The 288,358-nt window shown below is 41.5% G+C and overlaps 9 protein-coding genes across 18 annotated transcripts; 2 read left to right on the top strand and 7 right to left on the bottom strand.

The window, feature by feature from the left end:
* Nucleotides 1–18,797: 18,797 nt before the first annotated feature.
* Nucleotides 18,798–40,346, bottom strand: cd82b (CD82 molecule b). Its single transcript, XM_027272910.1, has 9 exons — nucleotides 40,197–40,346; nucleotides 34,988–35,060; nucleotides 33,746–33,818; nucleotides 27,540–27,664; nucleotides 26,699–26,773; nucleotides 24,836–24,934; nucleotides 23,235–23,408; nucleotides 21,512–21,595; nucleotides 18,798–20,790 (listed from the first exon to the last, which is right to left on the bottom strand). Exons 2-9 carry the CDS (start codon nucleotides 35,048–35,050, stop codon nucleotides 20,713–20,715), a joined length of 771 nt encoding a protein of 256 aa, XP_027128711.1. The 5' UTR covers nucleotides 35,051–35,060; nucleotides 40,197–40,346; the 3' UTR covers nucleotides 18,798–20,712.
* Nucleotides 40,347–42,557: 2,211 nt separating this feature from the next.
* tp53i11b (tumor protein p53 inducible protein 11b) lies at nucleotides 42,558–73,340 on the bottom strand. Of its 2 annotated transcripts, XM_010757263.3 has the most exons (8): nucleotides 73,208–73,340; nucleotides 69,955–70,066; nucleotides 52,398–52,541; nucleotides 47,818–47,876; nucleotides 47,619–47,667; nucleotides 47,188–47,284; nucleotides 45,544–45,645; nucleotides 42,558–45,138 (listed from the first exon to the last, which is right to left on the bottom strand). In XM_010757263.3, the coding sequence occupies exons 3-8, from the start codon at nucleotides 52,524–52,526 to the stop codon at nucleotides 45,005–45,007; spliced, it is 570 nt and encodes a 189-aa protein (XP_010755565.3). In that variant the 5' UTR covers nucleotides 52,527–52,541; nucleotides 69,955–70,066; nucleotides 73,208–73,340; the 3' UTR covers nucleotides 42,558–45,004. The 2 variants fall into 2 exon arrangements, with proteins under 2 accessions (XP_010755565.3, XP_019116474.2); XM_019260929.2 differs by lacking the exon at nucleotides 69,955–70,066.
* Nucleotides 73,341–92,367: 19,027 nt separating this feature from the next.
* LOC104940616 (E3 ubiquitin/ISG15 ligase TRIM25) lies at nucleotides 92,368–98,038 on the bottom strand. Its single transcript, XM_027273080.1, has 7 exons — nucleotides 97,713–98,038; nucleotides 95,509–96,464; nucleotides 95,284–95,379; nucleotides 94,501–94,749; nucleotides 94,380–94,402; nucleotides 93,567–93,721; nucleotides 92,368–93,433 (listed from the first exon to the last, which is right to left on the bottom strand). The coding sequence occupies exons 1-7, from the start codon at nucleotides 97,963–97,965 to the stop codon at nucleotides 92,889–92,891; spliced, it is 2,277 nt and encodes a 758-aa protein (XP_027128881.1). The 5' UTR covers nucleotides 97,966–98,038; the 3' UTR covers nucleotides 92,368–92,888.
* Nucleotides 98,039–102,197: 4,159 nt separating this feature from the next.
* LOC104940617 (LHFPL tetraspan subfamily member 3 protein) lies at nucleotides 102,198–126,557 on the bottom strand. 2 transcript variants are annotated; one of them, XM_019260931.2, is made up of 5 exons: nucleotides 126,177–126,557; nucleotides 125,171–125,444; nucleotides 106,968–107,204; nucleotides 104,663–104,691; nucleotides 102,198–103,580 (listed from the first exon to the last, which is right to left on the bottom strand). In XM_019260931.2, the coding sequence occupies exons 1-4, from the start codon at nucleotides 126,186–126,188 to the stop codon at nucleotides 104,675–104,677; spliced, it is 540 nt and encodes a 179-aa protein (XP_019116476.1). In that variant the 5' UTR covers nucleotides 126,189–126,557; the 3' UTR covers nucleotides 102,198–103,580; nucleotides 104,663–104,674. The 2 variants fall into 2 exon arrangements, with proteins under 2 accessions (XP_019116476.1, XP_019116475.1); XM_019260930.2 differs by lacking the exon at nucleotides 126,177–126,557 and having other exon boundaries at nucleotides 125,171–126,170.
* A 28,925-nt stretch (nucleotides 126,558–155,482) lies between these two features.
* Nucleotides 155,483–241,333, top strand: reln (reelin). Of its 2 annotated transcripts, none has more exons than XM_019260909.2 (65): nucleotides 155,483–156,093; nucleotides 174,579–174,686; nucleotides 189,776–189,914; nucleotides 199,823–199,893; nucleotides 206,570–206,602; nucleotides 206,726–206,804; nucleotides 206,924–207,020; nucleotides 208,462–208,513; nucleotides 209,660–209,768; nucleotides 210,180–210,420; nucleotides 210,564–210,709; nucleotides 212,562–212,713; nucleotides 212,840–212,955; nucleotides 213,346–213,554; nucleotides 214,045–214,173; nucleotides 214,282–214,391; nucleotides 214,576–214,642; nucleotides 214,923–215,156; nucleotides 216,231–216,392; nucleotides 216,964–217,200; nucleotides 217,378–217,570; nucleotides 218,391–218,503; nucleotides 220,306–220,443; nucleotides 220,770–220,956; nucleotides 221,577–221,782; nucleotides 221,945–222,116; nucleotides 222,380–222,586; nucleotides 222,694–222,929; nucleotides 223,050–223,207; nucleotides 223,315–223,522; nucleotides 223,614–223,690; nucleotides 224,128–224,286; nucleotides 224,384–224,578; nucleotides 225,721–225,994; nucleotides 226,099–226,239; nucleotides 226,345–226,522; nucleotides 226,617–226,701; nucleotides 226,805–226,987; nucleotides 227,142–227,310; nucleotides 227,463–227,568; nucleotides 227,690–227,916; nucleotides 228,076–228,299; nucleotides 228,533–228,683; nucleotides 228,810–229,068; nucleotides 229,256–229,505; nucleotides 229,723–229,891; nucleotides 230,140–230,280; nucleotides 230,537–230,714; nucleotides 231,419–231,612; nucleotides 231,722–231,972; nucleotides 232,085–232,239; nucleotides 232,331–232,545; nucleotides 232,726–232,903; nucleotides 233,009–233,184; nucleotides 233,265–233,371; nucleotides 233,459–233,701; nucleotides 233,799–233,974; nucleotides 234,053–234,126; nucleotides 234,432–234,593; nucleotides 234,726–234,883; nucleotides 235,065–235,284; nucleotides 235,437–235,634; nucleotides 236,131–236,229; nucleotides 238,157–238,162; nucleotides 239,886–241,333. In XM_019260909.2, the coding sequence occupies exons 1-65, from the start codon at nucleotides 155,841–155,843 to the stop codon at nucleotides 239,980–239,982; spliced, it is 10,437 nt and encodes a 3,478-aa protein (XP_019116454.2). In that variant the 5' UTR covers nucleotides 155,483–155,840; the 3' UTR covers nucleotides 239,983–241,333. The 2 variants fall into 2 exon arrangements, with proteins under 2 accessions (XP_019116454.2, XP_019116453.2); XM_019260908.2 differs by having other exon boundaries at nucleotides 235,065–235,290.
* A 490-nt stretch (nucleotides 241,334–241,823) lies between these two features.
* bncr (bouncer) lies at nucleotides 241,824–242,897 on the bottom strand. The gene is made up of 2 exons (XM_027273065.1): nucleotides 242,753–242,897; nucleotides 241,824–242,484 (listed from the first exon to the last, which is right to left on the bottom strand). Exons 1-2 carry the CDS (start codon nucleotides 242,758–242,760, stop codon nucleotides 242,094–242,096), a joined length of 399 nt encoding a protein of 132 aa, XP_027128866.1. The 5' UTR covers nucleotides 242,761–242,897; the 3' UTR covers nucleotides 241,824–242,093.
* Nucleotides 242,898–243,802: 905 nt separating this feature from the next.
* pik3c2g (phosphatidylinositol-4-phosphate 3-kinase catalytic subunit type 2 gamma) lies at nucleotides 243,803–259,561 on the top strand. 4 transcript variants are annotated; one of them, XM_027273061.1, is made up of 34 exons: nucleotides 243,803–243,889; nucleotides 245,322–245,481; nucleotides 245,898–246,449; nucleotides 246,539–246,618; nucleotides 247,021–247,178; nucleotides 247,734–247,848; nucleotides 247,943–248,054; nucleotides 248,384–248,454; nucleotides 248,680–248,743; nucleotides 248,903–249,028; nucleotides 249,180–249,210; nucleotides 250,023–250,206; nucleotides 250,358–250,480; nucleotides 250,714–250,842; nucleotides 251,423–251,537; nucleotides 251,638–251,771; nucleotides 251,857–252,045; nucleotides 252,650–252,743; nucleotides 252,950–253,044; nucleotides 253,227–253,407; nucleotides 253,496–253,603; nucleotides 253,704–253,796; nucleotides 254,177–254,306; nucleotides 254,406–254,542; nucleotides 254,632–254,801; nucleotides 254,923–255,079; nucleotides 255,170–255,279; nucleotides 255,409–255,577; nucleotides 256,548–256,666; nucleotides 256,752–256,848; nucleotides 256,938–257,001; nucleotides 257,082–257,161; nucleotides 257,272–257,397; nucleotides 258,033–259,561. In XM_027273061.1, exons 3-34 carry the CDS (start codon nucleotides 245,985–245,987, stop codon nucleotides 258,183–258,185), a joined length of 4,179 nt encoding a protein of 1,392 aa, XP_027128862.1. In that variant the 5' UTR covers nucleotides 243,803–243,889; nucleotides 245,322–245,481; nucleotides 245,898–245,984; the 3' UTR covers nucleotides 258,186–259,561. The 4 variants fall into 4 exon arrangements, with proteins under 4 accessions (XP_027128862.1, XP_027128861.1, XP_019116416.2 ...); XM_027273060.1 differs by having other exon boundaries at nucleotides 245,322–245,501; XM_019260871.2 differs by having other exon boundaries at nucleotides 243,828–243,889; nucleotides 245,426–245,481.
* LOC113744227 (small integral membrane protein 29-like) lies at nucleotides 243,810–245,116 on the bottom strand. Its single transcript, XM_027273066.1, has 5 exons — nucleotides 245,035–245,116; nucleotides 244,681–244,944; nucleotides 244,582–244,607; nucleotides 244,377–244,485; nucleotides 243,810–244,292 (listed from the first exon to the last, which is right to left on the bottom strand). The coding sequence occupies exons 2-5, from the start codon at nucleotides 244,825–244,827 to the stop codon at nucleotides 244,239–244,241; spliced, it is 336 nt and encodes a 111-aa protein (XP_027128867.1). The 5' UTR covers nucleotides 244,828–244,944; nucleotides 245,035–245,116; the 3' UTR covers nucleotides 243,810–244,238.
* Nucleotides 248,635–275,252, bottom strand: LOC104940619 (1-phosphatidylinositol 4,5-bisphosphate phosphodiesterase zeta-1). 4 transcript variants are annotated; one of them, XM_027273062.1, is made up of 13 exons: nucleotides 275,142–275,252; nucleotides 273,986–274,181; nucleotides 272,253–272,454; nucleotides 270,269–270,413; nucleotides 269,808–269,960; nucleotides 267,962–268,141; nucleotides 267,651–267,810; nucleotides 266,143–266,259; nucleotides 264,457–264,629; nucleotides 262,680–262,806; nucleotides 260,014–260,163; nucleotides 259,645–259,755; nucleotides 248,635–248,653 (listed from the first exon to the last, which is right to left on the bottom strand). In XM_027273062.1, exons 2-12 carry the CDS (start codon nucleotides 274,173–274,175, stop codon nucleotides 259,673–259,675), a joined length of 1,680 nt encoding a protein of 559 aa, XP_027128863.1. In that variant the 5' UTR covers nucleotides 274,176–274,181; nucleotides 275,142–275,252; the 3' UTR covers nucleotides 248,635–248,653; nucleotides 259,645–259,672. The 4 variants fall into 4 exon arrangements, with proteins under 4 accessions (XP_027128863.1, XP_019116417.2, XP_027128865.1 ...); XM_019260872.2 differs by lacking the exon at nucleotides 248,635–248,653 and having other exon boundaries at nucleotides 259,051–259,755; XM_027273064.1 differs by lacking the exon at nucleotides 248,635–248,653 and having other exon boundaries at nucleotides 259,051–259,755; nucleotides 267,651–267,807.
* Nucleotides 275,253–288,358: the final 13,106 nt, after the last annotated feature.

Genomic DNA, 288,358 nt, shown 5'->3' with positions numbered 1-288,358 from the left:
CGTTAGAGAACAAAGCTAGAGAGAGAGAAGTGGAAGAGCAAAGCAACGAGCATGAAACACACACAGCACAGAATCGAATAAAATATAGATTTGAAATATTACAATGAAATGACAGGGTGACCTTTACTGTACGAAAAGCTAAGAAAAGCAACAGGAGAAGCAGTTAGGTTGGACTGTATTTATTTAATGTAAGCTTGCATTACTCTTCTGCTCTCTCTCCCTCTCTACATTACAGAGTTTAGACATTTTGCAAGGCAGCTGGACTGAATCCAGACTCTGTAAGTTCCCTGTCACGATGACAGCAGAACTACTATCCTGTCTGGTTTTAAAAGCGGTATCAGTGGGAGAAAAATCTGAAGTTTGTCATTCCAGACTTCGGTAAAAAGGAATCGTTTGACATTGCCGAGAGGTATGTGAGATGATTGATCATTTTTTATATTATATCTGCACAAGCAGCAAAATTGCTCAGCTTAGCTTAGAATAAAGACAGGAAGACAGCTAGTCTGTCCAAAATGAGTGATGATGTTCTGGATAAGTTCTTGGCTAGAAGCAGTGACTTCTTTGAATTTTCCTGGTTAGCTACACTAACCACATCTTGGCTCAAGCTTCATATTTTAAATATGACACATTAAATATACTGTATTACTGCTTTAATTAACAAATGTAATAATATAAAACTTTTTCAGTCTATATCAACTTATGACTTTATCTACTGTCAGTTATTTTTGGATCAATCAGTTCCTCTTTGTCAAACAACAGTGGGCCTCATCTTCACATGGTTGCTTTGTTTCACCTAAAACCCTAAAACTCAAAAATATTCGATTTACAATGATATTAAGCAGAGAAAAACACTTCATGTTTATTATTTTAGAGGCTTGAATCAATGAACATTTGGTATTTTTTGCAAGACAAATTAGCAAACTAATTAAATCCAAGTGTTAATACATTTTCTCTTGGTTGACTTATCATTGCAATCAACAAATTGTTACAGCACTGTCAAAGCAAAACATACTGCAGTATGCAGGGCTCTCAGCAGAGACTAATGATTCAAATATAGAGGATCGCTGGAGACAAGTGAGATTTAAATTTTATGCAAAACACAATAAAAACACTTTTTTTTCCTGTGTTACATTAAAATCGTACATTATTATTCGCACTGTATTCCATGTGAGATTAAAGGGTGCTGAGAGATGCATCCACACATGAACACACAGTCACAAATGTCTGACACAGACCACTTCATCAGCTCATGTCTCCGCTCGCCACAGGCCGCCGGCCCTCCTCCACCGTGAAAATATCTTTCCAAACCATATAAATATTTATGTCCATTAATAGTAAAGAGGCAGCACGAGTAGATGCATAATGCTCTGTACTGGTCTTATTTTCGTGGGAGATGCACTCCAACTGCCACGACGTCTCTGTCGCCATGACAACTGAGTTCAGCGAGTGAGCCAAAGCAGGACTTGGCCCTGTCGGGCTGCACAGACAAAAGTAGCATGATTCGTACAGAGAGGGGAAACAATGTGCATGTTAAGTGTTCTCCAGCAACAATGTGCATGTTGATGATATCTTGTAGATACTTAAACATCACAAGGACACGAGTCTTAGCAAGAGAGAGTGTGAACAACACGTTTCAGCTCTCGTGAAAAAGGCTACACCACAGATGTCAAAATGTGGATATGGACATGATTAGATGATCTCAGGCCATTTCTAGACATTGTTACCAAATAGCAGGAGCCACAGAATACTTTGACCATATAAAGATGTGGACGCTTATGAGGAAAGCAGATGTGAGGAATTACAAGCTATCACATTCACATTCCTCAGACCAATGTGTGCCTGAGTCCAAGTCCAAAATATTGTCTTAACAAGGAGTCTGAGATTTATTGTCCTCCTGCTGTCAGATGTTAGTTGATGTGGGATTTTTTGAAAGAATCATTGTGTATACATATGAATGCATTCACTCATATAAACAAACAAATAATTTCACCCTCTGCTTCATTTCTTTCCATCTCTCTCACGCACACACATGCCGTTCCTTGTGCTCTGGGCTTTGGCCTGTCAAAGCACTGAGGTTTTGTGATCACGGACATGATTTCTCTTTGCAATGACATCTCCTCTGGGAGCAGCGACGACGGTTCTGGGGTGGAAGATGGATGTAGAATGAAGGAGGTCTGTCCAGCTACGGCTGGTGGATGAGAAACAAATGAAAGACAGGAAGCGCAGATAAAACCGAGGCGTGTGTCAGAAAAACAGAAGCAGAGGGTTATTGGAGTGTGTGTTGAACACTCCATGAGGGATTAGAAGGCCGAACAGCAGGAGCAATTTGCTCCAGAGAGAACAGCTTTCTGCTTTTCAAGGTAGCACAGCTTTCACTTCCAGACTCAGCATGCATGCACGCTCAGGCTCATAGTTTACCCTGCAAGATTAACAAGGAAGTTTTGTCTCATTGTGTGAAGAAAACATCTTCCAGCAGAAGACGAAGCTGGAAAACTTTCCAGATGAAAAAAGTTTGGTGAGGTGAGGGCTTACATCATACAGTTAGTCATTTTCCCCATGATGAGAGAGTTCCTCTGTAATGACAAGGGTCTGTCCCTCAAGCTGTCCTCAAAGACTTTCACTTTCCAACAGAAAGTTAACCTAGTGAGAGAGTATTTTAAACACAGAGGCGACTAAAAGTGCTTTACATAAGACAATGACATGAATGGAAAACACAGTCCAAAGTAGAATGTTAATTAAACTAAATAAAAATAGAAACTATCAAGGAATAAATGAGTCAATCAAAGATACAGGAAACAAAGGATTTAATTTAGATTTCAAGTGGTTTTAACCTAACTGCAGCTTCATTGTGTGGTGAAGCTCTTCTAGTTGACTGCTCCCTAAAGTAAAAAGGGCCTGTACTTGGTTTATATTCTTCAAGTAAATTAAAAATGTATTCTGGCCTGAGACCAATAAAGTGATTTATAAACTAGCAGCAGCTCTTTAAAATATGTTCTATGAACTATGTGGAAGCCAGAGTGAATTTTAAGATTTAAAGGATAACTGTTGTTTATTACAGCTTCCCCAGAACTGCGGCACATTCAGGAAGTGAGCACATTACTCCCGTCCCTAAAGGAAACATGTATTACTACTGGTAGTTGTTTTGTTTTTATAGTTTTGGACATCATTGGCTGAAATCTGGGATCAAAACCACATTACTATAAACCACTGGGGGGAGGAAAGACAAGAAGCAGACAATCATAAAGGTTCAGCCAGATTGTCATTACATTGAGCGGTAAATTCAACAGGAAGCACGCCTGTCGTGTCTGTTACATCCCTCGTTTCACAAGAAAACCGACGCAGCTACAGTACTTGTGAAGTAAAGATAATTGTTTATTATAAAAGATGATACGTCCTGACAAAAAAGTCATTGGTGCTTTGATTCTGCTTTGTGATATAAGTGATCGAGAGGTATCAGCCCTGAGCAGCAGCAGCAGCAAGAAAAATCCCCCCCAGACACTGGTGGTGTTGGTGGCTCTGCTGCGGGTGGTGAAATGATAAAGCTGATGAAGACTGGGTGGAGATGGAGAGGTGGAGGAGTGCACATAACAGCAGCAGAGAGAGAGAATCATACCTAAAGAGACAGCGGCGAGGTGATGAGGATGAGTCACTGAGCTACTGGATAGATGTGACCAGCCCCATATAATGACAGCATGCATGAGAGAAGTGAATGACGGGATGGAAAGAGAAATTAACTACAGGCCTGTATGCAAAATAATCCTGACTGAACTTTTGTAAGTTGATAAATGTTCAGCTTGACTTAATAATGTCACAGTTTGCTTTTGTTTTCTCATCTAAATTAAATGTGCTAATGGGTTGTTGTGTTCTTGTGAGCACAATTAATTATTTGTAATGCTAACAGAATGGTGATGGCCAAAACTTTGAAAGAACAGAGAGGAATTTTTCTTTATGACCATGAATAATGTGCTCAGCTCTCCTGGTACTTGTTATAACTGTGGTAGAGCTATTAGTGCCGAATGTAATGAGATTTTTTTTTTTCCTCCGGAAACTCGTCTGCAGTTGCAGATGTCCACTCTGCTGGAGATGAAAGTGTGAAAGAGCTCGTACGAACACGAAACTTTCTTCATATTCATAACCAGCGTCCACTGGAAAAACCTGATTGCCGTTCCACACTGCTTTGTACTGTCTACTCATTAGAGGTGATGTTATTTGTTCAGACTGCGACCCTTAACATCCCCCCATGCCTATCTAAGTGGGAGTGGGAGTAGGAGACCCCATGCAGAGACCAAATAGACAAGGGTGTGGACGAAGGCTGGCCTGCCTGCAGTGACAGCAGGACGTTCCCGTACACACACACACACACACACACACACACACACACACACACACACATGCACTAACCCTCTGTATCCCACTGATATCCCCCAAAAAAGCATGAACCCCATGGAGCGGGAGAGGAGGGTGAAGGATCTGAGGGTGGGCTTTTTAGAGGGGAGGGGGGGTTGTCTCTCAGCTGTGCCTGAGGACAGTGAGACAGCAAAATCCAGGACAGGATATACACACACACACACATATATACAGACACAAACACACATGCCACTCACTGTTATTAATACAGGTCATCAATTAGGCCTGACCTAGAAAGACTGTCTGCACGAAGGCTACACAACAAGCTAAAACAGACTGACGGGGCTCCAAATCCCTCCACTCAGCTCACTGTCTAAAAGCATGGATTAACTCACACACATATAAACACACATATTTACATGCAAACAGGAAAATACCTCTTCAACCCATAGTCTGATTTAGAGATTATCTCGCAGAGGCACATGAACTCTGCAGATACAGGCAGACAGATGCAGGCAGGGTACCAACTCTGAAATTAGGTAACTAATTTAAACCCTATGACATTTCTCTGTGGACTTAGTTTGAGCATGTCTGCAACTTGTTTCTGTGAATCTGCAGGTACGGCATGTTGTTGTGAGGAAGCTGTCAAACCATGTAAACAACACTACCATTCAGTGAGTGATATGGACATCCTTTTGTCTCTGCTGTTTTTCTTTCCGTCATCTAGAGTGCAAGGAGCAACTGTCACACATCTAAGGGGCCATGAGTGCAAAAACAGAGGAGGAGGAGAGGGGGGTAGCTGTGGCGGTAGAAGGATGTTCTGAAGGTGAGGAGGTCCAAAGTTGTCCTCCTGTGCCAGGAATGTGCTCTCAGTTAGCGGGCAAGGACGTGCCAGGGGCAAGCAGTCATGTCTGGTTCTGTTCCCTGCACACTAGACCCTCTGCTTTCATTCATGGCCTCGTCTTAAGAGCCTTTTTCCTCCTCCATTGTTACACAAGGCCTATCTAAAGGGTTTATGCTTCTGACTTGTGCTAAGCACTCGGGGTGACAGAGCCAGAGCTCATCACAAATCCTAAAACCCTCAGCAAATGCCTTTTTCTCCTTCCTCAATGCTTTTTGCCTTAATTATGGTTTTTTTTACCTCCCCCCCTCTCTCCCTCCTTCTCCTTGGTCCCCTCCCTCCTCATTCTCTGCTGTCTTCATATCTTAATGCTTCTATCTCGTCTTCACTCTCACTGTGACAGTGGAGTGCAGGCGTGCTCTAATCTAAGCCAGATGAGCTAGAAAAACACAGGCTTCCTCTGTCGTTTGCTTTCCCCATTAACCGAGAGGCCCATCATTTCTCTCTCCAATCACAGGGCAGACTTCTGAGGTTTACCAGCACGTCTGCATATGCACTACAGCAGACAAGCCAGTAAAACTCCTCCATGAGTGATTTATAATGACACCCGATGGCTTTGCTGCTGTCGTCTTCCATCTTCTCACCACAGACTATTGGTCAGTGGCTCAGAGCCAGGCTCATGGCACCTGTTGAGAATACAGCAAGAGTCAACATAATGTACATAATGTTAACTTTTTACAGATAGATTTAAATTCCCAACATGTTTAGGATCCCGGAGGTACTTTTTTTTTTTTTAATGCTGCATGTAAACGTGGCTCCAGATCAGACCAGACTAAAGTCGCCATCATGGTTTTGCTGAGGTCCCTTCCCCTCTGTCATGGTGAGTTTGGGCTGAAGCTTTCATTTAGGACTGGCTGACACTCGCTCACTGCTGAAGCAGAAGGACATCACGTCCCTCTGGGGATAGTTGGTGTCCTGCCCTGTCACTTTCACTCACTTATACCCAGGCCACAAAACCTACAAGTCCAGACTGCATCGAGGCAGAGGGGAGGGCGAAGAGGGGAAAAAGGGGGATAAGATAAACTAGACATTTGGCAGGAGGCCGGAGATAGCTGAGAATCTTTTGACTCAATATTTATCTGGTTTAAAAGAATACTTTTGGGAAATAGGTTTGGCTTTTTTGTGAGAGTTAGATGAGATAATCAATACCACTCTCATATCTGAAAATGAAGCCAGCAGCAAAGACTGCCAGAAGCTTAGCTTAGCATAAAGACACAAGAGAAGCAAGAGAAATAGCAAGCCAAGCTCTTTCCAGAGGTTAAAAAACATGCTTACCAGCACCTCTAAAGATTTACTCATTAATTCTTGGATCAACATGTTGTATCTTGTTTATTTAATCCATACAAAACAAGTGTAAAGATGGCATGTTGTGATATTAAGAGGGATTATGTACAGGACTATTTATTAACTGGGAGAAGTGACTTCCTTTGGTCTATCTGTTTCCCACTGTTTCCAGTCTTTATGTTAACCTAACTGACTGCTGACTGAAGTCATATTTTGGTGTACTATTTCTTTTATTGGATATGTTTAAAAGGACAGGTTTAATCGGTCAAACAATAAAAAAGCTTTTCAGCCTAAAATCCTAAAACCCAAAGATATTACATTTCCAATCTTATAAAACAGCAAATCTTCACATTTGAGAGGCTGGAATTAATAAATGTTTGGTATTTTTGACTGGATAGATAACCTGTTATGCAATTGCTTTATCTGGAATAAATAACAGGTTATATCTTCTTTGTTTAATCTGAACAAATGTGTTTATGGTGTTTAGAAACAGAGTGAGGCTCGCTGTTTCCCCTGTCTCCAGTTTGATGCTGAGCTAAACCGACTGCTTGCTTTTAATGTCATAGTACAACATGCTTTAGCTTCATAGCTGCACATGAAACACATTTTGAGGTCATCATGGAGCAGCAAGAGCTCTACCATGTGAGAACAAAATGTGATTTTGTGTGAACACAGTATTCATCACTTTGGGTTGGGTGAGAGGAACCATGTGGCAGCCGATGATCTGACATCAGAAAAAGCGAGATGTGAAAAAGAGGCTGTTACATGACTGTATTTTCCATATTTCCATGCTATGCAACTTTATAGTTCTACTCCAGTCCATCTCAGAGGCAAACACTTTACCTTTTACTCCACTACACTCGTCTGACAGCTTCAGTTACTAGTTACTTTACAGATTACAATGCTGAACTGAAGTGTTTGTTTGTGGGTCGATAGAGACATCATTCTCACAGGACAGTGACACCACAAACATATGATGACCCTGCGAGAGGGCCTCATGAGTTTTGCTGCCACCATTTCTTACATGCTTGGAAGATGATGGAGAGGTGAGGGGTATTCAGCTGGTTGCAATCTGCAACTTCACCACTAGATTTCACTTTTGTGTGCAGGACTTTTACCTGCAGAGTTATGTTAAAGATCTAATTCTTCCACAAATGACTGATGCCTTTCACTTCTGCCTCACACTCTTTCTTTCCTCCCTCACATTATCCCCACCCACCTTCAGCTCACAGCAGAGGGTACAATGAGTGAAGATGTGAGAGTTCAATCAGCAGCTAGACATGGGAGGTGAGAAAAAGAGAAAAAAACTTCTTTTAACAATTTATCATTTTCTAAGTCTCCTCCGTGACTACTCATCCGTGACTACTTACAGAACACATCTAAGATGCTAAGTTAATAACAGGGGGAGGACAGCATGGTACGGCAGGAGAACAGGCTCAGGACCACACAATAACACGCTCACTAGCGAGCCTCACATGAATCAAAATGACAAAGCCAATCTAGCGAAAAATTCTCTCTTGTTGGCAGTAAACTGCTCGGCTCTCGGTTGAGTAGATACAGGAGTACAAGCTGGGGAAATTGTGAGTTCAGTTTAAAAAGTATAATTCACTAAGGTGTTCAGCCTCTACAAACCCCACCTCTTATTCTGGGTTGCTGAGGTAATCACAACCTGGTTTATGGGACTAGTTTTCTTCCAGGTGATACAGGCTTTCACTTTCTGTGAGTGCATGTGTGCATCATAAAGGCCTGTCAGCGGAGACGGGAAAGGTCAGTAAAAGTCGAGTGAGTTCGCTTATTCCTGCAGCTGCCTGTTGGGTATAAAACTAACCAGAACCACAAGCTAACCTCAAGAGGGTACAGTAATCTCTATATATACTGCTTGCCTTCACTGCTGAATTCTGCTGCCTCGAGAAGAATTATCACAACCATGAGCACAGCAGTCTCTGAGCTGAGTGGGAAAAAGGTGAGGTGTGGTGAGATGGAAATGTGAAGTATGGAAAACGGAAAAAGCTTGAGGACAGAAGGGGTTAACTATTTCTCCATCCAGAACCCAGGTGCACCATCTCCCACCCCCAGGCTGTGAGAGTCTCCGTGCTGGGGAGACCTTTAATAGCCTTGAGATGGAAGCACACTATCCCCAATAGCCTGTAAAAGACAGTGTTCCTCTGTCCCATTCCCCCCTATCTGTCTGGTATGGCCTCGTAAAAGACTTAAGTGGTCTCGCATGACTCCTCTGTCCACTGGTGTAGTGACTGGCTGGATCCTCAGGAGCAGGAAAGGTGATTGTACGGCTTCAGGCTGTAAAGGACAAGGTGTTTCACTGCAGTCCTACTGTCTGGTCAGTCTGACTAGGTCCCCTTCCTCCATAATAGTAAACATCAGCTGGGCCTGAGTTAAAAGTTTAAATATTGTACAGGGAAACTGTTCATTGTCTCAAAAATCTTAAAATAGTCCTCAATGATTTAGAAGTGCACAAAGATCAAATACAATACAATGAGACTCACCGGCTGACAGTTCAGTCAGATGCTAAAAGGCAGCTAATGTGTCTTAAAACTGCAAGTATCAAGCATGAGGACTGAGGATACACACAAAAGGTCTGGTAGGCTCATTTCTATCTTATACAATCAATTGATTCAAAACACATCAATTGAATCAATTTATTAGACTTCACACAGTCCACTCTGGACTCTGGAGAAATGTCAGTGAGTGTGTTTCATATTATAGGCTGTGTGTGTGGCTGTATAACAGTATAAGGTACAGTCCCAGAAAAATACATTAAATAAACTTTGCATCCAAGGAAATTAAATTAATTCTATTTCACCAGGCAGTTCAACAATAGTAGTAGGAAACATACTTGAAGCAGTTGGTCTGATCTGTTTATCGAGTGTCAATGTGTTCAGGTTTCAAGACTACAGTTAATTATGTCCACTGTGCCTTTGCTCTGCTTATGACCTGCAGCAAGGATCCAGCACACCTGAGTATACTTGGGCAAAACTTGGGTTACCCATCTGGGAACGACAAACCACTGAATTCTGTATTTTGAGTTGAGTTGAGCTGAGCTGAGTTGAGTGCATTTGAGTTCAGTTCAGTTCTTTATTGTCCCAAGAGGCAAATTTGGCTTGCAGCTTTGCAGAAACAGACCCATACAAACACACGAGACACATTAGATAGTGGACAGAATGGAAATGACCAACCAGCGATAAGTTAAAACAAACACGCTGTCTTATTGTTTTAATGATTTGTTAAAAAAAATCTAATCTAATTAAATATCAGCTGTTATGAAGTGAAGGTGTGACCAGCAGCTGGGCAGTATACAGTAGCTGTGTACAGTAACACGTGGGGAACTTTTCCCCGGATGTTTGCTTGTGGTTTTCCTTTTTGTTTTTCCTCAGCTGGGAGAAGTCGAGTGCAAACGCAGCACCCTGGGATCCATCCCTCCATCTGACCTTTGCTGACTTCTCCCTTTCTGTCACGACTCTGAGGCTGCAGCCACTCCACTAACATGGCTGGGGAAGTGTGTGGCCTGGGGAGACCATTAGCACTGGTCCAGCTTTTCTTTTTTTCTTGACTGCAAGAGGATCACCTACACACATAGACACACTTCTCCTTAATAGGGGACACTTTAGCCTGGCTGCAAACACCTCCATCCCCCCTTCCTGCTGTTCACAATAACAGTCTCAACTATTACTTTAAAAACCTCCCTGCTGCCCCTGATTCTCTATCTCCCCCTCTCTCTCTCAAACACACACACACACACCCAGAGGCATTCCAACACATTTGTTTCTGTTTCTGCATCTGGCCAATGTTTTACTCTTCCTTCTTTGTTTTGAAGCTGTCTTGTGCCAAGAAAAAGTAATTAGGTCGCATTTTATCTGAACAAAAGTATGTGCACAATAGTTGCATCTCCAGCTTTGTCTGTTATGAAAAGGATATGTACACATATGTCCTCAAATTGGCTCGATTGAGAGTTTCTTTCTGGGGTCAACAGAGCTGAAAGCCTCAGATGTTCTCGTCATGAACTCATCTTTAAGCTTATTGAGCTAAAACATCTGGGCCCACTATTTTCCCTGCACAGCTTTCCACTGAGCCCAGAGATGCGTCCTGCAGGATTTGACTGGTGGGCAAAACACACACATATACAATCTACGCACACACTTAAAACACACACATATTGAAGCACTGTGTTGAGTGACAGCGGCTGACAGACTATGATGCACAGCTTATAGGTGAAAAAATCAACAGCAGTGGCCCGTTAGTCATTACTCTTGTTAATGTAGCCCAGCTGCCTGCCTGTCATGTGGCGTCACCCGTACTGAAATCCCAAGGTGTGAGTCTGTATGTGTGTGTGTGTGTGTGTGTGTGTGTGTGTGTGTGTGTGTGTTGGCTTGCTGGCTGCTCCTCCTGCTTAAAGCCCCCTCAGGAAGAAGAAGAAGACACAGGCAAGCTGTGCAAAGTGTGTGATGTTAAAGGTACAACTCCACAACTGTGATCATTGCAGAGTTTGCTGGAATAGGCCAGATCCCCTGCTGCCTTAGTCCAGTATAAACACGGTTCCCTCTGCGAAGAAGAGACAGGCTGAGAGGAAGATCGTGAGAAAAAAAAAAAACTAAATATGAGACAAGGGAGAGGACTGAGAAAAGGGGGACGGCACAGACAGCCGCAGCAGGGGGCATGCTGTTCTCCGTATTTGACTGTCAATGAATCTCATTAACATGGCTTCTCTAATCAGCATCTGAGAATATTCCACTGAAGGCCATCCGGCTCAGCTCCCCACCTCCTTCCTCTCATTTTGATTACACTGTTGAATAAATTTACCATGACTTTTTTTATTAAAGCGGCCCAATTTAAACAGAAAAAAAGCAGCGTCTGTTGTTTCCTGCTTCCTACTATGTCTAGTAACCTGCCCTGTACATCTGAAACACAGCAAGCTGCCGTGTTAAGGATATCCACCCTGCACTCGTCACATCAGGAGAGGCTTGTTTTCCACCATTTCAGCCGCCACTCAATAAGCAGTGGAAATAAATGGGCACTCATGCTGAAAAGGACTTTTCCAAGTGACAGCTCACTCGATAAATAAATCCAAATTACTTCCAACGGTTGTGCACGATTACATGAAAAAAATGTATGATTCCTTGAATATGGTACAGTAATTTCTGAAACCCTGACAAGAGTCTTCTTGCTTTTATCTTTTAAGATTTGTGGACTCTTTTTAATGGAGTTTCTTGTGAGGTTTTTCTGTATATGTGTGGATGAAAAGCACAAGGGTGGCAGGATGTTTGCATTTCCATCATGTAGGGCAGGTTTCCCCCCTTAAAGTCAAGGATGAGCTCTCAGGGACAAAGAGGTGTCGCATGTGTCACATGACAGGGCCCCCAACAGGAAGCTGGCTGGTTGTTAAACAGGAAGGTCTGACCCCTTGTTCCTCTTTTTTATTTGACCTGTGCTTTTCCTTAATGAGAGCAGATGGTATCTAACACAAACAAACTCCGGCTATTGTCCAGAGACATCAAAACAGTAATATTTGATTGCCCTCTGAGAGATTTGTGTGGCATACGATGAAAAAGAGGAGATTAGAGGTTGGAAGCGTCACGTCATGCCAGAGATATTCCCAACAAACACCACACATGCTCAATATTTAATCATGATCAAGTCCTGCCAATATCATGAAATCTGAATTCCAAAGGCTGTTCGGCATCAAATGGGACACGCGAAGCCTCGTCTATCTCTCTAACATCTGACAGAGTGACTAATGGGAGCTGCTGAAGCTTTACTCCCCCCAAAAACCCAAACCTAAACACCCTCAACGCACTCATAGACTCTCCCTTTATGTCTTCTGAAGCAGCCTTGACTTTACATACAACAGTTCTGACACACATCTTTAGGTCCAGACTGATTTACTATCTGTCATTCTAAGTCCTCTCCCTTTCTACACTCTCCAGCGGCTCGAGGCAGCTTTCCCATAGTCCTGTGCACTCTCAGGGTGTGTTCCTGGCACTGAACGTGCAGATAGGATAAATAAATCACATACAGGCCCTCTGGAGAGCAGAGAAACCGACTGGAACAGGCTACAGGGAATAAGGAAGACATCTGGCGAAGGAGCTGGAGCCTCTCTGGTGAGGAGAAAATGACTTATAGAAAGACATTATGATAGAATGACTACCAGAGCCAGTTAGACAAGTGCTTCATATTATTCAACCTTAGCCTGGAACATGTTCTCTAAATATTTACACCCAGTCACTTCACTACACTACATTTTTCTGACAGTTTTACTTTGCACGTACAGATTGACGTATCCAAAACGTACGATTATAAAATATGATGTATTGTTAAATTACTCGAATACTACACCACTGATAGCTAGTTGCCAGGTGTAGTCTAAATGTTGCATGAGGTAATACTGTGTCTCAATTTGCATACTTTTATACTCACCACTTGCTATTTTGAGTATTATTATTATTAAGTGTGTCCACATTGTCAATTATGGCAAAATGCAGTGTACTGAGAGAGAGTGTTTAGACAGGACACTAATGATGGTTAAAAAAGACACTTCTCACCTTCAATGATTATCATTTTGGGTACCTAGCTGAAGAGGTGGCTTCTGATGCAAATGTAAGTTGAACATATGTTTTATTTATATTTTAGCAGTCATATATTGGTGGTAATGCTCTGCCTAATTGCAGTTCAGCGTTAGGAAGAAAACATTTTCCAATCATCATTTCCTGTAAGTGCACAACGGCCAAATTACAACACTACCCTGTCGAAATTACGCCAGGAAGTAACACAGTGTGATACATAAAAGTGTATTAACAAAGTTCCAAATTGAACCAAGATAATGGCAAATTGCTCATGAGACAACATGCCTCAAATTGCAAATTGCCAGTAATGTTGCCACTAATGCCTTACCTAATGATGCATAGTCGTATTTTACACTCAATGAATGCTTAAATACCACTAAATATGAGATACACACATTTCACTATGTTTGCATAGATAAATAAAAACAAAGTTTTACAAAGAAAGCATTTGCAGTGATGTTTAATATCCAATTTTCCACCTTAAAACAGTCATTTCTGGAAGTCATGTTACAGTTTGGGACACTTCCTTAGTTGCTTTTGATTGAATGGTGCTACCGATGCATCAGTCATCAATCAATCACACAATTAGTCACACAAAAAGTCTTCACTGCTTAAAACATGTTTTAGGTTTTTATGGTGCAACATGACTTAGCAGACACAATAACGGACTGTACTGAAGCTGGTGCAACCCAGTCCTGCCGTTTGAGTTCGAGAGAAAGCTGAAACAGTCTTCTCATTGTGAAATCAAATGAACCACTGACCAGAAGGAGAGATCACATCCCTGTCAGCCAGCAAATGAGTCGACACAGAGGGCGTATGTTGTGTGATAGCACATAGTGTTAGCCATTTTGGAGAGGCTGCTGCATTTGTAGTCCATAAAAGCTGGAACAGTTGATCCCCATATCAACCGGGGTCCTGGTGTGTTAGTGAACACAGATCCTATTAAATACTGTAGCTGCTGCATTGAGGAGAGGAGGGGGGGTGAAAACACACAATGCACCAACCTCCATCTGCTATGGTCAGCCTTGGCACAGAGTCAGCAAGACTCTCCAAACAGCAGAGCTTTCTTTGTGTGTTCGTTAATGTACAAGAGTGCAGAAGAAATTGAGAGAGAAAAGAGAAGCAGAGGGAGGGAAGTCAGCCGAACGAGAAGGAAGCAAAAAAAAAAGCATAGAAGAAGCGAGAACAGCCATCCGCAACAAATGTGCTGCAAGGCTTTCGTATCAGGGTGACAGGTGCATTATCATAGGTTAATGAGAAGCCTTAGTGCTGCCTGTAGCTTCAATCAAGAGAGCGCCGCCTCCACTACCATCTCCATCAATCAGTTCAGACATAAACCTCCACTCAAGCACCAAACACACTCACAAACACACAGGTGCATATATAATATACAAACACATACGGTACAGGTGCACAAACAACCACCCCCAAGTATTCAGTGCAGAGATAGCTCATTATAGCTTGTATGAGGCACTGATACAGCAATATTGTGGCTGCAATTTTGTACAAAGGATTATAGTGTGATATGAGGTATTTATGGACACAATGGAAGATAATTAGCACCTCAAGCACAGCCCTCAGGTGTGATCATCAAAAGATGTTAACTACAGCTAATACTGCAGTCTGTGTGGAAATACACAGTGGTGTATTTTCACAATTTGAGTCTTATTCTGGGTTATGAGCATGCTATCTTCAGCCAAACAATTATTTTTCACATGAGAGATTGTGTGGCGTCATATTTCCATGCTTTTCCATGCCTTATTTCTATGCACCATTCATGATTTAAGCAGCATTACAAGTGTAATGTGATGATGGTCTCTGGGTTTTGTTTCTTATGTTGCCAGGGAGACGCCACGGTCAATCAAATCTGATCAAGCCACGCCCCCACACCGTCCTGATGAAGCACAGCTGATTGTTGAGGTTTAATTAGCAGGATGTAGAAACTTCAGGGCTGGAACTAATCATTATTTCATTATCGATTTATCCCTATTGATTAAATCATTCCTTGTCAGAAAATAGTAAAAAAAAATATCCACCACAGTTTCCCAGAACTAAAAGTGATGTCATCTTGTCAGCAGTCAACAGTCTAAAACCCCCCAAAAGGCTGAGAAAACAAGCAGTAATTCACTTTTGACAGCTGGGAGTCGGAGATTTTGGCAGTATCGGTTTAAAAAATTACTTGAATCACTGTTTTTCTGGGAAGCCACACTTCAGAAACTGAAAAATGGTCACACCACGAATTGGTATCGAATCTGCAATCCTGGTAATGATAAATGGTTACAGATAATGGATGGATCAATGGATGGATATCTGTACAGAGGAATGTTTACATTTTTAAACCAAGAAGTAGTAATACCCCCTGTGAGAATATCCCTTTACAAGTCAAATACCAACTGATGAAAGCTGCGAGATAAGCATAATGAAATGTTGAAGATTAGACAAAGTAATATCAAATATATGAAATATATAAAATAGGTTTTCTTTGCAGGATGCCTGTTGTTTTTATGTCTGTATTCGATGCACAGTTGTAGTTTCTTTCTCTCAGTCCACACTTGCTGTCAAGAGTCTCTCTTCAGCTCTCTCTCTCTCACCTCCATCTAACCGGCAGGAGTGGAAACAGTATGTTTCCATAGTCATATTGCTGATGTTCACCGGTGGTTGGCGAGGCAGTGGAGTTGCAGCAGAGTGATTTTAGAGGTCTTTACTCTCCAAGGGCCAAAGAGGACACATGGGGCGGAGAGCTTGCCTGTATCACAATGGATTAAGCCCACAGGATGAATAAGAGAAGGATAGAGAGGGAGAAAGAGAAAGGAAGGTGGCTCTGTGTGTGTGAGTCACTATATCATTCTTCTCTGGTGCTGCATTCTACAAGCTGCTGGGCAGGAAATGAGGCGGAGGACACCCACTGACCTGCAGCCATTTGCCGCCTTTCAGCCTATCACAGAAACAATTTAAACAGCTAATGGAAGTAGGCTGATCCTCTTTCCATCTCATACAGGGGCACAGTGACTCATACTGCTCATTTCTGATTAGAGCTCCTCAGGCTTAAAAGTAATCTGTACCAGACAGGGGGATAGACCCTGTTAGTTATGTCATTGTGAATATCTATCAGATGGACATGTGTAAGAGAGCTGAGTGCACACTGTTTGTTTATGTATGATCACTGAGAGAGATTAAAAACAGGAAGACCAGCGAGGATCCGCACAGGAGGAAGGGACGGAACAGACGGGTCAGCATGCAGGTGGAGGTGGGGTTCATTATGGGGGGTGACTGAGGAGCATGTGGGTGTTCTGCCTGGGCATGTTTATGACACAATGTGGACAGGATGCTGGGAGGAAGAGCGCAGCGGGCAGTGAGAGCCCCCCACCATCATCTGTGGTGGATGAGCACCAATGGAGCGGAGAGGAAACTAAAAACACACATTGATAGGGAGTTACGGGGACAACATCCTGCTAAGCAAATATCTCATCTATATGCATGAGCTCTATACAGCGGTGTAAAATGCATGTTTGCTCCATGTTGAGAAAAGGTTAGAAACATTTTATATCTCAAGAGACATGTTTTTTTCAAACCAGTGTATTTTTTTAAAAATCTCTCCAGGTTACTTACTGTTTGCTGAACACGTGGACATGACATCTTCATTATTCATCCTTTTATTTCATTCGGTCACAGTGGGATCATTATCTGTCCCACTTCCTCTGGCTTGGACTCACTGACTGACAGTTATGTGGAAAAAAACAGAGGAAGTTTTCCTTCCTCGTCGTATTTTGGCCTGCACAATGTGTGTGTGTGTGTGTGTGTGTGATCTGATGAGCCCAGCAGCAGCAGCAGCCATACAGTCTACAGGCTGTCCACTTTTCTGCAGCATGCAAACAAAGAAAATATCCCTATCATGTGTACTAGGACTGCAGCTATTTTCACTTTCAGTTAATCTGGTGATTTATTTTTTGAGTAATCCATTAGGGCTGCAACAGTTGTTTTCATTGTGGATTAATATGCTGATTATTATCTCAATTATTTGATTCATCACCGTTTTGTCTAGAAAATGTCACAAAAGAATCTCTAAATAGTCCAAGCGACATCTTGAAATTTCTTGTTTTGACCAAAAAGCAGCCCAAAACCCAGACATGTTCAGTTTACTATCTTTGGCACCAAATCATCACATTTTAGAAGCTTGAAAGACAAAATACATTTTTGATAATTGTGCCTAGAGTAATCAAAGTAGCTCTATATTCCACGAAAGAGTACACACTTTTTCACTTTTTCCCAGAACCCAAGTTTGAAGCCCCGTCTCGAGAATCCAAATGTATTCGCACGTTACACTGATATGAGATGCAAATCTTCAACTTTTAGGAAATGATGAATGGTATCCTGGTAAAATACTTAAACAATTAACTGAATACTAAAATGATTGATTCATTTAACGAACTAATTGTTTCAGCAATGATGTGCACATTTTTACCCTCTAGTGTTAAAACGATGATGCAGTTGAGCTGACTGGAGACATTTCTGAACCTTTTTGCAGTTATTTTGAAGCCTGGAGGCTCATATTTAATCACATCCTGTTGACTATGACAACAAACTTTGATTTGACTATGATGTCAACAGGATGTAATCATTTTTGTATAAACATAAACCTTTTATTATGTCGGCCATTTTCTTGGTGAAGATCGAGTGGACCGTTTTTTTGTTGCTGTAACATTTTGGGAGCTTAAATTCAGCTTTCTTTCTTCCTTAATGTAGTTCACTGTTGTTGTTCTTAAGTTAATTCTCGACACTTGAAGCACACAGCATGGACAGAGCTCCCTGATGGGATGAGTTTCTGTTGAGTTACTCGAAAATAGTCTCCTGAGAGAACACTAAGCCCTACTCATTATACCGAGGTTAAGTGTCTTAGACGACAGTGGATTAGAGCAGCGAGGTCCGTGCTGTGATTGCGTTGTTTTGCTTAAAAGCAGAGCTGGTTGAGTCAGTGGTGAGGTATTAGCTTCTGGCATGGCATGACATCATGAGGCTCCTTTTTCTTGATAAGAGTCATTGCATTTAAATTTTAAGAGAGGAGGTTTTTTTGTGTTTTCTGCAGAGGAAAAATCCTGTTATCAGAGTGAAATGAGTGATGTGGAGCTCTTTGTTCTGTTCAGCCACAGGGTCGTTAGCCTAATTTAACATGAAAATACAAAGACTAAATTGGGAAACTAAATTGGGGAGGGGGGTTTGAATTAGCTTAGAGGCATAGAGCAGGGAAGGTAGTGAAATAAGTCATTTTGAGAATCTGCATGAAGCTCATAATTAAACGTGCAGCTTCTACAAATCAGGTTTTTTAAAACATAATTAATGCATTGATGAAGGATCTTTCATTTTACGCTTAAAACACCATTACATACTAATGCTGCTCATCTTGTCCAAATGCATTTCTGTCTGAGGCTGCGACACCGTTGATTGTATACTGCCATCTTCTGGTTGCTTTACACAAATCTGACAACTGAACCAAGGGAAAGATCAAACAGTAACCTGCCTGACAACACAACAGTCTACACAGACATGCAAGAAGTACATAGACACCTTAATTCAAATTCAAATTAAAGGTGTCTATTTACTTCTTGCATGTCTGTGCAGATGTCAAGTTCTGTTACGACTACTACGACTTAAAACTGTTTTTAAGACACAAAATGAAAGAAGTGTTCAACAGATCCTAGTGGGTTCAGGTTTATTAATAGTTCTCAATAATATAATGAATCATTTGTCATCAAACATGGCATACAGGTCCACAAATATTTTGCTTTTTCTTTTTTTTTGTAAAAGCGTACAAATATCTTAACACGGTAAAAAGCCTTCATATCTTATTAAGTTAAATTAAACGTTCGATTTGGCAGGTCAGAAAAAAGAGGCTGAGTGTAATTCTGACAGACATAAGCATTGTTTGTTTGTTTCATGACCAGTTTCCTCCATCTTGTGTAATTGCAGCATGATGAACATCATTTGAAATGACTGGACTACCGACCACATAAAAGTGCAATTGATCCACTGAATTAACCATAAATTAATGTAGAATAGTGTGTTTGAAGTGAGCTGGAAGGACTGAAATGACAAGCTGGATAAGTGGGATGAGGACACTCAGCACAAACTTTCTGTCCAAACAGTTTTAGCAAAGATAGCACGAGTTGATGAACAGTCACTTTCTGGTTGTACAAATATGCAGTCACTACTAGCTTCCAACATTCTTCTATGCTCTTGTTGCCGATAATATAAACCAGACAAAATTACTTCTGGGAAAACAAACAACTATGCAGAGAAGGGAAAATACATTGTGGTCGCACAGCTGCCATTTCATATCTTAGTGCTGGGATGGTAAAGAGCGAGATTTTTCAACATGAAGGCAGGTGTGAGGAGTTGAACTATTCGTAGCGGCCGTCTGTTCACAAACTCACGCTGTGCTAAAGAAATGAAAATAAAGCTTTGAGAGCGCTGACAGATTCATTTTGAAGGGTTCCAATTTCTCTGATTGAGACCTAAATAGTGCTGACTAGCTGCTGTGGCAGCCACATTCTGTACATCATAAACAATAGACGGGAAACGAAGAACAATAGGACTCTTAAAACAAGAGCAAGTGGGTGACAGCTTTCCCATATAAAACGCTGACCAAGCACTAAAGTGCCATAATCCCTTACCGAAGTCATATGTACAGTTGTAAAAAAGACAGAGATGAGATATATATATTTTTAAAAAAAGGAACGTGAAGAAATAAAATACTCACTCAACACATCATACACACTTCATGCAAAACTAGTCATTTTGGAAAGCTACTGGTTACCAGTCAGACACACCCGAGAGGAGGACGGAGGCGTCCATTTAGAGATGCTAACATATGGATAGTGGGAGGGAGGAGGCGCTGGTGGCAGTGGGTGTAAACAGAGGTTAATATCAGGGCTACTGGGTACAAGGAGCTGATGAAAGAAGCCAAAAACCTCCACCACAGCAGCCCTGCCCTGGCTCTGCCCCTGGGCCTCTCTCCTCCACCCTCTGCACCAAAAATACCAGCTGCAGGATCACATAGTGGCATTAATCCTACCAAGCAGCAACCCATACACCCCTGTATCCCTCTCATCTCTGTCCCCCAGAGTCACAAGATGCTCCGGCTCTCTGCTCACCAAATGTCACTAAAGTGCTCTCTCTACTACCATGTTAAGCGCTTCATTGAGGTCAGCCAAGGAAAAACAAAACAACACATAAATGAACATTTTGCATAGTATCAAACCGCAAAAAAAAAAAAATTCTCAGACTTCCACATAAAAATATTACCGTAACATCATAAATGTCTCCTTAAAAATAACACAATAAGACAACAATGGTAACTTGTGGACTCGTGGAGTCCAACAAGTGTGTCAAGCTTGATTGAGAGGTGTGTGTGGGGGAACATATGGGGCGTGAGGAATTTGCACAGCTGTCAAGACAGGAGAAGCTCAAATGGTTGAGACAGCTGTGTTAATTTGTATGTGTGTTCATAAGAATGTGAGACAAAAGGAGAGAGAGACAGAGACACAGAGAGAGAGGGGAGAAAACTGTTCTTCAACCGGTGTGTGGTGTGAAGCTGGTTCTGTCTTCAGATCAGTACTTCGGTACTTTGGTATAATCCTCCTGGACGACACTCTTGCACAGACACATGGAGAGGATCATTCCAAGGAGCTGCAAGAAATGGAGTTGTCAGTTTAGTTATCATAGATTAGGAAGGATTAAAACACAACAGTAGCTTGGTTTCTGGGGCAAATTTAAACCAAATTTCAATTAAATCTAATAACGTGCATTATCACCCACTACAATCATCGATTGTTTTTATCCAACCAACCTTAAAGAAACAGTTTCGTATATTGTATATCCTCACATTTGGACTAATCCTTTCAGATCTAGTTAAAAGACTTTTTGTGTGCTGTAACCCTCCACAGTCTTTCAAACATGAGTCCATGGTAAAAGTAGGACAACGCTCATCGCTCTGTGTAAAATTGCCTTTCAAAGATCAGCTGAAGCTAATATAAGGCCTTTAGAGGTTCAATTTAGACAAACCTAGTTGGTATTTTAGGTCGTGGTAAGTGTAGGTTTACTGCTGCTATTTCGGCCTGAAAACAAACCTACACGTGAAGACACAACACATCCCTTCATTCAGACTGATGAAGCCTCATATTAGCTTTGGCTAAACGAAGAATGCCTTATTTGTGCAAAATTAATCCCCCATCCTTTACGATGGAGCTCTGCACCAGAGAGGGATTCATTCATGGCCATTATGGACAGCAGTAATAATAGCAGTGGCCTATTTCGACGTACAGTACATACACATGTACATATGATATATAGATAGACAAAAAAAATCACAGCTCATCCTTTAAGGCTAGTCTTAGAAAAAGATCGATACCTCCACAACTGCCACACCGACACAGATTCCAAGAATAACTCCACAGTTGTCCAGGAGCCATTTCTCCACACTGCTTATACAACCCTAGAGGAAAGAACAAGAAGGAGAGAGAGAGAGAGAGAGAGAGAGAGAGAGGTTAAGAAAGATGTGGAAAGAGGGGGTTTGTAGGCCAACATGCAGACGAGAGATGAATGGCTACGTGATCCCAGCCGGACATGAACAGAGCCTTTTCAAAACACCACTGTTGGCTTTGGACTGAGCCAGCGAGGGGAAGAATAACACGGCTTAGCCGAACTGAGAAAAAGTGTAGAGAGAGAGAGACTAAAGTTTCTGAAACACGCAGACCAAACAACAGAACAATGGAGCTTTCCTGGTGTTTGAACAAATCACACAGCACAAACAACACGCCTCAGCTGTCGCTGCTCACTGCGCTGATTAAGTGCGATCACAGTGCCACACGGAGCTGGCAGAGTTACACAACACGAGTGGAAATGACTTACGTAATGAGGAATGATGTGAGGTTTATCAGGAAGGCGTGCTGTAGCAATGTTTAACTGTTTAACGTTAGAGTGTTGCATTTATGTAAACCTCAGTGATGCTGTGTTATAACATCGTGTCATGTAAGGTGTCAATGTGACAGCAGTGAAACATAACTGTACGTTTACCCAATTACTGTACTTAAGAACAATTTTGAAGTGCTTCAGTAGTTTTATTTTATAATATTTTTAACTCGGTTATGTTTCAGATATATGGAGTACTTATACTTTTGATACTTTTAGTAAACTTTGCTGCTATTGCGTTTGTACTTTTGCTTAAGGAGGTTTTGAATGCAGACTTTTTCTCGCAATGGAGTATTTTTTTTTATTATGGTATTGTTACTTTTAATTCACCATACTACAAGGGGCTTTTAACTGGTTAATTCAATGCTGCCCTCCACTATTTAACCTAAATAAACAAACAAGACCATGAGTGTGAAGATCGGCTCTTTCTATATATATAATTTCTGCATTGCAATGTCAACCACCAGGTCCAAATCAGTCAAATTCACCTCGAAACTACGTTTATCCACAGGGGCCGCCAGAATCAATGCAATGATGAAAACTAGTCGTAGAAGCTTTAAGTGAAAGAACGACCACTGCAAGGTAAGAATAAAAGTATGATACACAGACTTGTGTGTCAAAATGTTTTAACCATCATTTAAAAGTCTGATCCTGTTATCAATAATTAATGGTAAGCCAACAAAAGTTTGAAACCCATTTAAAATGTGTTTTACATCTGCCTTTGTGGAATCACTTCAAGATATTGTGAAAGAAAGCAGTGATATCCAACATGTCAGCATAATAAATGGATCACGGCTGATCATAAGCCAAAATGAAAACTCTGACAACAGAGTGAAAAACTGCATTGAGGGGAAAAGTCCCTTCTCAGAAAAAAAAGGAAAGAAAACAGTTGGTGCTTCACAGTGAGGCAGACTGCAGAATCAAGCTGCAGCTGCTCTGCACAGCAGTTTCACACGGTGCCTGAGTGACCACAAAAATTATGAACCACGGAGGCACATTTGGAAGGATTTTACAACCAATCGCAGAATTATGCTTCTCGACAGTATAACGAAGATGTATTCACATTTACTGTTTGAGCAATGTTTGCCGTGATTGTTGGCTTCACTAGGAAATTCACAATCATGATTTTCAAAATGATAACTGCAGATTTTAGTGTTATGTACCATTTCATAGATGGGTAAGTCTGCGGACATGTGAAGACACAGGCCAACGTCTTTGAGGTCCGTGCCAGGCCGGGACTCATTGCGACAGGAACATGAGTAGAGGTTCTGGGTGCTGTTCTTGATTATTATGTTTTCAGTCCAGTTGCCAGGACCATTCCATCCACAGCACTTCATCTGGTGATACGAGAAGAGCGAAGGTGTGAGTCAGATGATTAGGAGAAATACAGGTTAAGAGACAAACATAAAATTAATAATATAAAGGAAAAGCTACTGTAGTAAATCCACTCGCTCAGTGAATGAGAATTTCTATTGTGGTCTCCCTGGCTGCTGTTCTCAAGAAATATCAGGGGGAAAGAGGCTTGGCAGGAAAGACAAAAAGAGGAGGAGGAAGCAGATAGTGAAGAAAATGCATAAACTTGATCTGATTTCAGAAAGCTCCAGGGCTGTTTTTGTATGCTCTGGGCTGATTAGTTTAATGAGTTCAAACTTCTGCTGCCAAGCCGAAACAACAGAAGTGAATGGAGTTTTGTTTATTCACCCCAAAGCGACGAAACTTGAAATTTCAAAAAACTCGGCAATGGCAACATGCTTTTTCTTAAAAAACATTTCTTTAGACCATTTCTTTAGGAGAGAATAGCTCCAATGAAAACTGTTAACTGAGACGTCTGCGGGTTTTCCAAGGAGAGTGACAAAGACAAGTTGGTGGGGAGTTTTTTTATGTGTAATTTCCCAAAGTTTTGAACATCCTGAACACAAGACTCACTCAATATTACTAATGACTCATTTCAAAATCTGGGCACATAAAGCCAAAAACTACCTGCATGGCTAGATCCCACTACAAATACCTGTAAACTTGTAAACAACTTGTTCCTTGTAATATAGGGATATTGTAGCGTGGCCCTGCAGAGTTAACATCACATTGTTTGGGTCATAATTACAAGAAACCAAGCTGGTAAAACGTTCACATCAGCTTCTGTCATTATCCCCCGCATAGTTACTACACTAAACCCGTGGCAAATTAGCTGTAAAGCTTTTACTGCTGGCAGTTCCATCTAAATAAAATCCAATATTAACTCTGACACTAATAATTGATTTAGGGTTGTATACACAGTTTATATGCATTTTGTTTCATATCTTAATGCACTGCTCAAAAAAAGTAACACCACAAAAGTAGCTCATTTAGGTTACTTAAATAATGTAAGGACGAGGCTAGCCCTGAGGATAACCATGCGGAGTAAAGGTAAGCTTTCCTGTTTTTCTAATTCTGTCAACATTATGTGGACGCAGTGTTCCAAAGAAAAGAACATGTGAGTCTCGACTAAAAGGTCAAGACATCAGTTCACACTGTAGACACCCACTCTATAAATATATGCATGCATGGTACTTAAGCCACTTAGCTAGTATCAATATTAGATAATCCAGCCTGCTGTTGTTTATGTATCTATGTATCATATGTCCTTATGACTTATGTGTTAAATGTTACCAGCACTGCAAACTGTCATGGTCTCACAGCAGAATTCTTTGATGCATTTAGTTTGTTCATTGTATAGAATAGACTTTTGTGTGTGTCTTGTGCAAAGCAGACTGTAGAGTCAACTCACCGTCCTCTGAATGTAGTCCCAGGTGTGCTCTGTGGTCCTGTTCTGGCCAGTGTAGTTGACAATCATGCCCTTTATGATGTTGGACATCTCATATTTCAACTGCAAGTGAGATGAGAATATATGTTCAACGATGCACGATTTCTGTATTTCACACACAATACTGATCACTCGTTTTTAACTGATACTGTACATAAACCTCATGTGCGTGCATGTTGAGAATCAACAGACAGCGCTGAAGAAAAGAAAACAAACCCACCCACAGTAAATCATTCTGTAAAAAATTACTAGCAACATGTGAACTGTATGTTTCTTAGGGCAACACCTCGGGTGGGACGGCTCTGTGAAGCCTCATACTGGGCTGAAACACTGCACAAATACAGCTTAATAGAAGCATGACTCTGTGTTTATGTGTGAAACACCGCAGATCAGTGGTGGCGATGTATCTTCAGAGCTCTACAGGGCACGAGTGACTGCCTCGCCCTATTCTGGGAAAGGGCACCACCCTGCCCTGTGGTAAGCCTTAAACACAGGGAGTGCGTTTCAAACACACACGTGCTCTCTGAGATACAAACACAAACTCACATACATGCTGGAGGGCTAACAGCTTAAAAGGCGACAACAGCCGAGAGTGCTGCAGGGGTGAGGTTTATCAAGGCAAAGGCTTTTTATGTCCTGGGAGGGGATGGCAGTGTTCACAGTATGAAAGAAATCCGAGAGGCTGGTGTGTCCAAACATAGCACTCCCTTCAAACGCATTACAGTACACAGACAGAACAATCAAACATGGCTAGTCTTTTTGTTTATGCTTGTTCTATATTGATGCTCACCCTCATTTATGCTATATTTCGTAACTCAAAAAGTGTGATAGGTTGAGTCGAGTGACCCGTTAAAGATGCCCAAATGTTCCACAGACATAAAACTCACAACAACATGTGATATTCAGAAGTATTACACATATTTTTAACATCTTTGATGCATCTTTTGTTTTCCTTCTAGATCTAGTTAGTCCTTCTGGTTTTCAATGCACAGCAACCATATCTGATTTGTTGTGACCTGTCTTATTATTTCTAATAAATAGTTTTATCCCTGGGCTTATCTGTTGTCAAAGGCTGTAAACATTGTTACCGTTTGTTTGTCCAACACAGGCTGAAACATGTTCAATCAAACTCGAGTGAGTTGGTGATGCCGCCTGTAGGGGACGCTGTTTCATCAAAGACTTGAACAGAAACTAAATTTCAGTCCCTGGGGTGATAATTACCGTTTTAGATGGGGCGGTGTTAGACATACCAATCTAATATGTTATCATAGTTTAGCTTCAGCCCCACTCAGCCGTCGTGAATTTGTTTACCCGTTCCCTCTAACACAGAAAAACAGAAAACACCCAGACGGGGTAACTGCTAAAGTGTAAACATTCAGTATAAGTACATGTGTTCTACTTCCTCTACAATCTACCTGCTTCATCTCACTTTATACCAGCAACCGGCGTCACAGAAAGTCACAAACTGACATCCTGTCACTTTCCATACATTAAGGTATGAAACACGTGTTTCGTCACAGGATGTGGGGGCTCCCTAACAGGGTTAGCAAAGACCTAAGAGCAGCCAGTCACAGCTGCGAAGGGAAGAAGCACGAATACCCAGTCGGCCTCATCTGCACCAGCAGGAGGAGAGGGCATGAGAAGCAGGGGTTAAAGGGTTAGAGGGGAAGAAGATCCAATTAGCACAGATTGAGTAAAATGGGGAGGGGGAAGACTAAGATTAAAAATCATACTGCAGAGCCAGGAGGGCAAGTTATAAAGAAGTGAAATAAAGAAAAGGAAAAAAAAACCCGATTGATTAATCGTTTATTAATGTGAGTGTCTTACCCGATCTCTTTGGAAATAAATGAGAACTCCAGCAGTAACCTGGGCGATGAGGATGAGCAGGAGGCAGGTGAAGTACTGGGGGATGATGAAGGAAAATGTCAACACACACGTTATATATATCACAAAACAAGCAGAAAAGAAACACAAAGTTTTCACACATTTAATAATCTTAAAGCCTTCCATTGGAATAATGGAAACCATTAAAGATCCCATACAGCTTCATTTATGTCCTCTCTGAGTGTAAAGGTGCTATGTGTGTGTGTGTGTGTGTGTGATGGGGGGTCTTCTGCCAGCTGGTCGCTATCACTGGAAGAAGTAGGTCACAGCAGTTATTCCGTTAACCCCCAGCAGGTTCAATGCTGTGGAGGTCACGCACTCTTGCTGTACCCCCTACAACTCACTGGCTTTATCCCCGTCACCCTCCTCCACTCTGTAAATCCACACATGCTGCGAGCTCACACATAAGTACAAATGGAAAAGGGCTTAACTGTCAGCGGGAATCTATCATGTGTTCTTAGCCAAGCTTGGGATCTCAAGCAGGTGAAGTTTCATGCAAGAAAAGGAGATATAAAAAACTCCTCTGGTTGAGTAGAGAGGCAAACGATACTGATAATTACTGTTATTGGTGACTCAGTATTGCACTGGAAATTAAATCTGTTGATTTTCTTAGTCATATTAAGCATGTAGTTTGTGTCGTGGTACGTTGTGGTGATGATGTTCGAGATTGTGTTCCTACAAGTTTTACACTTCCTTATATAACCATGATGGGTGTTTTCTGTTAACCATGTGTCTGCCTCTTACTAGCATTTGAGTTTAAAGGTAATGTACAGTAATTCCTTACCAGACCAAGCAGACAGCGAATTTCGTAGATGGCTCCTATGCAACCGAAGAAGCCCATGGCCATTGACAAGGAGCCCACCCCGATGAGGATGTAGGAAGCCACTTTGACCGTGTCTGATGATTCATCTGGAGATAGCAGACAGAAAAACACAGGAAGAGTTACACAGAAGCATGAATCTATACACCTGCTACAACAGTTTTATAGCCACACTTTGTAGATGAATTCAGTTCTGTATGTAAACTCTGTCTTTTTTCCAAATAAAAAAATATAACCACTTAGCACACAAAATGAAGAAGTGGCCCTTCTGATCTCACTCTTGTTTTTCTACTTTAACCAGAGTCTGTATATCTGCAAACAAATGCAGCTCAGAGGAAGGCCTTGTTCACATGCAAAAACCATTTTCATACAGATGGTTAAAGTGATCCGAAAATGATTCACAGCACAAAACTTCAACTTCTATGAATTCAGAGTGCTTTTTTCCCCCACAAAAGATTATTTTAATGGGCCACCAGAGAGAGTTGGACCAAGACAAGTGAGTGTGTGGCGAGATTAATTGATTTCCCTCTTTGGTATGTAGAACGGGAGAGCTCCACGAGGAGGAGGACGCAGGGACTGAAATGGAAGATTGGAAGGTTGGAGAGGAGATAAACTGGAGCCATTATGTGCCTCTATGTTATCTGGGGCTGGAGAAGCTCCAGAGAGTCAGACCTCGGTCTCCAGATGAAGCCAGAATCTGAGCTGTGTGAAACGGCTCCAACTCTTAAAGAGTCCCGGGCCAACCGAACCAGCCAGAGCTATTAGATAACTCACTCCCAGCCGTTTGGTGAAGAAGCTGACAGACACTGCAGCTCCTCCACCGCTGCTCATGGAATATAATGCAATGCCGCTTTTTGGCTTGCTCACTCGGCAGCTGAATAGATATAGCTATTCCAGATTCCCTTATCATATTAGCTGCTGGTGTTTCATGCAGCAATAATCATATACAGTATTCCCTCCGGCAGATGCACAATAATTATAAATTATCCCATAGACTATAAAAAGAAGTTGTCTTTCCAAGCACAACTAGGCTGTGTAAAACTTAATGACTGTACATAAAGCGAGCCAACATTTGTCCACACACGCATCAGACAAGTCAGAATATAAGTTTCTGCTTGCAAAACATCATCATTCATCATCTAGCACCACCTTACTTTGCAGACCTCCTCAGTCTTCACATCCGATCACGTACGCTCATTATCACAGGATGCAGGCTGTGTCATTATCCCACAGATAAATAAGCAATCTGCAGGGCAGCAGGGCATTTTCCGATCATGCTCCAATTCTTTGGATTAAACCACTGCACTTCATCATAGATGTGAAACACTAATGAGATCTTAGAATCAAGATTGGTAACCTATTTCTTTTTCATTTTAGTACAACTGAATCTATAGGTACAAAAACACTTGGTTACAATGGCAGCTTTTTCTGGTAAACCCGTTATATATTTTACATGTTTTTCTTAGTTTGTCAAGTATAAGGTATGTTTTGGGGAGGCATTGTGCCTTTAATGCACAGTTGATCATATAGAGACACTTAGACATCAGTTTAGACATATAAAGCCATTAGCCAATAGTCGGTTAATTAATCAACAGAAAGTTTCACTCTCTCTTACAGGGTTTGCTGTGTTTCTTATCACTATAAACTAAATATCTTTAGGTTTTGAACTGCAGCTATAATGCCAAAAACATTTATGTTTTATGTTCAGTACATCACATTTTGTACATGGATAGTGTAGCGTACTGAGACACTTTGTGGCTTAAAATAAGTGTATTTATTTACAGTACAGGCATAAAATAGGCTTGCTTGCACAAAGACGTCATTACATGCATGTACAACGCTGACTGGGTTACCAGAGCATCGCATGTTGTGGTGGTTTGAAAATAATTGAAAGCTAGAAGAACTTCAACATACGCAGAGTGCTTATGTGGCTTCAGGGTATATCATTTAAAGGGAGGCAGACAAGCATACTGCATGTTCTATATCCAGCACTCTGTTAAAGCATGTTATTTCAGTCTATCTCTCTCTCTCTACACACACACACACATACAGTGTCAAAAGCAACAGATGTTTACAGGTTCCTTTAAAACAGTAATTGAGTGACACCTTCAAAATACACTGAACATCACAAACAAAAGCTTGCAGGAGACTGTAGGCGTCAGGACATGGCATAACAGATCAATATTTAGCGCTAAGATGCAATAAAGGACTCTGAACTGAAAGTGCATGCTGCATCCTTTTTCCTGCTAGATACTATCATTATCGGTATTAGCCTCAATGTTTGCTGAGAGGAGCAGAACTATTTCACTGCACTTGTGGCAAATTTACACGACATAATAGAGATTTATTTAGTGGACATATTTTTTCCCTGGTAGATCATAAGATGGTTTACTAAACATGATTATTAATCGTGGGAGGTATAATTGGGATTTATGTTTGTGTGTGGTGTCCCTGCACGCCAGTGATTAAATGAAAACTTGTTCCAGTAAAAACATACACCCTGGAGTTAAAAGGAAACGTCATGCAACACTAATGCAACATCAAAACGGTTATTTGCTCTAACCACTTCTAACATTTTAATACAGTAGAGATCATTTTCTTGGTAGTACATCTGACCTTTAGAACTAATGTAGAAGCGAAACATATGCAGGGGGACTTTTACTTTTTAGTTGTGGTTCTCCATTCTCTCCATCAAGTGTTTTTGAGGAGTGAAAAGTATTTTAAAACTAAAAGTTATTTTCTCAGAGACTTTCTGCCAGGTGTATCAACGCTGCAGAGCGACAGATATTCTACTTTACAACCTTCCTGCTGCGGAGCTAGCATCTGTGTTCTGTGGTAATTTCACATGCACTTTTTTTTTCTGAAATCAGCATGTGTTTGCCTAGTTACTGTGCTGTTCTGTCACATGATATGGCAACTTTCCATGTAGGTCCCTGCTTGATATTCTAAAATAGTTTTTTGGGTGGTTTCCATGTAACTTTCCATTTAGAGAAGCAAAGATTATGGTGCAGTTCAAAAAAAGCTGCTTAGGGTGGAGGGGAACTGTTTGGAATTTCAGGTCCTTCTGTAAACATGACTAGAGCCACACATTCACAGAGGTGAAAAAGAGTCATGGTTGACATCACATACAGATGTAAAATCTAAACCTAAGTACATCAAATTTGGGCTCTACTGATTAATAGATCAAGCAGCCCAAACTTTTCCTACCAAGCTCTCTTTTCCCTGTTTACGACTTTGGAAAGTTTCAGAATTAATCTGCAGCATATTTCCAAACTCTGCTTTGGCACACTGCTCGGCCCGCAGAACTTCTTTTCCAAGGCTGACTTTTGTTTAAACATAAGGCGAGCTGTGTTTTGGCTAGTGGCAGCAAGATAAACCCAAGGCATCATATGATTAAAGTAAAGTATCAGCAGCACTGTATTGATATAGGGCAGCGGTACTCAATATGCGGCCCCAGTGCTGCATCCGCCATGCCGGCAACCTATTTTTCATCTCTTCACTATGTGTTTTGGTTGGGTCAGCATGTGAAAAAAAGATTGCACGAAAATAGCGTGTTCCAAGTTCTCTGCTAAAAAAAAGGTGGAGAGTGAAAATCTGCAATTCAAAGAAAAATGGACTGAAAAACCTGCATTCATTCCTCCCTCCAACCAGCACAAGACCCATGTGCTTAATATGCCAGGAGACTATAGCTGTGATGAAGATTTCCAATTTGAAATGTTATTATAAGACAAAGCATAGGAATTTTGAAGAGACATTTCCTCAAAATTTAAAGGGTAAAGAACAACAAGAATGAATGCACTGAAATCGTCACAACAACAACAAAAAGCCACAGAGTGCTCACTTAGAGTGGTGTGGATTTTGGGTAAACCCAAGAAGCCATTCTCAGATGCAGAAATAATAAGAGAATGCATGACTAAAGTGATAAACACAATGTTTGAAGGCAAACAAAAAGAGGAAATTAAAGCTAAAATTAAGCAAATCCCCCTCTCAGATTCCACAAATGATATTTTATTTAAGTTCATATTTTTGTTGTTTTGAATAAAAACAACATTTTCTTTTGAATATTACAGTATATTGCATGTGGCCTGACCGACCTCAATAAATGGACCTTTGAGTCATTGAAAAAAAATCTTTGTGGCCCTTTAAGATTTGTATTTGAGTACCCCTGATATAGGGGGTTATACATTCAGGGGAAGATACCCTTTTAATAGGTGTCCAGAAACAAAAACATTCCCAAAGTTCCCCTGCATGAAGTCATTGGGCCAGCTGCAGACGACTATTAATACAACTCATAAAGAATGGAAACTAAAAACACAGAGATCCTGTTTATGGTCAGACAGTGGTACTTCTGAGGGGAACACACAGGGTCAATAAACAGAATTGCTTGCAGCATTTGGTTTTTGTTCCTCTACAGTGTGGTAAGAGATTTCCAGTGAGGTTAGAAATCCTGGCACCCAGGAAGGAGTTGAGGTTGACCCATCCTTGGTACAGGGAACAAAAATACATTGAGGAGAGAAGGTCATCCATCCTTCCACATAGGAAGGGATAGCCTCAGGGTATCAGTGAAGCAGGATCTATGATATCTCTGGAGAAACAGCTGGATTATCATAACAATAGGGCTGGGGCTGGCAGGGATGATGGATACTGTGCTGTCTTTATGTTCTGGATGGCTGACTAGAGATAAGCAAACTCAGCTCAATAATAACCTTGGAGCAGTTCCTCCCTGAGTGGTGACCTCGAGAACAGAAATATGAGCCAGAGAAAGACAAGGCTCAGTCTGACTAGTTTAGGATACAAGGTCAGTTCTGGTTGTCTTTGTCAAAACTGCAGCCTTTTCACCACTCAGCAGTCAAAGCAGCACAGGCCTCCAGCCTAAATATAGATTTCTGCTCAGCCCTCAGAGATTGGCCTTTCTCGTGAAAATACATCACATTGTTATGGACTGCAAACACAGGCTAAAACGTTAGGGCTGCAACTTACTTATTTATTTTGACCACCGATTTATCTATTTTTCTTGCTTAATCAGTTTGTAGTTTTGTCTATAAAATCACGTTTGAGACGCTACAACCAGAGAACATTCTGTGTTTTTGCTTGAAGGATACTTTAACATAGTTGCTGATTTATTAAATTAAATGCTACTCAGTCTTGTCCACTATTTCATAAACTGTCATAGTTCTTTCAGACTGGCACAGTGAAGCATGTTCTTCACACATCTGAGGTTGAATTGAATGGGTTAAAACTCATCATTAGGCCTAACATCTCCTATAAGAAAGAATATCTTCCTGCAAGAAACGCTATATTTGACTTCCAACACATATTAAGTTGGCAGATAATAAATTGAAAGAATTCTTCTTTATAGACTGATGTTGGGAGAAAGCCTCACTGCCGCTCTCGGCAAACCTCCATCTGGGATGAATACACTGAAAGCATTTATAACAAGATTTATGGCAACTAAGAGTTTCCATCCGTGGTTCCCTGTTCTTTTTAGGCAAGGCTGGAACTGGGTTTCATTAAGCTTTTTAAGCTCTGGTGTCTTCATAGTAGATAACCTAAGTTAGACATTTTGTTGTCTATGACAAAGCTTATAAAGAATGCCATTTGGAGGTTTCTTGTTCACTATTCAGTGTCTAGAAATAGATCTGTGAGAACATCTGCGAAGGTGGGAGTTACTATCTGTGCACCTCTGCCATCTGGAGACTTGAGAGAAGTTCAAAGTACAACTCCGTGGAAACTGTGGGGGGAAATAAAGTTGCTATTTTCCAACGTGAGATAAAAACCACTTGAGATGCCCTAATAATCTCTCACCTCCCCCTGACTAACCCACTCCCCTGGATATCCACAGATGCGTTTAACAGTGTGTGTCTGTATGTCTACAGGGCAGCTTTTTGACTGGCTGAGGAAGTCATTAAATTTAATCTGTGAGTCACATTTTTGGTTTGGTGCGAACATCCCTTTGTGGTTCCTTGGGAATGAATCCTATGGGATAAAAATCCACATAAGCTGCACAGAGTAGGCCAGAGGTTTTGGGATTTGACATGCACACTCTCCAATCTCTATTTCAACTTCCACTGTGCTCAGGTCAGCTAACACTGGTCAGTGCTGACGTGCGTGTGATCGCTAAAGGACGTGGCAGATGTAGTACTGGTGTGCCTGATTGTTAAAACACTTACGTAGAACAGCAATGAAGCTCTGGTTATCAAAGAGGACCCACAGGCCAAAGCCCATGATCAATGCTCCGAAGATCTGTGGAGGGGAATGAGAAGAGAATCAGGCACCACATTTCATATGAGAGTAAAGCAGAAGCTGTGCTGGTGTGACTTAAATCAGGGATTCTTTCTGTCCCATCTGGGATTAATCAGATCCTAACTCTTCCCTCTGTCTCCTTCTCTCACGGTAAGGTACAAAGAGGAAGAGGATGTGAATAAGACCAAGACACCCACTCTTTTGGTTTTCCCTACAATTAACACCAACTGAAACACAGTCCATAATTCAGAACAGCAAACTGAACAGTGTTATCTACGGATACATACGAAAAGAAATGAGAAGAATCATCACCTCTAGACTCCAAGATTTTATTACTGGCGTCTGAAAGACGCTAGAAAAATTGCAGTTTTACCTTATGTACCCTTGTAATGAGGTTATGAAGTGCATAATCTATGTAATTAAGGCCTTGTTTAGACGTTGTGGGGCACTGCAGTGGGGGCAAAATCCTTAGATGAGAGGCTCTGTTGATTCACCAGCTTCCCCCCTTGGACCACTGCCTCTCCCCAACTCCACAACAGTCATTAGAGCAATGGTTAAGAGCTGTTCATTTAGAGGGACTGTTGAGCTCCCAGCAGCCATCATTAGCCCACCGCTTCCTGGCTTCCCTTTGCCTCCACTAGTCTAATCTCTCCACACGGACAAACACTGCCACAGACGCACACGCTTTATTAGACACCGGTTGAGTGTTCACATCAAAAGGCCCGCGTCATGTTTACAGCCGCAGTCTCATTGGAAAGGTCTGGACATCCTTGCACAGGCAGTTTTAGGAGTCTGGGGTAATATCAACCCCTAGACTTTATGTTGTGGCTGGTGTGAGAGACGAGGAAACAAACAGAAACCATCTGTTGTTGTTTAGACCGAGCTGTGCGGCGGTATTCTGCAAAGTGTCTCGCCTCAGACAGAGTCACGGGGACATTTGCCTATGCATCTGATATTTGAATAGGGACGCTTATTCAAATAAAAAGGTGCTGAAAGGCTTCAGACAGCTCTCAATGAGTCACGAGGATCTGATTCAACTGAGGCAGCACAGCATACCTATCTTTTTATCTTGGGTAAACAAAGCTTCTGAAAGTCATGTGACAGGATTCTGCATATGCAGCTACTGCAGCACAGCCACAGAGCAGCGATGAAGAGAAGTGATTACTTACAAAGAAGAGGAGGTTGAAGAGGAATAGAAAGTATTTGGTGACTGCGATGCATCCTTTCCCCATGGCTGCGTCTCTGGAGGACAGAAGTAAAGAAGAATTTATTTGTTAAATTGAACATCAGTTGGTAATATTACACTACTGCGTGGGTGTGTGAGACAAAAAGAGACGACGGAGACAAGCTGGAGAAAAGATACAACAACAAAGAGAAGACAGACAGCCTTCAGATGGGCTTTCTTTAACAGTACAGTGAGCCACAGAACAAGGAACAGGAAAATCTGCACAGTTGGGTTCCTGATTAAACAGTAAACACAGCTTTAATCTTCAAAGCAGCAACCTCAGCCGAATTTAGCCACGTTTCTCCAGTCTTAAACAGCCCAACCTGCTCTAATCCTCACTTTTATAACACAACAACTGGCCTGTTCTCCTAATGTATTAGACTTTATGAGGAAATAAGAGAAAGTTTCTTGACGAACATGGTTTTATTCTTGACAAACAAGCGGAAACCACCCTGGTGAGACAGATTGGAGGAAAGACCACCATAAATGTGGCGAGTGGTGAAGTCATGATGACTGTGCGGAGACCATGACAGCATGTGGTCGGAGTGCTATTGTCATCACAAGCAGGAATCTAGCCCGATCTACAACTGTGTTTATTAGTAGAAACAAGCTCGGTCACTGTTTTACAGTCAATTTTATGAACTATTTCAAGCCAAATGTACAACAAGAGCAGGCTATTTAAAGCCACATCCAGCCTTGTTCAATAGGCCTGGCTTCTGTCATACGACCACATGAGAGACAAAATATATTGTTGTGGATCAGACCATGAAAGCAAGCTGAGAACTGTGAATATTTTAAGTTTGGGCATGTTATGCTGACGCCTGTATTGTTTTACAATGAGTTTACCGATCACTCATCTATATTTGTGTGTCTCACGCACACAGTTGAATACCTGAAGGCACATGCCATCACATATGACTGCATTTCACTGTTATTTTTCTGTGAGCAACACGTTCCTCTGAGGAAACACCTGTAGGCCAGGCCAGCGCACCACACAGACAGTACAGTGGGGACACTTTATAAAAACTCTCTGGCACCATGATTCAGTGCTGGTCTCCACAAGTCCAACGAAAATATTTACCACAACCAGACCTTTTCCTTTTTTTGCTGGGTGCACTGAAAATACAACCAGCCATTGTGGTTATTTGAGGAGTCTGAAAATACCCTATAAAGACAACTCCCCGTATATCAGATGACAAAGCTGTTCTCTTCTCCCTGTCTCTTTTACATCAAAACTGTAGGTTCTTTCCAATGTCTGGATGATGATGTGTATTTAGCTGTATTTTAGGCATTATATACTACTTTTGGACATACAAGAAGGTCCCATATATGTTATGTTTTTGAATGATCTTTGTCTTACATACTTTTGTTGTAATTAACATTGTGTTATAACATAGCAAGCATCGACTGGATAAATAAAAACTATAATATTACATTAAGAAAAACATCATTTTCTTGAAGGACTAACAGCCTGTGTTACTTGTCTGTATTACTAGTTTGTATTTACTTGTATTACTTGAGTTGAACACACAAATAACTTTGAACACATTTCCTTTGCGGACATCTCTCAGCCACATTTGAGTTTTGGCTTCCTCTTTACTCAGTAAGGTAAGCGATTTGTGTTTCACTCAACGCAAAAAAGAGAAGCAACCAAAAAATCCAACCAAAATAGGCGTCATAACAACAGGAAATGAACTGCAGCTTCTTTTACATATGAAATGGGGTATTTAAAAAGAAGAACACTTGTCTAATCTAACCTTCCCAATTTGATCTACGGGTCAATAAGATGAATAAAAACACAAAAAGTTAGGATGCACCAGGTAACACAGTTTGAACAGCTGGGAACCATCCCAACAGTATTATTTGGTTAACTAAATGCAAACATAGACAGGTAAATATCATATACTTCCTGTCCAACATGCTTGGCTGTGTTTCAGCGCTATGCAAATGGAACAATCTGTACAGTAAGCCTGTCAAAGGACTGGCAGACAGTTGACTATTTCTAATAGCTCATACTCAGCTATTAAATGTACTTGATAACCTAAATACCAATAAATTTCATGTCTACAAAACTAAACACAGTACAAAGCCCAAACCACATGGCAGCTATCCCTGCAAAGTCGATAATCCTTAAAGGAGATTGGTGGTCTTTATGTCTAAGATGGCGAGCAGCAGTGCGGATTAAAAAAGGCTTAGTTATGACATCCATTGTTTGTTGACAGAGGCCCGTCCGTCTGAAAAGAATTTCTAACAATGCCTCAGTGCTACTTATTATTTTTCAAACAAATAAAATAGGCTAACAGGCCCAACCCAGTTCATTCTGCAGCAGCCAGCTGACTATATTGATGTTAGCAGCAAAGCCAAACCAAACCATAAACACATCCACGGTTTTGCGGAACTTCCATGCAAGCTCACACATCGAGCATATACTGCAAACCGCGAGGACGTTTATAACTTTACTTTTGCTGAACCTACCCAGACAAACCCAATCACACTGGACTCCCTGAGAGCGAATGACAAATCTGTTCCGAGGTAAAAATAAATAAATAAATAAGACGTGGAAAGTGCAATGGAAATCTAAAGCAGAGCCAAACGGCAGTTCCAAGTAACAGTGCCATTTTAACCTTGTGTAACAGCTAGTTTTCATAATGCCACCGACATCAAAATACAGTGTAGTTTCTCTAAAACGGGATGGCAGAGGAGAGAAAGCACACAGGGTCCCAAACGTGTTTGAAAAGTTGCAAGTGAGTCACCTGAACTTTCCAAACTCTGTGACCTCATACAGACATTTTTTTTTCCCCTCATGACTAAATTTTCCTCCTTGTAGTAGTCTCACACACAAACAGTGCTCAGGTGGTGTTCACTCAAAATGACGGTTTGTTTGTTGAACACTACAGAAGCAGAGCAGATTATGAAGACATCTTTAGTGGCAGATGGCAACTGTGCCAACCTCCATGTACCACTACCACTCTCATCATGTTTATTTATGACCTATTTACACATCTGTGAGGCTACTGTATCATGCTGGCGTGAAGCTACCCACAACATCCTGTTCCCTCAATACCATACCAGAACCCTGCTTTATTATCAGTAATAATCTTTATTCTTTCACATAGCTTTACATCTACATCTCTAGGAACAGCTACTGCAGCTTGTAAGGGTGAAGACTAGGTCTGAGAGCAGTGATATGTTTCATTATCAGAATGTTGTTGATGTCTGTCAATGTTTTCATTCCTCTCGGTCACACAAAAACTCCCGTCTAGACAATGATTTATCGGTTCAGTTGCTTCATCAGTCAAAAGGTCTCAACCACGTTTGGAGGGGAATTCCTATTTATCATCAACGGGGCTCTTGTATGACATAAAGGGATGTAATCCCCCACGGGGAAATCAGTGCCAGGCAATTCGATGAAGCATCTGTGGCAACATGAGTAAACCGAGCACATCTGATTTTGACTGATATCATAGTGATGTCCTTTTTTAGTCTAGATAACGACGACACCGATAAAGTTAAACAGAGGCTAAATGACTTCAGTTTGCTTTCGTTTGACCAAAGTATTTATATAATGAAGATGAAGCTTTGGTAAGAGGATAAAAAAAAACTGCAACAGGGTTTTTTTTTTTCCTTTTCCACCATGTAAAAAAAAGTCATCGCTAGCTGCAATGGAAACAGCGAGATGACACTTCATTCACTTTCCTCTTACAACCCATCCGACCACTCACCCAAACTGCTCTTTTGTGGTATTGGTAAGATACATGTAGGTAAATGAGGTGTTAAAGACTTTGTAATAGCAGTACACTGAAGTTTAATGGTGATGTGGTGATGTGACAAACCCAAAATCAGACTTCTAGATATTAACAAATTTCCTTTTACAATTATGTCACTGAATAATTGATGCATTTAGTGTACTCGTCAATTATTCAGTGATTTAAAATGTCTTCAATAAAACTAAATGAAGCCCAAGTATACAGAAACTGAAAGCTGAGAATAATCTTTCTCACTCTGACGCCCGCTCAGATGTGAATTTCATCCTGTAAAAACACAATGTTGCTATAAAGCTTGTATCTTACAAGCCCTGACTGTGGCAATAGGATGTTGCGTTGAATGTGTTGGGTAGGCCTCTGACTCATTACTTTGTTTCACAGGACTGTCCCTGTACAGCTCATAACCTTTTTCCTGTAAAGCCCTCTTACAGACACGCACACACACAAATAAGTATCTGTCCCATTGAAATCTATTTCTGACAGCAGATAGTCAGAACATACATAGAGAGAATACACAAAATATTGTAGTAACACACCTAACACTACAAGTAAATTATTCTTTTTTATCATCAAGTCACATGTGTATCATTTTCTCAAGTAACCAGTTCAAATGTATATATTCGATTTACAAACACAGACTACAGAAACCAGATTTGAGAGACCAACGTCTGATAATTTAGACATTTTTCTTCTTCAAGTTACACAGAATCCTGACTTGATTATCAAAATTATTGGCCATCATATTAATAGCTGACAGCTTTAATACACTTGATCTGTTACTCAGGAAAAAGTCTCTTCAGAGGCTAAAACACACTATAATGAGGACAAGTTAACTCAAAGAAAGACATCTGCAGGACCCGTGGCCGTTAAGATAATCCCAGAGTGGCCTCATTACCACTTGACATCAACAACATCAACATCAACAGCACTGAACTAAAACATTAATACAATATATAATATACTAATAATAATGCCGTTACACCGGCTGCATTAACATACAGTTAAGACCTGACCATTGTTTTTATTATTTTACTGTTAAATGACTCATTTCATTGACTCTGGAGGATGAGCTGACACTAAAATTAACACAATTTAATTTATTTCAGGGACTTTAACTTTTAACTTATCAAACCTAACATTAAAGATCAGGTCTATATAACTTTAACTTTAACTTCAACCGTAAACTGACGTCAGCTCGGTTAACTAACCTCTCTAACGCGTCTGCTGTACCTGTGAGTTAGTTTATCTAAAGTTTTAGTCCCTAGACACAAAGTTTAATAAGTCACAGACAAAGCAGCTGACCAACAACAGCAACTCAAACACAAACTACTGTGTCGGAGCTGAGCTTTAATGAAAAGCAGCTGAAGACAGAGAAACGCGTAAACTTACTTTGATTTCTTCTCCAAAGCTGCTGACAGTTGGTTACAGAGGTTGACCGTCTTCTGTGATACTTGCTGTGAAACTGAGCAGTCTTTGGTGAGAGAAGAGAAACGTGTAAGTCCTATCTATCCACCGCCTGTGTGTGTGTGTGTGTGTGTGTGTGTGGGTAGTTGTTCACACCCCTAACCTTGCAGCAGACTTTTTTTTTTTAACCCACTACTGCCCGGGCAAACCAACTTTACTTTCACACATGATGATAATAATATTTATGATGACTAATGGTGGAAGAAGCATGCAGATCATTTACCAGAGTAAATGTTCACTAAAGTTTTATTTAACCAAGAAAGGTACCATTGAGATTAAAGGTCCAATGTGTGAGATCTCTTGACAGGAACTGAATATAATATTCATTAGTATGTTTTCATTAGTGTATAACCACCCGAAAATATGAATCGTTGTGTTTCTGTCACCCTTTATATCTACAGAAAGAGCGGGTCCTCTTTCACAGGGTCCGCCATGTTGATTTTTCTACAGTAGCCCTGAGCAGACAAACCAAACACTGCTCTTAATAGATATCCTTTTTTTTGCTTTTTAATGTGATTTACTCACCCTCTCTAGGAAAGAGAGTTTTCATATTGTGATTGTTATATATATTAGGTTATTAGATTATTACTCATTACTCATGCATTAATGCAACAGCAGGAGTTTACTTGATTGAGATGGAGCTACCTAAACTATTTTGAACTGATGCGACTAATTATTACATTTCTATAAATACTCACAAAACAAGCCCAAAGTGACCTCTTCACAATGCTTCCCTATCACAAAAAAATTAAAAAATAAAAAGTAATCGAAATTTAATTCAATTAATAGAAATAATTAAAAAGGAAAGCAGAAAATCCATACATTTGAGAAGTTATTGAGTTGCCAATTGATTTTCTGTCACTGTAGGCTAATCATTTTAACTGTATTGATATACACTGTTGGATAGTTTAATTTATGACTCTATGTTTTATATGTCAAAATCTTAATTTGTTACTTAAGCCGTCAAACACATGTAGAGGAGTAAAAAAAAAAAAAGCAATATTTTCCTCTGAAATGTAGTAGACTAGTATAAAATACTAAAGTTAAGTATAAACAGCAACAAATTGTACTTATGTACAGTATGTGAGGGTAAATTACATTCCACCACTGGCGAGTATCTAAGTACTTTATCAGTTTTAATCTGATGATCACATAAATTGTCTTTGTCATTGTCTGACCACTCTACTGTAACATTATCCAAGATATACCAGAATATGATCAACCATACAGTACTATGTATTTATCAAAAGCGGTTGCTGTGTAAACCTTTTAAACGATCCATTGTAAGCCAATCTAAAATACTGTTTACCACCAGGCCTTACGAAACAAACCAGGACTCAATATATTGAGTGGAAAGTATGCATGTAATGCATACACAGGGACACATGGGAGCTGTTTGCCCATATACAACCCTAACCACACACACACACACACATTTCCTGTGCCACACAATCCCCCTTTTCACCATTTGCCTAATGTGTGTGTAAAGTAGTGAGAGCACAGGGGGTGGGAGAAGTTACGCAGGAATATGTGTGAGGCTTCACCAGGTAGACTCATTTAGTTACACAGAAAAGAAAAGCTCTGTTTGGGATTTGATCGTGTTATGACACGTTCAACGTTTCCCAAACAGAAAACACTAAACAAAGGGTCACATTACGTCACAGCTCTCTCAGACATGTTGGAACAAAGCAGTAGTTTGTAGTTTTGTGGAGTGTTATGTTTTATTGAATATACAAGGACATTTTGCAGAAGGCTCTCCACTTCTGGAAAGTTTACAGAAGGTATCCTGTTGGAGGCAATTAGAAAGTGTATACCTGTGCCTCACACTTGATGCAGAGCATCACTTCTACGGGTTTAAAACATACTCACTCATACATCTCACAGAGGAAACATGAGTGAAGTGTTTTCATTGAAAGGAAAGCTTTTATTCCTAAAGTTAGCCCTTACTGGTATTTGTAGTTGTTTTGTCTGATATTTGAACTCAATTTCCATCCATCAATTATCTACAATCAATCCAAGTTGACTTTTGGGCAAGCTCATCATAGTGCACACAGAGACAGACAACCATTCACACTCACATTCATACCTATGGACAGTTTAGAGTCACCAATGAACCTGTTAAGTGCATGTCTTTGGACTGTGGGAGGAAGCTGGAGTAGCCGGAGAGAACACATGAGGAGAACATGCAAACTGCACACAGAAATGCCCGAGCTGAGGTTCCTTCTGTGAGGCAACTATGACACTATTTTAGAAAGGACAAGGAACAAAGATTATTCGGCTATTCACTTTTGCGGTCTTCAAAATAAACAATAGTGTCCTTTATTTCAAATGGTGGAAATCCATAACAATTTATTTTTGAGGTACAATATAGCACATATATACATAAAAATGCAATGCTACAACTTGAAACAGTTTGACCTGCTATTCACAACAGTACAACAGAACATACGTTGGATCTACATCAGAGGGAATGAGCAGCTCAACTTACCGTTCCTTTAAAATTTCAGGGCTACAACTCACCAATGGTTTTTGACTAATTTACGTCAGAGAACCAGGAGGATGAAAGAGCCGTTTCTTTGCCTCCCTTCTTCTGCCCGTCCCCCCTAAACTACCCATCTCTCTTAAAATAACCTGCCTTACAGACCCTTTTCATTTCACTAGGCTTATGATTGAAGCTTGTAGTATCGACGGAAATGGAATGACATTTTTCTTGAACTCCATAATTACCATGCTAGACAGGACAGAGCAGTAGGTTGGGGTGCACAATATCACTCGGGAGAGCTGCATCTAATTAAACACTGGAAAAAAGGATAATTACAACTTTTCAGGAGTACGGGAGACCTCACCCATGTTTCACATTCCCTATCTGAACAGAGAGCTCACCCAAGTAACAAGCACATCTGCCTTGACTGCTGGACTAGCTACTGCAAACCCTCAATCACTCTGACCTCAGGACCACTCCCTTCTGGGGCAGGACTCAACGTGGTCATTTGCAACAATATGGACCACCTTTGGAGGAGACCTACAGTATGTTTCTCGTTAGATTTAAAATAATGTTTCAAGTTAAATTTACAAAATGAGTCAGCTATCTTTAGGGTGTCTTTTTGACTGGCCTTAGGTGTGATTGGAGTTGACAAATTAGCTTTGCTGGCACAGCTCTAAAACACTGAGCTGGGGTGTCACGTACCTGAGGGGTGAGTATCAGGAGGTAGAAAATGTACTGAACTGAATCGATTGGGTGAAAACTATTAAATGTTGGGTAATAATATCAGATTTAAAGCACATAAGAGTTTAACTGCCTTATACATCATCCATTCACTACCATCAACATGTCTGTTTATCAGCCTTGAGTTCTAGTTGGTGGCAGAATGCTACACAGTCTGAGCTATTTGTTTTGCTGGAAACTATTGCATGCATGACGTCAAAAACACAAATGTCACTTATTAAATAGTACAAAATAACACGCCAAGTGAAAGATAAACCTTTGAAAATCATTTAACTAATACTGAACAAGTTCCCTGTTCGGTTCACAAGAACACCACATAATAGTAAATACTTTTATTTACATATTTACAAGAGGGATGCAGTGTTGATGACTGTTCTTTTAAGTAGTTTTAAGGCAAGGCTAAGGATATGGTGTATGTAAAAAAAAAAAAAAGAAAAAAGAAAAGAAAAATGAGACCGTGCTACATCACTAAAGAGGAACCAGCTCAGGTTTGTTTGCCCTGCACACGGACATGCTCGGCTTGTGACACTAGTTGTATAGCAAAGGTCAGAATGTTAAATACTTTGTGAACAAGGTGAGAACTACACTGCTTCTCCTCTATGAGTCAATTCGCATGTGCATTCATCAACATTATACATGTATTCATCTCTGTAGTGTAAATACTTGTACAAAACAATTTACTTTGGTAGAACTTCCTTGAATAAAAAAAAAAAAAATCACTTTGTCCCTGAATAATGTTTAGATTCAGCATTTCTTTTTGGGGTATTCTAAATCTGAATATGACTGATGGGCATGATTGAGAGTATAAACTGACCTTTTGGAGTTTAGCGTATCTGACTGCAGCTGAATCTTACACCAAGCACAGATGACGCTATTCCCATTCACTGAGTTCACTGGAGAGTTGTCAGAGTAGCATGCAAGAGTACAGATATTGAGGCTTCAACGTAAGCATACAGCATGAGTTAACATCAACAGCATCAAACAGGAAACACAATATAACACAAACTCATGGACCTGAGCCTGATTAAGAAGCAGTGTCAAGATGCAATTTTTTGTCAGATAACACTAAATACTGAACTTGGAGATCATGTTTCTGTACATGAATATGGTCGGGATGGTTGAAATCAATCCGTATTGTACATATTGAACCATATTACCAGGTGACACAAGAACACAATGCACTACAAACTTCTAGCTCCTTCTTAATAATCACAGCACTGAATAAAGGAGGAATGTGTGTCAAGAGGGGCTTGACCTCACAGCCCAGTGAAAGAGTAATTCACTTTCACTATGAGGTTTCTCGTTCTTGTTGTGGAGTCTGGAATGTGACACTGTGCTCATCTGTTGGAGATTAGGGGTTACGATAGGCCAGGTCCCACGGACCAGAGCAGGGGGCATCCACTGGTAATGCTCCAAGCCCCTGTCAAAAAATATTCCAAACCTTTCGACCCCCCCGTTTGTGATTTGTGCTCAGCTGTCCCCTCCCTGGAAGTATCGCACAGTCAGCTCAGATCTTTTTCGGCTTACGACCAAGGTGGTAGTAGTAAGCCATGGTGACAACCAGGAAGAGTACTCGACTGAGGAGCAGGAGCATGGCAGCATTGGGCAGGATGCCAATCTCCATTAAGGTGATGGATGTCACTGAAACGACAGAGCAACATTTAGCATTTGAAATATGATGTTTTATGGTAAAAAAAACTTCATAAGCCTCTGGCAGGTGGATCTTAAAAAGGAGGTTGAGTGTTTTTTAGTTAAAATTTCCCTTGGACAGCACTTCCTTGATGAACTGGGGTGGAGGGATACTAAGACAAAGGGATTTGTTTCTGTTTACAAATCCATTACTTTAATGCAAGGGTGTGAGTCCACACTCTGAACACTAGAGGGCAGTATCAACACATACATTTGCAAAAATCTCGACTAACTAATGGTTTGTCTCATTGCTGTCACAGACAAAGTGATATAAAATAAAAAAATAAAATTCTAGCTGCTTAGAACAAAAACACATAACTAGAACATTAAAATAATGTGCTGGAAATATTTAGTCACCTAGAAATTGGACAGCAAAGTAGCAGGCTTCACTGAGGAGAGTCCACTGGATGACGATCTTCTCTGCCGTGTAGAGTCCATTCCACATGATGAGTGCCAAGCCTGAAAACACGATGTTACAAAGCGAAATTTATAGCTTTAGGAGCATGGGAATAGAAACACAAAAAAATGAGGAAGCTCAGTAAAGAAGACTCCCACACTTCTAAAGAGCAATTCCATTAACAAAACCATTACAAAGAGTTTACATGCAGCTGTTCTCTGTGATGCTGTGAGCACATGGTGATAATTGCCCTATTGATTCCATTAAATCCTCTGACTCATCGATTCTCATAAAAGCCGGTGTTCAATCATTTCATTTTCCGCCATTCTTCCAGTTAATTTTCCTGTGTTTCACTCCTACACACACACACGCACACACACCAGAGAGGCAAGGGAAACGAGCAGGGGTGGGCAGAAAGGTGGGAGGGCTGATGGACTGCATCCTCTCCCTGCCAGGTTCCATCTGTGTGGCAGATGAGACCCCTTGTCTTGGAAGACATCACTCCTTTTTCTTTGCTAATCCCCACAGCGCTGCTGGCATTTCAAATAAAGAAACCAGGTTGTCGTTGGCCTTATGAGACTGAAAACCGGTTCATTCATATCTTCTTCCACACTGCCATGTGTTTAAGGTTTTATCTTTCCTCAGACAATGCAGTGAGTCTGGATGCTGATGTTCTAATAACCAGACTTAACTGAAAGTGACAACCTGGCCAAATTTACTGAATATCTCTAAACCTTTGCTCTCGTCCTTTTTCATTTCCTTGCTCGCTTATTTATCAAGGAGCGACTCGTGTGCCACCTGCCCCTGTGTCACAGTCACAAACCCTGTAATCACAGAGTGACTGACTCACCGACTTGCCTGACAGCCTTTTCTCAAACCGAGGCCATTAAAATAATCGCTCACATCTCCAATATAATTTTTCCGCTAGAGGGAGCAAAGCACATATGCCATAATTATCTGCCATATTTATGAGCATCGACTGTGTCCTACGGGTGGCGAGGCATGGGAGTGCAAAAAAATAAAAATAAAATAAAATAAAACTAAATTCAAAAATGAAAATCTGAATGCAGACTAATGCACTACCTCTTCTCTTAGATCTAAGCCACAGTACATACACTGTCCTGCCATCCCTCACTGTGTTCCCACCAGATTTAGACCTGATATGTGGAGGCGACACAGAAGCGACTGGAGCCTTTTCTGTGGGGATTCTGGAGAATTGGTCTCTGTACCAGTCAAGCCCACATAGAGTGCTGCAGATTCACTGAGATTTGATGACATTATACAGCCTCAGTTTGTAGCCTAAAGGAGCGATTTTACAGCAAGAAGGAGGCTTTTAGTACATCTTCTGAACACATGCGCGCAATGAATGCATTAGGGGGCATTATCGCAAGAGACCATGTGCAGATGAGCAGTGTATATTTGTAGCAGGTTTATAAATAAATATTAAAATAATGTGTGTCAGTATTGTTGCAGAACAGTAAATGTACTCTCTTGTGCATAGCTCCAGTGTATTGACTGTACTGCAGCTAAGCGTGAGGCTGCATAAGTAGTTTCATGTATCTACAATCTCTGCATCGTTCTTCATTTTAGGAGCGAGGACTTACTAAGCAGTGCTCCTCCATAAAGGCGAACGGAGATGTTAATTGTTGAGAGCTCCTCCTCAAAAACAACCTCATATAGTTGGTTGGGAAACACCAGGGCCTGTGTTTTGGAAAACAAAAGCACAACACAACTCTGTCATATCAACACAACAGCATTCTGTCCTCCCCAAATGCCCCCAAAATACAGCAGCACTGACAAAGTGTTCCTGTCTGTGAGTTAGTAGCACTGCGTACGCCCTGAACACTGACGATATTGAGCCGTTAGGTGGTATGGCCGACAAAGATGTAGCTGTTTCTCCAGATGTCCCTCACTGATAAGATGGAAAAAGAATCTACAGAAATTCACTGCTGGCTTTGCCTGACAGTATTTGTCCTTTTTGGTTGTGCATATGAAACAACGTGTTCACTGTGTGGATAATTTAAGCAACACTTACCATCAGGGCCATAACTGTGAAACCCACTGCTGAAATGAGTATCCACACCCTGAGAAGAGACACAGTACATTACATCCTTCCTGCAACCAGATTTGTTTTCTCAAAGAATGTTACGGAAAGTGATACACAGATGACCTCATCTATGTATCATGTCTGATGTGTTAATCGTGAGCTGTTCTCAGCAGCAAAAAGGTCTCACCTCAGCCCGATAGGCTCTCGCACTGCAAACTTCGTCTCATTTCCGAGCATCTGACTGATCTGCGAGTGAACGAGGCAAGACAAAAGAAAAAGGAAATGAGTAACGGGAGGGGAAATGTAACAGCAAACATGTCATTTTAAAAACAGATATCTATTATAACAGCCTTCAACAAAACAGCTGCATAACCAAGAATAAAAGGCCGTGCGTGGAGGTGAATTTAACACATCTGAAACAAGCTACTGGAAAGAAGCACATTAAACAAAGCGGTGGAGAGAGAGGAAAACAGATTGTCAAAGAAGGACCAATTAAGATGTTAATTAGAGACTATAAATGTATTCACCTCCTTAATCACCCTCTGAAGATTAAGAGGGTATGTCAAAACAACATCTTGCAGTGAATTCTGGATGAATAACCAACAGCCAAGTCGATGCCAGAAGAAAAATCTTATTTGCTATAAATTAACTTAATCCTAGCATCATGAACACCACGCAGTACACAATTTATAATCCTCAGGGCTTGGAGCATTTAGTGGGAGAAAATTGTGACAAATTGAAAGTAATAGTTCATTTTTGACATTTAGAAAACACTTAAGATTTCATGAATTGACACACAGAATGAATCTTTATTAAACAGCAATATTGGAAAGACACACCCAGCAGCATTTCCCTCATAATTCTGGTTAGGATATGCATCTTTTATCATAGATCACAGATGCATTTAGGGAACATGGTGGAATGATAATGAGTGGCAATTTGTTTTTCCTACTCTACTACATCAATATCTCCAATAAACCAAAAAAATAAAAGCATCCAAGCATGATCCGTCTCTGGCTCCAGTTCTGTTCAGTCTGATTTTGCCAGCATACTAAGATTCATCTATGTATCATTATCTGTTGTTAACACTCTGAGAGCTGGTATGAAGTAGTGATGAAACGATTAGTCAATTATATTGACAGACAGAACTGTATCGACAGCACATTTAATAATCAATTAATCCTTCAAGTCATTCATCAAACAAAAAGACAAACATTTGCTGGTACCAGCTTCTGAAATGGGAGATTTTCTGCTTTTGCAAACTGGATATTTTTGCATGGCAGACTGCTCAGACAAAGCAAACGATCTGAAGACATCTCCCTGGCCTCTGGGAAATAATAACGGTAATTTCTAAATGTTCTGACACTGTGTAGACTATAAAATTAATATTTAAAAAACACACAACAATAACGCATGTGAAGCAAATGAACAAACCTCTTAACAAAGCCAAAAACAGTATGCGATGAGTACTAACGGTTCCTTTCAACATCACATACGCAACATGTTCCAAGTTCAAGGAAATACTAAAAAGGTCACATATATATAACATGGAAAGAGACATTGTGTGTGTCTGTGTGTATGCCTGCGCATAATGGAAAAACAAACGAGGTGGTTCAGAGAGCGAGTGAGCTCAGATTCAGATATTTTGTTTGTTTTTTATCCTAAAAGAAGAAGAGAAAGAGAAAGAGAACTGAAAAGAAGACAGAGAAAAACATCAACCCAGTTTTCTGCCTGAACAAACAGTAAACTGAATACCTTTGTTGGTTGACTGTGAGGCTGAATGCCTTCATCCAAAGCCTTCAGGTCCTATCACTGCCCCTAACATCAATGAGTTTGCTTCATCATTAAACATCTTAAAAACGGTCCTTGTGTTGCAGTGAGACATACTGTAACATCACTGAAGCTAAAAATAACAATGAGGCATGAAAACCACTAAAGCAGAGAAGATGAATCAGTTTCTGGCAGGCAGTATTTACAGAGAGCTCACTATCTGTTGGTAAGTAGTTTTCTGCTTGATGAGCCAGTGAAATGTCTGAGTGAATGAAACAAAATGATTCGTGTCATAAGGGTTTTGCCACCATGTAAATGTTACCGGAACATTTTCAGGAACAACTGTACTATATCTCGTGGTTTTATCGGATGACACCATGAGAAGAACATGCCGTCATACGAGCCCAAATCAGCTGTTGAAAAAAATATTTTTACACATAAGCTCTTAAATCGATGCATAACAGTGGGACACTCATAGCGCTGAACATTAGTTTCATAATTTTAGATGCGATTCTGCATTTTACCCTGCATTGCAGCCGAAGTACCTCAAACATTTTGTAATGTATATTCATATTGGAAAATACCCTCATTTACAATGTGATAATGATTTCACCCATATAGCTACTGTTATAGTACATTTAGGGCTATAAACATCACTCAAAAACAGTGAAACATATACTATGCATCCACATTTACAACTATATAAGAAGATATTCTTGCATGCGTGCATTTGCAGCATGCACACACAACCAATGGAGTGATGCCAAAAGGCTCTTTTAAGGAGTTTTACAGATTTATTTTATGATGTCAAAAAGAGAAGAGAGGAAGATTTATGACGAGATTTAATGTGCCTTCAGTGAAATGTAGAAAAGGGGAAATTCTGTGTTATGGTTTTCTTTAACATTTCCTCTCACTCACGGCTGCTACTAGCTTTGATCTCAGAGCAGAGCCCTCAAGATAAGACAACTCTGTCGTCAAACCCTAAAAATATGAAGGTAAAGAATGCACTGCATCTCTCCCTGCACTGCAGCCGAAGCACCTCTACACGTATCCATCTTTGCCAGCTGTGATCATGTGACCAGGTGAATCAGCCTTCCTGTGCCATGGTTTCAGGGGTTGTTTTTGACAGAAACACATAAATATTCATGAGTGGCATGAGAAACACTCGAGGGGAACTAACAACTGATGGCACAGGGTTGGCCAGGGGTGGAATAGAGCGGATGGGAGTTGAGGAGAGAGAGGGAGCAACAGGAAAAGGAAGAAATACACAATGCCGTTTGTGGAAAATGACGCTTAATGACAGCTGCTATGGCCCGGCCTTGTCATCAGTCACTCAGTCGGCTACATTCAGTAAACAAAGGGCAACTTTTCAGCCAGAGAACATGAAAAATATTCTGGAAAAATCAGCTTTCTGCCAACCCGAAATTTGTCATGCGAGTATACACCCCGCTGCTGATGGATGTTCTCAGTTTGTGCAGTCACAATAAGAAGATGGGGAGCACCATTTTACTAAGTCTAATTGATGTTCCTCTGGGAAAATATACGCAAAACATTTACCCAGTTATGAATTATATAGGCCTGAGCTCATGCTGGTAGAGTCTGGATGTTGCTACATAAGGTTAGCACCAAACTATTGTACCAGTAGGAAGTTAATGGGGCAAGAAGGGCATTGTCTCTGCTGCGCTCACATATGGCAGCTCAAATATAAAGCCTCTCTCTATCTGAAGTGTAAGTAATAGGAACAGTATTCTTATCTCTAAGCAGTAAAAAAAAAAAATAGCCGGAAAAGACAGTCAGCGGACTACTGGAGCACTTCCCTCCTTTGTTTACAGGGACCACAAGGATAAAGTCAACCGCTTCCTCTCCAAACCAACTCCTATGTGTAGCTAACCTTATGTTAGATCCCATGGGTTTCTTTACTACAAACACTTGTGGCAAGGATAAATGGAACAACTCAAGAGCAACAGCACAATGCAGCAGAAGTGAACAAACACATTTTAAGAGCCACAATTTCATTTCTAAATTAGGGTCAATGCCACAGTTAAATAGGGAAACCATTCAAACTATTCAAAACCGCACATACAATAGACCACATAAGCTAAAGTATTGTGTTACTGTCCTGGCATAGACTGAATCACTTCAATCATTACAGACAGTATCTACTACGGGAATCTTTTTCAAATTAAATGAGCTTTAACGGCATGTGCGCTGAAGCATTGAAATGTTTCTTTTTCTTCATCATTCTGTATCCACCAGTTCGCTTTGTGAGGGGGATCTGAGTGGCAGATGTCCGGGTTAGACTACTTGTTAAAACATTGAGAGAGAAAACAAACACTCAGGATGGCTGAGAAAAGGGGGCCGGCATCTCATCACGAGCTATCAGCCACCACCGTATGCCCGCTCCCTTCTGTTCTGTTCCCTTCTCTCACTTGCCTGATTAATATTTCAGTGAGGAGCAGTCTGCTCTGCCTATCACTCTAATAAATAAAAAAATGATTGAAATCTTGATATTTGAATCCTCTGAAACAGAACGAGATATTATTATCCTTTGCAACAGTGCAGCTCAACATGCATGTAGATAACAAGTGTTTTTGTACCTCTTGGCATGAACCAGCATGTGTGCTGTTATGTTTTTGGTATACACATCACTGAGCACAGTCTATGTGAGTGTGCAAATAAATGTGAGGCACGAATATAATACATGAGTTCCCAGAGGAGACAGTCACATCTCAGTGGAGCTGTGGGACCTCATGGGATTACGTGATCTAGATTCATTGAAGCAGAAGGAGCAAATGCACAAAATGAGACTCAATAAGAGTGATGAGCCAATTAACAGCTGATTGTGGCTTTTAAGAGGAATCTATAGTTCTTCCGAGGAGTTAATAGATGCATCTGTGGTTCAGTGTCATTTTTTTGTTTATGCTTTGCTGCAAGATCATCCATTTGAGTGACGCTAAAAATGACACATAAATAAAACATCACATGATGAAATCTGACCTTTGAGCGGTGCACTTCTCCATCATCATCCTCGCCACCAACTCCGAGGATCTTCCGGCTCTTCAGGCGGCTTATCAGGTCTGTCTGACTGTGCTTCTTCATTAGAGGAGGGTGAGGTTTAGACGCCATCGTGTGCACACACACCTGACAAAGAAGTGGAAAGAGAGGTGGGTAAGATGCGTACGTGATAGGGTTGTTGGAAGGAAATAAATGAATAGGTTAAATGACGCAGGGTGGGAATAAATAAGAAAAAAAAAGAGGGCAAATGTTTATTTTGAGTTTACATTGTATTTATTTAGGAAATTAGCTTTTTCTCTGGTCTGAAGAAGTCAGCTCTCCACAGCACAAGCAGGACGTGGGTATCAATCTACCAATAATCCCTTTGGAGGACTTTACTTATGCAACGCAATTACATAACACAGGACAAGCAAATACAGGCAACCCATAAAACCCTCCTCTTAAGTCAGACTGGAAGCAAGAGCCAGATGTCCTCTAGGTTTGCCGTGAGGCCGACAGACGCAGGTGCCCACTCAAAGAGCCAATGGATCAGACAGTGACACAGGCTATTTCTTTACACACGTGTAAATGGAGCTGCGCGTTCGGACAAGACAGAGGGTCTCACTGTCCATATCGATCAAGCTCCACTGTCAATATGTGACTCCCTGACTGGAAGGTGGTTTTGATGTCGACCTGTTTTGTCTGCACAGCAATATGCCCTTAACCTTGGCTTGTTTGAAATGAATACTGACTGGCCTTTTATTTCAAGAATAATCTTCTAATCTTTAAGCCTCCAGCGTTACTTATTTTTATCCACAGATGCTGCTGTGATTAAAAACAGGCTACACTGTTGTACAACCAGTAAGCTTTGTTAGATTTACCAAGTAATGTAGCTCATAACCCAGGAATTGTAATAATTCCCATTTATAGGTCAGAAAGTTGGCTAAATTTTTTAAACCTTAACAACTGTTTTAGTAGCAAAAGTCTTCCTTTTATTTATAAGTTGATAATACAACTTATAAATAAAATAAATACAGCCCATTATTTTTAATCTTCGTATTCAAACAATTATTTCTTCAATGCATTGAACTAGAGATAATTGGAAATTCCAAACATTTATATGCCATTTATTTGTATTACTCTGCCTATGTTGGTTGTTAACTGTAACAACAGGATGCACTGCAGTGGTACTATTGACTGGTGTTAATGAACAGTGCCTGTGAAGTGAATAGGGACAAGCAATAGTTGAATGAAGAGAGATCGTCATTTACTGACTCAATAATGTTACCTCCACTGTGGTTCATCTGGAGGCAAAAAGGCATGCATAAACACGTAGGCACACACATACAATGGGATGGTCTTTTTAAAAATTGATGGCTACTACAAAGTGCAATTCTCTAGAGGGATACAACAAGAGCAATTATTGAACTACACCCTCTAACACCTCTAACAAGGAAAAGAAAATAACAATCAATGCAACCAGGAAGCAACACAAAGTGCTCAGTTTTATAGACGTCAGAGAGAATTACTGTTGGTTTTCTTACAGAGGCCAAACTGGACAGGCTGTAAAAAACAAAAACACAACAGAAAAAGGACTAAATATAAATATGACTAGTGGATTAGTTAATTAATGAATTGATCATAATAATAACCAACTAATCAATTTACTAAATTAGCAAATAAAAAAATGTCTCCAATGTGATGATTTTCTGCTTCTCATCATATTACAGTAAATTTAATTCATTTGTGATTTCTTAATGCTGGTGAGAAATTGGAAGACGTCACAAGTTCATACGCAAAGTTTCATTGCCATCGTCTGCATCTTCCCCCTCACTTCATACCTCCTTATATGAAGACAGGTGGGAAGTAGAAAGTGTGCTAATCTGGCACACACTAGCATGCATACATAGGATTGCAGAGGTCAGTGAAGGTTACTCAGCATGTGTTCTGGCTTCTGTTGTCAAACATTCCACTTGGACTCCCACCTAGTGCTTGAGGCACTAGACTTTCCCTTTTCTCTAACTATCAGCAGGAAGAGGCACCGCAGAAGGAAAGAAGACAGAAGGAGGACAGGAAGTGAGGCCTGTGTGCAAGGGCAACCCTAACTGAAACAAGGCTAGGTCAAAACCTAGTATACATGCTATATTGTTACTAAATTGTTACTCAGATCATGATGTAAATACCTGGATATGAAATGTAAATGTAATATATGTAATTTACTGGTCCCATTAACAGTGAACTGACATGACACGACTTGTCAAAAAATGTTAAAAATGCAAAAAGCAAGAACTCCACTCATATCTTCAGGTGACGGATTTGAAAGAGAACAATTCTAATTGGCTATCTTTTAACTCTCGCTGCTCTTTCATTTGTTTCTATCTGCAGAATGTTTCATTTGGATATGACTCAATCTGTATTCACTGTTTTATCAGAGTGATTGTTATTTTGAGTTCTGCATTGAGCACAGCTCAGAGAGCTGGGCCTAAAAATGTACAATGAAGATGTACAACCAAAATTTGCATCTACTCATATTGAAAGAGCAACGTTGAATGGGGAAACTCCAACACTCGACCGACCAATAGTGTAACTCATTCAACATATTCATTTACATATGGATGAAGAATCTGTAGGCAGGGGACCAAGATTTCAGCACCAAAAGTGTTTTGGTTTCCATTTGTAGCTCGAGCAGTATTTCACATGTGAGCGTGCTTTGGTTGCAACAGTCCATGTTGAGAGACAAGGCAGAACATATTGACTGAAATGCGATCTCAGCCGGATATCCATTGTCTGGCTACAACATAAGTCTGAGTCTGAATTGTCTTCAGATAATAGCCAAGTTCAAGATTGCTTTATTTGTGAAGTTTAACACAAAAATCAATGAGACACTTGTAAACTTGTATTCAATGCTCAGTGAATCAGTGCACTCACTGATGAGACATTTACGTCAGGCTCATTTATGCCAATTATCAGATCTAATAGACACCAAAGAAGCAAACTTTTACTTCAAATAGTCAAATAAAGAGCCTCATGGTGGATTTGCTTTATTACACTGCACCCTTTGTAATGTCTTTATTCCATATGCATATATTGCTCTATCAAGGCTTAAACGATATATGTATCCCACAGCTTCCCCATTCACAGAAAAGTAAAGAAACCATCCTCTCTGATGTGAAAAGAGAAAGCATGCATTGTGTTATGTGCCTGTAAGTGATCCAATCACAACAGCAATGACATTGTGGCCCACTGAATGTGGTCCACCACTGTATCCATCAAAATCTGCAATAAAGCAGTAAATATGACACACCTCACCGCATGCACTGGTAAATCACACATTTCTCCCACATGCTAAAATACCATTGCACGTCTCACCCTTTGAATCTCGACAGTGCTCCTTGACTTGACAGAGAGTGATGCTGATGGGGTTGCTTAGCAACTGCCAACGAACCAATTGCACCTTCATTATTGAAAACACCTTTCAGGGCTGAATCCACCTTTGATGATGAGGTCTCTTCGCTGTCATTCTTCTTGATGTCGTAGGTGACATTTTGCGCTAAATGAACACTCTCTGATCCGTACTCAGTCAACTGAAGTGAGGACATGCGTGCCCAATGAGTGGCTTCTTGTCAGTATAAAAGACTATAAGAGGGTTTAACTTTTAGTCTTTTTCAAATAACTGCAGCCATTTCAACTAATTATACAGCACATGGCGTATGTCATCTCACTCCTTCAGACTGTCGATGTATATTTACTCGAGTTGTGGACCAAACCACATGCACACTGGAGGAACTTGAATATGAGAATAAGTTATGAGTTGTGCAAAATGATGAATTATTGAGTGAATGAAGAGACGCTGAATTTTAGGGTTTCAGATAAACTGAGGCAGCAGAATAATAGTTCAAAATTCATGGAGAATGTAACCTTGTAGGGTTGTGCCATATCATGTTATTAATTACATCTGTATTATTTCATAGTAAAAAAAAATAAATCATATGTGATATTGTGACAATATTCCACCTTATTGACGTACCAAGCATTGCTGATAGCGAAAGTAACATTACTACGAGCTCCACGGTGGAGGAGTTGCATCCAAAAAGGGAAGCGACTTCAACAGTATGGAAGTGGTATGGTGTACAACAACCCACAATGATATGCAAGAAGTGCAAGAAAACTGTAACAACACAAGGGGGCAATCAAAAAAAAAACTTATTTCACCACCACAAACAGAAGCACCCCGTGTTCCACCACTACATCCATGTGAATAAATATATTAGATATATTAGAAACATATTTACCTTAGAATATAAATGAAGTTTATAATACAGAATCTAAAAATGTTTGAAATAAAGTTGGATATGACATCCAAAAATAGCTCCAGAACACATTAAGACAAGCATTCAGTAATTAGTGCTATGTGGAGAAATTTCTAGAAAACATAGATATTCCTGAAGTAATTGTTTATTCAGAAGCAATTTCTATACAAAAAATCCTGTTTTTTCTGGTTAAGAAGGCCAGTGCACAATCAACAACCTTGATTTTGTGTAAAAAATAAAAAAGCATTTCTGAAAAGCTTTCCATTTGTGATGATAACGTGCATAAAAACAGCCTCAAGGACTTTAGAAAGATAAAAGGCAGGTGTGATTTATGCTGGAAAGAATGCTATTGATGCTCCTGCTATTGCAGTCACATTCTGTGATTGAGCATGTCTTTGCAGAACTTCAGTACATTTACCTCTCTGTGGGATACGCAAAGCCAGTCTTGTCACAGAAGAACACATATAAGTCTTTGGTACCAGCAATAATATGAGTAACAAATACTCTCTGTTCCTTTGTCGAGGTTTTGTGACAGAACATGTGCTGTGCAAAGGAAAAGCTGTTAAACATAGGAGGGTGATATTATGGGAAATGTGCAACTCCCTGAGAGATCTCCAGTTTAGTGACGAGAAAGATGTTCTTTAAAAAAATAATTGTATCATATGAACAAAGCAGCGTGTGGGTGTGAAGGAGCAACTGTGAACAAATGTGTTACTCAAAATAAGAAAGCAGACTCTACAGCCTGCTCATCTCCTCCTTCTTTCCATTAATAACATGACACACAGTTGTCCAACAGTCTCTGAATGTCTTCATCACCATGTTTGGGATATATAGCAGCGCCATACAATGCCAAGAGCGGATAACACACAAAACAACACCTCTACTCCACAGACAGAAGTGAGAGCAGTTATCGTCAATGAAATATCGGTCTGTCGTGCCCACTCAGAATAATCTACTGACCTTAGCAAATGTATTACATCTTACAGTTAGTGTTTATGGTATGGAGTTCTCGTCACCCTGAGGAACACTGGAGCTTCAGCATGGTATAACTTTAAAGGGGAGGACAGGAAGATCCCGTCTCCTGTGATCTGTTGGAATAAGATCAAACATCTTTGACCCTTATTGGATTCCAGATGTCCTAACAACATTAAGACCTGCTTGTTTGTGTTGTCTTGCTGTTGCAACACACTTAGCCACCCCTTCAGACCCTGAGGTAAATGAGGTTTATTATTCATTCCCCAGAAGAAGAAGCCCCCTAGCTTTTCCTGTAGGACAACCATAAAGTTAACATCTTTGTTTTTATAAAAATGTCTCAACAACCATTGAATGCAAGTCCCCAGGGAGAGCGAGAAGCAAACCATTTAATGAAAGCAATGACAGTCATCATGGGACTAGAGGGGTCCCAAAAAGACTTTTTCCCAAAAGCTTACATTATGAAAGAAGTGGCTGTTAAACACTGAGTCTAGAAGTCTAAAAAAGCTGCACCAATAAATAGTTTTATCCCCATTTGAGTCAGCGGAGGGTTAAACCAGATTATTAGTGGCTCAGCAGGTGGTCACCTGTAGTGTGCTTGCTCTACAGGCCCAAGAATGTGGACACATATCCAGAAGATCATGCACCATAAGAATGAGCCCCACCTCAAACGTCTACATCCATGTCTGAATGCCATTAAATTTAGTACATCTATGGTGCCACTGATTTTTTCTCTAGCACCAGTAAAATATCTCTACATTCACCACATGGATTGGTTTAAGATGTGGTTTCATGACTTTGGTGAAGCTTGACACTAGAATGTGTCTTAACACAACCACTGTATCATTACAAGTAGCTGTAAATGATCCCAATAACAATTGGTAGTTGTGTTACCAAATGGTTATATCTCTGATTATGTGTGACCACATCCAAACACTGGGAAAGAATGAGGCACGAGTTTTTCTTGACGCAGGCCAACATGACTGTAAAGAGCCCTTGGGCAAGTGGAGCTGGGTTACTCTAGGACTCCACTTTGAAGTCTGTGAGTGTTCAGCATTTCCACAACAACCTCAGATACCCACTCATCTGTGCTAAACTGATTGACTCTTGCTGCCCTCAAGAAATGCTTACAAGATCTGTCCTGGGATAGATGTGGCATACAGCAATATGAGTCAAAACCAAAAGAAGTAGATAAACTCTTGTTTGATTTACAAAACAATATTTCCAGCCATTTGTTTTAAACCAAAATCAATATGACTGCCTGAATAAAAGGTGTGAAGAGACATTAGTGGATGGCTTTTAATGTGTACCAGTAACCATCAACAGTCAATCAAGACCACAAAGAGGGAGTTAACTTCATTATATGTCAACAAAGTCATTACAGCCCCAACCAGGCACTGCTGAAAGGAATACATTAAAACACTATACGGCTCATACACCTGGTCTGTTATGATATCCTAGTGTTGGTATATCATGGTATGTAGCTGATACTGTATACTAGAGTGCGATACTACGTGTTAAAAACCATACCGTCTCTGTTCATGACACATTTGGTAGTAATGATAGTTCGACATATGGAAGTTGTAAAAACAGATCTACAATCAGGATGACATCCACAATCGACTGACTTAGTGACCAGTCTCCACCTTGGAGGATCTCTCCTGGATATAGGGTAATGGATTTATATTTAATATAACACCCACCCCAGGTACATTGTCATTCTGTGAGCAACATTGCAACTGGTCCTCAATATGTGTTCAGAGGCTTCTTCTGTCAGCGCTGTGTGCAGGTTTTTCATTTTAAAAGAAAGAACAAAGAAAATTGTCCTATTTGGTGTGCCTTGGACCTTATTTTGCCATATTGAAAGAGGTATTAAGTATCATTTTACGACTAGTCTTGTATCGCAGTGTAAAATTCTGGTATCAATGTGACAGCCTTCACATTATTTTGCCGCCTATTCTCAGTAAGCCATTATCAGCTGATACAGGACCAATGCCAGTCGTTTTTTGTTTTGTTACAGCAGCTTGTATAGCAGTATTAAATAATCAAGAACTTGACAATAACCCCTTTTTATGCGGAGGCATCAAGTGAGGTGGATGAAAATGAGAAGTCATAAATGGTGCTTTTTCTCTCCCTGTGTCCTGCGTGTTCACACGTTTTACACATTCAGTTGACCGTTAAATCAGTACAGCTCAGTCAAGAGTAGGTTCTGGTGACAGAGATTGCACATAACATTGTGTAAGTGGAGCGCCTGATCCTATAGATGTGTCCAGCAATCTCAGGGTGTTAAAACTCAGATTTTTCTCAAATGACCTAAAGTAATGGCTTCCCTGTCTGACAGAAGATGGCTCTGATGTAGTGGAAATTACAAATGAGGAGGTTCAGCTGTGGCTAAAGGGCAGAGAAAACAGATGAACACAGAAAGCAGTGCTTATGACAGCTGGTGATAAACAAAAGGACTATGGAGAAGGCAGTGAATTCCTATCTTGAGTCAGAACAGAGCACCACAATGCATGCTCTGGAAACTGTACACGCAGTCAGTCTGAGGAGAGAACTCCGTCTTAGTCTCCATCAATAGATTATTGTGTTGAATCGCACAGATTAATACTGTTAAACCATCTGGGGACAGTTACTACTGAGTGAACTAGTACTAATGATTCCTGGGATTTGGAGTTTCCCTGTCTAATAATCAGTTATTACATCACACTGCAGCAAGGGAAATTACCCTCTTGCGGGCTGACTAACTCCAATATCATTATGTAAGAGTGTTGCTAGAGTGAATCTTCAGGGAGTCACAATGACATACAAAGCTGAGTATCCCAAGAGTCACAGCCACCGAGATGTTGCTAATATATCTGTTTGGGTGATATATTTAACAATGCAAACTTGTTGAGAAGCTGTTTTCCAAATTGGAAATCATCACAACTTAATGCTACATGACTCTCCTCCTTATAAAGTGAGATACCAATCATGCATTTCTGAACAACCGTTTCAAGTATTGTCCAATGTACTCAGCTGTAGAGATTGTGGATAACAGCCAGAAGTAAAAGGAGAACATCTGATTGTATTGGTAGATATGCTGCACTGGCCTGAACATAAAAATACAAAAAAACACAATCAGGATTTTTTTTCCTTCATGGCTCCATTCCTGTTTTAGACACACTATAAAAGAAACTCTCCAGCCTAGCAACATAATAGCAACCAACAACCCCCTGAATATAATATGACCCCCACTTCTTAAAATTAATTTCCAGAAGAAAAAAAGAGGACTGTCATTGACTTGACACATCTTTGTGCTTGAATGTGCCAACACATTGTGAAATTTTATGGTGTGTAAGAAAGGCAGGTGGTTTATTTTTACCATCTCTTACACAAACTGAGGGGGTCCCTCTAGAAGTGATTGTTTGGTGTTTCTATCTCTGGAGCCATCTTGACATGGCAGGCTGACTGTGAAGCCAGCGCAGAAGCAGTACAAAACGTGGTGAGGTAAAGCAGAGCTGACACTTGGCGCGCACACACAGCTGGGAGGTGAACGATCTCCTCCGAGGAGCAAAGCCACCAGAGCTCAGCAGGGATCCAGCACACACACACAGCGAAAGGATGACGAGAACGAGGCCCTGCCTTCAAAACATACACACCAACAAAGCTGAAATGAAGCTTCAGAGCGCTGATTTAGCTTTACTGTACGGTACATCTGGGAGAAAAACACCAACCAATAATTACTTGTACATAATTATTATTCTTAATGTTGCACAGTGATGACGTGTTGGATTGTTGTTGATTTCCTCATCTTTGCGGTAGCATATTATTGCACTGCCACTATGATTTTAAGATATGCGGTAACTATAATTGCAGATTATCAAGCGGAAAATGTTTCATTATTGTAATCTAATGTACTTTCGCAGAGGATTTAAAAACGAGCCCAGGCTGTGAATACTTGTTAAACTACACATTTGCACTCAGTTGCCAGGGTATTAGGTACACCTAGCTAAAACAGTTTAATGCAGCAGGCATGCAATAAATCGTACCTTCATTAAAGGTTACAATGTTCAGTTTTTGTTGACTAGAGGTGTTCATTCAACTTTCTGATCATTTTAGAAGAATGTAGCTTGTGGTGCTTTTGAAAATGTATTATACAGAGAGGTGTTTCTGTTATTTAACGTTCATTAATTTAAATGAACAGCGTGAGCAACATGTCTCTGTAGCGTTAAGTCAGGAGAAAAGAAAGCCTCGTGGTGTAGTGGAACAATAGGTAGCTAGAAATACCAGATGTCAAATGCTTGTTGTCCAGGGTAACTGTTAGCTAAGACTAATTAAATGATCGAATGAGGCAGGCTTTAATGACGCACAACAAATGGTTATTAGTGGATAAAATTCGACACACCCAATTATTTTTCCCTCAAGACTGCTGACATATTAGAAGTGGTTTCAAGGGTAAACCACAGACACTTCACTACAAAATAACACCATCTCAGTAAAAGGGCTTGTGTTACTGCACTTTGTAGATTAAGGTGAATTTCATTTCACTGCAAAATGGTGGTGAACTTGTGGGTAACAATCTGAATTGTTACTTAAATAGCCTTAAAATTCAGGCAGTAACAGACACAGTGGAGCCTTTTAAGAGTGCTGTGTGATTCATTTCGCCTGGGAGAATGACATTATAAGGTCATTTGGTATCTACAAGTGCATCTCAGTAAGAGCTGTGAGAAATCTAAATAGCTGTGTAATAAGTACACTGCAACGGATAATGATCAGTAATGATAACATTTTGAAATCACAGTAGTGATTAGAGACTGGGGTTTATAAATTGTGGTGATACTGTTGTTGTTGTTACTGTTTCTGTCCTGCAGTGAGGGGAACGAAAAATCACTTTGCAGTTGTTTATACTCCACAAAAGCATTTTGTGTCGTGTAGCTCCCTGGGGCTGGAAAGGTTGCAAACCTTGGTTCCAAATGTTGGTTTTAAAATTTAGAGATCAATCCCATTTAGCATGCAGATTATCAAACATACAGCCCACTGTAGCCAATAGATCTTAAAAACATTATTTTCCCCCCCTGTTGGGGAATGATCAAGAGAAACACTGTGCTGGGGCAGCATAGATGTAGGCTTAGTTTGGGAGATTGAGGGTTATGATGGGTATTTTAATATTATAGGACTCAAACGCGATAGATATACTACAAATAAAGCATGGCAATTTGGTTCGCTATAAATTTCACTTTCTTTTTTCCGCTGTATGCCATCTTTCACATTCTTCTGCTCCTCTGATCTTGCTGACCACTGTGCTGAAGAACTAAAAAGGGAAAGTGATAATCAGCTATTTCTAAAAGTGGGGGAGGCATGTTTCTGTGTTCTTAGGGAACCCCACAGGGCTGGGGACATTTACTTTCTCTCCCTGACAATGAGTGAGTGCTAAAGCAACTCAAAGAGCTTTCTGGCTGTCCACCTCCTGAGGCCGACACACTGTGAACAACAGTGATGAATTTTGAATTCAGTAGTACTTTTGTAATGGTTCTGATTTGTGTTGTATTGCTGTCACCACAAATCAATAAGCGCCAGGTTAATTGCACAGAATATTGATCCCTGATATTTCACATTACGACTATTTCAAGACTTGGTGCCTCGTTCCTCGGCTCATCTTGCTTGTTGAAGTGCTACCTGGTTGCTAGGCAGCCCTGCTCGATGACGAAGAGTCCTCATTTGAGGGCTCGATCTGTGTTTCTAAGGATCTCTTTGTGCATAATTAACTGCTCGGTAAAGGTCAAAAAGAGATCTTTAGGATAACGAACATGTTGCCATTTAAATTGTTCTCTTATTTAATGTAGTTCATTTCACTAATGTTTGCATTTTTATCCTCACTGCCTTGCTTGAACATGTGTAAGACAGCTTGTTATATAATCTCTGCTCATCATTCCAGACACAGCAGTGATAATGGATGCACACACACACATACGTAGGTTCGCACAGCAATAAATGACACTTTTATCGCCTATAAAGTTCAAATGAGCCAACAAAGAAAGGGTTCCACAGTAACGGCCACCAGTTTCAACATTAGTGTGTGTAGGTTCTGGTCCAGCTTTTAAGTATTAGGCCAGAAGCACAACAACTTTATCTTGTTGTCACACACTTAAAGATTGGGCATACAAACAGAAGATGAGGGAGAGGGAGATGTTTTCTTTGGGAAAAGTTATACTAGTCTTACTGACCTACCATTTTTTTTGTTTGTTTAAGGTTATGTGTTCCAAGAACAACTTGGATTGATGATGTTGACATTTCATTTGCTGACTGGCGTGACAAATAACCTGAAAACCAAAATCGCCATGAGGGAAATATCGAAACATGGTAATTGCTGTCCTCAGTTACCATTGACCTGTTTTCTCTCTCAGACTTTACAAACAGCTTTGCCAACTAAATCATCTGATTTCATCTATTATGCGGTTCCATCTCAACATTAATAGCTTTAGAGATGAAATAGTTTAGAAAACAGAGTCATAACCCTCAAACTGAAAAGCTTTCTTTCATCATCGGCCCTCGTTTTGTCACACATAGTCATATCAGGTCAAATAGCACATTTAAAAGCCAGCACGAGCTTTACAAACATGTCCAGAGAGCAGACAATAAAACTGTGCAGTGAGTGAGTAATAAACCGGTAAAACAACCATTAAAAGACCATAAAAGGCCAATTAGTAGTAGAGACGTGTTCATTCAAAAAACAGAGAAAAGAGGTGGGCATTGAGCTGTTCTTTGAATAACTTTGTTCCACAGTTTCACAACTCAGAAGGCACGGTCACCCGTAGGTTAGTGAAAGAATTTCCCCTGCTGTGGGGTAAGGCTGGCTGAAGAGCACGGTATCAGCACCTTTTTGTAAGAGGTACAGCAGGATAATGCTTCATCTTAGTAGAGTTTTTATCTCAGTGTCTGCCTGTATTAAGCACCCAAGTAAAGTGGTAACAATGGTGCAGATTGGGCTGAAAGTTGGCAGTTAAACGGAAATACTGGCAGCCCGCAGGACTGTGGCGAAATGGGAAATTAACAGACCAGTTGGTGTTATACTAAAAGACTGCAGTGCTTCCAGTTGGGAGCTTCACAGCGTGTGAAGCAGAAACTATGTGACTTCCTCCTGTGTAATATTGTAATCCCGGACATCATACTATGGTAGACTCTGTGAATTGAGGGATAACTGAGTAGCAAAACACAACGTAATGTGATGTGATGTGACGCGATGTGCGGTTGTGGCGGTGGCATGCCCTGCGGTTGGCTTGTCAATAACGTGGTATTTCATTATTGCAGTTTTTTTGCGACAGCCCTAGTTAACCATTAGCTTGTGTCGAGCCCAAGGGATGGCCGGAAATGATTGGTCAGAGGACCTGAGGGACCTAAGGTGGTGTACACATAATTAGTAAGTTATTAGGACACCAAGTAATGAAGAAATGCAGGACTCCCCTTCTGCAGCACGATAATGTCGCAGCTGCTGCAGCAGCGACAGGTTTGTTGTGCTGCTAACATCCAGAACCATATGCAAAGGCACAGCTGAACCTGACCCAAATCTTACTCCATCTCATCATACCATAAACTACTGTGCAGTGTTTTGGCATCTGAGAAGCCTTCATACTCACAGATCTACAATTCAAACCAGCTTTCATCATCTAACTAGCAACCCCTGCAATGTAGCTTCTTCCATTGCACAGCATACTATAGCACAATTTGGTTGGTGTCCAAGTATTGAAGTCCAATACCAAGTCTTAATTGTTGATTGATTTATTTCATATTTTACAAATTGTGCAACAATGAATTCACTGTCGTAGGTTAGTGGGTCAGCATGACTTCCTCTCATGAGGCCCATTCTCCTGAGACAATCCATGCCTCCTGAAGCTAGTTCAAAACAAAGAACCTGATTTCAGCATTTCATCAGACTGTCACTGTGGCTCTTTGCTCTGATGCAATGACAGAAGCCCTTGAATCAATTCCCCCAATCAGTAAACCAAGCACCTTCCACAAACGCTGCAATATACACAGCTGCATCCTGAACCCAACACAGGCACATACCGTTTGTTACTATTCAGACACTGTGATTGGATTGTTATCATTCTCCCACACTGCAGACGGAGTGCAAATAATAGAGGCTCTCTGTGACAGAAAATCGATACTTGGAACATGACATGTTGAAGCTAAAATTTCAACATCTCTCGTCTGCAAACAATACAAAGCAATCTTTCAAAATGGCACATGTGAACAGCATGCCTTTTCACATTAGCTTGTTCAGTTACACAGATAACATCTAAAATATGCAGCCTTTGATCGTTGGTGGACAGACAACAGAATTTCAGTTATTTCCTTTGAGAAGTCATTAAATCTTGTCTTGGAAATCGTATTTCTTGTTCAGGAAGTGGAACATGGCCTGCAGCCTGCCAGGGGTAGTAGACATTTTACAAGTAGACTGGCAAACCTAAATAAACCCTTTGTCAGTGGCTACTGGTTTCATCTGGACCAAAGACTGCAGCAGATTCTTTTTTAGAAAGCTCTAACTTAAAAAAAAATGTCCCCAAATTCTGTCGAGGCATGTGCATGGCCTGTGATGAAGGGAAATCACACTTTTGCCTGAAACATATTAGAGTGCCAGAAAAAGCTCAGACAGCTTGTTACTAAAATCATGGGCAGAATTTGCTCGATAGCCCACAGCAATCTGTGAACATCCAAAGCGAATTAGATCACTTTTCACTTTCATAGTGAAAAAAAAAAGGACCCACAGTAAGGCCACAGCCAGTGAATAAATTGTCACTGAATGGATTTATGTTCAATGCACTTGGTGTTTGCTCTGGATATTACCAGTGGTACAACTTATATTTCCAATTTGCATCCAGATGAAGATGCCGGGTCATTACTGTCAATTTTGTCACACTCTATATTGTTAACTCATCCGCTGATATGTCGAAGCCACCTCTTGGTAAATGTGAATACACCCACACAGCTTGCTAATCAGGTTTTTTCCCCCCAAGTACCACAAATGCCATGAGGGCTCAGCTGAGTTTACACAGAAACAAATGAGGGAATCAACCTTAGCCAGTGGCAAATCAAGCCTGCACAGAACGTTTTGTGTTTGATCACGATGAGGTAGACCTCTAATCAGGAAAAAGGTTGCATTTGTCTCCTGATCGCATTAGCTCCAGCTTATTTCCTTGGCAAGAGCCTGTTTGTGGCAGCACAACTTTAATCTATTTAAAAGAACATTTTTAAATAGCAAGAAGTTGCTCACTTTTCTGCCTCATTAGTGTCAAAAATCCTGTTAGAAACAGGAATGTTCCAAATAAAATATCAAGGCTTAAAACACTATTAAGGCTGGGCAATATCGGCAATACAGATATGAAAATCATTATCATATACATTATTGTGGTAAATGTTAATGATGTAAATAATCAGATTTTCCAGTTTTCCACTGCATTAGATCCAACAAAACTTAATTAAATAAATTTAAAAAATCAGTTTGTATCATTTTAATCCATAAATTTGGACAACTGAATTTTCTAAAAGCAATAACACAATATGATCATATCAAGATTCAGCTGAAAGTCAATTACAGTATAATATTGACTTATGGCCAGGACTTGTGTGTGCACAATACCACAAACAGCATTTATTTAGAGTGGCATGCACATTTTATAGGAGAGCATAAGAACAAATTTGTATCTTTTGGACCACGTACACCCAAAAGTTTCTTCTTGCTGCGAGTAATTGATTTGCAGAGGCGGTGAGCAAACTTCAGTCCAGTCTTATCTGCACTGCAGCAGTGAGTTTCCTCCTCACACCTCAGCACCTTATTGTGACCAGTCGAGCTATCTGCCTCGACCCATCCCAAATTGTGACACACTTTAAAACGTTTAAATGTTTTCCCCACATGATGACATGCTGCTCTGAATAATTACACTGAAGCAAATGTACAATGGGGTTGATCAATCGCCTGCTGAGATGACTCAGACAAAGTAGATCTCAACGTGTCAATGCAGTCTTTATTTCAGGTGAGGTGGGGCACCTCTACTAGAAAACAGAATAGAGTACTGAAAGTACTTTCTTTGAAGAAGTGCTATTTGTTTCCTTAAACTAAAGTTGATGTATTGGAACAAAAGGAGTGAGCAGGAACTATTGTGTGTTGCCATTAGATGAAATAAAATGGGAGTCAAATAGTATTTCACAAAGTGGGACAATTAAAAGTCCATGAGGTTTTGACTATTGCTTGAAGTCAGGTACTGAGGAAAGGTGTGTGTGTGTTTGTGTATGTCTAGTATGTGTTGTGTGCAAGGCAGAGCTAGACTGGCATCGAGGCTCAATTATATACTACCCGGGGTTTCAATCATTTTGCACAGCAGGGTGGCTAGAGTGTAGGTTGGAGTGATTTAGTACTACTTCAATTGTACAATAATATGAGTGTGTTTAAAAGGGATAAAAATCACCAAAAGGAAATTCAAATAAAACCAAATCAAAACAAATACAGTTCAAATATGGAAAGTCCAATGCCTGCAGATGGTCTTGTTTGTTCAGAGTGTATGTGGTGGAGGTATGGGTGACATTTTGTATGGGAACCACAAGCATGCGTCACTCTTCACAGCATATCAGGTGTGAAAGGGTATAAAACAGGAGCTCCTGTTGTTGAGCTATAATTCATACAGAACAGCACACACAGTCCTAATACTATTTGTATTTTCCAGTATAAACATGTTTTCTGAAGCTTTCTAAATGCAGCATAGTTAAAACAAGTCATTACACAGACATGGTATAATTTCAGCTTTTACCATGAAAGTTAACTGGTCTGGCGTTATATTGGTATTGCTACATGTTTGCCTCGAGGGGTCTGTGTGCATGGTTGTATCATACCTACAAAAGTCAGACAACAAGTATTTTGGATGTGCGTCATAGGAACGGGATTCCCTTCCTTATCTAAACCATCACAACAGGAAAAGTGCCTTTAAAAACACATATTGTTGAACAAAGGTCAGCCAAGTTGGACCATAGATATTTATTCTGTTTCTGCTGCTGAATGTATTCTTCTGCCATGTTTGACTATCTAATAGTCGGTTAATAATTACATCAAAAATCGTCTGGCTTCAGCTCGTTTCCTCTGAATATCTGCAGGTCACCTTAGTCTTTCATGATATCAAATTTGTCATACTTGGATTTTGTACTGTTGGTAGGCCAAAAGAAGCATTTTGGAGAAATGCATGAGACATTTTCCACTATTTTCTGCCATTTTCTAGACCAAATAATCAATCGGGAAAATAATATTAATCAACCATAGAAACAACTATCGGGTGCAGCTCTCGAGCTACTCGAATGATCTAGATATTCTAGATATGAAAAAATATTTACCATGTCAGTAGTTTATATTACAATCTCAGAGAAACTACTTTAGTGGGAGAGAAGGACCAGCGCGTAGGATTTTCAACTTTGCACCTCACTCTGCCCTTCCAAACATGTAGGAGAACAGTGGCGGTAAAACTATCAAAACACGTGAGACATGGCAGAAACCTGCTCCCTCTGCAGATATAAAAAGGCTCATCCTAAGGTAAAGAAAACACTGTTTCTTATTTTCAGGTGATTATAAACCTATGAAAACATTCTTGCACATATAACTCTACCATGTTCTGCCCATAAATCCCTTTAAACCTTACACACTGGACTTTTAAGGGATTCATTGTGTAGTGCAGTAGCAACAGTTGTCAGTTCAGTGAAAAGCAAACATCCAGTGATGAACTGCAGCGGAGTTCTCGCCTGTAGAAGTGAGGGATTGAGCAACCTGAATTGGGGCTAGCTCTGAAGAAATAGCTAATGGAAAGATAAAGCTCAACATTTAGCAGCTAAGGCATTTCCATTTCTTCCATCATTTTAAAAAAAGACGTTAGTCATACCACTAAAGGGTTGCCAGGAGGTGAGTTAACCAGACAGATTATGCAAGTGATGAAAATGTTAGACAAGAGGTATGAGTGCTGCTGAAGAACTGAAAGGTGACTTTGTCCAAATGGCAATGGAAATGTGAAACCATATTAAAATAACTCAAAGAGCACGCACACACACACACAGGCAGCCAAAACAATCACAATGCTCCACTGTGAGCATGAATACATACAGACTCTCCACAACTAGTCTCCACAGCATGGCTCTTTGGACAGCTGACTAGCACAGCCTGGTATATTCCCCATTTGTGGTGACAGTAGGCCTTTTACTACACGCAATTAATTGCTAAACAATTATAAATCTGTCGAGCGAGACTAAAAAAAAACACTTGTACTTACTGAACACAAGTACTATTGGATGTAGAGTTCACACCCTGGTTAAAGAAGATGAAGCTGCTGCTGCCACTACTCCGTTCTTCCAAATGTCCTGTGGTGGTCCCCTAAAGTTTACCTGTCAATTAGAAATTATAGCATCTGTTTGAAAATGTCTTTAGCAACTTTCATAGACCAGAGCAGTCTCATTAAACGTAGCAGACAAAAGAGGATGCGAGCAAGTCAAACCAAAAATAGCACCACATGTTGAACATTACAATATGAAGCCAAGAGTTCATCAAAGATAATGAATCCCGAATGAGACTCTACTGGGTTTATGTGGACAGCTGGAACTGCCGGAGGGAAATTACTTGCAAAGTACACACAGAAATGGTCCATATAGTGTTTTGCCACCACTCGACAATGAAATTGCTTTTCTGTCTTCCCCAGATGCAATTAACAAGTTGAGCAGCCTATCACTGCCATAAAACAACTGAGAAGGCAGCATATGGTTTTAGCTTCTCTAATCTTGTCCACTGGAAATAAATAGAAGCACATCTGCTGTAGGGTCATTATTGAAGGCTATGGTTAACCCACTGTCACACCAGACAGTAGGAAATTAAAAGTGAAAGGAAGAAAGCAATCGTCATAGGCAGGAGAATATTGCCTGTGCACAGTAGCCCCTAGAGACAGACCAGAAGTCAGCCCAGAAAATGAACTAAATACAGCTAGAGGTAAATCATACTTGTCGTGAATTGTGACAATAGCTAAAACAACGCTAATAGAACAGATCCTTGATCCTTGAGAGCATAATCTACCTTTCTCTGAATATCAAAAAACACTCGAGGCGAAGATCCTTTAAAGCCATTGTTTATGTGCCTCAGGCAGTGTAAACACTACCCTCACACTTCCAATGGCCTGCACATGCACAACTGTACAGCTAAACCAAAAATAAACATTAAAATTGTAATGATTACAGTTGGTTGTGTAATTTGTGGACTGCGGTGTGGATGAAAGTGTTAATTAATCACTGAGGGGTTAAAACAAAAAAAGCGGTCACCATCTGCTTTGGCTACCCAGCGTGCAGCATGCCAAGAGTGTGTGAAGGACCTGTGGGACTGCCCAGGGCTGTACTCAGTGCTGCTGCCTGCCTCAGTGCCTCCTCATACAAAACTAGACAGAGACACATAGCCGTTTACATATGGTGCTGCCTAATGCACAAAGAACCAGTTCAGCTTCACAGCAAGGCTCTGAGACCAGGTTAATAGTCTATTCAGTCTGGTCGCCTGCATGGAGACACATAAAAAACACTCAGGTGTGTGGGAAATCTAGTGCTACTTCCATAAATCGTACTCCTGCAAGGGAGGTCATAATATAATATCATATTTCCAAGTCTAAGTATAGATGTAAGACAGATGTACCACTTTTAGATGACAGAGGGTCGTGTTGTTGCTCTGCAAGAAAGCAATTAGTGATAAGAGCTTGCAACAAAAGCCCAAATAGTATTTGAGGGTTGGTTGAGACGAAAATACCCTACAGTCACAAGCATTCATAGAAAAAGAAAAAAAAAAGTCCAAAAAGGTCAACATCAGGCCAGATCTGACCCATTTACCAGAGCCATTCTGGTAGAGCACTCAGAAAGCAGTGCTACTATGCGAACGTTGATTTATATCTAATGCTTACTTTGGTTAAAAGGACGGAGATGCTGCTGAACATGTACCACAGGCGGAGAAACTGCTGATGGCTACATCAGCACAGCCATGGACATCCACCGCTGCCCACCCCCACGTGAATTGCATTCAGTTTCCAAAAAGTTTGTCACCATGGGCACAAAGAACAGAGAAGGAAGCCCTGTTTCATCTCTCCTATTTCCACAGCCAGTCCGAACATTCCCCCCCACCAGCACCACCACCACCGCCCACAGAGCCTGGATGACATACTGATCACAAGGCGATTAGAGAAAAACAGTGCGACTCCTGCCATTGGAATAAAGCTTGATTCATGGAAAAAGACAAACCGAATAAGCTATTTACAAGGCTGCATGTTAAATCCTTAATTTGTCTCCTTATTTGACTCTATAAAGGAATCTAACAGCCGCCACATCCCCTTCCCTTCATTTTTTACTGGCTTCTGTTTGACCCAGGCCAGCATCTCAGGAGAGGTTTTGTTGTGTGTTCAAACGCTCGTAGCATTACAAACGTAGGCTTGTCCATGCACACACTGCATTGAACAGCAGTGCACTTTAGAGGGGGAAAATACAACGGATCATTGTCTGTACACTTCCAGCTTATATTTCACCCCATGAGTAATAGCATTCAAGACTCGCCCCACTGTACGCTTTTAGTCAACTTCACAGCGCAGACAGACAAAATGACTGTTTATACTACGGCAGCATTGCTGAGCTGCACTTGGGACAAGTCTTGACACAACAAACACTAAACTGACCTGTTAGGTGCTGAGTAGATTCACACACTCAGTCTGAATGATTCATCTCTCTCTCTCAGTTTTATCAAAACAACAATTCATCTCAATTTCAGGAGGGTGGGGATCAGTCATATAAATTATAAATAAACTGTGCACCCTGACACAAACTCCACTTAATATAAACATTACAGCACATTCATGTGTTTGACTTCCCTGTGATAAACACAGCTGGATTCTGCCCTAAATGGGGGACTTTGCATCACTGATGTATCCAGATATTTAGTGTGTTTCATCTCTCACTGCCCTACCGGTTAATCCACTTTCACTTATTGAGCTGCCACCTCCTTTTGAAAACTTGGTCAAAACCCTTTAATGATATAATGTATGAAAATGTACACCACGGTCAAGTTGAATTAAGAATTTATTTCCAGACTTTTAAACGGGTTATAATTAAGTCCCTCGCTGACACTAACCCTTGACTGCTGGATAACTTCACACACACACACACACACACACACACACACACACACACACACACACACACACAATACTGGGTGGGGTGAAGCAGCTCAGTCGTTATAAAGCCAAACGATAACAGAGAAATAAATGAAGAAGAAGAAGAAGATAAACGTTTAACTTCATAAAAATGTTTTTTTTATATATATAAAATTCACTCCAACTACTCGCCACAAGAAAACAACTCAAACATAGTCGACAGGTCCGTTAACGCACCGCGAAAATTAACTTAAATGTTAACTCTCCGAGACAATGACAGATACAAAACACAGCTTGAAGCATCTTAAAAAAGAAAAAACACATTTTTTAAAAAAAAGCACATAATGTGTGTGTAACTCACAGCGGGAAAGAGTAGTCTCCGGTGTTTGGTTTGCAGAGTGAACGGTTGGCTGTTAGTGACTGAAGAGGAGTGGACAGTGTGGTGAGGCTCAGCGCGGAGCTCCGTGTTTTCACAAACCCAGATCCAAGGGACCTGGAACCGTAATCACCTGCGCTCAAACTAAAGCGCGCTTTGCTTTGGCTCTACCGTAATACATAGACTAGCGCGAAAAAGAAAAAAAAAACAACAACATTCAACCAGTGGTGGAAAAAGTTTTCTTTTTTTTTTTTCCTTCTAAAGATCCAGTGTGCTGAGATTCTACTTGGCTCTGTTTACAGAATATGATATTATAAGCTATGTCAAATAAGAGGGAGTGATTCTGTGCTGATATTTGTGGCCTTGTGCCCAAAATAAACTAAATGTGTTTGTTTATTTAATCGTTTATTTGGCTCCACCAAAACAGATAGTTATGCAACTGGACTGGGATTGAATAGAATAGAATACAATAGAAGAGAATAGATTACTTTATTGATCCCTCTGAGTTTTTACATGCATTTTAATATACAACCACACACACCAAGCAGCAACCTCCAGTGCTGGGAAATGCAGCCAATGCGGAAGTGCTAAAAACTCAAGTGGGTCAGTCTCCATAAGCAATCATATTAAAATGCCCAATTTCACAGCAAAAATAAATATGTTTACAGCCTGGTTTAGACAACAGTTTTGGCTAATTTCCCTGTTCATGACAACTGTGAGGGGGTGATTTATTTATTTTTTTGAACTCACAGGCTTAAAGTTATGCAGAATTAACAGCACGGCTACTTTGTTTGACAGGTAACTGCAGTTACAGATGGTTATTTGGGCACCCATGCCTCATTCGGCTCACCTTAGGTCTGCAGATGATCCACGTCTTTGGCTATATTTAGATATTTAGTCACTATCTGATAAAAAAAAACAACCTAAAAATAACTTTGAAAAGCCGGGTAATGATGGCACATGATTATCTTTGATCATTCTTGGTGGTTTGCAGAGCTGTGAATACTTTTCTTTTGTATTTCCATTTTATGGTATTTTATACTGTTATTTCACTACATGTTGTAGTACCAAATTTTCTGTGTTTCCTAAATGTTTCTGCATTGTGATTGAGTAACAGATCACAAAGAGGGTGAAGAGTCTCTCACAAGACAAGACAGTACAGCAATTAAAACCCATTTCAGAGTTTATATTGAAACCTGACTGTTGTTTTAGGATGGAGTTGAAAGACTGTGAACCCATCCTTTCACAGCAAGTATTTTGTGATGATGTACAAGGTGACATGAAAGCAATTAGAAATGCAAATTGTGAGAGAGTGAGTGAGTGCATTTCAGAATTTGACACAGTGGTTTTTATTTTTATTTGATGTCAAAGCAGCTGAGAAAACACTGTTAGTTTCACAGCAGGCATTAATCACATAAAGCTAATGCGGTAAAAGGTGTTACTTCCTGTCAAAAATATAGTACAATGCAAAACATCCTGTACAATACATAAAAGTGTTACGAAGAAGCCTCGTATGAAAAGTGATTGATAGTACCTATTTATAAAACAAATGAACGTATAAGCTGCTCTAGCTTCCTTTTTGTTTTTTAAAGATATTTTTTGGCCTTTTTAAGCTTTATTTGATAGAGACAGCTGAAGAGTGACAGGAATGTGTGGCGACAGAGAGAGAGAAAGATGGGAAATGACATGCAGCAAAGGGCCACAGGTAGGATTCGAACCCTGGGCCACTGCAGCAAGGACTGAGCCTTCATACATGGGGCGGATGCTCTACCAACTATCTAGCAAACTAACACCCCTAGCTTCCTTTTTTATCTATCCAGTGTTTCAACATCAAGTCTTTCTTAATGTTGCAAAAACAGTTACAGCTTGAGAGCCTTTTATTTCCTAATTTTGTCTTTGCAGCCTGTGTGAAAAGACAGGGTTATTTATCTGTAATTGTCTTTTTAACAGCATCAAAGATACTCATGTAGGTGCTAATAAAACAAGGTCCCCAGCTTTGAATAAAGGTGCTGAATTAGTGTTGGGGGAACGACCTCTATGGATTTACTCAAAGACGGGAATGAAAGATGTGGGAGGCAAAAGGTGCACAAGGGTTGGAAACATTAGATGGAGTGACACACATTAAATGGAACAGCTTCATGGTAACATGTACTGTACACACATTTGTCTGATAGAAGAACGCACACATGCTACATTCAAACTGCAGGAAGAGGTTAACCAAATTCTACTGTCTCTAAACAGTTTTGAAACCATGGCAAGAATGAAGGTGTTCAGTGGAGGGAGCATGAGGTGTTGTATAATTATAAGGAATGTTGTTTGACTGAAGTCAAAGTGTAGTCATGCTTCTGTTGTTCAACTGTGAACAATAGAAGTGGTTGGTATTATAGTATTTTATACAATAAATCCAACTATAAGCCACATGCTACCACAACTACACATGAAAATCCATGGTCAACATTTCATTTCATGGTGACGTCTTTTGTACATGAAGGTCAGTAAAATAAAAAGGCTTTTTAGTGTACTTCACATGTTGGCCTTGAAAACCATATTGTGAATAGCCTATTAAAACGCAGTAAATCAGAGGTGACGCTTGTTTGGAAATCAACCTTCCTAAGAATTGAAAGAACAGACTCACTGGCGCAAAACAGACTCAGCAGGGGATCAGTGAATAATGTAGATGTTATAGTGATATCTATATTCATAATATATCCAAGTCTAAGTATAACCAAGAAACTCCACTTCCAGTAATGGTTTACATTTTTACCTTGTCTAAATGTCTATTTTTGCACACCAGATGGATCTTGCTCTTAATAATAATCATGGAAATAATTAAACGATATTGGAGAATGTTTGAAAATGTTTGAAATCAGGATTGTGGTCATGTTCCAGTGAAATCATCCCCCAGCTGCAAGATTATGACATCCAGTTTGACAGCAACTTGTTGAGAGAAAGGAAGGGTAAGAGGCTGGGTAGACTGGTGTGAGTAGAGCGAAGATGCGTGGGTGCATTGTCAGGGAAATGACATTAATTAATTCAACTGTTATTTACACAGGGTGAGCTAATGAGAGCAGATTACACAGAAACACAATAGTATAGGATAAAACTAGCTTTGAATAATATTTTAACCCACAAAATATGGACTGATATCAGCATAAAAATATTCTAACCCTGAAATATGGAATGAAACCAGTATTAAATAATATCTTATATCCAAAAATATAGACTAAATATGGAATAAAAGCTAGACTTTGTGCTATACCAAACCCATCTTTGAATTTTAGAACCTCCTCAATGAGACACTCCGGAGATTTAGTAAAGCAGTAAGTATATCTAAAGATTGAAATATAGATGGTAGAGCGTGCAAGGAAATGATATCACCATAGTTCACTACTGACAAGACTGCAAAATGGATTATTTGGTTTTAGTTCAAAGTAATGCGAGTTGGAGACAGTAATGTTTTCACATACGCTTTGTTTATTATAACATTTTTCAATGTACCATTTTTAGCCTGCAGACACTGAGCAATGACAGAGCAATGAAGGAGAAAATATGGGCTCTAAGAAAGGGGCTGGTATGTGGGAGGCGTGCGCGCTTTGTCCTCACCCACACTCAAACCTGTCAAACAAACAACACTCTTCATCCACCCCCAACCTGCAGCAACCAATCGTGTTTCGCTATCGCAAAATTGAATTTCTTGCCTGTTGTCCGGCCTCTCTAAGATTAGATCGTCTGTAACAAGGTGTTTGGTTATTGTGGATGGATTAAAACCTATGTTGTGTACTCAGGGTTATTGGTCAAGGCGATATGAATTATATGTCCAATGACAAATGCTGACTATGGGATCCGCATGATTTTTGAGTTTCCTTTAAGATCCTTGAAGAGAGGTCACAGATCAGCTCCATTCAACACCTCAGTGGACCTTGGTGTCACTAAGGTGTTCTTATCAGCTGTCTTGCAGGCATCCTACCTCTCCAGCTAATCTTGTTAGACAACCCTCTAGCATTAGTCTTAAATTCTCCTGCTGTGCTTCATCTCACTTCACATCCTAAGATTCCAGGATGTCTTGAAAGCACGAGATGTCTCTCACATATGGTAATCACTTGTGCGTGTATGCATTAAAAATCCTATTCAGTTAATCCTCCTTTGCCTCAAGAACACACGATATGCTGTTTAAGAACAAGACTGTGATATTTCTTTCATTTTAAGGAATGGATTATTTAGGCTTCTTGCCAGCGGGCTGAGAAAATTGCAACCAGTCAACACAACAGGAAGCCTGTGGGAAATCGAGCAGGACAGAGTTTCCTAAAAAAAAAAAAGGAACAAGAATCAGCCAATACTGTCCACAGCTAATAAAGCCAGGTGAAGGGATGCATTACTGATACTGTGCAGAGGTGATTTTTGGAGAGAGGTGAACGTTTGAGCAAATGGAGGGGAGGTTATTTACAGTACCTCAGGGGATAAAGCGTTCTGTTTTGTAGAGGAAATATTGTCTTGTCTTATCCATAAAGATTACTTTATCAAGACTACAGCAGACAAGGTCCTGTTCTTCAAATGTGACTGAATTATTTTAAGCTGACATGCTGTTATCAGTCTAAAATAATGCTGTTTATTCTCATCCAGCTAATTTGGTTCTTTGAAAGTAGAATGATTTGTTAATACTGGAAGAGGTCATCTTTAAAAACACTGTGCTCTTATTTTGAAATAAAAGCAAAATGAGTAAACCAGCAAGAGCTAAAACCATGCTCAGTGTAAATATGATTGGCGAGGACTGATCATGTGATTGTATGTACATGGTAGGTGTGTTGGGAGAGAGGCAATAGATTCATGGACCTAGTCTAGCCTAGTCTGTTTCTGCAATGATGTCACTTTGTCTTCATCGTGCACTACAATGTTTCAACTGTTTCTACATTTTAATCACAGTTAAACAGTTACATATTGCCAGTGAATATAAATATAAGATTAGACTGTGAGTGACGTTGGTGCATGTTTGGTGCAGTTCTCCAAATGGATATGCAAGACACTTTTCAGTGAAACTTAAAACCTGCAATTGAGCGTGACTAAAAATTCTTAAAAAGCAGCTTTGATTGCATTAATTACAATGTTTTTAAGTAAGGTGAGTTCTGCAGTTAATCACAGAATTTAAAGTTTTAATATGCAAATGATATACTGAATGTGTACTGTATGTTCCACTAATGTTTTAACAGTCAGAATCTTTGAGATGAAAACATAAAACATTCAAACAAAAAACACAAAGTACATTTCCAATAACCTGCACATTCTCTTCTAAAATCATAATCAACACTGTTTCATTATAAATCGAAAAAAAGTGAGCTGTTTGCATTTGAAAATGCATTAATGTGTGTGGGTTAGTCTAAAAAATCTTGATCATAACTATCAATAAGTCTGCACTTTTGTAAGTTTGTACAGTTCTAGCACAGTTCAAAGTACTTTGGCTGCCCCTTAAGGTCACATCCAAACACAAAGATCAGGTTTCAGAAGATGTGCTATATTTAATAACTTGTGGACTGCAACTATTATGGTGTGCACACCACAACTTCAGCTGTTCAGCTGATTCTTTCAACCTTATTTTCAGCAGACTGTCGTAAAACTGCTGTGCTTAGTGCAGCAACTACAGCCACAACAAGTGTGGCTCAAACACAGTGGGGTGGAGAAAACATGATGAGCGGCAGTCAGCTGTAGCTTGGTTGTTTATTTATCTGTGAGAACCTCCCATTAGGCTTTGCCCGAAAGTGGAAGGAAGCAAAGGTCAAGTATTATTTGAATCCCTCTCTGCCCTCCAGGTTTATTGACCTAGCCTCAACCACACTGGACAGAGCCAGCTAAATATTTCCTTGGCTCATTCATTACCTTGAGATTAATCATTATTTTCTCTGTCTCTGTCTCAGAATTAGAGAATCCATTATGCCATTAATAATCAGGACACAAAATGAATTACCTTTCCAGTGAATAACTTCCACAAAAGATGAATGATAAAAGACAAGAAACCAGGGACAGAACAAAGCCTTTGTGTTACACAATCAAAGTGTTGCAGAAAAGCACTTTGGACGTGTGCATCCTAAATACTGCATACAGATTGCATGATTTGGTATATTGAAAAAGATTAAGCCAGTATGATATGCTCTCTGGGGCTTTTGGCACATTGTGCTTCTACGTGGGATCCAACTAAATATTTAGCACCTAAGCTGCTCTTCTTATGGAAACAATGGTGTCCCTTCTTTCAAGTATAATTAAATTTCCTCTTAGCCTCAGCCAAGTGCTATTTTAAGAATCTGGCTCTTATTTGTTCCAAGTAGGCGACAATCATTAACCCAAACATCGGCTTGATTCAGATTTTGGAGGTATTTTGCTTCTTAGCTTCAACAACAGGCCGAGTAGTTAATTCAAAAGGAGCCAAATACGATTTTATATAATGTTTGAAACATTAACATTTTACAAGTTGAAAGATATCCCGGGGATCTTATAGAAGAAATCAAATAAATAAAAAACATATATGAAAATGTGACCTTTAATAAAAGCTGTCAATCGGTCTCAAATGCTAATAACTTCATTAAATACAGATTAATTCTAATTAATTCTGGTTTGAGTTTAATAGAGGTGTCGACTGTGGCATCAGCTGACTGGATACACAAACAAGACAGTACTCATGGAAAAACAATAGCGATGTTTGAACCTTTAAAACCAATTAGTGCGAGTGTAATTTATCAAAATCATCAAAATACCACCGATGGTACAAATCCAGGTCTGCACGGCATTTCCCTCTCGTTCAATACACTCGTGTGACAAATGGCTGCGAATACTATTTACATGATATTTCATCATTAAGGGATGAAAGTGCGTAAGAGGTGATTCATTTCATATCTGATGTGGGCTAGCTTCTCCCCCTCATCCATGAGCACTGCAGATAGATAATCTTACACTGCAGCGTGCACAGGAAATGAACACTGTTTAAATATTTTATAAAGACAACACAAACTCTGAGTTTGAATGCGTGCAGTAGCAGAAAATACCCTAATAACTGCATGTACCCACAATATGACTTCCATCTGTGTCAAGTGGCCTATAATTTTGAATTTTGAAATCACAGGGTATTTATGATACATGATCACAATATTTTCTTTAAGTTCACAGTAGTATCGCTACACAGACGATATACCATATATGCTGATGCCTGCCATACACTACAAAACATTGAAAAGACTGAAAAGGAGGAGGATCAGAACAGAGGATCTGGATGGGTCGTCAGATTAACAAGACTATAGTAATAATTTTGAGATTATTTCCCATCATATACCTGGTGGAAATTTACAAGAAGAACTGTTGAACATTGGAGAGGGTGCAGAAACAAAAGCAGCTTTTAGCCACAGCTACGCTTGTGTGTGCATTTCGAGGGCTGCAGCAATTTTTCTCCACTTATTTCTCCTTCCCCACTCTATCTTGGTACAGATGGGAGGATGCATCAAAGATGCACTCTCGCTCACTCTGTAACTCCATCAATTTCTCCTTCTTGTCTACAGTCCAAAAGAACCAATACTTCATGTTGTTGCAGCTCTCCGGAGTGAGGAGGCAACTGACTACTTGTTAGTACATGCCTGCCATGCTTCCTATAGAGAGAGCACACCTATTGGTTGTTCACGCTGTACATGTAATTGAACATTGCTGTTTGCATGAGCCAAGACTAAACCTAACCTAAATCTAGCCTAACCTCTGATAATAATAAACATATAAAAAAAAACAGACCTGACAGCTCAAACTGAGTTTTATGACCCCCTTACACCAAACAATTGATGGCGGGAGGACGCCGCATCAGTTCCCCAAGCAAAACATTCAGGAGGCCATCATGAGCCAATGACCATGGCTCATCATAGTCTAATCTTATGACCAATTAAACCCAGGACAAATATTAAACCACCATATAACTAAATCCTCTGCAGCTCCCCACTTTGGCAACCATCAAAGCACCCAAAAAACCTCCAAGGGGAAAACCTTCTAACCATGCTCCTCCACCTAAGCTGCCAACTCTGCATATCTATCTAAGCATATCCCCCCCCGACCATGGTACTGCCAGTTCAACAGAAACACAACATGCAGTGTTTCTGGCCAAAACACAAGATCTGTTATCTGATTAGTGGCGGCTGTCTCTTAAGGGACTAGGAACTGTTTTCCTACATTTTTGGCACTTTCCTGTCACTCCCTGCCCGCAGCTGAACATCATGCATGTTCAAAGTTTCTTTCCTTACTGTCTGATTCGTTCTCCCTCGTGACCAAACAAAAAAATCCCATCTCCCATCTTGTTTCCTATTTGCATCCAGTGAGTCTCATGGGCTGCTCCTAACTTCAGCTCTTGGTTATGTCTCCAGGTGTATCGCCTTTGAGACGGGCTTATCTTACAACCTTGCAGAATGTACCAAAGTGAAGCAATGCCTGAACATAAAGGGCATGTTGGGTCCTTGCTTATCCATTTCATCAAGATTTTTGCTCCTGCCTGCTTCCATGCCTCACCCTTCCAGCAAAACATCTATTTTCCAACTGACCCTGCTTTGCCTCAGAGACTGCTTCTAGTACATCTTGTCTCTGGATCTCCTCTACAAACGGTTTCCTCTTGCCAACTGCTGTTGCTTTGCTCCATGTAGGTTGTGCTATTATATATAAAGAAACATCATGGTATTTACTATTTACTCTATTCTAGGAGAATACTTTGGGTAAAATTATATATGATTCATCTACTAGGAAACATTTTGAACAGTGGCCCACTGGGAGATAATGTGCAGTGGAATGTGAAAAACAGATTACAAAGAAGTCCGGCACTGCGGTGATGATAAAGGAAGAACATTTTAAGTTCTTGGGCTGAAACAGATTAGAATTGAGGCTGTGAGTGGGTGAACAGGCTTGTATCTGTCAAGGTTCACACCTCAACAAACACATTACAAAGCTCACAGGCACAGGAAAAACAGGAGGAATGAAAATAAAACAAATTAGTTTTCTTTGAATCGCTAATAAATCGGCACAATATAACTCCCCAAGTGTAACACAACAAGGGTGGCGTGAAAAACAGACGTGAAAAACGTTCCACTTTAATGTCTTTGTAAAAGTTTAAGTCACTTCAGTTCAAAAAGTCAAAAAGCAAAGTCTGCAGGCAAAAAAAGCAGGTGACTCACTAACTTTTAAATGTGCATCAGGCTAATCTCATGCCTTGATATCCAGCTCAAGAGTGGCTTAAACAACCTCTGCTCATCAAAGACGTTCTCATGTTAAGGCACACATTGATTTGTCCTGCATCCTGCTGACAGGCCGGTCGTTGCATTGATGAGAAGAGAGAGAACTGAGAGTACTGAATCTTTCTTTCCTCTCCAACAGGAGGTGAAATGAGACTCTGGTTGACACTCTTGAAGTCTGCGCCTCCTGATGAGGATATGACAGCTCTTCGGCAAGTGTGCAATCGCCATGGGGGACGGGAGGTCACGTCCGGTTCAATATGTGAAATATGTGAAATATGTTCCTCCTTAATGTTGCTAATTGCCCTCTGTTCTTTGTTCTGTGTTTTACAGAACATCAGACATGTGGCGTAATAAAGAGAAACATACTGTTTGATCATTTGTACAAAACAAGCTCTTCTAATGTCTGACTGAAGATTTTCTTTGTTCTCTGCGCATATATAAGGACAGTCATCTTCTCTTACGCTTTTCTCCAGGGCTTATGGATGAGGATGTGGTCTTCTTCCACTGAAAGCTAAAAACAAAGTCAAAGTGATCAGCTCTTTTAAAATGTTATTTCATGGCAGACACGTCTTAACACTCAGTAGCTAAACCCATATTTGGAACTAATTCTGAGTGTAGAAAACTTTACATTTAAACAATTCCCATTAATATTTGTTTTTCAGTAAAAGTATGCCAAGTTAATTGCTCTGCAGCTAACTAAATTACACTGTGAAACTTGCAGTGAGACATTTAAAGTAATAACTGCTGTCAAATTCAACTCTCTGTGTCAAAAAATAAATACATTCTCGCATGCACACACCACATGTTCTCTACTACTATTGCTAAGATATTGTGCACACATTAATGTTTCACGGAGGGTGAATGACTTTTCTAGTCTAACTTTTCCTCTAGTGCCACCATGAGGTTAACAAGTCAACTGGGATAGTCTCCAGCCCCACCGTGACCCTGATGAGGATAAGCGGTTACTAGTGATGGGAAGTTCGGTTCTTTTTAGGGAGTCGGATCATTTGACTCAGCTCACCAAAAAGGGCCAGCTCTTTCGGCTCCCAAACGGCTCTTCATTTTACCACTCCTGCCTTTCATAATTAAGCCAAATTTAGCGCTGTTTTGACTTTTGATTTGTATGTGTGCACTTATATCGTGTATATATTCAATACATCATTTGCACTGAAGTATTTAAAAGTAAAAACATTGTCTAATATCAATTGCTGTAGCCAATTGTTTTCATTGCTTACAGACCCTTGTAACTCTCTGAAACCGCCCAATGAATGCACTAACTTCCTGGTAGAACTTCTTTTTCTACTATCACTCAACAGCTCATGTACCGGAGCCGGCTTCCAACGTTCACTTAAAAGAGCCGGCTCTTTGAACCGGCTTGTTCACGTCCGACACATCACTAGCGGTTACAGATAATGGATGGATGTCATTATTGCCATTAAATTTGTTACAGGCACTTGCCTTCCCCTCAGGACACATTTCATTTAGCGCCATCATCAGGTCACAGATTTAATGTGTCTTAATGTACTTTGCTTTATGACCAAATTCCATTACAATCAGCCTGAGCTACACTAATACGTGAACATGGGATATCAGTGATGCTACCTGCCAATGCTGCGTTCCATCATTTTGAGTGGGCTTTCCCAACTTCTGATCTAAATATGTCTCAGTCATAAGCAGAATAAAATATGAATGCCTTATCCGTAAGGTAACCCACAGGTTTCTAAAGATTAGCTATTTAGACCAAGACCAGGCTGTAAACATGTTAATTTCCGCTGTGAAGTTTTGGAAATTGACCCATTCTGCAGCCAGCCTCAAGTGGACGTTGGACACTTCCACATTGGCTTCACTTTACAGCCACAAAGTCTGGTCCCAGTGCTTTTGCTTGATAAAACATTAATACCTGCAGTAAACTAATGTTTGTATGGAAAGTCTCTGAGTTGCAAAGGAATCTACTTAGCACTCTTAATGAGATGAGAGCACACAAAGACTGATCTGTCAAGCACAAATCACTATAAAGTTGTTACAGCGCATTATATTGTGTCAACACTGCATGTGTCGCCATGTTGCTGTGACATTACAGTAGGTGTGCTTAAGTCAACTAGACTAATCTTGTCTGAGCTTCTGATTCAACTTCAGTGACCTTTCCATTGCACTTTCCGTGTCGGAGGTTGTTTTTTCTGAGTTCAGTGAAATGCAGCATGAATACCAGCATGTCTGCACTGTCACTGTGAGTATATTAGCGTGCTTATGTTAGCATTAATCTAAGCAATAATTTTATCGATTGTCTTATTTCACACACAAAATGTGCCAAAAAGACAACCCACCATTTTCACAGTAGACATTTTGACATGAAATAATAGGTGTTAGCAGGTTTTATTAATTCCTATTAAGGAATTAATAAATTCCATTCCAACATGCACATTAGTAGCACCTGTTTGACCTGAATGGAACAACCTTAATTAGCACCTGTGGTTACCCTACTATTTCATGCCAAAACGACTGCTGTGGAAGAGGTCTGATGAGTCTAAATATCTGTTTGTTAAGTTTTTATGTCATTGTTTGTGCAGCACGGTATCCATATTTGACAGCAGAATTTTATTTAGGCACACACTACATAGCACATTTACAGCTCCCACACTGGAAGATAAAACACTAGCTTCATTTGGTGAATTAAGTTGTTATGGTAAGTGTTATGTTTGATAAGTGCTATGTGAAGTATATTATTGTTACATAGAGAATCCTACCTAATGCATTGTCAGAATACTCATTCAGTGGACCATTGTTGCACACACCGCCTACACACCTTGTCACAAAGTAGACTGAAGGGAAAACTTTTTGATGTATGCAAATCTAAAATGATCCTGAAATCCAGGAACATCACTGGAATAAAAGTTTGTGTTGTTAGATCAAAAGTTTCCTCTGTATAGCATTTCAGTTTGGCCATTTTTAGTCATGCTCAACTGAAGTATGGATATTATTAACAGTCAGGGATGGTGCGAGGTGTATTCAGGTATGACCAGCCAGCTGCCGAGGGACACAGACATTATTCGCATTTTGCCAGGAGACTGAATTTGAGATGTGAATAAATCAATCAAGTCAGCAAAAGCTTGGAGAAGATAGATGATAGCGTGAGAGGAAGATAGAGAGAGAGAGTGAACTATGGGAATTCACAATGGGCTAAAATTCAAGTTCAAGTAAAAAAAGGAGTAAAATAACGAGAGCGGACAAGTTTCATTTTAATGAGCATGCTTTATTTGTTGGGTATTTCAAGGTTTTTCTCATACAGAAGTAACATCTGCCACAAATAACAACCTGCTCATTAGAAAGACACTGTAAATGCCCCACACAACAATGATTTGTAGCTTTTGAGACATCGGGACTAAAGATGCACAGACTGAAATATGTGCATTGATGTTCTTAGCAATAGTGTCATGAATCATATCGAATATTTCCATCCACAGGCTGAAACAGCAACATACCAATTACCTAGAAAAGTGTAAAGCCCTCATCTCCATCAGTGAAGTACAATCCAGACAGCTGAACGTAGGCACATGAGGAAGGCAGAGGCAAATGAAAAATTGGATTATTACAATAAGGATGCACCAAAAAGTGTACCAGGGAGTTGATATCTCAGGCAAAGTTACTTCATTTCTCGGTCACAAAGCTACAGTGTGTGGAAATGCCAAATGTTTTTACTGTTCACACTAGTTCAGCGGCTGTGCAGTCGCTTGAGGTCGAGCACTGTTGGCTGACATTTTGATGGCGCAGGTGGAATAGAAACAGAAAGCATTAAGACTTACAGGATGTGAAGCAATAAAGTAATCTACACTGTGATTATTGGTCTACGGGTTATTTAACTATTAAACCAAATGTAAAATAACCTGTGATTGACTGCACATGCTAGACTAGGAAATCAGTACCTGTGATTTCTATTTGACAGCAATCATTCCTCTCTAGAAATGTTAGCTTTTTGATTCTCACAGGAGCTCTACTTTTACCAGCAGTTATTTTCTGCCAGGCCTGGAATGGTCCATGAAAACCTGAGACAGAAGAAGTGACGGGCTTACTGTTGAGTGACATGCCTATTCTTTTTCCTTTACCTTCCCATTTTAGTTACGACTGTACCACCGAAAACAACATCTCTGTACGGGTCCGTCAGCTCATGCTGAGTTGAAGTACAACTCCATCTTTGAGTTTAATGATCCGCTTTTCTCTGTTGTACAGTAACACATTTTCAAGGTTTAAATGAACCAACTTTTTTACTTTCATCTGTCTGCTAGATATGAAGATAAAGTGAATTAACTTAATATAAAACAGGAAAATAGCTATTCTGGGCACTCTCCGGCTCACAGGTAGACACATTATAACTCAACTTTTTTCAATCCATCCAAAAACAGACATGTAAAACCTGAAAACGTGATGGTGTAAAAGAAATATGCTTTTGCTGTAGCATCTTTCCATTTTTCCTTTGCTGTAGCTGACACTTTTCCAAAACTGACAATGCAATATCTACACCCACTTCAAGCAGCGAATAGCCTGCTGTGCAGTGGAGAGAAATATATAACTGGATTTTTAACTCTTTCAAGCGTTGTGTGAACAAACACATTGTGCAACACTATGAATTTAAACCAACTCTCAGCGAGAAAGCCAATTTCTCCAAAAAGGGTCAAACTAATCCTTTAAATACACAGTGATTATCCATCCATGTGTGTTTGTGTGGGAGAAGCTATATATGAAGAGGGTCACAGGAGTCCATGGCTTTGACAGATGAACTCTCAGACTGTAAAAACTGAGCTCTGAGCTGCATGTGAGCACAATAGAGACAAAACACGCTCAACCATCACTGCAATTCAGTGAAATTGAATTAATTAAAAAACATAAAAAACTCGAGTGATTGTGTGTGCAATGAGAAACCTGCCAGAGGTGATGACAGGAAGATCAGGAGCCCCAACTGTGTCTGTCTGAAAAATGAAATCACTGGATGATCAAAGCCAAGAACTGGTTCAGTTCATCTCATCACCGTCTAAAAAACCATTAACTCCTGGTATGTACCCAAGGGACTCCCGAAAGACAAATAAAAGGAGCCAAAAAGTAGAAATGAAGAAAATCTCTTTATTGACTATTCAATTAAGTGTTTCTGAATCACTCTCGTGGAATAAATCCAACACATTTGGCACTCCATACAACGACAAATCTTTTGCAAATAGTAGTCCCTGCAGCCACAGAAAGAAGAAGATCACAGGAAGAGATTAAACAGCTAGATCCATCCATCCATCCATCCATCCATCCATCCATCCATCCATCCATCCATCCATCCATCCATCCATCCATCGAACCATATAGTTTATTTATTCTAATTTAAAAGAAAATGTGTTCAGCATGGCAGCTGCTATTAATCTTTGAGAGGCTCTCTGCTATATTTACCACTATTTTTCTCCATCATCAAGCTTGTTTCTGGTTTCCTTATATACATGGATTTACATACATACACAGATTTATATCCATGGATCAGTCATGTAATTCATAGATCCAGTCTTTTCCCTTAAAATAAATGTATATGGGTTAAATGAGAGAGACTGTGAAGCCATTTTTATTGAATTATGTGGTTTATATTTTGACTCTTTTGAGAACAATAGATAATAAAGTTAAAGGATGTATGTCTGATTTTTACAACAAGTTAAAATAATATTGGACATGGAAGATATTTTAGTCTACTGAGACCGAATGGTTACAGGATTTATTGCATTAAAAGTTACCCAGATAATTATCTTATCTAGCTAAAGACTGTTGTTGCAGTTGGTTGGTTGTTAATATTGTTTTTGTATTTAGTATAAAGGTCAACCTCTCATGAGAGCAAGAATCCCGTCTGCTTACATGTCCTTGGCCAAGACACCGAATCCCAGCCACTTCCTGAAGCTCTGTCTGCCATTGACCCTACACTCTGACCTTTCTGCAGAGAGGCCAAGTGAAAAGAGCAGAAGGGCAGACAAATAAATAAATAATGCCAAAGACACTGCAGATAGTCTGAGAGATGACAGAGAGGAGAGAGAGGAAGGGGGGGGGCAGTATGTGGGATGGAGGAAGGAGAGGAGGTGGAGACAGACAGGCACCATCAAGCTGACAATAGAGTGTTTGAAATAGATGCTGCTGCTATTTTCTCCTTATCTTAATGCGCTGACATGTTATAATTGTTGGAGAGCAATGCAACTAACACAGTCAGGGCTAGACAATTAGACACAAATGGATAAAACATCCACTTGTAAGCTGTTCAAGTCTTTAAATTCTGCTGCTAAAATTTCTTGCCGTGCATTTAGAAATTGTACATTTCCATCACACGAGACGGAACAGTCGCACGGAGAGATGTGAGGTTCGTTTTTCCAGTTCAGCGCTGGCTGAAGGATGGCTACAGAGATGGACTGGCTTCATGAAAACCATGAGGCGTTTTCTGCGGTACAGTCGAGAGTAAATTGATTTGCCCGGGGAAAGGTGAAGGGAAAGAATAGGCATGTCGCTGTACAATAGGCCCCCCACTTCTTCAGTTCTCAGATATCCACGGAACATTCCAAGCCCGGCAGGTGACTGGGTCAGACACGACACGTGAGACTCTCCCAGCTCACCTGAGCTCACCAACCGTTGCCATGCCAACAGAGTGGGGGCAGGTGTGTGTGTAGATTGTGCCAACCCCCGGTAATACTTGCAGAAGTAGCGCACATGTGTCACAGTTATAGTGTTTCAGAGAACATTATAACTGTGCACAGAATTTAATACAGTTTAAAGTTATTCAAAGGCTCTGTGAATAAAGATCAAACCACATCTGTTCTTTGCAATCTTTGGTATTTTTTTTTTTATATATCCGCAAGAATTAATTATGATTACAGGGAAAAGAAATTAAACTCTTGGATTGAACTGTTTTTTAATCATTCAAAGGGGACAGCTTTTTTCATTCATCATGTGCCAGCCTGTGAATGACTCTACATCAATAGGCACATGAGCCATATCAAGCTTAAACAGACACTGTTTGTTAGTGGGTAAAAATTATTTCTAGTATTGTTGAGAATAAAAAATAATAGATAAAACAGACAGAGGGCCTCCTGTGCTCTGCTGCTCGGATACTCATTATTGAGGGGTTTGTAGGAAAACACCCATGTATAAACTTCAAGACTTTATCAATAAATAGTTTTTTTAGAGGCTGGTGCTTCTAAAAGAAAATAGTGGCGGTTAACATGTTTGTTATGCATGAGCAGGTACATCTCTGCTGCCTGTTGACAAGCCGGTAAAGTGGACTGGGGGCTCATTCCTGCCCTCTTCAGAGGAAGCTGTTCTCCTGTCATACTGTTAATGAGTATATGCCTCCTAATGAGCTCAAACTCAAATTAGCATGCATACAATTTCTCCATAGCTCAGGTTCCAGACTCCAGTCAACAACGCTCTTGCATTGTGGGAGCGATTCAATTGATTTTAGTGGAAGTAAATTCTTGATGTTGCTGGAGAAATTAGGCTCTATCTTTCTGGCTAATTAGTGCTTTGGGTAAACCAATATATAAAGACAGTGCAGTGCATATATATTACCACAACACCTATAAAGTAATTTAACATTTAAGGCTGTTCTGGGGGTGTCTTCAAAATCCTTGGAGTTAAAAAATGTTATTATGAGGTACATTGGTATATATTGATTTCTTACAAAATATTGTGTTCAAGTTGGTTATTTTTTTTACAGAAAGGACATGTCATTTTTAGCTAATTGAATTAGGAAACTAGTCTGAACTTGGAAAATGGGTTGAAAATTGTTTCATGCCGCAGAGAAAATATGTTTTTGAGGACTATCTTTTGAACAATACTAAGTGTTGTTAAACAACCTTGACTTTTTAAAAGATTATCTGTGACTCAGATGTGAAGGTAATAATTTGCAGACAACTGATTATGTCCAGTTGTCTGACAATAAATGTAACATTTTACACACTGAGTGGATTCAACTCAGTGGAGTTGAATGATCTTGATCGAGTAGGTAAAGGTTGACTCTGGGCATATTTTCAAATAGAACAATGCAAATTGTACAACAGCGATCTTTGCTGGAGACACCACTGCTTCCACAAAAGACATTAAAGAAGGCTTTAATGTACAGTCTACATGAAATGATGCAAAGTAAGTATGAAATTGCTTGACAAACACAGTTGAAAGCTAGAACTGAAGAAGAGTGACATTTAATAGCGTTACAAAGGCAGCCTAAGTGGGAGGCTAGCAGCCAACCATGGGTCAGAAAATCTCCAACCTCAGTAATTTCATGCCATTCCACTTTCCATCCTGACATGGAAGGAAGATATTAGCATGCAATCTAAGGAGAGTGCTGACTGGGGAAGCTTTGCAAATGAGACCCACTTTGACCCACTTACTGTACTGCTTCAGTCTGAATCAACTGGAGAAGAAAGACATTACAAATTACATTCATGTGAGATGAGTTCCAATAGTTGGACGAGTTTATATTCCCTTTAATTAAGTATTGATTTGAAAAGCAAATAGCACACTATAGCCTGTCTTTCTTCTCCTAATCTCTACTTGGTGTCTGTTTATTTGCCTTTGAGAACACCCGGGTAAAGGAGCAATATATTATTGTAAATCAACCTATTATTTCCCCAGAAGCTTACTGTCATTGTAATACAAAAGGCTTTTCAGCTACAAGACAAGGCCACATCCTCTGGGTAATTTATCACTGTACACTGCCAGTCCACTGACACGGTAATTTAGGGATTTGATTCTTTGCATATTCCTCCGAGACACAAACACCTGAGTGCGTTTCACCACAGCAGCCAGAAGAAAGTGGGAGCATCTTATTACGCGAGGGCATTTTGACAAGTAGATACTTGTGGGGGGCTCATGGGCTCACTAATGAAGCCCCTGTACCTTTATTTAGTGATGCCCCATTAGTAGCCAAGGTGATGTAGCTGTCTAGAGTTCTCAATACACCACCACGTACATTTTATTCCTTAATAACTATGTGACACATCGTTCCCTGCCAACATACTATAAGCCCTTAGCTCGTTTCATTTAATGATAACAAGCCTGGAAATGCTTGTAAGAGCCTGGCTGAGTTTGAGAGACCACTGGATGGACAGGGAGAGGGGAATTTAATTATCCTGACTGTTAACGCCTCCTCTCTCCCTCTCCGACATGTTATATCCTGCCTTCATGTGGCAGCTGGGGGAAGACAGAGAGAAAGCAAAAAACCCACACAGCATTTCTGACTACCTTTCGATCATGTGGCTGCAAGTGTGAAATTGTTGCCATGGTTGACTGGTGCACCTGTGTAGATGCGATGCCTGAAATGTCTGAAATGACGCCAAATGAAAGGTTGTCAGATGAGGAAGCTGACATTTTGAAGAAATCAGTTATTGAACTATGAAAAAAAACAAAAAACAATTGCAGGTGTTGATTTTGCTCTCTTGTACAAGCTCAATTAAGACTTTCATTCTGTCATTTTCAAAATAAAACATTTGTTACCGTCAATCCTGATGATTTACTCAATGAGCCAACAAGTTTGGGTCAAGCTCTATCAGCAGCCAGCTGTTCCTGAACCGCTGGCATGCTCATGCTCGACCGATCATCCAGAAGGAGTTTACATAAAGTACCACTTTGATCCCTCTCAGTGACGTCAACCACACAGAATAAACGAGCCTCAGAGTTTGCAAGGACGAGGATAAGCAATCTGTGATGCTATAAGGAGTTTGTGCGAAATGCAGTGTTTGTTGTGGGTGAAGCTCACATGCTGTGGGGGTAGTGAGAGTTCAAAGTTAGCACACTAACTGTCACCTGTTGGGGGGAAACACACCACCCACTCACGCACCTGTGTTCCTATTTAAAAGCAAACAGAAAATATTTTTTTTAAAAAAGGCGAAATGGAAACGCAGGATTTAGTTTGCTTTTGAAACTGACATTTTATTTCAATAAAAAGACAAGTGTAAAAGGCGAGATATAAAAAAACAAAAACATTTGGAACATATTCAAAGTGGAGACATGAACCAAATCAATTTGTTATTGCTCTGCACTGATAACTTGCCTCTCGTATAAATGTTTTTAAAACTTTGTTGACTGTCTAAACATAAAAAAAAGTTAAAATCCTGATGCAAAAATATGTTATCACTGTTTGGAATGTTGCATGTATCATGTGTAATAATCAGCATATCTTGCATTTTACAATTCCAGTGCTATTATATGATATAAAAATCACATTTATGAATGCAAAAGTATGTAGAAGTGGTTATGTATAAAGAACTGTCATCCCTGATAATTTTACAAGATTGGTACATTGCATGTCACATTATGGTTTTAACATAAAAAAAAAAAAAAAAAAAAAAAAAAAAAAAAAAAAAAAGGCACAGTGACTTCATGTTACTGGAGATTTTTGCAGCAGTACTGACATGCCAGCATTGCATGGTTTATGACTGGAACAAGTCACAGATGGCCAGGTGTGTTTTAGACACAGACAAGGCCGGGTAAAGAGGGTCAGTAAACTTGTGCCGGTAGGAATGCATTAAAGCTATACTGCCCCCTGGTGTCACATTAAAGAAGGATAAAATGCCACCTTCAAAGTCGAGGAACACTCCAACCCTCTGCAGATCTTCTGCATCCACAGGCACCGTCACCTTGTTATGCAGGGCCTCCACCTTCCTTCTGTCGCAGGCAAGGCACCAGGAGTATGAGTTGAAACCCAGACGAGAGTTGTCCTTTTGGCCTTTTCTCTCTATCTGACCCTCACACACCCCCACCTTCCAGCGGCCTTCATCCACAGACACGTCCACCTCCCAGTACCAGCGACCCCCCTCCAGGGCACAGGAGGCCATGACCTGTGGGAAAGAGCTGAAGCGAGCCTCGTGTTCTGTGTAGGCCTGCTGAGCTTCGCTGTAGGTCACCCTCCTGTTGTTATCCGACAGCTGCAGCTTGGGATGTGCTGTATCTGCATCCAGGACGGGGATGCTACCATCTGTACACAAGAAAAGAATTTAGACTAATTGAATATGCCACATGTGTGCCTAGAGGATGCATTTAGTCATTTAGTTTAATTGTGAGTGGAAAGCAAATGTGTTGGTATAAAATAAAAAAACGTATCGTCTCACACAGCAGTCTGTAGACGTCGATGTCTTTGCCTGGCTCACTGGCGGCGACTGTGTCCAGCCGTTTCTCAGTCCACCTCTGCAGATATTTCAGCCGGGCTTGATCCAGTTCCTCTGGAGCCTCGAACTGCCCCACACAGTTGCCCATGTTACTAGACCTGGTGAAGAAGCGCAGAGTTAGAAGAGAGCACGAACACAAAGTGAACTTATTTTTCTAGTTGTATTTCAGTAGTTTTAAAACAATTCAAGGGCTGGTTCACCAAAAGTACAAAAGCCATTTCTCTAACTTACTTATTGTGCTGTCTAATCATGCAGATAGATTTGTTTTATTTTGCTCAGGTTTTAGGACATCTGCCCTGACACTTGTGCCCCAAACCCAAAATACTGAACGAATACTGACGATTGCAATTTTGTTTATACTCCGAGCGCCAAAATAAAGTCACTTGTCCCTTTCTATTATCAGGATCCTGACTTTGGATAATCCACACAACACATTGTCAACAGATTTCAAGGGAACTATTTCTACAGAAGAAAATAGTTCCAGGTACAAAAAAAACAAACAAACAAACAAAAAAAACTGTTCACTGTAATTCCTCAACACTGTCAGCACTAAAAACAAAATCCAATTCAACTCCACTCTACTGGGAGTCGATGTCTTAAAACCCTGACACATAAAACCAAAAGTGTGTCTGCATGGCTAGACCTCACTAGAGGGAAGTGAGAAAATATGTTTCTTTGTAATACGGGTGAATCGACCCTTTATTTGCTTTGTTGGTAACACATTTAGCTATTGACACACACTTGGCAGTCACTTACAGATGGGCAATCTTGCTGTATTCCTGTAATGTGAGAGAGAGAAAAAAAAGACATTTACCTGTGTTAGAGCTCATACGCCAACAGTAGACCTTATATTTGCAAACATGCTCATCGAACACACCATAATGAAAGCTTGTTCCTGAATGCGTTTGTCTGCCTTGGTGTCAGCCAACCCTTCCAGGGTGAGGAGGCCTTGCTGGAGGGAATTCATGGAGCCCCGTAGGCGGCCGACTTTCTCCTCCAGGCCCCCCAGAACCCTGATCTCCTCCTTCGTAACACACTGAAGAGCTGACTGCTCCTCTTGCTCCAAGGCCTCTCTGATGGCTGCATACTGCTGCTGCACCCCTGCTCGTGCCTCACTTAAAAGAACCTGGACAGATGGTGTCAATCAACATCGTATAATGCAATGCTCTCATTGCGGGTAGAAGACTCCGGTGTTCAGATATTGATCTGCAGTGCAACTAACAGTAAAGAAATGTAAAAACATGAATTAAGATTTAGCATTTTTCTAATTTGAGGATTAATCATATATGGAAGACAAGTCTTCTAAGTCTGATATGAAACACTGTGTATGGTACACATATATCCATTTGTAGCTGATCATATCTGCTTCCTAACAAAACTATAACCTCTATTCAATGCTACAGCTCCATTATGTATAACTTAACTTTTTTCCCTTCAATCAATGTGCAGATTAGTTTGTGGATCAGTAAGTAAGTTAAATCTTATCTTATAAGTCTGAGCAAGTAACCTAAATACATGCATGATTCAAGGTTCCCACACCTACTCAAACAACTAATTCAAGGATCTTTTAAAGGAAAGTGCTGCACTGCAAATTCAAGGATTTCAAAGACCCTTGGGAACCATGATAATTGAGCGAAAACTATAGTGTTAATTCTCTTACTCTGAAGGCCTCTTTCTTCTGTGTGAATTCAGTCAATCTGTTCTTCACTTGCTGTTCAGCCTCCTGCAGCTGCTTGATCTCTTCTTTCAGGTTCCCCTGAGGAAAAATGTGCACAGAGATAAAAACAAACAAACAAAAAAGACAAAAACAACATAATTTATTTATTGTTGTAACACAATTAATAGGTATGAACAGAATACATAGGGCTGTGAACTTGCCACTTACCCTGAGCTCTCTTTCTGCCTCCCTGATGCTGATGCAGACGTGGTCGCGGTGCGAGCCTATGACGGTACACACCGTGCACACACACACTCCACACTCACGGCAGTAGATACGGTTTACCTCCTGGTGCTCCTGGCACCTCCATGTGGAAATGTCCTCTACAGGAGAAACCAGGGTGTGATTCTGGAAGACAGGGGACTCCAGGTGGGGACGCAGATGCTCTGTACACATGGACGCTCCACACACCAGACAGGTCTTCACAGCGGAATTAGCCCGAGTTTTAGGGCAGTAATGGCAGGGCACAGGTTTGGCGTTTTTGCTCTCCAGCCTGGGGAAGGTGTCAAAACGACTCTGGGATTCTGAAGCAGTGGCAGGAGTTTTGGTGGATATCGGAGAAGACTTGCTGACATTGTGCACGGGAGACTTATCTTTACCTGGAGTTGAGACCCAAGGAAAGGAGTTGGCAGATGAGGCAGGTTTCTGCGGCGATGCATGAATTCCTGTCACTTGGGTGTCTTTCTTGGGGGTTGCAAGTGGGGGCGCATCACATATATCTACTTCATCTGAGCTGTCAGACTCGACTAATGAGACAACTTCTTCGGATTTACGCTGGTCCTGCTGGACTGAGCTGACATGTGGAACATCACTTGCAGGTACTTCCTTGCTGTCAGAAGTTTTGCTGGAGGATGCGCCATCACCACGCGCAGACTGAGTAGATTCTGGCTGCACTGCTTTCTTGGATGTCCCCACGCTAGTCGACTGCCCTGGTTTATCTGAGATGGAAGTGGTGGGAGTCTCGGTGTCGCTGGGCCGATGACGGGGAGATTCCACAGTTGATCGCTTTGTGTTCGGTTGCTCTGGTATAGGTGTGCTGGCCTTTCTCTTCCCAAGAAGTCGGCTGGTGAGCGAGGGCCTCCTCAGTGTTGAGTCAGATGTGTTTTGTTCATTACTGGGTGTGTCTGGAACAAAAAACAGAAACACAAACAAAGCAAAATTGATAAGAGGGATGGTTGACGTAGCACTTTACGTGGTTTTACCCCTTTGAGCATAAAAACATTAAGGATCTGAGCCGAATGGCATTTGCCAGTGATTCAATTTAAAAAGTGACCCTATTAACTGGCAGCCGAATGTGTCTGAGGTTGACGTAGTTACAAAAGCTTAATAAAGAAACATATGGAGCTGCTGAAGTGCCAAGGGGTGTTTTTTTTTTTAAATCTTGTGCACTATAAATTTACTATAAATTCATATGCATCTGTAATGACTTCAGGTGCACACACCATCATATGGAAATAACTCAGCTAATCAAATTGTATTTTCACCTCATTTGACGGAGGTTTAAAAAAATGATTTGACTGGAAATCTTGGACAAGTCTCACTTATTGACAGCTGTTTTTTTTTTTTTTCAGAGCTATAAAACTATAAAAGTGCAGGCCACTACACTTTAGAGCAGTCAAATATTGACTCTAGTAAGAGCCTTTCAAGTGTTGTTTCTCCTCTACACCAGGAAGGGTGAGGGTGATGTGAGGAGATTGCAATGCAGCGATTACAACACTATATGCGACTAAACCCTGCACACTGGACCTTTAATGTTCGAGCAGTTATTGCAAAGTCATTATTTACTTTAGTCTTTAGTTTAGTTGCAGCAGGAACCCAACATGAAGGACATCATAAAAAAAAACAAAATGCTCCAGTAGCATTCATTTTCTATGAAACAAAACTGAGCAACCTCAGTGAAAAGACACACTGTGTGCAGAGAAATAAACACGTAGTGTGAATTTCAACATCTTTATTTTAATACATTTTATCTTGTGCATTAAAACTAAAACTAAAAAATAGCACGTTTTGGGACTTTGGGGGCTCCGTACATTCACGACAGCTAACAGCTGCCGTAACTACGACAACCACAGATGCAATCGGCTGACGGTCACCAGTTAACACGGTCGCTCGTTAAACCAAAACACCGGTGAGCAAATCCAGTTTTATTTGGGCGCCATAGTTTAAAATAATCGTTACTTTAGCTAAACAGTGACGTTGGCTGGCATTAGTGAGCACCTAAAATAACAAGTGTGTTTAGTAGGAACACGTCATTGCATCGTGTGAGAGGTAGGACGCTAACGTTGGGTTAGTTAACTTGACAGCTAGTCACTTTTTTTTTTACCGGTTTTAACCGCCCGGTTACAAGCCCAACTTTAACCTGCTTTTTTTACCTGCGGTGCTGCGAGGCTGGGCACCTCGGTTGTTGGTTGGCGGGCGCCGTATCAAGCTGCTGTCAAACGGCAGAGTGTGGTACACGGTTTTACACCTCCACTCCGGACAGTGGTACGGCCCGTTCGGGGCGACGCTCCATAGGTCTCCGATACATCGTTGACAGAAGCGGTGGTTACATTTCAGGGTGACGGGCTCCGCTGTCAGCTCGTTGCACAGGGGACACCTCGTCGGAGTGTCCAACACTGCCCCCATTTTGTTTTGGCTGATCTTTAGTGCGTGTTTCCGCGATAGCAAGCAGCAGAGGCGGGGTTAAAATGTTTGAATCCCGCTTCCTCTCCCCCCAGCAGTGCTTGTCTTAAAGGTACAGTACATGCATTCATGATCAATGATGGAGTAAAGTATTTACAAATATACTAAAGTAATAACACCACACTTTTAAACCACTCAGTACAGAAGTATTGGCAAAAAAATCTATTTAAAATGACAAATTAAAGGACCTGCAAGTGGTAACCTATGTGGCCGTGAGGTGCCAAAAACTGCAGTTCCTCAAATGTCCACTTGAGGCTGGCTGCAAAACCAGTCAATCTCCATAAGCACCCATATCAAAATGTCCAACTTCACAATGATGGAGGTAAAGTATTTACAAATATACTAAAAGTAATAACACCACACTTTTAAACCACTCAGTACAGAAGTATTTGTTATAAAAATTAGGGTTACACTGCTATTCAGATGTTTTAAACCAAATGATGTGTGTGTGTGTTCCTATTTCTTACATGTCTTGAGGGCACTTCTTTTTTTAAATGTTTTGCTGAGGCTGGCAGGGTAAGGTAAAGTTCAGGTTAATTATAAATTGAGGAAGTCCAGAACAGATGAGGGCCAGAGACAGGTCAAAGAGGTGACATTTAGATTGGGGATATACTGGCTACTGATTAGGGGATATGCTGAAGAAAACTGTTTAGATGCTAGCCTATATATGCAAATTGTCTGTTAACAATTTGCAGGGGTTGAGACAGCCCATTTTTAGAAAAATGTATAGGAAACCAACTGTCAGAGCTCCTCAGGGAGCCGTTTTCTCTGTAACCCCTTTTGTGTGTTGCACTGTGAAACGCTCCTTCTTGTACAAGAACAATAAATTCAACTTAAACTTTGATACTTTAAATCCAGTCCTCCTTATTTAAGGGGTTTTCTTTAAAATTCCCGTAACAGTATTGGCAAGAAAATCTATTTAAAATGACAAATTAAAGGACCTGCAAGTGGTAACCTATGTGGCCGTGAAGTGCCAAAAACTGCAGTTCCTCAAATGTCCACTTGAGGCTGGCTACAAAACCAGTCCTTCTCCATAAGCACCCATAGTAAAATGTCCAACTTCACAGCAGCAAAAAAACATGCTTACAGCCTGGTACAAAAAACAGTTTTGGTCTCTTTAGCTAATTACCCCATTCATGACAACTGTACCAAGTCAAAACTCACCCGGTCAAATTATATTAAAGGTCCAGTGTGTAAGAGTATCTATTAGAAGGAATGGAATATAATATTCATTAGTATGTTTTCATTAGTGTATAATCTGAACCTGAAAATAAGAATCAATGTGTTTTTGTTGTCTCAAAATGAGCCTTTTAAATTACAGTGAGCCTGCCATTTTTCTACAGTAGCCTAGAACAGACAAACCACTGATTTAGATGTTTTCTACAGTAGCCTAGAACAGACAAACCACTGATTTAGATGTGGCCTTTGCCTTTTTCTGTGAATTTCGCAATGGCGCTCATACACCTGACGATAAAAAGAGTCAGACTCTGAATCTGAGACTGTCCCAGACAAGAAATTTAAATCCAGAACAACTTTATTAATACCACTGGGGGCAATTTGTTCTTAGCAGCTTCTCGTTAGGCTACACAAAACACAGTGTGTGGAAGAGTCTATAAATAATTCCATAAATAAACTTGCTGAGCACAATAAAAAAAGATAAGATAAGATCACATAAAACATATAGTGACAATGCTTAATAGAAAAACTACAGAGCATTTAGCATTCGGATTGCAGACGGAATGAACACAACAGAGAAAATTCACTTCCAGGAACATATCCAGAAGAATCAAGACTTACTGTTTTATGGAGAATTTGGTGGTTACAAAGAGATTTGAGATCACTTTGTTTCACTTCAGTGATTTTACAACAGATTTTAACAATACTCTTAAGCTGTTTCTGGCTTTTGCTGCGAGGCTGTGAAACCAGTAGATAAAAAAATAAAGTTTGTAAAAGTTGTTTAGCAGCAAACTTCCATACCACGCTTCACTAAAACTAAAATTGGAGATCCTTTTAATAACTGGTATAATAAAGCTTCAGAAAAGCTGCACATAATTTTCACGTCTTAAAAGTAAGAATGAGGCTCAAATGTCACATATTGTTTAGTTATTGTTAACTTAGGAGTGTTGTTGTTAGGATCCCGTAAGGTTGATTTATCTGCTGTTGTTTTATCAGGGATCAGATTTGTGAGGATACAGCAAAAACCAAACATCATATACAGACTGTGTGGATACAAATAGGAGTTAGGGGTGGCATTTAGCTCGGTTGGCAGAGCAGCTGCCCCATGTGCGCAGGCTTAGTTGCATTCCTGTCACTCTTCAGCTCTCTCTATTGTAAATGAAGCTTGAAAAGGCCAAAAAAAAACCCAAACAAATAGGAGTTAGTACAGGCACTGCCTCGCTGTTTTCTGTCTATGTTTCTGTATTCAGAAGGACTGCTCAGATATTTACATAAGTATGTTTTAATAATGTTGTAACTCATTTGGTAAAAGGAAATGCAACTTCAACCACATAATGTTATACAATAAATACATATAATACCTCTTAAACTCGTCTAAGGTATAGTCTGGATACACTCCAGGCTGATAACTATTAACAATTAACCTTCCAATGAAATCAGAAATCACAATACTGCAGCCCTTTTATGAATTTGCTCATTGTGCTGTAATGAAAAGCAGTTGAACAAAAGGATGTCGTTGCTCATTTCACTCCCTGGATACCCCAAAGGCCTCCCATGAGAACCACAGACCACACACTGCTTTTACCTATTCTTTTCTTCTCCAAATCCATCTGAGTGGCAAAAAATAGCTTCCTGTTGTTATCCCTTAAAGCATCAGCTGTAAACAATAACGATCAAATGTGGTATTTTCTTGTTTTCCCTCATGTTTCTCTCCCCCACAGCATTCTTTGGTCTAGACATGTGACTTGGATAAAAAGCCTATTGCGACGTGTGAGTGACTTGTGAGTGAGGTTAATCTCTCAGAATCTCAGAAATGTTTTCTCTCAAAGAACTCTAAGAAACTGCACTTTTTACTTGTGTTGCCTGGAAATGTGAGGTTAGAGTATGTTTAATATAGCTGTATTTAAAATGGGTGTTACGTAATTTATGTACTCAAAGTCCATAACCATCAAATCCAATCCAATGATTATATTTGGCCTCCACTCCACCAATTTTGTAATGAATTTCCATAAAGCCAGTTGCCTTGAAAGAGACCAACTTAAAAAAAAAAAAGCTGATACCCTGCCTTGAATCCCTAGTATAGTATAACTCTTAAAACACAGGATCCTACATCTCCAATCATGCAACTTGATCTCTCATTAAATTTTCTCAGACTTGATGGAGCTCTCTTCAGAGCCACAGAAGACATTACACATCTCTTTTCTCAGGCTAAGTAGAATTAACCAAAAGCAGTAATCTAATCTTCATGTGTAAAATCGATGGAGCACAGGGTGCTATCTCAGCATTTTTAGGTGTTTCCTGTAAAAACTGGCCAATAGGGTGGGACTTTGTGGATATTGATTGGCGTTTACAGTATCCAAAATCACCCCCACTGCTATGCATTGCAGGTTCTTCATCTTCCAATTGAACATGGCCGGACCCGGGAACGAACACAACCTCTGAAAACATCAGTAGCCTGTCTGGCAGGGTATACAGTAGCCTACTGAGGTGGTTTTCTTGCAGGGATCATGTCATTCTGCTCATCGGGAAACTCTGTGAATCACAGAGGGTTGAAGCTGAGCAGTTGGAGGACATCAAGGGAATACCAGTGAATATGTTTTGTATAAAAATGATCCAGTTTAACAAAAATCAGTGAATAAAGTTCTGATTTTGTACTGTAATCGGTACCAAAGATGCGTGTAAGCAGCCTTCAGAGTCACTTTATCACTGTATAAAGCAGGAATCATTCTGCGGCAGCGTCACAAGTGAGAAAGTGCTTAATTGGATGTCAAATTAGTACATACCCCAGAGTGCAAGATGAGTCATCAACAACTTTTTATTGTTTATCAGGAAAATACCACGAAGAATACCTGAAAATACCTTAAAATGACATTGTTGGGCCAGATACTGGTGTATAGGTGACTCATAGTGTCAGACGCATGTGAGAAAAAACATTTAAACATCCATTTTGACTTCATAGGGACTTAATGAAAAAGTTCAACAAAAAAATCACAACAGGCTTTTACAGTGAAAACCTTTATTAAGTGTCCATATATTCTTAAAATTGCTAAGTTAACCTCCTTCTCCATATCTGCTAATTGTTTGGTATCTATCGAATATCTATTTACACAGGAATATATCCACAGGTGAGGTTGGGACAGGCCTTACTAATCCATTACCACTAGAGTTCACTCCTGAGGCACGCCAGTCACTGTACACAATACCTTCAACTCCATCATGTTACCCTGTATGTCCCAACAAAACAAAGCGAGAAAGAGAGTCAGAAACACAAAGAGAGAGAGCTGGAGACAAAGACAGAGATGGACAAAGTTAGCAACACAACATGACAATTGTGTGTGAGGCTGGCATATTGTTTCACGAGCCCAACAAACACAACACACTCACACTGTACATGCACTCATACTCCCACACACACATCCACAAACTCCCCTAAACACACACATACACAGTCACACAGCAGCTACGAGTCCTGCAGCACACAGTCCTAATAGCCCCCATCACAGTGTAGATACCACAGACTATAAAATATTAGATTTCTTCTCAATCTGAAGCGCTGTGCAAAGTTAGCTAGCAGGGAATTGAATGGGTTTAGGTAAAATTCCTAGAACATCTTTAATATTCACTGTACATACTTTGTAATACAAGTTTTTTTCTCTTTTGGATGATAATATTCTTATAAAACAGTCTTAAATATATTTTTTTCTAGTAAATGAAGAGGAACAAAGGGGATTATGAGCAAACCAAAGAAGAAACTAAAACTTTCATTTCATTGTCAAACCTTACATATGAAACACAATAGATTTACATCAACCCGATATTATCTGAAAATGAGCAGTTTCTTCTTTTCACAAATAAAACGTGACACACACATTCTGACGGTGGTACACACGGCTAAGTGTTAACATAGTTTAATACTTGTAATTACAGATTTTTTTTTGTTTGAATGTACTGAATGTGCATGTGTTGTGTTTGAGCATGTATGCGTGTGTGTTTGTGTCTGTGCTCGTACTGCAGGTGTACAATGTCAACCCTGTGCCTTCTCAGGTAGGTAGTGGGTAGTCCATATACTTCTCAATAGGATAACAGTCTCTGCCCCTGTCATGGTCTATGTGATGTTGTGCAAGGGTTAGCTCTGTAGACACACTGGGATAAAAGTGCACCGGGCTCCATCTAAGTGCTGGGGATGATGATTCAGGGACTGCAAGCAAGATGGTTGAAATTCAAGGGTAGGTTACACTGGGTTTTTGGCAGGTAGATGTGACAGGCAGGCTGGCTGCTTCCACAGTATTTCTCTCCTTCAGAGACCTGGATTGCCTCCCTCCTTTAAGCTGATGTTGAAGGACTGGTACTTTATGACAACAGACACATGGAAATTCAGGAACCTGAGAGAGAAAGAGACAGTGTGTTTGTGTGAGAAGTGCTGAAGGCAGTGATGGAAAGTAACTAAGCACATTATAAATATAAACATTAAAACATAAAACATTAAGTAAATATATAAGTAAGATAAAAAAAAATAAAGTACAAGATTATATAAATATATGTAAAATATGTTTTAAAAATGAAAAGAGTTTGTGCAAATATTCACCAGGTAGTGTACAAAAGTTCACAGTATACAGAATATTTAAATGTGTAAGATATATATAAGACTTTTTAGTCCACTACATTCATTTGACAGGTATAGTTACTAATTATTAAGCTTTTATATTTACAAACATGATCATTGCAGGATAACTCTTGTTGCTGTTAGCAGATCAACCAAATATTTATTCCCTCTACATACATTTATATTTGTATATATATTCTTTCAAACCCCATTAATCATCTCCCATATTTATGCTGTGACTGTTAAATCAGTATTAATCTGATAATATCACAGAGCCATTTTTCTCTGATCAGTATTAATCTGATAATATCACAGAGCCATTTTTCTCTGGATTGGCTACTTTTGAGTATATTTTGCTGATAACACGTAGAATTTTTAATGTAATGGTATCTCTACATTCTTGTGTTAGTATTTTTACTTAAGAATAGGATCTGGGCACTTCCTCAACCACTGATATTCACATACTTATTTACTTCCCTTTATCTGAAATGTGTCTTTTCACGTGTAAAAATTACACATACATGTTGTCACACATGTTTCTTTTTTTCTGTAAAGGTACGTTTCCTCCATTCCTACATCTAATCTTGTTTAAGTGAAATATCTGAGTAGTATTTCCACCTCTGGTTGAAGTGGGTTACAGGAAGAGAGGCAAAGAGTGAGGAATAATGTTTATGCTATGAAAAATTCATTCATTTCCACTGTCGTACTGCACATTGAAACACAAATGGCATTCCATGGCTGTCAAATATTAAAGAACACATCACAATGTGCATGCTTACATAATGAGAGGAAGCTCTTTAGATCATGCATGGATAGATCGACGTATATATATTCCAAGATGCATGTTTTGTTCGTACTTACCAAAAGATTTGGTTAGGCGTTCCCTCCCTCTGCAAACACACAAACACAGAGGAAAAATACAAAAGTGCTTTAACATGATTCTCAAGGTCATGCTATTAATAGACATGGCATGTTCACAAATACATGCATCCTTTACTGTGACTCGCTGTATTGCACACAAACACCAGTAGATGGCACCAGGGATGAGCTGAATGATAAGAGAGCTTTGAGCTGTGATGAATTATTCATGTTTGGTAGATTCTCCAGAGCCCTAAACTAAGTAATGGTACATCATCAGGCTGCACAGTGAGGCTGTTTATTGACTGGTAAAGCTACTGATAATCCCATTCCCATTCTTTTTTGATGACACTATCGACAGATCTTTTCTTTTGTCTCATCTCATATTTGTCATTTGAAGGTCACTGTAGTTTGGGATGAGGAAATAGAAACCGCACACACATTATCTGAGAGTTGTTATTTTACTCTGTGGAGAATGTTACAAGATTTATTCACAGATGGTTAAACACCGTGATGATGGTACATGTGTATTTCTCTCATAATAACAAAACGCCTTCTTCCCCTTTTAAAATATCTGCTTCTATCCTTTTGTGTCCTTCATTCTCGATCTTTCATCCTTCTTTTGTTTAATGGGTTGTTGGTTGCCCATGCCTGTCTGGTTCCATTACCAACTACAGGACATGAACATATTAATCCCATTTCCCACTGGGACACATGCCTGGACCTGAACCTTTGCACAGTAAATCACTGTGTAGACTGTGCAATAGCGATGCTGAATTATATAGGCATGGACATATATGTATAGGCCAGGCCATTTCCATGATTAAATCATTACATTCCTTTACAGTACGGTAGATCTTGGATGGTGAAGTGAGGTTTGATGGTGCCTGTGAGATTTTCCTACTGCCTTTGTTTTTTTTCTAGACACATGAAGCAGACATGTGACTTGCGAGATAGTTGTGGTGCGATAATATTGAAAATGTTATTTTAAGGGTGTTATAACCCCTTAAAGAAGCAGAGGACCAGGTGTGGTATTCATAAAACTTCGTGAAACCGAGTACAAAGGGTTGCTTTTTATGATGAAATTGTGAGAAAATCCTTTCTCCTTAAAGTTAAGACTAGTTTCTTTCTTTCAAGCATCTTAGTGAGCTTTCCTAAAGTGAAAAACTATGAGTAAAAACCAGGCCGTCTGCTGGCATAAGCGGACTATGCTTATGGTTAATTTTTCTTGCTTCTTCTTAGACCTATAGCAATGGATATATTCATTAGCTCGATAAATCAATAATCATTTTCTGACATTAGGAGTTCTCTGAGAGGGGGTTTGTTGTCTAGTTGAATCATCATTTGACCATGACAAAACATACTTTGACTAAAATCACAAAGCCCTGTGACTCTTTCTGTGGAAAACCATTTTATATACAAATATTTCATCGACGACAGTTGCTGATTTTGTTACCCTGCGGTAAATGGAGCAGCAAAACAATTAAAAAGAATTAAAATGAAAACCACTTCCCTTTTAGAAGAGACCATAACCATTACTGTATTCAAAATGGGTTAACAACAGGAAGTATTTTATTATAAGTATGTCATTTTCAGGCAAAAATGGGTGCTTATTATGGGGTTAAAATGAGTGCATATGGTTGCAGTCACATTCAACTTCTTTTATAGCTTCCTAAATTTAGTTTTGTTTTTACAGAGGGATCATCAAAGGCTCATTCAATCAAACTTTTGGCTTTTAATACAAAAGTGTGATCCTTTTATGAATTCAGCGTATGCAATCTGTTTGCCAGACTAGTGTATGTTTTATTACCTTAATGAGTGCACACTTTCTATTTTCAGTCTAGTGGAAGGTCACGTGGGTTGTGATAAATGAGAAGTCTATTCTTAAAGCGAAATGCAAAGTATTCTCATTTACTTTAAGTGTACGCATTTGCCAGCCCACTGTAGCACAAATTTCATTGAGAGTGCACTTTTAGAGCAATTTGTCTGATACCAGTCAGCCAAAGAAAAGAAAAACTGATTCCACATCAGTAAGATTTATAACCCGATAAAACAAAGAAGTGGAAATTTACAGGAATCAGTTTCCTGTTATAGATACTGTGATTACTGTGGAGAAATATTTAAGATTTCACTTATTTACGCCAACCCAAAACACCCAGAAGAAGTCATTTTAAGTTCACATGCTGTAGGAGTTAATCCTCCTGCAGCGCTACTCTGAATCTGAATCAGTGCACAAGTGAAAACTAAGTTTCCTAAAAGAGATCAATAATATAAGACATTTCTTTTAGATTATATAGTATATTCTCACCCTTGCTCTCAGCCAACAGCTCTTCTGTCATGAGTCCATCCTGCCGGTTCCCCAGGACGAAGGCCAGGAAGGAGAGGATGAGAGCGTCCAGGATGCCCATAATAGCCAAGATGTAGGCCCAACGCACTGAGCAGGCGCCCAGGCTGTATTTGTCTGTCTGTTCTCCGCACATCCGCCGGACCTCGTCACTGTCCCAACCATCAGGGTAGATCATGCAACCGAGCACCAGACAGACACCTGTGATAGGCAGAGAAGGGGAAGAACAAAAATGTTAGGACGGACAGCGAGTGACAGTGAAGGAGGAGGGAGCGGAACGAGGAACAAAAGGTATAAGCAGAACAAAAATGAGGGAGTTTGGGGAGGGAAAGTGCAGTGTAATAAATGAAGCTGGGGATAATGAGATTTTCTGGGGAAATGAGAGATAAAGAAGAAGAATGATCATTTCAAGTGCTTTACAAAAAAAAAATCTGTACTCCCCTCTCTGGAGATTTTGCTGTGTTTCTATTGCATTTATCATATTGATTTTCATCCCCTCCTTTAGGCAGAAAATAAGTGTCTAGACAGAATGAGTGCCAGTGTAAACAACCACAGCAACAGTGATAGCCAGACACAATAGCAGTAGGAGATTTAGAAAGTAGTTACAGCTCTAATATTATGTTGTCCAAAGGGTAAAGTTGTTCTAATCTTTAGTTTTAAAAGAGCTTCTTCTCTGGAGGTGATGCTGCGGCAGATCAGCAAAAGAAAAAACAAAAGCCTGTAGACAGTCATTTTTTAAACTCACTTTTACTTTATTTTAACTAAGCACTCCTCATTTTCAGTTTATGCCCAAGGGGTTAAATATTAATCTTCGGTTTGAATGTGGTTCTCCTCTGAGGTGATGTTGCAGCAGAACAGCAGTAGACCTGGAAAAAGAAGCTGACTGCACAATTATCCGGAGTGCATTGCACATTAATAATAAAACATACTCCCTGCTTCTTCAACCCCAAAACATTTGCTCATTGTGTTTCCTCCATGAATGCTGCTTGTTTGTGTATTAATGTTAGGCTTTCCTAACATTATTCTAGTTTGCTACCCATGTAATCGCAATTTCTAAGGGTCCTCATGCCGCTTTTAGTTGTACACATATATGCGTCATTGTTTTTAATTACATTAACCCATTATCCCTGGCTCCTACAACCAAAAGTGAAAACAATATGCTCTCTTCTCATATGCATACACAAGCTGCCCACACATACGCATTAAAGCACTCACACACTGCAGTTTGTTACAGTAGTGCTGCAGTCTTTAAGACGGCTGAAAGACATCAGGGGGTGTTGAGAGACGTTTCAGAGAGAGCAAGTTAGTAAAAGTGAGATTTTAGACGAATATATGCTGCAGACAGACTGACAGAGCAGAGTATCCCCAAGGCATCTATTCTACCCCCGCCATGGCTAAAACTGTCATAACAAATTCATATGCACACCGAGGTTCAGAAAGCAGGGACTCAGGTACTTATCCTCTACTTTGCTTAAAAGCTGTGTGAGGAAACAACACGTAAATACATGCAGCTCTGGCTTTATGAATGACAAGTACATTGTCTCCAGGCAGCCCTGCTGAATCAAGTGACAGGTTGTGATGTAGAATCGCTAGGACCTACAGTATGTCACTCAGCCCACCTGAGTGCTATATAGAGTATAGCATCACAGTGTGTCAGACGTCCTCCAGAGTCTATATGATTCAGCCCCTGAGTGAGTGTCACTGACGCACATTGGGACCAGTAAGAGTGCAGACAAGTCCACCTACTAAGTTTACCTGCATCACATAAAACCTAACTTGCACAATATGTCTACCTGTCCAACTCCTGCTAACGAGTCTTGGATGTTCCCAATATACTGACAAAGACATAGCTGACTGTTGCTACAGAGCAGAAAACATTTACACAGACGTAACAGTGTTGTTGAACCAATACCACCTTTCAATCTGCTCAGTAACGAGGCTCATGGCAAACCAAAATATCTCTAGCTCCCGTACATAAAAAAAAAAAAAAAGCTCATGCTTTCCCCGGAGTCTGACTTTCCGGGTTGTTCAACAATATTTGACAAACTGTAACACGATAACAATAGTTGTGCTCAGAGGGGGAGTTTGATGCAGTCACTGCAGAAGAAAGGAGACAAAGCTGCCCGTGTACGTCCTTGGTGTGGACAAAAAATCGATCTCAACCAACACAGTGTTCAAAGCAGTGGTTCCCACCATTTTTTTTTCTTACGAGACCGCTTTTCTATCATTGAGTAAACTGTCCCCTGACTGACTTTGACTTTGACAGATACAGATTTGAAAAACTGAGATATAGGCCTTTTATGTATATTTTTCTTAAAATCAAGAAGGCTTTGTGACCTCTGATAAAGCTATGGTGACCCCTAGTGACAGTTGTGGCCCCAAAGTTGGGAACCAGTGGTTTATAGTATAGCTGCTAGTAAAATCAAGTATAACACAAGCCTGCTAGCTCAGTCGTCTGGTCTAGTTTGCACTAATGCAGTTTTGTTTTTTAGTATTCTATTGATCGGTTTTATGTGTCATGTTTTATATCTGCCTTTAAAGCAGCAATAACTGTTTTTATAGCCACTTGAGGGCAGTGGCAGCAAGCTTTGAACACAACATTGATATATAATCAACATTAGCATTTATTTGGAGTCATGTTTCTGGCCATCTGATGAATCTTATTCAATTCAATAGTCACTCTCCTTTTAGCTCTGTTTTTGGTCTCTACCAACTTTTGTGAAAAATATCTCTCTGTAGTTGGTGAATGTTGACCAGCTCGACATTTAATGTGTCACTGTGCTTTTTGATGGCGAGCAGGTTGTGTACAGTGACTTTTTAGATCTTTATTTTTGAACCCAGCTGCCTTCCACAGCCAATGTTAAAGTCTGTGTAACGGCAATTCTGAGATTTCTTTTAAAAATGCATTAAATATGTTGGAAGATAGTTGCTGAAAACATGTGAAAAGAATGACATATTGCTAAAATGTGGAGTCAGAGGTTAAAACAGTTTTTCACCAGTTTTCATTCCAGGATTTTTTGGGGGGCGGTCCTAAAGGGTGGCTCGATGACACACTGAGGCCACCCTGAGCATACCCCTGCACCCCTAGCAGAGAGATAGAGATTAATTTATCTCGCTCAGAGACAACAGTAAAGTTGTAGCTGGACGGCTAAACAATCATTATTAAGTCCTGTGAAGTCAAGGGGAGCCTCAGATTCAGGTGACAATTATCTGCAGGTTCATTCACTACTTGTAGATCAACAAATCAAAGTCAAATCAAAGGTGAGGGATTGCTCCCACAACAATGAAGACACTTACATGTTCAGACTTGGTTGGGTGAAATGGGTTTATTGCTTTATTCTGTTATATTTATAATAATTCTTATTATTGATGCTGTCTGGGAAAAAAACAAAACAAATAGTATGTATTTGAAATGAAGTACAACAATAAAAAGGTTATTGCAAATATAACAAGATATCTGCTCTTTTAAAGGGAGCTGTCCAGCCTGAGATAAGAACGTATCAGTCAGCTGTCAGCCAGTGACCTGAAGGGAAAGCTTTCTATACACTCTCAGTGGGTTTTTTGAAATGGACATTCATAAATAGTGATGCATTCATATGAGTAACTTTTCAGCTTAGATCAAAAATGAGATCCTCCCTACAGTGCTTCTCCTATCTGCATGAATGCTGGGCGTATCATGGGGGTTTATGTGACAGATTTCACAGAGGGCGCAGCTATAGAAGACCGAATAACATTTGATATTCTGTGAGTCAATGCGCATTACTATTCTCCCTCCCTTATGATGCATTCCCCACAAAGGTTCCAGATCCTTCTTGGTGTCTCCTGCACGCCTTTGGTTCGATTCAGCGCCATCATGAATATTGCATTGAGGCTCAGGAGGGAAGAGAAGAGGTGCACAGAGCTATGGAGCAGGTTGAGAGAGAAACGGAGGGTGCAGAAAAAGGACGGATAAAAGAGGTGTACACCGACTGATACCATCAGGGGAAGGAGCCTAAAAGAGACCAGGATATACAAAGGCAGTAAAATATTCCACATTGCCTCTGCAGACGAACACCTCTGAGGGATGAACTGGTGAGGATAATACTAACAGAGGGAGCCACATATGCCGCTCATGTTTCCAGAAACAGTTTGTGGTTAGAGGAGGAGCACATGTCCCGTCCATACACTGTTAACAGTAAGCCTGGAGTCAACTAATCCATAAACACACAACACAACCTGGCAGGCCCATCAAAGCACCCACTTACATAATGAAGAGCTTAATCAAAGTTCAAAGAGTAAAATATGTTTTCACATTGACAGAGGGATCAAAAACATTAAATATAATATCATATTGTGGCCAAAGCAGCATTTAAACTCTTTCAAATACTGCATATATGGGAATTCTGAATATATTAATAGTATCTTAAATAAATATGCTACTATGCATTAAGGGATCAGTGTGTAGGGTTAAGTGGTATCTAATGGTGTAATTGCTGATTACAACCCGTCCACCTTACCCTCTTAGTGTGAAGGAGAAACTACAGCAACCACGAAAAGCACAAAAAACATAGAGCCAGTATTTAGTCTGCCTGTTCCAGGCTACTGTAGAAACATGATGGTGTTAAATTGGTGGAGTCCATTGAAAAGGACCTGCAGTGTCAGCGTAAATATAAAAAGGTTACAAAAACATTATAATTCTTATTTTCAGTCGATTACACACTAATGAAAACATAGCTATGGATATCATATTTCATTTCAGCCGTATTCTGTAAATATATCCGCCAAAATCTGACACACTGGAGCTTTAAATGTCATTCTGCATCATACTGTGTAGTGAAAGTAAACTAGAATAGTAGAATCAGTAATCAGTGGAAATATTCAGCAAAAAAACATGTAGCACTGTGAAACTATTATTAACAGCACTGCTGGGCCAATTTTCTTGTTTTTCTTATTACCACAGATAACAAGCCAAAAGAAAAGAAAAAAAGAAAAGAAAAATTACATCGAAGAGAGAGAAACAACATTATATTTTTATGTTAACTCTTCTATTTCAGGGAGTTCGGGCTCCTATATAAAAATCTATTTCTTTTTTAAACACATTTTTATGGTACTAAGTTGGATTATGGGAACAAAACCCAGTGATGTAGCTTTGATAATAATTAATTTAGGTCCGCAACCGTACTTAAGTTTATTATAACTTATTATAATGCAGATCTAAGCAGATATAAATTAATATTTATTAACATATTTGTGAACAACTATGACTCCTCCAGTGGGCACTAATAAGGCTGGTGTATAAACAGATATTTAATGATAATAGTAAGATTTATAAAGCTAGAATTGTTGACAGAAACTGTATATTAATAAACACTTTAAATGACCAAGATGCACATGTGATGCTTAAGTGTTGCCAAAAAAACATTATCGCACTATTATTTGGCATTTGCCGGCTTCACCCACTCGCACTGCATTGGAGCAGAACTTTATGCTGCAGTAATAAGTGGTGTGCTCCAAATCCTGGCAGCAGAAATAACAGCCCACCTGACAGAATGCAGCTGTCAGTCGAAGCACAGACGAGATATTAACTGACGGCATTATCCTGCCCTTTCAGCTTTGCCCTTCTCACCGTCTCTTTCCTGCTGCCTCTGGAGAGCAGGAGGCGAGCAGCAGACAGGTGCAGAGGGAGAGGAGAGACACATGATGAGGCAGGGCGAGGCAGGGATACAGAGAAAAAGTGAGACAGAGAGAGAGAGAAAAAAAAGAAAAAGGAACGAGGTGTTGAGAGACAATGCCCATGCAGGGTGCCATGCTCCAGCCCCATGTGTGGCCGCCAGCAAGTACCCAGCACCAAACTAACGTCATGAGCACTGGCTACCATATGCTGGAACCCCTCGGCGGAGCTATTCTAAGCATTTACTCGTCTTTTCTACACACACCTCTCTCTCTCTCTTTGTCTCTTTTCTCTCCCTGGGAGCATTGGGATCATGTGAGTGGAAAACTGGACTGAAACATGGTTGTTGGCTAAGAGCCGCTTATGTAAGCGGCTGAAGGTAGGGCAGATAAGGTGCTAACAGCGCTACAGGAAAGTCAGACAGGCAGATGGTACAGAACTGTTTGATGGCGGTAGATTTGTCAGAAGCACATTGGCTCATCTTCTCAAAGAGATCTCTAAATCCCATTGATACTGAAAGAATCCCATTGCTTCCTATAATCTCTGTGTGTCACTTGAAAGTAATGTAGGTGCTCTGGAGGTCCAATGTGACCTCCAGAGCAGCAGCATGACTGGATTTGTGTTCCTGGTTTGCAGGCAAAGAAAAATAAATCACATTCTGTATCGTGCATTTGAAAGACTGTAGGGTTTAATCTACCTCCATGGCATCGGGCTCATGTTTTACTGTGTTTTCAGTGTTTCGCCATGTCATCGATTACACTGGGTGTCATGTGGAAATACACGGTTATTTGTATCGCCTGTTCTTTTCATCGCTTACACATCTGCAGCACATCTAAGCAGCCATGAAACGGGATTCACATTTTTTTTTTTAACTCCCACAGTCCTTTGTGGGTCTCATTTTCTCCTCTCCTCATTTAAATAGCTGTGACAAACTAAATTATGCATACACACATCCCAAACTGCTCTATCTCACATATGGATCCAGTTCTACCGAACACACACGCAGACCCATGTATCAGTACACATGCCTACTCTTTGTGTAAAATATACGCATTGGGCTTAAATGCTGAAGATCATTTTGTCACTGATCAGCGTGGCACATCTCGATGAATAAGAAACTGTGTTTATTGAAATGTCAGTTTCTCCGAATGAGCCTACGGCTGGCAAAGTGGCATTCAAGGACTAAAACCAAAAGTCAGCTCAAAGAAGAAAATCAGCACAGACGCTCAGGGAACAGCTTTGAATGTTCCCATGAATACGCATAGGTACGTTTACTTTAATCTAATAGCTTATGTTACGTTCCCACAGGTGAACTAGTGACCCGAATGTGTGCGAAATCTCACTCTCAGTTCAAAGAGTTCTCTTCCTCACAGAAAGCAGATCATGAAGTCAGACAGCACAAAAAGAGATATATAAAAGGACTGTGACATTATTACTCAGATCCAAAAAAGAACAAAATAACAGCCTGTGATTGTTCTTCACTGGCTAGTAATGTGATCTACAACCCCTAAAGACATGTTTCACCCCTGATGCTTGTTGTCTGCGTTGCTTGTTCTCAGCATTAAGCTTCAGGCAGAGTGAGACTCCTGCCAGTGCTGAGGCACAGTGTGACAGCGTGGCTGGGTGCTTGGATGACTCACATTGCTGAGATTGGAGACAAGCAGCCCCAAACATCACATTTTAGAGAGAGGTAGCAATAGTATAAAGTTTCAAGCACCAAGCACTTGGTTTCTACGTGTTTTAATGGTTTGACGTCAAACTGTGTATATTTCTGCAGACCACTTTTTGCATACTGGATGTTGGAGTTTCCAAAATACTGCCTGCTCACGACTGTGTTATTGTGCCAGTGAGTGCAGCACAAGTGCTTTGATTTAGATGGTGGGGGAGGTCTAACTATATATAAGGTTTAAACCAAAACACATTCAAAGGAGTTGAATATGATTTCCAGTCCAAATTCTTTCATCTTTCTCTGCTAAAATGGGAGCCATGGTTTGATCCTCATCTGAACAGCTCTTCATGGACTCCCCAATTAGTTTTGGTATTCTTCCATTTGCATTTTGTAGTATTGAACCTATCGGTTCAAATTACATTCATCCAAGTCACTTTCCAGATAAAGTCATGAGAAATCTATGCAGACTCTCATAATTCTAACTACATTCAAAGTTCATAATTATATAAAATTCATATCAAATTCATAATCTGGCCTTCCTGATATACTTCAGAGCTTCTTGAGAATTATGCAGTCAAAGGATGAGGGTGTAAAATAAGACTTATTAATCTAATCTTTCCCATGGCTGGTCAGGACTTTAACACAGTGTGGGCAGTGTCCTCTTTTCATGCTGGACAATTAAGATTTCTCTCTGGCTCCAAGGATGAGTGAATGACTACCAAAGAAAGATGGCCCGAGACTATGACAATGATATGCCATAATTGCGTCCACTAAATGGAGTGTGAAAATGTGTCACCACTTAAGTCCGCTTCATGGTCTAGATTTACGGGTCAAAGGAGACCAAAGAAAGAGGATTATGAATGTGGATATAGTGCTATTACAAAAACCTTTATTGTGTTACTCTGATAGCATTAGAAAATGTGTCCGTCCGTGTGGCTATGAGAGAAAAAATAATGAGAATTATATAGGAGTTGAAGTTTCATAGTTTCACACAACATAGGCAGGATAAGAACATTGATTCTGACAGCTGCCTGGACACAAATTTAAAACCGTTCTCTAAAAAATATATTTCCAAAGTGTCATGGATACAGTGGAAAGTGGAGCAAAAGAAACTTTTAAAACTGACTCCAGCTATCTCCCCTGGAATATGAGGAACGTGCTTCTTGAGATGAGCTGTCTACAGTCCAAATCTATTTCTGCTTCAGTTGCTGGCAAAACTCAGTGCTTGCTAGAGGGGAGCAAGGAGCTTCCAGGCATCCTCTGTCAACATCTTCAGCAATTTTCTGCACAATGTGCACATAATGCCCACAGCTTACCTACCAATTCAATTCAAAAGATTAGAAGGCACAAGAAATGGCTTATATCATCAAATCATCTCTGTTCTGTGCCAGGACGATTCTTGGAACAACTTTTTAACCATCTTGCAATGCTGCAAATAATCTTCTCAGATGAACATATTGAATATTATAGCATACCTGTAGGCTGCAGGAAGCTCTCTGAATGGCATTACAACAGGGAATAAAACTGAACTAGAAGGAGATCTTTAGAAATCTAATTTCCACTACAGCTTGAGAACAAGCCTGATGTATGGATCAAAAAGAAAAAAGACACCGTCTATTAAACAGGAGAGGAAGAGAAGGATTAAATGTCTCCATCACCACCCACATAACTAATTACCAATCTACCCAATGCCCAATACTCATCCAGCATCTTGCACCATCTATCTATCTATCTATCTATCTATCTATCTATCTATCTATCTATCTCATTGTCACATTGTCTCCTTGGATCTAATGATCAGTGACTTGTCCTTTGGCCAAATGGCGTATATTCAGGCAGCGTGTGTGCTCTGACTCTTAATGTCCACACAAACCGCCCGGTGAGACGGCGTCTCATTATTACACATTGATTGAAGTTGGTGTTAGAAAGGAGAGCGGACTGCCTACAGATGAAGGACAACATACCGATGTAGGGACACACTGTGTGAGATTACTGAGTGACTACACTCAAGCGAAGGTTGACACAGGAGTAAAACATGTGCCTCTGTAATACATATAACACTTCAGGTTAAAGCCGAGGGCTAGGATGCAGAGGTAGCGGGTGGAGGGAAGGGGGAGAGGAGTTAAGGGAGGAGTGCAGCGTAAACCGCAATGAGCAGAGCAGGAGGGAGTCAGGATGGGGAGGAGGGCTTATGTAACAGGTTTAGATGTGGCCTGTACCTCCACAGAGGATAAAGATTGGCAAGGGCAATGGGGATCAAAGAGACCTTTGAATTCTCTGTGAAAATACTGACTGGACCACCGGCGCAGTGGCGATGGAAGCAAGAAGACATGGCTTTGGCAATACTGTGCTCTCTCACTGAACAGTTAACAGACCGAGAGGCTGCAGCAGAGCACAACAGAATATTCTGTGAGAATATCAAAAATCAAAAATCAAATGAAATTAAAAATACAAGATTTCATAAACGCTCCCTGGAGCGACAACTACACCACAAGTATTTCAATTATAAACAAAAGCACTGTAGTTTCTTCGTCCTGCTAGGAAGGAGAGAGTGTAGTGAGGGGAAATCAATCTGTAACTGCATCGCTAGTTTATAGCTGTGTTCCGAAAAATGCAGTGGAGTAAAAAGTACATTGCCCTCTGAAATTATTAGCATAAAATGTAGCAGTACCTTATGTGCTTAGTTACTTTCCACCAGTTGGCATATACACGAACATGTGCACTTCTACCACAACAGCACGGAAAGTTTTTTTCATGGGTCACAGTGTCCTTGTGGTCCTACCGTCTGTGGAATAAATCAGCAGCATCCCCCTGCCTGGACTCTGGCCCGAGCCAGGGCACTTCTGAGATCACAGGGGATTAACTCTGACAAATCTATAGTCCACACCCTGCAGGGCTGCAGGGACCCAAAACACAGGGGAGTCATGATGATGACTTGGCTGGCATTTAGAGTTTGTATTCCACAGAGCCACACTCAGACTCACAAAGTGTGGACTAATTAATCAGCATTGATTTGTTTGGTTTTAATGTCAAAAAACACGAGGGGTTCTTAAATTAAACCAACTCATCTGAATACACAAACAAATATGCATTACAAAAAGCTCATAGCTATCCCTTTGAATCTGTCCTTGTCATGAAAATATGTACAGTACATGACATGTAAATGACCATGCCTGTATGCAATATGCATGACAGTGTGTGTGTGTGTGTGTGTGTGTGTGTGTGTGTGTAGATGTCCACCATCCATCCTCTCCTGTCCACTGTCAGCAGGACAAAGAGCTGTGTGGAACGATAATTCCCCAATGCCTCCTGCTGGCTATAATTAGGTGGTTCAACTGGCTGTATGTATTTTTTATTTACGAAAACGCAGTAGAAGGGTATTGATTTTGAAAACAGACTACTCGTGTAGGCGTAAGGAAAAGAAAGCAAGATTGGTTGTGTGACGCAAACGGGGGGAAACAAAAGAAGAGCTAACGAGTGTCCCAGAGACATCATCCTTATCCCGACTTTGAATGTTGTGCCACCTGCTGTAAACGTACCATGTGGATTAGTTAGTGCACAAGGTAATGTTGTGCAATCCAGCTGATTTGGTTCAAAAAAGGTTGCGGGTCAGCGCATTCAGTTTCAGCACTGCTCCGAAAAGACCCAGTGAGAATACAGATCGGCTCTGTAATTATCCCCGAACCAGCTGTCATCACTTCTCTTCACCACCTGACTGCCGCTGTCGTGTTTCCCAGATGGCCGGTATGTATTTCAGCCCAAGATTTCTGAAACCTATTTAGGATTTGAGAACAACTCTGCAGAGGATTAATATTTCTGATGCTTCAAAATCTCTCAAGGCTTGTCTTGTTTGTTATGTCGCTTACATCAGGATGAGCCCAGTTTTTCATTCTCCCATAGACACACAGAGACACTGATGTTTCCAAGTTAAAAGCACTAATGCGCCTTATAACAGCAGATAGTACTCTCCCGTGTTGTTTCACTATCCGCCTATCTGCCCCACTGGGTATCTGACTTGATGTGCTGTGGAGAGACATTACTCCTTGCTTTGTACGTAGCTGCAGCAGCACGACTCACTGGATACATCAGAGTGTTTCGAACATGATGATGATACCCGGGAGCCCCCAAACTGTCAGACTGCTGTAAAATAACAAAAAGGTCCAAGGTATGATTAACCTCCTGGCACAGGCTGCAGTCTGGACACTCCAGTGTAGTATTTATGAAGCTTTGTGATTAGACTACTGCACATTCACAAAACTCTGGACAAATTCAGACCTCATAGACTTGTACAGAGAGGAGGTGAAGCCTTATGAAGTTAAATTATTGATCAGAACAGGGGGGGCTCATTTATATAAATGTTCTTAGATTTATGCTCGAACTTAATCTTAAGATCACTGTGTGCGTACGTTTGATTCATAAAGATCCTGTGCATAAAAAAAAAAAAAAAACTTGCTTGCGTAGGTTCCAAGAAGCCCATTTGTAACTTGCACCTGTGCTCTAAATCTCAAATTAACTTAAAACTCACAGCACCTGCCTTACAAGCAGAGCTTTCCCCCATGGTAATGCAAGCACAAATGAGGGTTTAGTCAAGAATAGCCATGAATCATCATGCGCAAACAGCTCTCCCTTAGTGAACTCTCTCTTCCTTCTAAAAGCAGTTTTCAATGTCTCCCAATAACTGCCATGGTTACGTCTTTATAATTTGACACACTATATATAGAACATTGCATCCTGTGGCATTGTTCATAAAACTAAGTTCAAGAAAAGTTCACCGCAGACTTTTGTTTCCCAAACTGCAACATCCCTACGTGACCAGCAGTAAATTAACTTGCTTAGAGAGAAGATCTTTTCAAATTAAGGTTTTATGACCAAGTGGTTTTCATACTTCATACGATCAAAATTGACTGTTTCATAGATGAGTCCCCTGTGGTGTAATCTGGGTATTATTAGGACTCAAAGGGTCAAATTTTTCCATTATTTTTCCATTTACTGATGATGGGAAATTCCATTTGACAGTGTTGGTCAGTTACTGGTTTATTTCTCCCATTATCCATCCACCTAACATATAAGTACTCTAACGGGTTTGTCTTTGACTGACATTTGCTCACTTACATGTTTGTTTACACCTTCTAGAAATAGCTAAATACTAAAGGAAAGGTGTTGCAAAGCACTATTTCCATGCATCAAGACAAAGACAAACTGTATTTTGTCTAAAAACATGCCTTAAGTTGATCAAACTATTTCATATCAAGCAACTGAATGCCACTTAGATCCCAAAAAGAAATGTATCGGTTTGATACATTATAAACAAACAAAAAAAAAGCTGCTGAGATTGGTGACACCTAAACGGTGAGGTTGTGGTTCACAGAAAACAATACAATAAGCTGACAGACATTGTAAAGCTCCTTAGAGATGTGGGGTACTGCGGGGTCGGGTGATAATTGTCTGTGGATTCATCATTATGGATTTTACATGTAGTCGCTGATCTATTATTAATATAAAAATATTCATTCAGCTTTAAGTAATAGCAGTGGAGATGTAGTGTTATTTTATAAAAGACGAGAAGTTTCCATCACTGCATTAACTTGATATTTCAAAGTACTTCGCAAAGTCAAACTAAATTGAAGTGAAGTGAACTATGGATAAATAATTCAATGGCATTGATAGAGCGGCAGAGTATTAATTTAAAACTTTAGGGTAAACACAGAGCTGTGTGAAAATGGTCCGGTGCAATTACTTGCGACACAATGCGACACGCTTTTAAGATGCAATCAAGGCTGAATGACAAAAAATTAAAACACTTTGTTGACTACTTTGGGATCAAGGCAATTATGGAAAAGCTTAGCAGCACTTCATCACATTAAAGTCAACTGTTTTGTACATTTTAATAGGAATGCTGTTCATTTATATGCAAATTTCTGTTCCTATAGAATAAAGTTGTTTGGGTTTGGTAGTTAGACAAAGCTGCTTTTCAACAAAGGTGCATGTGGCTAAAAAGTTAATTAAGCCCAGGCCAGGGACGTTTTAGCATGCAGACAAAGGAAGTGCATCTCTTATGTCTATCGTATAAACTGAATGTTGTCATGAAGCATGCACACACACACACACACACACACACACACACACACACACACAACACATCAGCTTTTTCTTCAGTCAAGCACTAATCTGCTTTTAAAGGCCTGATAGGTATCCAGACATAAGTGCTCATTTACAGCATTAACTCTGGAGCGCTGGAGCACACAGGTCCAGTCCTGCTGCAGTGAAGAGTGCAGCTCTATGACAGTTGCTCTCAATGCCGAACTCCACCACTTTCCACCTCTGCATTCAACTAGGCTTTAATGCTCCTTTCAGAACAAGCCTCTCAATAGAGCTAATGGACCATGGGACTGAAAGCCAACAATCGAGAAACTAGAGATAATGATACACAGACAAAAAGAAAGAGATGACCCAAAGGATCAGTATGTCTCTGAGCTCTGTTATGATTTATTTTCTCTCCGCATTCTTTCTGTCTCTCTTCAGACCTCATGCTACTCTCTCATATGTTATCTCCCCCTTCTTTTTTCTCTTTATTGTCATCTCTTTCCCCTTCATCTTCCCACTGTCTTTTCTCACGACTGTCAGGCAATGTCGGTTTAAAGTTTTGATGCATTGATCCCTCTTGTCTGATCTTTATCAGGCTCCATTTGCTGTAGCAGCACACTGGCATACACACCCATATACTCATATATTTAATATGCATTAGTAAAAAGAATATAAAGTGGAATTGTACTTTTTCTTTGCTTAGAGACAGACATAAGTGTGATTTTGCAGTGTGAGGATATGTGGTAGTGTAAGGACACCAAATGTTGGTAAACTAAACTAATTAACTCATTGAAAAATATTCGGCAGCTATTTTGATCAGCAATTAATGCTTTCTATTTAGTCAATTTTCAAGCAAACATGCAGAACATTTTCTTGTTCAAGCTTCTCATTTGTGAGGATTTTCTTTTTTTTTGGATCTTATGTGATTGTGAACAAAACACTTTTGGATTTTGACTTGGTTGGTGGCACGAAATAAGTCATTTTAAGACATCAACTTGGATGAACTTTCACTGTGTTCTGACAAATCAACCACTGATTACTTGAGGAAATAATCATTGGATGTAGCCCTACTTTGGTTATTTATAGGGTTGCTAATTTCGCTGTTGAAATAAGCTGTGTTCAATGTAATTATGTAACAAACAGAAGACGGAAATGTTAACAATTGACTGAGCAGCACAAAGTAATAAATCTTACGCGTTGGAGAAAGCATGTTCCCCAGGAACTAAAACAAAACAAAACACAGTAACACAACAGACCAAATAAAAAAATAAACAAAAAGATGGAAAAATACAAATGTGACCTGTGAGTACTTACAGTCCTTCGAAAACAGTCCAGTCTGTATCTTTCCAAATAGGCCACCCTCTGCTTGCACATTTGTTCTGCTGAGTTTACAAAGTTCATGGCTGTATGCGTATGACTCATATGTTTTTGAGAAGAAACAATCTCATCAAATATAGAAGAAGGCGAACGGCCGACACAAAACAGAGGAAGTAGACAGGTTATCAAACGGTGAAGTAATTACCATTGACCTCAAAGTCTTCTTACTTAATTGGCATGCAGACCTCTGAATAACTGCACTTACAGGAAAGAAAGAGAGCAATGGACAGCACATATTGTACGCGCTGATACGCTTCTACAGAGTAAAAAAAGGGGGGGAAGGGGAGAGGGGAGTTAAAGAAGGAGAGGAAGGTATGGAAAGGGAGTGGAGATGGAGATATGGTGAGGTCAAGATGAGCAAGTGAAATGAGTTGAGATGCACAGAAGGGTGAAATTGCATGAAGGCAGCAGAAAGAGATAAGGTAAAGGAGCTTGTGCATCATGTACCTTGCTGTGCTCAGCTCAGCGGAAAAAAAAATACACGCACACTTACAACTGCATGCCATGGATTTGTGAGCAGATGCACGGACGAAAATAGCTCTGGTGAGGAAAGTTAAAGAAGGATTGAAGTCCATCTAGGGCAGGGATGGACGCGGGAGCATTTTTGCACTCAACTTTGTTTGGCTGAGGTAGACATTTTGAGATGTCTAATATGTCCTGGTGGTTTGCTTTCTCATCAAACATTCAGCCTTTTCACCTGGGTTTCACAGAAAAACTCCTTTTCCTGTCTAGTTGGATGTGTGCGTGCTCTCCTGTACTGATTTACTGGAGAGGAGCTGTGTGCAATGGCATGAATTTGTTATGTTGTTTCCACAACCTTCTGTGTTTATCCACAACCTCTGCCCGAGGGAGTTTGTGAAAGCTGGCTTACAGTATATCACTTAAATTACATATACGTTGCCAACACATACAGTATGACCTTGATACTGAGTTAGTGTATCTGAACAGCTCTGTTAGTCAATGAGGCATGGTGCTGTTATATGCTATTTTTCTTCTGCATATAAAACTATAAAATGAACCCTTACAAAAAGAAAACAGAGAGACCTGTAATGATGACTGGAAGCAGAGAGAAGGATCAGTGCCATGAAGCAGAGAGCAGTGCTCTGAATACTGACTGTCATTTCTGTCCATAGACCAGTATAGTAGCAGGAACTGGTGACAACAAACTAAGGCTGACCCACTGTGTCCATTTTAATTTCAGCTGGCTCTATTGGCATGGTATTTGGCCTTCATTTGTGCAGCCAACAATGTCTCAAGAAGGAAAATAGTGGATAAAGACACACACTATCTGGCGTGCCATTTATCACTACTTTATTGATGATTTGTACCTCCCCAAACCTCAAAACATCAGCTGGCAGTAAGGGGCCAATTACAAATGCTACTGGGCCACCTGTCCTCCACAGGGCTAGTAAGTGAAAGCAGCGTGAGTTTAACCTTCAGCTAAGTGTAATGAAGTTTGACAGTGCTAAGCAGCCAGGCTTGCTCATTAGGCGTCCCTGTGCCAGCTTGCCATGGTCAGGGTCTCTCCTCTTGGCTTTCTCTTTCATCTCTTAGCTGCAGAAGTACAAAGCCCCATGCTCCCCTCATTAGACAGGCCCATCGCATTAATTCAGCCCAACATAACGCACTGAAGCTGGAGTTGGTCCAAATAATCCCCCTCATTTTTGTTTGTTTGCGCCACTGGTGCAGCTGAGCAGACCCGTGCTTGGCGCCATGTGGACTCAGATGATGGAGGCCTCCACTGACGCTGGATGACATAAGCCCACAGTTTCAGTGACAAAATGCTGCCAGCGGCTGAACCACTGACCTCCACAACTGCTAAACACCCTCAACACCCGTAACTCTACCACACAAACACATACACACACACATATAGTACCTGATGGCTGGAGATCATACAGAAAGACAGTTCATATCAGATTTGGCTGCATTGTAGCTATACGTCTTTGGTGCTATAATACCAGCATCCTCATGAATCTTTAATCCGTTCATTAATAGAAAGGTGTAACGATCAGCAACCTTCCTGCCTTATATCATCCAATCACAGTGGACCATCTTTATTGACCAATAATGAAAAAAAAGATATATATTTTTCAAAGATTTAAGCTGCATATATATTGTGCTGATGTATGGGAGAAAGAGTTATGATAGAAAGCAAAGAAGCATATTAACATCAAGGCACTAATCTCTCTACATTGTTATAGAAAGCAAAGACAGGAGGCACAAAACTAATGTAAACACAAGGGCCGCTACCCAATGAGATCAAAACACAGGACCCTAACAAGAAATACACCCATCCAACTTTTTTATTCCTGATACCCTCACCTCGACTCAGGGTATCTGCCAACATTAAGTACCGACCCAATGTCTCGTCTTTTTTTTAAAAATAAATTTAAAATCTGATCTGTATACATCACTGTGTGGAACCATTTACATTTACGCTAACAACATGAGGCCAGGGATTTCCACTGAAAACTGTAAAAAAAAAAAAAAAAAAAGAAGTCCACCATGACTGGATGAATGAATGAATGAATGACACTGACATTGGATTGGCTCATACCTGATCAGCTTACGATCATATCAGATGAGTGCATCCCTGTGAGTGCACTCCCAGATTGATTGACAGGTTTACTTACATGCATAAAAACACAAGGAAGCACCAAAGAAAAAAAAAGATAGATAGATAGATGAAGATAGACAGACAGACAGACAGATAGATGGATAGACAGACAGACAGACAGACAGACAGACAGACAGATAGACAGATAGACAGATAGATGGATAGACAGATAGACAGACAGACAGACAGACAGATAGACAGATAGATAGATAGATAGATAGATAGATAGATAGATAGATAGATAGATTCTTGTGTTGCTGTTAAATATATTATATTTAGATATTTTGAAATACAGCTGAGAAGTTTTTCACGTGTGGCAGCTTATACGGTCAGAAAGTAACTAACTGAGTGTTAATTAAGTGGCGATGTCCATCATTTCCTCAGCAACACTTCAGCACCATGGACAGCACTGTGTGTTCAGCAGTGTCGGCTGACAGCTGGAGGAGGTGATCCTGCACGCTGTCTGCTTATCTTCACTTTGGCTGCTCCCACTGCCAATTCATTAATTTATTTATCTAATCAGCTGATCAATCAAATTCAAATCCATCCCGGTGATTAGGGGTTTCAGTTTTTAAAAAAAAAATCTAATCAGGCCCTAGGGACACTCATTTGATGAGATCAAACATCTATTTTTTCATAAAGCTTGTAACTGGGCTGAGCTGGGAAGTTGCCTTATTTCTCTTCACACATTTTGGGAATATAGTGACACTAAAATGAGATTTAAGGGGTCCCTTGTAGCCCACTTTAAGGCACTATAAGGCACTTACCTGATGCTGCTTGCATCCAGCCACAGATCTTGTACACGGTGGAGGTGCTGAGGAGGAAGAAGAGACTGAAGCAGCCGATGCAGGTGACAACCAGCATCATGGACATTCCAATGAAGAAGGAGGCGGCCTTGAACGCACCGGAGGGGATAGCGGAGAACTCAGTGAAGCTACCCTGGCAGGCCAGCTCTCTGGAGAGTCCGTCTCCGACGCAATAGTGAAAAAGGCCGAAGTAGCCGGCCTGCGGCGTATCCACGCCATCCCCAATCCAATAGGGCTGTGAGAAAATGGTCACGTTAACAATACCGAACAGGATAGTGAAGATGGCCCATAAAAGTCCGATGACACGGGAGTTGCGGACGTAATTGGTCTGGTACAATTTCGCAGCTTCTGCAGATGGTAGCATTGATGCGGCAGATCCAGGTATCATTTTATGCAATCCCGAAAGACTAAATGAAATGTTGCGATCTGGCCCGAGCACACAGCGAAGGACTTAAAGCCACATAAAAACAACCGTTTTTTTTTTTTTTTTTACACAATCATCCCCGGAGCTGCGGGAAGAAACGGAGAATCTACGACCGTGCAACTGCAACACAGCAACATCTGTCAGGAGGAGCGATCAAGTCATGACGTCGCATCCTAAAAAAGCCAGGAACCAAGTGAGGAGCTAGAGCAGAGGAGTGCTTGAACCCTGGATATGGACGATAACTCTGAAAACTCAATGACTACAGGAACACAAACAGGTTCCCTCCCACTTGCTCCGTGTGGCCGTCAGACGTGCACATCGCTGCCGCACCGTGTCGCTCACTGATGCCCTTGGAAAAGCCTCCACCGAGCGCAAAAAAACAAAAACAAAAAAGGATATATATAATAATTCACACCGAACACATATGATGCGCACGTATGTGTATAAATAGCAACAGCCTATAACAAGCAGGTTATGTCTCTGGATTGGGTCGCATCCAATAACACATTACAGGCCCTGTACTTACAAATTAATGCAGCCTACCATAATAACCATTGAGAAAATACGATATCCCCTCTTCAGGATCGTTAAACGGGGTTTATATTCTCCGGTTTATGATGGCATCACCGGGCTGCCAGTGATGCTGGGAGTCAGAGAGGGAGGGGCGCAGACGGTAGACGAAGAAGCAGCGTGTGCCGTGTGCCGTGTCTATCTGTGCAAACACCTTCTGGATAACGCTGCGACAACATGCAATGAAAACGAAATGTTAAAAAACGGGTTGATTGCTGTCAAATATTTAGCGTTAAATCTCTGATGCGAGTCGTCGTCCTGCAGGTGCAGCGTTACCTGCGGTGTTACAGACGCAGCCAATGCTGCTCGGCTTCCTGACGCGCGCTGCTTTGCTGCCAGGAGGTTATGTAACACTTCATGAGACTGCACATGACAACCTGGAAAAAAAATAAATAATAAAGTACACACATCATACAATAACACAATGTATGTATATAAGGAATGTATATAAAAAGCTTCTAAAATGGCATTACTCTCCATTTTATAGAGAATAAATGAAAAATATATGAAGCAAATAATGTTTCTGCTTCCTCCTGTCCCAGCCTTTTCCAGTTATAGCAGTAGGGGTTGTTGTGTATTTGTGTCAGTGCCCAGCTTACATGCACACAAGACACCAATTATTGTTGTAATGTTGTTGCATTCTTTGTCTCCTTTCCCAATTAAATCGTGCCACAGTTATTGTCATGCACCCACAAGAAGTCAACATTAAAAACATTTTTATTAAAAACAAATCACATAATGAGGAATAAGCACAAACTGAGCTTTATATTTGGCTAAATCACATTACAAACAAAGCCTGTCCTCTTCAAGCTTACTATTAAACCTATCCATTTCTGTGGTTGCAGAGCTGAAGCTCACAGTGCACATAAAGATTTTTGACCCCCTTTTCTTGTAAAACACACCAAACTGTAAATCTTCCACTTTTGGGACAGTGCCATTATAAGTTTGATAATGACTTCAATGACTTATTGTGGGATAAATCTGTTTAATCCTCTTTATTAACCACCACATTGCCAGAATTACCTGACTATTCTTAATCAAAAGGACCAATGCACGGTGGTGCTCTCCAGTATAGGCTACATCAAATCATTCTATGGGATTATTTCTGTGCCATGCATTGTTCCTATTTTGTTCCCTTGATGGCTACTGTGCACAATGCCAGTTGCTCATGGATTAGTGATCGGATTTACTGCCAGAGTTCAGCGCTGATTTTTCAAAGCACAGATGGATTGGAGTGTATTCATCAGTGAGTGAAAAGAGGCACATCTCCATACTGTAACTAAAATGCAGAATATGCATAACCTTTTGGGTCAAGTGCAGTGAACATGCATCTGTACAAAACCAAACATCACACCACACTGATGTACGAGCCTAACCCAGATCTCTGTATGAATGCCAGGGACATTAAATAACAATGTAATCATTTTGACAGAGGACTGTTTTTGTAATAACATGTTTGAAATGTCAGTTTTAATATACATTATTAATGGCATCTGCTGCCAGAGTCCTAATAAAATCAAATACAGCAGCTGTAAACACCCTTTGTGACACTTATTTGCAGTTAAACTGGCCAGAGAGGTGATGATTAAACTCCATGGTTATTTTTAAGTCCATACAGTATGAATAGATCTTTTCCACAGCAGCCAGGTAAACACAGGTGTTACCAATGATACTAATTAAGGTGCAGGTCCATTCAGGTCTAACAGAGTCAGGGAGCTGCTGTGGTGCATGTTGGCTCACTGGAAGAACCTGCATTGATTTTAAAGTCAAAATGGCTCCTGTGCAAAACATGGCACATTTCTTGTTGCAGCCACATATAGAGGAGGCATCCAGAAATGTCTTCAAAAAGGAGGTGAGTGCTGTCAAACAGGCACTGCGTTTTCAAGTTTGGTTTAATGTCATGTTAGAAAAAGTGATGCTTAAGCTAGCTTTGTAACTCCAGTGTATAAAGAGTGCAAATATCCTAAAAACAGTAGCTAATATTTTTTTAATGAAAAGAAGGGGAAACCTTATTATCGTCGAATGCCAGATATCTAAAAAATAAAATAAAATAAATGTTGACAAATGTGTGAAAACAGTGCTAACAGTGGCTAATGGCGCTAACTTGTAATAGCAAGAAAAACACAGCTGTAATTAAGTTTTTGTAATTAGCATTTCTAAAGTTCTAAAGTTTAGTAGCTACATTACTACATACAGTTAATAGAAATTTACACATTATTGGTACAAGTTAGATATATAGATTATAATATATATAATATAGATATAGAGATATATATATATTGTGTGTGGGTGTGTGTGTTGTGTAATATATATGTATGTATATATGTATGTGTGTGTGTAGTGGAATGTATGTATGTATGTATGTATGTATGTAGTATGTTAATGTATGTATGTAGTATGTATAGGTATATATATCTAGTTATATATATATATAGATATATATATATATAATAAATAATATAAATACACCATAATCATGAAACATAACACCTTGCAGTAAGATATAATGTAAATCACACACATATTAGTGCCTCAAACATGTCTTGCTGAAAGTCTAACTTCACGGCTTTTGTTAAAGGGGATTATTGAATTTTACAAATGTTCATTTTTTTGTTCTCCTACTTCACGTTGAGTTCCTGAGCACTTTCAAAGGCTAATTCTGAAACAGTCTGTTAAAATCCACCGAGCTTTTATCCCAAAGAATGAATGAATCATCTGAAGGAGTGTATCTGAAGCTCAGTGCTTGATGTTTTTTCTGTCTCTCGCTTTGCTCTCCCACTAATATTCTTTTTAAAGCCACATCTCCTCCAGCTCCTGTCTTCTCTCCACCAGCTCCCACCTCCTTTACGAGAGCTACTTTTAGAAACTCTCCTCATTGACATCCAGCTCCCGTTGAAAGCCTTCATTTGTTGTAAAATCTCTCTTTCATTACCACAGTCTTTATAACCTTCTCGTCTCATTCATCTTCATCTATTTTACTCCATGTCGACCGTCCCTTTGTGGTTCAGTGGTAAAACAAAACAATTGTGGAAAGTGTTTCCCTGTTTTCTGCTGACATGCCAGTTTAGGTGGCACCGTCCACTGTCTACTGGGCCAATTAAAATATATTCATTACCTTACTTGTTCTGCTATATCCTATCCTATACTGAAGCATATAAAAGTGAACACACTGTACTTAATACTAATGGCTTATATCCACTGAGGTAAAACAGGTAAAGCCTGTGTTTAATTGTAATATCACAATTAGAACTGCAACTAACTACCTTGGGTGGATGTGGCTCATTCACTAATCATATGATTTATGGTTCCAACCCCAGCTCCTCCAGTCTGCATAATGAGGTGTCCTTGGGCAAGATACTGAAGATACTAAGATACTAAATTGCTCCCGAAGGCTGCGCCATCGGTGTGTGAATGATTAGCTCCCAAACTGATGAGCAGTTGGCACCTTGCTTGGCAGCTAATGCCATCAGCATATGAATGAGATATGTAGTGTAAAAGCGCCTTGAGTGGTCCCAAGACTAGAAGGGCACTTTATAAGTACAGTCCATTTACTTTTATTATTGGTTGTTCTCTCTATGTTTTTCTTTATTAATGAATTAAATCACATTTTCTCTAAAAGCGACCTTCAAATGTGGGGCCAGTTCCCCAAAGTGTGAAGATTTATTTAACACATTAAACCAAATATTCAGTGCACATTTCCAAATCTTTTACTGTTGATCTATTTACTATAAACCCATATTCCTGCATGAAGATTTAATATAAATGAAATGAAATCATTTAGATGTGCTCTTCCTACTTGTATTGAAGTTTTGCTATCCCATTGTTTTCCAAAAAGCATCACATTTTCAAATTGTAGATCCATTTAGATCCACATAGTAACGTGCAGGTGGCAACTTTGCATTTTTATTTTAGATTTTAAAGCCAGACTTTTCTGGTAAACATTACCAAAGAGCCTTCATGTTGTGCACAAGAGCATGAGCTACAGTAATTGTAGTACTTCATCTGGCCACCAAGGATCAGTATAGCCTAACTTTAGACCGCGGTACAGGCAGGCTAGAAGATAGTATCTAAGGATGACTCATTCGCTTCCATAAAACATAACATACTGCACCAGGACTATAAAAGAATCATTATTTGATATCTCTCTATAAATATATTAATACCTACAATGTTTAAGTGTGTCATATTATGCTATATTGTCTTGCTCAGTGTTGCAAAAAAAAGATTTATGATGTCACTAATCTCTTGTAATCTATGGCCAGATCCGTGTGAGAGTCAAGAGCCAGATTTAAAGGCCATGCCAGTCATGGTCTGTGCCCTCTGGACCGTAACCCTCACTAAGCCTGGTGCTGTACAGAGCGATAGCAGAACAGCATAAAGAAATTGTTTGGGAACTAGCTTTGGCTTTTCTGTTGTGTTGCATTATGATGACCAGCGTCACAGAGCAGATGATAATAGCGTAAGCACTTCAAGTTGTTACTAAGTCACTATGCACCATAATTTGATGTTGTTTTAAACCCTGCAAAGCTGCGCCACTAGATGCATGCTAAGTTAGACTCACTTGCTTTTGGCTGATGGAAAAAGTATTGACACTCTTTGCTTGGGGCTTTCTCAGCTGAACTAGATTATTTCAGGATAAAAAACAAAGCCAGTGGACTGTGGACAAGGCCAGAGAAAAGAAAGAGTTGCGGAGTGTGCTATGACAGTAAATTGGTCAGTGTTTGCCAGAAAAGAGGAGATTTTAGAGGCACTGCTGGGGCAGAAGAGGGAACGGTGCCTGCGAGAGTTGACGAGAAAGAATGGTTGGTAGAGGATGAGAGAGATTTGCCTCCATGAATTTTGGGATGAAAAATAGGCTTGTGTGTGTAGTGTGTGTGTGTCAGTGTGTGTGTGTTTAAGAGGAGAGAGGGAGAGTGAATGCCAAAGAGAGGAAGCCTGGGTGTGTTGAGATAAGCATGGGTCGTTGTGAGGTTGTTGTTTTCAGGCCACACTATGGTGTGTGCGAGTGCATGTGTAATGATTGTGTTTATGACTGTGCATAGCGGTTGTGAGTCGTTGTTGAGTAGTGATTTGGGACTGCATGCAGCTCTTTTTGAAACGTCAACCCTAAATGGCGCCACTCTCGATAAGCGTCTCCCCTCCTCTCTTTCTCCCTCGCTCTGTTGCTCTTTCTCTTTTTCCCAGATGCCGTTTCTTCTCTCAGAATTGGCCGATTATGTGTTTCCAAGTTTCTCAACTGTTCACTGTTTACTTGTTACTTTTTAATTGTGGCCGAAAGTGTCTCTTTATCTTTGTCACACTGGGAATAGCGCCTGTTTATGATGTGCTGCTGCCATGCAATCACTACTCAGAGGCCCACTCCACTGCATAAACTCTGTGCAAAGACTAAATTAGTGCTCTGTGATGGTGGATGGCAGAACTACAGTATGTGGGTTTGACCATCTGTTGATTTGTATTTAATTCACTAGGAGTTAATCAAATCTTTGTCAGAGATTTTTTTTAAATTGGCAACCAAGATTTACCCATACCACAATGTTTAATAAATGGTTGAAATTTTAGATTACCTAAGAACTAAATCAACCTGCGACATTTAACCAGAAGTAAATCCAATAAGGGACACCAGCACCACTTTCATTGTCGCTTAACTGATTGAACGTTTTTCTGATTAATTGTACGGTCTCTCTCACCGCTGCAGTCAGTGATGAAAAATGCCTGTCACATCTGAGGTGATGTCTTCAAAAGTCCAAAACCTAAACATGATTGATAATGTTTAAACGATATAAAATACAGAAAGGCAGCAAATCCTTGTTCATGGTTGACTAATCAGTTCGTCAGCTATTTGTTACAGCTTTACATCCATCCAGTCCGGTCCAGGATATTTGACTTCTCCTCTTTAAACATTCATATAATAAACAAAAAAAGTTGTTATCTTTGTGAGCCCCAGTTTACAGTCATTATTCATTTGTGACTTAGACATCCAAAGACAGTAAACCGTTAAATCTGGCAAACATACAAAGGGTTGATGGTCGTCTTCTCTTTTATTTAGCTCATGGTAAACAGATTTCTTTGATCTGCTCTATGAGTGAAACCATTCATTCATATTCTTTGGCAAATCCTTGTCGTTTGTGCTTTGTTTTCCCTTTTTTCCCCCCTCAACATCAAAATTGTCTTGTGGTGTTGTTGATGCTAACTCACCACCGGCCTGCTGTGTGCCTACTTACAGCCTCAACGCCTGAAAGGACTGGTTGGATTGTGAGATAGTTTCCGGACTTTTTTTTATTTCCCAGTTGAAACTCAGGCTTGTCTATTGTAGAGGTGACCCCCACTGAGTCACACAAACACTCCCTCGCAGACTGTTTACCATCACAATGCTGACACTGGCACTTTCCCTCGCTGTCAGGAGGACTCATATTTATGTATTTTCATTGTAATTACATGGCAGTGTTTTTATATTTCCAAAATGCCCTTGTATTCCCCCACTGGCGCTTTTCATCCGCGGCCGCAGATCAAACTGAGCTACTGCCAACACTTTGCTTCCCCGAGCCACTGAGAATAAAACAAAAGATAAACCACCCAAATGAAAGCAGGAGAGAGAGCAAAATCAACACAATGAGAGGGGTTGTTGGATAATGGTGGGAGTGTGTGCGTTGTCTGGTGCTGGCTGATTTTGGGCTTTGCTGATGTGTACGGGTGTGTTTGTATGCAAGTGTCTCTAAATGTGTCAGTGCGTTTATGCCATCTACGATTTAGAAGAATTTTCTGCAGTGTTTTGGAAGCGTCAACTAAAAGTCTAACCTCTTTTAGAAATATAGTTTCTGGCAAAGTCTTGGCATTTCCTGGCAAAGTGATAAATCCAGTAAAACTTTTGCAAAAGGAATCATTAAAGTATTGGTCGGGTGATGCTTTGTATTCACACATCCACAGTCCTGCTGTCCTAAATACTCACTAGCACCAAGCAAGTATTTTTTTTGGGAGGAAATGGATTTGAGTGCCACAGACACGGTAGAAAAGTTGGAAAGTATTTAGATACTAATACATTGTTGTTTTTGGCCTTTACACGAGATATGTTGCAATAAGAAAAATCTAGCAAACTGGCCTTTTAAAAAACTGTTCATATCAACACACCAGTGTAATCGGCAATCTTCTACACCGTCTTCTGGGATCTTCTTGGCAGGATGCAATGTCTGTTCAGTCTCTGTCTTCCCACTTCTGATGCTCTACTGTCTCCTCCAGATCGACATGTTTATACTGCTCTCATTAGACTGATAACGCCCTGCACCATACTAATGATCTTTGTAACATCTGTGTGTGTGGCTCTGAGCGCCCCTGTGAGTGTCATTTAAGGCATGTAATTGCCTGTCTTGAAAACAGGATAAGGATACATTGGTATTTAAGTAAAGTCACTGATTCCATACTGGCCCTGGCTGATCTTTATAAATCCACTCTTACACAAGGACATGTCTTTGTACAGGACATACATAAGTATACACACACTGACCTGGTTTTTAATTGCTCTACCCTCGGGAGTTTGATGTCATTTATTACAGGGTCAGAGCTTTCAAGTGGCATAGAAAATGAGCATCATGAATCTGTTGTAATGTGTTTTTACCCAAATGTATCAAATTTCCTTTTAGTGAACCTTGGTTAATAGGCAATTCTCTAAATTTCTTCATAAATCACAAAGCACGAGGTGTGTATGTCTTATGATGTACCACTAGATGGCATCCTGAGAGAGGCCTTGTCACTCCGGTGGTCAAGTACAAGAGAGACGTTATAAAATAATGCTTATCTCTATACCGATACATTTTATATGTCCCTAAAACCATGCTTATATATATTTTACAATTTGTATTTTGTATTGTATTTGTATTTTGTGACTTTCGTGAGTTTAATGAATGAGTTTAATTTTGTCTCCATATTTCTCTTTTGCAGCATTTTTTTTGTCTGTTGAAAAACACAAAACAATTGAGAATGATTCTTTTGCTGGAACAATAATATTGTCTAGGGATGTCTTTTGCACTCACGTTGGCAATTCAAATGCATGCCCATGAAGCCAACATGTGCATTTGTTTTTAGAATTTATTAAAAGAGTTACAGATGGCATTTCAAACAATTCACAAGAGGTGTTTTTGTTAGTGTTCTGAGACTGATAATTATTTTGTTTAATGTGAAATGGTATTGCCTTTTTTATCTCTGTTTCCACAGAAATTAAATCCTGTGAAACAAGTTTTATAGCTGCCCAGTCCTCTACGTGGTATGTAGTTAAGTGTCACCATCCTTGACTTGTTAGCTCTGCCTGACAAGGCTGTCACAATAGAAGCGTTGAGCCTTCAGGAATGTTAAAAATAAGGAATTTCCAACTAGTTTAACATTTTTCTGTGACAAACAGGCTCTTGAGCCGTAAATGTTCTTTTATAGTGACAAATATATGCCCTGTAGTAATGAGGTGATGAGAGCTCTGTGTGTTTCTGTGTGTGTGTGTGTGTGTTTGTCCATATGTGTGTATTGAATGTTTGGCATTGTGAGACAGAACAGGCAACGTTTGCTGTGCGTGACCGACTAAGAGCAGAGCACCAGGGACAGCCAGCTGTGTATACCGACAGACAAAGGCTGCACGTGGAGGAGAAATGTTGACCACACCAGGTCAGATCACCTTTAACATATGTAGTTGTTCCTTCTTCCTCTCCCTGTCTGTCAAAAGCGCCGGTCAGCATCTCCTTTTTTCCCTCAATCTGTCTACATCTTTTTTGCTATGTCCATCCATACATCATCCCCTCCATCCCCCCCCCTTCTCACTCTCTCTTTCTCTCTCTCCCCCTCAGCTCAATCGCACCACACCGGCTCTCTTTTCTTAGCAAACCTTTCTCTCATCCATTATTGAGACTTGTTTTTTTTCCTTGAGTCTCAGAATGAAGAGGGGGAACGGATCTTTTGAATTTTTAATGCCCCGCATGAAAAATGTAGCATCAGTCATTTCTCAACGATACGAACTGGTAAACTTTTAGCAGGACACAACACTCCGAGTCACGAGATGATGAGAGAGACAGCGAGAAAAGTTGGGAAAAGCCCTGTGGCCTTTGATATGGAAAGGTGGAGTCGGGGCATAGGGGGAGGACAAAAGGAGATGTAGAAGTGTTGATGTGAGACGTGACAGGATGGTGATGAGGTGAGGTGTTTTTTGAATCGACCGTAACTGTCTCAAAAATGCATACCTTGTACAAAACCAGAATACAAAGGAAAAGGGAGGAGCACAAAAGGAAGGTGTACAAAACAAGAGTGATGGGTTCATACAGATGTTGACGAGGTTTCATCTCAAGTACGAAGAGGTAATCATATTCAGTGAATACCTGGAACGATTTGAATCCCAAAGGATGGTGCTTTATAGTCTCTATCCCTCTGTTATGCATCAGGAAAACCTGTTAGAACCCTCTCTAACCCAACAGTCATTCTCCCCTCCCCACTCACCTGAGCTACAGAGCGTGCTCCACAGCTCTTCAAACAGCAGCCCGGTCAAGGTCAGTGTTGTGAAATGGTAAAGACCTTTGTCAAGAGAGACTCACTGCCGTACATCAGGTCTGGACCATATATCCCGGGAATATGATGGGATTTATCAGGGCTCCAGCAAACCAGCAAGACATGCACTCTGATAGGAGAAGGGCTAAAGCAGGTGGAGAATGGGAATGTGTATGCCATAAATAGTAAAAAGAGGGGAAAGTGGAGGCTTTATATGTTAGGATGCTACTTGCTTACACCTCTCTCTCTCTTTAGACACTCTTCTTTGATGTTTCATACCATGAGCTATGGAGGTGATGATTTATGCCTTAGCAAGATGCGGAAAATCATGGAACGTATTTTCATGATGACTGCATGCCATGCATCAGCTGACGCTATTGTATGTCAGACAAGAGACGAGCTACATGAGGCAAGGAGAGTCGAATTCAGGTAATACATTCCACGCCTATAGTGCAGTAAGCCTTCTGAAAAATATATCGTACCACTGTGGATGCGACAGGCTGATCGGCCCTCATCCAGTTATCCAGATCATAAATCTGACTCTGAAAAAAAGCTTTGCTGCCCCCCGCTCCCCCATCTCTGTTTCATACATATACACATTGCAGGGCTTAAGGTGGGGGAAGAAGCAGAAACGGACCTATAGCCTGAGGGGGTCGTATATTTCTACCATAAGCCTGAAGCATGTCATCTATATTTATGCACTCATTAAGTTGTTTGTGTCTGCAGATTGGCCACAGCTTGTAGTAGCACATAAATACTTGCTAGGCAAATTGATGCAATGTATAATACCCTGATGCCCTGTACCTTGCATAACCTCAAATGGGAGGTTAGTGCCCACATACACATACGAATGAATGAATAGATCAAAGTAGGAATGATGTAATGTATGATCATACACTATTTCAATAGTGATATTTTGCATATTAATGCAGTGGTTGGCCTTTTAGGGAACTGTCTTGAAAAGTGTGTATGATGGTCTTGATCAAAAAGTTGTGCAATTTTTCATATTTTTTATATTTTTGGTGAAGTATATTAAGCTGCCTGTTAGTTGCAGTTGAGGGTATTATACTGTTGTTATTTGGCTCTTTAATGTTGGTTACTTTTATTGCATGTTTATGGTCTCCAGTAGCCTTGGCCAGCTTATCCCTGACTGTCAGTCATTCATCAGGAGGAGCGAGGTAGTCTAGAGGACAGGGACAGGGAGGGGCCCACTGCTCTAGTTTCAGGAGTCAAATTGACAGCAGGAGGATGTTTCTGCCACAGGCCTTGGCTGGTTATGACAGTCAGGAGGATCCATTAAGGGACCTGCCCTCATCTATAACACTGTCTCTCCGTGAACCCCATTTAGCCAGAGGTACTTTTTGCACAAACAGCAGCAGTGAAGGACATCAGGAGTGTGGTTTACATCGTGGTTTACAAGACATCTGGGTGGACAAATAATGATCAATTAAGTCAGAAAAGCAATCACTGATTTCTTTGAGCTACACCAGCAGGTTATTTTACCCTCTCAATAATTCACCATGCTTTAGAAGAGATTTCTTCTCTGCATTGCTGTGAAACCACATAGAAAATTGCTGTGGAAATAACTCCTTCATGGTGAATGTAATAATTTTTTTTACAGTGTATCTTGAAAAGCAGGTGTTTCATATGTGAGTTTCATCTATACATGCACGATATGCAGAATGTATAGCCCGCGGCAATGGACAGAAATAGAACCAACAGCCTGGCAATGAACTGTCAAGAGACAAGGAGCAAGAGGTTCAAATGAAGAGGAGGAACAGTACAGGCCCAGCTAATGAAAGAGGGACTCAACTGAACTAAAATTCCTCCATAACAACAGGAGGGAAAGCTGAGAACATCTATAATCATATCTGACAAAGGTGAATGTCTTCTGTCTTCATTTTAACGCTGTTGCGCTCCTTCTCTGGGGCCGATGAAGTTCTAATAAGGAATTGATTTTTTTAGGGAGAGGGAAGGCAGCTATAAGGGTGACCTTCTGACCCCATTGCTCATTGTAGCTGTGGCGGGATATGGTCCTCATCCCTGAGAATCGATGCAGCAGGCCTCATAACCACCCTCGGCCATTTTCAGAGGCCCAAATGTGTCATCAATGTGTCGTTGAACATACATCTTCGCCAGAGGTGACAGGACATTTCCCACCCGCCCCCCTCCTCCGGCGGATAAGAGGGTGGAGAGTGGCATTTCCCCCAATTCTGTGAAATGGTGCAGAAAAGAGGAAAAATAGGGACACGCCCCACACTGTCTATCAATCCTGAGTCTGCAGCGCTGACCTCCTGTGAAACTTCATCTAGATACCCTCATCTATCTGTCAGTGAATAGGAAAGGAGGTAAAGGAGGAGGGGGTGCTATTGGAGCCAGCAGCCAATCTCCCCTCCCTTCTCAGATGCATAATTCAGTGTTTCTCTCACAACAGCCTGCGCTTCGAAGGGCTCAGCTTCCCCCAGCCATGCGGCCGGCAGTCTGCTAATATGAAAGAAGCTCAGAATCCACTCTGTTGTTCCTTCAGGCTTTCTGGCTCTTCACTCTCAGTCATACTTGTATGATTTATTCAGCTTGTTCAACCATGGCGTGAGACTCGGACCCCAATGGACAAGTTGGGAAACATTTTTGTCCTTGTCAGGATCCAGCCGCAAAACTTGGCAGAGGAAGTGTGTCGGCATCACTGTGGGTTGTCAGAGTGACACTGGAGTAGCTTAACCTCCCACTGGTGGTTAGTTTTACTGCTCCTTCTGAGAGGCTCGCAGCTGAGCCAGTGTACAGCAACCCTGCCTTGGCCTCAATAAACAACTAAGGAAGGAAGCATAGAGGACAAGAGCACAGGGTGACTCTTCCTGTTCCTCCTAATACAGTCCAGTCCATTTTTGCTTAAGTCATTGAAAGTTCATAAAAAAAACTGTACCTATGCTAGTTTTTATTTGTCTTTACCGTATCTAACAGCTTAAACCACATTTTATATCTTTTACAGATACAATAAGTTGGAATTGTGGTCTTGCTTCATGTTCCCACTAAAAATTTCCTCAATGCGAGGGACTTTGAGACCATGGTGGTTTGTCTGTTGAGGGAAGGAGGCAAGCTGTTTATAGAGTTAGACTCCAATAGTGGTACATTGTTGGCTGAGGACCAAAACTCCACATAGAGAGCCTCCTGACTGAGACTGGACTACTTTTTATCTCCCTGAAGGGGTATATTATTGAAACCTGGCACCGCCACTGTCGTGAAACCTAAACTTTATGGATAAATTTGTCTGCTACCACAATGCATTGACCAGGAGGAAATAATGATATTCTAGGACATGGCTCGTCAGTTACTGTAGATTTGGCAAAGAGCCTGTGTATTAGCACTGTTCATGAGAGGACGAACACAGGTATAGTCAGGACGTGCACCTCTCTGTCTGTACCACAGCCCAGTTTACACATTTGGTCCTTTCAATTTATTGAGACTTTAGATTTTTAAGAAAATGTATTTATATTTATTATGTGATATCTAGAGCAGATTTTAAAAACATGCCTTAAAAGACTTGCCCTGCAAACTGCTCCTGTTCTAGGGTCTCAATTGACCTTTAGCTTCCCATTATATGGTCATTTGTCTTGCCTATGCAATGTTTTATTTCTAGTTGTGCAGGGTCTTGATTAATTTGTGAACATATAATTTCACATTCTTATCCCTCCTAAAACAAAATACTCTCTCCGGTTGAGTGCTTCTATAATCTGTTTGTGTTTTGCTTCAGAGGCAGAAGATGTTGGTGATTCTTTAATTGCTGCTGGGCTCCCCCTGACCTTACTGCCCATGTGCTGCTCCAGGTCAAACATCCTACAGTGGCGTCAAATGTAATGAGATGGCATAATGGCTTGTTAAATAGCTTGGCGTAAATGATGGCAAGCAGGGATGGGGTGGTGGGGGTGAATGAGCCTAGCCTGGCCCTGTGACAGCGCTGCTCAGGCTCATGACCATAATCCATCAGCTTCTGCTGATGATGAGATCCCCTCTCCCAATTCATGATTGGAATTGGCATTTAATTGCATGGAAAGTTTCCACCATGGTCCAGGCAAATGGGTTTGATCTCACTCACTGTTGTGTGAACATTTCATATCCCACCCTTATCTCTCTGTCTTTGCTGCTCTCTTGATCTTCTCTCTAATAGAGAAGAGCATAGCTTGGGGAGCAGGTTAATTATGGAGGAGCTCATTACTCATGTTTAATTATTGCAACTAGATTTTTAGCTGATCAAAATGTGTCCTCTTCTTTTCATTGTGTGGAGTGGAATTACTCCATTGTGTGTTTCAGCACTTCAATGATTTAGCTGAATAGTATTTTCTTACAAAATCTCTGCTCATTAATCCCAGAGGACTTGTTCGAATGGTTTTAATGGATAAAATCTCAGATAGATAGACATTTATGATTTATTTTTAGCAACACTAACAATCCATCGATGTACCTGTAGATGGTCTGCTTGTCACACAGTGTAGGTAACACAAAGGCTTTGCTCCGTATAAGCTGTCACCGAGCTGCCAGTGTAGGACTTGGTCATTAGCTGGCAGTCATTAGCAACTTGTTTAATTGAACTCATTTACAGGCTGTGCTAATCTGCCGAGGTGACCTTGATTCTGCGTCTGGGTAATGTTTATGCAGTGCAGCAGAGTGTGTCTCTCTCTGTATGCCATTATGAGCACAAAATGCAGTTAGTCCCATGTTTGGCCATAAAAGTCTGCACTTCATTAGTCATAATTACCTTTGCTGTTGCCCAGAGAGGTGATGAGTTTCTGTGCTCTTAGACGGGATGCCAGACTGATGCCAGGAGAGCAAAACTCATCAGCAGAGGTGCTGAGGGCACAGAGTGCTAAATTTTCAGCTCTCATCTCTTCCTCTTTTTCTTTCCTCTCTCTTTTTTTTTCTGTCACTGTTCACTGTATATCAACCTAACCTCTGCCGGTGGGCAGAGAGGTCGTAAATCTGGGGGCACTCGTGCAGGACGAGTAGCAAATGTGTAGTGGAGGAGAGGAGTGAGGGTGTGGAGGGGGTGCTTGTTGGAGTGATAGATTAATGAAGCGTGGCCTTGTCAGTGTGGGGTGTATGGTTGTCTGTATGGGGGGGGGAGTATATATGTACGTCTATCCTTCCTTTGACACCCATGGCTCATCATACTCCCTGTTTCTCTGATCTCTCGACCAGTTATTTGGATTTTGTAAAGAGTGTTTTGACTGAAAAAAGGACAGTTATATGTATATAGTAGAGCAGATTTGTGTGAGCACAAATATACAAAATACTTTGCCTCATAAAATTATAAACAACACAAGGGAATGACCAACAAATACTCGAGTAAGATCAGTAATGTTTCGCTGCATTACAAAGCCAGCCATATGTTGACACAGTGACACAGTAACACAGTGACTACCACACACAAGAACGACTTCCCCGGCTAGTTACCAAAAACAAACACAGTGCAGTGACAAAGAGAGAGAGGAATAGATTTTTCTTCTCTCCAGGTCCAGCGAGTTGAAAGGGAGAGCTTCCCTCAGGGCAAGAGCTAGAGACTTACTATGTGAAGGGGAGAGGGAATAAGGAAAAAATAAAGGAGAGAGTAGGAGAAAGACTGAGTAACAGTGGAGGAGCGTAGGAGAGAAAGCTTGGAGAGAGGGCAATGATTAAGAAAAGGGCAACCACAGAGAAAATAGATTAGTCGAGAATCCGCAGCAACAGCACTTGGAACAGTATGGAAGACCAGAAAAGAAGAGAAAATTAATGGAAAGATGTTTTACACTTTAAAAATGATGTGAAGAAACACTATTTGGCTATTTCTGTTAGATATAGCATCGGTCAGAGGAGGGAGGTGAATATACAAAGAACATAAGCCGGTGATTGGCAGACACATTTGTGATAGAGACAGACAAAGAACGAAAGCTCTGTGAGCACAGTCAATAGCCATTTAGAGGAGACGAAGTGAGAGATGACAGCTGAGCAAAAAGGGTGTGAAGTGAGGAGGATAAATGAATGAGGGAGATGCTGGGAGGATGGGGAGAAGTGAGTGGGGGAGGTCCTATTGTATATTGTGGTCGGATGGGACTGTCTTGTGACCTCTGACCTGTAATTGGATCAGTGAGTGTGTGGAGCACTGTGCTGAAGGACCTACAGTGGAGAATTCAGCCGGCCATTTTATTTTGTGGTAAAGGTGTGGCCGCATGTGCTCATGGTAATGTGTATCTGCACCTCGCTTTTAATTACAGTCTCGAGCCATCATGGTGATGATGGAGCAGGTGTGATGAGGCACTGTTCTCTTTGTTATCGGCACTCTGTAGTGGAAGAGCTATTGTCCTTGGTTTTTATGATTGAACATGCAGGAGCACGGCGTCCTTTTTATTGACTGAATATAAAGTCAGAGAACGCATCCACAGACATGTTCTCTATCATTGTCTCTTTTTCATGTTCAGTTTTTTTCTCTCTGGACTGATAAAATGTATCACCAAATATGACTCTGAGTGTGTGTGTGTGTGAGTTAGTTGTATTTGCATTTTGGTAGGTTTCACTTTATTAAGCAGGGCCTCATCATTGATTGACTCTCTCAAAATCAACTAGCTGTCTGTGTGTGTCTGTGCATTTGTTTGACTTGTTGATCCCCTCCATGTGGGACCACCAGCTCCTGGTCCACTGACCCATATAATTAAGGGCAAAGGCCTCCCTCCTTCTATTCGTAGCCACAAATATAAAGGGCACATTATCATCTGTATCATCTGTCTCATATTGTCCCCGCTAAGGACCCCCCTCCCTCCTTGCCCGTATCACTTCTTCCTCGGTTGTTGGTGTTTTTTTTGTTGGTCCTTAAAGTCCAAGTGTATGCTCTGTCTCACCAATCCCTTCACTCAGAGCAGGATGTTCATCTACCTGTGTGGGGTTTACATGCCAAAACAGCTGTGATCCATTGTGTCTCACCAGCATCCACACTTGCAGAATCCATATGCCCACAGCCGCTACTTATCTCTGCTTGTTTACACAATAAAGCACAACATGGATTTGGCTACAACTTGGCTTAAATGAGGTGGGGGCTTTCAGCGTTTAGCCTGTGGAGCTACAGCAGACTAAACCTAGATGGTAAATAAGAACGTAGTGTGTCCACTGTGGTCTTCTGTCTGGAATTTATAAGCTCCCATGACATCCATGCCTTTCTCTAATTGGTATCGTCCTACCAGCCTCAAAGTTCAACATAATAAAACATGGAATATGAAATGGAGCCAATTGAATTTGTTACAGTAGATTCAAACACATATAGTGTTGACCCTGCCACCTCTGCAGGTTGTCAGGTGTCAGATTCTGCAGTGGTTTGGTGCTGCCAGAATTCATCACGGGAATAAAGGAAAGCAGAAAAACACAGTCAGTGCAGCGCTCCTCGTCCATGTCTCTGGAGGCCTGCGATAGGTTGGATGGATGGATGGAGTTGAAGAGATGGATGCTGGGTAGCCAGTCTTTGTGCTTCTCCAGAATGAACCCTTGATCAGGAAACAGGGAGGAGGTGGAGGAGGAGAAGAAGGAGAGCAGGGAGGAGGAGTGGGCTCCAAGAGGGGGTGTGAAGCTACTGGTTTAAAATGAGATTTTCACTTATTTATTTATTTAGCTGAGCTCATAGCTCAAGGCTGTCTGCTTGCTTTTTCTTGTATGTTCTGTGGCCTCAGTGGCCCCTTCCCCCTCCTCCCTCCCCCTCTGTGTTTTTAATGTGTATCTGCAAGTGCAAATATGTGCATGCACATTTACACCTCTACCACTACTGCCTGTGCTTTTCGAGTATGTATATGTGTTAGCACCGTGCGAGTGAGAGTTTGCGTGCATATTAACAGTGTTTACGAGTGTGTATGAGCATTTTATCGCTGCTATCACCACATGTGTGTTTATGCGCACCCGCTATCTGGTATGAAGTGAGAGCCTGAGCTGGTGTCAAGGGATGAATGGTATCTTTTGGGATAGATCTGTTTTATTATGTGTGTGCCAGACATGCTGTGCATCTATTGCACACACAAGAAAAGCAACCTCTCCCAGGCTGTTGCTGAGCACAATGCCTGAAAACAGCTCAGATTATGCAGGACACAGCGGAGTGAGAACAAGAGCTGTTTTGTCTTACTTTTTTTTTTATTTTTTTTTAACAGGTTTATGGATATTTGCACCAACCACACTAAAATCAATATTGTATCTATTAGGCTATAAGAGTTTTCTGTGAACGCAGAAGGTTTTTCGTGAGTGTGCGTGTAGGGTTTCAGATGTTAGAACATTTCTCTATCATTTATCTCATTGATTTTCAGCCACGCTCGTAGCTTATGTTCTCTTGAATGCAAAAAGGGTAACATAAGGGATTTGGAGCTGGAATGCTGAAAAGTTCATGTCAGTAGGTCAGCTCATTGATCTCTTTTGTACAGGAGGAAACTAGTCCGGTGTCAGCTGCGAAAATGATATAACAGGACCAAAAATGCTTTGAATAAACAATAAAACAAGTGATTACCTTCACTCACTCTGCTCTTGAATGCTGCTCCAACACTGGCATTACTGTTGATCTCAACTCTGCTGTGTCCCACATAACTTCGGCCTCCTGTCCTTTCTAATTGCTTGCGTGCTGGATGTTAGGATGGGGAAATGGCTGTCTGTGGTGTCAAACCACTCAGCACTCACTCCGTCTGTCTCTGTCACAATGTGGCCATGTGTCTGTCATCTCCCATGTCTCATATTCCACAGCTTGTTCTTTCACAGCTCCGTTACCATGACTGCAGGATGGGAGGGTGGGGGAGTTGCTGTGATGGAGGCTGAACTGAAAATGTGGAGTTTGGAGAACAGATTTCATGTCTAGCAAATGCAAAAACAAGTACGAGGCCAACAGTCTGTGGACGCAGGCAGCCCTGAGCAATGCACTTTGACATGCGGAGAACTAGAAGAGGAACTATGACTCACACCTATTGAAAAATGTATCACACTTAAATTGTGCTAGGCCATGTGCCTCCACTATTTAAACTCAGAGACACATACACACACATCTACTGTTGTCACTGCAGACAATGTCTGTCTAAACTCCAGTATTTTATTGCTCAGTGTCTTTTAAGTGAATTCATGGAGTGACCGAGCTAGAATCAGGACAACTAATGTGCACCTGCACTCATTTAACCTCTACTTGTTTCTGTGTGCGCTCAGTGGAACGGAGTCCCTGCAGCGAATGCAGAAAAATGCACTTACCTCTGAAGAGGAAGACAGCAGGGGAGGGATATTTGTACATTAACTATTCTTAAGTGTGTTTTATTATATACTGTAGTTGTCCTCCAGTTCAGAACAGATATTGATCCATTACTTACTATTCTTATTTGTGGCGTCAGCTGATCCTTTGCTTAGCCAACTTAGCTCAGTAAACCAGGTATGATATTACTGTAGCGTTTAAATTTTCAAAAGAGAAAAAAATAGTACACTGCAGTCATTTAGATACAAGAGATCAGCAGTATTTTATTTGTCATTATAGAGTTTTGCTAATTCATGGAACCTGTCTTATTTACAATCTCGGAGCTTAGAAATGTTGGTGATGAAACTATAGCATCATACCCTGCACTATCCTGAGATATTGGCTGATGTGTTATGATGTTCGGCACAAAGGCATGGGCAGAATGCTAAAAGTAAATAGGTGAAGGTAAAAAGCCAAAACAAAGAAGTGGGCCACGTGTTGCAGATGCTAGTTTTGAATTTTGGCCATGACAGGTGTTCCCTGAAAATCTTTGGTTTTGAATGCCTAACAGCCGTGTTAAAGAGAGGATCATAAGCCAACACATTTCTCTCTACTTCAAAACGATGCCCGTGTGTTCCCTCAACCTGTTTTTAATCATGCAAAGCAAAAACAAATGCTCCGTGCCAAGCAGCTGGCTCAAGAGTGTAACTCACCTTGGTAAGAAATGGTCTTGGCATACTGAGTCAAAGTCTTTCTGGCTAGGCTGATAGCTAAACAATACTCAGGACCAGTTTCAATTTAATCAGAGGCATTAACATGAAGACTTAATTAATTGGGGAAAAACATAAAAGAAAACTCTCAAAACAACACACACAGTAGCTTGTATATCCAGAAAATCTGTTTGTGTAGAGCCAGACTTGTTTCAATTGAAAATTTGTAATATTTTCATGTGAAACTGGAAATTATTTATTCAGAACGTAAGTTAAAGCAGCAACATTTCTACCATAAAATAATTTTAAATAATCCTAATGCTAAATTGACTAATCAGGTGAAAGGTGTCTGTTGTTTTCAGTCTGTGACCTGTATGCTTGTTCTTGCACTTTGTAACTTTGTGCTTTGTTTTATTTCTGGCGAGAAGTATGTAACACTTTACTGCACTAAATCAAATGCCACAAACTATCTAATTAAACTGCTGCAAACTGTAGCTGCTGTTCGCTGGGCTTAGTTCAGAACACTGGGAGAGTCTTAGTGTTTGTAACACGTGTACCAGGAGGAGAAGGTTTTTCGTACCTGTGATGGGTGCGAATAAAAATTGGGATGGGCTCCAGAACTGTAGCCAGGTAAGCAGGCAAATTAACTGGGCTCAGTAGAGAATGTATGAAAAGATCGAAGAGCACTAAAAGTAAATCTGAAACTGGCTTTTAGTTGTTGTGAAATGAAAGGCCGTTAGCAAAGTTATCACTATTTTTTTAGTAATGTAATAACAAATGCATGTGTACAACTGTCCATATATATAACAGTAGTATTGCATTCTGGAAGTGGGGACGCTAAAGTGCAACAAATGCCAATTCTTACATTATGTTGCTTTAAAATGTCAGGACTCAAATTGTTACTCTGAGCAAAGGGGAGCTTTCACAACATCTAATCATGACTAGGCTCAAGATTTCTAAAGGGGGCCGTACATGGAACTTTAAACCACTTTTCCGAAACTGGAGTGACCACACAATCATAAAATCAATACAGCAAGCTTAGTTCCCTGAGAGATAGAAAAGCAACTTCATTGCAGATACAGAATTAGCTTAATAAAGACTTCAACCATCTTGACTAACCATCTAAGACCTTTGGACCCCACTGTACATCTTGTTTAATTTTAACATACATGTTTTCTCAGTCTTTTGATAGAAAACATGTCTCTATACTGAGAAATGAAATAACGTCTTAACTATTTAAATTTTCTTAAGTTTACATTTAGATAAGACAGCTTTTGCAAGATGGGCAGCAGTTTAATGTAGCCTAAAACTTGAAAGCAAAAACAACTGAATTATCAAGATTAATTCTGCCATGCGAAATTCTCAGACACACAGTCACATATACCATGCAGTTTAATTGTTATCTAATTGTGTCGAGTTTTCCAGAAGTGACAGTTTCACTTAGACAACCCATCAACTTAGCACTCAGACAGATTATACTGCTTTTTCCAAACAACAATTTGGGTCTGGTAGTCAGTCGTTTATGTGAGAGTGGAGGAATGTTGATCCTACTGTTTTTCAAGGGATGATACTCCACTTGGTCTACAGGACAGCTTCATTTGTCAAGGTGTCAGCAGAGCCACTTCCAGAGGCTCTTGGCCTAATCCTTGAGGTATGGCAGGCAGAACAGGGGCCTCTTATCATCCAGTGGGGCTCACGCTTGTAAGCACTGTATGTCATAAGGCAAGAAGCTGACATAAAGAGTGTAACCAACAGTACAACAATGTTCTGTGATCACTTTGTCATGCAAACATCTCGCTGTTTTTTGGAATGGTTAAGTATAATTGGACCACTTGCTTCAGCTGCAATCAGAAATCAGTCACTCAATTGCTGAAGAATTATAATGCATCACATTATTAACGATTGTAATTATTTCAGCAGTTGCACCAAAGACAAATGAGTCTGAATGCAAAACGATGTGAAACATTTTAAGGTGGTTTGAGCTGGATGTTATCACAGGTCCACAACTTCTAGCTGCCATAAAAGGGCTAAATGAAGATGGATGTAAGACATTACCATGGACACAACAGCAACTTGACCTGAGCCTCAATGGACCCAAAGAACAGGATCCTGTTCTAGCTAATGATCCACACATTTTAATTTATAGTTAGCACAATGGATTAATACTTTAAAGCATTTGTGTAAATGACACAAACGTGGAAAACGTGTTTTATGTTTATCTTATATATAGTATCTGACTTCTTATGGTTACAAACACACTGCTGGGTCATTACACATATTAAATGTTCACTTTGTGTCTGTATTTCAGAAGTCAAAACACAATGTTTGTCTTATGGCATACTGGCATTTCATTTTTTCTGTGGCAGCGGTGCAAATGGAAAAAGAGCTCACTTATGTGTAGTCACTTAAACTGGGGCTAGGTTACAACGGAAAAACACAGACGTGTGTCAGCAACCTCACTCATAATAACTATATTTTACTTCTCTTGTATCCTGTCGTGTCCACTCATATCTTATGTTTTTGATTAGACAGTCTTCAAAAAACAGTTTGAGTCTTAGTATTTGTCCTGCATTTCTTTAATTTGTACTAAAAAAAAAGGTGTCAGTAACTAAACCAACACATGGAGTAAAAACATGTCTGTCATTTATGATCTCAAGAAACTCAAGTGTCTTTGTGCATGAGCGTCTTGGTTGTATGTGCCCACTGCTGAGACCTGGCTACCAGCGGAGTTTGTTCCTTGTGTGGTGGCCCAGTGAGAGCCTCGATGTTTGTGACTGCAGCCCTCCCTCTGTGATTGGACATGGAGTTTTTGGGGTGATCTGACTGGTTTTATTTACACATTGACCAACACACCCCTCCTTTTGCTCCTTTCAGGGGGGACAAGCTTTTCATGGGGCTAATTGGAGTGTGCAAGCCATCATCGCTGAAGTGCTCCCGCAGGGCCTCTCTCCTTCTCTTTTTCTCTTTTCTTGCCTTCTCCCCTCCTCCAACACCCAGGCTTTTATTATCATTTGCCATATCGAGTAAACAACCTGTTAGTGTAAATTAGGGTCCAGTGAGTGATGAAGCGACACATGCAGCCCCTCTTGCCTCCCCTGCTTCTGCTTTCCCTCGTCGTCACACTCTTTCCATCCCTTTGAGCTCTTTTCTCTTTTGTGCCCCCACCCTCTGTTCTGCCTTGTTTGGCACGCAGCCTTTTCAAAGACAGTGGTAGTGATGGTGGCATTGTGTGTGTTTGTGTGTGTGTGTGTGTGGATGTAGGGGGTCTGAAATGAAGATTGAAGTAGACAAAAAAGCCCTGGTGCAACCTTGAGGTGGAAATTAATAATGATAAAAATAATTACTGCCCCACTCCCCTCACCCACGCCTCCCCGACCTAGTTTTCATAATGGAGAACGATAGCCCCCAGTCGCACACTATGTGTGTGCGTTTAAGTCTGTATTAGTGTCTGTGTGTGTGTGTGTGTGTGTGTGTGTCTGTGCACGTGCACATACAGTAGGGGAAGGGGCTGCAGAATGGCCGTGATGTAGTAGGGATGGATGTAGGACAAGACCTACATGAAGAAATCACAGAGGCCATCAGGTACAGGCATGTGTGTTGCTGTTAATAAAGACGGCTACAGGTAAAACAGATGGCTCTCCTGGCCCACACTGCTTCTCCCTCTTTCTGCCTCTTGTGCATCAGAAACACTGTTCATTCTGTCTTAGAGTGCTGGGATCTTGCTCACATTAAGGTTCCTCGTTTTGAATGTGTGTGTGTGTGTGTTTGAGCACTGTGAGCATGTGTATTCAGCAGGGGTGTGTGGAACAGACGGTGAACACTGTGCTGTGACCGATCTCTGCTAGCAGCTCCGGTTGGAGAAGACTACAGAAGGTCACACACAAATACACATATGTGCAGGCACATATGCACACACACATTTTATAGAGATGAACTATGACACAATTACCTTTTTTTAACTGTGTTTGTGTTTAATGTATGTTTTCAAATGTGTTTGACTGTAATGTTTAATCTGTTTTCAAATGTGGAATCCAGAATGAAAAGCCGACGGAGATCCTAACAAATATACAAATAAATGTAATGGCCCTGTCCAGATATAAGCCTCTGGGCAAGGGCGAGGGCAACTTTTTTCCAGATAACCCTGAGTGTCTTGCCCAAGTCCTTTTCATCTGCTGTCCTATTGTATCAATCCAGTTGTCTCAGTGAAATGATTGAAGAGGCTTCGACACAGCGTTTTTGTCTAAATAAGTGGTTAATTAAATATAATCAGCTGCGTGGGTTGTCAGTGTACCAGACATGTAAACCATACTGGAGAAATAGTAGCTATCCACTTGTTTATTTGTGTTACATTGTCCATCCCAGGTATAAACATGTTTTTATATAAACTAAATCGAGAAACGACACACGATGAACGTTATAGTTTGCTGGTTCAGTTGCTTTCTTAAAGGTCGAACATTATAAGAGCAAGTTATTGTTAAGTATTGTCAGATGTCAGACATTTTCCTGTGAACTGAAGTTTCTCTCTCTGTCTGCTTTCCATTCTAATCCGTTGATGCATTACCAAACCCTCTTAGTGTATCAAGCTTCTCCCTAGACTTGAGTTTTTCTTTTGAAACCACAGAAAAGTCAATCAATACTGGCCTGACCGTTCATCGTCCTTTGCTGATGTTCCCCAACAATTTCTTTATTTGACACTATGACAGACACTTCTGGCCATAGCTCAGAGTAGTTAATAAACCTTTGAATGCGGTCTTTTCAAATTTCATGCTCCCAGTTTCCCTGCAGAAAAAATCCCCCTAGAACTCCCATGCAATTGCATAAGCTAGGGCCTCTTGTTCTTGTGCAGAGTAGTGCTCAGCAGGGAGCTGAGAGCCGTTATCAGTGGAGAACTACTCACCTCAAATTTGGATTTGACAAAAGAACTCCTGGCTAACACAACCTCTTTGGACTGTGGATGTGGGGAAAACTTCTCTGGAAGAGACCACTTAGGTTGTTAGAGAGCTCCACAGAAGCAACGGGCCAAAGTTGGGGGATATTAATGCTGAAATGTTGAAAGCTGAACAATGTTGACACATTGCAGTGCAATCATGGTTTCCACAACTGACTCTGATTATTGGGGTATTACACTGTTCAGACTCACTTACTTTTAATCAAATGTAACAAAGTTTTTCAACAATAGGTGCGTTTCCATCCACCTGTTTTCAGTGTCAGATATATACAATCATATTTTTATCCATTTGAGATGAATTGCATATTAAAACCTGGCATGGGAATTAGGGCTGCCCCAGACTTAAGATATCTAATCAATCAGTAGTCATTAGTTGACTAGTCGTCATTTAATGAAAAATAATAAAATAACAGATCACACACTGTCACACCACACATGCCTTTTCTCACGCTAATTTGCAACAACAAGGTGGAAGCATTTTTCGTGGATTGTCTCTGAACATACCGATCATTGTCATCTCAGTGCATGTTGCAGTGGAGCAGTCAAGGCAAATTAATTGTTTTACACGTTTAATTCTGTGTGCGCTATGTGGCTGCTGTCAATAGTTTTTGGTGTAAAAATAGATTAATAAAGATTTCAACTCAAAGCTTCCTGGAGGAAAAATCTTATGATTAGTTCTAGACAGGGTTTCAGGGGAAACCCTTTCACTTGCAAGTGGCGAGGTTGTAGGAATCAAAGTAATTATTCAGTCTGATTGTTTGCTCCCTCATGAGAAGAAATCTCAGTCCTTGGCAGCCCTACATTAAAACATAAATTTTACAAAGTGAGCCACCTGTTAAATACTAGTGATTCAGAATGCGTCTGAACAAACAGAAAGGTGACTGAACATTTTGTTATTTTATTTCTTTTACACAGTTTAATGTCTCGTCATTCAAAACACAGGAATAAATAACTTCGAACTTCACAGACTGATCAGCGTAACAGATGATGTACCCTATTCATGTACGAACTTCATGCCTCTCCTGTTCATGCCTGAACCCACCATGTGTTCATTGTCCCTGGAGAGAGTCATGGTTGGAGCTGCTGTAAATCACCTCAGTATAGCACTCTCTGTTGTCAAAAACTGGCCTCCAAAGTTCCCAGGCCATGTTCGGCTGAGTTTGGTGTGAAGGTACTGGTGCATCTCTCTGTGCGCCCTCTGCCATGGGCCTTAAACCTCCTCCTTCCAGCTCCCAGTCAGAGTGGAGTTAGACCCACTAAATCAACTGTCAACTAACTGATGGCTGATGGCAGCCAATACTGTTAGCAGAACTACATTGGTAAATATCCCTGTGTTACAAAAAAATGGTCTGTGTTGCAACAATCAAACAACATCAATACTTTTGTCCTGATGACGAGCCGGGACAACTTCTTAGGACAAGAAGTTCTAATAGGAGTGCATTGAATATGTGCTTCAAGTAACTAGTTAGAGTTGTATTGCACTTTCTTATGCGAGCGAAAAAAAAACAAACATTTGTTACCATTTGGTAACATGAATATTTGACTTTCACACACACTTTCACACCACCTGATGACAAGACAGAGGTGGTCTTCCCTTCTGGAACGGCATCCATGAACTCTGTTGTGTCTCCAGCTCAGCCTGCAAGGAACCTAGGTCTGACCCTAGATGACTGTCGCTGTCAACATCACTGCAACAGCCCACTCCTACAGATTTATTCTCCGCAACATTAGGAGGATGCGAGGGTCCAGGTTCTTCCTTCTATGCCTAAACTACTGCAACTCAGTCCTGGTTGGTCTGTACCATGTTGCATCCGAACTCTGCAGCTCAGCCAGAATGTGGTCAGTAACCTTATCAAGCTCTCCCACACTACCCCTCCTCACTTCCTTGTGTTGGCTATCTGTGGCTGCTTGAATTGAATCGGAGACACTGATACCATGCTGTGAATGGCTCAGGCTCATCGTACATCCAGGACTTTGTCAAACTGTACACCACAGCTATGCTCTGCCCTGTCACTTGGCTTGCTACTCCCTCAATTCAATACCACTCAATAAAATCACAACTGTTTGCTGTCCTGGCTCTACAATGGTAAAATGAGCTCCCTGTTAACATCAGGACTGCAGAAACTATACACATCTGTTCTTTTCATTTGTTCGGACTGCACCTTGGCCCATAAAAAACAAATTCTTCCTTATCTGTATTTCTAAATGTAGCACTTGGCGTAGTTCAGCATATTTGATGGAGTTGATGTAGATCTACTTGCATGATTCTTGCAACTTCTAGGTTGTATCTTCATAGCTGAATGCACGTATTGTTAGTCGCTTTGCATATAAGCCTCTGCTAAAAAAATGTAAATGTCTCTTGGGGCAGTGTGGCCTTTACTGGACACATAAGAAACTTCTTGTGTACTTCTTTTAAAAAAAGTCACTTGAAAGATAAGAGGTATATTTTTTTTATTGTAGAGTCAAAGCTGTAACTACAGTATGGCAAGATTTACTGTAACAAATGTTATTGAAGCTGTACATACTGTAAGGACTTAAGCTCTTTAAAAAGTTTTGCTGGTGAGTTAATGCAGTCAGATTAATTAAAAGTGATTAATTAAGGCAATGAGGAGCTGGAAGGTGGCTGTGGACGGGTTGAGAGGAACAGCAGTGGAGGGCTGCGATAACCTCTGACCTCACTCTCCAGTCTCAGCAGTATGGTCCACCTAGCTGACCTTGTCGAGTAATTTAGGAGGACATGCTGTTTCTGAAAGTTACTGCCTTCAGTGGGACCATACACTGTTTCTTACAGTACTTTCTTTTCCATTGCTGTTCCCACAGTGTTATGGTGCACATGGTTGACATTGTCCTACATTGGTTAGATACTAAAACAAACATTTCAGCACACCTGGTTCTTGTAAAAAAACACTGTCACGCTTTCCACATCAGTTATAGCCTTCTGATGTTGTGTTGTCCCATGGGCAAAAGAAGCAGCAGGTGTCTTGTCACAGTATTACTATGGACTCTATATGAGAAAAAATGCTGTCTTGTTGAGCACCTATGATGACTTAGTTCTTTCGAGTGTTCAAGATTTTGGGAAAGAGTTGTTACTGTATGTAATGTCCATGGATGATAAAAACTCAAACACATGATCTCATCAGGCATGATGATGTGTACTCAGGGGAGAACGAATTGTGAAAGACTGTGATGAAGGGAGCACTGAGCAGGCATTTATGGAAGAGAGGAAATGCATTTTTTACTTGAGACCTGACAGAACACATACTGTATATGAAGAATGTCCAGACTGTAGTTTTTTCTGACTTTTCTGACTTTTCTGAAAGATGCTTATAAGTTAATATAGAGCAGACTGTGCACCAGAATAGAAATCCACAAAGTAGGTGAAGCTCCCCTTTAAAGTTGCATAATATTGGCCTTTTTGTCCAGCCTTCTTGGACGTCTGGACTGCTATGTGGATAAACACAATGACCGGGGCCGGTCTGGGTGCAGCAGCTGGCCTGGCAGGTGAACTACTTCACTTCAGCGAGATATAAATCTTTTTAAGTACCATAGCAGAGAGAATCAAGAAATCGGCAGACACACAGTATGTAGTATATGTGCATTTTGGTTATGGGTGTGTGTTTTGTATCCATGAATGTACATATACATGTATGCAGGGATGTCTGGGTGTGTGTATGTGCGAGAGAGATATCCAGGGTTTAAACTGTGAAAGCATCTGGCCATGCCGGCCTGACTGTGTGCTCCTGCTGTGGGTCAGTCAAGCTGTTTGGACATGAAGCGGCTGGGAGTGTGTGTGCAGCTTGGTGGCTTGGGAGTGTTTATGTCTGTAATAGGCACTTAACCACACAAACCCAGCAGGCAGCTAAAGAGGAACGCCGGAGGAGACACTCAGTGCTGTTAGCGGCAAGTTCCTTAAGTTCCCTCCTTTGTGATCATTTGTTTAAAAATATGGGAGAGAATATCCGAGGGGGGAGACATAGTGTATCATGTTTAACACAGCAAGAGATGGATGAGCAGCGAGAGAGTCATTGAAGAACTGCATGGCTGAAAAGTGTGATAGGTGTAGATTCATGTTGTTTGCATTTATTCTAAGATGAAAAAGGAGAAAGTGAGTTGGGGGGTGTGTGTAAAGGGTGTTACAGAAACACTTATCCATCATTTGGTGAGCTGGAGCAAAGACCGGTTGGGGAGAGAAAGCAGCATTATGTCTTGTGTCTGCACCGTAGTGGTTAATCTAGAGCAGAGAGACGGCGCACACTGCTCTGACAGGAAGAAAAAAGTTGGAGAATTCTGTGGAAAAGGAGATTCTGATGTGGAAAACCCGTGAAAAAAAAGCAACAGCACACAAGAAGAAAAACAAATTTGAGCACTGCTTAGGACGAGAGGAGAGACTGAGAGGTACGGGGTTGGAAAAAGAGGGAAAGGGAGATCGAAAGAGGGGAGGGGGAGAGCAGGGAGACACAGGGAAGGAGAGGGAGGTGAAGAGAGCGGAAGAGGGAGGGAGGAAGGAGGTGTGATAGTGGGTGGGAGAGGAGGAGACAGTCTGGTGGATGGGCAAAAAGACAAAGGAAAGAGAGGAGAGTGAAAGAGATATGTCAGTGGGCTGGTTAGGGATGAAGAAACTAACAGATGCATAGAGATAAGACAGCCAAGGTCTCAGGAGGGGGATACAAGAGTGCAATGTGGAGTAACAGTGTGGTTTAGAGAGAGGTAAAGAGAAGGAAAGAAGAAGGGGGGAGGAAGAGATTAAGGAAAAAGGCAAAGTGATAGACTGGCACAGAAGAGGGAGGAGAGAAGAGCTGGATGAGAGAGAGGAGGGAGGCCGTCTCGTAGAGCGTATACAGCGCGCGTGGAGCTGGTGTTAGAGCAAAAGAGAGACGAGAGAGAGAGGGAGGGAGGGAGGGTGGGAGGAGAGAGGGAAACAGAGGGAGGGGGTGAGGTATTTAAACGCCGGAGCAGGACAGCACAGGAGAAGCTCTGAACTCCCAGAGAGTGAAGGTAGGACAGGGAGAGGAAACAGAGGAACAGAGCTCTACTAGCTCTCTAGTTTTCCTGACGGCCAAGCCCACACACTCACACACATAAATATTGCTCACACAAATACACACACACACACACTTTCACGCACGCACTTTTGGACTTTTGACTCATCTGTGGACTCCAAAAGCGGTCCTCTGGAACTCTACCTGTGCCTTCCTCGCTCCCACTCATCACTCTCCTCACCTCTTCACCCACCTCCACTCCCACAGTCCCTCGCTTGGTGAGGGCAGATGGCCATGGCGCGGGCCTCTCTCGGGGGTGCCTTAGGCTGTGCCCTGCTGGCCCTAGTCCTGGGGAGCAGCAGCATGGATTTCGGGACGCCCCCTGCAAGCTTCTACCCCCGTTTCAACCCCTTCTTCTTCCTGTGCACCCATCACGGGGAGCTGGAGGGAGCCGGGGTGGCAGAAGGTGGGGGAGAGGTGCTACTCACCCTCCAAATTACAGGCAATCCCACCGCCTACACCCCTGGACAGGAGTACCAAGGTGAGCACACCCCCTATGGTGTCCGCTTTCTATTTTGCTGCATGTTGAAAAGAATGGGATTTATCGTAATCTGTATTAAATCATATAAAAAAAGAGACGTGATTTGATTATAATTTCATGCATTTTGTGTTATTTTAAACTAATTGGCAAATAATTTTACTTTGAAATTGTGGAGGTTTCATTGCTGAATCACCTTATTTCTCTGTTATTATGCATCTTACATTAAAGATCTAAAAAAACAACAACTTCATGTTCAAAAATTCTGCACACACGTGTGCATAGTGCATATATTTTCTTGCAGGTGTTTTGCTTCACACATGAGGTTCTGCTGTGGTGTTTGCATATGGGCAGTGTGCAGTTTGAGTGGGGTGGCTGTTGTTGGAAACCAGCATTTATGTAACTGTAATAAGTAGTGATGCTGAGTAGGACTTCTGTTCAATGCCGTGAGCGGCTTTGGTGTTTTACTGAGCTGTGATCCTGATGCTCCATGTGTAGGTGGCTTCTCCACAGGACTAACAGTGGATCCCTTCAACTGAATGAGGGAGAGAGAGAGAGAGAGAAAGAGAGATAGAGAGAGAGAGAGCAAAAACTGCCAGTGAGAGTGGACAACCAGAGTACCATAGAAAGAGATGCTCTGACTAATAAAGATTCAGAAATCTGCGCACAGTGTAGAATACAGTGTAAGAGGAGACGGTTATTAATGTCCCTTTTCCCACACTGATATGCTGGCACCTGGTCCTGGAAAAAAAATTTCCCTCTGACCCCTGAAAACTGTGTCATCATTGCTCAGTCACTCTCCCACTACTAACTCAACACAAGGGACAGTGACCCGCACAGGCCACCACAGACCAACTAAGGTCACATTCCCATGCAGCTATCCTTTCCTCTAATAGTTGGGTGTATATGCATTTTAATGTATTACTGATTATATCTTACTTCCTAAATACACACATATTTTGCGTACATTGCCCATATCCTTTCCTAACCCCGTCTTTGTTGTATTTCACTTAATTTGATACGGCAAACAGTGGATTTATTACACTGTTCCTGCACTGTTAACAACTGTATTCCATTATCATAGCAAATAAACCTCTTGATTTCAAAAAGGATATGTGCTGCAGAGTTTGTGTAATTGTATACAGAAAGAAAAGGATATGAGAGGGACAGGAAAACAGAGCAGGAAAGAAGAGGAGTCTGGAAGAAGCAGTATTATCCTCTGTCTGAAAATAACAGCCTGGATCAACCCTTCAGTCAAACACCTTTTAACTGGGGCCGGGCTTGTAGGGAGAGCGGGTGGGAAGAGATTTGAATAACTAGCTGGTGGATGGGAGGGATAGAGCGCACGGAGAGGTTTAAATAATTAGCATTAGAAATGTGGTGGACTGGGAGGAGGGAGAGATTTAAATAGGGCCACGGCTGGGATCGGATGGAGTAGGGGGAGATTTAAATGACGATGAGAGGATTGAGCAGATAAGATACCAGCAGCCGGGCTTGCACAGAAAAATGACATGGTTCCAAGCTGCTCACTTTGTTTTTCTCTGTCCCATGTTTTGGCACACGATGGCAGCTCATTGTTAAATGTCTGGGGTTGTGACTGAGTTTGCATGTGGATTGAAGCATAAATGGCAAGTGAGCAAGTGCAACGTGGCTGGCTGTGTTGTGCAATCAGGAGCAATCCTGGTCTCTATTTCTCATCTCTCTCATCTTCGCAAACCTTGATCCATGCATGTTCTTTCCACAGTCACTGCCAGGCTCATTGTGGCAAGAATCGGGTGGTTTGAGGACTACATATACAGGTGCTGGATTGAGGGTGGACATGTATCTGCCTGCTCTGCTAAAAGTAGAATGAGAGAAAAATATAGAGAAGGAAAAACAATAAATCACATCTAGTGATGTGGAGGAATGGATAAGGGAAGTCGTTTTTTTTTTCATTTCTCCGAATGAACATTTGTATTTCAGCATGCTTCTTGTATTTGGTTTCAGTTGTTTTTTCTCCTTCTCTGTTTTCATGTGCTCCCTCCGCTTTTAGTCTTAGATTACATTTGGTTTAATCTTCTAAAAGCAACGTGTGATCTAACCACTGAAAGAGCTGCATGTGGAAATGGTGGGCGGAAGGCATTAGAAATGCTGGCCGTGTAGTTGTTGAAGGGCTGTAGAAAAGAAAACTGAAGAGAGAGAGTGCAAAGTAGAGAGGTTGTTAGTGGAGTGAGGGAAAGTTAGAAAAAGAAAAGGACAGATGAACCCTTTATAAAAGAGACAGGAGGTGAGTGTCTTAAAGACCCACCTCAGTAAAAGGTGCAGAGCAAGAGGAAGCTTCTGTGTGGCCGGCTTGTCGTACAGTAATTGGGTTTTTGACCTTCTGCCTCTCTGTTGCTTTTGAGTGATAAGACCATGTGTGGGCAGTGTACCCTGTGTGTGTGTGTGTGTGTTTTAGATGAGATTACTGTGTTTAGCTATCAGAATGAAATGACCAAGAGAGGTTGCATTACTCTCTGTGTGAAATGTTTGAGATAGTGGGTGTATTGGCAGGGTCATAATGGACAAAATGGAAACAGAAATACTGTAGAGACACTCTGAACTTCTGGGAGACAGTAGGAGGAGAAATGAAAAGATTAGTGGAGATTTGTGTGCTTGCATTCAGACTCGAGGGTCAATCCTTGTTACAGACAAATGGTGACCAAGTGTCACTCACACACACACACCATACACACTTGCCCACACACAGCCTTATCTTTAAGAAGAAGGGAGAAGCAAAAAGAAGTAAGGTCATGGCAGGATTTGAGCCTGTCCTCTAAATAATCAAACGACCCTTTTGAACCAGTTTTACAGGAACACTCAGGAAGCAGTTCTTTATTTCTGTCGCGCATTTTCTAAGATTTTGCCTCTGACCTCTTTTAACACTGCTGTGGGAATGCAAGATGTTATCCATACAGCAACCGCATGTTTATAGGAAGCAACATCAGAATACAAAGCCCAGAGCCCCGTTTCTAAACACAGTCAATCAGAGCGTGCTGTTTTTCATTCTTGTTGGTTCTTGCTCTCCCGCTTTGGAAACATTACATGTTCATTTTCACAGATGAAAAGCAAGAAGGGACGGTGACAGAGCACAGGAAGAACAGGAAGAGGCAAAATTCTCCCAAACGGCCTGTTTTAGTATCGGAAACATGGCCTTTCCAATAAAACACATTGGATTTAAATCATGAGTAGAGGGGACACCATTCAGCTGTTTTATCCAGTATGATTAGAAAGCACAATGGAAAAGATTGGTGAGGGAATTCAATGGCAGTGCCGTGTCCTCTGCAAGTCAGTAGAGAATAGCTGGAAAAATGGTGGCACATGAGCAGAAATGGGGCCAGTTAGATTGATTGAGTGCCTTTGTGTGTCGAGGAATTTGTACCATTTTTTTCTGTTGATCTCATCCTAGTTTGTAGTAATGCGTGTGCACTTGTGATTACAGCTACAGTTGTGTTTATCATGCCAGCGGTTTCAAGCACGCTGCTTGTTTGTTTGTACAGAACACAGTGTTATGTCTGGTGTCAATTAGTCTGTCATTTTTATGTTTATGGTATTTAGAAAGCATAAGTCAGCTTGTATTCACAGTATGTGTATTTGCATATAGTGTAGAGTTTTGCGTGCGCATTTCCATATGTAGGGTTATTGATGTCAGTGTAGAGCACTGAATGAGCCACTCATGCAAGCCTCTGCTGAGGCATGCATGTTCAGGTAGGTAGTGTGACTCTCCCTCTCACTATATTCATTGTTCCTACACACTATTGAAAACCAAACAACATTCAATGGGATTCAGCAGTGTGTCTCTAACACAGTGCCACAATAGAAAAACAGGAGGAGAAACAGCGGTGTGAGAGAAAGTGACAGAGGGTAAAAACAAGAGAGGCTGCTTAGAGAACTAGTTGACAGTACAGGCTGAAATGGCCATAGCTAATCCGTCAATGGTCTCTACAGAAGTCCCTGTTCCATGGGCCTTTTCATGTGCAAATGATTGAAGAGGCCCGAGAAACAATCAACATTTCAAGGAGATTTGGATGTTGCCACTAAATGACATTCTTAATGGGAACTTGGAGATAAATTCATCCTATAAAATGCCATCAGCTCTCCCCATGTTAACCTATCAGATTAGACATTGTGAATTACTTGTGCAGCTCTACTGCCAACCACCACAAACGAGTCAATGTGCTTTGCAACGCGATAAACGCCATTATCTGTCCGCAAAGTTGATTACTGTGGTTGGGGGAGTTTTTTTCTGAGTGAGTGTGCTGTTGACTGATGTCTGTGGAACAACAAGTCAGTCATGTTGAAATAAAGGTCACAGACACAAGTCCCCAGCAAGGCTCTAAAAGCAGATATTATCTTACCGTATTCTGGGTCATATCAGTAACGCCACAGCAAGACATCATGGAAACACAGGGTCCATATTTAAGTCTTTGCAAACAGCCGTCTTGTCGAAATGGCATCAGTCTGCTGTGACTTCAGCAGCCCGTCAGATGTCATCATCGCCTTCTGCAGCACTTAACCTCTGAGGCGAGTGTTAAGGGTCTGTTTTCTGACCTCTGACCACTTCTTGTCAGTGCTGCATTGCTTGGATCTCTGTTCCTACGGAGTGATTAGATTTGGCTGTTCCTGCTGACCACTCTAGTGCTCGTTACACATGTCTGTTAGGTTTATCTATTTAAAAGACTGGGAAAACTCTCAACTGTTTCTTCCGGTAAAGCAAGCATTGGTCAGTGAACCATCAAAAGACTGGCCTAGTTTTCATCCAGACCTCCAGTTTAGAGGAACAGGGACACTGAAAAAGGAGGATAGAACAGAGGGGATAGGGGGTAATGGTTTAATAGGGCTCTCTTGTGAGTAAAGGAAAAGCAACATGCAGATAGCACTTGCACTTTCAAGTAGTCCAAACCGGTGCATTCATTAGCTACCCTGCTCTTCAGCCTCTCTGCCTCCTGCTGCTTTGTCTCAATAGGTCACTTCACTGAGTAAAGAGAAGTGTGTCAAGTGTATTACTGTTTGTATGGGCTTGCTGGGTGTGTTTGGGTGTTCTGTCTGTGTGGACATTGAATGATGAACCATTTAAAGGCCATTGTATTCACTGAGATATGCCAGTTTCCTTTATAGGAAGGAGCAGATGGGCGAGAAATGAGAATGGATATTCATTTGGAATCTTCCCTTTGTCACACATGCACGCTTGGCCATGCACGCAGCACTCAGCTCTTAGTGGGTGATCCATCATGACATAGAGACAGGTCAGATGTTCCACTGGCTAAACACAAATGTCCTGATCAGCGGGGCTATTACAATTCTTTGTGTCAATGTTCCAACAGGATATGACATGATAATATGAACAGGAGGTTACTATTTTCCTCTTGTCAGGCGCTAAGTGGCTGTGTCAAGTTGTTTTCACAGTAACAAGCTCTAGTTTTTATAATCTACTGTACAAACCTATGAAAGTGTAATGATGCTACAGCAAACTTGCTCTGTCTCTGCCTTTGTATTGTCTCATAAAGAGGCAGCAAGCTGCAGCAGCTCTGGAGAACCTGAAGCCGTGATAGTTGAGACGGCCCAGATGCCACCTATATGCTACATTTCTGGAAAATTGATTTACTGCATCAGAGCATGGAGAATTGCCTCAGATAACAATGACATTGTTAGCTTTTGCCAGGCTGGTGCCAGAATGGTGCCAGCATGGTGCCAGGTGTGGTAGAAAGAGCTAAAAATGAAGGCAGTGAGTGGATCCCTGCCAGGCAGAGGTGTGTGCCCGTGCCAGTCTTATCTGGGCAAGCGGCAAGGAAGCTCTTACATTTTTTATTTTCAATTTCCTCAACGGATTCATTTTCCAGCCAAAACAAGAAAGCTCTTAACAAGCAAATGTGAGATGTGTTTTCAGTAACTTTTATGAGTGGGCAGACAAGTGGGCGTAAGTATTTTCAGGATGTTGGAGTGTGTGCTTGCCTTTTGGGGGTTTGCCTGATTTGGAGTGCTTCTGTTGATAATATGAGCTGGGATGTGCAGATACTAAGCTTCCGCCGTCCTAGTAGGTACTTGCTTGCTGTGCTTCCCTTGTGTGTTCCCTGTCTGGAGGGTTTGTGTTTTAGACAGCAGAAAGAGCAACAGCAATTCCACTCCTGGAAAAAACTTTACCGCCAAAACTATGGTGACATTATGAGTTTTTCCACTACTGAAATAAAGCATTTGGTAGCATGCTTGTTGGGTACTTACTCACATCCCCTGTTGTTGCTGAAGATTATATTTGACAAGGAATGTTGTATCTCAGTCATTGTGTAAAGTCACATATTCCCTCTGGTAAACCATAGTGAGAAACAGCAGCTCACACAACACACTTCAAACCCTGAGGGCGTGAGGATGAGTCTCAACCAGACTGTAAGTTTTCCAATAGAAAACACGAGGGACGCACCCTTCTACAGTCTATTCAAATTATTTTTTTATTGGCACATTACAGTTTCCCCTCTTTGCTTCCGCCTCTGCCCCTTTGATGTTCACTTTCAACTTACAGACAGGTTGTAAACATAATTATAGAGCCCAAAGCCCAAACACCAGGTCTGCATATAACATTAAGAGCTCGGTGCGAACTCATGCTAATGTCCCCATCCCAATCTATCTCGTAACAATGGACCAGTGTTCACTCTCCTTAAGGAGTACCAAGTGGCTCTAAGCCGGATTTTGAAAAGTGATGGACCCTTTCTAAATCTTTCCCCCTCCTCCCCATCCTTCGTGCTGGACGTGTTGTTCTCATGGGGTGGTTTCCCAGCCGCTGTTGATTAGCGTGTCAGCTTTGCCGATGGCCTCTTCCTTTTAGAGAATGAAGCTCCTGTTGGAGGATGGTGTACCTCCTCCTCCTTCTTCTCCTCCTCTTGCTCTGGATCCTCCTCCTGGCGACTTCATTGAGAGAGCTGTAATCCCTGCTTGGGGGGGCAGTGTGTCGTCTGTGCTGATAGCATTCAGAGGGCCTTGTAGCGCTCCAATGGACCCACTACAGAGGAGGCGGCATGATGCAACTGGCTGGGTGCTGGGCACATGGCGCGTGGCACAGGCGGATTAGCCCCAGCTCTACCCCCCATTCAACACCAGCCTCCTTCAAACAACCAGGCCTTCTCTGCTCACAGAGACACAGCAGGCTGGCAGAGGCAGATTACACATCTGCGCACATGCACAAGCTCACACGTACTCTAGCTGCAAGTGACAGCTTGGATCAGGGGGTTAGTGTTTACAGGGCCCCTGAAAATACTTCATTCCCCTAATGCTGTGTCGTTAAATCCCACAAATCAAACCTCATATCTACACCCCCCCACAGGTTTGTGTCATCACTGAGCTCTGACTCAGGATTAAAACATCCGCAGAAAATCTCACAGTACAGCTAACAAAGATTAGGATTCAGCTTGCTTTCATGGTAGATAACAGACTTCCAGCAATGGGCTATCAATGAATAATTTTTTTCTCCTTACCAAGGAGTACCCACAGGATAGTAGATTGTGTCTTTTTTATCAGGGACACGAGGCCGACTGACTGTGTCCATCTACTGTAAGGCATTGCATTCCTCTCTTCGGCTGATTTCTGCTCTTGGCTTAACTTTTTTTTTCAAAAATGTACATGGAGCTGGAAGCATGGGTTTGTCACCTGATGCTCAGTGCTCACTTTCACAGGGAGCAAGAATATGAAATAAGATGCGCTTAATCACACCTCAGCATTTACCTCAGACACCTCTGGAGATGGCAGGCATGCAAATCTTTATTTATTGCATCCTTTTTTAATCCTGAGAGTAAGTATGGAGGAAAATGCTTTTATTCTCAAGCTTTACTTTAGATGGCAGTGCTTGGGAGTCACAATGGGAGCAGATATAACTCAGAAGTACCATAAAGTAATTAAGGAATTAACACACCTCTATCAAGTATGGGCCATTTGCAGGTGACTGTTCTTGGGGCTGTGAACAAGCCCGAGCCAAAGGTTAAATAAGTGGACAACTACAACACAGATGTGCAGGCCACAGCAACCTTTGTTACACAACAAATAACATCACAACCAGCTTAGTGCATAACGTAAGCATCACAATATCTTTGTCAGTGACTCAACACAGTTGTTTGTGCTCACACGTCACTGTATCTCGACAGCAGAGGATACAGAGTGATAGAGTCATTGAGTGATCCCTGCTATCGAGTGAAAGCAGAGGTCTGATGTAGAGGTTAAGACAAAAAGAGAGGTGGAAATGAGTGAGGGGAGATGGAGGGAGTGTGACAGCGTTAATTACAGCAATGAGTGCATTCTTACCAAGCTGAGCCAGTGTGATTAAGACTGGGTGTCAAGGGAAATGCTCCCCATTGATCCACTGCCAGTAGAGACCATCTAGTCTTTCATTACTGCAACCAGCTTGTTAATTAGAAATCAATCTTTCCCCTCTGCTCTATGAAACCTCCCCCTCCACACCACTGTGCCACTCTCCTTCCACCCAAACATTCATAACCAAAAGCTATGGAGACATGTCAAACTTTGACTAATGTCAGCGCTTTTTCACTCAGTTGGCCATAATCTGTAATTTTCACGCCAAGAAAGAGCAGGGAGCGGAGAGCAAAATAGTGAGGCACAATATCCTGGCTTCCTTTCCAGCTCCCAGGATGTCTTCGACTTCTTAAAAGAATTTGCCAAACTTTAGGATTGCTTCAAGATTGAGAGCTGAATTCCAATTTTCTTGCTGAATAACTGTTATCATGTTGTCCTTCAACTACATCTGTTTGCAGTTGTGTATTTTTAGGATCAATGAGAAACCTGTAGATATTTTCTCTGGAAAACTAAATGAGACAAAACAGCGTGGTCCATGGCTCGATTATCTTTAAAGGAGACCCATCTGGGGCATCAAAGCAGCCCAGGGTTAGAATCCGACCTGCAGCTCTTTGCTGCATGTCGTTCCCCATCTCTCTCTCCCCAAATTCCTGTCACTCTTCAGCTGTCTCTATCAAAAATAAAGCTTGAAAAAAAAAACACAAAAATATCTTTAAAGGAGACCCATCTTACACCAGTAACATGTCGATCTATGTACATATTATATTGTATGATTATGCATTATGTATTATTCTGAATAAAAAAGGCAACATCTGTAAAAAACAAACAAACAACAAAACATTTTAATGCTTCTAAATAAATCTAAATAGTATCTCATATAAGGTCACATTATAGCATATAAGAGCTGTAATGATGACAATATTGTGTAAGCATGCAGGAAAGGGGAACCAGAGTGCTCAAGAGATCCTTAAAAGGACTGACAGAGCAGGGATGTAAAGAGAATCTCTGTGTAAAGTGACAGTTCCATTATTTATATTAGGGCTATTATATCTGTCATAGTGGGAACGTGGTTGAGACTGCTGTCAGCCTGGAATACTGCAGACAGCTTGAGTCTGAGCTTCTGCTGAAAGCTCTGTGTATGTATGTGCACAAATGCATGTGTGTGCACACAGTAGTCGGTACTAATAGGCAGAGCAGCTGTCTGATTTTGCAAAAAGGTGATGTGTCCAGATGTACAGTACTCATATGTTATAGGGACAGGTAGATGGACTAATTTGCAGATTCATTTTGTGTGTACTCTTAAAAGCATGCGGTTATAAGTTATATTTTAACTACTGTACACATTTGTTTTGGTATCCAATGGGTCCACTCTTCTGTCAAGTGTGGAAGATTTGATGAACGTCCATGCACACTACATGTGAGAAAAGCGTTGCGAGTTGTTTTTGGATCACTAATCACAATTGCTGTCCAACATAAAGCGAGGCACCACGCCTTTTACTTTTAATGAAGCTCAAACAGTTCAAAAGTCCAGGTTGATACTCTGATAAAAACTGCAGTTTGAAGTGTCAGCCCATGAGGATGGCTAAGAGCAGGGCAGGTTCACCTGGTGCTAACTTACTTGCTTATTCCCTTTCATCTCATAAGCCTGAGTGAGCCTCGAATATGCAATGTTGGGAATACAGGGGTGGAAATTCAGCAAGAAAAAAAAACAAACAGCAAGTCTTTTATGTTTTGGAGATTCTATATACAATTTTGAAAAGAATATTTACTTTTTAAGGCTATTTAATCTCTGTTGTAAATAATTCAATACGAGCACTGTGAGTCATATTAATAAAACATGACTGAGCGGCTCCAAGATATTGACATTTATTAAGTTTAGTATATTCATCTCATTGTATGTGAGGAGAGGTGTATATTGTGTGGCAGTTTCTTTACTAAAACAGTGATGTAATAGACTCTGTAATTCTCTGTAGTTTGACTCCACCCTTTGGCAGGGTATCAAGCTGTTTTCCTCTGAAGTGTACACCTGCTATCCCTGCAGTGGTTACAAATTTATGGGTTTGACCTCTTCATTCCTAGAATATAAGCATATAGAGTTACCAAATGCCTTTAAATAGCTAATTATCATGCTAAAATGAATACAATTTTAAACAAGTCTAATTTGACTTGACTTTGTGAGACTTTCAGTATACTTCTACATAGATAGTCATAGTCATAGGCATTTATTATGTAATGGGCTTCATTAAATGGAGAACAACCTTGCCTCTTGTTTTATCTTCCTACCTTAGATCTCTCAGATTGCCTCTTTTTACTGACAGATTACCATGCACATTGGGCAGAACAGAGATCTAATGACCGAGGTGATTTGTCTCAGATATTGGATATGATTACATGTGGGACAAACTTCCAGAAGATGAATGCAGGAAGATTTGAAATTCTTAGCACACTTAGTTGTCCTATAGACCATCAAGTGATCAGTTTAAGTTCTGGCATTGGCAATCAAGCAGTGTGTTTCTAGATAACAGCACTGTAATGAGTGGCTGTGTTGTTCAGTTGTGTTATTGCGATGAAGTGAACTGATCCCCTTTCTTCTTGCCTTGTTATAGACCTACCTTCCTTACTTCAGAATGATGTAGGCATTGCGTGTTTGTTCAAATTATATAACTTTTTATGACTGGGTAGGTCAAACTAGACAGAATGGGTGTCACTTTTGTTGACATGAGCAAATCCCTGCTCTCAAGGCCTTGCTTTGACAGACATCTTCTGATCTTGGCTCGTTCAGTTGTGAAGCAGTTTGAGGTGGGCTGTTGGAGGTCCTGGGAGATCGGAGACAGGCCAGCTGTGGGAAGGGGATGGAGGTCACTTAGGCTAAGTGGCCTGCTGTCCCTCAGAGGGACATAGAAGGCAATGAGGTTGTAAAGGCTGTAGACTGCTTGGCCCTCATTACCTCTTTCCTGTTTCCTATCAGGGCAGATCCCAGTGGAACAGGTGAAATGGAAAGGGAATTATGCAACTGCGTTGGTCAATGTCCAATGTCTGCATTTTGCGTGTTTCACAACTGGATTGCTGGTTGCCTCTGTGAGTTTGTCTATGTTTGAGTGTGTAGAGGAGGTTAACCTGTGATGATGACATGTGCTTTTACACGTATGGATGGCTGTGATGTGTTGAGCTTGCTGTAGACTTGTTTAAAAATATATATTTAGTGTTATAGTGTGTGTTTGGGTAAAGAGTTGTGGTTTGGGTTTCATCCCAGTTTTTGAGGCTGACTGGGCTTTTAGTGTTTTCCTACATTCCTTGGAATTTCTCTGGGGAAAGCTAAGCTGTACGCAGTAGCAACTTTCCTCTTTAACCTGCATTAGTTTACATGAAAGTTATTCTCTCTCATATTCTCTGGTGCATGGTTCTCATGTTAAACACCTTGGCTTCGACAACTGTGTGTTAGCATGTTCAGTGTGGCTCTGATAAGCAATGGGGGATGCTTTGCTTATCAGGGCTGGATGGCTGAAGCCCTTTCTTTGTCATGTGCAGAACACATGGTGTTGATCATAGGGACAGCTCATTCTCCAGCGCTGGCAGTCACCAAGCAACAGAGGGAAAGAATCATGGTGTTCCTGAACCCCATTACAATATAACCCTTTACAGAAACCACCAATAAGCATTGTTTGCTGAATATTTAGTTAATTTAATGCTTTAGAGGATGCCTTTAATGAGTGACTCTGCAGGAAGTTGAAGCTGAAGTTTTCTTACCCTGTTGTTTGGTTTTGCAACCACGCTGCTTTCTTTTTCTTTCTTGTCTATTTGTATCAAGAATATATCAAGACTGATGAAGACAAGGTCCACACAGCAGAACTGTAGCTTATCAAAACCCATTTAGAGTCATAAGAAAGATCAGTACTTCGATGGGATCTGGGCACTGTTTGAGGCCTCTGTACAATGAACCAATGAATAATGTTAAAAGCCAAAAGAGATGATTCACTATCAAAGCCGATCTCTGGTAAAAAAGCCTTTGAGTTGTCACTACGTGATGTGCTTCTTCGGAACATGCAATGTTGAGTTAGAAACTATGAGGAAATGTTCTGCTATCACCGATTTGGCTCTGTTTATTAGTGGTTATGCGTTCCCATTGGGGTTGTATCTTTCTTGTAAGTCAAAAGTCAACTTCTTGGCACATCACTAAGAAGTCCTAGATAGCACACTGTGTGCAGAATAATATGATTTGTAGCTTACTTGCAGATGAAAATGGTGCTACGCTAGGAATCATAACGAAAGGGAAGAAAAATTCTCCATACTTAGGTGACTTAGATATAAACTGAGGCTTCTTCTTGTGTAGAATACACACCTATGCTTGCTCGTGTTCAAGCATGTGACACACAGGCCCATATGAATGTAAACCAACACACACATACATACACTACACAATGAAGTGTGATTCTGAAGCAGATTATGTGTGAGGAACAGGATGTGTGTGACAGAACTGCCTCTTCACTCCTGTTTTTCTCCACGGCTGTTGCAGGGGTGAAGCCAAGTTAGGCAGGCAGGAAGGCTTCAGTTCTGCTCCTTGGTAAACAGAGTAGAACCTCAACTGAGCGAATTGGACCAAGAACAAGTATAGTTTGTGTGTCATAATCTCTGGCAGGGATCATTAAACGACCTGTTAACTGGCCCCAAGAGATTAATTGCATTCATTCAGCCTTTTACAAAAAAAAAAGAAAAAATGTTGGAGATGTTGTAGTTAAGCAGACCTGTAGAAGCTCAGTGGCTGGTAGGTTGTCTGTGATCTAGTGTTTCACAGCAGCAGATGGCATTGCCGGCAGGCCAGGATGGTGCCAGAAGGTTACGCAATGGAATGATGCCTCTAAGACCTGACTGGAACACCGCATGACACATATATGTGCAGAAACACACTTCCCACACAATCTTCTGAAACTGTACAGAGAAATCCATACTTATGTGATTCAGTTAGTTTGTCTGCATTCTTGAGACTGTGGTTGGTATAAAGGACCAGACTTGCCCTTCATTATGAGAGGGAAAAGCGGCCTATCCTTCATGGTGTCATGCTCAGGTGACTGACAGTTTGAACCATTTCAGGAAACTCAGAGTGAAGTGGCACCCCGACATTGGCATGACCACAGAAACAGATGGAACTATAGCTTCCCCATGGTCTGGCCTCCATTTCCTGGTCCTCTCTGGGGCACGTGTGTGTCTGCCAGTGGGATATGGGTCAGATGGTCGGCTATCTTTATCCAGATTGTTGCCAGGAAAACCTCCATCCACTTAGAAACAAAAAGGGCGTCCTCCTGGTTCACTTGGGAAGAAATGGGGATTTCATTGATAATACTAGCTGCTACAGTATCTTGTTGTTGTGTCTCGCAACTCAAATTACTGGAATCATTACGTGACTTGGAATATCTTATGGTATAATCATTCAACAGTATATGCTGTTATGTCTGTCTTTCCAGTCTTGGGTACTTTTTCAATGTTTTTCCAAGACTTAAGTAATGTAAAGGTTATGAATGTGGGTGTGGTGAAGGCTGGCGGGTGTATTTGTACACAAAGAGCAGAAAGGAGCTGTTCAGGCCATGCCAACCACACAGGGACTTCAATACATGTGGACTAGGCTGAGACGTTAATCAGGTCTTCTCTCAGAGCTCCCAGACTTCCTGTCCAGCTCCAGCCTAATCCCTCATCATGCTGTTTTGTAAGAATGAGCTCATGCCACCAAGCGTTGCCAACGACAGTGGCGACCATGCTTTGCTGCTTCATAAGGAGACTATTGCTTTTAGGATGCCACCGGGCCCTATTTTTCATGTCACTAATATGATTGCCGACCCAGCATAGAGCGAGCAAAACTTTGGTCTGTTTTTCACTGTTTAATAGACCTGGAATCGACCAAAACCATATATCAATCATGGCTGCTCCCTCACTGCTTGTACTATAAATAAAGAAACAAACAACCAGAAAAAAAATATGGATTCTCTGTCTACCTCAGGTGCATTTGTTTCTAAAGGCAACCACACACTGCTTTGGGACTTGTGTAAAGCCGCACTCTAGTATCTTATCAAATTTTAAACATCTGTTCACTGTCTTCTTTCAGGACCTTGTTATTTCTATGTAGAAGATGCTTTTACAGCATTCAGGGTAAGGTAATGCACTCAGACAATACCTAGAGCTGATGCAGTCATGCCAGGTGGCCAGAAAAAAGTTTAGAGATCCAAGAAAAATTAAACAACTTAGATGGAAAATAGACTTTCCAACTTACTGGCAGATATTTATTATATTATTTTTGCTGAATTGTCATCAAAGTTTAATTTTCCTTTACTGAGTAGTCGCCACTGTGTCTGTTCTGTGTGTGTGTGTGTGTGTGTGTTGTCAGCAAAGCCAGTACTGTATTTGTAAATGCGTATTTTGTTGTGTTTTGTTGTGTTGTGTTGTGTGATGTGGTGTGGTGTGCTGGTACTTTGTGCCTTAACATTACTCCTGACGGATCCAGAGAGGTGAAGAAAGCCCCAGGCCCATCAATAGTTGAGTAGGAGCACGGTTGTGTGTGTCTGTAATGAGGCATACCACATCGCATCATCAATATTACATGCTGGCTTAGGGCCAAGGGATGTGCTCTGTGGTGTGTTCAAATATAAAGTATGAACATGTGCATGTGGGTGTGAGTGCTATGCATACAGTGTAATGAGTGTTTTACATTTGCAAGTTAGGTGCACCTGCAGACACCACACTTGTCTAGGAGCATGCCCCAAAGTTAAAGTGGGATGGAGGGATCAGGAGCAAAGGATGCCTGTAGGTCAGGAGACAAGGTGCACCTGACTAGCAGAAGCTCTGCCTCTTCAAAATATTATGAGCACCTGCAGCCTCCACAATTTACTCTGCCACCACCCAAACCACCCGTCAATATTAACCTGGAAATCAAAGTTGATACAGTAAACATACTCTAATATCCATGTATCTATGTACATTACTCTGCACTGCACAGCGTTTGCACTCCTCTTGGATGCTAAACTGCCATTTGTTGTCTTCTTTCCAGAATACCTCATTCCTTCTGCCCTCCAGTACGTGTTTCATTGTAAAGTTGTTAGTCTCTTTTCTCTCTCATGGTAAAGAAAATTGAGTCCAGATGTTTGGATGAACCGTGCCAGCCAGACACCTGGTGCGTTTACATGCAATTAATCCACAAACGTGCACACGCACACGTCCTCGCAAGCACACAACCTGCTTATGTGTTGGATGAGTGTTGGTAATAAAGTTCACCCCCATTCCCTCCTCATGGCTTCTCATCCCCCTCGGCCAAGTGAACAGTACTCAGAAATGAAGTATGGACGAGAATTTTAAAGGCTACCATCAAAGGCGGCCAGCCTCCTCCTTTAGATCTGTATGTGTGTGTGAGAGAGAGAGAGTGAATGTGTGTCTGTGTGAAGTACCCCCACAGGTGATTGGATCTCATCTCATCTGATCTGATTGGCTCATCCGTCTGTTGCGTTCCACAGGCGAGTAAGAGAGAGGTGTTAGAGGCCTGTCTAAATAATTTAGATCTTGCATTTGTATTGATCAGGTAGCGCCGCTCTCCGTGGGCCACTCCACTACTACCTACCTCTGCATCCCTCTTCGCCCCTGTTCTTGTTTTTTCGATTGTAACCTTGTGCCCCCTAGCTTTGCCTCCCCTCCACTCTTTCTCTCCCCCAACCTCCACATCAAACAGAGTGCAGGCACACCGCTGCGAGGGAGCAAGAAATGCATGAGAAGGGAGTAGATGGGGAAAGTGCAAGAGAGAGCTTTTTTTTTTTACCATGATTCCTCAAATGGGAGTAAGGCTGAGGGAAAGAGGCTGGAAGAAAGGTGTAAGCGGTGGATAAAGAGAGAAAAATAGCACAGTGGAGGCAGAAAAAATCTTTTGTGTGTGTGTGTATAGCCCATATGCAAGTGTTTGTGGAGAGTAATGGAGTGTGTGTAACCTTGGTGATGCAGGTCAGTGGAAATGCAGAAATGAGCGTATTGTGCGTACAGAGGCTGGTGAAGCCTGCTCCAACTTGGTTCTATAAGCCCAGTCCATTACTCCATTAAATACTGCATCATGGCATGGCCTTGGATCAATACAACATAATGTTAACACTTATAACCTGTCTCACCACACTCTGGAATGGATTTGTTGAATAGATAATGTATTCCAGGGAGCAAAAATAGCATAAAAGTGAAGCACATGCATCCTCAGTATGAGCACGATAATTACTTGCTTGAATGATAAGGCCTTTTCGCTGCGTTCTGTTGGTATTGCAGTGTTAGAGGTGCACTGAGCAACATGGATTGAATATGATAATGCTTCTGTTGCCAAGCAAAATATCTGCCTTTCTCACAATACGGCTTCTTGTACGCGCTGTACATGCTGATAGAATTTGGCAGTGCTCTCAGCCGATAAGAAGAAGAAATAGAAAGAAATTACTTGTTGCTCACACAGTCTTATTGGAGCAGTTCATACAAAAAAATAATAATATTTGCCTACGTTTTACATTATTAGTCATATCAGGCTATGGAGAGTAATGGTATTTCAGAACAGAAACCAAGCATGCACTGTATTTTATGGATGTTACCATGTTTTATTTTGTGTTTTGTTTTTAAGTTAGATGATTGAAACAAAAAACACGGACTACATAGTTGCAGCAAGTGTCAACAACATGCTTGGATCTTCTCACTTATATAGATATTTTAAAATTCAGGTCATGCAGCCTAAACTAGTGTGTCATTGACTCTATACTATAGTGGAGCAGAGAGCAAGTTAAATACAGCATTTATGCTAAAGCTGGATTTCTGTGCTGAAAACCGCAAGCAGGAAATATCTGCATACAATAAAGAGAGCTATGGGATTAATTATTGAGGCTTTGATATGAAAGATGGGGGAGAGATGGGCTGAACTGTGCTCTTAAGACAGGGCGTAGCGCATCAACTATAGACAGGCACATATGCAGAACACACACATTCAGACACAAACACAAATGCTGGGCGTCTGTGCTCGTGTGAGGACGTGTTAATGAAGTCACCCAGACAAGCAGGCATGGAGACTGGGCCACACAGGAGTCTGCTCTGCCCAGATTCCCACATCGAAAAAACACACAAAGCTCCAAAGAATGAACGCCCCGAGACCTAACTAGCTTTTCTTACTAAAAACACAGCAACGCCACGGGTGTCTCCTTCTCCCATTCTCTTTTCCACCGAAAGCAGGGGGATTCCAGGGTCAGGAAATAACAATGCCTCCATCTTTCCTAGCTGCAAAGGATTTTTATTCCTCAGCGTTTAAAAGTGTATTTTTTGGGAGTGTGTTCTTCTTTGAGCCACAGACTGTTCCCCTGTGCTTGGATCTGTCTGGCTGGAAGCAGTCCAGTGGCTGAGCTCTTTTCCTCCAGTGATGCAGCCGGCTCTGTGGTCCCGTCACTCAGGGCCTTTGTTTACTGGGTAGATCAATAGTTAACTTGCTGCTGGATACACTAAGCTGTAGATCTGTACAGCTGGTTAATAGACCTCAGGCGGGTTTTCTACTCTGATGCTGTTTGTGGTGACCTGTGATGAATAGAGGCTTAGCAAGGCTATTAGGGTTACAGCCAATTAGTTCATCAGTCTCTTCTAATATGGCTGTCAATAGAGACAGGCTTGATTAAAGCACTGTGATTTGTTCAGAATGAGTTCGATTACACTCTTGAGCCGTTTGCAGTGAGGAGATGTTTGTGTCTTTGTATATTTGTGTGTGTGTACGTGTGATATTTTTCCCTTAACACCTGCTTACACATCTGTGCGCTCTCCTCTCCACCTGCAGCATTTGGTCTCATTGGCCTCCCAGTTAATGGTCACTCTACATTTCCATTTGTTAACGCCTGAACTCTGCTCATTAGCAGCAGGATGTTAGGGATTTGTGGTGTGTACACGTTTTCAGACTTCCTGTCCACAGGCATATATATCACACCGACTAATCATTGGTGTGGCTTGCAAACGACGTGTGAGCATGACTTATTACTTGTGATCTCTGACTTTAAAAGCTGTAGAGGTGGAAGGTTCACTAAAATAAGAAAGCATTATATTTTATAACTTATATTTGTCTCGTGTTTTGTGACAAACTGGAAGTAGAGTTCCATTTAGCTTGAGAGTAACACTAATGTTAATCCTCTTACTTCTTTCTGTCTCTTCAGTAACCATCTCCACCAGTGTATCGTTTGATGGTCTGCTGGTGACTGGCCTCTACACCTCCACACCAGTCCAGTCGGCTCCCATCCCTGCTCCAGCTGCCTTCGGCTTTGGTAAGTCTTCATAAGATTCCAGTGTGGGCTGTTTAGAGTGGCTTCCTCGTGCCAAAACAAGCCCCTTGTTAAATGCTCAGCTTAGCTTTGCCTTTTCGCACAAACAATGTCTCAGATCCTCCAGATAGTGAGGAACTATGGAGTACCACAGTGAGTATGACCCAGCTCAGTGATCCACATCCGTTCCCAGAATGAGCATAAGACCACTTCCCCACTACGTTTGTGACAAGTCCATGATGGATGAGGAGTGGGCTGATGTGACCATGGGTTTGGCCAGATGCATTTTCATTGATGCTTGACAGAAGGAAAACAGAAAACTAACTATGAGATGAGGAAAGGAAATTACAGAACAAAGTGTAAAAGGACACGTCAGTCCTCTGAGAGAAAAAAATCAAATTTTAAATAACAAAGGAAGCCTTATTTATGATCATCAGGTCATCTGGTCACATGTTGAGTTGCAGAAATAGTGCAGTGGTTTTGGCACTTGGTTTACTCATGTACAAGTTCATAGTGTATCATTCCAATAGTACGAAGTGGATGATGGAAAACAGTTTAGAAAACAAGTACTATTTCATTTTATTTTTGGCTTGCTGTAAAAACTGCCAAGTCCCCAGTCTTTAGTTGTTATCAGCATATTTTTTTTCTGTTCATTATCTGGCTGTTTAGCTGGGTTTTTTTTTTTTCTAAATTCAATGTACTGCAAGTTAAATTGAGTCTTAAAATTGTTTGGACAAGTGCAATCTAATTACTCAGTAAATAATTAAATTTAAGTGTGACCCATTTCTGGACACACAATGAGGATTTTTAGTTTCAGATGAAGTGTGTGCGGATGGAGCCCCTGTGTGCAGGGGTGGGGGCTCTCTTGGGGTGATGGACTGGCTATAAAGAACTCCCTAGAGAACAGGGCCACTGGCCCAGAACTGCTGCCCAGCGGGCTCACTTATCCTGACTAACTCCACTGTTCTTCAGACACTGACTTCACCCCGGGCCAGGGCAGCTCTTCACTCTTGGCAGCACTGTTTACTGGGGAGGCATCCAAGCAAGGATTGCGTCACCTTTGCTTCAGTCTCATTAATTTGAAAAGTTTTAAGAGAAGGGCTGCACAGACTGATAGGCAGCAGCTTGTGGGATTGTGAGTTTCTGCATGGTGTGTGTTTAAAGAAGTCTGTAAAGCCTTCCGTTACAGTATGTGTAATCTGCTAAGCAGTGATGCCGCCCAGGTTTCACAGCAACAGTCACTCAGTCTGTCCTCCGCACCGACTCTCTCTGCTCTGATTCTCCTGCATCATCTCTCAGTGTAGGCTTCAGGACTCCATCTTTAGGAATCAGTGTTTTCCTAAAGGCGAAACAGAAGGGTGGTTTATTACCGCCACCATAGTCCTTTTCTTAGTGCCTATAGTGGGACTGCTCCAGTTTTATTTTTCCTTTACTTCATTTGTCCAAGAGCCCTTTTTAGGTATATTATGACACACCCTCCATATCCTAAGTGGCAGCACCCTGGCTGGTCTGCAGAACCGGGTCACATCTGTGGTGAGACAACTCTTCAGCCTTGGGAGGGCTGCAGAGAGATTCTCCCAGAGAGAGTTTCATCACTGAGCTCATGGAAATCCGGTGACACCACTGTGCATAAGAGAGCCAGTGTTTGAGCGAAATGCTTTGAAGATAATGCAGTGGAACAATAACGCAATGAGATACCTCTTGATGTCCATTGTTGTTGTGACAAAAATTAAGGGATCTGTGAGAACAACAGCGTCACGCAACACCAAAAGGGAGTCTTTTACAAGTCTGGTGTTTAATGTAGAGCGTCTAAGAGGGTGCGGCTCTAATCCCCCTCAATGAAGGCATGTAGGGGACACAGAGCCACATAGAAAGCAACATGCACACAAAGACACGGAATTCAATAAAGAAATACCCACCCACTCTCACTCAAAAGCACATGCACACACTCCAGCTGTGTACAGCTGTTAGCACGGCGGCTGGCTGGGGGAACATGTGGCTGACAGATGTATCAGTGCGGGAACTGACATGAACCCCTGCACGGGAAGAACGAAAGCTCACAGCACCGCCACCACAGGGTGGCACACACAGGGAGAAGATCAGTGGTAAATTAAGATTGCTGAATGTGTTTGAGATTTTACATCACAAGATAATGCTATGCAAGAAGAAAAGGAAGACTTTTGTCTTAGTAGTCTTTGATTTTTTTCTGGATTGAAGTCTGTGGAGGGAAAGACAGAGAGGTTAGTGTTTGTACACTCTGTGTGGGGATGTCTTGTGGTTAGTGTGGTCAGAGCTTTTGCAGCAAGTAGACAGGGTGACTGCAGAGAGAGAATTCCCCTCGGCCGTCCGTGTCACCCTTCACCGCTTTTTACGGAAAGCTCATAAAACCAGTGCATTCACATGTGCATGGCCGCACAATACACAAGCTCTATCACTGATCTTTCTCTGTCTTTTGTGTTTTTTTTTTCGTTTTTTTTGGTCTGTCACATGCACTAATGTTGTTACCCTCACACATATACAGTGAGAGAGAGAGACACCGCGACGTGGGGGCAGAAAAGTGAGCATTTTATTGGCTTCCACTCCCTCTGAATAACAATGCGTTTCACACTACATTTGTAATAAAATGTGAAGCTTTGAGGGACTGACTTTTTACTGCGTCGCCAGAGCTTAACACCCACTCATTGTCGAATTAGCTCAAGTGTGATGGAGCAATTGGGGTAGCAATCAGGGTAGTCTGAAGAATGCCATGTATTTTTGGCTTCTGGGCTGAGCTGCAGCTCCAGTTGCCCAGTTGCTCATTCCTCCACTGCCTAAAGACAGGAGACCCCCCCCCCCACACTTGCCGCCGGGTGGCTAACCACAAACCTTTATGATGCTGTAATTGCTTTGCTATGGCTAGTGCAGAATCAGACGAACTGGAGCTAAAAACAATGTTGATAGAGGCAATACATAAGAGTGTAAATGGCCTGTGGCTTTTACACGTTGAAGCATGGCCAAAGCAATGATTGTGTTTCAAGGTGTGAGGAGCTGGCAGGAAAGACTCAAGGTGTCACTGTGGGAGTAGTGAAGTCACAATATACAGTCAGTAGAAGAGTGCAAAGTGATTAATTTCATTATATTGTGTAATATAGTTTGACAACCCAATTGCTCATTAGAGACCTTTGCAACATGTTTTACAGTAAAACAAAAAAAAACACTACGTGTCTATGTGTAACATGCACGGAGAGCATGTCCATACACACTTCCAGAGAAGCAACATGAGTCTGGACTGACTCAGCTGCTGGAGAATTCCAACTGCTTCATGTTTTTCCCTCCTTTGACTTTTATTCCATTAAGAGCTTTCTTTCTTTCCATTCCAGCGTTTTGGCTTTCTGAAAGGAACTCACACAGCTTCCAAACTGGCGTCTACAAAGATTTTATGATGAAAACAAAGACTTGCGTACATTGTCATGATTTTAATTTATTTGTTTTTTTGTTTTTCTTTTAAAGTGACAGCAGTTCAGTGTTGTATGTCACACAGCTATGATGAGGTGATGTATTGGACCCCACATGCCAGAGTCTGAGTGGAAAGAAATGTCACATGTGGCCTGATTTGTATTGCTCCCTTAATGGTAAAATGTTTCCATCACATCATTATCCATTCAAACACAAAGTATTCATTCTTAATGTCTCCATATTTATAATTACGATGACGAACAAAAAAAGCACTTGAAATGGAGGAGAGAGCTTTGAAAACAGACAGGAGAGGGAAATGGATTGGCGAAAATGCCAACATGGGGCTGACAAAGTGTTTGAGATTAAGCGAATGAGTGTGAGAGGAGAAAATTGGAGAAAGTGTGCATGAAAAATGGCAAAGAGGGACCAATGAAAGGGAGACAGTGTGTGAATGATATAAGGAGGGGGTAGGAGAGAAAGAAGATGAGAGGATGGCGTTCCATCACTCCCTTTGACGGAGTGGCTGATTGGTGTAGCCGTGCCAATGCTGAGCTGCTGAGAAACTGGTCATTGATGGATGGCTCGTTTGCAGGGTGATGTTTATTTTGTCGTTAATTTGCATATTTGTATGTATTTGCGGGGCGGTTGGCTTCTGCTAGCAAGGATCAGTCCCCATCTCAATATGATGGATCTGGCTGTCTGACAAAATGGACAGCTTAGTGACAGGGACATCCAGCCGACACTCTGTCCCCATGACGGATGGCCTCATGCTAACACACAAGCGAGATCAGAGATGAAATCCTGCTGCACCTTGACCTGTGGAGGAGGGGACAGAGAGGGTGTGCAGCCAAAAGTGTAATCATGCCATACACATATTTAACAGCACTCATGCAGTAACAGTAACATAAAGAAATACACGACCATGAATGGTATTAGGCACAATTATGAATTCAAATCCTGATAGCCACACACTCATCCATCTCAAGGCTCAAGGTCTGTCTGTGCCCTTGTGCCACTAAGCCAGATTGATTGTCAGCCAGAATGTCAGACTATGAGAGATGGCAGCTCATCATGTCAGTATTTACAGAGACACACTCAGCAGGTGTGTTTCCTACTGAACAAAGCCTTGTTTTGGAAGTGCTAACAGTCCCAGGAGAGCACAAGTGTGCTTCCGCATACGCCTTCCATCAAATGGGATGAGGAGGAAGAACCGGGAAGGAGATACTGTGTAGGGGGAGATGGAGGATAAAGAGGAATGATATTGAGAAAGGGTGGTGCAGGAAGGAGAGAAGGGGTGAGGGAAAGGGGTTCCCATGGGGAGAGAAGCTGTCAGTCCCTGGGAGACTTCAAACGCACTGCAGCTCTGTGATCAGCCTGCTCCCTGGCTCTCTGCTGACAGCTCCCTGACTGTGCCGCTTAGACTCCTTCATACGCGCACACACATTCACACACATATGCACTTTCTTGCTACCATAGGAGCTCGCACACTCCGATTTATACCCTCATACCACAACACATTCAAATTCCATTGACATACGCATACTCATGCTGATTCTCACACTTAAGAGGCGCATCTGTGACACGTTTTCCCTGACATCCATCCTTGTAATAACCTTGAACACTTCCAAAGTTCCTCTGTTGCAGCTCTGTCAAGAACGCTACACAGTTACAAACTGTTGCTCCTGAACTATTTGCAGAATGGAGGCAAGGTGGTGCTTGTGGTGGTGGTGCTGCTGCTGCTGATGTTGATAATGACGATGATGACTTATCTGAGCCATTACTCCTTCTCTGCTCAGGGCTGAGGCACCCAAAGGCAGATCCCTCCTGATGATGAATTCATTAGTGCGGAAGATGAAATGAGTTGTCAGGGGCAGGGTTATGTATGGGAGGTGATTTGTGTTCTCTGCGGCACAGATCAGGCTCAAGATCGGCTGGGTTGACTTGCTGTAAATCTCCCTGCTTCTGGCACAGGACTTTCCCACCCCTCGTGCCCAGACTGAGCCTCTGTTCTGTCCCGCCCGTTGCCGGGCACCAATCCCGCAATGCTTAGAAGCTGCTAACAGGTGGCTAAACATTTGGGTGCTCTCAGAGTCCAGAGGAATGCTTGGGTGATTATGCATCACAAGTCATGTAGCTACTTTCTATGCACAAAGCCTCCTTAGAAGCAAAAAGCAACTCAACCTTCAAAGAAATCAAACAGAATACAACATAATCCATTATTAATTTAAAGTTCACCCATAGTAGATTCTGAAGTAGCCCATTAGTGGTGCCCATACATCCCAGCAGCATGGGTCTTGCCTCTCAGGTGTTAAGGTAGAGTCGACCTGCAGGAGCTGCTGCTGGGAATTTAATGGTTCACTTAGTGTACAGTAGCTCTCTTGGAAAACATAGACCCTTCTTTGAACTCCCACGGTTTCACTAGGTGTGCTTACATCTGTTTGTATATGTGCTGTGCACTATGTGTGTCTTATGTTCATGCATATGTGCATCTATTTGTGTCTGTGAGTGAAAGTGTATATGTGTGTGTGTGTGTGTTTATATTTGCCTTTTCTGAGAGCACACAAGTATTTGTATGCACATGCTGAGTATTTGAGTGCTTTCCTCCTTTCTTCACTGTATTTTATGCATCCAAATGTATTGCAAAAAAAAGGGTCCAGGGTGACTGAGAAAAGGAGAAATAGGGGGAAGTGGGAGCTGGTCCGAATGTGATAGAGATTTCAAAGTGGTGTGTGTGAGATGTTGGCCAGTTTTTTGTTATTTTTATTTTTTTATCCTGCAGGAGGGAGCAGCAGGCGTAGGCTGTTTCTCCCATGTGTGGTCTCTCTTGAGCAGAGCAATGTTATTTTCTGCCATGCAGAGAGGTTGGTTACGTGCCAGAGAGAATGAGAGAGAAATAAAGATAGAATAAAGACAGAGAGAGCTTTGACTCAAAGACTGCTCAGTTTGACACATTTCTGTGAACACTAGTGGGTTTGCATCATTTCAGCAAAGAGGCAAGCTCACTTTGAAATGTATCTTTGTTGTGTTGTGGTATAAAACTCCTTATACTCTATACCTCTATATGCACCTTGCAAGTGTGTGGGCATCTGTGGATTTGGTGTGTGAACTGAGAGAAAGTGATTTTACAAAGTCTTCTCCATAAAGTGCATGTCATCTGGGCTGCACTCTGAGGTCTATTCATTTTTAAAGTTCCCTTGAAGAGAATGTTAGAAAAAGTGGAAGTGCTCTCTTTGACTCTGTGAGATGAGGAAGCTTAGCCGTTCTACTGGTTCCTCCCCGTTGGGTCCTGACTGGATCTGGCTCTCCAACCTCTAAAAGCCTCAGAGATGAACAGGAATGCTTCATTGCCTGGCCTCTGACTTCCTTTTTTTTTTTTTTACGTTACATACAAGTTCATCTGTGAGCAACTCACCCAGATCCAATCTGACCCATATTTTGGCAGCAAAAATAGTTAGTGACCTTCTCTGTGTTTCGCCCTCCTTACAAGAGCCAGGCTGTTGCCATGATTAGTTCACTGCCTCCCAGCACTCCACTGTCAGACCAGGCTCGGCTCCAGCTTCCTCCATGAACACATTTAGGTACACAGGCATACTGTATATACACACACATGCAAATGCAGCACAGGCACCATGCCTTTCTTTCCCTAGGCTTTCCACTGTCTCCTCACCTGTCGCCTCAGGTCGCTATATCTCATGTGTGTCTCAACATGTGTGTCAGGACACTGCCTGCGAGACCACAGCCTCACCAGATTGTTTGTTTGCTGCATCGACGGGTGGGGAGCAGGGACGTGGGTGCAAGAAATTAGCACAAGTCAAATCAGATTAATTAATCCCCAGCTCAAACTATTAGCCGAGGAGTCGTGTTGAATTAAAAATCAAATTAGCCCTGGCGCCTGCCGCTGAAGCTGTGGTGTGTGCCTGCCAAGCTACAATGACACACACCCACAGAAGGCAGCCGCTCATGGGCTTCACTGATGGATGGACGTATGGATGGATGGATGGATGGTGGAAGGGTGGAAGAAGAAATGGGTGCTCAAGGACTAGAAGGGTGGGGGAAGGGGATTTTAGTGACTTTGCCACCCAGTGTGGTAAGCTTCTCCTGGGGCACAGAGCGGGCTGTCCTCCAGTGGGAGCTCCCTCATAGGCCTCACACCATGAGTACTCAGCAGGCTCAGCTATGGTACTCCAATTGGGCCTTTCAGCAACATTTCACCCTGGTGGCTTACATAACACACACACATCTTGAGCCTGGGACGGGACCAAGTTTCAAACAGGCTGCTGTTTCTCAGCTTGAATTTATTATAAACAGGTGCACGTCTTCTTGGATTTACCTACAGATAAATTGGTTTAAATCGGTGCTAAACTGTTGGCCTGTTCAAGACATGTGACTAGTTTGTGGTCAGACTTTGTTGTAGTGATCTTGTGGTGTTGTCTGCAATTACTTAAGTTAGTAAAATGTTACCATATACTGATAGAAATAATGCCCAAAACTAGTTTTCCTTCATACAGTGTACAGTGTTAGCAATATAAATGGCTTGTGTGCATGCATACACATACATGCATGCATCCGGGTATACTTCATGTGTGTTTGCATGTATATGAGTGTGCCTTTTTGAGATGGATTGCAGGGCTGTGCAGAGATGTAGAAGTCTCATCTATCATACAGGGTGGGGCTCCAAAACATACAACACTTGTTTGATTCAGAACAACATTCATTTCAATTATGACACATTAGTTCAGGGGGTATATTAATGCTCCACCGGTGTTGCTGTTTTCCATTCATCATTCATGCTTGTATGGCTTGTAGCTCTTGATTATTGAAAGGGAGCAGCATGAAGCCTTAAGCAGTGAACTAACGGTTTATTTCTTTTAGTTTTCATTTATTGGTTTTGAAAGATGCAGCATATATGGGATGTATTACAGAAGAAGAAGCAATTATTAAATTAGTATTTGTATTAAATAATTGTTTGTGTGTGACCATATGTTGTTGGCTAGAGTCCTTTCTCTCTTTCAACCGGTTAGAGCCATACTGGCAGCTCCTACAATAAGCCCTGTCTTTGTATGTTTGTGTTTGTGTGTGGTGTGTGGGTGTGTGCGGCCTTGCCTTCAGGAGTTTATGGATGATGGATGCTGTGAGATACAATGGAAGCCTAAATGAAAGAGCAATTGTTCTGTGAATGTATGCATATGGGTAAAAATTGGTTTGGTTTTTTAGAGCCAGGACATGAATACTTACATTTTATCCACGCCCACAAATGGAACATTGGATTGAACGTGCTGCATGCATGGAATATTATAATAATGTAAATATATACAAATGAACAGTAAGTCTTTCATACATACACATGCTCACCTCCACACATATACAGCCCAGCAGACCTCCAGGTGTCCTTTACTGCCAGTTAAACTCTTTCATTCATGTGGCAAACGTCTCCCCCTCACATTTTCCCACAGAGTCTCTTACCCCCGTCCCCATGGCCACTGGCATCTTTCACCACCCATATTAACACACAGCTTCCTCCTGGCAATGCTGTGCCGGACCCCTGCCATCACCACAATGCTGCCAACTCGTCTCCATGGTAGCATGATTGGCAGATGCTGAGATGGATGCCCATTTCAGCCAATGGCAGATCAGAGCCCGGGATGTCATGTGCCGACCCTGCAGTGGTTCGGCTGACCAGCTGAGGATGGCGTTGGGAAGAAGGGGTGAATGAGACCCAACAGGCACACACAAACGCACACACATAGCAATGGATCATTCAGCAACACAAAGCGTATGGGGTCCCTACTCAGGCTGTCAGTACTGTTGTGATGTATCATTTATGTCGCCATTGTGTGGCCTTCTCTTTAAACATGTTGACAGAGGCATTATTCTGGCTTTTGACAGATTCCCATACATTCAGAGGCTTTTAATAACACATGTTAATGCTCCAATAGGTTTATGACAGGTTTTAAGAATTACCGCATGAAATATGACCCTTTAATGGACCTGCTCTCCAAATTATCTAGGGTGGTATACATTGAATTCCTAAAGTCTGAGCAAGTGGGAGAATGATTACTGCATATAAGGCTATTATCTGGGTGCACATATACACACACACAACAGGCCTGGAGGACAAAAGATGTGCATCATAAACATTAATCTGTGATTTTTAAATGAGACCCACTTTTCTGTGTTTAATCAAAAAGCATATAGTGATCGTGACAAATACATTCCTAAGAGAAAAATCAAATAACCTAATCTGCTTACAGCACATTGCGCTTCTTCATAGTGGTTTCATTAACACTCCGAGCAACCTGCTATGCATACACATGCGTTTTAATATTCTGTTTGTGGATGCTTTTGTATGTGTATGTGCAGGCGCATGCAGTGATGATGGGTTACGTGCATATGGTTTTGCAGTATGTGTGTTCTCTTGCGTTAAAGGTGTCCATGAATTTATTAAATCAATCGCTCCAGTGAAGGGAAAGTTGGATTATGTACTAAATTTACTGTTGGAAGAAAAGGAGCAACAAGCACCCAGACTCATTTCATTTTTAGGCCTCAAGTGCATTTTTTTCCAACCATCTTCAAGTTAATCAGAAAACATGTTTGACCATCGACAGATCACTCAAACTGAGAGTCATTTGTTGCTCCCAGACTTTGCTTAAAGGCAGTTGTAAAATTAGTACAAAATCCAGTAGCTATTTGGTACTGACCAGATGTCAAATGGTGTGCATAAACCCTGAATGGTTCTGGTAAATATCCACATCACTTTGAATGGTGCCTCTCGAATCCTCGCCGCTCTGCCACAGAGCCTAACTATCATTTCTAATGCCAGTTAGACCGGCTCCTGCTGGTCCTACAGTGTGAAGTCACTGCCAGGCTGAGCCACCGATTGCCCATCTGCTCCATCGGGGAGAATTCTCACTCCATCTATTTGACTTGTTTTGAGCTTGGCTGTGGAAAAGCTCATTAGCTTTGCAAAGTGAGATATAAAGACAGATAAAAATGCTGTCTCCAAACGGATAGATGTTAAAGAGAACACAGACAGATGTGAATTGAAGTGTTTACATATTTAAAAGAAGCACGGCCAGACGGAAGGGGAAAATGTGAAGACTTCTTTGTTGCTGCAGACATGGGCGGACTGGATATGAATACATAAGAGGCGCTCAACTTCCCACTTCCTTTTTGTGTGGCGCTTTAAAAAATCACTACAATTACCAGCAGAGATTGATGTCGGGGTGACACTCCTACAACCATCATATGACCCTTAAAATCACGACACACCCATTTCCTGTGTTTCTGTGTATGTGAGTCAGTTTGTGTGTGGGCATGCTCGAGGGTATGTATACGCATTTGTGTGTGTGTGTGTGTGTGTGTGTGTGTGTGTGTGTGTGTACATGTGTGTGTGGGTTTATATTTATGAAACATGCTTTGCCCAGTCATACCGTGGGAGTTAGCAGGTCATCTTCTCTTGCCATTAATCACTGCCGACAGCTCATAAGTTCCCAATCTGCATGTGAAAGAACTGCATGTGTATGCGGGCGTGAGCGCGAGCGTGCATGCTTTTGCATGTGTGCATTTGTCTGTGGATGTGTGGTTGCAAGTCCCCCGTGGCTGCTTATTGAATTAGGGGCCTCTGCTGATACTTATCTAACATGCAGCATGAATGCATCACCGGTGGCATTTGTACTGCAGCTACAACTTGTGTCATTGCCCACTGATTAGGTTGAGTTCTGCATGTTTGTGTGATAAGGAGTCCATACAAAGAGAACAGTCGATAAACCATAAAATGTTTGAAATGTTTCTTTCATTTCCTGCCAAAATTACCCACAATCTAATACTGTAATTAGGGGAATAGAATCCAAAGGAGTAAAGAACAAAGCACAAAATAGACAGAAAACTAAACAAGCATATGAAGCAAAGCTAACATTTACCACGTTAGGTTTCAGGGATCCGGTAAAAATAACTCAGGGGTCAACTGAGTCAAGAGTAAATGAATTCACAGTTTTTGCAGTTGGTGTGACCCCGGCGTATAAGGACACAGGAGGGTCTTTGTTATATATTTTCATTTCACAATGACGAAAGAGTCTGTCTTTCTATTTCTCTGCTCATCTCCCTGGACAGAACCAGGGTCAGAGCTTTCTTTTTTTTCCCCCCGTCCAGGTTCACTACAGCTTGTTACTTTGCTGGAACATTTGGGATTTGGATCTCATTGAATAATAGTGATTTTTTTTTCTCCCCCTCACTCTCTCTCTACACCCGGACATGAAAGGGACTAGTTTCGCTATTTGCATTTTTACGCCTGAGTGTATTTTTCAAGTGGGAATAGAAATTCTGTGAGCAATGTCGAGTCCCAGCGCTGCTGTGTCCTGGAGTGCATCAGTCTGCCTTTTCATCTTCACCCCGCTCTAACTGCTCTCTGCTTTTCTATAGCCATACCCACACGTCTCCACCTTTCTCTCTCTGTGTCTGCTGCTATTTTCTTTGTTTTATCACAATGTTTTGTTCAGTTTTCTGTTTCAAAATATTGAATTTGCGTGTTTGTTTTCACTTTTCACATCCAATATTAGTTCATTTGCCAATTTAATCAAGAGTTATGGAAGCCTGTGGTGAATTAATCAGGAATGATTACCAGAGATTGTCATCACTGTAAATTAAAAAAAAACCTCTCTGTACTTGCTGTTGGTGCCCAGCTCTTTCTTTTACTCAGTGATGAGTGACAACACTGTAAATGAGAGTATTCCTTTGAATGAGTGATTCATTGTTTCTGTCTGTCTGTCCACACTGGCCACAGCCCGTCTACTTTCTCCTTCTGCTATCTCCTCTGCTCAGTCTGCTGCTCAACTCCATCACCACACTTCTCTCTTTCTGTTTGTCTTTGCAGCGTTCCAGATAATGTTTCCATTGCCACCACAAGAGCTTAGCTTGTATTATGCACATCTGCAGGGATTCTCAAATTGCGCCATGGCAATGTGCTTAGAAAGATTCGCAGCTCCTTTCCTTCTCTTCTTCTGCCACAAAATTGGGCAATTAGTGCCAAAACTGTTGTCTTGACTGCCGTGGCTGCGGCAGTAGACGCGTGGCACGTAACAGCAAGGAAATTGTTCTGGAAATGGCACTCTTTTGTGTCAGACGGGGTTAAAAAGAGAGAAAGATGTATGGGTATGTCATTGCATGCTTCCCTGAGTGCTACGTAAAGAACAGCACAGAAACAATTTCTGCAGTTCTGTATCCCGGCGGTAAAGACAAGGTGCCGAGGAGATCTGCAATAAGTAATGTGTGCTTACGTGTGTCTCTCTGTGTGAGTGTGTATGTGTTTGCTTAAGAGTGAATTGTGGCCATTACGCAGAGAGGTTGTAGCTGAGGTGATTAGAGAACAGCAGTACTATTAGTGGGTGATTACATCTCAGTCTGTTATTACACACCAGCAGCTCCTTCGCAATGTAAAAGGCTGCGTTGCTCGACACCTCGTAAATCTGACACACTAGGCCCGCACGCTGCTTGCACTCACACATAATGACACAATATGTTGTTGTCATGTGAAGCCTCTTAAATCATGCAGCTCTGATGATTATTCAGTTTGAACTCCGGGAGTCTAAAGAGTTCGATGTTTCTCTACATGATGAGAAAATGCATGACTCCTGCGTTGAAGAGAACCTTTGCAAATCCCACAGGGTAAACAAATAAATGCATGATGTTCAATTTCAAGACAAGCTTGTTTTTCTAAGTTTTTCATTCGATAGGAATGATAACTAGGTTTGTTTGCGTCATGGTGTGCACACACACACACACTGACATAAAATTAATGCAACAATTCAAACGAACACACACACACACACACACATCGAGCTGAGTCAAACAGAAACATTTATGGAGCTGTCGACATCATGTGTATTTATGGATGCAATCTGCAAGGTCAAATTTATTACTGTCAGAAATGGGAGGAATTATTTCTCTTTAAATAATTAGTTTTGAACCACACACACCGACACACACACACACCTAAACATACGCACACACATTTGCACATTGATTCAGGGGATATTAAAGCTCTGATGTTATTAATCATTGCTGATTATGTTTTCTGTGAGTTGAGTTATGATAGAGGAGAGGAGAGGAGAGGAGAGGAGAGGAGATGAGAGGAGAGGAGATGAGAGGAGAGGAGAGGACTGTGTTTGCAGGTTACGCAGAGCAGAGGCCGGCCATGAGAGCACTGCAGCTCAGTGCACGTCTTCATACGCAGATGGGACATCACATACATTTTTAAACTGGCTGAATGTGTTTGCTCCATGTGCAGCGGACCAAACTATGTTGACTCAGTGTTGTAGAATTATGACAAATTCCCAGATTATCTGCCTTTGAGATGCACACTCCATACTTGTGTTTGCATTCGTGATAGTTACCGCACAGTTTGGACACCTCTTCGCCGACACTACAAAGCCATTTAGTTACAGTAAATTATTAAACTGCTCTGTACATCTGCGGCGTGATTGATGAGGCAGGCGGCATCCTGCCCTTGCCCTCTGTGATATGAAGGAAAGATTGTGTGACATGATGTCATCCCATCGGTGCAATCATAGCCGGGCACAGACCCTCATTAATAAGAGCACCATTATGTAGTGTCAGCTCACAGGGACGGAGAAAAGAAGGAGAGGGTCAAGGGAAAAAAAAAATGATGAAAGAAGAGAAGTAGAGAAGAGGGAGGGAAAAAGCAAAAGAGAGAAAGTGGACGAGAAGTGAGTGTGAGGCAGGAAGCAATGAAGAACAAAAAGGAAACTGTAGGGTGCCAGTGGAATGGAAAAAATGACAGACGAATGGCATGAGATCAAACGACTGAGGGAAGAAATAAAAAGTGAGTGGAAAGAAGGGAGGAGGGAATTAGGTGTTTTTTGTATATGTGTGTACAAACTCCAAGATGCTGGTAGATGCACAACATACTTGTGTCACAGACTTTTGCTGATTTGTGTTGCTTTATAACATATTTCATATTTCCCTTTGAGTGCACTCTGTCTTATCAAATATTACTGCAGCATTTAATTGCATACAAGTTGATAGGTTTGACCTGTTTTTTTAATTTGTAATGTGATGTGATTTCTACCATTCTAATTTTATTTCAGTATTTTACACGATCAACCTGACCAGTGAAGTTGAGATACTTGCATAGTGAACATCATAATTTATGTGTTTTTTTATTTTTGTGAAACTGTATGCAGTAATGAAATTGAGCGTGTGTATTAATTGGAGTTGGCCACCAAAAAGCAGTTTTAATTCCAGAGGTCATAAATTAAATATAACTATTCTTAAGTGTTTGTCTTTGGGTGTGTTTTTTTTTTTTTTTTTTTTTTTTGCAGGTTTATGAAGGCAGTGTTTTTCAGGAGGCCCACGAATGCAAACCACTGGCAGACTAAAAAATCACTACTTTATAAAGGGGTTTACCACACATGTAACTTTTACAAATACAACATACAATATAACCCAAGTTTTATGTGCAAGTTGACTTTAGTACTGTAATAAAATGAATGGAAAGCAGCTGGTACGTGGAATTCTTCAAACATCTAAAACACCATGTTTGGCTTCATATGTTTGGTAATAAATAAATAATAGGAAGACACCAAACATTACAAACTGTCCTTCCTTGTCCCTTCCTAATTATTTTCACCTTTCTCCTCCAGGTGTGATGTCAGAGCGGCAGTTTGGTGGAACCCAGTTTGTTTGCAGTGTGGTCGCTTCCCATGTCAGCCACCAGCCGTCCTCCAGCTTCAGCTTTGTCTGGATCGCTCCACCGCCTGGCACTGGCTGCGTCAACTTCCTGTAAGTCAGACATGAGAATGTGTGTAAAAGAGAGCAGCCAAGAAAGAATAAGATGAGTAGATATGATGCAGGCCAGGACTTTTACAGCTGCCACACGTCTCCAGACATGGGAGTTGTAAACCGCAACAATAATATCTGTTAATGTCGTGTGGCTGACCCAGTTTATCAGCTGACTTCTAGGGTGGTGTTTTCACTGTGAGAGACACAGAAAGGATGTCAAAAGGCCATCCTGTCAGAGAAAACATGCATAATCACTGGAACAAGGTTAAACTGGGGACAAAGATAATGAGTGTGCGTGGTAATATCCTCAATACCTTGCTAGACGTGACCTGTGCATTGGCAGGTGTGAATGTGTGTGTTTGCCCTGCTGAGAATTAACGGAAATATCCCCATCCTCTCATTTAGTGGGCTTGGTACCTCTTCCCTTTGGAAAATGTTCGAGTGGTTGAACAGATCCACCCATCCTCAGAGGATGGGTGTGATACAGACACAAACACATACATATTTTTAAGATAGAATAACATTGGTTTACACAATGTTCTTCTTCTATGACATTACATAAATGCAAGAATGAGAAGCAATTTTCCGCCCTCACTAGTACAAATGGCTTCTGTTAGGATTTTTTTTAGGCAGTGGTAAGTCTCTCAGTGATACTGCACAGGTCTGTTTTGTATATGTTACATGTTTGACTTGCCCAAGTCAGAAAATAAGCTTAAAATGTACGGGTCTGAAATGCAACAGTCTTGTTTTTTTTTTGTTTTTTGTTTTTTTCTTTTTCTCATTTTCGTTTCACATTCCTCTGTCTGGTCTTGCTCTTCATCATTTTCTCAATCTCTATCTGTTGGAAACATCCTCTAACTCTCTTTCCCTGCAGTTCTCTTGGCTGGTGATTTACAGCCTCATGCTGATAATCAGTCAAAATGCAATTAGCAGCTGTTGCTGTAGAAGTGTAGAAAAAAAGGGGAGGACTCCAGTAACTCTGCCCCATGCAAAGTCACAGCAACACAGCACTACTTTTCAAAGATCTTTTATAAATTCACCCACAAATATTGGAATATTCATACATTTTTCTTGGGTAATCCGTACATTTCTACATGAAGAATGAAAACATCATTATCATATAATTTGAATCCTTAGATAGACAAATCAAACTGCAAACTAATCTCTTTCCTTTTTTTATTACCAGTCATCCCCTTTCCAAACCTGAAAGACATTGCAAATTGCACATCAGTGTTTCATAAAACCCACAACTAAATTAAACATTTTGGCAGCCGTCAAAAAAATCCCTCAATGAATTCCTGGAGGAACGTGATAGACTATCAGACAGAGACTTTTATGGACAGACTGACAGAAAAGGATTCAATTGGGGAATGTACTAAAGTGGAGCTGCTATTTAGACAATATCCACGAAGCCAAACAGATTTACCAGCTTTTTCGTCTGCCAGCGAACACATTTACTGTTGAGCGTGCGTCAGCTTACGAGGATTGTGTGTTTCCTCAGTGAGTGCGTTTGCATGTGAGTGTAAACCATTGAGCAGCAGTGTGCCAGTGCTGATGACAGTGGGGCTGGCAGGGGTCCACGACTATATGACAATAAGGGCCCCTGCGGGTGACCTTATCAAAGTCAGCCAGTCACACTCCAGCTGGCTGGAGACTGCTCCTTACAGACACACACACACACGCACACATCCACAGTCTTACTGCATCCTGTTCCAGTTCATAGCCCGCATCTCCACGAGTATATCCTAACCTCTGGAGCTGCCTTCCCCGGATTCAGTGATGTGACTCTGGGCAAAATTCAACAGGCGTGGCCCTTGTGACCAAAGCCAGGCTTACCTTGGGTGACAAATGCATTTTTTCAGCACTGTATTGTCAGTGTTATTATTCTTTAGGTTGTGATGTGATCAGGCTATTGTCATTTTCATTTTTTTGGTCATATTTTCTTCTTCCATCCATCCATTTGCTGTAACCTTATCCTTATACGGGTCATTGGGAGCTGGAGCCTATCCCAGCTGTCATCGGGCGAGAGACGTAGTACACCCTGGTCAAGTCACCAGCTCATATTTTCTTCCTTTTCCGTGTTTTTTATTTTAAAAAAATATAAAAGATTTGTCTTGACTGTACAAAATGTAAATAATTTGATGTTCTGCCCTTGCCCATAGTACGCCTGCTCCTGATTGATACAAGGACCATTTTCCACAAGCAGTGTCCATGAGTGTTTAAATTAAAGGCGCAGACATCCTATGTCCTTCACAGGGCTGGAGCTGGTCCACCACTGCATCAATTTGGGGCCCTGTGAGCAGTTTTATGGGCAATATTGTGGGTGTGTGTGTGGTAACAGATCACTAGCCGGAGTGTGATGGAGTGCGGTGACGTGGGCATCCAGAAGAACTCATTTTCTGGGTGGCTGTAAATTGCCACCTAAAGAGAAGGGGAGGCCTTGGAGGAGAAGAGTAGAGGTGGAGCATTAGGAGGAACACACACACACACACACACACACATAAATCCTGAAGTAAACACTGATCACACGATTCAAACTCAAACTAGTCAGTCAACAGAAAATTAACCGGCAGTTCTGAAACTGATTGATCATTTTAACAATGTAACAAACAAGGACACAAACCTTTTTAAATATGTGAACAAGCTGCTTTTCTGTTTGATGTCACTATAAATTGAATATATTTGAATAAAACTAATGATATAAATATGTAGCATTTGGATCACAGAAATTGTTTATTTTCAAACATTTTACAGACACAACTATTAATCCATTAATCAAATGACCAATAGATAAATCTGTTATAAAAACTAATAATTACTTGCAGACCTAAGATGGCACTCTCTTAGCAATTATTCCTGTGACCCAGTATCATTCAGAAGTATCAACTATCATAGTGAAGCTAACTTGTTTGCCAGGAGCAAACCTTTTTCTTACACACAAAATGCAAAACAACTCACGCTTTAATGATTTCATAAAACACGTCGTTGTGCCCCACTTTTTATTCTTCTTGCTCAAACAACATAGTCCACACCATGACATAATGTACTCAATGCTTTACTGCACTTAGCAGAGGTGAGAATGGTTAAAAGCCTCTTCTGGTGAATGCAAAGATGCACTGTTGTGTATCTTCCTTTCTTTGCCTTTATTCTGCTTCATTCATAGCCTTGAGTCAGTATGTAGTGTGTGTGTGAGTGTGTGTCTGTGTATGTGCGCACATGCACAAAGAGTATGAGACAGAGAAACTCATATCGCCCATAACTTTTCAGCTCTTGCTTGTGTGTAGGTGCTATATGGCCGTATCTGGGTGCTGTATGCACACATGCAGCCTTGCGTGAACATGCCCTTGTGTGTTGATATGTGTATGTGAGCGTGTGTGAGTGTGTGTGCGTGTGTGCAGCAGTGTGTGAGCAGCAGTGTTCTGTACTGCGTCCCTGTGGGTCTCAGACAGCTGCCTGGTTAGCGGCTGCTTCAATTACTGCATGTGAGCCCCCTTCCCAAAGTGTTCCCCTGAGGTGATGGATGTCTGCAGATCTAATGGCGCACACATTCCTTTATGTCATGGCATGCTGTGTATGTGTGTGTTTGCATGCATTTGTTTGCAAACACTCTTTTTCTACATCTCTACTACCTGCGGTTCCTCTGTGGAGCCCTCTCTGATTGAAGACACTTGTAGGAGCAATTAGGAGGAGGAATAGAAATAGGACATGTAGGCGCTCAAACGCTCTCTTGTCTTGTTAGCTGTAATTGAAAAGGAACGGTTCCTGTGCTGTAATTATGCCGGGTGTTGTTGTGTTGTTGGTACTGCCATCTGTTCTAAGTGGGCAGGTCTGTGTGAGCATGAAGTTTGTGAAACATGCACTACAGCGCCTCATAGTAGGTTCACTGATGTCCACTGCTACTGTTTTTTTCCCCTACAGAAGCAGCCTTGTTTGGTTGCTTTTGTGAAAAGAGACTCTGTGTGCCTTAGTAGCAGAGGATGTCATCATTTTACGGTGAGCTATAAGGTCCAGAAGATGTACTGCTGTTTTTAGGCATGCTACTAAAAATTGAGAGCCCACCAACTAGAGATGCCTGAAAACAGTAAATATTTATACTCTCACAAAAGCTTCAAGTGCATATTTCCTTTCTTGAAGCTTGTATTTGGAGAATTTGGCAGTAAGCTCATCCAGTCTGGCGATTCTGACAAGCTGGATGATAGACAGCGTGTTATATTAATGAAAGGGTCAAAGGTCAGAGGTCAGACATCATGCTGACAGATGTCCTATCTCAACCTGCACCTAATTTCTTCTGGTATTAGTCTTCTCCATTGATTCCCAACTATTCATGCCAATCTTTCAGTCTATTTGAACATATTAATGAGCTTCCCTCGTCACTGAAGCTCAATACTAGCCCGTGGCTGTGTGACAGATTCACTGTAGACACTGGGCCAGTGAAAATGAAAGATTGGATCAAGTTTATCACATTTTGACATTGTAGATATAGAAATACGGGGTAGAAATGTAAAGCATGACATAGGACATAAATCTGATCCACTTTTTTCCTCCACAAACCGACGGGAGCTGCAAATCTGGTGCAGTCGACCCATATAATTCCAATTTTCATATATCATACATTCACATGTAAGACAGCAACTCTTATATCTCTCATATTCATGCATTTAACCTTTCTTGAACTCTTAAAATGTGTCGCTTTTTCAAAATTTAACAGTAAATCGTCAACTTTTAGAGGCAAACCAATTCCTGCGCTCCTCAACAGATTACAACCCAGACTGTTGCAGTTTACCCTAAAGGTCTCTGCGTCTACGATATGGTCTTATTTCCCAAGAGACGGTCCGTGACCCCTGTAAATATATACATACACCTGCGTACACAGAAATACACATGCACACACACATCTACACACAGATTCATGCATATTACACATCAGTACTCTGATCAATACTGCCACATATTGTCCACGTCTGTGGTGCACCAACATCACACACTCCCATCAGGAGGTCACAGTCCCACCTGCTGGGACGTTGACCTTCTTATCAATTCTAGATGAAATAGAGCGTGGAGATTGAAAAAAAAAAAAAAAAAAGATAAAGCATGATTTTAAATGCAGCAGAATGAAGCATGCTCAGGGGAGAGGGGGTCCGTTCCAGATGTATTTTGAGAGAAATGATTGCTTCACATTCTGAGCTGTCTGTTCCTGCAAATGTGCTCCGTTGTGACTGACAAGATAAATTACAGACGTGACTTGTTGTGGGGAATTCATCTCTCTGTTGTTGACTTTGGGTCAATACCGTAGATTCTTCTCTTTCACCCCCACTTGTCGTAGTCTGACTCTCAGTCTGTCACTGACAAAGTGAGATTCCTAAAAGACTTTTTTTTTATTTTTTTTAAGACTCAACTCTTTTGACTCTCTTTTACTCCTAACTGCTGTTGTTTTTCTAATCCCCCTAATTATGACTTGCTAACAGTAGTCAAGGTCAATTGCTCTTTTCCTGGCTGTATACTGAGCATTAACTGTGCTTCTTCTGGCTGTATTTGAAGCTGTAACTCCGTATGACCCTGTGCTAACAAGCAGGTAATTTGCCAAACAACTCCCAAATCCCTCCTCTGTGGAGCTTCATTAAATTTGCATGTTCTCCAAGAGCCTTTTTCAATTAATTAATTTAGGGGCGGAGGGAATGGGGATGGGGGTAGAGGGGGTTGGGTAATGTGATTCCACAAAACCAGTCCCACCTTCTCAGGCCCTGACGGGTATGAAAATATCAAGACTGCGTTGAAATCATAAGACCCCGCTTTACATTTCATCAAAGCTCTTGATCAGTGTTTTTTTGGAGAGAGCTGAAGCAGTGAATTCTTGTCTTTTCCTATTCAGTCTTTACTTCTCCATCTTCCTGCCTCTTCATTGTTTTACCCTTTGTCCCTGATTGTGGTGCCATAACCACAGCTGGTCCTCAACATAGAAGATAAATCAACCAATTAGGGTGTATTATTTTAAGGCCTAGGTCCAAATGCACCAAATCAGTGCTGGTGACTGGGACTGCACCCCACTGGAACTCTTCATATTAATCATGATTACAAACAGGCCTAGTGAGCTGGGAGAGAAAATGAGCTTTTAATTGGGATTTGAGGAAAACGGGATGGGAGAGTCGTCTAACGAGGGAAGAAGAGCGAGACGACGTGTGTGTTCTCAGCCCTTTAGATCTAACAGTTTGTGTTTCAACAGCATTGTGTAAAAACTGTTAAAAGGTTTGTTTGTGCGCTCTCTAGTTTGTGGTATATTCCTGTCTTTAAAATAGCAGTCAACATATCAAACTGAATGTATATGGCTTTAGGGTGAATCAGCCAGCGGTGTTTCCTGCTGTGTGTGTGTTTGTGTGAGTGTGTGTGGTTAGCAGGGAGCTGTCAAACTGGCTCCTGGGGGATACTTATGGCCGACAGCAACATGTAATCTAACATGGAAGACATGCTTGGTAATTACCCACTTCAGGCCCTTTTGGGAGCTCTTTGAGTGACAGCTTGTCCATCTGCATACATGTTAAAGCTCATATGTGGCTTGGAGTGTGTGTATATATATGCATGGGTGTCTGTGTGTGTGTAGAATGGATCTCTGCCCTTACTCTCATGCCTTGCTATTTGACAGCAGATTGTGGACTTTGAAAGACAAAGCCATGTAACCCCCATCTCTATTTCCTCTGACCAAATCTCAACCCTCCCCCTTTTCTCCCTTTCCCCGTCCATTTACCCATATCTCTCGCTCAATCTTTCTCTTTTTCTTCATCTCTTCCTCTCTTTCCCATCTCTCAGATTTGCTCCTCTTGACTAATGAGAGGGGAGAGGATGACACTTATTTTCACAAGATGAATGATCCCTCGTTTGAATCAGAAGACGGGAGAGAGGAGGGGAAAAAAAAAACACCAACACGTTTAGACCCTTAATTGCTTTTTTCCCCCTGAAGAAAGTCAAATTAACATTTAGATGTTCAATAATTGTTTTGTATCAGTGCTGCTCTGTGTGTGTGTGTGTGTCTCGGAGTGGAGACAGTAATGAGAGACACACGCTGAGGAGCCGCTGGAGTGTGACGGCAGGACAGACGCTGGCGTCGCGCTGCGCCGATCACACACTCTCCTCAGACTAAATGCCCTCTCCTGGCTACTGTTTTAATGACAGACACGTTATTAAGTCACACATAGTCAGACCACTCAAACATACACACACTTTCACAGGAACACGCGCTCACTGAATATATCACAGCCATTGTTTGGTAGATACTTTGTATTTATTGGAGGGAAATAAAACGGCGTCATTAGAAACAGACAAGTGCTTCTGGACTTTTCAGAGACACTCCTGCATAATTACAATTTAAAAAGCTTCCCCTTTAAAATACTACACAGCTTTTACATTGTACTCTGAAGAGTGTTCTGTTACTTATGTTACTATACTTCAGCTCCAGTTTATGTTTATCACACTTTGCAGATTAAGATTGCACCAACAAAACATATGATCAGTTTATCAGTATTGATGCAGTTTTATAGATTAAACCCAACAGCCTCTAAAATATTTACAGGGCCTCCACCTTAAACATTAAAATGCTTCATACACATTTGTGCACCAGTAAAAATAAATCAAAAATAAGAATGATAAAGCTTTGACAGGGGAAATTCTGCTGCGTAATAAATATTTGTACTTTTCATATTTAAAAATGTAGAACTTGTTGTATGCTTACTGTATCTTTACCCAAGTAAAGTATTTTCAAATTTTTGCACTACTCTCAGCAACTCCTACCTGGCTTGTAATGGTTACAGTCACAGATGTGTTCAGTGAGTGTAAAAGATGTGTGTGAGGTCAAATGTGCTCTTTGATGGAGCCCCCTGTCCCCTGGTACTTAACAGAATCTGTTTAGTGAACTTGAGCTGAGACCATGTTTAGTAAATATTTAAGGGCCTTGTTCCTACATCCCCACGCGCTGTTCGTTACGTGCCATCTTTTATTCATAAATACCAAACTCAAATTAGTTTTCACCCAATTCTGAAATATGAGTGTAATTAAGTATGTTTTCTCCCTAGCTCTGCACGGGCACAAGAGCTCTTTACTAATTAATGAGGGGCCTGTTCATTATTCATAAGCCGAGATGAACGAGTAAATGCCTTGGCAACCATAAAAGACCCGAATCTGCATGGTGGGCCAGGCAGCGGTAGAGTTTGGGAGGTGTGAGGCAAAATCCACACAGGGATGTCAAGAAGGAAAGATGAATGAAGCAGTAGACGAAAGTCTGAAAAATCGATGTGGGCTCACTGAGTCAGACACCCACCATATTGTGTATACCCCATTATGTTTTGCTTATTTATATCCTCTTGTCTCCTCTCCTCCTCTTCTTAATCTTGTTGTAATGGACAGCATGTTGACCGGGTGTGGCACTGCACGCATACACACAGAGGCACACAACTGTCTGGATAGTTCCCAATGAGTTTGTTGTATAGCGAATTTGAAATAACACTGAGGTTACTCATAGCTCCACTTTGTTGGTTTGACAAAAATGTTGTCTAATGTCTCTGGATCGTGGGAATGCCCTAAACACTGAGACAACAGTGTGTCCTCACATGGCACAGAGTAAGAAAAGAGGCCTCTTATTGCGTTCTGCCCTCGCCTTGAAGGGACTTTCTCACTGTATGTGGGTGGCTCACATACAGATTTGCATGCCACAGATGATGTTCATATTTTACAGCAAAGCCAAATTACAACATTAGACACAAGTCTGAGTGCCAGACAGATGTAACAGGATTTACACTGCCCTACTCCCCTTGATGGACAAGCACTAATACAAGGAAACCTTTATGTTTTTGACCTCAATACTCTGTTTTCCTTGTCTGTACGATGTGGGTAAAATGCAGGTTGAAGTGGTGTTATATAGCTTTTACTAGCCATCTAAAAATGTACTGTTGTCTCCCCTTACACTGGTCTTTCCTTCGTGGAGCCACTACACATCCAATTTTGCTGCTGCCACTGACTAGAATGAGCTACAAAAGGCTTGAGAGCTCTAAAACTTTACAGCCTTTTCCAATAACTCATTTCAAGGACTCTGAATATTTCAGCTCCTTCTTCTTCTTCTTTCCAGTCTGATTTCCCCAGTTTTGCTCTTGTTGTTTTTACATAAAAATATTATTATAAGAACCGCTGTATTATCATCATTATTATAATTGGTAGTAGTAGTATTTTGGTTTTTTTTATATTGTTAGTGGAAGGGATGAGAGTTTTGTACTTGAAAGCTGCTTTGTCAGTGTGCATCTTTACTGATGTTACTCCGCTATAGCAAATGAGAGTGGATCTCTTCCTACATGTCTACAGTACAGCAGCGCATGTCTCGGTGTCTGTGTAAAAGATCCCGCTGCACACTGAGCCATTCCACCCTCTTAGATTTTTAAAGCTCTCTCCGTTTTCAAATGAATAATGCATTTCATGGCCACCGGAAGGAAATTCATATTACATTCCATACATGCACGCAACATACAGTTAGATTTACACTGGCATGCAAGAGTGCAGTATAGTAGCGCAGAGGATATTTGATAACCCACACTATTTTATATTGTATGTGCACGAAAAATGTTAAATAATGTGAATGGGGAAATATTACTCTCCATACTTGGATAGTAAAACAACAGTTATCCTCGTAGTCAGAGGAAATGCAGTCATAGTAACTGCTTTTTTTGTTGTTATATAATCCCATGTAAATTGTGTCTTGATTTGTGCTGTTTTACCTCAAAGCTACATCCTAATGAACTTCAGAAAATGTCTTCCTTCATGTAGGATACTTGAACACATTAAACATTTTGGATTGATCTTCATATATCAAGGACAGAACTTTCTATTTAGGGATGTTTGTGTTAATGCTCTGTCTCGCCTTCTTTTTCTCTCAGAGCCACAGCAACGCATCAAGGACAGATCATTTTCAAGGATGCTCTGGCCCAACAGCTCTGTGAACAAGGAGGTGAGTCCCATACATGAACAGGCACCTATGTGTTAACACATACGTGCACCAACATGCTGTATATACATACCGTACCCCCTTTCTCACCTCCCATTACTGTCCATCATATGCACAGATTGTCAGGATATGGATGACACAATATGGTTGATATGCTGCTTCTTCGTGACAGTGGCATTGCAGCACTCCCTGGCTCCCTTTCTGCCTAATGATGCAGCCAGAGCCAGAGATATTTGGATGTCCTATATTGCCAGCTTAATTTCAGCTTATGCTAAACTCAGCTTCTTCTTTTTTTTCCACCTCTCTCTCTCTCGCGCTCTCTCTCTCTGTCTGCTGGAGATTTACGCTTTATGGCCGACACTTCTTACATCCACTTTCTGTGACAGCCTTAAGTAGCTATTGACAGACAGTGCAGGCCCACTTTGCATGCTGAGTGTATATAATTGCTTGTTTACAGAAAAGAAGCCCCCTCCTCACTCAAGAACTCCTTTTTGTAGATCAAATTTGACTTTAATGCTGAAAGTGAAGAAGTTCACTAAATGCTGCTGGGGTATTTTCACAAACTGTTTCAGGGGAAAAACAACTCAATTTCAGCTTTGAGATATGTATTTAGTCTATTAGAAAATGAAAGTCGCCGTGGCGAGTCTCTGAGGACTCCTCATGACAAGTGTGTCCCCCAGCAGGTCATTGGAGAAACTACTGATGACTTTAGCACATGCCAGAAAGAGAGTGCTCAACTTCATGGCTCCCTGCCACTTGGAAAACATGGGGCACAGAGCCCTCAGTCAGGTCTGGAAGAGTGACAGGGAAAGAGCTGCGAGGCTCTTCTCCTCTGTCTCCTTGCCCGAGATCTCCTCCGCTCACCACCACTGACACACTGCCCCAGTCTTCTCCCTCTACAAATGAAATATCTGCAGCCAACAACAGTCACTTAGTTGTTTAGTGCCAAGGCCCTGCAGTATCACATTAACACACAAGTACTCACCACAGACAAGCTGGAAAGCAGAGATTTAAACCTTACAAGGTCTTGGAGGAGGTAAGTTATGAATGGGAGCAGACAGAGAAAGAAGCAATGAGGTAATAAAAAAATAATAAATCTACGGTGAACATGTGCAGGTAGAAGAGGTACAGAGGGACGTGAGGTTGGAGAAACAGTGCTGACAGTTTTAAGGGATACATAGGACAAATAGAGGGATGTTAAGTTATAAATTACATGTCAGTAATGACAAATTCTGTCTAATTGGTCAAGGAGAAATGGAAAAATAGAAGGACAAAATGGTAGAATAAAGAGATAGTAGTAATGAGAAACTTGAAGGTCATGAATTGCAGGTGATTTGAGTGTTTGCTAGAGGTAGTGCAGTGATTCAACATCATTAACAGAAGAAAAAAGTTGGGAAAGAGTAGAGGTGAGCGGGTGGCTGACCTTCCTGTAAGCTAATTCCTTTGACGGCCAATAAATGCAATGCTTTTTTCTTTTGCCGAACCACGCCAGGAAATCTGAATCACAAATGAGACGCGAACATGCCGTAGGCACCAGAAGGCGAAAGGAGACAGAGCAGAGATGAGAGAAAGGAGGAAACAGAAACAGAAATGGGTCTGATCAGTTTTGGTCTCTTGTGAATTGTCCAAACAGAGACAAGGAGCATTTTACTCCACTACTACAACTCACTGTAGTCAGTTCATCTTTCTTTTTCCAAAACTTGCAACTTTGAAAGAGGTGGTTGAAAAATAACCCATTAAATTTGCATTAGTTAGACCATTGACATAAAAATGAAACCAGAGAACTTCTTTGACAAAACAATTGTGCTGTGGCGCACCACCCATAATAATATAATAACAATATTATTTAGAAACAGTAAAACTGTTAAAGTGAATAAATATACATGAATTATGTTTAAAGTCTTGGTTCCCCTTGGTAAACTCAGACTTGGAATCAGTTTAAAGCAGAGGCCTGTAGACTTTTCTCTTCCGACAGGATCAAATAGGCAACCTCAGAGCAGCGCAAAGAGTGGAGTCTGCCCTGAGCAAAGTTACTTCAAATCTGGGCATTAGCAATAGAAGACACAGGGCCAGCTCAAGCCACTTCAGAAGTTCATATGCTTAAGACTCTTTGAGGAGCTTTGAAGAGCTGGAAAAATGAAAGCTATCTAAAGCAGGGCTATGATCCATGGAGGAGAGGGATGAAGGAGGAAAAGAGAAAGGAAGAGATGAAGGGAAGGAGAGAATCACAGGGCAGGCTGCTCAAATAAGAAGGCCATCGGGTGATCAGCCAGGCTGAGGACAAATGGGCAGATTAGCCAAGGAGTTATAAGAAGAACTTTGAGGCGTGAACTTGAGCTTAACATGATAAAGAGATGGAGAAAGAAACTCTAATGTAAAGAAGAGATTTAAGGATAAAGAAAGTAGAGGAGAGGTATAAGCCTTAACCTCGCTGTAAAACGTCTGACATGCAGCACTTTGCTTCTCAGTGGTAAAACCTGCCTGCAGGTCTGAGAAGACAGGTGTTTGTCTAAATGTTTCCACTGTGGTGCACTTAAAAACCTGCAGAGACATAAGCAAAGACTGGATTTATGTGTGTCACTGTTGGGTGGGGGTGCCTGGTCCCAAACACCCCGCTCTCCCCTGTGTTCTCACAGCTACTTTTTTCTGTGCCAGCACCCATCTTCACCCCATCCTTTCATTCAGCGTCCAGTTCATCCCTCCAACCTCCCTTCTAGCTTGCTTTGATCCACGCCCTGTTACATTACTCAACAACCAGTGCAGAAAAATCCCCATATTTTGTTCTTATCCATGGATTCAGAAGACAAAACTAATGGGAGTCTGACAAATACTGCTGCAACCAAATGAAATGCACAGTTCAACTGAGTACAGTAGTTTGTGGCACCAATCAGCGCATTGCCAAATTGTTTGGACAGGCTTCTAGAGATGCTTTAAAGCATGACGCGGCAAAATGCAAATTACCACCACAGTTTGTAAACGACTGCAAGTATATGAACAGACAGACGAGAGGATGAAACAGGAGTACATTTCAGCTCCCACTGAGCGACCATAAAAAGATTTATTAAGCCCAGATGAGTAGAGCAAGGCAGGGTATGAGGAGAGGTAGGGGTGGGTTAGGAAAGGGTGCTCTGTGCTAAAGGGTGGAGTGGCTGTGGGTGTTGAATGGCACTGCAGGCCGTCCATCAGCTCTATCTCCTGACAGCAGGGCCAGCAGTCCCTGCTTCCTGCCCAGCATCGCCAGGTCCTCTCATTTCCAGCGAGGGAATAAATCAGGTCTTTATGGGCCTGGCCGAGTGCACTGCACCCCAGATGGATTATTAAAGGGACATATAACTCAAAGAGGCCACTGCTCCCTGAGGGACGCCTGATCACAGCGCAACAGAGGAGGGACGGGTGGCCTCCACTCTTCCACCTCCTCGCTACCCACCACAGTCTGCCAGCCAGCCTGCTTGCCTGGCTGAATGCCGGCTTGTCTGCCATCCCTCATCGCTCACCAGCAAGAAACCTTGAGACCCCGCTATCTAGTCTACCCCCGCCCCCTTGCATTCTGAATGTCTCCTCAAGCCCTATTTTCTCCTGCAGTTTCTTCTCTTCTGCTATTTTGTTTGTGTAGTTTTTGTTGGAACTACCATAGTCACCGGATTAGTAAGGAGTATGTGGAAGGATATTTATCTCTAACACATTGACAGCCAGGAGATGTTTGCCAAAGAGATAAACAACAAAAATTGTCTTCAAGTTTTGAGACTTTGATTCTCACTATAGTGAAGAAAAAGATGTCCCATCTTTACCTTATATTCCACTTTTATAAATAAGCACAGCTAGAAAAAGTAACATGGAAATTGGAAAATAGTAGTGAGTCTAACTTCTTTGCTGGTCTCCTCTCCACTCACCTATGATTACTGTAATGATGCCAATTGAAGTCTACACAAAGACCCTGTTTTTTTGAGTGGAGTGAAGTGGCTGCATTCTGACTTTGGTGAACCATTTTTTTTTCTAGTCATTGTAGAAGAAAAAAACAACAGCATCCTGCATCCCGGTGAGTCAGTAATTGAAACCGCCAGTTAGACAGGAGCAGGTCGACTTCAAACGCGGTTCATGTCGTCGGGGATTTGAGTCAGACGAAGGGGAAAAGAGCAAATGAGAGGAGAATAAGGGGAGATTTGGAAGAGTGGGGGCAGTTTACATGGCGGGGAGAAAGAGACGAGAGAGAGAGAGGAGAGATTAGAGCTGGAAGATGGAGAGAAGAGGGGGAGAAGATTTAACATGACTTGTGCCCTGCGCTCTTTGTGCAAAGATGTCTGCGTCTTCCAAAGATTACGCTCATTTAACCCCCCTAGTATCACCCCAACCTTACTTGTCAGCACCCGTGTCATTTTAGTCAAATGTGTGCATGTGCATAGCAAAACACAGAGAGGGCTGGGTCAGTTGTGGAAGGTAAAGCTGTCTGTATGTGTGTGTGTGTGTGTGTATGTGTGTGTCCCTCTGCATGCTTGTGAGTATAAGCCCTGGCCAGGGAGATACAGGCATTAGAAGAGATGAGCCGCAAATAGAGGAGGCAGTAATTGAAGTCTTTAAGAAAGTGAGAGGGGATTAATCGAAGTGAAATGCCACTGTCTGCTCCTGATGCACAGAGGGTTAGGCAAAGAGAGACAGAATGGGTGCGGATGGAGGGGTGGGCAGGAGGGAAAGATTTTGATAGAAGGCAAGTGAGAGAGACAGCAGGAGAGCGTGATGAAGCATGGAGAAAGAAAACTGTAAATGAGGCCTTTTTGGAAGCTTGAAGGGATTATCCACCCAAAAAAAAGAAATCTTTGGGCCTTTCTCCAGCCAAATGGCCTCACTAGAAAGACTGAGAGCGATTCAGAAGACTTTGTTTAAGAGGGAGACGGGAGAAGACTGGAGAGCGCAAAATACCATCCAAGCATTTATTACTGTATGTCAGTTTGAGAGGGGGGATTAGCGGGAGTCAGTACATGTTCTTTTCAGGTTGAATATGTAAGATAAACACGCACTCATGTAAACTGAACACCGAACTGCTCATTTCACTGTCATAATAGTAAGAATGTTAATAAGGGACAAGGAACATGTTGCCACATGCTGGGATTGATAGTTCCTCTAAACATGTTTTGAATCAGCAGATATTGGAGGATTAGGGGGCGAGGAAGGAAGTGAGCAAGAGAGACGCAGAGGGAGGAAGAAGGCCCTTTGATCTGCTTTTAATGGGCTTCATCGTCGAGCCAGAGCTCCATCCATGAAGCTGAGTGTCAGGGCCCACCAGAGCAGCAGCAGCAGAAACAGTCACAGCCACTGAACCACCCAGCTCTGTCACACAGGCCACTAAGACTCCAACTTCTACAGTCAGCATGAAACTTTACCAATTCTCTGTGAATAGTAAATCCATTTCTAAGAGCTCCAGTATTTGGATCCAACAAGGAGAAATGAGGGCAGCTAACAAAAAACGAAGCTTGAGCTCTAAGTTAAGACATTTGCAGAACCAATACGATACTAAGAAATCTTTGTTTTGGTAATCCATCCTGCTTTGATTCAGGTTCTGTTGTTTATGAGGGAGTTTTAGGTGGGCTCTCTTAAATGTAAGCCCCTCTCTTCTTTGAGGACATTTTTCGAACCTCAGCATGGTTTGAAAGAAAGTCTTAAGTAACTAGAAATGAAACTTTAGGATGAGTCCTCACTGTCTTACCTCAGTGCGTTTTATCAGGTGGGCAGGCTCATCCTGGATAAAGAACACTGTGACAGATTATCCTTCTCTTCAGTCTGGAGTAAAAGACCAAAGAAAAGTAAAGACGCTCAAAGGGATTGAAGGGTGTCATGTTCACTTAGGTTGAAACCACTCAATAGTGACTGATCATGAAACAAGGTTAAACTTTTTAAGTTAAACTCAAGTTTGATGATCACCTTGTGCACCCTTTTTCTTGGCAGTGTTTGCAGTGGTAAATGACGTCCACTCAACTGCGTTATTTGTCACACCTTTCCTGTCTCCTTTGTTCGCTGTGTACTAGCTAATAAAACACAGTTTCCACCAGACTAATCTGTCAAAAATTCTTGATTAAGTTTTAAGCCTCACTGTACAACCTCCTTCATCTTTTCTAGCACAAAGGTCACTCCCATACTCTGCAACTTTATGGTATTTTTCTAAATCTGGATGCAGACTGTATTCTACAAAGTGTTCTCATTAATTGAGTTAGTGCCAGTGTTTTTTTTTTTTTAAACCCATGTTTGATTCATTAATTCTTAACACTCACTACCCCCCCTCCATTCACCTCCCTCTTCTTCTCAGAGCTGTGCGTCCCCTGGGAGAGATTGATGGTGGAGTGTGTTAGCTAGGCAGTAGCCACAGATTACAGCGCACAGGCGCCTCCGGGGAGGATGGCGGTTAATTGGCATTGAACCGTTAATCATGGCCGCCTGGCCTTTCATTACTGAAAGGAATTAACATCAGCAACAGCCAGTAGAGTGCATCCATGGCCGGCCAGGAAACAGAGAAACTTTGTTTCACTCAGAGATGATTTAAGAACAGGCCCATCTTCATGCACTTACTGACTAATCCACACTTTATCCATGAAGTTAACAAAGCAAAGATGCATAGACATGCAAGATGTTGCCTCTGTAAAACTCACAATATTGACTCTCCTCTTCTCTCTCTCTCTCTCTTCTGTTTCAGCTCCGACCGAGTCCCCATTGAGACCTAGTCTTGGTGAGTCTGCATGTCATTGCATGATTTTCACATCATAACCATACAGGTAATTACAACACGAAAAGACGAGGTGTCATACAGATTGTGTCTAACTGCGAGCATATGGTGTATGTGTTTATGTAGTGGAGCTCCATGGCAAACATGCTGTACTGCGTGACGACTTTGACTCCAACCTCCAAGGAGAGCTGGACCCAAGCATCTGGTAGGTGAAATGGTTACAACTCCTCTTGTAATCTCAGGCTGCAATCATCATCTTTGGCGCTCTCCTTCGATACTGCTTTGACATTGCTTTGGTTATAACTCCCTCTCCTCTCCTCTCAGGTCTGAGTGCAGTAACTGTGAGGTGGGGGAGCAGTGTGGTGTACTGATGCATGGCAGAGCCGTGACTTTCTGTGAGCCCTTCGGAGAGCGAGAGCTGGTAACTGCCATATTTGACCACACTGCTACCGCTGTACATTTTCCGGACCATTAACCATACATCCAAACCAACCACTCAGTAGCCACAAACACAGCTAAAGTAAATGACAGCATACAGGCTGTAACCACAGTAAAATCTCATGTTTAAACATCTGTATCTATATAGTCTTCTTCTACATACGTCTGATCATGGTAAAGCGTTGGAAATTAAAATAAAAGCCTGCAACAAAACAAATAACACATTTTGCAATTTACTATTATTGGTTCCATTTATAGCGAGAGCTAAAGCATTTATGTGCATCTAGTCAGCAAATGCGAGCTGAGATCAAATAAAATCACATGTGTGTTTGGTCTGTTTGCATGTGTTAGCCTCGGCATGACTGAACAAACCAAATATATCTGGCCTACCCAAACAAATAGGAGACCAATATCATGAAACAGTTTATTATTTAGCCCATGTTCATGGTAAAAAATGAAAAGCTGAAGTTGGCTGGCTTAAGATGTGTGCACATTTGCATAAGTAATTTTATGTCTCATGTTTGGTTACAGAAACTAAGTATATAACTTGTACACAATGACTTTCTTTCAGTCATCTGCCAACTTTAACTCAAAACATTGCTACACCTGTTTGGCATCTGTGAGTTTTTGGAGGGTTTTTAACTAAAACTAACTTCACGTACTGCCGCAGGACCCAGAAGTTTAAGAATTTAAAAGTAAAAATAAATACAGGAACAGCACAGAGGACTGAATATTATACAATTTTAGAGTAAAGTACACTAGTATCAGGATACTGCCCGACAACCAGTGTGGCACACACAACCTCATGCCAGCACACAATCACTCATAACTGCTAATCAAACCTTTTCATTCCCTCTTTCTATCTTTATGACTGTTTATTCTTCTGAAAAGTAATAAAAGCCAGTGAGTAGCAACAAAATGTCGAGTGCCTCATGATTCTATGTACTTCTCTGATTAGCATTTGCTTTGTCTGTCACTGTTCCAAATGTTTGATGCCACTGCCTGGCAGCTCTTCTGTCAAGCAGAATAAGCATGCATATCCAGAAACACTGACACAGATAGCCCCAGACGGAAAATCATCAGCAATGAGAACACACAAACAATGCTCCACCAATTTGCATTTAGAGTTTAACTTAAGCCCAAATTGTGTTGTTTCACTCACCTCCATTGGTTGGAGTTGTCACCCTTACAGTATGCAGTGACGTAGAAATGTCCTCGGAAAGGTTTGAAACATTTGACATAATTGCTGAATGTGATTACGTTTGCAATAGACTTGATACTTAAAATGAGAAAACATCAATAAAACTAAGTTTTTCAGCTTGGTCAAAGGTTTAAAATACTTTGCTACAAGTGCAACAAATCATATTAAATGTTGTAGTTGATATTATTTCAAAGATTTGAACTGTCTTGTGTATCTTCCCCAGACCACTGTACCTCTCAACACTAGCACAGCCTCAGTCCTGCAGTTTGCCCTGGGTGAGTATCTCCACACGCATTGCAAACAACTGAGTGAGATTATATAAGAGACCCTGCATTAACCCTGTTCAAACATCTTAGCCCTGCGTGCAACAGTCTTTTCCATCCAGGACAATAGATCCCTTTGTAATCTTTAGGAAATAGTCCTGTCACATGTCAGTAAGCCATCTGGTTCACAGTGTAATTCTGTTCCTTTCTCTGCTCTCCCTCTCCTTTCACAATAATGAATGATTTACAATATTCTGGGAAAGACACCCAGAAGGCCATAGCAGAGTTTTTAGAGGTGTTGTATTTTTCATGTCCATTACACGCATCCGGCAGTTCTCATGGGAACGCGACTGAGAGGAAATAAGAGTACATACGGTAGCGAAAAACCCTCCTCACCCGCACTCCTCTATTTCTCTTTCTCTTTCCTGCCTCTCATTCTGTCTGGCTGCACTTTCGTTTGCAGGTCATTAATATGAGTTTGTGATGCAGCACTGTTGTGTACGGAGCAGTTCAGCAGAGCAGTGCAATGAAGTGGTGGCAGGTTAATGCAAGGCTTTACTCAGTAGGGATGGAGCGGCATGGCAGGACATTGACCTGACATGGATGCTACAAAGCGTCAGGTGGTGTGGGAGGAGAGGGAGAGCAGGGATGGAGGAGAGGAAAGGTGGGGGTTAGTCTGCTTCCTCCATTAGTAACCTTTGACCCCCACCAGCTCCCACATCACCCTCACAAACCTGTATTTTAAAGGCTCAAATATAGTCTGATCCCACGCAAACTCTTTAAACACAAATGCACAGACACTAACAGAGTCTTCGGTCCCACATCGCTTCTCCTCCAATCCCCTCTGTCCAACCCCTTCATACCGCCTCCTAACTTCTCTCAATCCTGTTAGGCTGCTGATCACTTAGTTCCACCATGATACCATTTAGACATAATTTTCCACTTGGCTGAGGGAGGGAATGTGGAAGCAATCAGTCAGAAGAGGCCACCCTGCTGTGCCTGGCTGCCCCTCAGGCCGTACAAAGGATCATTGCCCTTCTGATAAAATTCAGTTTTTGAAAAAAGGAAAGTGCCTCACACATTCTTTAGCTGTTCCCTCAACAGGAGTGTGTTAACAGTCATATATGTCTGTTCTCTGTGTGTGTTTGTATTCCCCAGGCTCAGGTTCCTGTCGGTTCAGTTACTCAGACCCCAGCATCACTGTGTCATACAGTCTAAGCGGTAACGGCAACACCTCAGATGACTGGATCACACTGGAGAAGATCAGGTCTCTCTCTCTCTTTCTATCCTCTTCTTCGTTCTTCCTCATCCATCCCACAGTCCTTCCATCTGTTATGAACACCCGCCCTCTCTTTTTTCCCTCATTCACACCTCCCCCTCTCAATTTGTCATACCTCTCCTGTTCGTGTCTCTGTGATCCCCCTGTTTTTCATCCCTCTATCCCATCCTGCCTCCCTATGTTTAGTCAACTCTCAGAGTCATAATGTATAGATCCTGTCTTCTAAGTACATTATTAAGCTGCAGTGGGTGCATATTATTCTTTTGTGTAGACACAGAAACCAACTCGTAGATCATCTACTACGTAACTCACTCTGAAATGTGTCTACTTCAGCATTATTTAAATGTATAAGCATGACATAAACACCACCCTCATGTTATATGTTTTCCTCACCTATAGAGCCCCTACCAACAGCAGCACTGTCGTCCACCTGCTCCCGCTGCCACATCACTCCAAGGCTGATGGCGTTCGTATCCGCTGGACTCAGGAGGCCCCCCAAGGCCCCGAAGGTTATGAGTCCTGTTGGGGGTTGGACAACGTGCTGCTGGTCAATGCTGCCCACAGAGCCCCCCTGATGGAGGACAACTTGGACCCTCCAGACACTGCCAACTGGCTCTTCTTCCCTGGAGCTACTGTCAAGGTACATGGATAAAGCAGTCGACATTTACATGGATTCACTTCTTTACACATGATTTCAATGTTTCAATTTACAAGTGATTTTCCTTAAGACACTACTTTCTAAAACTAGTTGCATGTCTTAACACCTGCGTTCTTATTGGCCAGCACGCCTGTCAGTCCGAAGGCAATGCTATGTATTTCCATAGCAGTGAAGGAGTTGGCCAGAGCTTTGCGTCAACCAGAGACATCGACCTGCATCGTGAGGAGGGAAGGAGCTACTGGGAGGAAGACTTTGAAAGCTCACCCTCAAAGTAAGTCAAGATTGATGGCTTCATTTCTTCCACGACCTCCTTTACTATCATTTTATCTAATAGTATTTTAAATAAGTAAGTAGGTAATCTTCATTTCTAGTGCACTTCACAAAATCGCAGTTTCACATAAAATGCAGCAATTACAGGAAAAGGTCAAAATAGGCTGAACAACAAAAGAGAGCTGGGTTAATACATCATTGAAATGCCAATCATTGCAGATTTACAGGTTTTTAAAAGCTCTTTCGAATGTGATACTGACTTGATACTGAAGGAGAGTTTGCTCCACAGCAATGAGCTATTACAGTAAAAACAAATCTGGTTGCCAAACCCGATCAAACGGGTTTAAAAGTAACCAAAAAGTACTATTAAAACCAAAATGAGCGGAAAAAAACATTACTAAATCAATGTAGAGTCAGTTTTGGATGAAAATTTTACTTGAGCGCCAGGTGATATATTAGGTGGGGAAGAATGAGTGAAGAGAAAGGGAGGGGTTTGGTAGGATATCAGTAGTCTGGTATGTCTCTGTATGTGTATGCAAGCACGTGCTTTGACACCTGTCACTAGTCATATGTCAAGTGATGCGACATGCAGCGTGTTGCACAAGTCTAAGTCAAGCTTGGGGGCTGACACAGGTGAATGCCATGCTTCTGACTGCTACAGAGACAGCAGTCCATCTGTTCAGACTGAGACACATACACACACACAAACACACACTGGACAGCAGACAGCAAGGAAACACTGTCAGAAGCACTGCAAGAGGTAGGGAGTTAAAAGAGGAGAGATGATAGATAGTGTTACAGCCAGAGAGTAATTAACAGGCCTCATGCACCAGGTCTGTCACAACATTTTCCCATTAATGAGAAGGACCTCAAACAGGAGTGTGTTTCTACGGCCACCCCTCACCCTCACACCTTCCTGCAGCATGCCAACATGCTACACTGCATGCTACCTCTCACCCCTCAGACATCATGGGTTGACACATGTGTGAGGTAGGCAGGAAGAGCTTTTGCTTGTGTTAATGCTACACTCCACTAAGTGTCATTTAACCCAACGCTGGCTGTGACAGAGACACACCAGCTTATATACTGCATGGCAGAAAATAGAGAGGAACAGGGGGGGAAGGAAAGGGGGGATAGAGGAACACAGGAGAGGGCTGACACACTGAGTTAACTTCTGTCAGTGCTAATGAGGATCCTCTCTCCACTGTGCAGAAATATGTGTCTGCACGTGTGTGTGTGTGTGTGTGTGTGTGTTCTGTATGTGTAAGCCCCTTTCTGTGTGTGTGTGTGTGTGTGTTCTGTATGTGTAAGCCCCTTTCCAGGTGATTTATGCTGGCGTTGTGTGTTTGTTCACTGGCAAGGTGTGAATTATGGCAACTGTTTACTGACTTCAGCAACACTCCAGGGGGAGACACAGTGTAAAAGAGGCAATCTATAAACACACGTGTTTGCATGCTATCATTTCTCTGTCTGTGTCTGTGTGCTGGTATGTCAGTAAAGTTCATTTGGGGTTAAGTGCTTAAGATTTCTATTTCTTCAACTGTAAATTATTTAGTCACATTAGTAGTCATGTTGTTATTTTAAGGTTAATTTTCCTTCCAACTAAACTATTATCAATAATTAATTTGTTGTTCCTTTTAAACTATATTAAAAGTTTTTTAGGAGTAATTCATCATGTGGTGAGACTGTTTGAATGTCTTTTTTTTTATTATGAATTTTGTTGAAATACTGCCTCATAAATTTCAAGTGCCACTTGTTTTCCCAAATTAATATACAGCATTTAGACACAAACAACATGTGTTGCGAAATGTTTTTCACTTACTAAACCAGCCCTGTCTGTTTTTCATACTCAGCTGGGACATAGAGGGAGCCGCCTATGGGACTCAGTGTGGAGAGATTGAGTCAGGCTCAGCTCTAGTTTTTGAGAAAGAGGGCCGGAGGAGAGTGTGCACCCCGTATCTCGACACCACGTCTTACGGAAACCTTCGCTTCTACTTCACCATGGGTACAGAAATCCTCCAAGCATAAGCCTTTGACATACAGTAGCTTTGGTTAATGCATTGTACATGGTTTTGCTATTTGTGCTGTCTTGTGTAGTACATTGCATAAAGTGAGGACTGTTTGTGTTCAGGTGGTGGGGACTGTGATCCGGGAGAATCCCACGAGAACGATGTGATTGTGTTTGGAAGGTCTGAGGGCAGGAGGGAGCGTGTGGTGCTCGACACCCTTCCATACTCTTCTTACAGGGTGAGACATACAAACATATGCACACCCAAAATATGTATTCTCTATCAAATGTTTAGAAATATTTTTAATTCCTGGTCCTGGACATTATCAGGTATTTTGACAAACAATTAATCTTTTAAGTCATTTTCCAAGCAAAAAAGCAGAATGTTTATTTATTCCAGTCTGTAATCTGTGAGGATTTGCTGCTTTTCTTTGTCTTATATGATAGTAAACTGGTTATCTTTGGATTTAAGACTGTTGGTAAAACAAATCAAGCAATTTGAAGACACCATCTTTAGCTTTAGGGAAAATTGTGATTGCAAAAAAACGGATGACTTTTCACTATTTTCTAATTATTATTTTCCCTCTGGTCTAATCTATTCATTCTATCCTCCGTTTCTTTTATCTCAGACTCCTGCGGTGGTATCATTGGCACTGCCCACTGAGTTACAAACACCAGTCACCCAATTCTGCCTGGAGCAGCGGTCACATGGGGGTGCCAACCGCCATGTATGGGCCGTAGACTTCATGCAGCTGCTCCCTGTGCTGCCTGGCACTCACACACATGTCACTCAGTTCTCCATCAACCTCGGCTGTGGCTCCTACCAGCCTGCCAACAGGTGTGACACATTTTAAAACTAGGTTAGGCAGTGCTTTTATGTGGGGAAAAATCACCACTTTTTTCAGAAAAATTATGAAATTGGGCTGCAACAAAGGAGACCTCCACACACTAAATAAGACATCCTGGATTGACTCAGTTATTTTGCCATCAAGAATGGTAACTGGTCCACACAGGAAACTGAAGGAAATAATGCTTCTAAACAGCAGGATCAGTTGGTCTCTAAGAATAAGAAACGTGACTTCAAGGTGTTTTTTAAGTTCACATTACATTTAGACTACGTATTTAAATCCCAATGGTTCAAACTGTTGCTGTCATTTGATGCTGCACATGTACTGAATTTCAGAATGCAATTTTAATAAAAGAGCACAGGGAATAATTTATTATCATTTACTCTTTTTTCACCCTGCTGTAAACTTACAACATTGTGCACTAATTCAAGTTGAAAATGTAAATGTTGAGATAAGATGTCCTCTATTATTTTTCATTAGTGTCAGTCTTGAGTTTTCCACCAACCATGGTCGCTCCTGGTCTCTGCTCCACACCGAGTGTCTGCCAGAGCTCTGTGCCGGACCCCATCTACCTCACAGCACCATCTACTCCTCTGACAACTACAGCGGGTATGAAAGTCTGCACCTCTGTATGTGGATGACTGATATACATACAAGTATACATTTATCAGCCTGTCACTGCAGATTTATGCACATACATTTATTTTGTTTCTCCAGGTGGACCAGAATCTCTATCCCACTGCCCAATGCTGCCCTAACAGAGACTACACGGTTCCGCTGGAAACAGTCTGGCACCGGAGCAGGCAGCATGTGGGCCATAGACAATGGTTAGTATTATATATACAGTTCACATGGTACACTCTTAAAAGTCATTGTTTTGTTGTTTACTTGGACCCAACAAAAAAGCCACAAAACCCTCTTCCTTTCAGGTTTATTAAAGCTCAGCTAAATACACAAAAAGAGATTTTGTAGTAAAAGGAACTGAATTTCCATGCCTGTGTTTCGCTTCAGTGTATATTGGTCCTGCCTGTCTTCGTTTCTGCTCTGGGAGAGGACATTGTTCTCGCACAGGCTGCAAGTAAGGATCTGCTTTTTATTAAACCAAATAAATCCAACGTCTCTCCTTCAAAATGAGTCTCCTCATTATCCACCTAATGCCTTACAGCACCAATCACCATTCAAAATTAATCAAATTGTATTATGGCTATGATTTATTAATGGATTTTCATTATCTCTGTCTTCTTTTCCTCGTTTATATTCTTCACTCTTTTTAATGTCTCATGTCTCCTCTGTCTCCTCTCTCTCCTCTCCTCTCCTCTCCTCTCCTCTCCTCTCCTCTCCTCTCCCCTCCTGTGCAGATGTGACCCAGGCTTTAGTGGTCCAGCCTGTGAGCTTGCCTCCCAGACCTTCCCAGCTTTCCTGTCGGAGGGTTTCTCCAGCCCACGGCTCTCCTCCTACCACAGCTTCTCTTCACTTCGTGGGGCCGAGGTCAGCTTTGGCTGTGGGGTTCTGGCCAGTGGCAAAGCCTTGGTCTTCAACAGGGACAGCAGGAGACATTTGGTCACTGCTCCACTAGACAGCTCCCAGGCCAGGTAATGAAAATGCTGATAAAAAACAGGGTAAAAGCAGACTTGTTACATACACACATAGGCTGAGACATGAGAAAAACATACATGTACACTCTTGTACATGTTCAGCATGCACACAAGCAGATCTAGATTCTGCTGTTTTTGCCATCAGTAGATTACTTTGTAAAACCACGGCATGTCCTCATCAGGTGTCTTTACTTCTGATTTATAGTGCAAATGTTCCAGTCAGATATCCACTCTCCTCCTTCGTCAATCCCTCTTACCCTCATACTCTTGTGTTCCAATGCTGGGAGATGGATTGCGATCATGGAGAGGACTGCAGATGAGGGGAGAGATGAAAGGGGAGGATGAAAATGTGAGAGAGAAAGATGGAGAGCAAGAGATGAAGTTAGATATGGCATCTGTGTTAGATTGATTATGCCTGTTGCGGCTCTCAGTATGCCACCTGATGGCCATATTTAATGCCAGTTTCCTGGCTGATTGAGTGAACAGCTGCCTGAAAGAGGAAACTGCAGTGCTATTGAAAGCAAAGCTCAGCCAAGGACAGAGAGAGCTGGGAGGTGACTGGCAGCCCGAGATAGATGATGGAAATTAGCATAAATATTACATTAGTATAAATGATGACATGGCTGCCAAAACAAAGATGAACACATAAGAGGATGGAAACGAATGCTACATTAGAGCTATGTACAGTTGACATGAATACATGGATGTGAACTCTCACTCTCATTCACACTCTCTCTGTCTTACTCTTTCTTTCCCTCCACCTCCTCTCATCTAATTTTGTCCTCATTCATTTAATCATCTCATCCATCATCTTGCCACCTCCCTCCCACCTCTCTGCTCTGCATGAATGTCTGTTTATCTACCCTTTTACCCCTCTCCCTCTCACCTCTCCATCCTGAACACACTCTTTGTCACCTTGCTTTTTTCTCTTCTCATTTATCAACCTGCCCTTTTCTGTGTCATTTCATTTTTTATTTATTTTTTTTACATTTTGTTTGTCCCAACTGCTACTGTACTTCCTTTATCACTTGTTTTCATTTTCCGTCATGTTCTTGCTTCCATTCTCTGCAGGTACCTACAGTTTACGCTTCGCCTGGGCAGCCGTAGCACCCTGAGCTCATGTCCTGCCCCAGACCAGCCAGGAGAGGGTGTCCTGCTGCATTACTCCTCGGACAATGGCATCACCTGGACGCTGCTGCAGCACTACGCTTACCAAGGCTTCCACGAGCCAAGGTTCTTCCTCTGTTTCGAGTGTGTGTGTGTGCATGTGATGTGTGTGTGTCGACCTGCACACGCTTGTATGCCTATGATTCCACTGAGACCCTATAACTCCATTAACACACACATTTACGCTGCTAATGGCGTGCTGGAGGTGTAAGCCGCTGGGACCCACTGGAGTCAGTTAGTGCCATCTATGTGTGTAATGAAGACAAAGTGGGCTGGGTGCCAGCTGCACAGGCGGGTCTCAGAGCTCTTTATCAGCACAAGAAAGGTCAGCGAGGGTCAGTGACAAGTTCTCCACAATGATCTGACCTGCAGGTGCAAGTGGAGTTTCTTACTTTATCAGCATGTATGTTTGTACAAAACAACTTGATAACAGAATCAGTCTAGACAAAGAGAAAATGGGTCTTTCTGGCAAACAGAGTGAGCTATAAGAACCTGTTTAAAATTGTAGAAGAAGAAATGTACACTGTTTACAAACATTATGTGGGCTGTGTGGTTACAATTCCAGACCAAATATATCCGACCTACATAAAACAAACTTTCCATTAAGTGTCACTAATAATCTCTTTCCTTCATCCAGGATTGTGTCGGTTGAACTCCCGTCTGGTGCTCGTAAGTTTGGCGTGCAGTTCCGCTGGTGGCAGCCGTACCATTCAGGACGAGGTCACGATGTCTGGGCCTTGGATGAAATCAGCATGACGTCTGTGCTGTTCAACACTATAAGTCTCGATTTCAGCAACGTGCTGGACGTGACCCAGAGTCTTGGTTTCTATCTTGGCCATGTCCAGCCCTACTGTCAGCATGACTGGACCCTCAGGTAGGAAACTTATTGCTTTGATGCAAATAGTGGTCAGTATTTAGCAATGGGTACTTATGGCTTTTGTTTTTTTGTGAAAGATAAAGTTAAATATGTTTAGTTACTATTACAACAGTAATCTGCAACAGAATATGGCATACAGTATGATAACTTCTCTTCCTCCACGTTATACTGTAGTTTCTCTGGTGAGCCCAGCCCTGGCTCCAGCATTCGTTATGTGGAAACTCAGTCAATGCAAATTGGAGCCTCCTACAGTCTACAGTTCTCCCTGGTCATGGGCTGTGGCCGTGAGCCCTCCCCTCACATTGATACTCAGGTCCGCCTGGAGTTCTCCACCAATCACGGCCTCACCTGGCACCTAGTCAAAGAGGTAGGAACTATGAAATGTATTCAACATTGTTAGCCATGTTAAATGATTGTTAACATTCGATCCCTTTGTTTTCACAGCCAGGCTCAAATCTTTGTTTACAACTTAAACTTGTAGAAGTCATGCTGCAGAGAGACAAGGAAACATATCATTTATTCATGATCATGAATATTGATTTACTCATTACAGCCTCAGTAATAATGTGTAAATAATGAGAGTCTTTAAATGTGGCACTTTGTTTCAGATGAGAAATTATCACAATTACAATTTTATCATCCTACTATTAGCAAATACATGGCAATACTTGAATCAGCAAGCAGATTATCTTCCCATGATTCAACAAAGATTTTCTGTGATCACAACTGGCTCATAAATATTCAACAAAGATTTTCTGTGATCACAACTGGCTCATAAATATTCATAAGGCACCAAAGTATCTGCCAAGATTTTTATTGCCTTTGGAATTGAATAGGGCGTAATGAGTCCTCCATCAGTGAATTTTATCTAATTCTCCCTTGTGCATAAAAATGCAGTCATCTGGCAAGTGCAGAATGTAACTCACCGAATGTACTGTTAATTCTTGCTTGTCTAATGTTCAAGGTCAGAGAAACTATCCTGCTTTAGCCTTTTATATGCATATACTCAGGAGCTAATGCACCCTAAGATTGTATCTGCTGTATGTCAGGCTACTAATCAAAATCTACAATAATAAATGAAAAACTTTATTTTACTAAACTAAACTTTGAGTGATTAACAATGCCATTTTCCTTGAACAGGTATGCAATAAAACCTGTAATATAAACGTATTGTTTCTTTCACCTAGGCCTGTCTGCCTGGCATGCCAAGCTGCTCTGAGTTTACAGCTCCCAGTGTCTACCACCCATCAGAGTTCAAAGATTGGAGACGTATCACTCTGTCTCTGCCTCAGAAGACATGGTAAAAAAAACACACATCTGCACAATAGTCATAGAAGAAAAAATCCACAAAGTACCCTCCCTCGTAACCTTTAAAAAACGTGGAGCATGTTTTGTTCACAAGCATTCTTCAGTGCAACAGCACAACAATGAATAATATCAATAAGAACTTTATTTATGTAGCAAACAGTGTTTACAATTTGCTTTGATACTAAAGATGTGCTATATTCAGAAGGCAATATAACCACAGAAATCCAGATTGTAAGGTAAAAATGAAACTAAAATCAATAATAAAACAAAAACATTGCTGTACAAGCAATAAAAACAAGAATCACACCACAAGATTGTAATGCACTGTAAGGAAATTTCTTCCTTCTCACACAAGGTCCTTACAGAATTATTCAGAGATTGGTTTGGTATGTTTTTGGTACAGATGTAAAAACAGAGCCTAAATTTCATTCTGTTTATTTTTTTTAAAACATTACTAAAAAAGTGTCTCATGGGTCTTTAACATCTGGTCAATCTGGCAATCTAAAAGAACTCAAAAAAGCGGCATGTCAGCACTTCTTGCCAACTCAATTATAAAAATATGCACCAGAGAAAGGACCAAAGACTTTTTAATCAACTGAGTATGGTAAAATATCCTCAGGTTTGAACTCTCATGTTGTGAAAGGAGGGTTTGCGACTTGAGAGATGCCAACACAAATGAGGCACACACACTGTTTCTCTACTTCTTGTCTGGGAATATAAGAATATAATAACCAGTTCTCCTAAATATGTAATCTCACCCATATAGGACATTCCTGCAGCTCTGGCTGCTCATTTTTGTTTGTGATACGAGTGATAAGAGCTGCTCTATGAGCTCAGATAATCTGACAGCCATGTGTTAGCAACAATTGCCAAAGCTTTGCCAGATGAACTCCAACTGGAATTTGTGTTTTGCCTGTGTGAACACAAAGAATGTAAATACATTGCATTAGGTAAACAAGACTGTAATTTTTCAGTTTAGAGGACAAACAGAACTGAAAGTCCCTTCCTGAACTGGTCATCCTGTACTGAACAGTTCATGAGGAATACATGTTCTGTTAACAGCCATAGCTCACACATATATCAACTGAAATAATCACATAAACCTCCATCACAGAGCGCACTGCAACCTCCACCTCCATTTTATTCCACTACCCAGCTCCTAAATAAAGGTGGTCTAATCTCCTGCAGGATGTGATGAGAGGTCACAGGGTCACGGTAGTAAATGATAATAAAGCAGTCGTGGCCAGCTCTGTATGATCTGGAGGTGGTCTGAGTTAATATGGGTCACCGAAGCAGCGGACCAAGAAACCTCCCCGCTATATAATCCCCAATATACCTGTCTATCTACGCTTTTACAACTATTTGTCATTGCTGTACATGCTCCGAACATGTGCCCACACTGCACACAAATTCATATCTACAGTCTGCCTTTGACAGAGCTGAGGCGATGATGATATTGCCTCCCAAACACCCACACACCCACACCCACACAGTCATATAGGAAAATAGGCATACACACATGTGATAAGGTTAATCTGTACCTGCCAGAACACATCTACAAATCTCTATCCCCAGTAGAAAAGTAGATGAGTGAGTATAATATGATGATGTGGTTTGACGTGCAAGCAATCACTGTTCATTTTGCCTTATGCATTTTTAACATTATATCACTTTTTACATTAAATTCAAGCAGTCACTTTTGCAGTTTTTCTTCCATCTATGTACACTTGTACACATTTTAATGAAGTTACAGTACAAGTAAACTATTTGTGTGTGTCTACCTTCTGTGCTCAGGTCCAGCGCCACACGGTTCCGCTGGATCCAGAACTACTATGGAGAGCAGGATGAGTGGGCCCTGGATGACATCTACATCGGCCAGCAGTGTCCTAACATGTGCCATGGACATGGTTGGTGTGACCATGGACACTGCAGGTCAGTATTACATATTAACTTCTTGAGGTTCTGTATTACTTTTACTCAGTATGGAAGCACTTAAAATATTTTGAAGCATGTTTGTTGGATTCGTATGTTGAATCATATGTAATATGTAAGACTATAAAGGAATTTGTATTTGTTGTGATTTTATGCCCCGAGTGCAATACCACTGTTGTAAATATGGATAGCTCTACATGCACTTTTGTTATGAATGATAGTGAAGCTGTTGTTTTGATGTGGAAAAGAAGTTTCATAACGTTGCTTTCAAGCATAGATGAAATCAGAGTAAACATAAAAAGTTCAGTCATTATCTTCTCTCGTAGGTGTGATGATGGCTTCTCTGGAACAGACTGCCAGCCCTCCTCCCCCCTCTCCTCCAGTGTGTTGTCTGACTTTGAGTCCCAGGATGCACTCCTGGCCACATGGCAGGAGGTGATTGGTGGAGAGGTGGTCACCCCTGACGTGGGCTGTGGGGTGGTCTCATCTGGATCGTCTCTTTACTTCAGCAAGGTAAAACAAAAGTTCCTTCATCAGGAATGTCACATGTTTGGTCTTTCTGTTAGTCATCAGTGTATCCAATGAGTTAGGACGTAGTAGCATCCAGCTGTGCAGTTGCAGATTTGCAACTCCCTTTGTTTCATCGTCTCCTCCTATGAGGAGTATGAAGAAGAAACTACAGTGGCCACAAAATCTAAAATCTTAAAAATGTAAAAATATTTTGTGTTGTTAAAATCAGTCATTTAGAGGATTGTGCTAACTTGGCAGAGGTACAGCCTCAAATCTCTGAATACTAATTTACTTCCAAAAGGCTGACCTTTGACCTCTGACTTACTTCTACACTGAAATCATGCCATGGGTCTATAGAATATTTGATTCGGATTAGATGGAGAGTGTGCATGTCAGCTGCACACCTTGATGCATCCGTGTAATCATCGCTTTTATAAATTTGTATACATAGGTGAAAATTTAATTGTTGCACCTGGTGCAAGAAAAGAGCCTATTATTATATTTATTTTTTTGTTGCAGTAGTATACATTATACATTACAGTATAAGTGGTACATATTCTCTGATCTATAGTCCCAAAAATGATGAAAATTAATGTTATTGTCTATGTCGGTGTTGTTGTCAGGCTGGGCTAAGGCAGCTGGTGAGCTGGGACCTGGACACCGAATGGGCGGAGTTTGTGCAGTTCTACCTGCGAGTGGGTGGAGACTGGGCAGAGTGTAACCAGGCAGATAGCAGGGAGGAAGGAGTGCTGTTGCAGTACAGTAATGATGGAGGCATCAGCTGGGGCCTCATCGCTGAGATGTATTTCACTGACTTCACCAAGCCTCGGTGAGAAACCTGAGAATGAAGAAAGCTGAACGTTGTAATGTTTTTCATCTTCACCTGTGCAGAAGATCTCATTTTTGGCATCTGTATGTGAAAAGAGCTTTAGATGTGGTTGTGTATTTTGGAAGAGAAATGTCAATAACCTGTCTCTTCTTCTGTTCTCAGCTTTGTCCACTATGAGCTTCCCTTGGCCTCTAAGACACCCTCCACAAGGTTTCGTTGGTGGCAGCCTCTTCACTCTGGGGAGGGTTACGACCAGTGGGCAATTGATGATGTGATAATTTTGTCAGAGAGGGAGAAACACATTATCCCCATGGCCAATCCAACTCTACCACAGGTCAGGAATCAATCTTCGGAGTTTTTCCTTTAACTTGTTGTTGTCTGACCTCGTGCAGCAGCTTCTGCTTCATCTTGAGAAATTGCTTCTTTTGTTGTAATGAAAAGTGTCAGCCACACTGACATAGAACAGCTATAAAATCTCGAATCTTTCCAGAAGTGTATCCATTTATTTTCAGAGAAATATGTCCTGCTGCAGACACTTGTACCTGGTAACACAAAACACCACAGTAAACAATAATCGCCTGTCTTCTGTCCTTACAGAACTTTTACGAGAAGCCGGCGTTCGACTACCCTCTGAATCAAATGAGTGTGTGGCTGATGCTGGGCAATGAAGGCATGGAGAGAGAGAGCAACAATAGCTTCTGTGCCCCAACACCTTCTGCCATGGTGTTTGGACGCTCTGATGGGGATAGAGTTGCTGTCACAAGAGACCTAGCCTTGCGCCATGGCTACACCCTTCAGTTTAAGGTAACCAGATGGAAAGTGTAATAAGTAGAAAGGCAAAGGCAGACACAGTCTTACTTAACCAGAATTAAATTGTTCTTTAATTTTCTGTCTATTGTTTCCTCTACCAGTTGAACATAGGGTGCGAGTCAGAGTTCAGCGCATCTGCCCCGGTTCTGCTGCAATACTCCCATGATGCTGGTCGTACCTGGGCCCTGGTGAGAGAGGGCTGTTACCCAGGAACCCCAGGGGCAGGTATCTGTGAGGGCAGTGGTCGTGAGCTCAGAGAGCCCACTGTCTACAACACTGGAGACTATGAACAGTGGACAAGGGTCACTGTGGTTATACCACGCAATGTTGCAGCCAGGTAGCTATTGTAGCAGGCATGCAATTGTTGTAAAGGTGGTTTTATATTGATAATAGTGATTTGTGTAATTTAAATGTCGACTGCATCTCTCCCTAAATCCCCTTACCCTCGTTTTCCCAGTAAAACCAGGTTCCGTTGGTTCCAGGAGAGCAGCATGTATAGAGATGCTCCAGCTTTCGCCTTAGATGGGGTCTACATCTCTGAGCCCTGTCCAAACCACTGTGGGGGACATGGAGATTGCATCTCTGGAGTATGCTTCTGTGATATGGGATACACAGGTACAATGACAGATAGGAAGAAAAACAAGGAAAGGAAAACAGTGCTAAACAAATATTATATTTTTCATGTATCTCTATGTTTTATAATTCCCTGTTATTTTCCATAGTGGAGCAGGATAGCTGTGTCCCATCCGTAGCCAGCCCCACTGAGCTGACTGAGGGCTTTGAGGGGAAGCTGAGCCCACTCTGGCAGAGCCTAAGTGGGGGACAAATTGGAGGCGGTTGTGGCATCATTGGTGAGGGCAAAGCTCTGTACTTCAGCAGCCCTGGGAGGAGAGAAGCACACACAGTGCCTCTCGACACCACCAACACACGGTGAGCGTAATTCACACCTATAAATCTCTCATGTGTGGCTGTTTGTTTAACGCGAAACTGAAATGTAGTTATTGTTGTTCTTTACACACAGACTGGTCCAATTCTACATCCGAATTGGCAGCAAGAGTTTAGGCCCCACTTGTACCAGGCCTCGCTCCCGCAACGAAGGTAATTATCACATTCTGTATTGAGGCCCTCTGCTGCATTCATGTGGTTGTTATTTAACAGTGCAGCCTGTAGAGAGCAGCTCCACATCTGATCTGATGAGTTCACCATTGGCTTGTCTCCATTCGCTCCTTTTCTTTGATCCACCCTGTGATGTGTGGTACAGATCTGGTCTTCATTGTCAGTGTTTTTTTTCTTTTCTTTTTAATGAGGAATCAAAGACTTGGGTTGTTTGTTCTATTCTGCTGATCAGTCAGCAGATTGTGGATCTGTAGCCTGCAGCAGTGCTGAAGGCTCAGTCTGATCATTTCTGGAGCCACAGATAAAACACTACCAGCCTCCAACAGCTTGTCTCTAATAATCAGGCTCCCTGGACTGTTGTTGTACGAAACATTGTTTCCCATCTAAAAGTGCTATTCACTCTATTTCTGTGATTTTAGGTGTCATTGTCCAGTTCTCTACCAACAATGGCGTCCAGTGGCAGTTCCTCAGGGAGCTGGACTTCAGTTCCTTCCTGGAGCCCCAAGTGGTCACCATTGAGCTGCCTCCCGCAGCCAAAACCTCTTACACAGTATTTCGGTGGTGGCAGCCGCAGCAAGGTTTGTGCATGACTGCAACAGAAAAGCACAGACAAATAATAAAACTACTGCATGCTTTAATTTTTTTCATTTTTCTTGTTTCTTTCCATCCTTGCAGGGAAACACTCTGCCCAGTGGGCTTTGGATGATGTCTTAATTGGTATGAACGACAGCTCCAGAACAGGTTTCCATGACAAGTTTGATGGCACGACCCCTCTGAGGCACAACTGGTACCGCATTCAGGGTGGTGAAGTGACTGTGGACTGTTTGTCTCTGGACACAGCACTTACCTTCAACTCCGAAGCCATTGACAGTGAGTCACACAAACACATTACTGCTCATAAGGACATACATTTGGAGAAGAGGGAGTGTGACGACAGGGTTGTCAGTTGTAATTGTGTGCCTGGAAGGAGAAGGAGTAACTCGCTGCTCCTCGACAATCACTGTCAAGTGGCCCCTGAGTAAGACACTTAACACTTAAGCGCTTCAGTGAAGCTGCAGTGTTTATAGTGAGCAGTGTAAAAGTGAATGAATATAAAGCAGGATGTTACTGTAAAGCAGCTAGACTATTTGAGTTGACTTTGCATGATGGAAAAAAAAAAAGCAAAACATAAAACAATAAACACACACATGCATACACACATCTGGTACACAACTGACACAAATATTCACACACACACATACTCTAACCACACAAATTCCTGTACGGTGACAACACAGTAATACCCCCACAACAGGCTGAAATTGAATCACCCATTTACTGTGGCGCTTTGGGTCCTGAATTATTAATGAGAGCAAACCTGAATGAACATCCTGCTTGTTATTTATGCTTGCATCAAGCTGCGAGCGGATTTACTTTGCGCAAATATTACATTACAACTGAGCCCATTCATTAAGCGTGCACAGCAAAAGCAATTTGGCAACATATCTATAAACATAAAGCTTCTGTGTCCCTGTGTGAACACATAAAGCACTGATTATAAGACTCAATGGCTGTTCTCATATGCATAAACATGTACATGTTTTGCACATAATTCAGCAGTACCATTATTTTCAAGGGTATTTTTGCATTTGCATTTGGACTTGTATTGACTTTGTGTTTTGGGTGTACACTTTTCATTTCATGTGGCTTTAATGTGAAAGTGTGGTAGTGTTGTTGTCCATACTGTACACTGCCTGGGCAGACACATTGCACTTGATGCAGAACACTCCTTGACCTTCTTTTTCAAAACATCGTATTATAATAACAGTATCACCTTTATTAACATCATATGCAAACACAGAAAAGTTCATCCCTGGTTCTGAGAACGGTCACCTTCACGTCCTGCTTAATTTGCAACCTGTTTATGGTAGTAACCAGAAACATGTGTTTTCTCAATGTTAAATAATTTTAAATATTTTTAAGGTTGTAGTAACTACCAGAAAATGTGATGTGTTTTCCCTCTGTGTCTACAGAGAAGCCAAGATATGCAGAGAGCTGGGACTTCGAGGTCTCAGGCTCCTCATTCCTGCAGTTTGAGCTGAGTATGGGCTGCAGTAAGTCCACATCTTTCTCCCATGGTGTGCGACTGGAATACTCAACAGACTGCGGTCATCACTGGACTCTCATCACCCCGGAGTGTGTGCCTCCAGCCATCGGCTGCGCTGGTTATACTCAGAGTTCAATCTATACCTCGACTCAGTACAAACACTGGAAGAGGATCACCGTCTACCTGCCCAGTGCTGCCAAGTTCGTGTTTTTGAACTTCTATACCCTAAATTAGTAGATATTTTCTAAAGGTGCATAAACTCCTGAAGCCATTTTTCATTATAACTTGTTATTGAACCCCCCAGTTCCCCCAGAACTCGCTTCCGCTGGATCCAGACTCACTTCACCCCAGGTGCAGAAGGATGGGCTCTAGATAATGTGTTACTTGCCCCTGGCTGCCCCTGGATGTGCTCTGGTCATGGTCTGTGTGACAATGGACGCTGCATGTAAGTAAAGTGGCTTTTCTGCACAGCCAGTGTATTTTTGTCTTTTTACAGTTATTGTTTTCCCACATGGAAATGTTACTTACCCTTTCGCCTGCTTTCACAAAGGTGTGACAAGGGTTATGGGGGGGCGCACTGCGTACCTTTGGCCCCCCTGCCATCAGTGCTGAGAGAGGACTTTAATGAGAACCTGCAGCAGGAGACGTGGCCTGAGGTGTACGGAGCAGAGAGGGGAACTCTGAGTGGAGAGCCTCTTAAATCTGGCACTGCTCTGATCTTTAAAGGGGTAGGGGGTCCTAAACACTATCCAGAGAAACTCCAGATCAATAATAATACACTTACATTGACCAACAATGTAATCCTTGTCTGTTTGTTTGCAGGATGGTCTGCGAATGATTGTGTCACAGGATCTGGACTGCACCAACACTCTCTACATCCAATTCTCCTTCAAATTTATCACTAAAGGTGATACATAACTCACTATTTCCTCCTGGTACACCTGTGTTTTTGATTCAGATATTGTGTTTTTATAAGGATGTACTTGCAATAATTTATCATGTGGGTGTAGGTGTTCCAGAGCGCTCCCATTCAGTGCTGCTGCAGTACTCTGTGAATGGAGGGATCAGCTGGCTCATGTTGGATGAGTTTTACTTCCCAGCTTCCACAGACACTCTGTTCCTCCACCTGCCACTGCCAGCCAGCGCTCAGACCAACGCCACCCGCTTCAGACTCTGGCAGCCTTACAACAGCGGTGTGTGGACACATTGTGTGGTTGCACATTAAAATTCACATAATCTGTACTCTCTTCACATCTCCTGTCCATTTCTTTTCCACATTTCCTTCATGCCTCCTGAACCTGTAAAAAAATCAGTGTGTAATAATCTTCACAATATTATGCCTTTCAGGGAAAAAGGAGGAGGTCTGGGTAATAGATGATCTCATCATTGATGGCAGCTCCTTACACAACCCACCGGTGGTGATAGACAGCTTTGAGGAGGGCCCTAATGAGTCCAACTGGCTGTTCTTCCCTGGGGGAAACACTGGCCTCTACTGCCCTTACCAGAAGACTGGACTGTAAGAAAAACACTTGACTGTTCACAATGACGGCATCTTAACAGTGTTTTTGTTTTTGTCTAAGCTAAGAGCCCAGTGATGATGATAAAACTTGAAAAAGATGTTTTTACACTTGACTAATCTTTGTGTTTTCTTGTGTGGGATTGGTACAGGGAGGAGGATGAGTCAGCAATGGTGTTTGTCTCCAGCGAGCTTGGAGAACACTCCATCACCACCAGGGACATTGACGTAAATGAGAACACTATTATCCAGTTTGAGGTACACAAACCGAACCTTGAAGACTACGTTTCCAAAGCAACTATCATAATACTTAGTCATTCAAGACACAAATCATGCCTCGTCATCTTCGCTGATGTTGTGTATATTTATGTCTCTCCAGATAAATGTTGGCTGCACAGCTGAGAGCTCCTCCGCCAACCCAGTGCGTCTTGAGTTTTCACGTGACTTTGGTGCCACATGGCACCTTTTGGTACCCCTGTGTGCCGGTGCACCCCAACCCTCCTCACTGTGCTCCACAGAACTCCACCCTGCGAGCATCTATTTCCCTGGTACGACTCAGGGCTGGAGGAGGGAAGTCATCCACTTTGGCAAGCTTCGCCTGTGTGGGTAAGGACCAGATACATCCTGTCCGGCAGATGCGCCAATGAAAACAAGCTGAAACTTTTGGGGAAACTTTTTAGAATTATTTTAAAATGGTTACAGGATAATATCTGTTTATTTCTGTCCGTCTCACTCCCTAATTGTTGCATTTTGACCTCTCCACAGGTCAGTGAGGTTCCGTTGGTATCAGGGTTTCTTTGCAACTGGTTCTGCTCCTCCAACATGGGCGTTAGACAATGTCTACATTGGCCCGCAGTGTCAGGACATGTGTAATGGTCACGGGGCTTGTGTGGGCGGCACCCACTGTGTGTGTGACCCTGGTTATTCTGGATTTGACTGCTCCGTGCCTGACACCCCCAACCCTGACTTCCTCAAGGAGGACTTTGAAGGTACACCAATATACAGATGTACACAAAACACTGTTAGCATCTGTGTAATATTCATTGATAAATAGTAGAGTTAAAACTAGGATCTACTTCAAGCTTGATTGTTCCTCATATTTTTATTAATGCTGATATTTTATAAATTATTTAGATTCCTATTCGGACTTCAGTTTTCCAGTTCAGTTAATATTATGTGATGGATTAATGATTGTGTGTTTACGTGTTTCTCTGTACTTTAGGAGGAGCTGTGGATGCAGAACGTTTCAGACTACTCAGCGGTGGTAAACCATCCAGGAAATGTGGTATCATGTCAAGCGGCAACCACCTGTTCTTTAGCGACGATGGTCTGCGCATGTTGGTCACCAACGACATGGACCTGTCAAATGCTAGGTAAAGCAACAGCCACACAAACAAACAAAGCACTTAACAACTTTGCAAATAAGCACTATCACAATATTCTTGCTGAATTTTCAGTTTTTAGTAGTAATCTAACGTGTTAATGGCTGTACTCTGCAGGTTTGTTCAGTTCTTCTTACGTCTTGGCTGTGGTAAGGCGGCTCCAGATCCTCGCTCGCAGCCAGTTTTGCTGCAGTTCTCTGTAGATGGAGGTCTTACCTGGGGCCTCCTCCAGGAATTTCTCTTCAGCAACAGCAGTAATCAGGCACGCCTGGTGGCCCTGGAAATCCCGCTGCGTGCTCGCACATCTTCCACCCGGCTCCGCTGGTGGCAGCCCTCTGAAAATGGACACTTTTATAGTCCATGGGTCATTGACCAGGTACAGTAAGTGAGGATCCATCCAACCACCCATCCATTTATAAGTCCTTTAATCACTCTCATTCAAGCATTGAGACATCATTATCTATTCCAACATTTTTTCATCTCATTTTTCATCCCATATGAATTTAGTTTCCACTTTATCTGCCTTCTTTACATTAACAGTGCAAACATTTATCTTTCCCCAGGTGGTAGTAGGTGGTAGTGCCAGTGGCTGGGGACCTTTGGAAGATGATTTCTCTTCAATTGATGGGCGCTCATGGCTTCTCCATCCTGGAGGAACCCGAATGCCTGTTTGTGGCTCTGAAGGGCCTGCATTCGCATTCATAGAGAAGTCGAACACTCGCTATGCTGTTACCACCGACATCAGTTTGGGTCAAGATGCCTTCATCCAGTTTGACTTTTCTGCTTCCTGCTCTGTCACCAACTCCTGCTACTGTAAGCATCCATGATTTATTGTTTTGATGATAAAATGTTACAAAAAAAAATGAGAAAAATGAAACTTTCCACAGGCCAAGGTTATATTTTTGAAATCATCAAGAGCATTATTTTGAAAAGAGTTTCGTTTTCACAGCTGTGATTTTAAACGTGTTGTTCTTGCAGTTACGTGAGTAGACAAAACATTGACAGTTGTGTTTCTCTTGTTTCTCTGCAGCTGTAGAGTTGGAGTATTCTCTGGATCTGGGTCTGACCTGGCAGCCAGTGGTCAGAGACTGTCTGCCTACAAGCCCTGACTGCTCTTCATATACCCTGCAGAGGCTTCTGGTTTCTGACACTTTTAACAAGTGGGGCCGTATTACCCTGCCTATCCCATCGTATGCCAGGTCAGCACTGCCCTGAACTTTACTCAGACACCTGGACAAACTTGTAGCAGCTAACTGACATAACTGATTCTGCAGTACACGCTTAACTTTCCAGTTCAAAACCGTCCGTGATGTTGCTGCTCTTTTGCAGACACAGTCCTAAATTCCAGTCTGATACAAATCATATAGTGCCATATCAGTGTTTATAGTTTAATTCCTTGCTTTATTATTTTAACTTAACTGTATCTATGACTTATTTATGTCTTTAGGTCTCCAGCCACAAGGTTCCGTTGGTTCCAGCAGGCTCCCTTTGACAAACAGCAGACTTGGGCTCTGGATAATCTCTATATTGGAGATGGCTGCCCAGATATGTGCTCGGGACACGGACGTTGCCAACAGAGCTCCTGTGTGTAAGTAACAACAGGCTCATGCTTGCATACGCCAAGGTTTTTACTGCAAATGTCTGGAATGTTAACTGCTAGAAATAAAAGAGGTCCAATGTGTAATTCAAAACACTTTATTCTCTGAAACTTTGTGTAACACTACATGTGGCTTTGTCATTTTATTTCTATGCGTACAGAATACTGTCAGTAACCTAACTATAACTTGATGGCCAGCTTGTCTTTGACAATGATTATTTGTGTCTGACTCAACCATCTTCCACAGGTGTGACCCAGAGTGGGGTGGAGAGTACTGTGATGAGCCTGTGGTTCCTCTGCCCTCCCAGCTGAAGGACAGCTTCAGTCGAGCTCCCTCGCTCAGCCACTGGCACATACTCACCGGCGCGAAACTTAGCACTGTGTGTGGAGCTGTGGCTTCTGGAGCTGCTCTTCACTTCAGTGGGGTAAACATACATCGACCCTTGTTGTTTGATTTTTCTTCATCCTTTCTTGTATCTTGTTACATTCTTACAACATTTTCTATCATGAAATGCTCCCCAACTAGGGATTTGGTAATGGATCATAAGCATCCGATTAAAATCCTTTTCACATTTTCTATTTTAAAATTTTCCTAGAAGACCTAGAAACTTTGTGAACATGAGCTATGTGTTAACGCACCTTCCATTCTCTAGTTAGGTACTGAAAGAAGTAACATCTGCACATTTGCTGACCCAAACAGATGATACAGAGATAGTTAGAAAAGAGAGACATCTAACACTATCGGAAATATGCTGCTTCGAGTATTAATTGGTTGAATAAAAGACCACAAAGTAACTTAAGTTTTCCCAAGGCACTTAGTGCAGTGCGGTGTTGTAAATGGATACTTATTGACAGGCAGATCTTGGATGGACACACTGCCAGAGAGAGCAGCAGTTAAGGTCAAGCATTAAGACCAACACCACCCTTGTTCACCCAAAGTATTTTTTCCTGTCATTTTTTGTTTCCATGTTCCAGTAATGTTCTCTGTAACACAAATTAACATGACAGATCATGTTTGAGACTGTTGGATATGTTTTTAGAGGGATGATAGATGGATAGAGAGGTATCTATCAATCCATCACAGACCAGATCAACTCAGGCGGCATTTCTCTATGTCTGTTGTGTATAGAGTTGCAGCCGCCAGCTGGTGACAGTTGACCTGAATCTGACCAACGCTGAGTTCGTCCAATTCTACTTCATGTACGGCTGCATGATCCCACCGAGCAACCGTAACCAGGGGGTGCTTCTGGAGTACAGTTTGAATGGAGGAATCAACTGGCACCTACTGACAGAGATCTTCTATGATCTGTACACCAAGCCTGGGTGAGAGTTTTGAATTTTTAACTGACATCACATGGACTTAACTACTTGCACACTGAGTGCAGCTGAATGTCTGTGACTTTATTTAAGTTGTGTTTTTGTCTCTGTTCAGGTTTGTAAATGTGCTGCTGCCCCCTGCTGCCCGTCAGGAAGGAGTGCGTGTGCGCTGGTGGCAGCCACAGCATGAGGGAGCAGACCACAGTGACTGGGCTCTGGATAACGTCCTCATCGGAGGCTCAGACCCACGAGCGCAAATATCTGACACATTCGGAGGGGTGGCACTGCCCAATCATGAGAGAGCTCCTGCTGATGGGACTTTAGGAAGGATAGGGCAACTGAGCGAGCAGGAGGAAACACCCATAGGTATTTTTATAATCAATTCCTTAGTTAAACAATCAATTTTTATAATGTTTTATCACTTTTAATAGAACCTCTTGCTCTTGTAAGTATCTAAGTTTTGCTCTTTCTTTCTTAGTGAGCGATCATTGGTTGTTCTCAGAGGACTGCTCAGTGCAGCGTTTCTGCAGCTCTCCTGATGGAGTGATGGTGTGTGGCAATGCTGATGGGAGAGAGGTGTATGCTGTCACACATGATATTATTCCTGACAAGGGCTGGGTCATGCAGTTCAAGGTAACTAATGAGCCTAAAATGACACAGAAAACATTTTTTTTGTGTTGTGTGATGTTGAAATAATGTTGTTAATACCTGTGTGTTGATTTAGATTGCTGTAGGCTGCACTATGCTAGAGCGTCACGCAGACCGACAAGTTCATGCCCAGTATTCAGTGGACTTCGGAGTGACCTGGAAGTATCTGGTGCCCCAGTGTCTGCCCGCTGATCCCCGCTGTGGAGGTCAGGTCTCCCAGCCGTCGGTCTTCTTCCCTGCTGAAGGCTGGAAGAGGGCAGTCTATCCCCTCCCTGACAGCCTGGCTGACACGTGAGTCATCCTACTTCAACATTGCTTTTGACAAAAAAAATACACATACTTCATATTTAATGGTACTGTCATAGCATGCTTCACCTAAATTATTGATGCATGAAATTATTGTCATCATGTAAATTATTAAACTCATTGGTGTGCATGTTGTTTGAATAACCTATGTCGTGTTTTCCACAGACCGGTGAGGTTCAGGTTTTACCAGCAGCATTCAGACAGTCAGTGGGGTGTGGAGAACTTTTACATTGGGCCAGCTTGCGATAGCCACTGTGGGGGACATGGAGATTGTCTGGATCAGCGCTGCCTCTGTGACCCAGGATTCACTGGACCGAACTGTTATGCAAGTACAGCTCTTAAGGTAGAGTCTGCCACTCACTCACAGATTTAAAAAACAAAAAAAAAACAGAATTTATGTGTCTGAGATTGTTCAGTGATTCAGATTATGAGTGTCTTTTCACTGTAGGCATCTCTGAAGGAGCGTTTTGACTGGGAGGGTTCAGCAGGTCCTCAGTGGCAGGTGCTGGAGGGCGGTAGGCCATGCACAGACTGCGGTGTGTTGGTAGAGGGAACTGCCCTGTACTTTGGAGGAGCTGATGCTAGACAGGCTGTCACTGCTGATCTGGACCTCCGTGGAGCAAAGTTAGTACTTCTGTCAACCACAGCCAGAAGTTTTCTGTTAATCTTTAAGTGCATTAATTGATTTGCGTTTTTGTGGATAGGTTTGTGGAGTACTGGGCGAGGATTGGAAGTGAAGATAACATGACCATGTGCCACCGTCCAACTTGTCGTAAAGAGGGGGTGCTGCTGGACTACTCTACTGATGGAGGTGCAACATGCGTGTATACAGTGCATTATGTATTTTACATATTTTTTCTTTTCTTTTTATTTCATTCTGTGTACATCTGTTCCTCAGGTGTGTCCTGGACACTGCTGCATGAGATGGATTATCTGAAGTATGTGTCAGTGAGGAGAGATTATATCGTCCTCCCAGAGGGAGCTCTGACCAACGCTACACGTCTGCGCTGGTGGCAACCATTTACCATTTCCTCCGGCCTCGCCACCCCCAGCCTGGAGAGAGCACAGTGGGCCATAGACAACATCTTAGTGGGGGGGTCAGACATCAACCCGTCCACTCTGCTTGACACCTTTGACGATGGTGAGTTTGTTTGTGTGGATGTAATTAAAGCCTGACAACTCACCTATCATGAAAAATGATCTAGATGTAATGTATGCATGTCTTTGCCTTTCACCAGAGGGTGTTTCTCATGAGGAGAGCTGGAGTTTCTACCCTAATGCTGTGCGCACAGCTGGCTTCTGTGGAAACCCCTCATTCCACCTGTACTGGCCAAACAAGAATCAAGACAGGACACACAACATCCTAGCCACTCGGGAACTCATAGTGCAGCCTGGATATATTCTACAGTTTAAGGTCAGTGCTACAAATGAGCCACAAACGTGCTGTATTAAAATGAAGTGGCTTTATTAAACATCTCTCTTGTTGATGCAGATCGTTGTCGGTTGTGAGGCAGACACCTGTGAAGACCATCATTCTGTCCTGCTGCAGTACAGGAAGGATGCCAGGTAAGAAAAACAAGAATAGATCCTAATAAAGGAAAACACTTTGGTTAAAGAACAGCTGTTTTATATGGACAACACCTTCATTTTATTATTTGGTGCGTCTTTCCTATTTAAACAGTTAACAACCAAACTGTGGAAAATGAAGGAACATTTCTGCAGCTATTGTGGAAAAAGACATTGACAGCCAGATGGTGACGATATCTAAAACAGAAATGTGAACTATCAGGCCAATAGTCCCATTAGCTTAAATCAATGACTGTTTTGTATTTTTACATGGACAGCTTTCAGCTTTCACTCTCTCCCTTTAGGTCTGACTCGTGGCAGCTGGTACAGTCAGAGTGCCTCCCCTCCTCAGTCAACAACGTGGGCTGCTCTCCCTTCCAGTTCCACGAGTCCACGATCTACAGTCCAGTAAATAGCTCAATATGGACCAGGGTCACTGTCCAGCTTCCAGACCATGTCTCCTCAGGGTAGGAGCACACAAATATGGGAGAAATCATGATGTCACACTTGTGCATTGGTTCTTAATAGCAGGATAACAGTACCTTTTTCTGTTTCTGTTCAGCAGTGTAAGCCTTTTGTGATTTGTTGTATATTTCCAGGGCCACCCAGTTCCGCTGGATTCAAAAGGACGGGACCGGAGAGCGACAGAGCTGGGGAGTGGACCATGTTTATATTGGTGAAGCCTGCCCGGGGCTCTGCAGCGGCCACGGCTACTGCACAAGTGGAGTGGTCTGCATCTGTGATGAGGGACACCATGGTGGGCCACAAACAGCATATAATGTTCAAATTGCTACAGTAGATACAGACAGATTTATTTGTCACTTGTACTGTTAATAGAAAAAGTACTAAATAGAGTTTCTTTGATGCAAGTAAATAAAACCGACCATCAACTGTCCTTTATTTCAGTTTCATCACTTCCCCTATTCTTCCTCTCACAGGTGACGACTGCTCCCTCTCCAGCAGTGACCTACCGAGCTCCATCAAGGACAACTTTGAGTCAGGCAGTGTGTCTCAGGAGAGCTGGCAGCTGATCCAAGGTGGCGGAGTGGGCAGCGGCTGTGGACAGCTGTCACCGCACGCCCATGGAGACTCACTCTACTTTAATGGCTGTAAGATGAGGCAGGCAGTTACAAAACCGCTGGACCTCACTAGAGCCAGGTACAGGTACTACGTAAAGCATATTGTACATAAACTAATTGTGTAAACATACACCTACCTACCTCATAGCTACCATGGATTAGTTTGTCCTCACATTGTATTATCAACTTTTAATGTTTCTCAAATTTCTTTCCTTCTTTGTCTCCCCACAGTAAGATCATGTTTGTGCTGCAGATTGGTAGCGTGGCACAGACAGACAGCTGTAACATAGCTCTGGATCAGGCTGACACAGTTGACCGGGCCGTGCTGCTGCAATACAGCGTCAACAACGGCGTCAGCTGGCATGTAATCGCCCAGCATCAGCCTAAGGACTTCATAAAGGCCCAGAGAGTCTCCTACAACATCCCACTGTGAGTGACACTCACTGAGATACCATTTTCTAATATGGCTCCACTTAATAACAGTTTTATACAATATAACTAATGGCTTTAATGTTGATTCATATTTTACTAATGCTCCATAAATGTTATCAAGATACTGATAAAAGTAAATGGAAGTTGTCACTTTCTAATAACCCATCAGCTAGTAAGCAATTGGCGGTTATACCTGTTAATAAGCAATTAATCAAAGTTGATGATCTGTAGCTGTTTTCCAGAAGGTAAGTCCATTTGAGGAATCTTCCTGATGAAGAAAGAGTTATTTAAAAAAACAAAGCAAATGTCAGACGATAGGAGGAGGAAAAACATCAGTTACAGCTTTTACATCCTTCATGAAGGTGCCTCATTAGAAAGTGGTTCTGTTTAAACCAGTGTTGTAAAATTCATCAGGCTGCCTTGAAGCCACTTTACCCTTCACATACACTGTCGAGCCTCACTGACCCTACAATGTTTCCCATGGTCTCTCCAGAGAGGCGAGGGTTAAAGGGGTGATGCTGCGATGGTGGCAGCCACGCCACGATGGTGCAGGACATGACCAGTGGGCGTTGGACCATGTGGAAGTAGTTCTGTGAGTACCCAATTCCCAGCCGGCCCACGGCTTCCCAGACTGGCCCCCAAAAAGAGCCCGATCTGCCCCTGTCTCTACCTCTGCCTCAGCTTCACCCGTAGAAACGGTCCCCTCTGCTCCACACGAACACAGGGATACAGTATACACGTTCAAATATTGTAATATCTACATGTGTGCTGCTTCTCACCTACAACCAGTTGTTTAAAATGCTCATCATGGCTTCTGGTGTCAGGCAAGCAGAATAGAAAAATGACTGCAGTGTGCTTTGCTGTTTGTGGATGGCTGTTCTGTGTACGACAGATCAACTCCTGTCAGATCATCATATTTTCAGTGTCTTGTAGAACCCATGCATCTCTCAGATAAAAAAAATACACAATCTAACTTTTAAAGCCTTTCAAAAGTCAGATAGAATGGTAGATATAGTTGCTATTTGTTTTCGTACTGAAGCACTCATAAGATTTGAAGCACGATCACTTATCCATAATTTACAGTAAATCTATCGGCCCCTAGTGGGTATAATGACAGAGAACACTGAACCAAAGATCATGCTGTGTACATTACAGGAAACTGTGAAGGTGGCTTCACATCTATAACATGAGTGTCTGTCTAATTGTGATGTCAGTGGGCCCATAATCTGACTGGTCTATTTTTGTTTTCATCTTCATTTCATCTGCAAAAATGGTCCTGCATTTCATTCTACTGGGAATAAAAAAATCTTTAATTTTTTTTTTTTTAATTTGATGCAATTTGCAGACACCCTGCACTGACTCACTGATTGTTTCTCTCTTTCTTTCTTTCTTTCTTTCCCTTTTTACATTTATATTGCATTTTTGTTTGTAACCAGGACCAGTAAACATTTTCTCTACGTGGAAGACAATGCCAGTTTTCAGATAAAAATGGCAAAGCTGGAGATTCTGCAGGGCACTGAAGATATCATGGTCTATACTCAGCTAGCGTATTCTTAACATGTAACAGCATCATAAAGCATTTTGAATGCATTCTCTGCATGTTGCGGGTATCAGAGCAATGTTCCCTCTCACGTGGGTGCTGATTGTTCATTCAGATGTGTACCCAATGCATTTCAAATGCTGCGTACAACAAGTCACAAAGTTGCACATACACACAAACACACACTTATGCCTAACCTGAGCTGTCCCTGGTCTAAGTGGTCGTGAACCTGTCCCACTCCCTCCCTCGCACTCGCACGGTTTTCAACAGTGTCTGCTGAAAAGAGTGACCGTGATCCTCACACTTTGCTCTGTTGTTTATTTCTCTCTGTTCGCCACTCCTCCACTCCTTCACACATTCTTCCTCTCACTCCTATTCCTGCTCAACCTTTTCTTTTGCTCCACATGCCTTTCCTCCCTGCTGCTTAACCGTGATTGATTATGTGCTTATGCTTACTCCTCTGCTTGTGCCGCATCATATCCTACCTTACTTCACCTTCATCCTCCTCCTCCTCCTCCTCCTCCTCATCCTCCTCCTTCTCCTCCTCCTTCTCCTTTCCTCCCTCAAACTCTCTCTTGCCCCTTTTCTCTTCCCATTCTGGCATACAACGGATGGATTACTTCTGTATATCTTGCTCTCTTTCATCACCTCTACCTGTGGTTGTCTTTCATTTTCTTCTTTGTTACATTTCTCTATCTCTTCACTCTCTATCTCCACCCACTACTCTTTCGTATTCTTTCTTCTTCATTCCCTCTCTCTGTCCGACTCACTATCACTCCTTCTTCCTTGAACCTCTGACTATCTTTATGCCTCTCCTCTCTCCTCCCTTCTCCCCGCTTTGGGCCCCTGCCTCCCCAGGCTGGGGCTCCTACCCCCCCAGACCTTTCTGCGAGACAGCAGTCCCCTCCTTCTGCTTCTCCCCTCTCGCGCTCTAACCTCTGCTCTCTTCTGTATTCTGCTCCCTCTGGCATGGCTGTAGTGTCAGGTAAGTTCTCCGCCTCTTCCTGAATGCAGCCCCCTCCCTCGCCTTCCTCCCGGCCCCTTTCTTCTCCCAGTTACACTGTGCACACCCTCCCTCACTTTCACTGACACACCCAGCCCTCCTCATTATCACCACGGTCATATCCATGCCCTCGCTTTAACTCAAGCACCAGGCAGGTCGACAAGCGGGCCATCTGCTCACAGCGTCCAGGTGGAGGCTCGCTAACACAGAGATCTTAAGAGACAGCTCTCATCACAGAAAGCAGAACAATATTCACAACAACGCAGTAAACAGAGGAATAAACAGAAACATTACATTCCCTAAAAGGGTTCAACACAACGTCACCAGATGAAAAAAAAATTCCCTGTGGCATTTCTAATTAAATACTACAAATGTCGATGGTACTGTGTTTGTGTGTATATGTGTGATGTAATCCATCACTATACCTTTATCTGTTTGTTTTGTTCTTGCTATGACCGCTACTGCAACTGTTGCAGTGTTTTTGACCTAGCTGCCAATTTACAAGGCAACATACACAATTCAAACGCTCCAGCTTTAAGATTACTCTTTGTGGGTCCAGCACTGAAAGTCTTTTTTTTTTTTTTTTTTTACATTCATATGCAAACATCAGTTGCAATGCAGGGCATCTGGCATCATTGATTTCAAAAGAAGGCCCATTTGGTGGGAGAGTTTCATCTGACTAACCTCCTCCATCCAGCTCCTTGCATGGCTTTACAGATCGACTGTTGCAACAGCTCTCCATCCCCTTTTTCACTCATGGCTCTCTGTCTGTGGACAACAAACAACATGACTCTGAACCAGAAGCTCCCTCTTTGCTACCCTCTTGCTTCTGACCAGACATCAGAAACATTCCAGTCTTCACACACACACACACACTCTCTCTCTTTCAAACACAGCCAGCCACAGTTTACCAGCCATACCTCCCATCCACCTTGACACTTCCACCCCCCCTCCATCGCCCATCACACACACACGCACACCATCCTCTACCCTCGCCCTGCCCCTCCTGAGCCCCCTCCCAACCCCACCCCCCCACGCTTCGCAGAGGCCCCTGCCTGCCCTGGCTGTACTCCTGGCTCACTGGCACCGCCCTGCTGGATGGAAGAGGCAATGAACAGGCTAAGCAAGAGCGATCTTCCGCAGCTTTTCTCTGTGTCTCCTAGTTTCAAAGCTCCCCTTCTCTGCTCACAACCCTGCACTCTTATGGCTTTGGTTTAGTTCTTTTTTTTTCTTTCCTTCCCAGTGATCGCTGTTGACTCTGACCTCAAACACTCAGAGTCAGAGTCTTCCTCTAGTGTCTGTGGTAGTATGTTTGTAGACTCTGTGTCCCATGTCTTTGTCTTGTGACATTTGGTCTTGGATACATGTATCCAGTTCTACCGTCATGTTCACCGTCTAGCTGCTCATTTTTGTGCAGAACGTAAACAGATCCAGTCGTGTAGAGTAGCGCCACCCATTCTCCAAGCTATGAGACCCATCAAGCTGTTGAGTGTTTGAGGTTATGACTGAAATATGATCAAAAATGCCAGCATGAAACCTGAGTGTGAGTGAGTACGAAAGCTGCATTCGACCATTCGTGTATTTGCGTGCATGGATGAGAGTGTGTGCATGGGAATGCGTGGATCTGTAGCGCCCTTTACGCCGTCACTAATGTCCACACTCTTCCTCTTTCCCTCCCTCTTTCACTGTCTTTGTATCCCTGCAGCACCCGTAAACAAAACTACATGATGAACTTTGCCAGACAGACCGGCGCGCGTCACTACTACAGCCGCAAGAGGCGGGCACTGCTACAGCGTGCCTGAACCCACCAAGAAGGGATTCGCCCTCTGACCTGCCAACCACACATCGACCCGCCACACTCATCCTTTTTCTCCTGACGACATATCGCCCTGTCGAGTCCCATCCACCAGTGGATTCCAGTCAGCCTTAGACTTCCCTCACCCACCTCTCCCTAACCTCTGACCCACAAACACGGGCCATCCAATCAGTTTACGCCAGCCAATCAAGGCCTTCCCAACCACACGGGTCGGCGGGAGTGAAACTCAGAAGAAAGGAGTGAAGCGGCCATTTTGTTTACTTTTTTTTCATGGACGGTCGGGGTTTCTAGTTGTTTTCTAATTGTTGCTGTGGTTCCTCTGATTCCTGTTCCCACCTCCGATAACCCTCCCTCTGGCTTACCTTTCCCGTCACTCAACCTTCCCCTCTCCTCATCCTCCTTTTTTTCCTACCACACTGTGAAATTGAGAGATAATATATCACTGCTGAACTGACCAGCCGATTTGGAGAGTTGCCTCCCAGTTCCACTGAGCCGCCGGGGGGAGGACCACTCCACTGCCGCCAAACCAGTACGCCAGGAGAAAGACCACGACGATGATACTGACCATTAAGAGGAATAACGGTGATGAAGAAGCTCAAAAAAGGAAAAAGACAAAAAAAAAAAAGTACTGTGTTCTTGCTGTTCTGTGTGTCTGTGGGTTCTTTTCGTGATGAGTTGACTGTGGTGTTCTGTTCATTTGTTTGTTCGTTTTCTACTAATTCATATGCTTTTACGGGGGGGAGGGGAGGGGGGTGCTGGGTTCTGTTTCCTTTTTCCTCGTTTATCTGGAACGGATGTGAGCAGGGCGGGAAAAGCCCAGCCTCCACGGGAAGAAGGAACGAAAGAATGATTTGCACGACGGGAAAAGGAGAAAATAAGAAAAAAAAATGAAAGACTGAATAATGATTTTTTTGTTTTGTTTTGTTTTTTTTAAATCATTTTTTTTTATATATGTTGGTTCCCGAAAATACAGATATTTATGGTAAATGGTTCTTCACGTAACCTATTTAAGATGCACTGTGCGTGAAATCTGTATGTTATTTTCTAGTGTTAAGTTATTAGGCAGTCAAGCTCTCAGACTGCATCATCTCCCCTCTTCCTTCTCTTTCCTCTTCTCTTGTGCTGTTTCCCCCCCTTCCCATCTCTCTCTGCTGATTTCTGAAACCTGGAGGTGAGGCTCTATTAGTGTTGTTTTTTGAAGTCTGTGTAATATGGACCCTCTGCCCTCAGTGTAACTCCAGTATAGCAATCTCCTGTATATATATGTATATCCACTATGGGGAGACCCAGCAGCCTTATAAAAGGGAAATAAAGAACTGTCCAAACCTCATACTGTACACATTGTTTGAGCAGCTTTCATTTATTTGTCTTATTGTCAACACATCTCAACAATGTGTTGTCTCTCAGTACTTTCTGACATCTCTTTTCGTGAGTCCAAAACCTGGTCAAAGATCTTTAAATGTTGTCCACAGTTATTACAGCTACATGGAATGTTTTCTGAATTTGGACCATTTTCAGATGTGAATTAATATAATTTAGCGCTCCAAATGAGGATTTACAGCAGCGGGACGGTGTATGTGGTGTATGCTACAATGTTCATGTTTATTATGAAGTCACCCGGTGCAACAGTGGGGCTCAGTTTGTTTGTTTTGAACAACAATGGAGCTATATGGCACAGAGGAATAAGTTATATCATGGTATGGAAACACAGATAATACTTAGTAGTGGTTGGTTTGTTGACAATGAGAAATACATCATATCAGTAGTCCTGTCTGGTGTGTGTGTGTGTGTGTGTGAGAGAGAAAGAGCTCGGACATATTGAAAAGAGCATTCAAATATTTATTTAGACATTAAAACAGAATAAAACTGATAAGTTACTAAGATATTATAAAACAATACACGATGAAATCTACCGTCATCTTGGTGCACACCTCAGTGTCTTTAAACTGGGCATTCACCACATACAGTATTTCTGCAGGCCATCTGCATTACTCCATGCTGAGGCTGCAGAGACTACAGATCGCTGTTGAGCCAACCCTTCCTCCTTGACATGAACTCCTAAAGATGCTCATAACAAAGCAAACCAGGAGTCTTTGGTCACAAGCTGCCGACCATCACAGCTACAGTCACGAGTGTTAAAGTGATGTAGAGGGATTTGGCTGTGACGCCCGGGCAGGAGTTACAGTACGGCTGATCACAGCAGCCGTAGCTCATGGTATAGACGGTTCCTCTGAGACTGAGGCTGTGCACCTGGCTGCAGTCCTTTTTCGGCATGCATCCCCTAGCCGACAGGGCACTGTGGTTTCCATAGCGACCGTCTGCCTTGAAACACAGCTCGTCTGGAGGACAAACTGTCACAATGAGCTCAAATTTGAACTCGTTCTCCAGGATGGGGCTGAAGTAGCAATACAGGTTGTCACAGAGCAATGAGGGGAGGAGGAGGTAGAACCACAAGACAGAAACATGCAGGAGCTGCAACATGTTCCACCTGCGAGTTAAAGAGTTTTATTTTACTGGCAGGGCCTGGAACTTAAAGAGTACATCAGGGATATTTTGGGCACTTGTTGGAGACATTTAAAATAAAACAGTATCGCTCCAAAAACACAGAAACCAAAGAAACTCATCAAGTTAACTTTATCCTCATACACAGGTGTTAATGATCTCTACTGATTGTCACATTCAAAATACTCAAGGCTTGAAAGACAGACACAATTTCAGCCTTTGACTTAAATAAAAGCAGCACTACGGAGACTCACCTGTACATTTTAAAAGATTCTAACTCAAACAGGTAAAACTTTTCAGAGCTTCTCCTCGTGAACTCATATCTCACCACTGACTCCAGATCTTCCTGCACAGGCCACACCTTCTAAGCACACCTGTTGCAAAATCTGCACAGAGCAATTACACACACACACACACACACGTGTGTTAATCATGGTGCTTTTATTTTGTAGAAACATACATTTTACTTTAATATACAAGGAGGGTGGCTGACAAGTCCACCTTTTTCTCTACAGAGCATAAATGTAATCACACAAAACACTGATCATAATACATTTCTTTAAATTTACACACTGATTTAGTAAAAATATTTATAATGTGTCAACATTTGACCAAATGTTAAACACCTTGTGGAGACTCAGGTAAGGACCTATGGCTAACAGGCCTCCCCAAGCTTTCTACAAGCACTTCTATGATTCAGTGGAAGATAATTTGGAGCTCCTTAATGATGTGTAATTTGCACATGAATCCCAAGGCTCTTCCCTCAGAACAGTAGTAATGTTGGTGTCATCTATTTTGTCTATAATTATCCCCAGTAGCATCTTCAGATTTGTTTTAGACTTTTGTGGGACGTTACATTTGTCTTTACAGCAGCAGGTATGGCTGACATTGTATTGGACCCCCCGATAAGAGAGGATTTCATGGGAGCCACAGAGTTCAGCATCCACGCAGCCCTGAGCGGACAGGATGTGGACGGAGCCGTAGTGGCCCCTGGAGCTGGAACAGCGCTGATCAGGCAGACACTGGCTTGTGATGTTGGGGCAGGGCTTGCCTTTCTGCTGCAGAGGACAGAAGTGACACAGCAGACTGTCCAGGCTCAGAGCAGGGAGGACCAGAGCAGCTGTGGCCAACAGGACGGAGTTCAGGAACCAGCGTGGACCCAGACTAATGTAAATCCACACACACAGCATTAAATAGGAGTGATACAGACTGAAAACACACTTTCAAATAATTAGATTCATCATCTTCTGTTTGATGGGATTCAGCTTCACCTGGTCTTTCTTCGGGATCCCATCTCTCTGTACTGTAAAACCCTTCAGAGCATGTGAAGATGTGTCAACCTGAAGAGCCTCCAGACACTAGAAAACCCTCTGATTGCCAAACAGAAACAGGTGTGTCTTTGAACCTCTTTGTGCTGAATTCATAAATCCTTCACACACACACAAAACAAATAGTCTCTAAATTGGATTTTAGCTTTTAGTTTATTGCACAAAAATAACACCCGATTCTTCAAAACACTTTAAACACACACCTTAAAAAAAAAAAGATTATTTCTCAGCTGAGGCTGAAGACAGGGTTATAGTGCCACCTGGTGTTCTACGCAGAGTATGTCAGGAAGAAACTGATTTGATGTGGTGCTTGCAGCTGTTGAATGTCACCCAGATGTTGTTTTAAACCTCATGAAGCAGGCCAGTCTGTAACATCTGCTACGCAAAATATATTATTTCTTGATTTCTCTGCTCATTTTCCATACTCAGATGAAAAGGAAAGCTTTCCCTTCTTGTACAAAGGTTCCTGTAAAGATAAAAAAAAACTGTGAGTTCATTATCTTGTGTATATAATGAGGATTATTGTTGATTAGTAAAGTGGCTTGCTTACAGCCAGTTCCTCATCGTTTTCCTCCCTGTCTGTGTCCCCCCACTCTTCTTGTTGCTCTGCGGGGTCGTAGCTGTACAGAGGGATCAGCCTGTGACGTAACTCATCTAATCTGAAGCAAAACATAGAAAAGAAACCAAACGGTGACAGAACAGAACACAAGACGCCAAATGAATCTGAAAGTGACGCTTTGCAGAAACAGGCTTACCTTGATCTCCTCCTGATATATAAAACCTGAAGAGAAACAATGAGAAGATAAACCTATGATGCATGTCATGTGAAATTAAAAACACAGAGTGTATCTTACCATTGCCACTACACATCCAATCAGGGTGAGGAGTACAAAGGGGATGAGTGCATAGTAACCAAGAAATCCAGGCTTGGGGTTTGAGGGTGAAATATGAGGAGTCGTGTTGTTGAAATTCATTTCTTCCTGCTCGCTCTCCTCTTTCATACACCCCTCTGCTCTGTGCACCTCAGCTGACACCTTTGTGACACATTCAGAGTGCCGTTGCTGTCATTCCAACTGAAAGGCCACGATTCTCAAGCCCAGGAGTACTCATAGTTCTTGCTATACAGAGTCACAGAGATTCATAATCCAAGAATTAGTGTGCATGACTTTAAATAAAAAGAATAGTAGCACAGAGTAATTTTAGCTTACCTTGTCAGTCATATGTAGAGTACATGGACAAACATTTCCTGTTTACTTTCACTCGAAAGCGCTCACATACCTCAACCTGCTCAATGACATTCCTGAGTCAGGAGTGGGAATGAGACAGTCTGGTTGTTTGGTTAAACTGGACAGATCTGTTTTATTTATATACATTTACATTCACCAGCAGGAATAATTACCACGCAATGGAATATTGCTACTTTAATTATGCTAACATTTTGTTTTTGATGGATGAAGAAGCAGGTCATACACATGTAATGTTTTCTCTCCTCCAGCAGAGGGTGGGTGGAGTTGTTGGAGGTGACAGGAGGTAGGAGAGGGGAGGGACTCCTGCAGGAGTGAGGAAACATATACAGGAATCTTTCCAAATCTTTTACAGGTCTAACTCGTCGAGCATGGCTTTCAAGTCATTGACACCTGGAGGAAACCTTGAGGGTAAGTTGCAAACAAAAGAGGTGAGGACACTTTAAAACAAGATTCAAGTTTTTTATTTGGAGAAGTCTACAATAGTAATCTGTTACTCTATGTACTCTACTCTGGAAATGTTTACTGGATAAATACCAGTATGTGTTCCTGGATTATAGTTTTAACTGTACAAGAGTTATGTGGAAGTTTTAAGCTATATTCTAGTGATAAATACTTTTGTCATGTCTTACTTTACATAAGTGTGCCAGAGTTTTGGCACAGGTATAAAGGCGCGCATAGGTGGATTTCCTGTTAAGATTTGAAAGCTTGTTAATTATTAAACCCTCCGGTTCAGTTAGACTCCAGACCATAAAACAGCTTTTTCTGCCTGTGGTAATTCATTCTTAACTGTTTTTTTCATTGTATTTCTCTTTGTGTCATAATAGGTCTACATTTTACTATGATATAAAGTGAGGAAATGCTGAGATACAGCAGCACCATCTGAGTGGACTTGTACAACTCCCTAAAATGTGATGGATCCTCCTGAAAGACGAAATAGATCAATCCAGAGACAAGATGCAAGCGACTCTGACCTCCACGTGCCTCTTCCTGAGGATCCAAATGGAACACAAATTTACGAGTACCTTGACACCTTTCCAGAAGATGATGAACCACATTTGTATGAGAGCATCCCTGGGCTCATAACTTCATCCCAGACCAAACCTCCAGACCATCCTTTGGATCATGGAAGAGGAGTTCCTCAGAGTGCCGACCACCAAAACACAAACTGGCCTCCACCAGTCCGTGGACCTCCACCTCCTGCCAGAACCAGGGTTCCTAGTCTTCCTAGTCTTCCATCTTTGCCAAGCAGACAAGGCAATGGACCCCCTCCTGTTCCCCCGAGGACACGATTACCCCTCAGAACAAACCATCTTTCTTTTGACTCTATTGAGTCTGCTCACAAATTTCATCGTTCCAGGACAGAAGTAAACAATCATGTGAGTAGTTTCTCCTTCCAAAGAGACAAAGAGCTCCCTGTATAATTCAATAAAACCCAAATCAATCTTTTTTTCTTTCTTTTTATCAGGATCCATGGGCTATCAAACTAATAGACACTCCGCAAGGCAGCACCAAGAGTCTGGCTGCTTTTTGTGCTGCAACTTCAAAGTAAGAGAACACATGAGAGTTAGTGCCTACATGTTTACAGTAGTTCATTTTTCAATATTTTTCCATAAAAAAAGTGTGTATATATATATATATATATATATAAAACTGTATATTCTCTCTATGGAGCTCATCTTCATGAACACAAACATGATTTGTGCTCTTGTTTTTTCAGCTCAGCATTATTTTTGCACCTTCAGTGAGCTGCAACTTGTCATGTCATTGTTTGTGTTAAGTACATTTACATTTAGTCATTTAGCCGACGCTTTTATCCAAAGCGGCTTACGAGGAGCAATTTGGAGTTTGGAACTAATTAGTGGACGACCCGCTCTACCTCCTGAGCCACATTTTTCTCATCATGCTTTCATTTTCACACCAGAAACCTGTTTTTCTTTGCCGCCTCAGGTTAATGTCACGGTACAAGCACACGGACAGCGTTCATAACTCAGGAGTGGTGTGGGGTCAATTGTTACAAATCCACCCTGCCCTGATGCAGCAGGTGGAAGTGGATGTCAGTGTGGCTACTGAGTGGGACAATCACCAGCTTCCCTTCCCCACCACGGGTAAGATTAACCAACAAAGTACCACAGACACTGATCCCTGAGTGAAAGTAGCAATACTGCAATCTAAAAATACTTATACATAGAAATAAAGACACTGCATGTACAATTCTACTTGAATACTACTACTACTACTTTAATATTACCTTCAGGGGCTCCTTAAAGTCCCTGAAAGCTCCCCGAAATTTTGTTACGGGACAGTATACAACTGTATCTTTCCTGTTAGTAGATGATGACCCAATGTAAATCCTATCAGAGGATTGCACAAATCCAATTTGAGCAGATCTAATCAGCCGCATAACTGAATGCACCTTGGCAGGTGTGCCGGACCTTTATTCTGTTATACAGTTTCATATGTAACTAAATCAGTACAGTTCTTTCCTCTGAAATTTGGTGGAGGAGTACATTAGAAATGTACTTTATTTATAACATTGTCACACTTGTATGGTTGTTATGTGCGACAGTATCTGAGGACACTTGACTGTCTGATCCATTAAGTCACTGCACATGCTGGCAGACACGTGTGGACTCTGAACTCTTTATGCTTTATTATTCCAGTGAACAGGACAGTGAAGAGTCTGATTGATGAAATCTTCCAGCTGCTGGACCTCGCTCCCAACACAAGTGGAGATTATGTCTTGAAGCTGTGTGACTCTGAGGAGTACCTCCGAAAGTGAGACGCTTATCCAGAAATGAACATTTAACTATGGCCTACGACGTTTTATTCAAACATACATTGTTTAACTCGATGCCGTATCTCTCCTCAGTGAAGAGCTGCTGGGTATGCATGAGACTGTTCAGAAGTACGCCAAGGTTAAACTAGCAGTGCCCCTCCGACTGCTCCGCTTGAACAACCTCAAACACCGCCTGGTCAGGGATGTAAGTCAGTTCAAACTCCGTCTCTGTTCCCACTCACAGTACAAATCATTTACAAAAAAAGGGTTGGCCTGTCTTCAGTCTCGAAATGCTGCTTTCACACACACCTGTGTGTGGCTGCAGGCCAGCTTGTTATCATCAGTCCTGTAAAAATCTCCACCCTGAGTTCTTGACTTTGTTCTGTTTACACATCACGTCATGGAGGGTGGCATTTAGCAGCAACAATGAAGTGGAATAAAGGTTAACCTGTCAAGGCCATTATTCAAAAACAATACATTATAAACCATAATCCTACACAGCAATCAGTACTTCAAATATGTTTCTTCTCCAAGGTGGAGGACGACATAAGCTCATGCCAACTGTACCAGCTCCTGCGTCCTGTCTGCATCTTCAACACCTGCAAGTAAGATCACAAGCAGTCCTGCATCCACACTGGATTCGTGACATGGTTTTAATAACAACAACGACTGTTCAGTGGGTCATGTGTCAACTGCCATGTGTTTGTAGAAAACATAGGCAAAGGTAGATTTGCTTTGCTTTGCTTTGTGTGTGTGTGTGTGTGTGTGTGTGTGTGTGTGTGTGTGTGTGTGTGTGTGTGTGTGTTTATTAACCTTTCCTCCTCTCTCAGGTTGAGTCTGCAGAATGTGCTCACCAGCTACAACAGAGAGGTGACAGAGCTGATGAGGTGTAAGGTCCGTAAAGACAGAATAACCAGTTGGACATTTATTTGTCTCACACGCATATCCAAAAGTGCATTTTGGTTTTTAACCTGCAAACATGTATCATTTGAGATTCACCACATCAGGATGGCGATTCATCCTGAGCTGATATTTCTCTCTTTGTGTCTGTAGTCTGGGATGAACGTCAATGTCCTCGTGGGCTGCGTTCGCTCCATCAGCAATCTCCTCGGTGGGCTTTCATGTCAGGAGCTGGAGGACAGTATTGGTGGACTCAACCGAATCAATCCCATACCTCTGGTAGGATGGCGTATACATTTGTGAAGCATTTCTTGTGATAAAGGAGTACTTAGTGCAACCCTTTCAGCTTTTCTCTCTGTCAAAGAGTTGTGACGCTGCAGTGCGCCAAAAGAAATCAACACCTAGCTGTGTTTCCTTTCTTTTTTTGCAGAGTCATGATGAGATGTCAGAATGTGAAACTGGTGAGTAACTGACACGAAACAAACACACCATTGTTTCACATGGGGATTTATTTTTTTAAAGTTTATTTTTGACACTTTTCCTGGCTGATAACCAAACTGGGGATAATGTGGTTATATGGTACAAGTCTAAACGACTAAGCCACTTGACACCTCCCATGATATTTTGATTTAGTTTTATTTCTTTATTTGTTTTCACTCTAATGTACTGAGTGCTCCCTTGGCACACCCTGGTGCCCCCCCCTAATAATAAAAAAACACTTAGAGATGTTTACATATCTGCTTATAACTATATGATTAGATTTTGCGATGAGCCATATGTTTATATACTGCTTATTAATGCTAAATATTGGTACTTACAGTAAAATGTTGTCAACAGTTTGAATGTCTAAACCAGAAGCTTTCAAAGTTCAAGGCAGATACATCAGGGGTGCTTCAAACTGTTTCAGGGTAGACACAGTGAAAAATATTACATCAGTTACATTATATCATTAGTTTTTGCATCTACTTGCCTAAATGTGTGTGATTTGGTTAAATAGGCAGTTACAGATACAGTAGCTGTAGAGAGTTTCACTGTTTTTCACCGAGTTAGCAACTAATAAATGCCCTAGGACAGACCTTTTATTATGAATTTATAGACTGAAGTTATGTCAGACAGCATTATTAGCCATATCTTGTATCAGTTGTGTGTCTATGGGACACAATCATGGCCCTATAACCATGCAGGAATTGAGCAAAACCAAACAAGTGCTTTATCTGAGGGGAAACTCACAATCTCAGACTGGTCTAAACTGATGTTTGTTTGTGTTTTCCAGCCATGTTAATGCTCCACAAGGCGCTGCTAAAAGTGCTGCAGATGTTTTTTGACAACTTCCATTCAGACTTCAGATGTCAGGAGTTAACCAGCAACCCACAAATACACGACACGGATCACTACACTGAAATCTTGCAATTCAATATTGCTGCTCTCTACCAACTACAACTCAACTGGATGACCAAGTATGTTTGCATTTATAGTCGCAGGCAGATTTGCATACATTTAGATGCATGTATGTATACAGAGATACACAAATACATGCACACAGGTACAAATAAGTAGCGATAAGTTCACTGGGTTTTACTGCTTTCTCTTTCCTCTTCATAATTTTAGTTATGAGTGCTTCTCTGTGTCCTGTGACGTGACATACGGAGCAACAAAGATCTGTGACACGGGCATTTCTGAGAACATCAGCACCGCGTTGTCATACGGAAACAAGCTCCAGTGTAATCGCATGTAAGAGTCTCTGATCGTAAATGTTAATTTAGAATATTCAACTTCCTTTTTCCTTCATATGAAAAGTCCTTAGTCATTGAAGAAAGTGAAAGTAGATTCACTTATAAGACAGGCTACTGTCACTGTGTCCATCTGTTTATAAAAAATGTAAGATAAAAGAGGATGTACAGTAAAAAGATTTACAATATAACATGAATACATGAAGAAAACAATGATTGTATTTTTTATTTTAGGATGGTGTTCCCTGTTCCAATAAATAATCTGCCATATGAGTCCATGTTGACGTTCTGCCTCAAAGGCTCCAAGCGAGGCAAGAACCCAGAGCTTTTAGGCTGGGCTGTACTACCTCTTTACAGCAACAAGTAGGTGTTTACACAACATTTACACCTTTTTCATAAAGTTTTTGACCAAATCATGTGGAGGCTGGATGGAGTTACATTTGTAGCAGTGTTTCTATGGACTGCCTAATTTGAGAGACAAAATAAGTTGTGGACGTCAATGATTGGTGGGTGTTCTCAAATTTTTGTAACTCATTTTTAAATAATTATTTACGAAAGAAAGATGCACAATTTCAGTAGTCGTTTGAAAGGATCACAATCACTCAGGATGCTGTTCGAGGAATTTTAGCTGGTGCCAAATGGAGAAACCGTCTCTGTATTTGTTACAGTATATCAAAATCATAGTTCTTTGTCAAGCCTCTTTAATGTTGTAAGGATGTGTCATCCTTTAAGAAATACTTAATCAGTAACAGCTTTCGAATGTGTCCCTTTTCTTTCTTGCTATCTTTATAAAATTTGGTAAAAAGGCTGATATTGTTTTTACATATGATAAATTATACTTATATTAAAGTGCTATATCCATAACTTTCTATTCTTGCACAGTGCTGCATGTACATTTTCTAAACTTCTTTCTGACCATTTCCTGTACACTATGTGTGTCTAGGACTCTGGTGATGGGGACCGTTCTGCTCAGTATGTCCACACTGGCTGAGCTTCCTGCTCCTCCCTCGCCTGCCCTGTTTGACAGCCACAGACAACCTGTCGGGGTCATACTGCAGGTTAGTAACACTGGACAACTCTGCCCTCTGTTGACCAAAATACAAACAGCACCACATTATACCTGCTCGGTCGTTCATCCTCACATTGTTTCTTCCCCAGCTCCAGTTTCAAGATCAGTTTGAGTGGAAGTATCAGAGGCCCATTGCCCTGACCGGTTCAATCATGTTTACTCAACCTTGTGAGGATTTGCAAAAGAAAATGTTGGATGTCTCTAAGAAACACTGCCTCTGTTTGTGAGTGTAACACACAGCACGCGTTATCTCATTCTCACGTTTAATCCTTGCTTTCACATTCATGACTTTATCTGTCGTTATCCAGTCTAACGCGAAATGAAAAGGCTTTCCTCTGGAGCAAGCGTCACTGCAGTGACAAAGGAAGCACTTTCCTCCACCTAGTGCTGGGTGGAGCCCATCGCTGGCGGCCTGAAGACTTGACAGAAATCTATACTGTTGTAGAGAACTGGCCTATCCATCTACCTGAGGAGGCCCTCTTCCTGCTCAATGACAGGTGGGTTACACTTGGTTTGCATACAGAAATACTGACACCTTAATACTAATGGTTCATAGTGTAAGCATCATCCATAATAATGCATCATCATTTATTAGTTGATTTTTTTTTATGCTGTATTAACAATATATTAAAAATAAAGTACAATATTTGCCTCCAAAGTGTAGTGGAAAAATAAACTGGCAAGTGGTACTATTCCACTGCAGCAGCAGAATGTGTTCAGGTTGTTTAAATATTCTCATTGATTTTCCAAAGTTTTTTTTTTCTCCCCATATATCACAAAAAGAACGCTATAGTATATGCAGAGTTTTCCTCCAGCTGTTTCCTTCCCTGCTGACTCTCTCACAGTAGAATCGATAAATAAAAGAAAGGTTGAAAGGGTAAAAATGATCGTGAATAACAAAACTCTCGGAAAAAAAAGGTTCATTTTGCAGAGAGGATGCAGTCTTTGTGTATATGTGCCCCTTTAGTCATCAAACATAGTATTGAAGTACTTGTAATAGCATCGTGTCTGTGATGTTTCCGATATCTCTGATCACAACCATGATTCAGATCTCCATGAGTCTTGTTTAGTGAATTAATATGCTTTTCTTTTTTTTTTCAGTTTTCATGATCAAACCGTGCGGAAGGCTGCAGTTCACTACTTTGAACAGATACCAGACGGAGAGCTGGAGTTGTTTCTGCCGCAACTAGTCCAGGTACAGTAAACACACAAACACACACATCTGCTAACTGTTACACACATCCCCATCTTCCCTGTACCTATGTCTTGATTAGCTAATATTTCAGCACTAGACCAAGCTGATGATTAATCGATTGAAGCCATCAGATTTTGAAAATGTGAGAGTCGATGACGTCCTCTGTAAGTTTGATGTTAGTTTCATCAGTCATCCTTTTCCTGCAGGCTCTGAAGAGTGAGTGGGAGTTGGATGGACCTCTGGTGATGCTGCTGTTGGAGAGATCACTGAAGAACATACAGATTGCACAGCAACTGTACTGGTGAGCAGCAGAATCAGACATCAAACTGACGGAATGGAGTTTTGGATTACTGTAACACTGTAATACTGCAAAGGGAATGAAAGCCTTTATATTTTTTTCTGTATTTTGATACTATTTTTTTTTTTCCCCCTGTCAGCAACACATACTGTTTTATAATTTATTAATCCTTTACATGCTTGCAGGCTGCTGGAGGATGCCCACACTGACCCCCACTACCAGAGCTGGTTCAGTAAGATCCAGGCTGCCCTGCGGCACTCCTGCGGCCGGGCGCTGAGGCAGGAGCTGGAACACGAAACCCGCCTGGTGTCTGTGCTCATACAGGTGGCCGAGAAGGTTCGCACTGCTGATAAGATTCGACGTAAGGTCTGTAAAGCTTTATTCATTCATCACTCACTGGCTCGTAATCCTTTATTATGATGAACTTATTTTTTTTTCTATGCATTTCTTGCAGAATGTTTTGAAGAAAGAAAAGTTGAAGATTGAGGACTTCTTTAAAGCTGGGGTCAGCTGTCGTCTACCACTGGATCCTGCAGTTCATGTGAAGGCATTGGATGTGGATGTAAGAACGTTACACAGCACCTTATTTATATCATTTCTGTAAAATAATATGCACCTCTATAGCAGGAGTTGTGTTTCATTGTTTGAATTGTTACTTATAGGCCTGTAAGTTTTACAACTCCAATGCTGCTCCTCTGGGGATCTCATTCATCTGCTCTGACCCTCTGGCCAAGAACATCAGTGTCATCTGCAAGGTTGGTAACATTTTTCTTTTCTTAAACTTTCTTTTTTTTCTCCCTACTTCTGTACTTGTACTAATCCTTAAATTCAAACCGGTGTGTTTTCCCCCTGTGAACAACGGCAGACAAGTACAGATAACACGTGTTTGTACCTTGTTCATACCTTAGAGGAAATTCTAAGTACAAGGAAATTGATGAATGATTCGTGCTACTTCTGTTGGAACGAGGTGTTCCTGCGTGATGCCGATTGTCTTTTATACTTGTCTCCTTCAAGAGGAAAATAAGAGCTCATAGTCTGTTACAGAGCAGTTTGTACAAACGCTGAACACAAAGGGAATATCTACTTCTTGCATCCTTTTTAGTAAACCACCTTCATTACTAACTGTGTCGTTCAGACAGGAGATAACCTGCGTCAAGACATGCTGGTACTTCAGATAGTCCGTGTGATGGACAGGGTTTGGCTACAGGAGGGGCTGGATCTGCGAATGATCACCTACAAGTGTGTTTCTACAGGCAGAGCTCAGGGTCTGTTTATTTGTTTGCACATTAATACTTTGTCTTTTATCTCTGTGGCTGTGAATTCATGTTTTTTTTTCTCATGTATGTTTTCTATGTGGTTGTCAGGCCTGGTGGAAGTGGTTCCAGAGGCAGTGACCCTAGGGAAGATTCAGCAGGAGTGGGGCCTGGGTGGCACCCTTCGTGAAGACACACTGGAGAAATGGTTCCACATGTGGAACAAAACTAAAGAGGATTATGAGGAGGTTAAGACCACAAGAAAATCTTTGGTAACTTCAATATTCACTTTTGCTATTGTGTAACATTCTCCTACTGTGTGTGTGTGTGTGTGCAGGCTGTGATGAACTTCATCCACTCGTGTGCAGGGTGGTGTGTGGCCACCTTCATCTTGGGGATCTGCGACCGCCACAATGACAACATCATGCTGAAGCACACTGGACACATGTTTCACATCGACTTTGGCAAAATTATGGGCAATGCACAGAAGTTTGGAAGTTTTAAAAGGCAAGTGAATAAAAAAAAAAAGCGAGGAGCATTTGTAAGTAACAAACTTACATGAAGTCAGTCAAGACAATGATGTGAATTAACAAGAACATTCACCTCTTTTTTTTTTTTACAATGATAGGGACCGATCACCATTCATCTTTACATCTGAGATGCAGCACTTCATCACAGGCGGAGGGCAGAAGCCTCAGCGCTTACATCGCTTCGTGGAGCTCTGCTGTGAAGCTTACAACGTAATCCGAGGGCGCTCCGCACTGATACTCAGCATGTTGGAGCTGGTAAAACCTATATTCAAGACTCTTTTATTCTGCGTGTAGATCGTATTAAATAAAACACCTTTTCATTCACGGTGTGTCTGTGGTTTCCAGATGCTACACGCAAGAATGCCAGAACTGAAGGACTGTAATGACCTGCAGTATGTCCAGAACAACCTCAGACCTCGTGACACAGATCTGGAGGCCACATCCTATTTTACAAAGTAATTTACACACAACACACACATACACACACTCTGTATGAACTAAACAAAATATTTAAAATATCCCATGTTTTATTTATACATGCATATACTCTGATTCTCATACGGCTTGCACCCCTCCTGATGTAGGAAGATCAAGGAAAGCATGGGCTGTGTGGCAGTCAAGTTTAACTTCCTGACACACAGCATGGCTCAAGGGAAGAAACAGGAACCGCTAACCCGGAATGGCATCCCCGCTCCCAGCACCAACATCCAAGAAGCTGTCATCCAGGGATACACCGTCAGGGGGAAAGATGTGGTGAGGCTCCATGTTGCTCTTTGTGCTGTGGTAATTCAGACGAAATGTCACCGACAAAGTTTGCCCGACGCGCCCCAGAGCTTTGTGTTAGATCCTAATATCCAGGGGAGCTTATGAAACACCTGGAACTGACAGCGGGTTCACACATATTTGTTCAGGGAGAAATAACCCCTGGCGCACAGCTGACAGTGCATGTCTGTGTGTGGGGTCTGCTGTCACTTATGGCCTCCTAGGTAGCAGCGCTGTGTTTAGAAAAAGTTCCCCTCACTCTCTAGAGAAGGGGCGAAGACTGTTACTGGTGTTTGTCAGGATTTCAATGATCTTCGATCAGAATAGACTTCCTGATATCAAGAGAGAGAGTTGCCCAATTACTTAGATCCAGCAAGCAGCAGTATCTGTAACAATGACAATTATAATTCATTCAGGTATTTGCGTGAAGGTAGTATTAATATGTCTTTCCTGGGAGTTTCCCCATCTATAGTGAAGTAGTTATTTTATTTATTTATGTAATATAAGGAGTGTGGGCCAGTTAAAATAGCACTTTTATAACTACTACTTGGTTGGTTTTCCCATTTACAGAGGCAGTGTACAAACACTAGATTTTTTTTCAGCACACATAGTGGAAAACTAGATGTAGAATCTTTTTTTTTTTTTTTAAGATTATTTTTTTGGCCTTCTTATGCCTTTATTGCTAGGACAGCTGAAGATAGACAGGAAGCAGGGGGCAGAGAGAGGGGGAGTGACATGCAGTAAATTAGCCGTCCGATGCGGGATTCGAACAGGGGCCAGCTGCAGCGAGGGCTATAGCCTCCACACACAGGGAGGCCGCTTAACCCACTATGCTACCGACCGCCCCAAGATGTAGAATCATTTAACACCTACCTGAAAGCCTCAGTAAGGACTATCAACAGTCTCTTCATTTATTCACCCTGCAGCTGAATGGAATATACATTTTGTGTTTGACTTACAGATCTATGACCTCAGAGTAACCATTCATGATGGTTATCTGACCAGTGAGAAGACATTCGGGCAGTTTGAGCTGATCCATAAGCAGCTGCAGAAACACTTCATTGAATCCATGCTGCCTCAGTGAGTGAAGAAAAGAAATGTTTGATTTCTTTGAGCTTTTTCGTTCACAATAATTATTCATATATTCACTTCCTCTCCCTTATAGGTTTCCTAGCTGGTATAAGATGTCTTTCACGCCAAGCAAGAGGATGTCTCTACTGAATAAATACCTAAAACAACTTTTTGATGGACCATGCAAAGGAGTAAGTTTCTCTTGTTACTTTGGTTGATTTCTCTCTCATCTTGTGCGATGCTTTGCTCGAACTTATAAATCTTGTTTTGTCACGTGCAGAATGAATTTGTGTGCAGTCTGTTCCTGGATGGTCCCAACATAGTCCAAGAAGGTGGTGGGCCAGGTAATTTTCTGCTCTTTGGTGTATTAAAAAAAGATAATAAAGGTTTTAAATCATGTGATTAACTGTCACCTCTATTGCAGGAGCCTGTCCTCAAATCCAGCTCTACATTTCTTACTCTGACTGTAAACTCACAGTCTTGGTAAAACACCTGAAGAACATTGTGAGCTTCCTCCACTCTTCTAATTGCATCGCTCTATTATAGCATTCAACAAGAAAGCATTATATTAAGCATATTAAATGTGTTCCCTCTTAAAAAATACTTTTCAACAGAAGCAGGCAAATGGTGCTAACCCTGACGCCTACGTGGTCACGCGTCTAAGACCGGACCCTAAGCAGCGGTCCAAGAAGAAGACAAAGGTGGTTCGCAACAATGACAACCCCACCTTCAATGAACTGGTACGACTACCATCCTCTATCAATGATTTAGCAGTCTAACAGCAACATTAGAAATGCTTTCATCCTTTGATCATGAGCTGGTACTGCCAGTACTGAGTCCATGTACCTTTTAGACTAATTTAATACAAACAAAACAAGTTTAAAAAAAATGCTTAGACCCTTGATTTAGGTAAGGAGAAACTTCTGGAAGAGCAACAGAGGAAGGATTCCTCCTGTAGGATAGGACCTACAGATGGCCGAACATACCTTAAACATTAGTGATATTCATAAATGCTGTTTTATTATAATCTATAAATGTGGACTACGCCATTTCTCTCTAGAGATTAACTGCTGCCACTCAAAGCTTTAAACATTCACTCTAACTTTTAATTTATGTTCTCCCCACCTGTGTGAGTCTGATGTGATCTTTGGGCGTTGAACCCTGTAGACTTTGACCAGTACAGTAGCTTCCCATGTACTGAACAGCTTCTTGCCACAAGTTTTATGTTGCAAAGCAGGCCCTAACAGAGCCACATGAAAGGAACGAAACAAAAGAATAAACCCCCTGTGGCACACTTAAAAGTTGTACAAAACTTTACTAATCAAATCCCTAGATGTTCTGAATGTCGTCTAAGATATCTGCCTCTTATTCACAGCTGGAGTACACTTACGTCCCACTGCTGTATGGGATGGTGCTGGAAGTGACAGTGAAGAGCAAGAAGACTTTTGTGGCTGCAACCAACATTAAACTGGAGGATGAGTTGCTTGACAAGGAGACTTGGTTTCCTCTCGGGAACTGTGCAATCTGACCTCAGAGAGAGAGCTGCACTGTGGACCTGCTGCCAGCAGGGGGTACAGCCACACTGACAGAAAGAATGAAGCCAAAGATTTCTCACACTGTCGGAGTGAGACAAATTCACCCGAGCCGGGAAACCGTACGCTCTCGTTTGTACCTATTTATCAGATGTAAATGAACCTCACTCCAGAGCTAACTATGCTGGCAGTGGATGTACTTGGATGAAGTTACAAACCTGAGTTAAAGACTCAGGAAGGAGACTGTTTACTTTGTGAAGAAACACTTACTTTATGTTCTCTCTTAAATGTTAATCAAATTTTCTAATAAGACCGGAGGTGGCATTGATGTTGAATGAAGGAACAAAACTTTTATCATCATACTTGCACTCTTTGTTTGTACTTTAACTTTGTTTTCTTTCTGTGAGTCAAAAAAAGTGTCCTTGTTAATGTGTGTGGTCGAGACCGGCGATGTGACAGATTTAAAGAGGAGGTGATGCAGTGCTATTAGAAGCTGCTTGTCTGATACCTGCCCAGACTGAGTGTGTTTGTCCCTTTGGGCTGTGTCAAATGGATGTCCTTGACCAGTGGAATTGGAGGCGGGAGGCGGGAAGGTGAGAGGAGAAGTAGGGGGGGGGAGTGTGTGAGCTGGATGACAACACTGCGTCTATGACCTGAGGGGCTGAGTTAACGCTCTCCCCCTCAATCCATCCTTTTCCTTATCCATCAGTGGCATTCAAACACAGTCATGCACATGCATGCACAAACACGCAGAGGCAGACACTCACATTCCCACACAAATACACCTAAAAACACAGACGCACACACACACACTCTTTGTAAGAGCTAAGGGCAAGCCTTCATGTTATCTTAATGCCATCCTCCTGACAGGCCCGCTGACCCGTACTCTCCTCCGCCTCATTCACAGGATTTAATGATGAACGCGGATAGAAATAGACCTCCTTGCACTGGATCTTGTTCAATAATGTATACCTCTGTGAATGCTATTTATATTATTCCCTGCCGGGTCTCTCTTGGAGGAAAAAACTGGCTGCTATTCTTTCATAGTAGTACTCATGGAGTATTAATACATCCTGGAATCACTCATCGGTTTCAGACCTAATAGAAGAATTGTTTTGGAATAGATGATTAACCTGAAACAACACTGTGTTGTTGTGCTCGACCACAATAATTACACTTGGATTAATTATTAAACCTGTGATAAGAATCTAATATCCCACTCCAGGGATTTCTCCAGCACATAGTTTTTCGTCGTCAGAGTGTCTTTTCAGCCCTGCTGGAGCCTTCTGGTCTTTTCCTCTGCAGCGCACAGTGCAGGCAGCAGAGAAAAGCCACATCTATTTTCTGACAATAAAACTGGTATTTATATCTGAGGAAATGGTGCTTTTGATTTATTTATATATCTTTGTTGTTGTTGTTGCTGCATCAGCCACGCTTTTCTATCTGTTGGCGAACTGTGTGAGTGTGATACAGAGAGCTGTTTTTAGGAATACCAAACAAAGACGAAGAGGGAGGCTGGATCCAGGCTGCATCCATCTCGGGACCGGAGAGGCACCCATCGGTAGCCTGAAGGGGGGGAAAGGAAAGGGGACGTGAAAAAGAAATGTATATACTGTATAGCTGCTAAATCATATAAAATATGTGGAAGCATTTTCATAAATACTTCAAAGACCATAGAGCAACCTTCAGTACTGCTGACACTGGGACTGAAGGGAAATACAATGATGATCACACAATGTCACCTGCTGTAATTTAGCTCTTCATCTGACTCCCAGAACCCATCGCCCACCCCCCCCCGTCGCTCTTTCCGCTTATGTGGCTCACCTTTCTTCAGGCTGGTGAAGGGCAGGGTGTACTGACAAATAAAATCACTGCTGAGAAGGCCGAGCTGGTCACGGACACAGAAGCGGATGAGGCAGAGCTCAGGGACGCTGATGTTGAAGTTCATGTCGGTATCCCAGTGAGGACTCAGAGCTGTAATGAACCAGTTCACGGGAATCAGTAAGCATCATAAGGTGTACTGTAGTTAAAGCAGCTATAATCATAATGTCATATATTCTAAATAATGAGTCAAATGTGATGAACCCACAGAGATTCATCACACTGCAGCCCCCTCTGCTCTATGGAGCATCTTTAAACTCATTGTTTTGGTTTTATGGCAACCATTTTGATTGACTTTCACTCCTCATAGTATTATTTTTGGATGCTATGGGCAAAACCGCTCTAAATATCCACTGCACACTGACAGCCCAGCACCAAATGGAAGTTAGCAAGTATCTGATAAACACAGTGGAGCATTTAGCATTTACACAGCCAGATATTTCCATCAGGAGTTGGTGGAGACCAAAAACTGAGATAGAAAAGAGCAAATGTTAGACTCACTTCAAATGAGTGCTCCACATGTAGTGGATGTTTGAATGTTTATCGGGTGATGACAGGTCAGTGTGACAGGTCACCCTGGAAGAACCTTATTGTGACAAGTGATATTCAAGATGTCACCGACGAGGCTTTCATGCTTTTCATCTGCACTCTTGTTTAATCACACTGCTCGGGAGCCAAAGGCACATCGTAGAAGAGGACCGGATTCAGCTTCTGTAATTTTGTATTTGTTTTATTTATTTATTCAGCTTGTTAAAACAGATCAAGATTTCACAGCCTTGCTGGTGGCTATGTGGGGGCTACACTTTTGTGTTTTGAGCCACGTGCTCGCAATGACAATCACAGTACGCAGACAGAATACACGATGTGAAGAGTAGTGACAAATGAGGAGAGCTAACTTAGATGCCCAATGAATCATCTCTGCTGCAATTCTAAATCCATTTATGATTCAAAAACTATTTTCTGAACTTCCTCTGTAACATCCAGAGTTTTAATATAAAATCCACATCCATTTGTATTCAGCAGTGACCTTATCTGTTTCACAGTGTGAAACGATTTTTATGATTTATGTCTGCATGCATAAGTGCTCTGCTCCCTCCAGGACTCCCTCTCTCTCTCTGTGGTCTCTGTTGTATTTCATCAATGTCATGTCTAGATATTAAGTTAATTTCCAGATTGCCATTGTTTAAAAACAAAAGCTCCAAATCAAAAGTGACATACGGCATCTTCTGTGATGAACATCAGCTGAAATATGGGAGGTCTGTCAGAAACCTCGGCAGCTGGAGGACTAGCTTCCTCACTTGATGACAGTTACAGGCGGTAAATTTAATACCCAACAAGTCCTTTTCATATCCATCATTCTAAACAATAATGAACTAGTCAGTGTGAATGTTTGTGATGTGGTATCGTGAAACAAAAAAAAACTGTAGCACTTCATCCTGTGCGCATCCTGTGTCAGCTTCATGCTTCTAGTCTAGTGCAATAGTGCATGACAAAATTCTCTTCAAAGCAAATCCACTTGTACATTTTGAAGAAACTCATCAGCACATTTCCCCCCAGAAGCCCAACACTAGTTTACTGGAAATGGATTTGAAAGGGAGAAAAAAAAAAGACAAAAGGAATGCTGCTGTCACGGAAAACTCCTTAGAATCCAGTTTGAATGGTTATCATGCCATATTTTCATCTGAAGGTTTATAATATTATACAGTATGCAGGTATGTCATCTGTATCTGGAGGATGAATCCTACTGGTCACCTGACTAGAGCTACCATGAGGGTGGCATTTGTGGTTTTTAGTCAAATATTTGTTATTTCAAATTTTAATTTGTCCAATTACTTTACTGTTTATGACCAGCCAATCAAAAGACATCCCCGCCAGCCTCAGCTGTAGCTTTTGCTTATCGCTAAACTAAGACGTTAACATTATACCTGCTTAACATCAACATGTTAGGATTGTCATTGTAATTGTCACTGCAATGTGCAGCCTCACAGAGCTCTAGCTTGATGCATTTAAAGACCCAGTGTGTCAAACTAAGGGGCTCTATTTAATAAAAATGGCAGAAATGTAATATATGCACAACTCTGTTTACACTAGTGTATCATCACCTGATAATTCAAAATCTTAATGTTTTTATTAACTTAGAAAGAGCCTTTAATGTCTACAGATACTATGTTAAACCTCCTTGTTTCTATGGTAGCATGGAATGGACAAACTAAACACCGGCTGTAGGCAGGGCCTCTCACGTTTCCGTGACCATGTCTAGGAAGGAAAGGGTGGGGCCAGGGGGTTGCAGTCAGCAACTATACCACTACATGCTACTAAATATTACACACTGGTCCTTTAGGTCTTTGTTCTATAGTGTTCGGCTGTTGCCACAGTAGCAGCATTTTAATGCAAGGGACTGTCACAATCTCAACATTCAGAATGTATTCATCTCTTCAGTCATTCTTAATTTCTAGAAAATTTAAAGTTAAAATCTAAGTCTCCTCAAACACAAGTTTGACCGAATACATCTGGGATTGATAAAACTAAGTCTGACGCAGTATATCTGAACCAGTCAAGCTGTGTTTTGAGATGTCATGGCCACGTACAGTTTTTCTCGCAGTACTTACAGTTGTTTTTGACAGTATGTGTGCTTTTTCTGCGGGAGTCAGAGGAAACCCCATGAATCTCCACTCTGACAAAGAGATCCAGAGCTTTGCCACCCCTGGGTACAGGCAGGTTGGATCCACTGATCACCTGTAGACAGACCAACATAGAGTCACAGAGGGGGTGTATCAAAATGTAACTGATATTAGGGAAAAACAGAAATTATAAAAGGAGAGGCAGAAAGAGTAGAGAAAGGAAGCAGAGACCGCTGTAACTACACTAGTCTGGAGAGAGGCAGGCTTATCTGCAGTCCTCTCACACCGAGCCTTCTCTTCCCCAGCTCTGATCAAAGACAAACCTGCATGCACTTATCACGACATGCCCTGCTTGGCACTGATGGACCTTTACAGTGTCCGGTCCAAAATTACAGCCCCTTTCCTCTTCTAAAGTCACGCTACAAAGCACCCTGCATTATGCTCAGTCACAGTCACAATGGTCCATTCTGTGTATAGATGTCAGTCTGGAGTTATCATTTTTTATAAAGATCTGCTACTGAATAACAACATTGCATATAGTTGACAGTTTTATGCTAAACAGCCTCGTGACAGCTGAAGGAGAAACATTGTTTTCCTGAGCAGATGAATAATTTACCGTTCAAAGATTGAAAACCTAAGTTACAACACTGAATGCTGCTCATGACTCTGATTCCTACTGAGTTTAGAGCTGAGTCAAGATTCCCTCAAGTGATCAAATAATACAGAACGGTGATGTGAATAAATAAAGGGGAAGTTTTTCCCAGGGCATTCAAAAACAAAGCACACTGCATTTATATTTCATGCTCTGTTGGGAAGATGTACACTGTGCATACTTCATTAGAAGACAATGTCTGATGTGCTTTTGTTCTGGGACTTGTGAGAGTTTAAACATCCTCATGAACTGTTGTCTGATAAAGATAAATTGTCTTCATCAACCACAGTCCCATGTGATTGGACTTTCTAACAACAGATTGCATGATGTGAATTCTTTTACTGGTGTACTGGTGTAACTGGTCCATTTAGAGTTGCTACTTTGCTTAGTCAGCGAGGTCAATCGCAACCTAGACTAGATCAGGTTGAAAAATCTAAGCACAGACTGATCTGCTATCAGATTAAAAGTGAGTGCATGTAATTTGGGTGAACTGATCCTTTAATGGATGATTCATTGCTGTTTTTAAGTCTGATTCCAGCACAGTAATTCCCTCGTTTCCTCGTCTTACTCTTAAGCAGTAAGTCCCATGTGATCACAGTTAATTCCACACATTGTCTTTGCAGTACAATTCTTCATACAATGCTTCAGTCCCACTCAGAGCAAACCGTTATCTCTTTAATTGGACGTAGAAGTGTTGGTGTGTGAGCGCCGTCCTCATGGCGATGTGACTTGATTCCCCTTTACATTACAAGCGCTGCTATTACTGTTCCCAGTGTGCTTAAAATAATGGAAAAAGAATGATTTATTAATTGGACCCTGGGTCTAATTGCATTAGATAAGCCCTCGCTCTCCTTCCCCTTTATTTTCTGAAGGAGATAATCTAATTAAGTGGAGACACTCTCGGGGAGTTTTACATCATTGTTGGTTTACAGCATCCGGCAGGAAGGCATTTAACTGAAGGCAGAGGGTAAGATGCTACACAATCCCTAGATTATGAAGGCAAAGACACACTCATACATGCACGTAAAGCACACACACAGTCCTGTAACACTACACCTTAATCCATAAAGCCAAGCCAAGTGGATTATTCAGTGCTGTGCTCCATAGCTTTACCTTGAGCAGCAGGTGTGTGGGTTTGAGGCTGCGCTGGCTGCAGCTGGGATCAGAGCTCCTCTGTCTGGACAAGAGAAACGTCGGCTTCAGGACGTATCCACAGCCCCCGTTGTCCTGGAAACGGCCATCATTAAGGTCCATAGGAAAGCCCAGGGACTGGAAATTGAGAGCCACTGCAAAACGCCAACGAGAAAACGAGGAGCCACAGAGCAGTGGTAAAGACATTTATAGGAACAAGACTGAGAATGCCAAAAGTTTGTTGAGCTAAAACAAGCAGCATGAGATTATTTTAAGGCACTTGTTCATCCTGCAGGAGGGAACTAAATTATACAATGACTTGAAATGTTTCTGGAACAACAGCAAACGTTGCGTCAGGGATGCATTCATGATCACCAGCTGTTCAATAAGTGCATCTGTAGGGGGTTTTCTGTAGTGCATTACAAAGACACTTTACAGACATGTGAACGGACCATCAAAGAAAGAAAGAAATGGGCAGATGTAATCCTGCTGGCAGGTTTAAGATAGGTCTCTGTGGGGAAGGACTGCAAACACTTATGAGTCTACAATAACAAAGATAAATATGTGATACACACATAATTTTGTCCTTTGTAATGGATTCTTCTGCCTTTTTTTTTTATATACTTTCCCTGTGAATGTCACAGGGTCCCTACTCATCTAACAGTAATTGATCCAGCCAGGCTGCTGCTTTGTACAGCAGTCTCCTGCAAATGTGAAAAGTGCCTATCACCGTTTGCACAGCTGCCACTGAAGTCACGTAGACAGTCTGCTCAGCGATCAGCAGGTCTCCGTGACAGAATCAGTGGCTGGCTGACTGAGCAATGGAGACGGATGAAGAGGATGTGTGATGACAAGTGGAGTGACTCGCCAAGACACTGCCAGACGGATCAGGGATGTGGCTCTGAGTTCATGGATAATCACACGTCACCGTGTTGCATCATATCTTTTTAAACATAGTTCATGATCGAACAGGATCACAGGTGCACTGTGTGATATGTTCAAAACCAACGATAACTACAGGAAAAATTGAAGTTGTCACCTGGACAAGGATGTGGCTCAAAGTTAAAAAAAAAAAAAAAAACACATTTGGGCGGGTGCAAATCGATTTAGAAGAGCTGTGATAAGGTCCAGGAGAGGACTTGCTCCAGGGAAAAACACAGATGAGGCGGTCAGGCTGTAGAACTGGAATGAAATGTTCTTTTCGCTGCTAATCAACGGGACACCTGGTCAGGTTGTTCCCTTTGAAGTTTGACAATCTTAGTTTGCCAACTGGATTTCTCTCCATTTGTAAGGAAAAGAAAGGAGAAAGAAAAAGAAAAGTCTTGTAATGGATTGTGGTGGTTGTTCTTTTTGATTCCCGTTGAAAGGAGGAGAATCAAAGAGATTCTCTTTTCATGTCTCTTTCTGAATGAATGTATTAATCTTGGCCAAAATAGAAACAGAGTCGACAACAAAGCACTAACAACTCTGCTTTATAAACATTTCTGTGAAATCAGAAGACTGCATGTACTAAATGTATGAACCATATTGATTTGTGTGTGTGTGTGTGTGTGTGTGTGTGTGTGTACCCCACATTTTACTGCATACCTTTCGTGTGCATACAGACCGTGGGCATAAAGATCTGAGCTCCTATTTTGGACGGGCATATACTCGCTCTCTCCAACTTACCGAGCTGTGAACCAACGTTCCAAAACTCCTGGGGGTTGTAGTTGGACGAAGACGTCCTTACACCTGCTGGGTAAATCCTGCTGAGGAACCTCTGGTTATGCTGAATAAAATCTGCACCTGAGAGAGGGACGTACAACACTCAAAGGTCAAATGATATCTATGACGCACTAATGAGTCATTAATAAGAAAAGTCCACTGATTCAGACTTAACAGATGTCCAAGGATACTTTAAGTTTTAGTCTAACTATCTGATGATGGCTATGTGGATCCAGGAAAGCTTGTTTATCTACAGACACATGGTCACTTTTTAATAGTACCTGTTTGTCATCATAACAGATTCACGTTCTTGCCATTTCAGATGATTCTTAGCTCTCTGTTTTGTTTGTGACTTATTTGATGAGTTGCTTGTGTTGAAGTATAACCCTAACCCTAACCCTAACATCGCATCTATATCCTGGCTTTTGGATGTTGGACACCCTAGAACATAACACCTCCCAGACGGTTATCCTAACCTTAACCAGTTTGGCTTCTTGCCTAAACCGAACCAGCACTTTGAGATAATAAACCGACTCTAAACATCTCTCTCTCTTTTTTCACACCCTTCTCTCTCTCTCTCTCTGTGATGACAGTACACTCGGTGTGGGATTATCTGGTTGATTGTGATGGCCCGTGAACTGCCCTACATCAAAATGCGTGAGTCGTCAGACAGCACAGGGAGAGTTAATGTCTTAAACACTAATCCTAAACCCTGTATGGATTACTGCAAGGAGGATGCACCAATTTAAGCATTATTTAGCTTCATGTCAAATGGATTTTTTATAGAATACATGAGAAGATTGAAATTGATCAGGTCTTGACGCCTGTATAATTATCCTCATTCTGGATAGACAAAAAAAGACTCCCACACAGCTTCAGCCTGCGTCTATCATAGCTGTGTTGTCTCCCCGCGGAGCTTGATGATGAGAGAGAGACTACAAGGCTTTTACAGCTACAGCATAGTCGAGCTGTTCATGGTCTCAAGCCGACCCGCTCATAATGTAGCGTGTGTGTGTGTCTGGAAAATGTCAGTCCTCAGCAGGCGCAGATTTCATTTCTTCACATCACTCTGCTTCTCCAATATACTGCGGCACAGCAGTGCAATGACAGTTTAACTGATTATCAGCTGATTCGAACCTCTGTGGGCTCTTTCCTCCTTCCCAGCAGTGAGACTATAAGGCACATTTCTTGGCTGTTGTGCTTTATTCCCTAAAAAGTACTCCCCTATGTCATATAAGTCACGTTTAATGCGCTTTCGCTTTTTACGGAGGTTTATGGCACCGGACGTAATTGCATTTCACATCCAAAGAGAATCTACATAGACTTTCTCTTTAGAGCAATAAAACTATGAATCTTGCTGGACTCATCAGATTGATGTTTTGCATTCAATTATACACATTTTTTAATACTCCAAAATCAGGCTTTCATTTTCTCTTCACATCATTTCCACATTTTTTTTTAAAACATTTTACCTGAGGCTTTGGCCAGCTTCCGAGCTTTCTTCTCTGTCATAGATGTGTTCTCAAAGTAGTTCTGATTGTCTGTGGAGTGACTGAAGTTGACGAACTTGACAGACCTGGTGTATATGACCAGGTCAGATAAAGCCTCTGCCACCACCACTTTCTTCTTCTGCTAAATAGATTTAAGGTAATGAGAAAGACAGAGCAAAAAGACAAGATTAAAGCAGATTTGTCTCATCGTCTTAGTGGCTACGGTGCACATTCAAAACTATATCTGTGCTGCATCTCCTCATACAAACTGATCTTAACACAAACTGACTTACTTTAATCTTTGACCCTGCCTTTCTGGGAGACCAAAACTTTGCTTTGGTTTGTTGTTCCTCATCCTCCTCATCGTCCTCCTCTTCCTCCTCCTCCTCACCCTCATCTACACTCTCCTCTCCCTCTGTCTTTATGTGAGGCTTTAGCTTTTTATTCTTGATGAGGATCTTATACTTCAGGTCCTAGCATCCCCACCGAAACACATGCAGTACAAATTCACACATAAATAAATGCAAAGGTACCTTAATCATGCACACATACAGCACATTAACCCCAGCACTCATAAAACCTTCATACATTTGCATCAACTCTTTTCCTGCATCCTCAAAACACACAAACCGCCCCCTCCCTGATTTGTCAAAAAGATGCTATTCTTCAAAGAGTCACTCAGTAGCCACGTTCACATCAATGCATAAACACAGCCGAGTTTGGTGGGATAAAGAGGCAAGGAAGCAGCAGGTGTACCGAATCACTCAATCACACATCTGCTGCTTGCATTTCACCATCCTGACTCCAAAAATCAGTTTTGTTCTCTATAGGGCTCTTTATGCAGATGAGCAGCATCATGCTAAAATTAAAAAACATTAAGGTCTGGACTTGGAAGAGGCTCTGTGGTAAGTCACCCTGTCTGCAGCGCATACTGTATGCACAGGCAAAATGTGCCAAATAAAATTACAGATCCGCCAACATTAACAACCTGTAAGAATCCATATAGTATGAAAATTATAAGCTTCCTTTGGCACTGCACTCTTTCATTTTTCATCGCTGTTACACAAAATGATACAGTCTGGAGAGCTACAGCAGAGGCTTTGCTTCTATTGATGTAATTTTGGATATCATATGAGGGTATTAAAAAGAATTATGCCTGTGTTTACAGTAAAAATGGAGTAAAGTAGAGTAATAACTTGTTAATTAACTATGGCTTATTTGTAATCCTACACTAAAACGGCATAATGGAAAAATAGTGGGAAGAAAATTGGCTTTTCCAGCCTTCCTGTGGCTTTGACAATTTGGCAAACAGATTTAAAACGTGGTCAGGGTGGTGTATAAGATAATAAACAGTTCTGAATATAGCATATTTCATAATTGGACGGTAACTTGAGTGTGAAGCTGCATGAATGTGATCCACAATTCAACTTGCTTGGGGTTAATAGTCGAGATGAAACCATTAGTGCTGAGGTTTCTACTATATGAAAGCCCCCACTTCCTGAGTCATAAAGATAAAAAGCAATATGGGGGAGAAAAATCTTATATGCACACTCAGGATAAAACACAAGTCATTTTCTGCAGTAAATTCCAAAGCAGCAGAAGTCAGAGGCAGTATAGAAACTCAGATATTCATCCCCCCTCAGAGAAAAACCCTTCATCCTTCTTGTCATATTGAATAGACTGGAGTGACTGTGCCGGCATCTTTCAGGCCAGTCACTCAGTCATGGGTTGAGGCAGACGCTTCAAGTCAGACCCCAAACAGGGAAATCTAAATGAACAATCGGCTCAAAAGCCTCAGCACACTTAAAATGATGGACGCTTCTCCAGATCGACCACATTTTAGATTTTATGAATCTCAGCAGGATTAAATAGGCTTACAAATGCAGATGTCCATCTACCCCTCTAGTCCCAGTGGAGAAGAGAGGCACAGGAAACCTTAGAAAAAGACTAATGAGGCCCTCTGTGACGACGAAAAGGTCTCATTTTCTCCTTGTTTTGCTTTGCTATGACAGACGATGAGGATTTATACATACAAATGCTATCATCCCTCTGCCTGTGCCAGCAGCTCTGACATTAAACACAGATTCTCTTTCTGATTTACCACTCAGATGGCCGGGTTCTCACTTTTATGAGTCTTACATTTGGGCTTGGGAGGTCTCCAGTGGTCAAGTGATCCAAGGGAGTTCTCAGTAGATTCTCCCCAAGGATGGAGATGAGGTACTGGGCCATTACCTCCTGCTGCTCCTTGGAGCAGTGGTTTTCTAAAGACAGGATCACTGGGTAAGCAGACACCTGTCAAGAAATAATCACATAGCACACAAAAAATCACGATTCAACCCCTATCATCAACAGTTAGCATCAACCTGTATCTACTGCTCCCACTGCAAGCTCTAAATTCTCCAAACACATCGCAGAGAATGGCCTGAACAGCCTGAATCAAAGGCAACTTGCAAGCTCTGCAAGTACTAGAGATGCTATTAATTAGAGCAAATGGAGCTAAGCAGGGACTCCTGGGGTCTTTAGAAGCAGGAGCGAATAGTTAGATGCCTCAGGCACCGCTCCAGGATATACAGTATATGTCATGTAACTATACTATATACCTCAAAGGCGTGTTGCTTCACAGTCGTGATAACATCCTTGAAGAGTATCTTGGTGGTCAGGGTGTAGCCATGGTAGACTACAGGCTCCATATCTGGCCCATCCCAGCAGTCAATCTCCAGACAGCGACAGCCTTTCCTCAGAGCACTGTGCCACACACATGCAAACACACACACAAGCACATGCATACACACAGAGGCACATGCACACACAATCAGCATGTGGCAAGGCTATGATGAGCACTTATGATGTGCTAAATCAGAAATTAGAAGTGTAGAGCTGAAGCAGAGTTATTTTCACAAGAAGTTCAAGTCAAGTTCTCACAAGTCAAGCCATCATAGCCACTTCCATGACATATTACTGCATATCAATATATGCATAATGTGTAGCAAACAATGCAGTCTAGTAATTTCCAACCTCTGAGTGGGTCTCCTCCTCATTTAACACCACAAAATGGTGATGTTACTTTTCCATCTGCAGAACAGAACGGGCCTTTGCTTTGTGTTGGTAGTGGACAAGAATTGAATTATATTACTCTCACAGCAGGGATGGGGCAAATAATCGCTGTGGCTATGATACATTTTCTTGCAACCCTGATGCAAAATGATATCACCCTTTTAGACCCACATGATTAGACCCTCCAGACAGCTTAACTCTGGAATGGTGCTGCGTTTTGGTAAATCCAACTTTTCTACCAAATAGTCGCTGTTTTACATTTAAATGATGGCACACATGGACACGCTTCTGCTGTCTTCAGGAGTTGGTGTCCATGCATGTTTCACTTTAGCTTTCTGCTTTCTGCTATATTTTTGTCTTTGTTCACAAAATGTCATGACTGTTTTGCTCTAAGATGTGCATTGCGGAGTTGCTTTGTAGTAAAGTGGTATCATATTGCAAGTCACATTGTAATTGATTTTGCGCTGTTCTCTCATCCAGAGGATGGATGAGAGAACAGCTAAGCTCATTTTTATCTAGGTCCTACTTTCACTTTCACTGCTTTGTTATCTTTTTTATTTCTTCGTCTTTGTAACATTTTTGTGTTATTTTGTACAGCTGACTGTGGACAGCAAAGTCCTGCAGGGAAATAAACATGTCATGTCACGTAAAATGTGTTTACAAGTTACACCACGACTTTGTTCTCATTCTGTTTTCTGTGCGTTGATAACAGATCTAGAGCCAGGTTGTAATTAGTTTAGTTTAGCATGATGCCACTAGGAGTGTGTAAGTGTGTGATATTGTAGCACAGTTATATCTACATTTTGATCATACACAACTAAAAGTTTCAGTGATAAATCAAATTGTGCAAACTACTTTTTCAAATGTCACCTTCGGAAATTCCTTCTTTCACAGCGTATTACTGTTAATCTTGCATTTCTTCACTCTCCACCTGTGCAGTACTGGGATTTCTAAAAAGCCACCTTCTACTCGTGCCACTTTGTTCTCCTCTCTTGGTGATTATTTCATTATCTAAGTAAACCAGAGCTTCCAGTCCGCTGGTTTGGATGGTTCCACTCTACCAGCCAGCCAGGGCACTCAGCATTTTCACGGGGACCATAAATACACCACTTCTGCTGCCATCAGCCCCTTTCGTAATCACCTCCATTACTCCATAAAGGGACCACAGCAATTTCATTGTCTGCCTCAGCACATGAGTGGGTCAATGAAATGAGTGGCAAAGTGAGTATCTAGATAACACACATGTAGGACCGGTGGAGAGACTTCACAGAGAAGGTAATGGTGTATTGAAGGGCATTTTAGATTACTATCAGAGCCAAATGGTGTTTAAATTGTTTTTTATCATTTATTTTAACTTTCATAAAATAGAAATTAGTAAAAATATATTCAGCTGATTAGTTTATTGTAATTAAAAGTAGAATTAACCATTTGTATATACTAAATGTATGTCACATTGGGATCTTTTTCCTGACACCTTGGGTGGTTTTCTGAAGTGCTGCATGATGAAGAAGAACACAAGTCTGTCCTTACCAAACATAGGCATCCAGGTCACTCTCTCCTACTAGCTGATGTCCAGTCAGGTAGGTGTTGTGTGATGAGGAGATGAAGTAACTGGTGAGAGGCTGGTCCATGTCTTGGTACACAGCTGTGTGGGCCTGGTTGAATATGCAGCAATCTTTAGACTCCATGTACCTGAGGAATCCTTCAAACGTCATGGACCTGCTTTCTCTGGCTGGAAGAGGAGGAAGAAGCAGAGTAACACAATCAAAATCAGGTCTTTACCATGCGTAAAAAAGGACTACAGTAGCCTCAAGCTAAAATCATGTTCAGTGTGTCAAATCAAACTGATAACAGACCAATCTTGATCTCTACAGCCACTAGCTAGCATCGTCATGGTTTCACATTTCTGTTTTCGCATTTCGTGTTTAATGGCAAAAGAGTTTTTACTGGATCACTTCCTGTTTCTATTGTGTTTCCCACCATTTTTGATTGTCTGTTCCACCCTGATTAGTTTCCACCTGTGTTTTGTTGTTCTGTCTTCACTTGTGTCTCCTCTCCAGTCCTGTTTTGTTTTCAGTCTTTGCGCTTCCTCCCTTGTTCCTGCTCTTTTTCCTAGCCTTTCCAGTTGGACTGGATTTATCTTGGATTGTTGTACTCATCATGTGTTTGGTTTGCCTGGATGCTTTTTTGTTGTTTTACATCATGTGTTTGGTTTGCCTGGATGCTTTTTTGTTGTTTTATGTTTTCCTCCCTTTTTCTGTAAGTGGTTTAAGTTACCTTTCTGTTCACTCAACCGTCACGTCTGCATTTGGGTTCACTTTGTTGAACGAAACTGTGACAAGGTAACTTAAACTAGTTCACTCAAGATAGCAGTTTGTCAAAGGTTACTGAGTTACTATTATTGTATTAATGGATTATTTGATTTCAGGTGTACCTTAGTAAAAGACACAACTTCGGTAAGTCAAAATGAAACATTTAAAAACATAGTACACTCAAACAATTCAGATTGTTTGATTAAACACAAGAAAGCATCTCCCATGGAACACTACCGTAAGAAACATCCAATCACTGAGCTTAAAATAGACCTTGTTTATAGCAGACATTAGCTTGAAGGACAAACTATGGTGGACGCAAAAAGTGAAAGGACTTATGACTGTAGTTTGTCTTTTCTTTATGGAAGAGGACCCATGGCATCTGTCTATACCGATCAGCAATGACATTATGACCTCTGATAGGGGGGAAGAATTAACACTGATTATCTCATTATCATGTCATGTTAGTGGATGGGATTTATTAGGCAGAAAGTGAATATTTTAACCCTGCCACGAAGCAAAAATAGTTCAGAAATCGGATCCGTGTAGGAATTCCACATAGGTGAACTAATTCCCAGGTCTTGGCATTGTGCATGCTAGCTGCAGCACTGATTAGTTGTGTGCCTTAATTGTGTTGTTTTCCTGTTTTGCTGCTTGTGATGCTGTAAATTTGCCAGAAGTGCACTGGGCTCTACAAAACATCTGGTCTACTAGTCCATTGACAAGTCTGACTTTAATTTTCCTTCTGTCATTTCAATCCCCTGCCTCTGGACTTACAGCAAATCACTTTGTCAGCCAGGCGCCACTGGAGCTTAGGCCTTAACTTCTGTTCTAACCAAATTAGCATGATTATGTGACAAAGCCTTAGTCCTTAAAGAAGAGAATATTTCTTTATGCATAGTAATGAGCAGCAAACAGCCTGATGTTGTACACAGCTCTCCCTTCACTTACCTGTCTCTTCAATCTCATATCTATCAATCAAACTCTCTGCCGTCTCCTCATTTGCTTTGAGCTCCATCTGTTCCTTGCGAAGGAACCTGAGGAGGGCACAGGCAGGCAAAGTCGTCTGGCCTAAGGCGTAGCACTGGTGCAGCTGCTGGATTTCAGCTCTCCTGGAGGATGGGGCCTTGCTTCTTCTCATCTTGTCCTGCACACAATCATTATAGCCTCTTAATCCCATGTCGTTGATCATGGGAGGTTGTTCTTTAGTTTCTTCGTGAAACCTCCAACTAGTATGTCATCAACATGCAAATCTGGCAAAGACACAAGTCTTTCTACAAGGCAGTGTTAGAAGGAAGAAAATGTTGACTTTTGGTCCATTTAAAGCATAATACTTGAGATATTTTAACCACCAAGTGTTTCAAGGACATAGCACATGACTTGCTTTCTATAAATATACAAGATTTGGTGAATAGGAATGCCAGATCAGAGATGTACCCAAGCTTTTACCTGAGCTCACTGCTGAAAATCTTTTTATTCAAACTCAGCATGAGAGAGAATACAAGAGAAGTCAGGGTCCTCACTCTGCATAAAGTTCTCCCATCCTCTAACACCCCCCCTCTTTTTCTTGTATCTTTTACTTCCATCAAATACTAAGGCAGCGTCTGTGTGACTTTCTCATTTTAGTCCCTCTTCTCTCCTTGTCATTCTCTCAGTCAGTGAGACAAAAGCATCTGTGACTTTCCCTGGCTTTATGTCTCTGTCGCTCTGTCTCTCGCTCCCTCTCCATACCTTTCATCTCACTGTTCTGCAGCCGTTGACAGTTCAGGCGTGTGCCAATGCTGTCATTGGGTGCCCTGCAGTGGGCCAGCCTCCCACTGCATCTGTCACCTCAGTGTGATCAACACAAAGCAACAAGCTCTGCTATCATCTTCATTAACCTTTTATGCATTTGCAGCTACATCAATAGATCCCTGAATAATAGCTAACAATTGTCCCTTAACCCGAACAAATCACCAACCTTAGATAAAATGCTGATAAATGATAAACCTTCCTCACATTTACTATACTTACAGTAAACCACTGTCTCTCAGGAGCTGAGTTAGCTAGAGTGTTTCCAGAAAACTCGATAATATATCAATAATATATCATGTAAACAACAGCCTACCTCAGATATTGACGATCTTTGAGTAGATATTTAGTTAACAAGAAATAAGCAGGGTATATAAATACTCAAAATGCCCTGTGCACATTCAAGGACATCAGTGGATTCAGTCCATGGTTGAATTAATTTGTAAAATAACAAAAGCAACAGTACCCAAAACAACATTGAAATCATTCCACAAGTACAATTTCAGGAGGGCAATACAAGACAGATTATGACAGATTACAAACCTGCCCTCTCCTTCTCATTACGTGTTGATTTGTCTTTAGCAGGCGAGCTAAACAACTCTAATGCTCGCTTTGAGGCCATCAGCAGCCAACAAGCAGCTGAAGCAGAGGTTTGTGGATGGGAATGGCAACAATCTGAATGTCAGCAAGTCTAAGGAGATGATAGTGGATAGAGGAAGGAATTATGCCCCTCTTAATATCAACTAGTCCTCTGCGGAGAGAGTAGACAACTTCAAGTGTGCACATCACAGGGGGCCTGGGCCAGGGCGCTGCACCCTGTGGTGAAAAGGCACGGCAGTGACTCTTTCACCGCAGACACTTTTACTAAATTCTATGTATCCCTTCAAATACTCAAAAAGGACTCCTACTACTCCTGCACCATTGATGGCACCACTGTCTGGTGCAGAAACAACACCAGACAAGACCACTAGACCCTCCGAAGTGTGGTTCATTCAGCTAAATATACAACAGGTGGTGCTCTACCTTGCTTAAATAACATCCGTACCAGATTCTGCAAAAACAGCCACATGGATTACAGCTGTTTCTCCCTGTTACAATTAGGAATACACCTGGAATCAGGACACACATAACTAAAAGGTTCAGGAAGAGCTTCTACCCTTAGACTACTAGAATCCTAAGTAAGGACTCTGCCCAAGACTGTTTTAGTTATTATTGCTATTTATATTACTAATACTTATTTAGGGGCGGCAGTAGCTCAGTCCATAGGGACTTGGCTTGGGAACCGGAGGGTGGCCGGCTCAAGTCCAGCATGGACCAAAGTATGGAAGGTGGACTGGTAGCTGGAGAGGTGCCAGCTCACCTCCTGGGCACTGCCGAGGTGCCCTTGAGCAAGGCACCGAACCCCCCTAACTGCTCACAGGGCGCTCCTCAAAGGGGGCTGCCTATCACTCCACCATCTCTCTCCACATTGCATGCCTATTAGCCCTTGTACTGCATATGTGTATGTGTTCTGGGTTAAAAATGCATGTAAAACAAAACAGAGTGAAAAAAGAATTTCCCCGTTGAGGGATTAATAAAGTATCTCTCTTAGTTTAAGAATGTATAGCAGGAGCTCACAGAAATACATTTCACTATTGTAAATAAGTTGTTCTTTTGTGATTATATGACAAATACATTGAATTGAGGTTTCTGGGGAGGTACAGGAAGTTGCAAAACTTGGATTCTATGGGAATGTTGTGTAAAAAAAAAACAAAAAAACTGAAGATCATAAGCACATTGCATACAGCTTTCTCTAAAGTATGGCAGAGGAAGATTAAAACTCACCCTGTGCCTGTCTCCTCTTATTTTTTCAGACATGACTGGTGGACTGGGGAGTGGTGATAGAATACAGACAGAATACAGAAAGAACGTTTGCCTTCATGTTCCTGTCTTCTAAAAAAAACTGTCTGGAGAGTGAAAAGTCTTACCCTTTTGTATTTTTGACAAACCGATTATATATAAGTGTAGACCTACTGTACGACACAACATAGTGATCAAATAAACACAATAAAAGTCCAGTTTAGGCCAAGCTGAGCCAACCATGGAGGTGTGCTGTCAGTCCTGATATCTTAAATAAGATTTCATAGATTTCATGATTTGTTTTAAAGTGAAATGACAAATATTGGATGGATTGGCTTGACATCATAGTTCATGGTTCCCAGGAGATGAATCCTAATTGGTGATCCACTTATTCAGGCCCATCATCAGGTCAGATTACAAGCTGCCCACTGCTTTGTTTTTTTGATCAAATAACTGCAAACTTAATAACATTTCCATGAGCCTCAGCTGTACATTTTTGTTGCTAACACACTAAAACTAACATGCTGCTACACTAAATGGACCTGAACCTCAATCATTGGTAACACCAGTGTTGACGCTACTATTTCATATCAAATGGCTGCTGTAAAAATGTTTATTGTCACTGTGCACATGCATTTAGCTCAAAGCACCACTGTACCCAAGTACAACCTTGTGGAGCTGTTAGCGTCTTTTATTCATGTTTTCTGATATGTATACCCGATAGTTGCGGCCTATTTGACATAAACTGCCATTGCGCGTAAACACACTGCGTGATTGCTACTAAATTAAGCAATACATTTCCACTGAGTTTATTCTGTAAACGGTACAACTGGAACACGATTAAAGAAATGCTCAGAACTGTGTGGTTATGAGTCTCGCCCACATGAAAAATCGGCACAAGGCATCTTTGTCTAACGGCCTAAAATTTCTGGAAGGATGTCGTTTTTTTACGCAGAAATCAGCCAATCAGCATTGCTATTTTGATTACAGTCTAGATCCACATGCAGGTTAAAACTTGTTTTTGTTTGTTTGAGTTCTCTAAACTCTCACTATGTGATCTGGTCCAACTGATTCCTTGCTTGAGATTTCATACTACAGTGTGGTAAATTGAAGTACTGGCATCTCTAATGTGTGCTATAGTGTGCTCTGTGTGGAGATTGATGTAAATAGTATTAACTACATGGAATAAAGTCCACATCCTTAGAAAATGCCAAAGCCATAGTACAAGTTTGAACAAATAATGAAAACTCATCTATGCAACAGTCAGCTCAAAGAACATTACCACTGACTCTGCTTGTTTTAGCAAGTTTGACAAGAACTTCCTGTCTATGGAAATCTGAATGTTATTGGTGTGGTGTAATCACTGGTGCACAACAATAGTCATAGTCCAGCAGAGTCATTGCTGTCTACACCAGGCCGTAATGGCTCGGCCTTGGGCCTGTCAGAAACACTGAGCACACAAGTTTGATGTGATAATTCCCAGGCAGTGAACATGAAGGCTCGTATGTGGCCCCTGTCTCTGCACCACTGCACCTCCCTCTTCACGGTCCGTTAGTCGGCCTCATTTGGGAGCAGATTGTGCTTGTGTATGTAGCTGTCAGTTTTTGCTTGTGCTCATGTGCATCTGTGCATACTGGAGGGTCAACTGGATAAAAAAAATCAGCAGTCCGTGCGTGTGTGTTTGTGTGTGTGAGGGAGGGAATACAAGATTACACATGTGGAGCTCAGATGCTCCAGCATGCTGCGGCACTGTCAGTGCTGCTGCTTGTGGGGAAATCACATAGCTTTGCTTCTTATTACATTTTGATGTGCAGAGTTCATGGCTTTATCTTAACCCATCGTTCAAATTGAAACTGCACCCTGTTCGGATGCTTAAGATGAAAAGAGCTGAGACTTACACATCTTTTTGAAATGTGACTCTGTACTTGAAAACAGGCGGCGTAGAGCAGACTCCGTTTGACAATTTGTTCCCAGTTGGATTTCCACCAGCTCATTTGGTATTCATTGGGCTGCTGGAGCTTAGAGTCAGACAGCAGGATGACAGTAGTAATGCCCAATGTCAGGGGATAACTGGAGAGGTGAGGAGCTGTGAGCTTTGGCATACAGTAGGTGCATGTATAGTATAGTAATCTAGAAACTCATGTGTCCTACAAAATGTATTTATTTACTAGTGGCTAAGTCAGCGTGGGTGGTTACCCACATAAAACAAGCACTGGACCAAAAACCACAACCTTTTCTTGAACTTTGCCAAGTGCTTAGAGTTGCCTGAAGATAAGAATAAAATCATCATGCATTAGTTGGAACATAGTGAAATACATAATTAGGCTGTTCATCACCTGTAGCATAGCCAACTTTAAAATAGTAAAGCACTTGCAAAGTTTAATGGATTCCCTCATAACCCACAAAAACATCACAGAAACACATACTGACACCCACACGCACGCACACCCACACTTACGCAGACACATAAATTGCATGCTGACTGAGTTTGTTGCCAGCTGTGTGAGTAAGATAATACTGATGGGCTCATTATTATGAACAGTTGCTTTATTATCAGGAAATCTAGCACGTACTTACATAACTACTGAAAACACAACCAACAAAAAAGGGGGAAATGATTTCAAACTGAAAAAACCAAGGTGTTTATTTTGAATAAATGAAATCTGGGCAATGGATCAGAAAGCTGTGAAATCCTCATTTTACACTTGATGTATCTAAATTCATGGCTGCTTTGTATTCTTTCTATTCCATTTCAGAGATATTGCTATAGCCCTGAGCAAATGGCCATCTGTTGGAGAAAATCACCATCCAGCAGCATGCATGTTGTCGAGGCATCACAGTCATCATTCTCTGACAGTGCTGGTGTGTGGAGAGGCAAGCGTTTGGTTATTAGGAGAGATCCTTGCCAAGGGAAATCAGCGAGTCAAAACGGCACACAGAAAAGTTCATTTGTTATTCAGCTCAGGGTCGAGACAGTGATTCAGATATAGATTTGTTGTAAGGAATGCGTAACACTGATGATACCTGTACACTGTATGCAAGAGCTCACATGTTGTGACAAGTCTTCCACATCCAGCTCACCCCACCAAAGGTAAATGCTCCACGTTCAGTGTTTGACATAAATAACAGAAATGCTGTTGAGTCCTGTTGATACAATGGAGACAGATTGCTTGGACAGGATTACTGCAGATCTCAAATAATGCTAGCAGTCTCTCGTTTATGTCTGTCTCTATCGCTTTAAAATCTTTTGGCAGGAGAAAGGGAAGCTGACACAGCTAACTTTCTGATGAGCTGTCATGCTTTTCTCTCATTATGTCACTTTGTAATTTGTCAAAAGACTCTTAAGTCTCAGCTCTTAAATTGAGCTAAATATAATGAATTGGCCAATGCTTTGTACAGTTTATGCAGAATATGACTATAATTAGAAAGTACTACTATGAAGAGTGTTAATTTAATTACTGCTGTTACAAATTATAGCGTAATTGTCAAACTTTTGCTGACTGCCGCTTTAATTATAACTGGTTCCAGCCAATGCGCAGCGATCCCCAGAAAATTACATATCCTCTTCTGTCTCAGTGTGCTTTTCCCATCCATTTTCTGTGCCATCTTGCCCCCATAATAGCCATGGGAGATTAATTGGTGTCTTTTAGCCTTGCTGACTGCCAAGAGTGATGTGAGGGAAGTGCATCCACCTGACGGGAAAAATTGGACCATTTAGCTTTCTATCATGGTTCACATAGCTTCTCCATCCTCCCAACTAATTCATGTACCCATATTAACCTAAATAGAGGTAGGCATCGAAATGTGACTCTCAATTAGACAGCTTGGACTCTGGTACATGATTGAAGAACTGAGAGTGTTTGGGGTGAGTCAATTAAGCATCTGTCTATGTGTGTGTGTGTATGGTCCACTGCCCTGTGGATGCAGGCCATTTCTGGCACATAAAAAAATCGTTCATCAGGCGAGCTTGGCTCAGCAAACCGTCAACATATTACAGAAAGATGGAGAGCTTTCTCAACCTCTCACAGTGGCAACAAACTGCCAAAACTCACATACATATCAGATCTTGATGCTATGAAAAAGGAAGCCTGATTCAGTTTGTAAGCCCCATTAGTGAGAGTAAGAGGCTCTGAAAATGCAGCTTTGGCATAAATGAGTATAAAGTTATGAACAGCTTTGAGGGGCCATTGGGGTTTTTGAAGTTACAGGTCATATTTTTGTGTAGGCACACTATGCAAGGTACATCTTTATAAAAAGTTAGTGTCCTGATGCCTGTACTTCACACTGCAGTTTGGTGGAGCTCTATTCTCCAAAATGTAATTAGAAACACAGCAGAGTGTGTATATGGCAGTCTAGTAGAATACTGCAATTTTAGTTCGTGCCATCCACAGCCCACCTTAGTTGACAGGGAAGCATGCAAAAAGTGTATAATTTGATGAGAGAAGGTCTCTTACCATTGCAGATCCAACGGAGAATCGTCACCCCAGCCTGAAGCTCTGTGCACCGCTAGAAAGCCGCTTGACAAGAGCTCATTTTAAGCCCAAAAAATATTTATAGCATATTTAAAGACCTCTCTCTCAAGCTCTGGGCCACACACATCAGTCAGGGATCATGTCAAAGGAACCAGCCTACATGGAAATGTCATAATATGAATATCTTTAGTTTCTTTAGCAGAGTTTAATAACTAAATTCACATCAATCTTATTACCACTTGTACTTTTATGGGGGCTTTTGCACAGCCATTTGAATTATTCATTGTGATATGATTAAATTTGTTATAATTTCTGTTCATAGACCATGCCCTTAGTTTTGTATCCATGTTTTCTCTCTTCCAATCAACTGTTAGATATTAAGTCAAGTATTCATATTTGAATATTTCATATTTGATCATCTGTATGTGTATGACACAGCACAGAGCCATGACAAGAAAATCAAGGTATAAGTGAGCTTGAGTATTAATATTTTCTGTCTTAGGTACATCTGCTATAGATCTGAAATGTAGCTACAGCTTGAACAGCTGGTGTCAAGGGGCTAATTAGAGGACATCACCTGTGTGTCTGCAGGTGCTGCTGCCTGGGTTAATTGTAACCCATGTTAATGCCACTCCTCCTAGATCCAGTACAGTGTTTTGTAGAGATTTCCTTTTTAAAATTCATTTCCTATTAACACTGAATTTCATTACTTGAAGGAAACTACTGATCCTTCCTCAGACCTTCACTCCTCATTAGGATTTAAATCTATTCACAAGAATCCTTAAATTTCCCATGGCTGTATTTTCCTGTTGTCATCAATCAACCAATAAGCAGAATATTCCTGACCACCTGCGCTGTCCCACCCACAGATAGAGTAATTGATCATTGAAGAAGTATGGAATTGCAAACATCTGCTGTGTTTGAATGGGGTTTGAAGTTAAAAGCATTTCATTACCGTGAGGTTGATATTACATTGTAAGTGTGTACAGATAAAAGTATGGGAAGAGTGCGAATTTATGTGGTATTTAAACTTTTAACATTTCCCACAGATATACAATAGATTACTCTTACTCTCTTTTAAGACAAAGTGTGAGACCTGGTGGACTCCTCGGACCACTGGGACTGGCATGAGCTCTCCCTTTCTGGCTCCGTTGATATACACTCAGGAGGCTCTACTAATTAATCAGTTGCTTGGCAACATCTGGCGGAGATATAATTTATGACAAACAGTCTAAACACCTGTTATGCTGGAGACAGGAATGAGTGGAAGTTGAGTTATTGCGCAACCCATCAGGCCCTCTCACACTGTGTAAATATCTGGCAGCAAAATGGAGTTTGACAGGGACATTTACATATTTAGGCGTCCCTTGCTCTGGATTTGAACAGCCAATTGGGTTTCTATTGTAAATGAACACAATAGCCTTAAGGATATTTCAACTCAAGTTTTATTTCTACATTTTTTCACCAGCAGCGCTTCATCAGATCACACAGCACACACTGCTGTGGTTAAATGAAAATCACGCAAAGCATTTATTCAAGTGTAGCTAAGATAAATAGAAGCCATGTGACTTCATAAACATTTCCCCCCACATCCTCATTAATCCCTCATATCATATTCAAACAAAGCTTAACAACAAAGCAGACATTTCCGGAGGGTACCTTTCAATTATTGCCAAGCTGTGTCCTGTTTTCCTTCCCCAAAAATCAAGTAGCTTGTTTGTACCTGCAGGGACATGGCAGTCATCCAGGGAATCGTGTTGTCTCACATTTTGCAGACGGTTCCCCTGGCATCTGTCTGGCTGCAAAAAAAGAAAGATAGCATGTGCCCTTTGCATGGTACTCAACCAAACACATTTTAAACAAGAGACTGCTGTTTTGACAACCCCGTCACCTAACAGAGACCTCAGAGCGATTATTGAATCTGTCAGGTGATACCTATCTTTGTCTCCTGTTTCTATATTAAACTTGTTAACACGTGTTAACAGTGAATGTAGGGCATTTTCTTTTACTTATATCTAAATTTACATTTCTGTGAATGTGCCTTTCTTTTTCTGTCTCCTCTTACATCCTCGCAGAATGAAGACCTTATGTTCAGCCAGGATGGAGCATTGTATGCCGCAGTCTGCCTCAGTAAGCTCAGAGGAACACGTTCATCACAGCTCACTAAATAAACCAGGAATCCATTAATTGCATTTCACAGCAGTCATCAGCTGCAAATTAGGAATCAAGGAGCTCATTTTGTGTACACTACTGTAATTGCATGGTAGTCACAAATGCAATTATTCCAATCCTTTCTGCTCTGATTCTTTGCCAGTTTTTTGCCTTTTCTGTCATTTTCCAAATGTCTTCTGTGACGATTTTATTCATTATGACACTGTCCACAAATGAAGTTCTTTAGAGAAAGAAAGAATAACACTGGTGTCATTTAAAATAAATATTTGATCTGAGAAGAATTCATTAAGCAGCAACAATGAACCTACTGAAAATAGATCAGTTGCTATTACAGTTACTGGCTACAGTAGGTATCACACCTTCTGACTCCACATCAAACTGGTTTGCCAATCAGACATTGTTCTGTCCTGGCATGTACAGAGATGTTAAGGATTTTTAAAAGGATGGAATCATCCTTGATCTGCCAGTGTCCAAGCTTTAGAAGTGGACCATGTGAAAAGCTTTGTTTTTCTACAATGGGCATAAAGTATATGGAGGATTACTGTGGTTGCTTTAGTTTTCATTGGTTGTGAAATAGTCAGTAAAGTTTAAGCCAGGGATGGGCAAATCTTCCCAAGTGGATTCAAATGAGCATTTCTTCATTGTGACTGAGTGTGGTCCCAGCTTTCTACTGAAATCAACTGTTTATAGCATCCCTTTGTGTACTGTCACTATATCCAGCTCTCCATATAGAAAGGATTAGACAGAGAATTTAAAAGACGTCTTCAGTCCAAGGAATTATGATTTGATGCATATGTAAATCTGAGGCAGGGAGAAGGGAGAGGTGAAATATTGCTGTAACTCCACCACCTTCCTATGCCCTGTAGACTTTCTTGTCAGCGAGCTCTTTGATCTATAGGCTATACATACCTACACACATCTGAATTTGTTTCTGTGCCTGCTGTAGATTTTTATTGTCATTTGTCAAAAATGTTTATTATGCTACTAAGTATTGTTATTCTGATGCCTGTGTGAATTCACCCGTTCTTTTAGGCTTTGAAAAGGATATTTTCACAAAAGCTGTCATACAGCAGTCCATCCATCCATCCATCCGCCCATCCGCATGACATCATTTCAGAAGGTTTGCCTGCTCTTTATTTATTTTACCTTTCCGCTGAGCACAGCAGCTGCAGTGAATGTGAGCCACAGAGCCGACAAAGCACTGATTAATTGTCTGTCTGCAACAAGAGAGAGTGAGAGCTGCAGAGGTAGGAGGAGGATAGCAGGGGGATAACTGGTCCATGCGAGCTTTGACAAGTTCAATGTGAAAAAGGTGAGCACATCCTATGTGCACATATGTAGTGCCAAAATCCAAATCTGTGCATACCTATCCTTGTATACAGTATATATGTCTTTCCTCTAAACCACTGGTATGCAAGCATTTTGCTTGCGTATTTGTAATGCTGTGTCTTTGTTCCGCACACCACTTACCCTGCAGACAATGCTCCCTGCAGGAGGTCAGATGTGTGACATCTCATCAGCCTGGCTGTATTTGAGATAAGCGAGGAATCAATACTTATTGATTAGAGTAGCTACCACAAGAAACTCTTGCCTTACCTCGGCTGCTCTGCCTCAGTGTCCCAGTATAGAAAACAGATGGCCCAGAAGTACCCAATGGTGCTCAGCACACGGGACGTGTTTAGTGGCCCAAACACAACCTCACCCCAGGGCTCAGCTGCGTCCTACTGCCTATCCAACAGACTGACAAATTTAGATGTGTATGCAGACACTCACACAATAACTATGGCACTATCCCTCAGAAAGAGATGTCAATGAATTCAAATCTTCTGTTTTTGAGGATTATTATAAAATAAAATGTAATCACAGGATGCTTCATTGAAATGCTGTTTTAGAAAATATTTTTAATTACGGAGAGTGAGCGTAAACCATTCTTTACATCTCTGTGTGATGCGCAGTAAATGCCAGGATGTTGATGTACTGTACTACCCATATGCTTGCTGGACCTTGACAAGGGAGGAAATGAGCTCACATTTCCCACAACCCTTCACTCCTACTCATTGATTCAGAGTCAATTTACTGCTCCAGCCCTTTTTTACTGTTGCTAACACTTTTCATCTTGCCACATGGCTACAACTACATGATTATATGTATGTTTCTTTTTCAGTCTGTGGTGTCGCTGTGTGAGCTCTGTGTTTGATATTCCAAATAAAAAAAATGGACCTCACTACACCGGAGCAGGTGTGAAGTGGGAGGCAAAAGCCAAAAGCTGTGTCACTGACTCAGCGCAACGTGCAATCTGCCACATAAGCAGAATAGATGAAGAGCAGTCATTGAATGCATCGGGGAAAAGGGAGATGCTCAAAAAGGTTTTAATTAAAGGATTTTGTGTTCATCCAGAATTGATAGTGTGGTCTGACATGATTGAGAAAAAGGTGTTTGTTTCTCAGATATCATTAAAAGTGACACACAGCAGAAACACTGTGCTGTGTGTGTTTCATTAAAACAATTTCTAACAAACATTGAACAGCAAATAAAGGGAAAACATCACACTATATCAAATTATTAGATTTCCCGTCTGTACCTGTTACCTTTGTTTATTTTTATATTCATATTTTACATCCATTTTTGTATTCCAGTAAGAGCATTGTGTGGGAGTTAGTTTCACTAGTGGCTTCTGATGCAAAATGACTCAAGCCCCCCCCTGTTTTGCTTGGGTAGTTTTATTAACATGCTGTAAAGTGCTAGCCTTAAGAGGTCTCTATGGACAGATTATTGGTGGTAGAATATTAAATTCCTTTGTCAATATAACATGATGGTGTGTATGAGTATAAGGCTGTGTGGTTTCTAACTGCATACTTCATCAATCAGAGGCCGATCCATCCTTCTAGTAAATTACTACAGAGTGTGGCGTCACCGTATAAACAAATAAAGATGGAAGAGCTCCCCCTCAGTTCTCTCTATAGTTCATAAAGCTCGTTACCCAACGCTGAAGGGTGTGTGTCAGATTGTGAAGAAAACAATAATTTGAGAAAAACAGACACTTTGACAGATAGGCTGTTGCTTTAGTACAGTAAATGAAACTCACTTTTCACAGAAGAGCGTGAATAAGCACACAGCCACACGTAACAGAGTGACTTATTTCTTCTGAGGAAATCCAGGATTTCACAATAACTTCCTGCGTCCCAAAAAAGAAACTCCTCCAGGCATGACTTAACAACTGTTCCTGGTAATACCAATAAGCAAGAGGCTGATGCCGTCAAGACACTTTGATCATGCCAAGTCGAGTGTTGTGCAGATCTTGCAGTTTTGCATGACCTTGAATTTGAAAAGCTCCGGATTCAAAATAGCCGCAAGCAGAGCAGATGTTCATACATAAATATGTGTACTGTGATGTCAAAGACTAGGTCATATGTTTCCTTCATTTTCTAGAATATCTAATTTAGTCCCTTTTATATAATTAATTACTTTGGAGGTTACTTTGTTTCACATGGATAGAATACAGCATTTTAGTTCGATTTTCTTTCAAAGCCACGCTTTGACAGAGAAGCACAGTGAGGGTGCTGTTGTGCATAACACTTTCTGTTCTTTTGCTGTTTCAGCTACTTTGTGTGCCTTACACTTTTTCCTTCACATATGAACACAATATTCTGTGTACAAGGTTTTTATTTCTTCTCTCCTGTGTATGAGCTGTATTGCAGTACGTGCACCCTATTAAAACTGAATCTTTCCTTTTAATTTATATTCATGTGTTAGGCAGCTCTCTTTGAATTTGTTAGTAGTATGTATATGTATTACGATAACAGAGTGGGAGGGTTAGTCAGCTCTTTAAAAACTTTAAAAAGTTTATTGTCTCTAACTCCAGGATCATTTGGGAATATCAATGTTGTCCTTGAGGATTTCTTGCCATCCGCCTTAGAGAATTATTCCTGGACTGGAGCCTTTCTCACTGTCGCTCACATGACCCTCGCTGCCCCGAGAAGATGCTCATGACCTGTTTGTCACACTGCTCTGCTTTCCCATCAGACACAGGATATGTGTGTCAACAGGGGAGGACTGCATGCTGAGACATCCTGAATATTGCAAAGACAAACAGATGTTGTGGTTGCACTGTTATACAAGTACATGTCATCAGCTTCTTTGTTTAAAAAAAAAAGAAAGAAAAAAAAAGTAAGATGAATTTTCTTGGTTGGTTTCACATCCACACCTTGATTAAATTTGTATATCAGCTCAAGCGTTTAAGATGTCTGCAGTGGAATGTGGCCTGGTCTACTCCCACCAGAAAACCATGCCTGAAACAGCACTTTCACATTACGCAGCACTAGGCCTGAAGTAGTTCTCCAAGAACTGATCTATAATCTGCTACTTAAGCATAAACACACTGCGGGGTGAAGCAGCCTTGCACTCATGAAGATGAAACCAGGAGATGCTGCGGGTCAGGATTTGTGATGTCAGCACACGTGATGAGCTTTAATGAGCACTGTATATTGGGGAATCACACCCATATGAAGTGATTTATGAATTATACCAAAGTGCCGCTTAAGACTCTGATCAATGTTAAGTAGTCCTTCATCTTAATTAATAATCTACTCCATTACTTAAATGACACAGTGGAATATTTTGACTAATGGTGCCAGCTGCAATCAATAGGGAACCCACTCATGTTTCGTGTGGATGATTTAAAGTCCGGTGCATTTACAGCAGTCTTTCGTAGCGCTTACTAAGCATAGATAGCAATTAATTAAGCAGTTCAGTTTTTTGATCCAGAGAGAGGTGCAGGAAAGCAAGTTCATTCTCTACACACAGATTCTTGTCTAAACCAATCATCCCTAATGAAAACATGTGGGTTACGGTTATGATGATTAGATATTTAACAGACACATTAATCATGGGAGGTCGAGCTATGGCCCTTTCATACAGATGTATGCCGCTTTATTACCGTCTGCTTCTGCTGCTGGTCTTAACAGTATGGCTAAGACTCGAAAACCTTAATCTGGAGCTGTGCAGTCAACTTTTTCAGTACTTTAGCATGAATAACAACATCACATTGAAC

The sequence above is a fragment of the Larimichthys crocea genome, chromosome XXI (assembly GCF_000972845.2).
Source record: "Larimichthys crocea isolate SSNF chromosome XXI, L_crocea_2.0, whole genome shotgun sequence".
Classification (NCBI taxonomy): Eukaryota; Metazoa; Chordata; class Actinopteri; family Sciaenidae; genus Larimichthys; species Larimichthys crocea.
This window is presented reverse-complemented; position numbering and strand designations above follow the sequence as displayed.

Bases quoted from the DNA above. Each gene is read 5' to 3' on its own strand.
- reln (XM_019260908.2), top strand. From the start codon at position 155,841: ATGGCCATGGCGCGGGCCTCTCTCGGGGGTGCCTTAGGCTGTGCCCTG. The intron at 207,021-208,461 runs GTAACTGCCATA...TATCTTCCCCAG, and splicing joins CCTTCGGAGAGCGAGAGCTG to ACCACTGTACCTCTCAACAC. The intron at 224,579-225,720 runs GTGAGTCACACA...CTGTGTCTACAG, and splicing joins CAACTCCGAAGCCATTGACA to AGAAGCCAAGATATGCAGAG.
- LOC104940616 (XM_027273080.1), bottom strand. From the start codon at position 97,965: ATGGGGGCAGTGTTGGACACTCCGACGAGGTGTCCCCTGTGCAACGAG. The intron at 95,380-95,508 runs GTAAGTGGCAAG...ATTTTTCCTCAG, and splicing joins AGGCAGAAAGAGAGCTCAGG to GGGAACCTGAAAGAAGAGAT. The intron at 93,722-94,379 runs GTAAGTGACTGC...CTTCTTCACCAG, and splicing joins TACAGCAAGATTGCCCATCT to GTCTAGTAACATGGGCAACT.
- LOC104940617 (XM_019260930.2), bottom strand. From the start codon at position 125,597: ATGATACCTGGATCTGCCGCATCAATGCTACCATCTGCAGAAGCTGCG. The intron at 107,205-125,170 runs GTAAGTGCCTTA...TGCCTATCACAG, and splicing joins CTGGATGCAAGCAGCATCAG to GTGTCTGTCTGGTGCTCGGT.
- pik3c2g (XM_027273061.1), top strand. From the start codon at position 245,985: ATGGATCCTCCTGAAAGACGAAATAGATCAATCCAGAGACAAGATGCA. The intron at 253,604-253,703 runs GTAAGAACGTTA...TGTTACTTATAG, and splicing joins TGAAGGCATTGGATGTGGAT to GCCTGTAAGTTTTACAACTC. The intron at 257,162-257,271 runs GTGAGCTTCCTC...ACTTTTCAACAG, and splicing joins TAAAACACCTGAAGAACATT to AAGCAGGCAAATGGTGCTAA.
- LOC104940619 (XM_027273062.1), bottom strand. From the start codon at position 274,175: ATGAGAAGAAGCAAGGCCCCATCCTCCAGGAGAGCTGAAATCCAGCAG. The intron at 266,260-267,650 runs GTAAAATGTTTT...TCCCTCTCTCAG, and splicing joins GAAGCTGGCCAAAGCCTCAG to GTGCAGATTTTATTCAGCAT. The intron at 264,630-266,142 runs GTAAGTTGGAGA...GGCGTTTTGCAG, and splicing joins GAACGTTGGTTCACAGCTCG to TGGCTCTCAATTTCCAGTCC.
- cd82b (XM_027272910.1), bottom strand. From the start codon at position 35,050: ATGGGGAAAGGATGCATCGCAGTCACCAAATACTTTCTATTCCTCTTC. The intron at 33,819-34,987 runs GTAAGTAATCAC...TCCCCTCCACAG, and splicing joins TCTTCAACCTCCTCTTCTTT to ATCTTCGGAGCATTGATCAT. The intron at 26,774-27,539 runs GTAAGGAATTAC...ATCATCCCCCAG, and splicing joins TTCGCTGTCTGCTTGGTCTG to TACTTCACCTGCCTCCTGCT.
- tp53i11b (XM_010757263.3), bottom strand. From the start codon at position 52,526: ATGGCGTCTAAACCTCACCCTCCTCTAATGAAGAAGCACAGTCAGACA. The intron at 47,877-52,397 runs GTCAGATTTCAT...GTTCACTCGCAG, and splicing joins GAGAAGTGCACCGCTCAAAG to ATCAGTCAGATGCTCGGAAA. The intron at 45,646-47,187 runs GTAAGTCCTCGC...TCGTGTTTTCAG, and splicing joins TTATGGAGGAGCACTGCTTA to GCTTGGCACTCATCATGTGG.
- LOC113744227 (XM_027273066.1), bottom strand. From the start codon at position 244,827: ATGAAAGAGGAGAGCGAGCAGGAAGAAATGAATTTCAACAACACGACT. The intron at 244,608-244,680 runs GTAAGATACACT...GTTTCTCTTCAG, and splicing joins TTGGATGTGTAGTGGCAATG to GTTTTATATATCAGGAGGAG. The intron at 244,486-244,581 runs GTAAGCCTGTTT...GTTTTGCTTCAG, and splicing joins TATATCAGGAGGAGATCAAG to ATTAGATGAGTTACGTCACA.